The 288,358-nt window shown below is 38.1% G+C and overlaps 16 protein-coding genes and 3 pseudogenes across 36 annotated transcripts; 6 read left to right on the top strand and 13 right to left on the bottom strand.

The window, feature by feature from the left end:
- Positions 1-59,112: 59,112 nt before the first annotated feature.
- On the bottom strand, positions 59,113-60,286 carry LOC122047211. Its single transcript, XM_042608341.1, has one exon. The coding sequence runs from the start codon at positions 59,973-59,975 to the stop codon at positions 59,310-59,312; it is 666 nt and encodes a 221-aa protein (XP_042464275.1). The 5' UTR covers positions 59,976-60,286; the 3' UTR covers positions 59,113-59,309.
- Positions 60,287-60,612: 326 nt separating this feature from the next.
- LOC122047210 (zinc finger CCCH domain-containing protein 63-like) lies at positions 60,613-64,661 on the bottom strand. Of its 2 annotated transcripts, none has more exons than XM_042608339.1 (7): positions 64,281-64,661; positions 63,985-64,187; positions 63,806-63,859; positions 62,223-62,339; positions 61,867-62,139; positions 61,254-61,406; positions 60,613-61,136 (listed from the first exon to the last, which is right to left on the bottom strand). In XM_042608339.1, the coding sequence occupies exons 1-7, from the start codon at positions 64,345-64,347 to the stop codon at positions 60,864-60,866; spliced, it is 1,140 nt and encodes a 379-aa protein (XP_042464273.1). In that variant the 5' UTR covers positions 64,348-64,661; the 3' UTR covers positions 60,613-60,863. The 2 variants fall into 2 exon arrangements, with proteins under 2 accessions (XP_042464273.1, XP_042464274.1); XM_042608340.1 differs by having other exon boundaries at positions 63,985-64,178.
- Positions 64,662-65,137: 476 nt separating this feature from the next.
- On the bottom strand, positions 65,138-74,063 carry LOC122047209 (protein STRUBBELIG-RECEPTOR FAMILY 8-like). 7 transcript variants are annotated; one of them, XM_042608333.1, is made up of 16 exons: positions 73,938-74,063; positions 70,397-70,580; positions 70,153-70,285; positions 70,005-70,076; positions 69,836-69,901; positions 69,668-69,739; positions 69,515-69,583; positions 69,087-69,158; positions 68,922-68,987; positions 68,782-68,847; positions 68,380-68,702; positions 66,945-67,195; positions 66,198-66,469; positions 65,766-66,107; positions 65,530-65,686; positions 65,138-65,450 (listed from the first exon to the last, which is right to left on the bottom strand). In XM_042608333.1, exons 2-16 carry the CDS (start codon positions 70,485-70,487, stop codon positions 65,289-65,291), a joined length of 2,214 nt encoding a protein of 737 aa, XP_042464267.1. In that variant the 5' UTR covers positions 70,488-70,580; positions 73,938-74,063; the 3' UTR covers positions 65,138-65,288. The 7 variants fall into 7 exon arrangements, with proteins under 7 accessions (XP_042464267.1, XP_042464271.1, XP_042464265.1 ...); XM_042608337.1 differs by having other exon boundaries at positions 70,397-70,577; positions 73,938-74,051; XM_042608331.1 differs by lacking the exon at positions 73,938-74,063 and adding an exon at positions 70,673-70,950.
- Positions 74,064-77,043: 2,980 nt separating this feature from the next.
- LOC122047207 (serine/arginine-rich splicing factor RSZ21A-like) lies at positions 77,044-85,635 on the bottom strand. 5 transcript variants are annotated; one of them, XM_042608329.1, is made up of 10 exons: positions 85,543-85,635; positions 84,255-84,364; positions 83,565-83,653; positions 81,610-81,838; positions 81,102-81,203; positions 80,834-80,929; positions 80,678-80,749; positions 80,406-80,578; positions 79,493-79,569; positions 77,044-79,385 (listed from the first exon to the last, which is right to left on the bottom strand). In XM_042608329.1, the coding sequence occupies exons 2-6, from the start codon at positions 84,341-84,343 to the stop codon at positions 80,914-80,916; spliced, it is 525 nt and encodes a 174-aa protein (XP_042464263.1). In that variant the 5' UTR covers positions 84,344-84,364; positions 85,543-85,635; the 3' UTR covers positions 77,044-79,385; positions 79,493-79,569; positions 80,406-80,578; positions 80,678-80,749; positions 80,834-80,913. The 5 variants fall into 5 exon arrangements, with proteins under 5 accessions (XP_042464263.1, XP_042464261.1, XP_042464260.1 ...); XM_042608327.1 differs by lacking the exons at positions 77,044-79,385; positions 79,493-79,569 and adding an exon at positions 79,913-80,233; XM_042608326.1 differs by lacking the exons at positions 77,044-79,385; positions 79,493-79,569 and having other exon boundaries at positions 79,913-80,578.
- Positions 85,636-86,830: 1,195 nt separating this feature from the next.
- Positions 86,831-91,001, top strand: LOC122047200 (potassium transporter 6-like). 3 transcript variants are annotated; one of them, XM_042608317.1, is made up of 10 exons: positions 86,831-87,088; positions 87,401-87,522; positions 87,610-88,114; positions 88,197-88,250; positions 88,585-88,845; positions 88,923-88,975; positions 89,059-89,182; positions 89,250-89,504; positions 89,601-90,007; positions 90,243-91,001. In XM_042608317.1, the coding sequence occupies exons 2-10, from the start codon at positions 87,466-87,468 to the stop codon at positions 90,876-90,878; spliced, it is 2,352 nt and encodes a 783-aa protein (XP_042464251.1). In that variant the 5' UTR covers positions 86,831-87,088; positions 87,401-87,465; the 3' UTR covers positions 90,879-91,001. The 3 variants fall into 3 exon arrangements, with proteins under 3 accessions (XP_042464251.1, XP_042464252.1, XP_042464253.1); XM_042608318.1 differs by having other exon boundaries at positions 86,831-87,522; positions 87,613-88,114; XM_042608319.1 differs by having other exon boundaries at positions 86,831-87,522; positions 89,292-89,504.
- On the bottom strand, positions 90,945-95,188 carry LOC122047201 (nucleobase-ascorbate transporter 6-like). Its single transcript, XM_042608320.1, has 15 exons — positions 95,055-95,188; positions 94,738-94,947; positions 94,302-94,399; positions 93,981-94,157; positions 93,500-93,600; positions 93,242-93,317; positions 93,071-93,130; positions 92,809-92,993; positions 92,408-92,504; positions 92,204-92,290; positions 92,067-92,125; positions 91,885-91,976; positions 91,726-91,803; positions 91,485-91,645; positions 90,945-91,403 (listed from the first exon to the last, which is right to left on the bottom strand). The coding sequence occupies exons 2-15, from the start codon at positions 94,895-94,897 to the stop codon at positions 91,185-91,187; spliced, it is 1,650 nt and encodes a 549-aa protein (XP_042464254.1). The 5' UTR covers positions 94,898-94,947; positions 95,055-95,188; the 3' UTR covers positions 90,945-91,184.
- Positions 95,189-97,386: 2,198 nt separating this feature from the next.
- LOC122047205 (dol-P-Man:Man(5)GlcNAc(2)-PP-Dol alpha-1,3-mannosyltransferase-like) lies at positions 97,387-175,227 on the bottom strand. Of its 5 annotated transcripts, none has more exons than XR_006130495.1 (17): positions 175,153-175,227; positions 172,801-172,919; positions 104,393-104,612; positions 104,264-104,298; positions 104,022-104,159; positions 103,009-103,077; positions 102,141-102,298; positions 101,958-102,024; positions 101,795-101,848; positions 100,432-100,520; positions 99,405-99,521; positions 99,030-99,136; positions 98,872-98,950; positions 98,701-98,757; positions 98,557-98,631; positions 98,118-98,364; positions 97,387-97,506 (listed from the first exon to the last, which is right to left on the bottom strand). XR_006130495.1 is itself a non-coding variant. In XM_042608322.1 (16 exons), the coding sequence occupies exons 3-16, from the start codon at positions 104,526-104,528 to the stop codon at positions 98,265-98,267; spliced, it is 1,281 nt and encodes a 426-aa protein (XP_042464256.1). In that variant the 5' UTR covers positions 104,529-104,612; positions 172,801-172,919; positions 175,153-175,227; the 3' UTR covers positions 97,802-98,264. The 5 variants fall into 5 exon arrangements, 3 of the variants coding, with proteins under 3 accessions (XP_042464256.1, XP_042464258.1, XP_042464259.1); XR_006130494.1 differs by lacking the exon at positions 97,387-97,506 and adding an exon at positions 97,802-97,917; XM_042608322.1 differs by lacking the exon at positions 97,387-97,506 and having other exon boundaries at positions 97,802-98,364.
- Positions 109,450-113,693, bottom strand: LOC122047204 (probable 2,3-bisphosphoglycerate-independent phosphoglycerate mutase). The gene is made up of 5 exons (XM_042608321.1): positions 113,447-113,693; positions 111,957-112,102; positions 111,038-111,314; positions 110,250-110,522; positions 109,450-110,074 (listed from the first exon to the last, which is right to left on the bottom strand). The coding sequence occupies exons 1-5, from the start codon at positions 113,597-113,599 to the stop codon at positions 109,595-109,597; spliced, it is 1,329 nt and encodes a 442-aa protein (XP_042464255.1). The 5' UTR covers positions 113,600-113,693; the 3' UTR covers positions 109,450-109,594.
- LOC122048711 (pentatricopeptide repeat-containing protein At3g02490, mitochondrial-like) lies at positions 123,142-124,872 on the top strand. Its single transcript, XM_042610244.1, has one exon. The coding sequence runs from the start codon at positions 123,142-123,144 to the stop codon at positions 124,870-124,872; it is 1,731 nt and encodes a 576-aa protein (XP_042466178.1).
- Positions 125,751-129,948, top strand: LOC122048710 (phosphoglycolate phosphatase 1A, chloroplastic-like). Its single transcript, XM_042610243.1, has 4 exons — positions 125,751-125,931; positions 129,433-129,500; positions 129,661-129,864; positions 129,907-129,948. The coding sequence occupies exons 1-4, from the start codon at positions 125,823-125,825 to the stop codon at positions 129,946-129,948; spliced, it is 423 nt and encodes a 140-aa protein (XP_042466177.1). The 5' UTR covers positions 125,751-125,822.
- On the bottom strand, positions 133,223-148,689 carry LOC122047203 (annotated as a pseudogene).
- LOC122047206 lies at positions 173,508-176,211 on the bottom strand (annotated as a pseudogene).
- Positions 176,212-211,815: 35,604 nt separating this feature from the next.
- LOC122048708 (pentatricopeptide repeat-containing protein At5g15980, mitochondrial-like) lies at positions 211,816-213,432 on the top strand. The gene is made up of 5 exons (XM_042610242.1): positions 211,816-212,356; positions 212,449-212,741; positions 212,795-212,854; positions 212,939-213,112; positions 213,166-213,432. Exons 1-5 carry the CDS (start codon positions 211,816-211,818, stop codon positions 213,430-213,432), a joined length of 1,335 nt encoding a protein of 444 aa, XP_042466176.1.
- An 8,374-nt stretch (positions 213,433-221,806) lies between these two features.
- On the bottom strand, positions 221,807-231,779 carry LOC122047199 (annotated as a pseudogene).
- A 51-nt stretch (positions 231,780-231,830) lies between these two features.
- On the bottom strand, positions 231,831-237,280 carry LOC122047198 (probable 2,3-bisphosphoglycerate-independent phosphoglycerate mutase). Of its 2 annotated transcripts, XM_042608316.1 has the most exons (7): positions 237,129-237,280; positions 235,692-235,780; positions 235,204-235,610; positions 234,354-234,499; positions 233,485-233,761; positions 232,683-232,955; positions 231,831-232,507 (listed from the first exon to the last, which is right to left on the bottom strand). In XM_042608316.1, exons 3-7 carry the CDS (start codon positions 235,510-235,512, stop codon positions 232,028-232,030), a joined length of 1,485 nt encoding a protein of 494 aa, XP_042464250.1. In that variant the 5' UTR covers positions 235,513-235,610; positions 235,692-235,780; positions 237,129-237,280; the 3' UTR covers positions 231,831-232,027. The 2 variants fall into 2 exon arrangements, with proteins under 2 accessions (XP_042464250.1, XP_042464249.1); XM_042608315.1 differs by having other exon boundaries at positions 235,204-235,780.
- Positions 237,281-256,279: 18,999 nt separating this feature from the next.
- Positions 256,280-267,645, top strand: LOC122047197 (DNA-directed RNA polymerase 2, chloroplastic/mitochondrial-like). Of its 2 annotated transcripts, XM_042608312.1 has the most exons (20): positions 256,282-257,328; positions 259,283-259,492; positions 259,569-259,702; positions 259,779-259,845; positions 259,945-260,003; positions 261,093-261,210; positions 261,381-261,494; positions 261,652-261,783; positions 261,890-262,306; positions 263,718-263,768; positions 265,001-265,071; positions 265,373-265,457; positions 265,562-265,714; positions 265,782-265,856; positions 266,064-266,153; positions 266,367-266,414; positions 266,519-266,633; positions 266,702-266,805; positions 267,004-267,115; positions 267,193-267,645. In XM_042608312.1, the coding sequence occupies exons 1-19, from the start codon at positions 256,402-256,404 to the stop codon at positions 267,112-267,114; spliced, it is 3,081 nt and encodes a 1,026-aa protein (XP_042464246.1). In that variant the 5' UTR covers positions 256,282-256,401; the 3' UTR covers position 267,115; positions 267,193-267,645. The 2 variants fall into 2 exon arrangements, with proteins under 2 accessions (XP_042464248.1, XP_042464246.1); XM_042608314.1 differs by lacking the exon at positions 261,381-261,494 and having other exon boundaries at positions 256,280-257,328.
- Positions 267,646-267,976: 331 nt separating this feature from the next.
- Positions 267,977-272,006, bottom strand: LOC122047196 (myb family transcription factor PHL7-like). 2 transcript variants are annotated; one of them, XM_042608311.1, is made up of 7 exons: positions 271,851-272,006; positions 270,702-270,829; positions 270,505-270,581; positions 270,383-270,425; positions 270,186-270,243; positions 269,866-269,935; positions 267,977-268,720 (listed from the first exon to the last, which is right to left on the bottom strand). In XM_042608311.1, the coding sequence occupies exons 2-7, from the start codon at positions 270,823-270,825 to the stop codon at positions 268,352-268,354; spliced, it is 741 nt and encodes a 246-aa protein (XP_042464245.1). In that variant the 5' UTR covers positions 270,826-270,829; positions 271,851-272,006; the 3' UTR covers positions 267,977-268,351. The 2 variants fall into 2 exon arrangements, with proteins under 2 accessions (XP_042464245.1, XP_042464244.1); XM_042608310.1 differs by having other exon boundaries at positions 270,702-270,916; positions 271,851-272,004.
- Positions 272,007-274,253: 2,247 nt separating this feature from the next.
- Positions 274,254-278,994, top strand: LOC122047192 (glucose-1-phosphate adenylyltransferase small subunit 1, chloroplastic-like). The gene is made up of 9 exons (XM_042608308.1): positions 274,254-274,649; positions 275,232-275,528; positions 275,794-276,063; positions 276,407-276,586; positions 277,725-277,828; positions 277,949-278,060; positions 278,292-278,390; positions 278,469-278,588; positions 278,715-278,994. Exons 1-9 carry the CDS (start codon positions 274,353-274,355, stop codon positions 278,829-278,831), a joined length of 1,596 nt encoding a protein of 531 aa, XP_042464242.1. The 5' UTR covers positions 274,254-274,352; the 3' UTR covers positions 278,832-278,994.
- A 22-nt stretch (positions 278,995-279,016) lies between these two features.
- LOC122047195 lies at positions 279,017-281,381 on the bottom strand. Its single transcript, XM_042608309.1, has 3 exons — positions 280,954-281,381; positions 279,620-279,769; positions 279,017-279,446 (listed from the first exon to the last, which is right to left on the bottom strand). Exons 1-3 carry the CDS (start codon positions 281,212-281,214, stop codon positions 279,198-279,200), a joined length of 660 nt encoding a protein of 219 aa, XP_042464243.1. The 5' UTR covers positions 281,215-281,381; the 3' UTR covers positions 279,017-279,197.
- Between the last annotated feature and the right edge of the window lie 6,977 nt (positions 281,382-288,358).

Genomic DNA, 288,358 nt, shown 5'->3' with positions numbered 1-288,358 from the left:
ATCAGGACTTGACTACCCATATTTTCAGCCAAGAGGATTCAAGGTATAAGCTTGCTATGATGGCCATTTTGCATGATTATGCACTTAGTATTGTTAATCACGAGGGGTTTCAAGATTTTGTTGCTAGTCTCCAACCTTGTTTTAAGATGATCTCAAGAAATACCTTGAAAAGTGATATTTTAAAGATTTACAATAAGGAGAAGACAAAGTGCTACAAATTGTTGGGCAAACTTAAGTGCCGAATTGCAATCACAACTGACATGTGGACATCAAACAATACTAAAAAAGGTTTCATGGTAGTTACTGGGCATTCGTTGATGATTCATGGACACTACGAAGTGTTATCTTGAGGTATGTTTAAGTTATTTGCAAGTAATTATATTTCAAACAAGAAATATTTATGATATTTAATTTGTATGTAGGTTTATGTATATTCCAGCGCCACACACGGTTGAGATTCTAGCTGATAAGCTTGTTGAGTGCTTTTTGGATTGGAATATTGATCGCAAAGAGTCAACAATCACAGTTGATAATTGTACGACCAATGATTCCATGCTTCGTCTTCTTTTAGAGAAGCTCCCAAGGAAAGATTTGCCACTAAATAGAAAGGTACTTCATATGCATTGTTGTGCTCATATATTGAATCTAATTGTGAAAGATGGATTAGAAATAATAAGTGATCTAATTGAGAAAACACATGATAGTGTCATATATTGGAGTGCTTCACCTTCAAGAGTTGAGAAATTTGAGGAAGCTGTGCGCCAATTGCAAATTGATTGTACTAAAAAATTATCTATCGATTGCAAAACTTGTTGGAACTCTACTTTTTTATGTTAGAAACTGTAATAATTTATCGAGATATGTTTCCTTGACTTAAATGTCGAGAGAAACAATACAAGAATATTCCAACTGAGGATGATTGGGAGCATGCAATTGAAATTTGTGATAAGTTGAAAATATTTATGAGATGACTGAGATGTTCTCAGGTACACTTTATCCCACATCTAATTTTTATTTTCCAAATATTTGTGATATCAAATTACAATTAGGTGAGTGGGTGAATAGTCCAAAGATGATTATCCGATGTATGGCAAAAAGATGTTAGCAAAGTATGAAAAATATTGGGATTCTTGCCATATTATGATGGGGGTTGCTATTGTTCTAGATCCTAGGTACAAAATGAGACTAGTTGAATTTTACTTTTCACAAATTTATTGTGAAAGATCACAATTTAAGGTAGATGAGATTCATCAAAATTGTTATGATTTATTGGTGGATTACCAATCAAGGAGTGAACCTAAGGAAATAGCTTGAGTGCAAGAAGTTCGGTGGTTGTAGGAAGGATATTATCATCTTATGTTTCTGGTTATGTTATGAGTGCCACTTTGCAAAAGTATGACCAATTTGTGGCTTTAAGTTCAGATTATCTTACTTCGATTACTAAAATTTCATAGTTGGATTCATATTTGGGAGAAAGTGTTTTGCCAAGAACCGAAGATTTTGACATCCTAAGTTGGTGGAAGACAAATGGAGTTAAATATCCAAACTTACAAAATTTGGCAAGAGATATTTTAGCCATCCCAGTTTCAACAGTTGCATCTGAGTCTACTTTTAGTGATAGTGGAAGATTGATCAATCCTCATCATAGTAGGCTTCATCGAGCTACTTTGGAGGCATCGAAGTGCGCTCATTGTTGGTTGTGGGATAATATAAAAGGTACTACTTTTTATTATATTTTATACTAAGATGTATAACAAAATTTACACAGTTTGTTTGTTTATTTTTGTAGATAATTCGGTTGCCAATAATTAATTAGATTACCTAACGATGCTTGATGAGGAAGAAGATAATGACGTTGACTCCTAAGAGATTGTCCAGTTTGTTTTGTTGTTTTCGGTCCTAACTTTATGATTAAAGTAATTTTATTCTATTGTGACTTGTGAGATGTTTAATATGTAAACTTATAAGTGTAATTTTTTTATTATATTTTTTAAGCATGATATAAATTGTTATGTTATGGCTAACTAGCGGGTTGGCGGATCCAACCCGCTCCGAACCTGTAGGGTTTTGAGTGGGTTCGAGGCAGGGCGGGTTGAAAAATTAGACGTGGCGGGTCTGAGTTTGGGTTCATTTTTTTCTGGCGAGGCAAGTTCTAGGATTGGCCAAACCCGGCCCGAACCTGACTCATTGTCATCCCTATGTCTAGATTTCATAGGTACTTTTTCTTCGACGAGAGGAATTTCTTCTAGTGTCGGGAGAGGATCAAAAGGCAATTCCCCTTTCACAGCTGGTGCCTCGCTAATATCATCCACCCGGCTGTTGGATGCCTCTCCAAAAGGGTCGATTGACTTTGTTGTTCAGCCTCCTATCGATCAAACTTAGACTCCTCCAACGGTAAAGATTCTAAAGCCAGAACCAAGAGAAAGGTGTCCACTACAAAAAAAGAAAAGGGACCTTAGTTAATGATAACATGAAGATTAAGGTATTAATCCTTACCAAAGGAAAAGGAAAACGACATTCGAACAAGGATTAATCTGAACAAGTAAAGGAGGCTCTCGTGCAATAGTTGGGGAACCTTGAATTGCAAGTCGATCAGCCTCTCCAAAGTAGAAATAAAGGTCGGGACATGTTTATAGTCTCTAGATTGGGAATGGGAGGAAGGTCCAACCTCCATTTAGTCAACAAGATACGGGATCAAGAAGTTGAATGTGTTGGGTCGTGAGTCCGGGGGGGGGGGGGGGGGCTCACGTGTTTTTAATAGAGTTATTTTACAAATTTAAAGTAAAATCACAGCGGAAAGTTTAAACTGAAAAGAACACCAAAAAAAAAACTCTGTCGGATTTACTTGGTTCGGAGCCTTATGCAACTCCTATTCCAACCCAGGTCATGTGGACCTATCAATGGATAATCCACTAAATGCCTCTTCCGGAACTACTCGAAGAGGTAATCAAATACAAAGATAAGGATAGTGTAATAGCCTACACTTCCCTTTTAATGCAGTAATATGAAAATTGTGACACTATTTAAAGTTACCAACAATTTAGGGCGTGCTCGTGTATTGTTGTCGGTCTGCTGGATATGATTGGATGACTTGGAAAAGTAGCTCGGTGGCAGAAATACTTCTTTGAAACAATAGCAAGAAACTGAAGCAATCAGAACGTCAAGGTGCCTTCCATAGGCAAAATTTTATCCCAACAAACACTGCTCCTTATCATAAACAAAGTATGATTTTATCAGATTGAAGGTGTCTTCCAAGCTTTCGAAGGCGCTTTCCATGAACAGTACTCAAGGCGCCTTCAAAGCTCCTGAAGGCACCTCAGGTATTGCTCACTCGAGGTACTTTGCGCTTCTTTTGTCCTATAAAATATGTTTGTCTAATTTTAAAATATCTAACCTACAAAACAAAGTTAGCACAAAAATAATAAGTAGTAATAATTAGCTTCTGTCCATCCAAGACTAGAAACTAGTCAAAGTCTTAGTTTATGAATCCAAAATGAACCTAAACTGGACCAGTACCTAGAGTCCAAACTTAGATTCGTTCTCGTCGAAACTCTCTCCTCGAGTGACTTACCTTCACTTACCAACTTACAGTCTATTGACTAGCCTCTCGACCTACCAAGTCTTCCCACCAGTTGTCAGGTCCGTAGACCCAACTAGACTTCGGTTAGTTGTCAGGCCCCGTAAATCTAGCCGAACTTCTTTCCATATATCAGGTCAGCCCTTTAACCTATCTGGGTTTCACACCAACTATCGGGTCCTCAGACCTAGTTGGGTTTCATCCAAGTGTCAAGTCCCGTAGACCCGTCAATCTCTACAAGTTCGATAAATGCATTAGATTACAAAAATACCTAACTTAAGTTACTTGTCATTCATTGAAACATGAGTTAGACCATTAGTACAAATTGAACCAACAATCTTCCCCTTTTAATGCAATGATAACCTGAGTTAAAGTTAGGAAAAGATATGTAAAACTAAAATAGTAATAACATGATCCAAGTGGAAAAAATTAAGTAACTTCTATTTTCATTTTATTCTCTTGATCGTTTTAGGGTTAAGATTTTCAAGATTTAGTTTATCTTTTTCTTACTTAACCCTTACCATCCCCTTTTGGCATTCATAAAAAAAATATAGATAAATGTAGCAAATTGTGATAATTGTAACAAAACTTTAGTAAGTATAAAATTTCCAAACTAATTACAAAAATCTGCAGGTTTATTGTTAGGAGGAGTTAATAAAAGGTTTTCAACATTTTGAGATTTGATTTTGCAAAAAAAAAAAAACACAAACCAATTGAAAAACTATATTTTGCAAGAATTTTAGAAACTATTTTTCAAGATAGATTTCAAAACACTTGTTTTTAAAAATATATTTCCAAAATATTTATTGAAAGGAGTTTCAAAGAATTTGTCCAAGCAAAAAAAAAAAAAAAGGAAATACTTACAAAATAGTTTTCAAACAAAATTTCAAAGGTTTGTCAATGATATTTTTCAAAGTGAAAAAATAACTTTTGTAAGAAGTTTATAAAACTTTTCAAAAACTTTCCAAAGTGTTGTCAAAGTATGTTTGAAGCAACTTTCAAAACACTCTCATTATAATTTTCAAAACAAATATTGAAAAAGTATAAGAATTTTTGTAAAGCAAGTTTTGAAATGTATTTTTGAAAGTATTTTACAAAATATTTTTTACAAAGATTAAGTAAAGTTTGTTTTTCAATGTAACTTTTGAATGTAAATTTTTCAAAGTAAAATTTGAAATATCTAGTCAAAATATTTATTTTATTTTTTATTTTTTATTTTTTATTTTTTAAATTGAGTAAGTTTCAAAATTCAATTTAGTTTGCAAAACGGAAATGAATTATTTTGAAAGTAGTTTTCAAATATTCTCCACCTGAATCTGATAAATTTTTAAAATAATTTTCATCTAAAAATTATCCCTAAATGTCTTAGGGGTAGATCAAAAATATTTTCAAGGTATATTTCAAAATATATTTTTCAAACCTTAGAAAAATGAAAAAAGTTTTCAAGGAGTATTTTTAAAATACTTATAAGGGTTTTCAAAGACCAAAGATTTTCAAAAATGCTTGTTTACTTTTAACATATTTGAAAGAATTTCCAACCTTCCCCCTTAATCTGACATATCTTGGTTACCCTTATTAGCAACAAGGAGTTCTACCTAAGTACCTAGGGAATTAGTGTTGGAATATTGAATTTAAGAAAAAAAAAATTAACATTGAGGAATTATATAAGTTAGTTTTGATTAATTTGAGATTGTTTAAATTAATTATTAAGTATTTGTGAAATATTAACCTAGGATTCAAATTAATCAAATTAAGTTTCAAACTAAATGAAACAATTCGTTACTAATGTTTTATTAATTTAAGTTAAAGATAAGTTAAGTTTGAGTTCTTAAGTTTAAATTAATTTTTTATTCAATAAGTTTATTTTTGATTAATAGATTACATAAAATTAAATTGGATTATTTAGTGATTAATTATTATTTAATTTTAATAGTATTAAGTTAAGTTTAGGTTAAATTAAGGATTGCCTTGTAATTAATTTAAGTATGAAGTAACTAATTAATTTTTAGTATAATCATTTATTTATTTTTTGATTAATAATTGTTAGTTATTAATTCAGATTTTAGTTAATTAAATTTTAGTTTATTTAAAGATTTTAAGGTTTAAATTAATTTATTAATTTAAGTAAGGTTTAATTTTAAATTAATTTCGTTACAGTTTCCATCAAAAGATTTTAATATGATTTTTAAAAGAAGTTTTTGAAATAATTTTTAAAAGAATTTTTAGAGATAATTTTTAAAAGATATTTAAAAAATTCTAAAATATTTTAAAATAATTTTTAAAAATAATTTTTGAAAATATTTAAAAAGATATTTAAATAATTTTTAATATATTTAAATAATTTTTAATATAATATTTAAAAGATTTAAAAGAATTTTTAAATTAATTCTTAATAGATTTTTAAAAGAAATTTTTTTAAAAAAATAAAATAATTTTTAAAAAACTTAGAAGAATTTTTTATAAAAAATTAAAATAATTTTTAAAATAATTTTTTAAAATTTTTTTAAAAGCTTCTTAAATATGTTAATTAACTTTACATTAATTCCATTGTAATTTTAAGTTTAAGGTTTAATTAAATTTATTTTAATTGAATTTAAATTTTTTATTTTAATTTAGTTTAAATTTATTTTAATTTTATTCATTTTAATTTAATTTAATGTTAATTTTATTTATTTTATTTTATTTTATTTTAATCCTTATTCATCTCACCCGATCTATATTTTCAATCAAGTAATCCTTTAATTTTGTGAGATGAGTTAACTTTTAAAGTTTGGTTTAACTTATGTTAGATTCAAGTTTAGTTTTGAGTTCACAAGCAAACATTCTTTGGATAAACATCTAAGTTATGGTGAGTCACTTGAACATCATTAGAGTAACCACGCCTTCGAAATTTTCTAAATAGTTCTGCCCACTGAACTTTATACAAAACTTTAGTCTAACCAATTAGGATTAGTAAGGAGTAACTTCAATTAGTTCCACTAAGTCAAATGCACCATATCGAAGTCATATCTTCCTAAACATGCATAAACAAATCTTCCTTAACCTATTATTACTCAAAACTTTCCCAGTACTGTTTGTCAAGTTAAACTTTTATCCCTAATTAAACTAGTCTAAATTACCCAACCGGATAAATTATTATTTTAGAGGTGCCAACTAATTTGGAGCCTCCTCTTGAATTATTGAACTTTAGGTTTAGGTTTTAGGTTTTAGGTTTTAGGTTTTAGGTTTGTGTTGATTTACTTTATAGTTATAATAAGCTTGGTTATAGTTTGAGTTTAGATTAATTTTATATTTATTTAATTTAGGTTTAGTTTTTTATTCCATTTTATTCTTTCGGTTAGAATTTAGCTTAGAAAGTCTAATTTTTTAGATTAAGTTGAGTTATTTGGTTTATTTTGATTTGGTTTTAGGTAGTGTATTTTATTTTTATATACATAGTATTGATTGAGTCATACTTACATGGTTAGACACACTTTCAGAACCTAGGCTCTAGTTTGATTTTTATTTTGAGTGACTAGTGATGTAAAAATTTTGTTAATCAAATAAGACTTGTATCCGAGTCCAAACTTATTGTACACAACTCTTTGTCATCCAAGTATCATATCAAGGTACTTGGATCTAGTTGTGAATTTCTTTAGAAGTTGTTTTAGTTTAATTACTTCACCTTTTAATCTAGAATTGCCCACCTCAAATTTTACGACTTGAGTTGGGATTCTAGCTTCAATCAGCTCAGTCGTTAAGGTTAATTTTAGTTGTTCGTTAAGTATTTTATTTTCTATACTTAGTTTATTTATTTGATTTTCAGAAATAGTCAATTTCCTATGTAAACATGCAATTAATTTAAAAAACTTTTTGCTTAAAATAGATTGTACCTTGTCGGTGTTAGTGTGTGCACTTATGTGCCAAGACACTCCTTATATATTTTGTGGATAATTATTTAATAAAAGTAAGAATTTATCATTAATTATTTACTTTTCTGTACGTATATGATTAATGATAAAGTCCCACAGATTAATCGGTATATTAATCTGAAAATAGTCCTTGATCGGATAGATATCTAGAGGGGACATGGATATCTAGATCAACGCTAAGTATGACTAGGTTGAGATAGACAGGAGGGATGGATATCCAAGTTGTACTTGGGGGTGCCTTGAGTTTAGAGGTACACTAGACATGACCCGCTCAAGAGGAGACCACATATTAAGCATCATTGGTTATTCATCTTATGAACGAGTGTAACTGATCTTTTGACTTGAGACCTTCATTTATTCTATGCGTGGAGTTATGTGCTTTGACGCCGTTAAAAGCAGTCTTTAATCGAATTGTGATTAATACGGTAGTTGGGTGTATGGCAAAACGTAGAGAGAATAGTGTTGAATCAATAGAGGATTCATCGCTCTTTTAGATTAGGAGTTAAGATCCTGGCTGCTTGATAGAGATATTAGTGACTCAAAATCCATGGCCATGGGAGGAATGATTTATTATTCAAGAGGAGTCTATTATATATTGGAAATCAAGTAAAATAATTAATTTGGTAATGATGCATAATGTATCGAATTAATTGGGATGTAGGTGTTGGTGCAACCTTAGGTCAAGGTTGACCTGGTTGACCCAACTCGAGTTGACCTGACTCGAGTTGTATTTTGATGTTTGACGAGAATAGAAAAGTTGTATCTTGATGTTTGACAAGAATACAAACTTGGGAGATTGTGGGTGCAACCTTCGGTCAAGGTTGACCTGGTTGACCCGACTTGAGTTGACTTGATTCGGAAAAGTCCAAGTATGGAGACTTGGCACGGAAAAGTCCAAGCAGGGAGCTTGGCACGGGAAAAGTCTAAGTATGGAGACTTGGCACGGAAAAGTCCAAGCAGGGAGCTTGGCACGGGAAAAGTCCAAGTATGGAGACTTGGCACGGAAAAGTCCAAGCAGGGAGCTTGGCACGGGAAAAGACCAAGCAGGGAGCTTGGCACGGGGAAAAGTCCAAGTATGGAAGCTTGGCATGGGAAGTCGGAGAGGGCTCGGTAGCTCGTTCTCCGGACTAGGTCAGAGAGGGCTCGGGAGCTCGTTCTCTGGACCGGACGTGGAAGTCGGAGAGGGCTCGGTAGCTCGTTCTCCGGACTAGGTCAGAGAGGGCTCGGGAGCTCGTTCTTTGGACCGGACGAAGTCGGAGAGGGCTCGGTAGCTCGTTCTCCGGACTAGGTCAGAGAGGGCTTGGGAGCTCGTTCTCTGGACCAGACAGAGTCGGAGAGGGCTCGGTAGCTCGTTTCTCCATATTAGGTCAGAGAGGGCTCGGTAGCTCGTTCTCTAGACCGGGAAGGCTTTAAGATTTAGGGCTGGGAAGCTCTAAGGCATTGGATCGGTCTGGTGACCGATCCAGTGATACTCAGGTTTATCTGATCGGTCTGGTGACCGAAAAAAAATGATGGTTCAATTTTGTGCATCGGGTCCTTTAAGTTTTGGAATCAGAAGAAGGATCAAAGGTGGTGGCTTTAGTTTAGGTCTTTTCTTCACAGGTTCAGGTTATAAAAGAGGTTGGAGGGCCTCTACAGTAATTTCTTCTTCTTGTTCCTCACTACTGCGATCTGAGCTTTGCTGAGCTCCTCTTTGCTGAAGCTTCGTGTGAGCTTCCCTCGACTGGTTGATCAGCTGCTGTTGGCATCATCCATGAAGTTGCTACTTCATCAACGGACTCCAGTCGACGAGAAGAAGGCAAGCAAACTTGGTAGAGTGTATTTACATTCATATTATCCATTGTTTCTTGTTTTATTTCTTGTACTCCTTTATTACTGTTGCAAAAGAGATTGTGGCGAGGTTTCTCCACCCAGAAGGAGTTCTTATTAGCCGGTTTTCCGGGGTCTCATCCACCGACGGATTGATAGGCTTCGTCCACCTTACGGACACGCCGAGGAGTAGGAGTATCATCTCCGAACCTCGTTACATCATCGTGTTTGAGGTTTGATCTTCTCCACTTTCGTTTCTACATTGTATTTCCGCTGTGCTAACCTAAATTGTAGGAAGAAACGAAAATTTGAGGTCGGCTATTCACACCCCCCCTCTCTAGCCACATCCGAAGGTCCTAACAAGTGGTATCAGAGCGAGGTCGCTCTTCGTCGGATTAACACCCGGGGGAGCACGATCTAGAGAATGGATCAACTTGGAGAAGACATCACGATTCCACCCTTCTACGATCGCGACGACTTCGCGTATTGGAAGGTAAGAATGAAGTATTTTCTTATGACTAACCTAGCAAATTGGAATTGTGTACAAGTAGGTTTTATTCCTCCGGTGGATAAAGAAGGAGAACCTCTTGAGAAGAAGAAGTGGACGAAGGAACAAATCCACCGATCCTTGATCAACGACGAGGTAACGAAAATCTTTGAATTTTCATTACCTAATGATGTCTTGCATAAGATAGGTGGATACAACGATGCCAAGGAGTTATGGAACAACTTGGCTAAGTTCCATGAGGAGGGCTCCAATTCAAGTCATGAAGAGGAGTCAAGTGAGCCAAGTAACTCACATCATGGAGGTATGAAATTAGAAGTTGAGGGCTACTCAACATCTAAGGAAGAAAAGGAGGAGAGTTCTTCATCAAGATTGGTGCAAGAAGAAGCCTCTACCTCCGGAAGGGATGAAGAAGAGAGTTTATGTTCATTCTCAACCCTAGGTAACTCAAGCAACTTAATTTCAAGTAAATTACATATAATGTGCTTTGAGTGTAGGGAATATGGGCATTACAAGAGTAAATGTCCAAAGAGGATTAGGAAGACTCCACCGGCACCAAAAGTCAAGGAAGCCGGAGTCCCGATACGCACGAGCAAGGAGCACGTGGTGTGCTTCCAATGCAAGCGAAGGGGACATTATAGGAGCCAATGTCTGAGGGGGAGGCAACCTCACAAGGACAAGAGACCAAGCACATCTATGGGGGGAGCTAAGGCAAACCCTAAGGTATCTTTTAAGGCACATTATTGCAATTCTAATAAGAAACATGCTAGTAGCTTTATTGCAATTGCCAATGATGATAAGCATGATAACCATAGAAACTGATACATGTGCTTAGGTGCCAAACATGTTAGTCTAGGTAAGGATGATACTAGAAATGCCAACCCTAGAATTAACTCATCTAAGGTTAAGGAAAACCTAGGTAGGAATCCCAAAACAACTAGACATATGCCTAGGAATACCTCAAAGAAAAATGGAAAATTAAAGCTTGAGGTAGTAGAGAAGGAAAATCAAGTCTTGAGGTCAAGACTTGACACTTTAGAAAAGACTCTTAAGAATTTGGAAAAGCCAACTCTAGGGTCTAAGGGTCAAAAATCAAAGCCCAAGGACATGAGAGGTTTGGGTCACAAACCTAAGTCTCAAGTGGTCAAGCCCACTTATCATAATGTTCCATTCGATTATGGAACAAGATCTAGGGCTAGGAAGACCATCACCAAGGTCACAAGGGGAGTCACCCCTAGAGTTGAACTTGATGAGTCCCAAATGACCAAGGCTTTAAAGCCTAGGAGGGTCATTAGGAGAGTTGCTAGGGAAGTCATCCCTAGTGAATATTTAGTGAACCCAATGAGCTCAAATAGGTATTGGGTTCCTAGGAGCGTGATTCCTTCACGCTAGATGGTTTAGGGTGTGCCAACCTTAATTGGATAGGTAGTTAACCTACTCATGACAAAAGGTGGCATTTTAGGAATATTCAAGGTGTAATCAAGCCTTGAAAATGAAATTAAGAACTATTCCTAAGGCGATTAGGATGTGCCAACCACATTTGAGGAGTTTTCTAAGATCAATCTAATTGGCACATAGTGATCTAAAAGTCTTTAGTATATGATTTTAGGTCTATTACACTTAGGAATATAGAATTTATGGTAAAATGATCAAAACTATCAAAAATGGCAATTAAGGCTAGAATTAGGTATTTTCTATACCTTTATATGTTATTTGCCATATATTGTTTGCCATATGCCATGTCATGACATCATATTTATTTTATTATCATTTAAAATGTCATGATAATGCTTAGGTTAGTTATATGTCATGCTTTATTTAAGTTTCATACTTTATGACATGACATCATGACATTGGCACATGTTTTCACTTATGATATTATTTTATGTCATGTCATCATCTCTTGCATTTATGATCAATTAAATTGATTTAAGGATAAAAACTCAATTTGATATGGAGATCAAATTGTTGTTTAGAAAATGCATGAGAACTTAGCTTAAGATGACCTAAACCCATATCTCACATCAAAATTGACTTGGATGTGTTTGATACACCTTAGATGTGTGTGAGATATTAGGATTATGAGTTAAGATCAAGGTGCATAGCTCTTGTACCTAGATGAGCCTAATTCTAAATTGAGGATCATAGGGAAAGCTTGTGTACAAGTCATGTACATTTAGCCCTAAGATTGTGGTCCTAAATTGAATGGTTTAAAATCATTTCAAAATTAATTTGAAAAACCTTGATGAAGCTTTTCTAGTGATAGCATTCATCATTGAGCAAGTTGATACAAAGATGGATAAACCTTGAGCTATTTCAAAGTTTTTCGAACTTTGTATCAAGATTTGAAAATAGAAGTTATTTTCATAGAAAACTATTTTTCCATGATAATATATGTTATGAGGAATGTATCCTCAAAATTTTATAATTTTTGAAATTTTCTGTGAATTTTTAGGGGTTTCTGAATTTCGAGAGAAAAATCAGAAATTCCTATCAGAGCTTTGTGGACCGATCAGAGGGGATGCTGATCGGTCCAGGGAGGTCTGGATTGGTCACTGGACCGATCCAGGGAAGTGTGGATCGGTCTGGTGACCGATCCAGTAAAGGGCTGAGCGTGCCAAAATGCTGATTTTCGACTGATTGTCTGAAATTTCAGCTGGAAGTTGGTATTTTAGATTTCTAAAGGATTGAAACTCTCCAAGACATTGTTGGTGCAATGGTCAAGGGGGAGTTGACCTTTAGGGGGAGTTTTACCTATTGGTCAAGCAGGAGTTGACTTTTAGAGGGAGTTTTTACTCGATTTCTGAGGATGAGTGATATGGGATTATCACTAAGTTGATTATTGTCTTTAGTATCAAGGGGGAAATTAAGGGTTTCAATGAAAGGTATGGGACTTTCATTAGGAAGAAACTCTTAACCTTGATTCACTCTTTTTGATGTGTGTCAAAAAGGGGGAGAAATGTCTAGAGAATGTTCAAGGAAAAACATTGGAGTTTGGGGAGAATGTTCAAGGAAGAACATTGATTGGACAACTATTGGAAAACCTAAGTTAGGTTATCGGGTTAACCTAACTTGATTATGATTTTTGTCAAACATCAAAAAGGGGGAGATTGTTGGTGCAACCTTAGGTCAAGGTTGACCAGGTTGACCCAACTCGAGTTGACCTGACTCGAGTTGTATTTTGATGTTTGACGAGAATAGAAAAGTTGTATCTTGATGTTTGACAAGAATACAAACTTGGGAGATTGTGGGTGCAACCTTCGGTCAAAGTTGACATGGTTGACCCGACTTGAGTTGACTTGATTCGGAAAAGTCCAAGTATGGAGACTTGGTACGGAAAAGTCCAAGCAGGGAGCTTGGCACGGGAAAAGTCCAAGTATGGAGACTTGGCACGGAAAAGTCCAAGCAGGGAGCTTGGCACAGGAAAAGTCCAAGTATGGAGACTTGGCACGGAAAAGTCCAAGCAGGGAGCTTGGCACGGGAAAAGACCAAGCAGGAAGCTTGGCACGGGGAAAAGTCCAAGTATGGAAGCTTGGCATGGGAAGTCGGAGAGGGCTCGGTAGCTCGTTCTTCGGACTAGGTCAGAGAGGGCTCGGGAGCTCGTTCTCTGGACCGGACGAAGTCGGAGAGGGCTCGGTAGCTCGTTCTCCGGACTAGGTCAGAGAGGGCTTGGGAGCTCGTTCTCTGGACCGGACGTGGAAGTCGGAGAGGGCTCGGTAGCTCGTTCTCCGGACTAGGTCAGAGAGGGCTCGGGAGCTCGTTCTCTGGACCGGACGAAGTCGGAGAGGGCTCGGTAGCTCGTTCTCCGGACTAGGTCAGAGAGGGCTCGGGAGCTCGTTCTTTGGACCAGACAGAGTCGGAGAGGGCTTGGTAGCTCGTTTCTCCAGACTAGGTCAGAGAGGGCTCGGTAGCTCGTTCTCTAGACCGGGAAGGCTTTAAGATTTAGGGCTGGGAAGCTCTAAGGCATTGGATCGGTCTGGTGACCGATCCAGTGATACTCAGGTTTATCTGATCGGTCTGGTGACCGATCAGTAACCAAACAGTGGTTCGCTGTAGGTTATCTGATCGGTCCACAGACCAATCAGGAATGTCCTGGACCGATCAGGCTATGGCCTGATCGGTCCAGGCCTAGCCGTTGAGTCACAACGGCTAGATTTTTGTGTCTCCTTTCTTCGCAGGTTCAGGTTATAAAAGAGGTTGGAGGGCCTCTACAGTAATTTCTTCTTCTTGTTCCTCACTACTGCGATCTGAGCTTTGCTGAGCTCCTCTTTGCTGAAGCTTCGTGTGAGCTTCCCTCGACTGGTTGATCAGCTGCTGTTGGCATCATCCGTGAAGTTGCTGCTTCATCAATGGACTCCAGTCGATGAGAAGAAGGCAAGCAAACTTGGTAGAGTGTATTTACATTCATATTATCCATTGTTTCTTGTTTTATTTCTTGTACTCCTTTATTGCTGTTGCAAAAGAGATTGTGGCGAGGTTTCTCCACCCAGAAGGAGTTCTTATTAGCCAGTTTTTCGGGGTCTCATCCACCGACGGATTGATAGGCTTCGTCCACCTTACGGACACGCCGAGGAGTAGGAGTATCATCTCCGAACCTCGTTACATCATCGTGTTTGAGGTTTGATCTTCTCCACTTTCATTTCTACATTGTATTTCCGCTGCGCTAACCTAAATTGTAGGAAGAAACAAAAATTTGGGGTCGGCTATTCACACCCCCCCTCTCTAGCCGCATCCGAAGGTCCTAACAGTAGGCTTAGATGAAGAGATTAAATTACACAGTAATCGGTTCATAGTGGTTTACAGTTTATGATTGATATTAATTTTATCACGTTGAGTGGCTAAAAACTGTTGTTAGACGGTTACCTTAGTCTGTGTATGGATTTACATTGTCTTCATGTATAAAACCTAGAGGGTTGCACGCATAGCACGTAGACATGAACAATGATATCGGAAGCTAGTCGAGATAAAGATCAAATATTGATTTATTTGATACAAAGAAGAGAGAATTCAAATAGCCATAATCATGATGATTAATGGAGAATTCGAAGAGTCATCATAATGATAATTAATGAAGAATTTGAAGAGTTATCATAATGAAGGTTATAAATGAAGAATTTATGGAGCCTATAACTCTTCATCTTCCTAATTAATGAAGATCATAAATGATGAATTTATTGAGAACTTAACTCTTTATATTCCTTGGAGGCTGTAAGTAGCTATCCTCGGAAGGATGCGAGAGTAGAATTGATTCTCTCCGAGTTTCCCTCGTCAACTTCTTCTTCGTTCGGAAGAGATTGTAGTGTTTCCAAGGCTTTGTCGATCCAAGAGGCTAGCACCTAACGGATTGTGTCAAGTTCGTGATCTAGTGCACGTGGATACCGCTAGAGGAGTCACACGTAGGGCTCTTATCTGTCTTATCTGTCTGTGATATTATTCACACCTATAGAGGACTCGAGGTATGTTTTATATTATTTTGTGTAAAACTATATGTACCACGAAAGATCCATGATTCAATATATGTCTTTTGCTGCGCTCTGAATCCAACAGTGGTATCAGAGCAAGGTTCCTGTTTGGATCATATAGTACGAAGCCGATTCTTCAAAATTTATTTGAAGAGTCAGTGTTTCAAGAGATTTCAAAGAAATCTTAATTTCTTTATTGCAAGTTATATGCCGTAACATTTCATGATAGAAATGAATTTTTTGTCTAAAACTTGTAAAGTAATATGTGTTGTAATTTAGATATAAATTCCTTATGGCATAAGTAGATTAACATGTTAACATCTCCGAGACCTATTTGTCTTAAAAAACTAAGAGGATTAATGGAGATAAATCTCGTAATGAGATTGTGCAAATGCACAAGAAGTTAATTATGGTGAGACATTTTAATAATTATAAAATCCCTTAAATATATTAAAGTCAAGATCTGTCAAAAGCCCTCCACTAATAATTATGATGATAGTTAGAGTTTTTACATAAGTCGGTACAGCTCAGCTGTGGACTTGTGTCAAAACATCTATAATTTATCATAATTATTAGTGGGTCAACTTAACTCATATTCGTTGACTTGTTCAACTCAGCTAAGGTTAACTGATTTGAGGGGCAAGTGTTGAGAATATAAGGCTCAACAAGAACATACCGAAAGTCGCATAGATTTGTGATTGGCAAGTTAAGGCCTACTTGATGAATGTAGCATGTAGGTACAGCTCAGCTGTGTGCATTCTATATGATTCAGGGTTTCGGTCCTATTAGGAATTGTTACCAACCAATTCCCGATTCTAACAGTGAGGGTTGTTGGACTTGAATAAAATAATAGGAGTTATAAAAGACCTTTATTAAATATATTCTACAAATACTAAAACTCTGCTTTAAATTTTAGATGGCAAACACAAGTACCTTATCACTGCAAAGTATTCTCGAGAAAGAGAATATCCTCCTTGGTTCTAACTACCTGGATTGGTATAGGAAACTGAAAATCATCTTAAGACACGAGAGAAAAATTTACGTGCTCGAAGATGAACCACTGAAAGAGCCTACACCCAATGCTTCAAAGGAAGATCAGTCATATTATTCTCAGTATATGGAAGATGCACTGAATGTGCAATGTATCATGTTGTCTTCTATGTCTCCCGAGTTTCAGAGACAGCATGAGAACATGAGTGCTAGGGAGATTGATCAGCACTTGCGTGAGCTCTTCTAAGAGAGTGCGAGAGTAGAGAGGTATGAAACCTCTCGAGCACTATTTCGTACCATGCTGGAGGAAGGAAATCAAGTTGGGTCTCATGTACTCAAGATGATCGGATACATAGAGAGGCTCGAGAGCTTAGGTTCCAAGTTAGACCAGGACTTGGCTGTTGACCTAATCCTGTTGTCACTACCTCCATCATTTTCTCAGTTTGTGTTGAACTTCAACATGAACAGTATGGACAAGAGTTTGACTGATCTGATGGTAATGCTGAAAACTGTCGAGAAGGATATGAAGGTAAACCCTTCACTGCATGCAATGATGGTCAGAAAGACCAACAAGCGCCCTAGCACCCGGAAGTTCAATCCCAAGGCTAATGTAGTGAAGAATCCTAAATATCAAGCTCAGAAGAAGCTTAAGAAAGGGATGTAGGTACCCCAATCTGATGAGAAGGAGACCATGTGCTTCCATTGTGGAAAGAAAGGTCACTGGAAGAAAAACTGCTATATTTTCATAAAGAAGAATGTCAGTGGAGCGGATGCTTCAGGTATCTTTATGATAGAGTGCAATCTTTCTGTTTCTTCATCATAGGTAATTGATTCTGGAAGTAGTTCTCACATTTATGCGAACATGCAGGATCTAAGTGACTTCAGACAGTTATCCAAGGGTGAAATGGACCTACGAGTAGCTAATGGAGCGAGAGTTGCTGCGTTAGCTGTAGGAACCTATTCAATAAATTTGCCTAGTGGACTTGTTTTGAATTTAGAAAACTGTTATTTTGTTCCTAGTTTCTCAAAGAATATCATTTCGGTGTCAAGTTTAGACACCAAGGGATTTGTATTTCAATTTAAGGACAAGTTATGTTCCTTTTATTTAAATAATATATTCTATGAGAATGGTTCATTGAATAATGGTTTTTATGTTCTTAACTTAGATGAACCAATTCATTGTATTGAAAGTAAGAAACAGAAATTACATGACTCAAACTTAACATATCTCTGGCACTGTAGACTTGGTTATATAACCCAGAAACGCATCACTAGATTACTCAGTAATGGGTATTTGGACTCTTTTGAATTAGAGCCCATAGATACATGTGAAGCATGTTTACAAGGCAAAATGACCAAGAAGCCATTCACCAAGATAGGTGAACGGGCAAAGGAACCATTAGAACTCATACATAATGATGTTTGTGGGCCATTGCAAGTTCAGGCTAGAGGAGCATATACCTACTTCGTGATTTTTACTGATGATTTAAGTAGATATGGATATGTCTACTTAATGAGACATAAGTCTGAAACTCTAGACAAGTTTAAGGAGTTCAAGAATGAGGTAGAAAATCAACATGGCAAGAATATTAAAGCCCTTCGGAGTGATCGAGGTGGCGAGTATTTAAGCCAAGAGTTCATTGATTACCTAAAAGAATGTGGGATAATTTCCCAACTTACACCTCCTAGAACGCTGGAGTGGAATGGTGTTTCAGAAAGGAGAAATCATATACTTATGGATATGGTTAGATCAATGATGAGTCATGCAAGTCTTCCAATGTCATTTTGGGGCTATGCCTTAGAAACAACAGCACACACACTTAACCGAGTTCCAACCAAGACTGTAGATAAGACTCCTTATGAATTATGGTTTGGAAAGAAACCAAATTTGTCTTATCTTAAGATATGAGGTTGTGATGCTTATATAAAGAATGAAAATTCTAATAAGCTTGCAGCAAGATCCATAAAATGTATTGATCCTGCCCTGAAGCTGAGTAGATGGCCACCGGGTAATAACGTGTCATGGGTCTTCGTCTGCAGTGAAGGTGCTCCGCTCCTGCAATCACAAGTCGTTAGTGCCAAGCCGGGAAGGGGTTCCGGGCGACGGCCCTCCGACGGTCAAGTCACACAATAGCCGAAGGAGAAAATAGAGCAAGTAAAGAAGTGAATAATGGTGCCCAAAAGACGTTTTCACGTACCTCCGCGGATGGCCACCTCCTCCCTTATATAGAGCTTCGGCGGGCTGACTGCATGCTTCCCGGGCAGACGCACATTCCCAAAAATCCCCCAAAAGCTAACATTGAGAAAGGGTCCCTGACGTCTTACTACAACGTGGCGAACGCATCCCTGTCAAGGCGGCGGGATCTTCTCCCGTACGATTTTCCATCCATCAGCGCCGTCAGCCAGCGGCATCGACTCCCAAAAAGATGTTGACACGTATCCCCCGTCTGATTTGTCGGTCGTTAGTCTGATTGAACTTCCCTTGATCGTCCTGACCAGCCAATTCCCTAACCTCTTATGAGTATATCAGAGTTGATCGATGTGAGTGACTTTGGTTTCAGTGCGTTGCAGACTAACCCAACCCTTCTTGAATTCTTCCGGTCGATCGGCGAATTCTTCCGGCCGACCGGCCTGTATGGACTTCCGGCCGACCGATCTGTATGGACTTCCGGCTGACCACCTCTTGATCTTGACGTCCACCTAAGCGTTGCACTTCCTGGGAGGTGGGCCCTCCTAGATCATCACCGGATCACATGCCTCCCCTTTAAGTCTAATTGAAGGAGGCTGTAAGTCTGATTGACTGGACAAAATGTTGTGAAGATGTGATTTCCTGCGGGCGTGTCGGTCACTTATGCTGGTCGGCCCACCTTCACAAGCCGGTCGGCCGACATGCAGGATTGTCTATCCACGAGCTTTCTATCTTTGGTTGGTTGGCTCCTGGAGTCGTTGTCAGGGCGCTCTTCGCAAAATCTCTTGGAACCCGCACCAACCCGAGGCCTTGATGTGAAGCACACTTCCTTAATTACTCTGACAATCGCCTTATCGATGCACGCCACGCGTCGCCACCTGCCGGCGCACGTTTAAGGTGACAGGCTGGGATGTGACCTTTGGGTTATTTGAATTTTAACGGCCGGATCTTCCTCTAGGTGTTCGCACTGTCGATCGGACGGCTAAGCGAGGTCTCTTGATGTTTATAAGCTTGTCGCCGCCGTCTTCTTTCTTTCGTGCTTTCGTTTCCGGCGACTTCATCCGTGTTCTTTAGCAATTTTCCCCGTGTTCTCCGGTAAATATTTCGTGCTTTTCGGCGCATCCTTCATGTTCTTCAGCAAATCCCTCTGCTTCCCCTGTTATTCCCATTTCGGGTGAGTCTATTGTCTTCTTCTATAGCTCCTTACTGCTCTGTCTTCTGTGATTTTCCGGCAAGCTCCTTCTCTTGCCCCTGCCCCTCTTTTCTTTTTGCACTTCCCCCCGACTCCTCTCGTTTCCTTCCTTCTGTCATGGCCGGTGCATCGCAGCCTTCGTCCTCTGCCTCGGGCCCTTGGTATGATACTATGGAGTCGCGGTTCGACGAGGACAATGCCCGATCCCTAGCCAATACCTTTAAACTCCCTCCTGGCGACGAGATCCATGTCCCGCTAGCCACCGATCGGCCTTCCACTCTGACAACCGGCTCTGTCTGCTTCTTCCACGACCAATTTGTTGCCAGTCTGTGGCTTCCTCTTCATCCCTTCATCCTTGATGTTTGTAGATACTTCGGTCTATCCCTTTCTCAGCTAGTCCCTAATTCCTTTCGCCTTCTGTGCGGGGTAATTATCTTATTCCGCTTACATTGCATCCCCCTGGCCCCTTCGATTTTCCACTTTTTTTTATTACCCCAAGTTGTCCGATCAGCTGGGCACCTTCCTCTTACAAGCTCGACCGGGCTTGGTCTTTTTTGACAGGATGTCTTCCTCCAATAAGCATTGGAGAGAATACTTCTTTTTTGTCCACTTCCCCGACCGGCCTTCCTTCCAAACCACTTGGCAACTTTCGCTGGGGCCCCAACCTTCGTTGCCTCGCTACAAGAACACTCCCGCCTACTTGGTTGCTGCCTCCATGCTAGCTGGTCAGAAGTTCAACATTCACAAGCTGCTGGAGGAAGGAGTCTTGGCGCTTTTTGGCCTTAGTCCGATCAGCCCAGACGAACCAATCAACCTAGGTACACTATTAATTTACCTCTTTACTCTTTATCTAACTGATTTCTTTCTTTATTTTACAGTCGACATCATGATGCGAGCGCGCTTGGTCGGGCAATCGAAGCTTACCACTGTCGATGCTGACCAGGTAGTGGTTGAAGTCTTGGCCGAGCGGGGGTTTCAGTCGGAAGATCTCCCCGGACCGATACTGCCCGAACAGGGGCCTACTCAGGAGGTCGGTGGGGAGTCGAGTTTGATGCCAGTGGGAGCAACAGCAGCGGGAGCGCCGATCGCAGAGGTTCCGGCGGATCAGCTAGCTCCAGAAGAGGGCTCGCAATCGGAAGCGCCACTTGAGAATACGTGCAAGAGGCGTCGAGCGAAGAAAGCTGCTTGCTCCGCGACTTCAGTAGCGAGGGTTACCGATCAGACTGGCGCTTCCGGTCAGATATTGTCGGAGGCCGCCAATATCTCTTCTAATCGGACACCTTCCGACCCTCTCGTTGCCTCTCCCGCCGCTAGTCTGCCGCCACTATCGGCTCAGGGTCGTATCTTAAGGTCAAGCATCAACCCCGTGCCCTCTTCTTCCCGCGCGGACCGATCAGCCTCTTCCCATTCGGCCACGACTCGTCGGAGACACGTCACAGCTACACTCCACCTTCCTACTGAAGATCTTTCAGCTCCGGGAAGCTCGGCCGATCAGACTGAACACCGGATTATCATTAGAGGCCATTTGGCCGAGATATGGGAAGATGCGCGCGCCCGGGCGGCGGTCGCGCCTCCGGGTGTATTAGCGAACAGCTACACTAAGCAGATTACCGGTGTGAGTTTTTCTTTTAGCTTCCATACCGATTAATTTGGCCTTGTTTCTGATCCCCTTCCAATCACGACTTTCGCTGTTTTGGGTGGATGGCCTGGCTATGAGCCAGAAGCTCGCCTTTGTGGAGGATGAGCTGAAACGGCTAAAGGAAGCCCCTGGCCAGTCAGGTACCACTCATGGTCTAAACGACACTCAGGTGGCTCAGCTGCAGGCCGACTTGGCCAAGAGGGAAGAGTTGCTGGCCGCTGAGCGGGGTAAGAGCGCCGAGCAGGTCGGGTATATTGACCGACTCAAGAGAGAGATCTCCACCTTCGAAGGCAAAATCACTCTGGCCACCAACCGCAAGCAAAGGGCTGTTGAGGATCTAGAGAAGAAAAATGTGGAAGCCTGGGCTCTCGAGCAGAAGTTAAAGCAGACAGAAGACAAGTTGAAAAATGTCGAAGGTCTGCTGGTGTCCGAGCGACAAGCCCGCGAGTCTGAAGAAGCCACTTTAAGAAGCCAGCTATCCGACAAGGACGCCGATCTGGCGGTGGTTAAGACAGATCTGGAGAGCGCCCGGTCGGCCTTGGAGGCTTATAAAGAAAGCGAGCCTAGCCGATTCGAAGAGATGAAGGTGGCTTACATCCGGTCCGACACCTTCCTGGATAAGTTCGTTGCCCGAGTTCTCCGACTCTTTGGTTGCGCCGTGGACAACATTTTTTATCAGCTCAAGAAAAAGGGGCACCTGCCTGCCGATATGCCTGGCTCTATGATTGATCGCGGTCAGCTCAATGACTCTATCCCCGACGATGCCCTGGCTTATTTGGACTGAAACCTTGGAAGTGTTTCTTTTTGCTTGGTTGGCTAAGTGATCTTTTGAACTGTACTTGTCTGCCACCATGTGTACCCGGTCGGCATAAACGTTTAGGGCGTAATTTGATCTTGTCTTATCTTTGATGATTTTCCTCGATATTTCGATGGTCTTTGAATATGGTTAGGCTATCGTCTTGTCCTTACTTGTCGATCGATCATACGAGGGCATGCTTTATGTTGTCCGACTGTCGATGACGCGAGGGTTTAAGGTCGCCGCTCGATCGTCGATGACGCGAGGGTTTAAGGTCGCCGCTCGACCGTCGATGACGCGAGGGTTTAAGTTCATCGCTCGACTGTCGATGAGGCGCTCGATAAGAAATGCACTGGGGGGAATCGAATTATCTTGTTTTCTTCCTGCATTTAACAAGAATACATACATGCCCGGGTACATAAATTCATTTGTGCACCTCTCATCCAGCTCTGTAAGGTTGGAGGTGGCTGGCGCTCCATGGTCGATCCAGCCTTCTTCCTTCCGCATCTTCTAAATAGTAGGCGCCCGATCGTAGCCTCTCCACGACTTTGTACGGGCCTGCCCATGGGGCCTCCAACTTTCTGACGTCCCTGACCGGCTTAACCCTTTTCCAGACTAGATTGCCCACCTGAAAGGATCTGGGGATTACTCGCCGATTATAATTTTGCCGCATTCTCTGTCGGTATGCTGCAAGCCGAGTAGCCGCCTTGCTGCGAGTTTCGTCGATCATATCGAGTTCTATCCGTCTCCTTTCGTCATTTTCCTCGCCATAATGCACCATCCGATCAGACTCGACTCCAATTTCTACGGGGACAATAGCTTCCCCTCCATACACCAGCTGGAAAGGAGTGAAGCCAATTCCTTCTTTGGGGGTCGTTCGGATCGCCCATAATACGCTAGGCAGCTCGTCCACCCAACTACCTCCCAGATGGTCGAGCCGCACACGTAGTATTCGGAGGATTTCCCTGTTGGTGACCTCAGTCTGTCCATTACTCTAGGGGTAGGCCACGGAGGTGAAAGCTTGTTGTATGCCATAACCATCACACCATTCCTTTAACTCTTGTCCTGCGAACTGTCTTCCGTTGTCTGAGACGAGCCGGCGAGGAATGCCGAATCGGCATATGATATTCTGCCATATGAACTTCTTGACCATACTTTCTGTTATCCTTGCTAGTGGCTCGGCTTCAGCCCACTTTGAGAAATAATCCACCGCCACGAGCAAGAATTTTCTTTGACCGGTTGCCATAGGGAAAGGGCCGACTATGTCCATCCCCCATTGGTCAAATGGGCATGCAACTATGGACGTTTTTATTTCGGTGGTCGGTCTGTGTGTCAAGTTGTGATACTTTTGACAGGACAAACAGGTGGCCACCATGCGGCTTGCATCCTCTTGGAGAGTCGGCCAGAAATATCCTGCCAGAATGATCTTCCTCGCCAGTGATCGTCCGCCCAGATGTCCCCCGCAAGAATCTTGATGCACTTCTCGAAGGATGTATTCAGCATCTTCAGCATCCACGCACTTGAGCAGGGGACGCGAGAACGCCTTTTTATATAACTGCTCACCCACTAATGTGAACCGAGCGGCCTGCCTCCGAAGAGTTCGATCGGCCTCTCGGCTCCCCGGCTGACTACTCGACTGGAGGAATTCAATGATGGGCTTCCGCCAATCTTCCCGAAGTAGTATCCCCCCCCCCTCGTTCGGTCAACATGAGCCACCAAGGAGACCTGTTCGATTGGGCCACTGGCGATGACCGGGGTCACTGCACTGGTGAGCTTGGAGAGCTCGTCTGCTACTTAGTTCTCTGACCGGGGAATCTTTTGTATAACAACCTCCTGGAAACTCCCCTTGAGCCTTTCGAAGGCCTCCGCATATAGCCTGAGCTGCGCGTTATTGATCTCGAACATTCCGTTTAGCTGTTGGGTCCTAACTGTGAGTCTGAGTGTAGGAGTACCTTGGTGGCACCGACATGTCGAGCAGCTTACAGACCGGCTATGAGCGCTTCATACTCAGCTTTATTGTTGGTGGCTCGGTAGTTCAGCCGAATGGATAACTGCATCCAATCTTCTCTTGGAGATATGAGTAATATGCTAATTCCGTTTCCCTGACGAGCTGACGATCCATCCACGTATATCCTCCATGCGATTTCTGGCTCAGGACTTTGTACTTCGGTGACGAAGTCCGCCAGCGCTTGTGCTTTTATGGCCGACTGGGGTTGACACTGGATATCAAACTCACTAAGCTCAGTAGTCCACTTGATTAGCTGACTCGATGCCTCGGGATTGAGCAGTATTCGGCCCAAAGCGCTATTGGTCATTACAATTATGGAATGGGCCAAAAAATAAGGCTGGAGCCTTCGGGCGGCTAGAACTAATGCATAAGCGAGCTTTTCGAGACCAGTGTAACGCAACTTGGCATCTTTTAATATGTGGCTCAAAAAGTACACTAGTTGCTGTATTCCTTCCTCTTGCCTGACTAACGCCGATCCAATTGCATACTCGGTGAATGATAAATAAATCCAGAGAGGCTCTCCTACGATCGGCTTGGCTAAAATGGGCAAGGAGCTGAGATATTGCTTGAGTTCTTCAAAAGCCCGGTCACAACCTTCATCCTATTGGAACTTGGTTGCTCGTCGCAGAATTTTGAAGAACGACAGGCTCCGGTCGGATGATTTGGAGATAAATCTTGACAAAGTTGTGATCATTCCAGTCAGCCTCTGCACCTCCTTTAAATTGCGAGGTGGGGGCATGTCTTGGAGTGCTTTTACTTTGCCCGGGTTCGCTTTGATCCCCCGCTCGGTGACGATGTAGCCCAAGAAACGCCCGCCTTTAGCGCCGAACAGACATTTAGCCGGGTTGAGTTTAATCCTGTAGTGCCTCAGAGTCTGGAAAGTTTCTTCTACATCTGCACATAGGTTGACAGATTGGAGGGACTTAATGAGGATGTCGTCAACATATACCTCAAGATTTCGCCCGATCTGCTTCCTGAACACTTTATTCATCATCCGTTGGTAAGTGGCCCCGGTGTTCTTTAACCTGAACGGCATGACCCTATAGCAGAACGTCCTATCGGCCGTAACGAAGCTGACTTTTTCTTGATCCTCGCGCGCGAGAGGTACCTGATGATAGCCCTGATAGGCGTCGAGCATGCAGATTAGCTCGTACCCGGCTGTCGAGTCCACCATCTGATTGATCCGCGATAAGGGGTAGGAGTCCTTGGGGCATGCCCTGTTCAAATCTCTAAAGTCAATACACACTCGCCATTTATTACCTGGCTTGGAGACCAGCACAACGCTGGCGAGCCATGCGGGAAACTGGATCTCCCTGATGTGTCCGGCTTCTAGCAGCTTGTCGACTTCGGCCCTGATGATCAGATCTTGCACGGTGCTAAAGTCGCGCTTCCTTTGTTTGACGGGTCGAGCGTCTGGCCGAACATGCAGTTCATGCTGCGCCACGCTTGGGTCGACCCCAGGCAGCTCATGGGTTGACCAGGCGAATACGTTATGGTTCCTTCGAAGGCAGGCGACTAGCTCCTCCTTCTGCTGGTCCGGCAGGTCGGATGCTATGAAAGTAGTGGCCTCCGGTCGGCTTGGGTGTACCTGCACTTCTTCCTTGTCATCGTATGTCAGCGGGGGAGGCTTCTCTCGGATGGCATTTACCTCCAATCGGGGGTATTTCCTGGCTACTTTAGCTTCCGCCTTGACCATTTCAACGTAACAATGTCGAGCCGCCCCTTGGTCTCCTCTGACCTCACCCGCCAGGTTCCCACAGGGAATTTGATCTTTTGGTGATAGGTGGATACTACCGCCCGGAATTCGTTGAGGGTTGGCCAGCCCAGTATTACGTTGTATGCCGAGGGTGCATCAACCACGATGAAATTCGTGGTGCGCGTCCTAACCAAAGGCTCTTCTCCAAGTGAGATGGCTAGCCTCGCTTGCCCTATCGGCAAGACTTCATTGCCCGTGAAGCCATATAGCGGAGTTGCCATGAGTTGAAGTTCGGCCCGATCAATTTGCAGTAAATCAAATGCTTGTTTAAAAATGATATTTACCGAGCTTCCCGTGTCGACAAAAGTCCGACGAACGGTGTAGTTGGCGATCACCGCCTTGATGATTAGCGCGTCATCATGTGGAACCTCCACTCCCTCCAAGTATTTTGAGCCGAAACTGATCTCTGGCCCTTCTGCCTTCTCCTTGCTGCATCCCACTGCGTGAATGGATAACTGTCGAGCATGGCTCTTTCTGGCTCGGTTGGAGTCCCCTCCAGTTGGGCCGCTTGAGATCATTCCAATCTCTCCGCGGGAAGCGTTTCTTCTGTTTTCTTCTTCTCGTGTAGGATGTCTGTTCCGCTCGGCAGAAACTCGAGCGGGACTTCGGTCTCACGGATGATGCTCCTGCCGCTCACGCGTCCTCTGACCACTGGCTCTATGATCAATCTTGCGCTCGGGATGTCGATTCAGAGTAGGGGATCGATGTCGATATTCCTTGGGCTTGGGCTGGTGAACCATGGAATCACCACGACATTCCCAGGTGTTGTGTGTTCCCGACTGGTGGAACTTACAGAACATTGGTGTCCATTTTTTTCCCTTCTTCTGTCAATGAATCTCTGAGTGCACCACGTTCGTCCCTTGCTCGGGGTATTGTGGCGCCCCTGTGGCTCGGGGCCCTCTTGGGGGCTGATAGCAGCTCGGTACTCTCCGTTCGGACGGCACGTGGGGCTCGGTGGGCACTTCTTTTCTGCGGGCCGCCTGTGCTTCCTCCACATTGATATACTCCGTGGCCTTTTTTTGTAGATGAGTGAAATCCCATGGTGGTCTACGGATGAGTGACCTAAAAAACTTGCCTTCCACCAGTCCCTGGGTGAAAGCATTCACTAGTACGTCCGAGGAGACTACGGGTATGTCCATCGTAACTTTGTTAAAGCGCTGGATGTAGGCCCTGAGCATTTCTCGCTGGCCTTGCTTCAGGGAGAACAAATTGACACTTGTCTTCTGGTGTCAGCGGCTGCTCGCGAAATGATGCAAGAAAGCCGCTCAGAAATCTTTGAAGCTACGGATGGACCCGCTCGGCAGCCGGGTGAACCATCGCTGTGCCGGCCCTGATAAGGTTGTCAAGAAGACCCTGCACTTAACCCCATCAGTGTATTGGTGTAATGTTGCCGCATTGTCGAACTTGGCCAAGTGGTCATCTGGATCGGTGCTCCCATTGTATTCTCCGATTGCCAACGGAGTGTAGTGTCGGGGTAGGGGATCCTCCATGATTCCTCTTGAGAATTGATATTGATCCTCTCAGGCGAATCCTCCTCCCGCGGCGCTTTTCCCCTTCTAGCATCCCTTTCGGGCACCTCATCTGACAAGGAGCCCCTGTCTCGGCGAGCTCGGCCTCCTTCCTTCAAGGGTGTCCAGAACAGGGCTCGGTGAAAGGGGATCGGCGCGTTGGGCGTTGGTCCGAACGTATCTGACTTTTTGCGAATTCCCTGTTCAGCCACAGGCTCTGCTTCACGGCCCGGATCTCCGGGCTGGCCAGATCCTGAGATGGTCGGCTCTTGCACTGGGCGTTCGGCCAAAACTCGTTGTTGTTGCTCCATCTCCCTTGCCACTCCAGCTTGAATCAACTTTTCCAATTCTTCTGTCGTCAACGTTACGAGCGTAGGTCGTCCGGCTTCCTCCATCTTCTGCTTCTGGGTTCAGGTTGCAGTTCCCACAGACGGCGCCAATTTGATCCTACCCTGAAACTGAGTAGATGGCCACCGGGTAATAACGTGTCGTGGGTCTTCGTCTGCGGTGAAGGTGCTCCACTCCTGCAATCACAAGTCGTTAGTGCCAAGCTGGGAAGGGGTTCCCGGCGACGGCCCTCCGATGGTCAAGTCACACAACAGCCGAAGGAGAAAATAAAGCAAGTAAAGAAGTGAATAGTGGTGCCCAAAAGACGTTTTCGTGTACCTCCGCGGATGGCCACCTCCTCCCTTATATAGAGCTTCGGCGGGCTGACTGCACACTTCCCGGGAAGATGCGCATTCCCAAAATTTCCCTAAAAGCTAACATTGAGAAAGGGTCCCTGACGTCTTACTATAACGGGGTGAACGCATCCCTATCAAGGCGGCGGGATCTTCTCCCGTACGATTTTCCGTCCATCAGTGTCGTCAGCCAACGGCATCGACTCCCAAAAAGATGTTGGCACGTATCCCCCGTCTGATTTGTCGGTCGTTAGTCTGATTGAACTTCCCTTGATCATCCTGACCAGCCAATTCCCTAATCTCTTATAAGTATATCAGAGCCGATCGGCATGAGTGACTTTGGTTTCAGTGCGTCGCAGACTAACCCAACCCTTCTTGAATTCTTCCGGTCGATCGACGAATTCTTCTGGCCGATCGGCCTGTACGGACTTCCGGTCGACCGGCCTATATGGACTTCCGGCTGACCACCTCTTGATTTTGACGTCCACCTAAGCGTTGCACTTCCTGGGAGGTGGGCCCTCCTAGATCATCACCGGATCATGTACGTTTGTAGGTTATCCCAAAACTACAATGGGATATTATTTTTATCTCCCAAGTGAGCACAAAGTATTGTTGCTCGATATGCTACTTTCTTGGAAAAAGAATTTATTTCTAAAGAAAGTAGTGGGAGTAAAGTAAGTCTTGAAGAAATTATAGACTCTATGAATAAGTTGGACGATGAACAGTTGGATAACGAGACAGTGCCACAAGTACAAGTGTCTACTTCATCCGAGACTGCTCAAGAAACGCAAGATCAACGTAAGTCTACAAGAATACACCAAGAGCCAAATAGATATGGTTGGCTGATAACCCAAGATGAGGAAGTATTACTCATTGAAGATGATGAACTGTCGACTTACGAAGTAGCAGTTGCTTCAAATGATTCTGAGAAATGGCTGGAAGCCATGAAGTCTGAAATGGACTCCATGTACACCAACCAAGTTTGGGAGTTGGTTGATGTGCCAGTTGGGGTAAAACCCATAGGGTGCAAATGGATCTTCAAGAAAAAGATTGATATGGATGGAAACATCAATACCTATAAAGCTAGGCTTGTGGAGAAGGGTTTCAATCAACGTCATGGAATTGACTATGATGAAACATGTTCGCCCGTTGCAATGCTTAAGTCCATTAGAATTTTGCTAGCTATAGCGGCTTACAAGGACTACGAGATTTGACAAATGGATGTTAAAACTTCTTTCCTAAATGGAAGGTTACAGGAGAAAATATATATGGTACAACCTCTCAGTTTTATAAAATCTGAGAATGCCAATAAGTTATGTAGGCTCAAGAAGTCCATTTATGGACTAAAGCAAGCATCTCGGTGTTGGAATCTGCGATTTGACGAAACCATTAAAGATTTTTCTTTTGTCAAAAATCCAGAAGAACCTTGCGTTTACAAGAAGGTTAGTGGGAGCAAGATTACGTTCCTAGTGTTGTATGTTGATGATATACTTCTTATAGGCAATGACATCCCTAGCCTAGAATCTACCAAGACTTGGTTGGGAGAGTGTTTCTCAATGAAAGATCTTGGAGATGCAACCTATGTCTTAGGTATTAGAATATATCGAGATAGACAAAGCAGGTTACTAGGGTTGAGTCAAGGTGTATACATTGATAAAATGCTGAATAGATTCGGTATGTAGGACTCCAAAAGAGGATATTTACTAGTGTCACATGGTGTGCATCTTTCCAAGGCTATGTGTCCAGGAACACAAGAGGAAAGAAGTAGAATGAATAAGATACCTTATGCTTCGACTATAGGGTCCATAATGTATGCTATGATATGCACTCAACCAGATGTCTCGTATGCATTAAGTATGACGAGCAGATATCAGTTAGATCCTGGAGAGGGTCATTGGACTGCAGTAAAGACTATCCTCAAGTATCTTAGAAGAACAAAGAACATGTTCTTAGTTTTTGGAGGAGACGAGGAATTAGTCGTCAGAGGATATACTGACGCAAGTTTTTAGACAGATCAGGATGATCTAAAATCGCAGCAAGGATATGTGTTTTGTCTGAATGGTGTAGCTGTTTGCTGGAGGAGTTCTAAGCTGGAGACAGTTACAGATTCAACAGCTGAGTCCGAGTACATAGCAGCTTCAGAGGCAACAAAGGAAGTTGTGTGGATCAAGAACTTCATAGCAGAGCTTGAAGTGGTTCCTAGCATTGTTGATCCAGTTGTACTATATTGTGACAATAATGCGGCCATAGCACAGGTAAAGGAGCCAAGGTCTCACCAACGATCCAAGCATGTACTAAGGAAGTATCACCTCCTTAGAGAGATTGTTCAGAGGGGTGATGTGTTGGTTAGCAAAGTAGATACCAGCGAGAATATTGCAGACCCACTCACAAAGGTCTTACCTCTACAGAAACATGAGACTCATGTGAGGAGCCTAGGACTGAGAGTCCATAGTGTTTGGCAATAGTGCAAGTGGGAGATTGTTAGTGTATGCACTTATGTGCCAAGACACTCCTTATATATTTTGTGAATAATTATTTAATAAAGGTAAGAATTTATCATTAATTATTTACTTTTCTGTACGTATATGATTAATAAAGTCTCACAAATTAATTGGTATATTAATCTGAAAACAGTCCTTGATCGGATAGATATCTAGAGGGGGCATGGATATCTAGATCAATGCTAAGTATGACTAGGTCGAGATAGACCGGAGGGATGGATATCCAAGTTGTACTTGGGGGTGCCTTGAGTTTAGAGGTACACTGGACACGACCCGCTCAAGAGGAGACCACATATTACGTATCATTGGTTATTCATCTTATGAACGAGTGTAACTGATCTTTTGACTTGAGACATTCATTTATTCTATGCGTGGAGTTATGTGCTTTGATGCCGTTAAAAGCAGTCTTTAATCGGATTGTGATTAATACAGTAGTTGGGTGTATGGTAAAGTGTAGAGAGAATAGTGTTGAGTCAATAGAGGATTCATCGCTCTCTTAGATTAGGAGTTAACATCCTGGCCGCTTGATAGAGATATTAGTGACTCAAAATCCATGGCCATGGGAGGAATGATTTATCATTCAAGAGGAGTCTATTATATCTTGGAAATCAAGTAAAACAATTAATTTGGTAATGATGCATAATGTATCGAATTAATTGGGATGTAGGCATAGATGAAGAGATTGAATTACACAGTAATCGGTTCATAGTGGTTTACAGTTTATGACTGATATTAATTTTATTGCGTTGGGTGGCTAAAAACTGTTGCTAGACGGCTACCTTAGTCTATGTATGGATTTACACTGCCTTCGTGTATAAAACCTAGAGGGTCGCACGCATAGCACGTTGACATAAACAATTGTATCGGAAGCTAGTCGAGATAAAGATCAAATATGGATTTATTTGATACAAAGAAGAGAGAATTTGAATAGCCATAATCACGATGATTAATGGAGAATTCGAAAAGTCATCATAATGATAATTAATGCAGAATTTGAAGAGTTATCATAATGAAGGTTATAAATGAAGAATTTATTGAACCTGTAACTCTTCATTTTCCTAATTAATGAAGATCATAAATGATGAATTTATTGAGAACTTAACTCTTCGTATTCCTTGGAGGCTATAAGTAGCCATCCTCGGAAGGATGCGAGAGTAGAATTGATTCTCTCCAAGTTTCCCTCATCAACTTCATCGTTCGGAAGAGATCGTAGTGCTTCCAAGGCTTTGTCGATCCAAGAGGCTAGCACCTAACGGATCATGTCAAGTTCGTGATCTAGTGCGCGTGGATACCGCTAGAGGAGTCACACGTGGGGCTCTTATCTGTCTTATCTGTCTGTGATATTATTCACACCTATCGAGGACTCGAGGTGTGTTTTATATTATTTTGTGTAAAACTATATGTACCATAAAAGATCCATGATTCAATATATGTCTTCCGCTGCGCTCCGAACCCAACAGTCGGAACCTTCGGAACGAGTACAGACTGGCTCGATTTGGGTTCGGACCCGTCTTCTGATTCACTTTCATATTCTAGTTCGTATGCCATCGGCGTGAGGTAGTTGGTGTGCTTTGGTTCGTCGCTATCTAATTCTTCCGCGGACGATTCTTCCCAGGTCGCCTTGAGAGCTTTCTTCTTTTTGAGATTCAAACAATCGTGCTTGTAGTGTCTCTTCTTATTGCATCCAAAGCATGTGACATTTGCCTTATTGTTGGGAGTGGACTGGATCTTCTGCAGATCCTTCTTGGTGAAGTCTTTCTTTCTTCTAGTGATTTCTTATCAGGTTCACTAGGTATTTTTCATCGTTTGAGTATGGGTTAGACACATCTTCTAGTTCTAGTTTAGTTCTGGATTTTTCTTTGGATGATCCTGTAACAAGAACAATACCTTTCTCGGCGGGTTTGACTTTAGTCTGTTCATGCACCTCTAACTCACAGAATAATTTATCTAATTTTAATTTAGATAGATTTCTCAAAATTTTGTAGGCATGCACGATGGATGCCCACAGTGCATTTCGAGGAAATACATTTAGAGCATACTTTATTAGATATTGGTTCTCCATCTAGTGGTTGATTGTGTGGATCCCGTTGAGGATGTCCTTGATCCTCACGTGCAACAGACTTAATGCAGTTTCTCCTTGCATTTTGATGTTAAATAACCTATTTAAAAATAAATCTCTTTTAGTTACCTTTGCACTACTGGTCCCTTCACGTACGTAGCTCTATGATCTTGTCCCACAACTCCTTTGTGTTCTCGTGTGGTCTAACACAGTTAAGCTCCTCCTTCAATAGACTGCATTGAATTATGTTGAAGGCTTTGAAGTCGATCTAGGCCTTCTTCTTCATCTCCTGATTCTAATTTTCTAGATCAATTGGAATTTTGGTGTTATAGTCAACTGGCGCCTTGTATCCTTTGGTACACTGAACCATTGGTCAAAGTCGATCTTCAGATATACTTGCATTCACCTCTTCCAGTAGGGAAAGTCATCTCCATTAAATAGCAGGGGGCGAACTGTGCTGGATCCCTTAAATGATGAAATTATTGAAAAAGAAAAATTAAAACAAATATCAAGACTGTGTCTTGGGTAAGTACTATGGGAAAAAGGTACAATTATTGCATTTATAATTAAGCGATAAAAATTGGAAAAATCAAACAAGCAATGATCCCCCTACTTGATCGGTGGTTGCACCAATTCAGATCTAACTAGCCTCTAATACCACTTATTGGATCATGAGTACCTGAGAGGGGGTGAATCACATGTTTTTAAAAACAAAATTATTTTACAAATTTAAAGTAAAATCGCAACAAAAAGTTTAAACTAAAAAGATACAAAAAAAAAAAAATCAGTCGATTTTACTTGGTTCAGAGCTTTCGGCGACTCCTACTCCAAGATCCAAGTCTCATAGACCTATCGATGGATAATTCACTGAACGCCTATTCCAAAACTGCCAAAAGAGGTAATCAAATACAAAGATAGGGACAGTGTAACAGCCTACACTTCCCTTTTAATGCAGTAGTATGAAAATTACAACACTATTTAAAGTTACCAACAATTTAGGGTGTGCTCGTGTGTTGTTGTTGGTCTACTGGAGATGATCAGATGACTCAGAAAAGTAGCTCAATGGCAAAAAGAATTTTTTGAAGCAATAGCAAGAAACCGGAGCAATCAAGACATCAAACAAACACGTAGAAGCTTGTCAAATGAGGTTTGTTGAAGGGTTGGTCGAGACACTCTTTATGGAGTGTGGAAGGCTCATTCCATAGCATTGAAGGCACCTTTCATAGGCAAAATTTTATCCCGACAAATACTGCTCCTTATCATCGACGAATTCTGATTTTATCCGATGGAAGACATCTTCCAAGCCTTTGAAGGCACCTTCTATGAATAGTATTCAAGGCGCTTTCAAAGCTCCCAAAGATGCCTCAGGTACTGTTCACCCGAGGCACTTTGTGCTTCTTTTTCCCTACAAAATATGTTAGTCCAATACTAAAATATCTAACTAGAAAAACTAAGTTAATTAGTACAAAAATAATAACTAGTAATAATTAGTTCTTATCCTTCCAGGATCAGGAACTAGTCAAGGTCTCAGTTTAGAGATCTAAAATGGACCTAAACTGAACTAGCACCTAAAGTCCAAACTTGAACTCGTCCTCACCAGAACTCTCTCCTCGAGTGACTTATTTTCACTTACCAACTTGCAGTCTATTGATTGACCTCTCAACTCACCAGGTCTTCTCGCCAATTATCAGGTCTGTAGACCCAACTGGACTTCGGCCAACTGTCAGACCCCGCGGACTCAGCTGAACTTCCCACCCAATATCAGGTCAACCATTTGACTTATATGAGCTTCACACCAACTATCGGGTCCTTAGACCTAGTTGAGTTTCATCCTAGTGTCAAGTCCCCTAAACCTGTCAATCTCTGCATGCTCGATAATGTTGGGGTTCAATCAAAGTCCCACATTGGAAAGATTTGGTAAAGATCATGGGGTTAAAAGGATGCAAGATATCTCCATTGGCATGAGGCCTTTTGGGTAGAGCCCAAGAGCAAAGTCATGAGAACCTAGGCCCAAAGTGGATAATATCATGTCATTGTGGAGATATGTGGACATCCTTTAGGCGCAACAATTGGTATCAGAGCTGTTGGTTAGTCCTAGGAAAACGTACTGGTTCCACTGTACAAAAATTTTTGTACAAGTGTCGAACCTTTCCTTAAATAACCTATTGTGTTCTTTAGAAATTAATTAGGAATCGCAGACGGAACTTAACATCATTGATTCCAAATTTAACTTATCTGTTCTTAATGGTTTAGATTTGAATCGCAGGCGGGACTTAACACTATTGATTCAAATCCACCTATGTTATTAATTCCATTAAATATTAATTTCCAAAATTGACTTCCAGGACTGCATGGCGAGGCACATGGCCTTCTTGGATATGGGAGCAACCACCACCGCCTAGACAAAGCCTTTTAAGGATAGCTAATATTTAATTTCCTTAAATAACTCTAGGTTAACCAAAAAGAACAATCGAATCACAAATTCGAAAAAAAAGAAAACACAAACTCGAAAAATAAATTCGATAAACTAGATCTAATTGCCTCTTGTATTTAGAATTCTTACAAAAAAAATAACTAGTATGATGCGGAAGAAAACTACTAGTTATACCTTCTCTTTGTAAGCTAATGACCTCAAGATTTTCTGCCGTATTCCTCGCCTTGCCTTGGACGTCGTGTGGGCGACGATCCTCCAAGATTAACACCACCCAAAAGCTTCTTCCTCTTCTTCTAAAATCCGGCCACCACCACCGCCAAGGAAAAGAGAGCGAAAGGGAAAAGAGAAGGGAGAGGGAGGGTCGGCCACTTGAGATTCTCCAAGCAAGAGAATAAGAATTATTGTGTCTCATGAAGCCTCCTCACCCATTCTTTTATATTACTTACCCAATGCAAATAAGGGAAGAATTTTTACAAAAATTAAAATCTTCCAAGAGTTTTTCCTTTTTCCTTTTTATTTTTCCTTTTCTTTCCTCCTGATTGAATCAATCACCAAAAATAAATTTGATGATTTTATTTTTTTAAACATGGCCGGCCACCTTGCTTGGGCACCAAGCAAGGTTGGCCGGCCCCCATAAGAGGAAAGGAATAATTTTTTTTTATAAAATTTTATAAGAAGAAAAACTCTTATAAAATTTTACAAGCTCTCTTTCCTAAAGTAGGAGTTAAAAAAGGAAAGTTCTAAAAATTAAAACCATGTTTTAAAATTTAAAACTTCTCTTATAAAATTTTCTTTTTTAACATGATGATAGAAAATTTTAATTTTAAAACTTATCTTTCTTTTTTTTCTTAAACCATGAGGATGGTTAAAAAAGGAAAGTTTTAAACCTTTTAAAACTCTCTATTAAAACATGTGGCCTAATTCAAATAAGGAAAGTTTTGAAAATTAAAATCTCTCTTTTAAAACTTATAGTTTTCTACAAAGAGAAGATTTTAAATATTCAAAACAACCCTCCCTTTTTGAATTATTGTGGTCGGCCCCTTAATGCTTGGTCACCAAGCAAAGGGTCGGCCCCTATAGAAGAGGATGTGGCCGGCCCTTGCTTGGTCACCAAGCATTGGGCCGGCCCACTTCTTGGACACCAAGAAGAGCCTTACATTTGGATAGACTTGAGGCTATAATGAGGTTACGACAGGGACCTAGAGGAGAAATTGGTTTTGGCCTTCCGATGAGCTTGAGTATCCCGTGCTCGCCCCGAACACACAACTCAAGTTCATCGATAATAACTCATTCCACTAGAGAGTTATTACCGCACTACCGCACAAATTCCAAATTACATTATGGGCTCCTTCTTATTATGAGTGTGTTAGTCTCCCTGTGTTTAAGATAACAAATGTCCACTAATTAAGTTACTGACAACTCACTTAATTAATATCTATCTCCGAGAGTAGTACCACTCAATTTCATTGTCATGTCGGACTAAGTCCACCTGTAGGGTTTAACATGACAATCCTTATGAGCTCCTCTTGGGGACATTCTCAACCTAAATAACTAGGACACAGATTTCTTCTATTATCAACAACACACACTATAAGTAATATCATTTCCCAACTTATCGGGCATATTGATTTATCGAGCTAAACCTCACCCTTTGATAAGTCAAAGAAATAAATATTAAATATATGTGCTTGTTATTATATTAAGATTAAGAGCACACACTTCCATAATAACAAAAGTCTAGTTCTTTTTATTAAGTCAGTACAAAAAGAACTTACCTAAAATGGTCCTACTCAATACACTTAGAGTGTATCAGTGTAATTTATTAGTCAAGATAAACTAATACTTAATTACACTACAACTATTCTAATGGTTTGTTCCTTTCCATCTTAGTCGCGATCAACTATTTATAATTTATAAAGAACCGACAACATGATCTTCTGAGTATGACACCACACTCCATGTTATCTACTATATAAATTAATTGAACAATTACATTTAACAAATAAATGTAGATATTGACCAAATGTGATTCTTTTATTTCAAAAATAAATGTTTACAAAACTAGGCTTTTAGTATATATACTCTAACAATCTCCCACTTATACTAAAAGACTAAGCTACCATATCTATTGCCATACATCTTATTCACATCCCCTCCACATGCCGATCAAAAGCTTTCGCCGGAAGGGCCTTTGTGAAAGGATCTGCCAGGTTATCTGCTGATGTAATCTTGGCGACGACCACTTCTCCTCTCTTGACGATGTCTCGTATCAGGTGGTACTTACGCTATATATGTTTACTTGCCTTATGAGCTTGTGGTTCCTTCGAGTTTGCAACTGCACCGCTATTACCACAATAAATTGTGATGATCTTGGGCAAACCAGGAATCACATCTAAGTCCATTAGAAAGTTCTAAGCCATACAGCTTCTTTGGCTGCCTCAGAAGCTGCCACATACTCAGCTTCCATGGTTGAGTTCGAGACGCATTTCTGCTTAACACTCCTCTATGCAATGGCTCCACCTCCTAGAGTAAACACATAGCCTGACGTAGACTTACTGTTGTCCCTATCTGATTGGAAATCCGAATCCGTGTAACCCACAAGGAGCAAATCATCTGCTTGGTAGACTAGCATATAATCTCTAGTCCTTCTCAGGTACTTCAATATATACTTTACAGCAGTCCAATGTCCTTGTCCAGGGTTACTCTGATATCTGCTAACCATGCCTACGGCAAAACAGATATCAAGTCTCGTACACAATATTGCATACATAAGACTTCCTACAGCCGGAGCAAAAGGAACTGCCTTCATATCCTCTATCTCCTTTGATGTCTTTGGAGACATCTCTTTAGAAAAGGCTACTCCATGCCTAAAAGGTAAGAAACCTTTCTTGGAGTTTTGCATGCTAAAATGAGCAAGGATTGTATCTATATATAAAGCTTGGGATAGGCACAACATTCTTTTCTTGTGATCCCTTATAACTTTGATCCCAAGAATGTGTGCACATTCTCCTAAGTCCTTCATATCAAATTATTTGGACAACCATACCCTTATGTCCGATAATACCTTGACATTATTGTCAATTAACAATATCATCTACGTATAGTACAAGAAATATCACCACATTTCCGTTACACTTCTTGTATGTACAAGACTCATCCGGACACTGAATAAATTCATATGATTGGATTACTTCATTAAACCGGATGTTCCAAGATCTTGAAGCTTGCTTTAGTCCATAAATGGACCGATTAAGCTTGCACACTAGATGCTCTTTGCCCTTTTCAATGAATCCCTCTGGTTGCTTCATATGGATGTTTTCTTCAAGACTTCCGTTAAGGAATGCTGTCTTGACATCCATTTGCTAAATCTCATAATCCATATGAGCGGCAATGGATAAGAGTATCCGGATAGACTTAAGCATGGCTACCGGCGAAAAAGTCTTCTCATAATCGATTCCCTCTTTCTAAGTGTACCCTTTCGTAACAAGCCTTGCTTTGAAGGTTTCTACCTTCCCATCTGTCCCTCTTTTCCTTTTGTAGATCCACTTGCATCCAATGGCTTTTACACCATCAAGTGGTTCTACAAGCTTCCAGACCTTATTAGAATACATAGATTCTATTTCGGAATTCATTGCCTTTTGCCAAGATACTGCATCTATATCTTGGAGTGCTTCGTCATATGTTCGAGGATCAGGTTCATGTTTACCTGGGATCAAGTCCGAAGACTCTCCCAAAAACATGAATCTCTCAGGTTGCCTCACAACCCTCCCACTACGACGAGGCACTGTCTCTGGCTGTGTATCATGTGTGACACGTGTTGCAGTTTCTTATGGTACTTCATCTTGTACTATTGGTATTAAAGTAGACATGTCCTCTCTTATTTCTTCTAGAACTATTTCACTCATGGGCTTATGGTTCATTATATAATCTTCTTCTAAAAATTGAGCATTGGTGCTAACAATGATCTTCTGATTTTTAGGATTATAAAATAAACCACCTTTCGTTCCTTTAGGATATCCCACAAACAGACAAACTTCTGTACGTGATTCCAACTTATCAGTATCTCCCTTCAGCACATGTGCTGGACTACCCCATATCCAGATATGATTCAGACTAGGCTTACGTCCATTCCATAATTCCATGGGAGTAGAAGGAACTATTTTAGAAGGTACCATATTCAGAATGTACACTACTGTTTTCAGAGCATATTCCCAAAATGAATTTGGTAATTCTGAATAACTCATCATCGATCTAACCATTTCCATAAGAGTCCTATTCCTTCGTTCTACCACACCATTCTGCTGGGGTGTATCAAGTGTAGACAATTGGGATTGAATCCCGACTTCTGATAAGTAATTCCTAAACTCTCCAAAGAGGTATTCGCCACCACGGTCAGACCGTAGTGTCTTGATACTTTTACCAAGACATTTTTCCACATCAGCCCTATATTCTTTGAACTTGTCAAAGCATTCAGACTTGCGGCACATCAGGTAAATGTATCCGTATCTTGAATAATCGTCTATAAAGGAGACGAAGTATTCATAACCACCTCTTGCCTGGATAGACATAGGACCACACAAATCAGAATGAACGAGTTCTAACGCATCTTTGGCTCTATACCCCTTAGCCTTAAAAGATCTCTTGGTCATTTTACCTTCCAAGCAGGATTCACATGTTGGAAAGTTTTCAAACTCTAATGAACCCAAGAGTCCATCGGCTACAAGCCTTTGAATCATATTTAAGTTAATATGACCAAGCCTTAGATGCCAAAGATACGTTTGGTTCATTTCCGAAGGTTCTTTTCTCTTATTAGAGTTAGAAGATGTGTTATTAATTTCCATATTTTGCTTTGTGGGAGAAATTGGATTTAAAGTATATAAATTGCCAACCAATGCACCAGAACAGATAATCACCTTATTTCTCTTTATAACCACATTGTTACTAAAAGAAACTGAATATCCATCCAAATACAGTTTAGAAACTGAAATTAAATTCTTTCTAAAATTGGGTACATAAAGACAATTTCTTAAAACTAAATTTCTATTCCTATCAAAAGATAAGTAGATGTCTCCCACTGCAACAGCCACCACCTTAGTAGCATTGCCCATGTAGACGATAATCTCTCCTTCTAAAATCCGGTCACCACCACCACCAAGGAGAAGAGAGCAAAAGGGAAAAGAGAAGTGTAACAACCCAATTTTCCCTATTTCAAGTTCTAAAAGTCCATAAAAATATTTGTAAATACTTTTAAAATATTCTAGAGATTTTTAGGAATTTTTAGAGTATTTTTACGTAATTTTTGGAGGTCGTTTAGTAGGGTTACAAAAGAAAGAAGTTTTAAAAAAAAAGAAATTGTAGAAGCTAGGTTTCGAACCCAGCTCCTCGGACCCAAGCACAGCCGGCCTGACCAACTGAGCTAAGCAAGTTATGTTAAATATATATGGTGCGAAATATTCTTAAGCCGTAGTTAGATAATAGGAAACCCTAGTATAAGAAAGGAATTGAGTTTCTTTTTTTCAAAAACCTAGAAATTTCTCTCATAATTCCCAATCCCTCTTCTCACGCGGCGACGCCGACTCCGGCTCGGACGAAAACGCGAAGGAGTTTAGGGCATCCCTCCGACGGCCGACGAAGGCTTCCTTCCGACGAACCTTGCTGATTACAAGATCTTCTCGCCGAGGAGAAGCTGTGAGCACAAGCAAGGGACCGAGATTTTCATCTCTCCGAACCCTAGAGTTCTTCCCGTCGGTTGTAAGTTCAAGCAAATCACGGTGAGTTGCTTCTCACCTGCAGTAGGAGTAGTTCCGAGCTTTGAATTGTTTTCTTTGCTTTCGGATTTGTTTGAAGTTTCCTTGAGTTGCTGCCGTGGATCACATAAAGGAGATAGAAGGGGTTGAGTTTGGAATAGCTTAATAGTATTGTACAGAGATTTTAATCTAGTTTCCCTTTTATGTGTACAAGCTCTTAGTTGTCTCTTCCAAAAAGTTGATTCGTGAACCATATGGTGAATGACAGTATAGCTTCCTTTCATGTTTGCATGTTTCGGCTTTAAACTTTCCTAATAGTTATGATTACGGATTTATGCTATAGGTGTTGGACTTTAATCTAGTTCTCTACCATGTGTGCTAGCTTCTGGACTGAATTCAAAGTTCTGTAGTAGCAAGATTAAGAAGGTCTGATTGCTCCTTAGTGTCCTGTTGTAGCATACCTAAAGAGGATCGATTGTTAAGACAGTAGTTGTTTCCAGTTGTGTATTTATCTTCGTGTGATGACTGTTGGGGGTGTGATCGATTTTTAGTGAAGGTTGGAATTTAGTGCACAGATATAGGTGTGCAGAAATTTACTGTGAACAAGTTTAGACGTGCATGAACAAATTGTACATTGAGCAGTACTTATTCTTTTAGAATTTGTTCCATGTCAAGTTTAGCTCATACTAAATTTACAGAGCTCTCTATTTCAGAATTTGTTAATTCTCATTTAGCTCATAGTTTTAGTACTTTTAGTCAGCCTGTACAGTTTCTTCTTCTTTCCTGTTACCATGTAGTTTTAAACCTTTTTGTTGCCATGTATAAGAATGGGTTTCTTTAATGAATTATGCAGTAAAATGGTTTGTGTCTAGTAGACCTTTAGAGATTTATGGGTTGTTGTAAGTAAAGCAAAGTTAGTTCCTTTTATAGAATTCCAGCAAAGTTTTTAATAGTTTTGTGCCATTAATGGGCACGAACAGCCCTATGTTTTAGCATTTTCTGTTTAGACCTTTTTGGGCTAGTTAGAGGGCACGAACAGCCTTTAATCTAAGTATGTGGTATTAGTTTTCTTTGCTATTTAACAAACATGATCAGTCCTGTTTAATGGCATTGCAGATTTAGCCCCTTTGTTATTTAGTAAGCATGATATTTTGTTGAATATGTGTAGATTTCATTAAGTACTAGTGTGCAGATTTTTACTAGTCATGAATGCAGATTTCTATTAAGCTTGAATGCAGATTTTTGAATAAGCTTATAGTATGCAGAATTTAGTAGTATAGTGCAGAATTTTAGTATAGTTAGATCTCTTTGTATGCTTAAGTTGTTTTACTTTCACAGCATGCTTAAGTTGTTCTAGTTTCCTATTTGCTATTGGAATAACATGAGCAGTTCTGTTTTTATAGCATGCAGATTTTTATAAGTAAAGTATGCAGATTTTTAATAAGCAGATTTTCATAAGTGTTGCATGCAGATTTAGATAAGCTTAGTATGCAGATTTTGATAAACTTAGTATGCAGATTTTTATTAAGCTTTACATGCAGATCTATGTTAAGCTTTGTATATAGATTTTCAGTACGTAGAGTGTGTTCTAGTGCACCCCAAGTGCTTGATAAAATGCTTAGCTCAATATAATGCTACAGTAGGCATTTTAATAGCTCAGTTAATGCAGTAGAAGCATTTAAAATAACTTATTTAGTCTTGCTTCAGCTTATATGGGACTACGGTCCAATGGGTGGGCTCCCACAGTCGCCTCTAGGTTCAGATAACCTAGTTCTAGGTTCAGATAACCTAGTTAAAGCAAGGTAAGAAAATTAGCTATGAAATCAGTATTTTATTTTCAGCAGTGGCACTGTACTGGATTAGATATCCATTGGGTTGGGCTCCCACAGTCGTCCCTAGGTTTAGATAACCTAGTAAACCCTACTAGACTCGGAACTTGCAATCCCGGGTTTAGTTAGGGATGCGCGCACAGCAAGTACAGTTGACGGGCCCATCAGCAGCATGATTATTATTTTGATCTATTATGTAAATAGTTTTCAAAACTTCACAAATTAGTTATGTTAATACAAGTTAGACTCAGTTTAGCATTAATTAGTTCAGCTTATGTATCAGTTCAGTTTCCTATTGATACACATGATAGTTCTATGATTAGCTGTACATGTTTAGTATTTCAGTTAGTATGATTCCTTTGCTATTTATGAGCATGATTAGCTATACATGTTTAGTATTTCAGTTAGCATGATTCCTTTGCTATTTATGAGCATGATTAGCTATACATGTTTAGTATTTCAGTTAGCATGATTCCTTTGCTATTTATGAGCATGATTAGTTATACATGTTTAGTATTTCAGTTAGCATGATTCCTTTGCTATTTATGAGCATGATTAGCTATACATGTTTAGTATTTCAGTTAGCATGATTCCTTTGCTATTTATGAGCATGATTAGTTATACATGTTTAGTATTTCAGTTAGCATGATTCCTTTGCTATTTATGAGCATGAGTAGCTATACATGTTAGCTTTTCAGTTAGTTGATTTCTTTGCTATTTATGAGCATGAGTAGCTTTACATGTTAGCATTCAGTTTTAGCATGTTTTATTTATATACATGCATATCGAGTTTTTGTGAGTAGGATAACGCTCACTAAGCTTTTAGCTTATAGATACTATTTTCCTCCTACTGCAGATAAAGGAAAAGCTAAAGTATAAGGAAGAAGGCGACAAGGAGATGCTGTGACGGTGTGTGATGTGTGGACTATGGAGATCCTTTGGACTTAGCTAAAGAACTCACTTAGTTTAAGAATTTGTTTAGTTTAATTTCTTATTAAGTTGATAAGAAAATTTTGTAGTAAGAAGTTATGTTTCCGCTTTTCATTACCTGCATGTTTTGATTTATTAAACTGCGTGGTTGTGAAAATATATGTTCCAGCCGCCTGTGGCTGAGTATACTCTGTATGTATTTACGGATATGGTCACCGGTACAGGGGAGACTCTGTCGAAATTTTTCGGTAGGGTTTCCATGTGATTTTTATCATACCGGTTAAGTAGAGTTAGTAGTCAAGTAACGGTCATCCTTAGAGTGTAGTAGTAGTAAGAAGGGTGGTCGTTACAAGAAGGGAGAGGGAGGGCCGGCCACTTGAGGTTCTCCAAGCAAGAGAATAAGAATTGTTGTGTCTCATGAAGCCTCCTCACCCCTTCTTTTATATTACTTGCCCAAGGCAAATAAGGAAAGAATTTTTACAAAAATTAAAATCTTCCAAGAGTTTTTCCTTTTCCCTTTTATTTTTCCTTTTCTTTCCTCTTGATTGAATCAATCACCAAAAATAAATTTGATGATTTTATTTTTTTTAAACATGGTCGGCCACCTTGCTTGGGCACCAAGCAAGGTTGGCCGGCCCCCATAAGAGGAAAGGAATAATTTTTTTTTTATAAAATTTTACAAGAAGAAAAACTCTTATAAAATTTTACAAGCTCTCTTTCCTAAAGTAGGAGTTAAAAAAGGAAAGTTTTAAAAATTAAAACCATATTTTAAAATTTGAAACTTCTCTTATAAAATTTCCTTTTTTAACATGATGATAGAAAATTTTAATTTTAAAACTTATTTTCCTTTTTTTTCTTAAACCATGAGGATGGTTAAAAAAGGAAAGTTTTAAAACTTTTAAAACTTTCCATTAAAACATGTGGCCTAATTCAAATAAGGAAAGTTTTGAAAATTAAAATCTCTCTTTTAAAACTTATAGTTTTCTACAAAGAGAAGATTTTAAAAATTAAAACAACCCTCCCTTTTTGAATTATTGTGGTCGGCCCCTTCATGCTTGGTCACCAAGCAAAGGGCCGGCCCCTATAGAAGAGGATGTGGCCGGCCCTTGCTTGGTCACCAAGTATTGGACCGGCCCACTTCTTGGATACCAAGAAGAGCCTTACATTTGGATAGACTTGAGGCTATAATGAGGCTACGACAGGGACCTAGAGGAGAAATTGGTTTTGGCCTTCCGATGAGCTTGAGTATCCCGTGCTCGCCCCGAACACACAACTCAAGTTCATCGATAATAACTCATTCCACTATAGAGTTATTACCGCACTACCACACCAATGTCAAATTACATTATGGGCTCCTTCTTATTATGAGTGTGTTAGTCTCCCTGTGTTTAAGATAACAAATGTCCACTAATTAAGTAAGTTACTGACAACTCACTTAATTAATATCTATCTCCGAGAGTATTACCACTCAACTTCATTGTTATATCGGACTAAGTCCACCTGCAGGGTTTAACATGACAATCCTTATGAGCTCCTCTTGGGGACATTCTCAACCTAGATAACTAGGACACAGATTCCTTCTATTATCAACAACACACACTATAAGTAATATCATTTCCCAACTTATCGGGCATATTGATTTATCGAGCTAAACCTCACCCTTTGATAAGTCAAAGAAATAAATATTAAATATATGTGCTTGTTATTATATTAGGATTAAGAGCGCACACTTCCATAATAACTAAGGTCTAGTTCTTTTTATTAAGTCAATACAAAAAGAACTTACCTAAAATGGTTTTACTCAATATACTTACAGTGTATCAGTGTAATTTATTAGTCAAGATAAACTAATACTTAATTACACTACAACTATTCTAATGGTTTGTTCCTTTCCATCTTAGTCGCGAGCAACTATTTATAATTTATAAAGAACTGACAACATGATCTTCTGAGTGTGACACCACACTCCATGTTATCTACTATATAAATTAATTGAACAATTACATTTAACAAATAAATGTAGATATTGACTAAATGTGATTCTTTTATTTCAAAAATAAATATTTACAAAAACTAGGCTTTTAGTATATACTCTAACAAGAGCTAGGGTTTGACTCTGTGTGTTTAGTTTCCAGTTTAATTATGCACATGTCATACATAATTTAGGCAGAATAATAGTATGATATGCTAACTCTGTGATTGCAGGCTCCAACTATTATGGCTTATGGTTATTGTGTGTGATTGGACCCTTGGACATGTTAAGGACATTTTATTGTGTGTGCATGATTGTATTTAACTATTACAGCAGGAGTTGTATTAGCCCTAGGATTTTACTTTTATGTTCGATCTAGACTTGATGTGCATTCCCTTGTGGAATATAAGATCGATGTATGTAAAATTTTATTCTTTCTGCCGCGGATCATATCCTTGTGAGGCGTGGTGCTATTGGAGGACCAGAGGCGTAGCGAAAAAGGAAGCTCAATGGACCCGACGGCATGAACCCTAGGGCTGGCAGCACACGAAGGACAGTGATGGAAAAGGCCATAATAGTTGAAAAATTAATTTCCATATTTATTGTTTTTATTTACTGTGATGTGTGTGATGTATGCTTGCTAGGTTAAAATTCCTCACCTTAAATAACTAAGTGGGAGAGAGATTTTTAAATAAACTCCACAGTCTCCATTACTGGTTTGTAAGTGATGTAACAAGCTTGCGTGTTGGCTTTGAGTGTCTCCCTCCACAACGGATGGGTTTGTTGTGGATCACTAGATCAAACTTCCTTTATGGATGGTTATAGGAAATTATTTAGGAGCGTGTGATCTTCTCCAACTGAAGGGGCATAATCCTATTTAATGGACTAAGTATCAAGTAATGGTATACACTTAGACGCATTCAATAGTATCCTCCCCAACGAAGTCATTGCTATTGTTTTACGTGACCAAAGGAATACCAACTATTAATTTGTCATGAAACAAGGTGAAACCCCCTCTTACAAATGTCTGAATTTGTATACGTCCACACTAATGTGGCATACATAATTCACGGTGTTTGAGATAATTTTATTTGTCATAAAGTTAGGTTGACAAGATAATAAAAAGGGCAAAACCTCCTCTTACAAATATTTGAATTTGTATACGTCCACACTAACGTGGCATACAAAATTCATGGTGTTTGAGGTAATTTAAGGTTGACAAGATAATTAATGGGTAAGACTCTCCTTTTACAAATGTTTGATTTTGTATACGTCCACACTAACGTGGTATACAAAATTCACGGTGTTAGAGGTGTTGGTGAATTTAAATAATATTATTTTGAGGAATCAATATTATTTTAGTTTCAAAGTTTTGACCAAATATTTGATCAAAGACAGACCAACTATTAATTTTATTTGTCATAAAGTTAGGTTGACAAGATAATAAAATTAATGGATAAATCACAAGGAATTTGAGGTGTTGGTCTTGACCAAATATTTTTGTGATTCTTAGGATTTCAAATGTTTGTCAATACCCTAGTTGTTATACTATAGAATAGACTTAGTAGTCTCAATTATAATGATTGGAAACATAACTTGGACTCTAAGGTAGACTGTCCTCTCAAAACTAAGAACAATATAGGTGTATTTTATTCATTAGTTGTTGAAACATGTTTAGTGGTGATATCTACCGATACTTGGCGTGTAGATACAGGAGTCACTGATTATGTCTGCAATTCATTGCAAGGTTCCAAGAAACCCGACAACTATATGAAAAGGAAAACACCGTCTACATGGGCACTACTGTAAAAGTAGCAGTTGTTGCAGTGGGAGATGTTTATCCTCTGATAGGAATAAAATATGAATTTTGAGAAATTATTTTTATGTACCAAGTTTAGAAAGAACTTGATTTCAGTTTCTAAACTATCAAAGAACTTGATATTCTATTTTTTTTATAACAAAGTTGTTATCAAGAATAATAGGGAAGTTATCTATTCTGGTACATTGGTTGACAATTTATAATCCAATAACTCCCACGATGCAACAAATGGAAATTAATAACACATCTTCTAACTCTAATAAGAGAAAGCAACCTTCTAAAATGAACCAATCATATCTTTGGCATCTAAGGCTAGGTCATATTGACTTGAGTAGGATTTAAAGGATAATAGCCAATGAACTTTTGGGTTCATTAGTGGTGAAAAATTTTCCAACCTGCAAGTCTTACTTGGAAGGAAAAATGACCAAAGAGGCTTTTTAAGTCTAAGGGGTATAAAACCAAAGAAGTGTTGGAATTGGTTCATTCTGATTTGTGTGGACCTATGACTATCCAGGAAAGAGGTGGTTTCGAATATTTCGCCTCTTTTATAGACGACTATTCGAGATACGGATATATTTACTTGATGCGCCGCAAGTCTAAGTGTTTTGATGAGTTCAAAGAGTACAAGACTGATGTGGAGAAATGTCAAGGTAAAAGTATCAAGACACTATGGTGAGATCGTAGTGGCGAGTACCTCTTAGGAGAGTTTAGGAGTCACTTATCAGAAGTTGAGATTCAATCACAACTGACTACACCTGGTACACCCCAATAGAATGATGTAGTAGAACGAAGGAATAGGACTCTTATGGAAATAGTTAGATCAATGATGGGTTATTCAGAATTACCAAATTCGTTTTGAGGATATACTCTGGAAACATAAGTGAACATAGTACCTTCTAAAGTTAGAACCCTCTACTCTCATAGAATTATAGAATGGGCGTAAGCCTAGTCTGAAGCATATTCAGATTTGGGGTAGTCCAGCATATGTGCTGAAGGGAGACACTGATAAGTTGGACAGAAGATCACTTGTTTGTGGGTTATCCTAGAGAAATGAAAGGAGGTTTATAGTCCTAAAATCAGAAGATCATTGTAAGCACCAATGCCCAATTTTTAGAAGAGGACTATGTAATGAATTACAAGCCCATAAGTAAATTTGTTCTTAAGGAAATAATAAAAGACATGTCTAATCTAGTACCAATTGTACAAGATGAAATATCACAAGAAACTGCAACACGTATCACAAATTATACACAATTGCAGAAAGTGTCTGGTCGTAGTGGGAGGGTTGTTAAGGCAACATGAAAGATTCATGAGTCTTTGGACTAGAGCCCTTGTGAACATGAACCTGATCTCTGGACATATGATAAAGCATTCCAAGATAAAGATGCAGCATCTTAGTAAAGAGCAATGAATACTGAAATATAATCTATGTATTCTAATAGAGTTTGGGAGCTTATAGAACCACCAAATGGTGTAAAAGCCATTGGGTGAAAATAAGTCTACAATAGAAAAAGAGGGGCAGACGGAAAGGTGGAAACTTTCAAAGCAAGGCATGTTGAAAAAGGGAAACCTTTTACCGGTAGTCATGCTTAGTTCTATCCAGATTCTTTTATCTATTGCTGCTCATATGGATTATGAGATTTGGCAAGTGGATGTCAAGACAGCTTTCCTTAATGGAAGTCTTGAAGAAAGCATCCATATAAAGCAACCAGAGGGGTTCATTGAAAAGGGCAAAGAGTATCTTGAATGAAAGCTCAATCGGTCTATTTATGGACTGAAAAAAACTTCAAGGTCTTGGAAACATCCGAATTAATGAAGTAATCCATACTTATGGATTTATTCAGTGTCGGGATGAGTCTTGTGTATACAAGAAGTGTGATGGAAACGTGGTGGTATTTCTTGTACTATACGTAGATGACATTTTTGGTAGTTGGAAATAATATTAAAGTGTTGTCGGAAGTAAGGGTATGGTTGTCCAAGCAATTCAATATGAAGGACTTAGGAGAATGCGCACATATTCTTGAGATCAAAGTAATAAGGGATCACAAGAAAAGAATGTTGTGCTTATCCCGAGCTTCATATATCGATAGTATCCTAACTCGTTTTAGCATGCAAGACTCCAAGAAATGTTTTTCTACCTTTTTAGTATGGAGTATCTTTATCTAAAAAGATGTCTTCGAAGACATCAAAAGAGATAAAAGACATGACAGCAGTTCCTTATGCTTCTACTGTAGGAAACCTAATATATGCTATGCACGAGATAGGATATCTATTTTACCGTGGGCATGGTTAGCAGATATCAAAGTAATCCAAGATCGGGACACTGGACTGTCGTAAAGCATATATTAAAGTACCTTAGAGGGACTAGAGATTATATGCTAGTTTACAAGGCAGATGATTTGCTCCCTATAGGTTACACGGATTTAGACTTCCAATCAGATAGGGACAATAGTAAGTCAACCTCGGGGTTTTGTGTTTACTTTAGGAGGTGAAGCCATAACAATGGAGGAGTATTAAGCATAGGAGCTTTTCCGAACTCCACCATAGAAGCTGAGTATGTGGCAGCCTTTGAGGCGGTCATAGAAGTTATATGGCTCAGAAACTTCATAATGGACTTAGACATGATTTCTGGTTTGCCCAAAAATTATTACAATTTATTGTATTAATAGTGGTGCAGTAGCAAACTCAAAGAAATCATAAGTCCATAAGGCAAGTAAATACAATAGAGCGCAAGTACCACCCAATACGAGTCATCATATAATGAGGAGAAGTTGTTGCCGCCTAAATTGCATCAGGTGATAACCTAGGAGATCCTTTCACTAAGGTCCTTAAGGAAAGAGCTTTTGATGAGCATGTTGAAGGGTTGGGAATCAGATGTATGGTAGGGTATATGGCAGCATAGTCTTTTAGTATAAGTGGAAGATTGTTGAAATGTATACTAAAAGCCTAGCTTTTTGTATAAATATTTACCTAGAAATAAGAATCATATTGGTCAAATATCTACATTTATAAGTTAAGTGTAGTTGTTCGATTAATTTATATTATAGATAACATGGTGTGTAGTGTCACACACAGAAGATCATGTTATCAATTCCTTATAAATTATAAACAGTAGCTCACGACTGAGATGGAAAAAAATAAACCATTGGAATAGTCGTAGTATAATTAGGTATTAGTTTTATCTTGACTGATAAATTACACTAGTACACTCTGAGTGTATTGAGCAGAACCATTTAAGATAAGTTCTTTTTATACTGACTTAATAAAAGAACAAGGCCTTAGTTATTATGGAAGTGTGTGCTCTTAATCCTAATATAATAACAAACACATATATTTAGTATTGATTTCTTTGACTTATCAAAGGGTGAGATTTAGCTCGATAAATCAATAGGCCCGATAAGTTAGAAAATGATATTACTTATAGTGTGTGTTGTTGATTATAGAAGGAAACTGTGTCCTAGTAATCTAGGTTGATAATATCCCCAAGATGAGCTCATAAGGATTGTCATGTTAAACCCTGCAGGTGGACTTAGTCCGACATGATAATAAGGTTGAGTGGTACTACTCTTGAACTAAGATATTAATTAAAAAGAGTTGTCAGTAACTCATTTAATTAGTGGGCATTCAACATCTTAAACACAGGGAGACTAACACACTCATAATAAGAAGGAGCCCAAAATGTAATTTGGGATTGGTGCGGTAGTTCAATAATAATACTTTAGTGGTATGAATTATTATTGATGAAATTAAGTTGGGTGTTCGGGGTGAACACGGGAAGCTTAATTTCATCGGGAGATCAAAACCAATTCCTCCTCTCGGTCCCTATCGTAGCATCTTGTATATAGAAAATTATACCCACCGCATACCCACTTTCCTACCCAACCTTAGGTGGTCGGCCAAGCAAGCTTGGAGTCCAAGCTTGGGCCGGCCAAGCCAAAGGTTGAGCCAAGTCAAGGTGGTCGGCCCTAGCTTGGAGTCCAAGCTTGGTGTGGCCGGTCATGTAAAGAATAAACGGGATTTTATTTAAAATCTTTCCATATGTGGAAGCCATGGTTTTAAAAGAGATTTTAAAATTAAATCTTTCCTTTTATAGTTTTCTACAAGAGATTAAGTGAAAGGTTTGATATCTTTCCTTATTTGTAGTTAAAAGGAATATTTTAATTTTTGAGAAAACTTTCCTTTTTTAACCAGAGAGTTTTAAAAATTATAAATCTTTCCTTTTATAGCTTTCTATAAAAAGATTAAGAGAAATGTTTTATATCTTTCCTTATTTATAGTTAAAAGGAAGATTTTTATTTTTTGATAAAACTTTCCTTTTATGAAACCATCCTTATGATTTAAAAAGAGAGTTTTAAAATTAAATATTTCCTTTTATAAGTTTCTACAAAAGATTAAGAAAAGATTTGATATCTTTCCTTATTTGTAAATTGAAAGGAAGATTTTAATTTTAGAGAAAACTTTCCTTTTTGGAAATCATCCACGTGTTTTAATAGAGAGATTTTAATTTATAAAATTTCCTTTTATAACCAACCATGAAGGGAAAATTTATAGTGAAATTTTTATTTTAAAAATTTCTGGAAACAACTAAGGAAATTTTAATTTTGTGTTTAAAACTTGCCTAAATTGGAGCTCTTAAGGTGGTCGGCCATAGAAGGGGTTAAAAGGAATTTTTATTAAATTTTCCTTATTAACCAATGGCAAGGAAAATAAAGGAAATTTTAATTATAATTAAATTTCCTTATTTGTCATGATCAAGGATTATAAAAGAGAGGGTAGGAGTGCCTTCATGAGAGAGAACTCTCTTCTATTTTTCCACTCTCTTTTCTTCCTTGATAGTGGTCAGTCATATGATCTCTCCATCTCCTCCTTTTCTTCCTCCTTAGTGGTCGAACCTCGTCAACCTCTAGGAGCTTATTTTGGTGGTCGGATCTAGCTTGGAGAAGAAGAAGAGAAAGGATGTTTTGTTTCCTAGTTTTCCTTGGAGCTTGGTTGGTGGCCGAGACTTATAATTTCTTGAAGAAGCTTGCTTGGCCGAAACTTGGAAGAATGAAGAAGAAGGGCTTGGGTGGTTCTCATCTCGGTAGATCATTGCCCACACAACGTCCGAGATAAGAAGAGAAATATGATAGAAGATCAAGAGGTTGTTGTTTACAAAGAAAGGTATTGTAGGTGCAGCGGAGGCCGGCAAGAGGGGGGTGAATTGCTGAAAACAAAAATAAACTATACCCTCCTCATGCTTTCAACTCAATTAGTGCAATAGTAAATAAAGCAGTAAAGTAATTAAAACAGTAAACAGAAAAGAAACATGAATTTAACCTGGTTACAACCAAGGAGGTTGTTAATCCAGGGCAATGAGAAGCGCACTAAAAAGAATCTCCTTTACTGAAGGCGGAGAAGCCTTTTACACTTTGGAAGCTTAGAACTATTGCTAGGAATGGCTACACAATTGATTGCTTGAGTTGTATTGAATTCCTAGTTCCAGGGGCCTTTAAATAGCCTCTGGAAATCTGATCTCGAGGGTCCAAGGCGCCTCCAATAGAGGTCCAAGGCGCCTCGAACTGAGCCAGCGGACAAAACTTTATCCAAGTTCAAACGGTCAAATTTTACCAGTAGCTGCATCTTCCGCTCGACTACCTGCGCTCCTAAGCTCCTGCACACTCAGACACAGGGATCAAACACAGCAGGACCTAACCAACTTGGTTGATCACATCAAAATACCCACGGGGACCAACAGGTATAACTAGTAATTTTATTTCGCATCATACTAGTTTTCTTTGTATAGTTTTGAAATATCAAATACAAGAGACTAGAGATTCTAGATATTCTGATTTGTTTCGAAGTTGTGTTTCTTTTATTTTTCGATCTTGTGATTCGATTGTTCTTTTTGGTTAAACCTAGAGTTATATAAGGAAATTAAATATTGAATTTCGTTAAGAGGCTTTGTCGAGGCAGTGGTGGATGTTCCCATATCCAAGAAGGTCAAGTACCTCGCCATGTTTGACTTGGGAGCCGATTTTTGAAATAAATATTTAATTGAATTTATAACATAGGTGGATTTGGATCTATAATGTTAAGTATCATTTGTGATTCAAGTCTAAACCTCTAAGAACAGATAAGTTAAATTTGGAATCAATAATATTAAGTTACGTTTGCAATTCCGAATTTAATTTCTAAAGAACATAATAGGTTGTTAGGAAAGGTTCAGGACTTATACAAAATTTTTGTACAGGGGAAGCGGTACGATATTCCTAGGACCAACCAACTGGTAAATGCATTAGTGTTGGATTTTTCGGGCCGTAAAAACCGCTTTTTGCATTGCGGAAACCCCGAAATTCTCATGCCACAGATCCGTGCGAAGAAATAAAATTCGTAAAACTTTCACGTACAAGTTTTCTAAGCCTAGATCTACACTAGATCTACAAAGGAAAGGAGGTTACCCTTGATGCGAAGCCCTTCGCTTAATCCCGCTCGTCCACGGTTCGCCGGATCTCGAGAGTATCAAGGTAGATACTCCTCTATGTGTATCCACACAAGCAAGAGATGGAGAAAACCAAACAAAAGGTGTGCTAGCACCTTTGATGGTCACGGCAAGGAGGAAGAGAGGGAGAGAAGATAGGTTGAGAGGAGGAAGAACACTTGAATGAAAAATCAATTCACTCTTGTAACTTACATCCAAAGTGGTCGGCCACTTTATCCTTCTTAACCCCCATGGAATATCAAGAGTCAAGTCTCTTGATCTCCTCCATGAGGTGGCATTTGGTCAAGTCAAACTTGACCAAATGAAGAAGCTTTGATGATGTGGCATTGGTCAAGTCAAAGTCAAGTCAAAACTTGACTCTTCATCATCCTACTTAAGTCAAGTCAAACTTGACCACTTCTCTCCCTTGGTTGATCTAATCTAACCATTGGTTCAAGTCAATTTTAATTTAATGAATCTCTATTCATTGAATTAAATTAATTAAATGAGTCTAAGTCCAAATTAGACTCACTTAACACATGAACCAAATTGAGTCCAACTCAATTAGCTCACTTTGGATTACTCTTAATCTAATTTGCTTCATCACATGAACCTAATCCTTTAGGTTCATCAAATGAACCTAATCTCCATCTAATTGCCCTTTGTGTGTGACCCTATAGGTTCTTGTAACGTTGGCAATGCTCCTAAACCCATTTAGAAGCATAAGTAATGAGCGGTATCTAGCAACACATCATTACTACCCAAGTTACAAGAATGCTGAGATCCAACATCACCTTGTGACTACTAATTGTGACTCCTCACAATATATGACAAGTGTCCTTCTATCCTAGACATCTAAATTGATCAATATGAGGCATAGACCGTGTCATCCTCTAATCAATCTAAATCTTGAACTCCAAGTAGACTCACTCAATCAAATGAGCTCAATATCTCATATTGACTCATTTGGGCATGGTCATGCACTTAGTGGTCTCACTCTATCAAGAATATCGATGTCACTCCCGTCATATAGGAGGGATAGATCTCATCTACATCACTCACATCCCTCCGCATAATTTGTTACATACCCAGTAATCGCCTTTATAGTCCACCCAGTTACGGGTGACGTTTGACGAAGGTAAAGTACGTAACTCCTTATGTAGGGAACCATGGTGACTTCAGGTCCAAGGACTAGTAGTCATACTAATAGCCACATGAGAAAGTATATGACACTCATATAACGATCCATGATACTTTCTCATGGCGGGTCATTCAGTATACATTCTCCAATGCATACCCATGTGTCAACTTGATATCTGCATATCCATGACTTGTGAGATCAAGTCATCGAGTTGACCTACATGCTTGTCTCGTCGCATTAACGTTGTCCCTGAATGTTAATACTTGACTAGGAATGATTAAGAGTAGTGTTCCCTATATCATCTCACTATTGATTCAACCAATCGATTGATATAGGTAAGAACCTTCTACTCAAGGACGCTATTATACTTAGTTATTTGGCACCAATACAAGTAAGTATAATAACCAAAAATAAATGCTTTTATTTATATACAAGAATATGATACAACAAGTCCATACAACAATCATCAAATGATTGGCTCTAGGGCTCTAACTAACAATTAGATCACAAAAACGCCTAACTTAACTCACTTGTCATTCATCAAAATCTGAGTTAAGCCATTAGTTCAAATTAGACCAACAGAATGAAGAAGAAATGAGATTTTTATTCCTTATTAGAGGAAAGCAAGTTCTTCAAGAAAATTACTTTAGGGTGAGATTGGAACAAGAAGACCCTGGGTTTGGACTTCTTAGGATAAGAGAAACAATGAAAGTTCCTTGGGGTCAATGGGATGCCATACAGGAGGAACATAATAGTCATTCCACACATAGAGCAGAAGATATTGGATGCTAGTTATTAGAGAGAAGATTAAAGTAGCAACCTATTTCAAATAGAAAATGGGGGATTGGAAAAAGAAGACCCCCCAAGAAGTTGATCCTTGAAAAAGGTGACATAGCAAGGTGGAGAACGATGAGGACGATCTTGAGGAGTTGGGATACGAATGAAAAAACTCTTAGGGATTTCTAAGATTAGGTGAATCGTCTCTAGGTCACAGTTGTCAAAGTCAGAATGGGTGAATGTATACTAGGGAGCATCGGAGTGTCTGTGTTATTGGCGCTATCTCTAATTCTTGCTCTAACGCTCCCCTTTGCTCTTTTTGCGGTGTGCGCAAGAAGGAGTACCAGGTATCATCTATTCTCCATCCCAGAGTTTTTATCCAGTCAACAACAAAGTCAACTACCCAACACGTCATCTCTATTGACTTCACACAGAATCAATTATATTACTAGCTTTGATCAATAGAATGTTTGCTTTAGCTTTTCTGGTTGCATTCGGGTGCAGCTAAAAACATATATGGTGTTGTTACAGATGATTTCATCAAGTGTACTAATCTAAATTATTTTTCGATGAAAGCTCATCTATTTGTTGGTAATAAATTAGGTCAATTCATCTAACTGTTTTGTTTCAGTATTTGAATAGAAAACAAGATGACATTTTGGTGGCAAATTTTGCTATGGATTATTTTTTTTTTGGTAAAATTTGCAACGAAAAAGTGTCTCTCGCCATGAAATTTTGTTCAAAATTCTTTTGGTTGCAAATTCAAAATTAGTGGCTAATTTTCTAATAAATTTTGTGGTAAAATATTATTTGTTATAAATTTTGTGACTAATTTTTTTTCATGATAAAATTTTGTAATGACAAATTTGCGACGAAAAAAATTTTGTTACAAAATTCGTCACAAAGTTTTTTTGCAATGATTTTTTGTAAAAAATTTATCGCAAGTTATTGTCAACGAGGGGTTTTTGTTGTTGTTGTTGTTGTTGCTGCAGTGTTGGATTTAACCAACTCGTGTTCGATCTTCACTCTTCTGTTCAATCAAAGCCTCAAAGATTGAACATTTGCAGGTCAAAAACTTTGAACACACCGAAATTTCGTAGCCCCCACTGGTTGACAAACAAACACCTTGAGCAACTCTGAAAAAGAAAACAAAACAAACAAACAATGAAAAGGACTAACAAATCTAAATATTGACAACAACAAGCTTAAGTTTGCTCTCTTGCCGTCTCCCAGTGTGCGCACACAACTCAACAACAAGTTGTCGGCATACAAAAATCCAAACTCAGTTCCAGCTATAAAAGATCACTAATCCTTCTCTTCCAACTAATACCCACCGAAAACAACCGTAATCACTCACTAATCATCTGTCAAATTAACACCTAAATCTAAGGAACACCGACAGGTAGCCATTATATTCGAAGAGAGATCTCAATCAAAAGTTTACTAAACACTACTAGCTTCAAAATTAATGAAGGGAGGAACAAAGGTGTGTGACCCCCACAACTCGTGTATCAAAACCCTCCCATTTTGTCAACCCACATAAATTCCACACACGCAAACAACATGGCATTTTTCATGGTTTTTCAAACCCTCGCTTGCAGATCTTTTGACCAAAACCCCAACTTCTGAAACCTAACCCTAACCCTCTCTTTCTATATATAGAGCCAAACGAGCTATCTATCTCTTCCATTCAATAGAAGATGATGAATTCAAGCTCCATGGCAGTGATGATGATGATGCTTGTTGTTGCAGTGACGTTGCTGTTCATGTCCATGAATGTGGTGGAAGGATCAAGGTCCATCAATGGAGGTGTGGTGCTAGCAAAAGTGGCCAACTCTGGACCCAGCAGCAAAGGCCCAGGCCATTAGTTAGTGCAGTGCTAATCAGTATTTATATGTAATATCAGTCTGATTATATATTAATCAGTTCTTATTAATTTCATGCATCATATATTGTTTTGTTCTTCCACAGCAATTCCATTAATGGTGTTAATTAGTTTAATTCGTTTTGAGAGATTAGTCTTAATGGCATCTTTTTAGGCACCGAGTTAGTGTGCAAATTAATATTGAGGAAATGATTAGTGAATTAATTAGTAAGCTCTAAATTTGTTCTCTATGCTAATTATGCACAAATAATTAGCAAACATAATATTCGAAATGTTAAGAGATAAATTCTAGATTAGTTTAGTTTTTAAAAATCTAAGAGAATTTCAACTCATAGTATAATATATTTATAATTTTTTAAAATCAATTGACATATTGGCCTATGACTTATTTAATTGTTATAATAAAAATATCATTTTAAATTACATGACTTTTTTATTTAATAGTATTTTTTTAATTAAAAAACCTAATTTTACAGAAAGATTAAAAATTAAAGATGATTTAATTTCCTTTTTTTTTTTTTTTTTTTGAAACACGAATCTAAGTAATTGTTCTGCCACAATCTAATTAAGATTCCATGTGGAAGATTAGGATATAAAAAATGAATCTTTAATGGTCAAATGTTTACCCTTGACTTATATTATTATTATTATTATTATTATTATTATTATTATTATTAAAGAAAATTGATATAATTCTGATTATTGTTTTCTGCATTTTTTTTATTCAAAATTTCTATTTTCTAATTTTTTATGAAATTGGTTCTAATCTTCTTCATTAATTAAATAAAATAAAATTATGGTACACCATCTAAATGGGTCGATTGAGCCCAAATTGAGCTTGACCTTGTTTAACTCTTTTTACCAAATCTATGAATGAGCTTTAAAAAATTATAAATAATTTAGTAAAAAAAAGTCAAAATAACACCTTTATTTTCAGAATCGTCCAGATGACACCTCACTTATATTTTAGTTTTTTTTTATCATAATAATAATAATAAGTAAAACCCGATAAAATTACGAGAGGGACGACTGTTTTTAGAAGGAGAAAAAATGCTAACACTATATTTTTGTTAACTTGGGGCGTAATTCTAATTTTTGCCCTTTAATTTTTATTTTTAAAAATTGAAATTGTGTGAGCTTCGTAGGTATCGACAACATCCTCGAAACATGGAAAAGTTAACTAAACCCTTTTATTTGTCTGCTGTTGCTGTGGGAATTCCAAAGCATGAAGATGCTGCTACTGTTCCGTCCTTGGGCTTAACATCACCCACTCTCTTTTGTCTCTACAAATGCCAACAAAATCCTTTTTATATTTTCCGTCAAAATCTTCTCATAGATTTCCAAATCCTAATAATAAATTGTAAGCCAATTTACTTTTATTTTGTCTTTCTTTTTCAAAGTCCTTCTTATCGAATTTGATAATAATAGATTAAACTTTAAAAAGATAATCGCAAAAAGGAGTAAATTTTATGTGTTTTTTTTGTTTCACTTTCACTCCATCGAATAGATTTGTTCATAGCAAATGAAAGTTAGGATGAAATTTCTTAATGATAGAACAGTTTGGTTCTTAAAAGGAGCGATTTTTTACATGAAGCAAAAGAACTCTGTTTTGAGTTCCAACAAAGCAGAAAATTTACAGGAGGAAGGAAGAAGACGACTACCTCGATCAGGAACAGGAAAGGGGAGATCGAATTCTAACCCATTTTAGTAACAAAAATCCTTCCTTTTCTTGTGGATTCAGTTCCAGACGCCCCAAACTCTTTCACCGATGAAGGTCATAAATCTCCTCACAGAGCTCTTGTCGATCGCATTAATGGCAGAGTTGTCGCCATCACTCGTTCCGTCCTCCACCTTCTCCTCTGCCGCCGCTACCGGCGGCGCCTCCTCATCCGCTCCGTCAACGCTGCTGGTCGTATCGTCGTATTCACGGCCGTCGTCATCGGACGATGGAAAAAGCTGAGGCCGAGCTACTTTGCCTTCCTCCGGCGCCGCCGCGGCCTTAAAGGCAGCACCTTTCCGTCCGCCGCGGCCGCTGCGCCGGCGGCGGCGGCCGCGCTCCCGCTCCTTGGAGGCCAGTCCTTCCTCCACCGCGTCGATGATGCGGTGGATGACCTGGCGGTTGGGCGACGCGTCCCACCGCGCCCAGAAGCTCGTGTAACACCCGAAGCACCCGCAGCCCAGCTCCGGAAGGTGCGTCGGCCGCTGCGGCGACCACTCCCTCCGCCTCTCCCCTCCGCCTCCTCCGGCGCCGCCGTTGCTGGAGAGCAAGTAGGCCAGTACCTCCTGCTCCTCGGGCGCCAGAACCGCCGCCAGCGCCATCACCGCTGCGGGGAGCGCAGCCAGATGGTTGGGAAACGGGGCCGGGTGGACCCGCCGTGCCTGGCCCTTGGCGAGCTTCTTCATCGTCAAGATGAGATTTTGAAGGAACAGGAACGCTAAAAATGGCAACTTTGGACCAAAGGTCGGCGACCAAGAAGAAGTAGAAGGAGAAGGATCAGTAGTTGGGAACAGCGACTCTTAACTCTTCGTGTTGCTCTTGCAGAGGAGACGCCATTAATGAAAGGAAGCAATCCCATTGGATACATAAATAATTGGACAGGACAATAAAATCATTTCTTTTCTCTCTTTTTTTTTCAAAAACTTAAGATAAACTGTGACATAAGAAGATGAACTCTGACTGGCTGATTTCCGAGTCGACTATGGAGACTACTGAATGAGTCTTATTTCTGAAAGTTTACTTGGTCAAGAAATAATTTTTTTTTGGAGAATTCTGACTATTGCTGTGACCATTGCATGATTTAATGCCCCCAAATTTGGGGGTGAAAGTTTGTGAGATTCTTGACTTGGCCTTTGATGTAAACTTGATGAAAAATAAAAGGGTTGACATTTTCTGTTGACCATCTCTTTCACCCTTGATTTCTACTGCCAAGATCTTCATGCTAGTCAAGGGTGTGTTACCTTCCGAGTCGAATCTAATCCAGTCGACCGACTTTTGGTTGAATTTGGATCTACCCACAATAATTGAACCTACAAAACTGAATTCATACAACAATAAACGAGATATGTTCCAAAAGTTGAGATCCATTACAAGTTTAACACAGTGAAATTCTAGCATCTTTACATGTGACTCCATTGATTTTTCTTACAGCAACACAGCTATCACAGTTCATCTTATGTATCTGCAAGCTTCCCTAGTTCTCAAGGCAGTCATAAGCAAAAAAAGGTGACTGAGACGGCGATGATCTGAAATCTCATTTCTGTAACCATATTAAGAGACGATGGAGATTAACACTAATCTGATTGAGGTGCAGCAGTGTGTGATGGAGAAGTCTCTGTTGAGGAGCCATCTTCGATTTCAGTAATGCTCACAGATTTCTTGAACTCATTTGGTGATTTTGGGACCCCATGGCATAAATCATGGGTCGCCATCCACGTAAATTTGGTCCTCCTGTGGTAGGCAGAGATCGATGCTGGTTCTTGAAGAGGTAGCATAGCCACAAAAGGATGATCGAATTTGCAAGCTTCACCGTACTTGCAGATTCCGTATGTGCACGCAGGAGCATCCTTTGCCATCGAGTCAGAAGGATTTGTGTTGGAAGTTTTAGAACAAGGACCACAATCAGACAGAAGAAAAAAGAAACACTCTCTCTCTTTGAACTAAGAGCAAGTGAAGAAATTTACCGATCCCATGAAGCATGGAGATACTTGATTCATCTCCTTAGGGTGATGATATTTGCATGAACTACCAAATTTGCAGCTCCCTGTTTTCATATAAAATTGGCATTTTGGTTGATCAGGCCTCTCGGGGAAATCCACCGACACACTTGGGCCTGGCTGTACATGTTTGGTACGTGGTTAGGACTAATAATAACGTCGTTTGAGAGAATACTTAGGTTGACATTCGAATTTTAAGCCTATCTTAGACAAGAGCTAGTCATAATTCTCAACTATAGACACAACTTAAATGCCAAAAATACGTATTCTTCAGCAAAAAAATATGGGAGACACATGTAATGCATTAACTGTAATAATCTATATCCTGTAGTCAAAAGCTTATAATACTATCACGGTAACAAATTTAATTAATAACTTAAAAAATAACACACAAGAAGATGAGCTAGAACTAAAAAACATACTGCATATTCCGATTGTTAATATGGCAAACACATTTCACTAAGAAACAAATGTGCAGTTATGTTAAATCTTGTAATTCCTGTAACATATAATCAAACATATCTATCCATTAAACAATAAGCATAATGCATAGATACTCTAGTGGATTTGAGTGGCTCACCAAATATGTGCTCCAACCCTGTTGCATCGGCATGGTCAATTGTGTTGGTGGAAGAATAACAGGCATGTAATATTGAAGACCATCTAGTCCGGGACTCAACATGAAAGGGGGCCTAGAAAAACACAATGGTAGTCCAACTGAATATGGCACTGGGGTAGGAGCAGAAAATCCAGAATAAGTTGTGGTATTGTTAGGCTGTGGATGATTGAATTTGCAGGTAACTCCAAATTTGCAAGATCTTGTTCGCATGTAGTAGGGACAAGATTTTTCATCCTGTGGACCCAGAGCAAAATTATACTCACAGAAAGTCCATCAACTAAATGTTTGAAGCTTAAGAAAATGGAAATGTTAAACACCATCCTCATCGGTAGACCCAAAATATTGAACTGAAGTAGTTGGCCGTCGTGCTTATCTCGTGCATGATGATACTTGCAGTTTTTTCCAAACTTGCAAGTTCCTGTTTTGAGAAAAAACTGCAGACCAATTGAAACAAAGAAAATGTAAGTAGAATCCCACAATCATCCTATGGTCTGATATTTAATGCATTCATTTAGGAAAAAAGAAATAAATGCAACTTATAGTCATATCAGCAACAGATTAGCAGTAACTTATTGAGAAATGAAATCAAGCTTCTAATTAAGATAAGCTACAATAATTTTCAAAAGGAAATAGGCCCTTCCAGAAGAAGGCCCTTTCAAGTAGAGTTTTTTTTTCTTCTTAATTCAAGAATTGAAAGTATAACCTCGGAAACAGATCTTCTCTTACTGTGAGGATTGGGGAACTGGGTAAAATACGTTGGAGTTTTGGGCAGTATATAACCACTTGTAGTCTATGCAAGTAGAGTGCTTTGTGAAGCACAAGGTCAGTTTCGGCACAACAGTATGTCAATTAAAGGATAATCTAGATCATATTCATTTGGATGTTTGTGGATCATCTATGTTTTCCTAAAAATTTGACGCTAAGTCAATTGGTTGCGCTCTTATTGTTGCATAGGAACAAGATCTATTGCACGTTGTAGGTATGGTTTGCTCATACTATCTCACCGGTTGGTGTAGCCCAATGGTTTGTATTTAAGGAACAAGAGATGCAGTTATTTGAGAAGATTTACACCCGAAATTTTGTAGACTTTCCAAAAGGTGAAAAATATGTTCATATAGGCAAGTCTGTGAAAACCAGACACTAAGAGCATATAAGGAACAAACAAAATGTTTGCTATAAATGGGTGCCTAGGAAGCAGATAAGTACACCCGATTGTGATAAGGTAGAATACATGGAAAGGTTGGTCACCAAGGAATATAAACAACGCTCAAGTATTGCCTTCAGTAGTTATTTATCACTTGGTGTGAAACATACATCCATTTTGGTTACTCCTTTATATTAGTGATCTTTGTTTTTCTCCTCGCTTCTGATTTTAACATGTTGGGATTTTCAAATAAATCCTTGTCCATTGTCCTTGGAGTATTTTTGTGCTTGTTGTCTGTTGCTTCATTGTTCTGTAGTAGGTTAGATTGAAACGTCAAAAATGACTTAGATCACCTGACGAGCTAGCATTGAAGAAATTTTGGTGTAATTTGCCCCATAATTAGTGTTCCTAATCCAATTAATTGAAAAAAAAAACTTAATGGTTAAATTGAATGAAAGTGCACATGAGGGCCTAATTCAATTTCTGAACAGAAGTGTATAATGAGTCGGAAAATGATAGTGATTGGGGCACCCTTGCATTTTTTGTAGAACTCATAGGAGAAACCATCAGGGGTAAGGAAGCAAATTTGCCATGAGGATGCTGAAGGCAAAGTTGATCTCGTCTGCTATGGAGTGTTAAGGGGGTGGCACAATAGCCAGGTAAATGAGATCTCAGTTGAAGCCTAGATTTGGGCCGTTAGACATATCCATGATGGAGAAAACAGAAAAATGGCCGTGGTTCTCTAATATAATGTACCTGGCAATCAGGTTGACCATCTCTTTGTGGAAGTTCATCTTTGTGATGAGTTCCCTGCAAGAAACAATTACTTCTGGTTTTAACAGCATGATCCATATGAAATTCCTCCACGGATGAGTTCTAACTAAAAAAGCATAGTTGGTTTCCACTAGCAACTTAAGTAACATGAATCACATCACCTCTATTAGTGGTCCTTCTTGCATGGTTACAGGAGGATGATTAAACTTGCACTTATTCCCATAATTGCATAATCCAGTCCTCGTGTAGAAGCTGCAATCTGGCTCTCCAGGGCGCTCAGGGTACAAATTCATACTACCTTTTGCGTCTTCTTGGCTATCCTTCTCATTCCCAGTCTTTAAATGCCTCAAAGGCTCTGCCATCACTAACCACAGATCAATTGCCATGTTCCATTATACGAAAAGCGAAAACTTTTCCAGTTCTTACAAAACAATCAAACCATAAACAGGTAAAACACCTTCAAGGTTATCCGATGAGGCGTCACAAGAAAAATCGGAAACAGCATTGTGCCTGGAGTAGGGCATCGGAGCTTTCTCCTACCCTATCACAGAATCAACCAACCAAACCCTTCAAAAACAGGGGAAAACTGCAAATTTTACGACTTGGAATCCGAGCTCGATCGAGCTGCCTCCGCCACTCAAAAGAATGAACAGTGCAGCCCCAAAAGCGCAGAATCTTGAGCAAAAAAAGAAGGCGACAGCAGTAGCTTTCGCCAAGGATTTAAATCTCCAATGGATTGATCGAATCGAATCGCAGATTTCCACTCCCTCAATCTTTATCTCTCCGATTCTTTCGCTTTCCCATTAATTGCTCCCATTAGTCGCAGTTAATTGCGTGCTTAGTCAGACTTGTCTCCTGATTTACGTGCCTTAATGACGCGACTAACTTTCAATGAGAACCCTCCCAAGTTTAGTTTGTATTTTAGTCCCTACTAAAACACTAATTTAAATTTGATGAAGCATCGTGCGACACTTAAAAAAAAAAAAACAAAACTATATTAAAAAATATTGAATCAGATCAATTCTAAAAATTTTTATCAGCATAAATTGAAAAACTGTTCAAAACTATATTAATTCATAGAGATTGTTGGTGGAGTTTAGAGCAAGTTGTTTTGCTGATCGTCATATCATCGATTCCAGGTGAAGATTGCTACATCTGTTCTCCTAAATTAACCACTGAAAGTTCTACAACTTCAGTTTGAGATATCTAGAGCAATAAAATGACAGAATCCATGCTCTGTCGTCCAATTGATGAATTAACAGAAGTTTTTGGAGCATCTGGTGAAACTCAGAATAAACACAAGTACAATTACAATTAGAGAAGCATCTCCAATTTATCATTAAATTTGTTATTTCTTTGATTTACTATAAGTTTTAATAAACTCCGAGAACAGAAATGTACTAAACAATATGTTTTGAAGGAACTGAATATTGATAATGAAAAGAGGGGGAAAAAATCAAAAAAATTAAAATGGTGTGTTCTCTGCCATTCTGGTTTCCTGCTCCAATGCCCTGTACGAGAATCCAAATTCCTCGCCCGATCGCCTTCTGAGCGGGCTTGCTCTCTGCACCAGCTGAACTAGTTGTTGGACGACTTCTGACATCGGCGGTCGGAACTCTGGTTCCGTCTGCCAGCAGGATGATAAGAATTTTCATGTTTGATGAAAGACTGGAAAAATAACATGCTATTGAATTGGTTTGAAGTACCTGAACACATAGCGCAATTATGTCAGCAAAACGCGAAAGAGATTTGGCAGGATATATTCCATTCAATGCTGGATCAACCATCCTAGATAACGCGTCTATGTCGTGGAGTTGAGGAATAGCCCACCTGACAAGGGATTGTTCCGATCGCACTCTAGAACTGAAATATACAAGCATATAGAAATCAGCTGTTGGAATCTGAAAACATTTAGTCAAGCAAACAGTTGATGAAAGCAAACCTATCAAGTGGTTTCCGACCAGTGAGTAGCTCCAACATCACTACTCCAAAGCTATACACGTCACTCTTCACAGTATACATTCCGGTCATTGCAAATTCTGGAGCACTATAACCGAATGAGCCAACTACCTCGGTCGAAGCCTGTTGAGTCAAGGATTTATGAAGTCTGATTACAAGGCTAACATTGTCAGTTTCTGTTTTACTTGCCTGTCTCTCGGTTTTCCGTGTTAAGGCAGCTAGTCCACAGTCCGACAAGTAAGGGTTAAACTCTTCATCGAGTAAGACGTTCGCAGACTTGAGATTTCTGTGTACTACAGAGGGCAAACATACTTCATGCAGGTATCTGAGTACAAAGAAAGGTGAGTCCAATTCACTGAAGGCGATACATGTTCAAAAAGTACTAACCAATTTTACAGTCTCAAACAGTACTTACTCCAGTGCCCTAGCGGTACCGAGAGATACCTTCATCCGGGCATTCCAAGATAGCTTCCTGCTACAATCATCAACAAAGTGCACCACATCATGCAGAGTTCCATTTCCAATATATTCATAAACCAAAAGCCTTTGCCCATATTCTGCACAATATCCTGAAAATGCAACGATGTTTGGATGCCTTAATCTCGATATATTTGAAACAGCCTCGAGAAAGTTATCCTCCTCTTGTATGGATAATGCTGCACTGTCGATCTTTTTAACTGCCAAAACCTGGGAGAGGCAAGGAATTGATTGGTATGTCACGCTAAAATTAGCAGAACAACTAAAGTGTAATCAGTGACGCTTCGCCAAAATGGAAATGTGATCATTACACTAACCTAATTTAACAAGAATACTATTAATTTAACAAGGTGAAGAAAAAGAGTAAAAAGGAATCAATATAGCAACATAGTTTCCCAAATAATGTACACATAACAAAATTGGCCTTTACAAAGAGTAGAAATGAAAAATGTAAGCTGACAGGCTTCAAGGATTTGAGATATAACAGAAGACTCAACACAAGTAAACGAAATGAGTTATTTTATTTTCCAGTCAAGCTATATATCAGGGTGCAGATTGATATATCTTATGTTTTTGTCAGTTAGATAACAACAATTGAGCTCTTAATCTTCTCTGTTATGCACATTTTGGTTTCTAAAATGAATGAAAACTTTTTCATTACATGGTGTAGTTCACCAAAGATCACCTTTCCATTAGGGAATTCTGCTCTATATACCCGACCGAGGGAACCTTCACCCACAAGACAATCCTGGTTGAAGCTGTTCGTTGCAACCTGAAGTGAAGCAACAGAATATGATGTTGCAGCTGTAGACACTTTTGTTCGGTTTGCAGTTCCACTCTTCTCATCCAACTTGTGAATTATGATTTTATCAGGAAAATTCAGACTTGCTGTGGAAGGACTTTTCAGCATCTGCTCTTGCATCTCTTTCTCAGTGACTTGTTAAGTCATGCACAAGAGGGAAATTGATTCACTTGTATGTTAATAAAGACTAGAAAATATATGAGACTGTTAATAAAGACTAGAAAATATATGAGACTGTATCAAAAACTGTACATAAACAATCAAATAATCCCAGGAAAAAAGATTTGTCTACTTACCTTAATGAATCAACACAAGTATACACTTATCTAATGTTAAAAATTATACATCTCCCAATACATAATACCCAAAATTAAGCAGATCATTTTTCATGTAATTGATAGAAATTTGGGTAAACAATCTTATAAATGATAAATAATTTGAAACTAATTACATAGCTTTGAGTTGTTTATAAACATGGTAGCCAAAGGTGGAATCTGCCACCCAGCGGCCCCACACGATCAGCCCAACGACCATATGTGAGGAGGTAAATCGGAAAGTTGTAGTAGTGTGGGGAGGGCTTCTTTGAGTTGTTTATAAATTTGTTAACATTGATAGTGCAAATGTGAATCTTTTCAAGTCAATTTAAGAAATTAATGCAAGGTTATCTACCATGAGAGGAATGATAAATAATTTGAAATTAATTACATCACAAAGTTGTTTAAAGGTATGCCAACAAATAAATACTAACACTCCATGACTATAAAAAGTTAATTTTTGTGTTGTAAATCCAATTCTACTAGAGGTATTTAAGTAGAACTATTATTAAATTGCATGAAATGTATTCTTAATAGTAAGATAAGAAGAAAAGTAATATTAATATGGATGAAGATAAAATTCGTAGAAGTAGCTATTACAGATATTTTGGATCTATTAGTCAGCAAGCAAATGATATTGATGAATATATTATTTACAGGATAAGAGAGTGTGTGGTTGAATGGAGAGGAGATTTTGAAGGCTTTTGTGATTCTTGTGTTTCCTTCAAGTTAAAAGGAAATTTCATAAAATTATAATACAATCATCATAGCATATGAATCTGATAGTTTGATAGTCAGGAAACAATTTCATAACTGATGCTGGTAGATATAAGTAAAACCAGTTTTTCGATGTAATTGTCGTTACATATTAGGAATGAAATATCCACAGAAATTATCTCCTTCTTGAGAGATATAGGATATTTATGTGTCCCGAAGTCAGAGAAGAAAAATTAAGGGCGTGAAATAAAAGGAAAGAAACCAAAAATTATGAACTGATGGGGTACCTTTGTTTGTACCGACATCTGCTAACCTTCCAGAATCACTCCCACTAATAATACCATCATGTTTACTCTTCCGAATGTTGAAAAGGTACAATGTTCCAGCTAATAGTATGCATAACACACCAACTGTCGAACTTATAGCAATCCCTATCACTTGACCTGTAGTCAAGCTCTGTTTGTTGCTCGCATGATCTGGAGAGTTTGATGATGGCATATATCTAGGTTCTTGAGTGTCATCACAAACCCGGTGTGGTCTTCTTGGAGGAGGTGGCATGTATGGTGGTGGGGGAGGAGCCAGGTTATTGGAGAAGGAATTTCCTCCAGTCCTATGTATGAAAATCACAGTAATGAGACTGGAAAAGCAGAAGAAAACACTTGTACATGCAAAAAGATTTTATAACTCACTCAAGGTTTGGAATTGAATTGAAACCCTGTGGTATCCAACCATTAAATTGGTTGTTTGCAATATTACTGAAAAAAATTAAACAACATTAGATTTTGGTTGCAGAGAGTGGGATGGTAGCACCTTGCTCAAGGTAACTTACAGAGTAGTTAGGTCTAGATTTGCAAGAATATTAACTGATCCTGTCAATCGATTATTTTGTAAATAACTGCAGAAGCAACGACGACATAAAGCTTAGGAATCTTATGTCATGAATGTGGCTGGCATAAGAACACAAATAGGACAATCTCTTTTTTGGCGTACTTACAGACAGGAAAGATTGGACATGAAACCAAATGAGTTAGGTACATCTCCGGAGAAGTTGTTGAAAGACAAATCCCTGAGATGAATCATATACAAGCTTAAGATGAATGTGTACAATGTCCAAGTATATTGACCGGAGAAATTATTATTACAAGCAATTTAGGATGACAATTCAACATCAACAACAACATCCGAGACAATTGCCATTGCAAATTGCAATTCATCCTAGTAAGCTTAAACAAAATATACCTTACTACTTAAGCAACATGCCTGAAGAATTGGTGTAATTTTAAACAAGGCGTAATATATTCCATATTATAAGCATTCAACCATCATAAATTGCTTCTATGAACTTAAATGGTAAGGTAGAAATTCTAATTACAGCGTAAGAAGGTACTGGAACAAAAAGAACATCATTGACAAGTATCTTACAACACAGAGAGGTTCTGAAGATCTCTGAATAGATCACCAATCTCCGATAGAACATTGTGGCTGAGATTGCTTCATTGATACAATATGAATACTGTTCAGTATAAAATTATCTACACCGTCAAGAAGCACAAGGAACCCCAACAAACAACTTACAGGTAGTTGAGAGAGATCATGCTAGAGATAGAATATGGAAGATTCCCATGAAGATCATTGCCAGCGAGATTCCTGCATCAACCAACAAAGCAAATGATACAAATTAGTCAGTCATGACAATGACTTTAAGAAAGGAAAATTGAACCTCCAATGCGTCAAAATCATTACAGATAAGTTAAGTTGGGTGGTAGTTGATATGGAATGGTTTTTTGTATGTTGTTGTCACTCAAGTCTCTGCAAATAAGGTAAAATGGAAGAACCTGATGAATCGTTCCACAGAAATAATCCACATTTATGGAACAAAAGATGAGATTTCAAAAGCTATAGGATTGCTCACAGTGTTTTCAAAGACAAGAGATCTGAAAGGAGGTAGCCCAGGGAACCGTTAAGCCCTAATCCTGATAACTTTCTGTTGCAGCAAGAGAGACAGCATAATTACGAAGCAAGAAGACCAAAATAGATGGAGATTCACCCGGAATGCCTACATGGCAGTAACAGCTGAACCGGAGCAAGAAACCCCCTTCCACGAGCCGCCGCAAGGGTCACCGCCGCTCTCAGTCCACCCGGAGAGCTTCCGAGGGCTATTCAAAGAAGTATACAACACACCAAGAGCTTGAACTGCAAATTAAACTCTTTGAATCAAATGCAACAAAAGAAAACCCCTTCCCATTCCCCACAGAGAAGTCCTCTAAAACCCTACATTGCGAATCAATTTCCTTCACGACGTACCGTCAGACGAATCGGTGGCGGATTCCACCGCCGCCGCGAAGAGGAGCAGAAAAGGAACAAGAGCCGCCGGGAGACGATCGCCTCTTGCCATCTCCTCCTCCGAGCTCTTCCTCTTCGTTGAAAGCCGAGGGGACTAATATACTTGCATCCGACACAGCAGCAGTGTCGGCGACGTGTCTCTCTGCTGGTAAAAATTGGATTTTGCTTTAAGGGAAGGGTTCAATGACGAAGAAGATGGCTTGGAATGGACAAAAGTGGAGAAAAGAAGATAGCTACTGTACTGCTCCCTCTTCTACAGTTATACTAAACCAGCACTGCCATTATCAGCAAGATTGAACCTTGTTGCGTCTTATGGATCTCTTCTCAAAAGCCAACACCCAATGAATGCCAGGAACAAGAATAGATACAGAGAGAGAGAGAGAGGATGAGATGACAGAGATTAAATTGGTGAATGAATGCGACTTGGCTGTAGCAATTTAAAAATTGGAACTTTGAGTTTAACTTCTCTTCTCGTTACAGAGTGGAAAAGGCAGGTCAAAACGTGATGGCAACGGGCTCAAAATAAATGAGGGAGAAGGTGAGTGATGACGGTGCTCAAGTCCAATCAATGCCATCCAAATCTGACCTAGTTGACCAGGTCACAGTTCCGGTCCATAATTTTATCCGATTGAACCGGTTTGATCGATTCAGCCAGAATTCACGTGTGTTTTTTGAATTTATTTTGATGATAAGTGAAAAATTTGTGTAAACTAAATTAATTATTGATTCAAAAATATTATATATCTGAATTATAAAAAAAAACATATAGTTATTTAAAATGAGTAGAAAATTTACAAGAGGAGTAAATTTGATAATTATATAATATAAAATCTTAAATGGACGCAATTATTAAAAAAAAATATGAATACAACAATTATTGATTGCTAAATTTATGAATTTTATGTAAATATTATTTAATATTTTGAAATGATATTTATAAATTTTAAAATGACATTTGGAGTAGAGAAAAACCTAACAAAAACTAACTTAAAGAGAACACATTTTGTTTTCGTTTAAATATTTAGATATTTAAAAGGAAAACACATTTTTTAAACATTAAAAAAGGTTTTCCTAAATTAATATTCTTTAAAAATAAATTTAAAAGAAGGATAAGTATTTCAAACCCTCACCTAATTAAAGACCTAATATTCCTTGACTTTTAAATTTTTAAGGACATATTAATTATAAGTCAAACAGTGGAATTTAGTTTAATAATAATAATAATAATAAGTCGGTGGAATTATATCATGTGTCCACAAAAACCCCTGAATTATTGATAATTCTTATGCTATTTATGCACTTCTTTGGAAAGGATCGGATTCCAGAGTTAAAAAGACTTTAAACTTTTTTATGTTTTGCCATTTTGGTATCACCACAAGAATCCCCACAATGAATTAAATATTCAGACAAAAGTAATAATAAAGTTAAAATTCTTTTTTTTATTATTATTATTATATAAATGAAAAAGAAAAAAAAATGCTTGTGCATTATTGCTGTGTGTGTTCCACATGTTGTGAATGAGATGTAAATTAAAATTAATAATAATAATTGTGGTGTGAGTTGTTGTTATTGTTGTCATCTTATGCTTTTCTTCATATTCTATTCTTCTCCTTTACAGCTTTTGGGCCACCATTGCAAGAGGAAGACAAGGAAATGGCTTCTTGTTCATGGTTTCAATTAATTATATATATATTCATGATTTACAAATAGAACAAGAAATAATGTGGTGGAGTTCTATCCAAACTATGGGAATCGGGTGTAGAAAGTATCAAATTATCAAGTCGAATATCGAATCGATAGGGTGATACCATAGGGTGATACCGCAAGTGAACTATGGAATAGCCTGGATAACTTCGAGATTAAGGCACAAAATAACTCTAGATAGTTCTCAGGATAATGATACAATGACAAAGCGATTTCTCAATTTCTCGGACATTTAAATATTAGTCTCAGCTTCAGTAAATTAACGGATAAATTTATTTTAATGTGTGGTTGACCTAAGAACGCTGAGTTCATAGATCGTTCACTACAAGTACTTCTTGATTTATCCAGATGATCGATGAAAAACTTCTATACAATCGGACAAGTCACTTCAAAATTAATCGACGAAAACTAAATATTGTCAACTAAAAAAACTTAAAATAGGAAATTATAAAGAAATAGCTCCAAACAACTTAAATAATTTATAGTTTTTGGTAATTTAAGTATCTAACTTATCCATTAATCCTAAATATATCGGTTCGATCTCATGAAAAATTTCCACATATCATTAGGATAAATTGAGAAACGTAAATAGATCCTAACGGACGATCTAATTTTATAAATAATTTCGTACTTCCCAGGTGTTATATATCTTGGATAAGATTTAACCTTAGAGAGTATGTCCCATCACATTAAAACACGCCCGGCTCAAGGCATAGGTCATTGAGGCCTATGACTAGGGCCCCAATTTTATTGGAACCTATTAATTAATTAATTAAAGATATTGAAAAAAATTAAATTAGCATCATTAATATTAATTAATTATAAATGTCTTGCTAATTCATTAATAACACCTTGTCAATTAATTCATTATGATTCCACTTCCTATTTATACCTTGTACTTATCTTTATTTTCTCATTAATTACCTACCATAATTTTATATGAAATTTTATTTTACCTTAAATATAATTCATTTTTAAATTGATATATTTCTTTCTTTTTTTATTATTACTCCAATTCTCATTTTATTTTGCAATTAGTAATACAATTCTTATAAAACTTAATGAATTCTTTTCTCCTCAATATTTCTTAAAAATCCTAATAGTTTTCTCATCAATGCATTGTGCCCTTTTCTTTTTTCATCAACGATTTTGCATGTTTCTCCTTCCTCACCGATGATACTCGCAGAGAACGTCCTTCTCTTCCTTTGCCGATAATATTTCTTCCTCGCTCTTTCTTTTTATTTCTCGATAATAATATGAATTAGAGATTTTTTTTATCATAAAATACAAAGTAAAATGCATTTGCAAAAATAAAATTTTTAAAATTAAATTAATAAAGTCTATTTGACATTCTAACTAAAAAAAGATTAAATAATTTAAAATTTTATTAATAAAAAATAAAATTATTATCAAAATACCCGTCAGAAAACTAAATTTTATATCAAAAATTAGTTTTTTTAAAAAATAATATTTAATTCTTTTTAATAACTAATTTTAAAAATATTTTTTTAAAATTATTATTTTCGGTCCCAAATCTAAATGAAAAATATTAAAGAAAATTAAAAATATATTAAAAAAATTTGTTTTTTAATTTTTTTACATAGGGCCTCAAGGAATCTTGAGACGGCCCTGCATTAAAATCCCTGGGATCTCAACACCTTCACTTCAACATCAAACTGTAATCTCAAGTCTCAACCTATTTCACCGTGTACGAAGTTGCGTTGAATAATAGAACACTTTAATCGTTCGTATAGTTTCAAATAAAAATGAAATATAACGGGGTGGGAAATACACGCACCGGTTTGCCAGGACTTGAATCACGGTGTCAAGTCACATTAGATTTGGACACCGTGACTTGAGCTCTATCCCCTGACACCGATTTGGCCATCTCTTGCTCTGCTCTGTTTCCCCTGCTTTCGCTTCCCTGTTTCTTATCCAAGTCAGTGAGATGGAGCGAGCGATTTATGGAGAAGTAGAGGCAACACTGTTTGCTAATTACTTTAATTTATATATATATATATATAATATCATATTTCACCTCTTGTAATTTAAAATTCGAAATTGAGAAAATTATTGCATCATAATGTAGCTTTAAGAATAACGTAAGCTGCTGAAGTGTGGAAAATGAGATGCAATATTCGAGAGAAATTGAGACAAAGCACAGGCATAGAATTTGAGGGCAGGGAATAAAGCTAAACAATGTGAAATATCTTGTATTTAAAGAGATAATTGTGACTATTTCATTTGAACCTTCACTGGTTTTTTTATATATATATTCAAAAGATTATTCCCACTTTAACAATGCTTTGGAGGTGGTTATGAGTTTTGTTATAACAAGTGAGAAAGGCAGGGAGAGTTAGAATCACAACTAGGATGGTGACTTTAGGGACAACAAAGGTGTATTATGATTGAATGGTTAAGAGGACTAGAAATACAAGAATTTTGTACTTTATTCATCTCGATTAATGGATCATTAAAGAGATATAATGTATGAGAATCGAAGGATGGATTGTTAAAACAGATGCTGAACATTCAAATATAACACCACTGTAGTGTTGCACATTCAAATCCATCATCAATGTGGTGTTAACTTTCAAATTCAACTGTTGAAATTTAAAACTCAATACCACTTTGGTGCTGAACTTTCAAATCCAACACCACTTGGGTTCTGAACTTTCAAATTCACTACCATAGCATTTTGATTTCAACATTTGGAGTGCTGTGAAAACGTAATTATCAGACTCCAATTTGAAGACATATTTGCTCTACAGCTTAGAAGGTCATGCAGTTATGTCTTTAGGGCATGGTGACACTCAGTTTCAAGCTAGAAACTAATGCACTTAGATTAGATCCCATCAGAGATGGCTAGCTAGAACTATTAATTAATTTTAATTGAAACTTATTGATGGACCCAAAAGTACAAAAACTATAAAACTAGGGCATGGAAAGGAATAGGAGAGTATAGGGAAGGTAGTGTTGTTATGCAAGAGTGATTATTAGACTCTAAGATGAAGATATGACTTTATGTCAAGGTTGATTTTTTGAAAACAAATGGTCTAAAGCTTAGAAGGTCATGAGTCGGTAGCTTTAGAGCATGGCGACACTCATTGTCAAGCCAGGAACTTAAAACACATAGATTGGGTTCAATCAGATATGGCTAGAACCATCTATATATTTTAGCCAAAACTTATTGATGAATCCAGATAATGGACCCTGATGTACATAAATTTTGAAATTAGGGTATGGAGAGGAATAAGGATGTGTAGGGGAAGTAGTGTTGTTATGTGATCCTGTCCGGAATATGAGTCAGATGAAGGTCAGATGAGCTGTTGCTGGCGTTGACGGAGAAGCGACTAGGACACCCTTCTCGTATATACCCACAAAAACGGCCCCCCACGTGGTGCTGACGGACAATGATAGCTGAGGTGGCGGTACTTGAACTCTGCGCACACTTAGCCAACCACACAGAATATTAGAGGCCAGAAATCAAGGAAAAAGTCTCCAGAGTAGGCCCTTCAACACTCAAGTCAAGTACTTTTTCCCCAAAAAAAATAATGTACGAAGGAGAAAGAAAAGTAGAAGATAAGTGTGAATGTGCGAGAGAGCATACCTGCTCAAGGGAAAGGACCTCCCTTTTTATATAACAGTGTGTACCTCTGGAGCCTAACTGATGTTAGGGAATGTCGGGTGTCAAGACCTGTCTGGTGATGGAGGATGCGTGACACCCTCTTGTGGACTGGAAGAAGGTTCTGTTCGCAGATGACCGCAAACCATTGAAATATTCTCTAGCATACAGTAGTTCTTCTCTGACAAGTGATTACGATTCTCTGACCTTGTTGTCGTGTAACACCTTCTGTCCCACTCGAGTATGAATAGGGCAGCTCGGGATGATCTATTAGGTATAGCACTTGGACTAAGTCTTGAAGGGCAGGGAGAGCTGTGGTGAAATTGCTCAAGAGCTGACTGAGAGTTGACCTATTGAAAGGATCAGGCATGGATATAACCGAGCTGTGAAAATCCAACCAGTTGGAGTAGGTCAGGTATCATCCCGATTGCGCATCCTGATTCAGATATAGGATCCTGATCTGTAAGCACCCGACCGGGCATCCTACGTCTGACGATATCAAACTGTCCTACCTCTTCTTTCCCTAGCTGTTGACCACCACGCCCTCCTGACTGTTGACAGTCACGCCCTCCTGACTGTTGACAGTTACGCCCTCCTGACTGTTGACTGTCACATCCCCTTGACTTCTAACTGCCACGTCTCCTTGACTTTTGACTGTCATATCCTCTTAACTTCTGACTGTCACATCTCCTTAACTCCCAACGACCATGTCGTACCTTTATGCACCGTATCATTATGCAAGAGTGATTATCAAGTTTTAACATGAGTGTATGATTTTATGCCAATTGACACAAACACTCATTTTCTTAAAACAAGTGGCATATAGTCTAGAAGGTCGTGAGATTGTCGCTTTAGGGTATGGTGACATTCAATGTCAAGCCAAGAACCTAATGCATTTGGATTGAGTCCAATCAAAGATCACTAGAGACTAAAACTCATCGATGGACCTAGAAGTATAGAAATTCTAAAACTAGGATAGAAGAGAAAGAGCGAAGTTTAGGAAAGATAGTGTATTAGTGTTGTTGTGCAAGAGTGGTTATCAAGCTCCAAAATAAGGATATAATTTTGTGTTAATTGACACAAAGGTTGATTTAAAAAAAAAAAACATATGCTCTACAACTTAGTAAGTCAAGAGGATGTGACTTTAGGACATGGAAACAATCAGTGTCAAGTCAGAAATCTAATGCATTTGGATTTAGAGAAATCAACATCGTGGAGTTGGTTTAAGCACGAAGCTGCAGGTGACGTTTGAATGACTTCACAAACCCAAACTCAGCCCTTCGTGAAAATATCTTATTGTATTATACCCACAACTAGCACAGCACTATTTATTAGTTGGCCACTTAATTAGTACATCAAGAAGTAGCTAAAGTTTAGTTAACCGCAGCCTTAATTATTCTATCGCCACCACCTTGTACTTCGGCGGCGGCGCAAGCGCGATCACGTTCGGCGGCCCCGAATAGAACTGCTGAGCTCGCATCCTCTTGCGGACCTTCCGGATGTACTCCTCCGCGAGCTTGTCCACCGCCGCCGGCGGCTCCTCCACCACCAGCTGCCACACGTCCGCCGGCGGGGGCACCGCCACGGGGAAGGTGGGCTTCGTGGGCCCGGGTGCAGCCGCCGCAGCGAGTTCGTTGCGGCCTAGCGCGAAGTGAGACGACGGGATGAAGTTCCCAGCGAGGGAGGCGGAGCTATCGTAGAGGCTGGTGGTGTTCCTGCGCCGGTCGGCCATCTCTTGCCCTGCTCTGTTTCCCCTGTTTTACTTTCCCTGCTTTCGCTATTTATGGAGAAGCAGAGGCATCACTGTTTGCTGATTATTATATAAAATATCATATTTCGCCTCTTGTAATTTAAAATTCGACATTGAAAAAATTGTTGCATCATAATGTTTGCTTTAAGAATAACGTAAGCTGCTGAAGTATGGAAAATGAGATGAAATATTCGAGAGAAATTGAGACAAAAGCACATGCATAGAATTTGAGGGCAGGGAATAAAGCTAAACAATGTGAAATATCTTGTATTTAAAGAGATAATTGTGACTAATTTCATCTGAACCTTCACTTTTTTTTTTATATATTCAAAAGATTATTCCCACTTTAACAATGCTTTGGACGTGGTTGTGATTTTTGTTATAAATATTATAATAAGTGAGGAAGGCATGGAGAATTCGAATCACAGCTAGCATGGTGACTTTAGGGACAACAAGGGTTTATTACGATTGAATGGTCAAGAGGACTAGAAATGCAAGAATTTTGTACCTTACATATCTCGATTGATGGATCATTAAAGAGAGATTGTATGAGAATGGAAGGATGGAGAGTGTTGCTGTAAAAACATAATTATCAAGCTCCAAGTTGAATACATGTTTGCTCTACAACTTAGAAGGTCATGCCGTTGTGGCTTTAGGGCATGGTGACACTTAGTTTCAAGCTAGGAACCTAATGCACTTAGATCGGGTCCCATTAGAGATGACTAGAACCATTGATAAATTTTGATCGAAACTTTTTGATGACCCAGAAGTATAAAAACTCTAAAACTAGGGCATGGAAAGGAATAGGGGAGTGTAGGGAAGATAGTGTTGTTATACAAGAGTGATTATCAAACTCTAAGATGAGGATATGACTTTATGTCAAGGTTGATTTTTTGAAAACAAGTGGTTTCCAGCTTAAGAGGTCATGAGTATGTAGTTTTAGGGCACGGTGACACTTAGTGTCAAGCTAGGAACTTAAAACATATAGATTGGATCTAATCAGAGATGGTTAGAATTATCAATAGATTTTAGCCGAAATTCATTGATGAATTTAGAAATATATAATTCTCAAATTAGGGTATGGAGAGGAATAAGAGAGCGTTGGGAAGGCAGTGTTGTTATGCAAGAGTGATTATTAGATTTAATTGATTTTTTGAAAACAACTGGTCTATAGTTTAGAATGCCATGAGGTTGTCACTTTAGGGTATGGTGACATTCAGTGTCAAGCCAAGAACCTAATGCACTTGGATTGTATTAAATCAGAAATCACTAGGGTCATCAATGAGTTTTAACTTTAGTTAAAACTCATAAAAATATAAAAATTCTGAACCTAGGATAGAAGAGGAAGAGAGGAGTTTAGGAAAGATAGTGTTGTTGTGCAAGAATAGTTATCAAGCTCCAAAATGTGGATATAACTGTGTTAATTAACACAAAGTTGATTTTTAAAAAACATATGCTCTACAACTTACTAAGTCAAGAGGGTGTGACTTTAGGGTATGGTGACATTAGGTCTCAAGTCAAAACCTAATGTATTTGGATTGAGTCCAATCATAAATGATTAGGTCCATTAATAAGTTTTAACTAAAATTCATTAATAGACCTAGAAGTATATAAATTCAGAAACCAGGGCATAGAGACGAAGAGGGGTGCCTAAGGAAGATAATGATAGTGTGAAAGAGTGATTGTGATGCTATAAGATGAAGATATAACTTTGTTTCAATTGACCCAGCCTCTTCATCAAGACTATGGCACATAGCCTGTTCATCAAAACTATGGTGTTGCTTTGGAGAAACTGGCTGTAGTGCTATGTTGAAGAAATAGACACCATTGTAGTTCTGCTTTGAAGAAACCAGCGTCATTAAGGTGCTGGGCTGAAAATATCAACAATACTTGGAGAAATCAAAACAATAGTGTTATTGGGTTAAGAGATATCAACATCAATCTGATGCTGTATTGGATAAATCAGAGAGACCAGTACCTTATCAGTACCACATTGTACCATTGTGGTGCTAGGTTGGAAAGATCAGTACCACAGTGAGGTTGGATTGGAAACATCTGAATAATAGTGTTGTTGGATGGGAGATATTAGTACCAATGAAAAGGATTGTAAATGAACCAAGTATTTACAAATAAGTTGAGTATTCAACTTGATAATAACTTGATTTGATTCTATATGCATAAAGTTAAACTTAGAGTTTACTAAAAACATTATTATGCTTTATTTATCTCGAAGGGTCAAAGATCGAGAGTGGGCGGAAGCCACCTCTTCCCTATCTTCTTTCCCCTTTTTTTTCCCTCTTTCTTTCTTCGAAAAGGAACTTCGCTTCGTAGTCAAATTTCAACTTGTTATCGCCTTGTCAAGTAAGAAAGGGTGGATCCAAATGGTGGAATGCCGATAAACAACTTAACTGTCATCAATAGATTGCTTTGAACACAACTAAACACCATACAAAACTCCAGCAAAGAAGCAAGAGATTGGTAAACCCTAGCAAAGCCCCAAATCCTTAACAGTGCAAAGAAAAAAGTTTCACATCTTTTCTAACTTCTGCCGATAGTTCATCAGTTCTGATGGAGTACCAATTTTGCGTAGATGCCATAGCACTTGGCAGAAATAGAAAGATTGGCAGAAACAGATTGGGAGAAGCAGTGATGCCAAGACAGTGTCGAGAAGAAGAGCCCGCGGAGTGGCCGTTCTATATCTTGGCAGAACTCCACACACCTCAAACAAAAACAAATAGGGTAATCACTTTGTTAAAGACCTTAATAGCATTGACTTAACAACATTAAACTAACAATCTTAAAACATGATTAATCGGCTACGACATTCAAGTATTGAATTCAGTATTGGAAAAGAAACAAAACAAAACAGAATAGTGAACTAGAAAAGTAACCTCTCCATGTGCCAGTAAAGCTGAGGAGAGTGCTCCAGCCAATGGAAGAATCCAAAGCTTCATCGTTCTACTAAACTATAGGAGATTTAAAGATGTTCCAAGGTCCCTTCTTTAACAGTTTCTGAGATGCACTATGTGCACTTTAGCTTTTGCTCCTGCTCCATTGCCCGTCCCTGCAAAAATTATTCGGCATGAGTTGTTGACCACAATAACAAGCAATTTACTCAGTTAAGCAGACATCCATCCTCAAACTTCAAAGCAACCAGCAGTACCCCTTGACATTAAGAGATTCTTCATGACCATTTGCCCGTGAAGGACTGTAGTTCTTCTCAGGGCCAGGACTTCTGAAATGAATAGTGATCGAGGACTGTTAAATAAGACCAAATGAATTTACTGGTACATGACAAATGAGAGCTTATAGGGAATACCTATTATCAAAAGGAGAACCATCTTGTCGATGCACTGGGGATCTACTCCGCGAATAGCTGCGACGAGGAGATCTTCTCCCTCATGGGCTTTGACTTCTGCCAATGGGAAAAAAGCTAAATATATTCCCTCACCATATTGTATGTGTTAGCATCAGAAATGTTCTGCAGTCATATATTTCCTTAGCTAACTTATTATGTGAGAAGGGTAAAGTAAAGATTATTTGATAATTTGGTAATCAATGCAAGAATGTGGGTTTAGCTGACATACCTATTAGCATAAGGAGAATCTCTACGACGTGCTGGTGACCTACTCCTAGGTGAATAGCTGCGACGACGAGGAGATCTTCCCCCTCGCGGGCTTCGACTTCTGCTAAAAAAAAAAGAAAACTCCATACATTTCATACCTTTATGTTAAAGCTTTATACATGTCCGACAGCACATGCTATAGTTTTTACGAAGAGATGCAGATATTGTGCCTTCAAATCATCAGAGCATAAAATCATATTGCAAGATTTCAAATAGTAATTGCAATCAAGGTTAACAAAGTGGTATCATAGGGTAATGTGAAGTACAAAACTATATTCATCTGTTCTACATAGTGACACCTGCAGAAAAGGCTACAGGGTAGGGCTGAAAGTAACAAATAAAATTGAGAGTATGTGAACCATAAATAAAATTGAGAGTAGTTGAACCAAAATATTTGTTGTCACAACTGCAATCTGTCAATGAATCTTCAAACAAAAATAATAATCAATGTCAAACAAGAAAAAACATACCTGCGACCGTAGCTAGGGCTACGGCGATAGCGAGGTGGACTAGGGCTTCTCCGCCTTCCACTTCCTAAACCACCTGATCCAATGCGTAATCTACACTCTCGGGCAAAATGACCAGGTTCACCACATTCATAACAATTCATGTCCCCACCACTACCTTGTCCACGCCTATCACGTCCACCACCTTCACCTTTTGAATTACGAGAAAGCTCCACACGCCACCCATGTTTCCCTATCAAAAAAGCCAGAAAAAATATAATTGATAAACACTGATAAAGACCTAAAAATGACAGCAAATAATCAAAAGAAAAATACAAAATTATAATTGAAACTAAAACTGACAGGCACTTGCCTCTACCATAAAGAGTGAAGATACTAAACAAAGTGCAATTGCAAATATATATTATATGGGTAAACCATTTCTCTAATTGGAAATTTCTACAGTTGAAAAACCTGGACCTAAAAAGTAAAATTTGTGCATAGGAGTGCATCCTTAAAAAATCCTTTACAGAAAATAACTACACAAGTCATAACAAGCTCTTCCCACATAACTCTAACTAGGGATGCAAACGAATCGAGCCGGTTCGCGAGCTTTTCGAGCCAGCTCTAAAAATATTCGATTTATATTTGAAATTATAGAATTTGAGCCGAACTCTTCAATAATTTTTTCAAACCGAATTCGAACCTATAATATTTTGTCTGAATGTTAACGAGCGGCTCGCGAGCCGAATTCGAATCAAATTCTAATTATTTTTATATAATTTAAACTTAAATATATTCAAATTAAGGTTAGAATAATTCGAACAGAATTCAAATTTAAGTCATCTCAAATTATAGTGAATCAAGGCTTGAACAATTCGAATCAAACTCAAGCTCGAATTTTATTTCGAATCGAGCTCGAGCCAAAATTATTTGTATTTTCGAGTTTCGAATTGAGCTTTGAATATCATATATATTTTTCAAGCTCGAACTCAAATATTAATATTTTCATTTATTCGGTTCGATTCGATTCATTTGCACTCCTAACTCTAACCACACTGAAAATATATGTTCTTTGGCGTCACTAATAATATCTCATGCACATATACAAGTGCATAAAAACCAATCCTGTATAATTGCCCACAGAATTGCCAGAGCTGAGCGAATTACATGGAACTTGGGCCTATTAACGAGAAGAATAAGAACTTTCTAAATCTCAATAGTCTATTCTTCTCCCCTTCCTGTTGCTGCAAATGCATGATGCATCATGCATAATGCAACCCGCTCCTACTTGATTCTTATGCATAAGACAGCAGGCTCACTAAAGTAAAATTTCATCATTTGCAACAATGTCCATCCTTGATTTAAGGCGTGAGTAAAACATGTGATGCAGCATGACACAAACAGGGACGTAGCACAGTGCAGCATTGTTAGTGGCAAGGTTTGCAATCTCATTCCAAGACAGGGTTTCGGTCCTCAGCAGAAATGAGATGTACTGGGTGTGTTGTGCCAGGCAACACAACATTTTGAAGAACAATGGTTATGGGGATCCACCGGCAATGAAATGGAGATGTAGATCCAATGTGAGCAGACATTGGAAGGAGGTGATAAGGAAAGCATTAGGAGGATTAAGAAAGGACTCCATGATGTGTGAGAAGTAACAATGATATGATCAAACTGATGCAAAACAAGCTGCAATACCAACTTGGTCAGCAAGCTAGCATTCTACCTCTATTAAATAAAATAAAACAAAATTACTAGATCATGACAGAATTAAGCTCTCAAAAAGTATTTTCAAAATAGCTTTTGTGCCATTCAGACAGAAAGTTAAATAGTGCAGTTTTTGACAATTCAAAAAATGGAAGATAATGTCACGAGAATATGAAAAAGAAAACAAGTATTTAATTCTTGTGCAAATATACTCAGATGTGTTAACAAATTCATCATGTAAAAAAACAAGTTAAAAATGCAAATTTTACCATCTAAATCATGAATGGCATCTAATGCATCTCTTCGATCATCAAATTCAACAAAGCCATAACCAGGTGGCCTTCGAGCAACCCAAACACTGCAATGTTCATACAATAACGTTTGGAATATAACATAAGAGCACATTTTCAGCCAAATAAAAGAGAATAACAGCCCATCCTGTTCACTTTGGGGGCATGTGCAAGGAGAAAAAATCTGACAGTTTCAGATAAATTCTACTACACTAATATCAACAAAATCTGGAGCAATGAGTACATCAAATAAAAACATAGATCAAGGATAAATACGAATAAATTTGAAAGGAAATTATGTGTATAGGCAACAAACACCTATTTTTGATGTAATAAAGGGGAAAAAATGTATGCATTCTTAATAATAGGACAAAGCAATGATTTAATTTCACAGTTCAAAGAAAATGCAAAAGATAACTGAGGCCTAGAACAATGGTTTACTTAACAATTCATGTATCATGCACCAAGTACCAAATTGGATTTCATGCCAACATCTGTCAAATTTGTTTTGTGATTTCACATTGCAATGGAATGTCTAAAACAACATGAACATGATGCAGAATAACTCCAACAACAGGTTGTGTTATTAAATAATTCCATCAATAGGCATACCATAACTTTCAAAAGGTACTGTCAGGCAAAAATAATGGCATTTTGACAGTAGAGTACCTTCGAAGAACACCAAATGTTCGGAATTCATCTTCCAGAACTCTTTCTGTGACTTTTGAGTCCAAATTCCCAACATAAACCCGAGACATTTTGTATCAACAATTGTCAACCTAATTAATAGAGATTTATGAGTGAGGCAGAAATGCTGCTATCCAAATATATAGAGACTCAAATTTCCGAGCATACACATCACCTTAGATTGATATTTCTATTAAATTTAATTATTAAAAAATCAAAACAAGATAACAACAAGGCATGAGTCCATAACTCGAAAATAATGTTAAGTATGAAATAACCAGTAACTATAAATGAGTAATTGGATATTAGATGATCCTGATTGTTAACAAATTGAAAATGGTTAGCGTAGGAGAAGGAGAGTCACGAACAAATATGCAGTTGCCAAATAAAATCCAGATACTCCAGGATAAATTCTTATCTGATTTTTGAAGAACATTCTCAGAATACCTACCCAAATACTAAAGCTAGATGGATTTACTAGAACAAGAAAAATTGAAAACCATAGTCTTTTCAAAATCAAGTAATTATTTTAAGAAGACAGATTCTAGGATATTCTTTCTAAAACTTATGAAAATGCTCATAGTAAAATGCCCAACCCTGAATGAGCCCCAGACAGATATAGTCCAGCTGCAACAACTCTCTAGCATAATTTCTCTAGACGAAGCGGCATCCTCTAAAAGCATATTTATGGTATCTTGCATTGGGAAAAGCAACTGCCTCTAAGATCACATCTAGGTGCAAGTTAAATAGTTCCAAAAAATATCACAGCCTTGCTATGATTCGCTCAAAAAATAACTCTTTGACATCACAATCCATCCTTTGTATATAAATGCAGGTTCTTCCACTCACGAAAATAGAAGTATCCAATGAAAAAACAAAAGAACAAGCACAAAGTGAAATAAGGACCCATAGAATTATACGTCATCAGTTTATCGATTACTCCACCATAACAATTGTATAATCAGTACCCAGAAAAGTCACTCTTTTGAAACGTCAGTTAATCAAACGTTCTGTTAAATCTCATAAAACAAACGCCAGACGTTATGTTGGTGAAACCAGTTCGAATCAAACATTAACCTTCAATAAACTTAAAGCACATTTCCAGACCCAAAAATACACACAAAAAAATGGCGAACCCTAAAGAGAGCACGACGAACAGCGACTTCAATTTCCAGGCCAACGAAAAGAGAGGGAGCAAAAAAAAAACGCCTTGAGAAGGGGAGAGGAAAAGGAAAGGAGATGAAGACCTAAACAACCAAAACGAACTTACCTCGTCCGGCGTCAAAATCGCCGTTAGAATGTTCCCGACTGTTGCAGACGCAATGGGGTTTAGGGTTTTGGTCGACCTACGGAAGCGTTCGCTAACGTAAGCAATCGTTCGAAAAAACAAATGTGGAACCGTAGCGGCTCCCCAGAGTCGGTCCCACGGATATAGAGGGAGGTAAATACAGATATATAAGTGGAAAGTGCATACGTGTAATCTGAAACGGACCACGTACTGGACCTCTAATAAGTAGGCCTCCGGCCTAGTTTATGGTGGCAAAAAAGTGAATACTCTAACGTCCCTGTCAATCCGTCACAGGACCAATACGGAGGAGATAAATCACAGACGACTACTAGCCTTTGGAATAATGACTAGCACATAAGGGAGGCATTTACCTCGGCTTTACCGAGATTCGAACCCCATATTTCATGACGACAACACCTCATGTACTAACCACTAGATCCATACAAAGGGACCCTCCGGCCTAGTTTATGTTTATATATTTGGTTGTAAAAGCATGTATTTAAATATTAATATTAACAAAATTATAATAATTTAATGGACTAAAGATTTAGTCGACTCGTTTTATCATATTTCAAGTATATTTTGTTTAGGTAATAATTCATAAAATTAACATAATTAACATTTAGTTTCGAGTTGACAACAATTTGTTAGGACTAAAATAATCTTGATTTAGCCCCGAATAATAATGTAATGATCGGATACTTCAATGATTAATTAAATATCTAATATTTGAATTTCATACAGCACATTGCTAGATATTTTTCTTCAATAAAATGATAAACATTAGTAGCTTCTGTTGAACAATTAGTACTTTTTAATTATCTTATTAGTTGAGTGTATTTCAAAAAATATATATTATTTATGAAAGAATGCTTGATGACAACACCTGACATCAGACCTAATCTTATTGACTACAATTAATTAATGCTAATTTAAAATTAGATCAAATTGGTTGTATGCAAAAGCAAACATGATTTTTTTCCCCATTATTTTGAGTTTTGTCGAAGTGAACATAATTTCTCTGAAATAAAAAATATAATATATATTATTCATTTTATTTGCAATCAGGACTTAAACACATAGTTATTGGAAATATTCTGCATTAATGATGATGAATAATTAGTAAGAGAAAATGGTATAATTTGCTTTTTCAAAGAATAATAAATTATATTTAAAACTTACCATTTAAATATATTTGAAAAAAATCTAAATAAAGTCGCACAAATCAAACTTCTTTTGTCACAAAGATCTCTTTTATTTTTTATTTTTATTTTTTAAAATTGTATTTTTCTGCACATTTGCCCAGCTGCAGTTGACTAAGGCTTCTTCTTCCTTCTTCTTCTTCTTCTTCTTCTTCTTCTGTTCTGCTCTGCTCCTCGTAGTGCTTTCCACGTCCTCATGCCAGCTCGTCACCGCTCAGCTTGAGCTTGGAATGCCCTCAAAAGCAGGAAAGCAAGCAGGGAGACAGCAAGCGTGGGAGATGGTACCACCACAGCGAAGCGCAACGCACCAGCCGCACCTTCTGCAGGTCTTTCAATGGCTGCTACCTCTTCTTCCCTTCGCTCTCAATTTGTAACTGAAACCATAGTTTCTGCTGCTCCAATTGACCTCACCTGCTCTGTTAAATTAAGCTCTCGCATTCACTCGCAATATTCTAATCTCGCCCCCTTTTTCTCTTGTTTATTTTACCCCGTTGTTTGACCTAGCTCTCTCCACCATATAGAGCGTCCTTAGGTGTTCCCTCCTCACCCACTTGACCTCCAGATGAACTCCTCGTCTTCCTGCTTGCTTGTTGATGGCTTTTCGTTGGGCAGAGGCCCTAAAGATGCAATCTTGGCAGTGATTCTGTGAAGATGAAGCTGTTGCGTTTGTAATGAGCTCGGTGAGTTCTTGACTTCTTCAAGCATGGATCTCGAACGCGGCGGCGGCGGCGGCGGCGGCAGTTACCTTGACCTGGGAAAGGTATTTTGCAAGTTTTTTACTTCGAGAAACTATGAAAAGATCAGGTTTCCCCCTTTTGCTTCTTGTTTGATGAGTCTGGTGTGGCAGAAGAAGGGTTCGTGGTGGACGGTGGTGACATTGGCGTATCAGAGTTTGGGAGTGGTGTACGGCGACCTGAGCACGTCGCCGCTGTACGTGTATAAGAACACCTTCGCGGAGGACATCGAGCACTCGGAGACGAATGAGGAGATCTACGGTGTGCTATCCTTCGTCTTCTGGACGCTCACTCTTGTTCCACTTCTCAAGTACGTCTGTATCGTGCTCCGCGCCGATGACAATGGCGAAGGTGGCACCTTTGCGCTCTACTCCCTCCTCTGCCGCCACGCCCGCGTCGGATTCCTGCCCAACGGGCAACTCGCCGACGAGGACCTCTCCACGTACAAGAAGATGGACGGCGGAGGCACCGCTGCGTCGCTGGGCGGCGCAGCGGCGGCCTCTAAGGTAAAGAAGCTTCTCGAGAAGCACCAGGTGCTGCAGCGCTTGTTATTGATCCTTGCTCTGATTGGGACCTGCATGGTAATTGGGGACGGCGTTCTTACACCTGCAATTTCTGGTAATTCCTGGCTATTCATTGAATTCTCTCCATTTTTTAGGGTTCTTGACCAATCCCTGACCGAAAAGTGATCTCTTTACAGTTTTCTCGGCTGTTTCAGGCCTTGAGTTGTCCATGTCCAGGGAACAACACAAGTGTAAGCCAAATCTCACCATTAATATGTTCTTTGTCTTTTGCAATTACTTCTCATCTGATCACTAAAACCCTAATCAACTAGCAGAACAAATTTGGAAATGTTGGGAAGAGATTCATTCCACAACTAATTTCAAGTTTGTAGTTTTTCTTTTTCACAATCCTTACATATCCACTGTTGATAAGTAGACCAGTGAGCAACACTTACACATCTCAGAAATCCAATTGAACACATCTCTGAAACCGAAATTTCATATGCTTTTGCTGCGATAAAAAACTGAAATTTATGTTCCTACAACAGAGCTGTGAGAACTTAAGACTGATCTTTCAACTTGCAGACGTTGAGGTTCCTGTTGCATGTGCCATATTAGTTGCTTTGTTTGCCCTGCAACACTATGGCACACATCGGGTTGGCTTTCTGTTTGCACCGATCGTCGTTACTTGGCTCATATGCATCAGCGCGATCGGTGTTTACAACATTTTTCACTGGAACCCTCATGTGTATCAAGCTCTTTCTCCCTACTACATGTACAAATTTCTGAAGAAAACTCAAAGAGGAGGTTGGATGTCTTTGGGAGGAATACTATTGTGCATAACAGGTGTATAAACTTATCTATTTCCATTCAATTCTAATCGTATACATGGATCACATTTGATTCTTCCATTGCTCTTGCAGGTTCTGAAGCTATGTATGCTGACTTGGGGCATTTTTCACAGTTATCGATACAGGTGAGGGTCGAGGCATTGAGATTCTAGATGAGTGAATGATATATCGACTAGTTATCTCTAACATATATAGTACTTTCAAGCAGATTGCTTTTACTTCCATGATTTATCCTTCCTTGATCCTTGCATACATGGGACAAGCTGCTTATCTATCGAAACATCATATTATAGAAAGTGACTACCATATCGGGTTCTATGTATCTGTGCCAGGTACTGACGCTATATCTGAAAGATTATCGTTAATGTTGTTGTCTAACTCGACAAACTATTTTGTTAGAGAAATTAAGGTGGCCAGTTCTGGCAATTGCTATATTGGCAGCTGTTGTCGGAAGCCAAGCTGTTATCACTGGTACCTTCTCGATCATCAAGCAGTGCTCTGCATTGAGCTGCTTCCCTAGGGTGAAGATCGTTCATACTTCGTCGAAATTTCATGGACAGATATACATTCCGGGAATCAATTGGATGTTAATGACGCTGTGCCTCGCCGTAACTGTTGGTTTCAGAGACACGAGGCGCCTGGGCAATGCATCAGGTATGTTATGCCCAATCCAGTTTGGTCTCAAGTTCATTTGCGAGAAATTCTTTGAGCCTCGGTGTTTCTTGCGTTATCTTGTGGTTTTGATTACAGGGTTAGCTGTGATTACCGTCATGTTGGTTACAACCTGCTTGATGGCCCTTGTGATAGTTTTATGTTGGCACAGGAGCATCTTTTTCGCTGTATGTTTCATCCTCTTCTTTGGGTCGATTGAGACATTGTACTTCTCTGCATCCCTCATCAAGTTCTTAGAAGGAGCTTGGGTCCCAATTGCCCTTTCGTTCGTCTTCATGATAATTATGTATGTATGGCACTACGGCACACTCAAAATGCACGAAGTCGACCTCCAAAATAAGGTCTCCATCGACTGGCTCCTTGGTCTCGGCCCTAATCTCGGAATTGTTCGTGTGCGAGGCATTGGCCTCATCCATTCTGAACTTGTATCAGGAATTCCAGTCATCTTTTCACACTTTCTCACCAATCTCCCAGCCTTTCACCAGGTCAGCTACAAGTTATGCTATGTATTGTTTTAGCTATTCGATCGAAAATTCTGTTCGGTGCTAAACTTTATGGTGTGTTATAACTTTCCCATGCTCGTAAGGTATTTTGCTTATCGATGAAGTTGGTATTATCATCCTACATTCAATATACAAAGTGCTTAGAGAGCAAAGTGATACTGGATGTTATGTTTGGGACAAACTGAAAAATGCTCGATGACATACTTCATTTCTGCAGGTCCTTGTGTTCCTATGCATCAAGTCTGTCCCAGTGCCTTATGTCCGACCGGAAGAGCGATTCCTTGTGGGAAGAATTGGCCCGAAAGAATACAGGGTATACAGGTGCATCTTGCGGTATGGCTACCGTGATGTGCACAGGGATGATATCGAGTTCGAGAAGGACTTAATCTGCAGCATCGCTGAGTTCATCCAGTTCAACATTTCCCATGCGAGTGGAACACCCGAACGACCAGAAAAGAACAATGATAAAATGATAGTGGTCGGAGCTGGACTACGATTATGTGAAGAAGAAGAGATGAATCCAGATGATGCAGCTGGTCCCTCGAACTCGAGGGAGATACAATCACCAGTTGTGAGAAGGAAGAAGGTGAGATTTGTTTTGCCTGAGAGCCCCTCGCATATCAGTACCAGCGAGAGGGAGGAACTTCAGGAGCTGATGGAAGCAAGGGAAGCCGGGATGGCATTCATTTTGGGGCACACCGAGTTGAAGGCAAAGAGCGGATCCGGTTTGATCAAGAGATTTGCGATCGATATCGGGTATGATTTCTTAAGGAGGAATTGCAGGGGGCCTGCCTATGCGGTGAACATTCCTCATGCATCTACTTTAGAAGTCGGAATGGTTTACAATGTTTGAGTGCTCAATGAGAATGTACATCACAGTTGTCAGTGTAAATTCACATAGGTATTCAGTTTCAGCATGAGAGGAATTGTTTTCGGTAGATCTTTTAGTATCACGGAAACAATTACATGTTAAAAATGATAGGGGCCAAGGTAGAAGTAATAATCCCAAACATTTATCCTTTACGATACAGAAGTGAAATAGGAAGATAACATGTAGCTTTACCTATCGGAATACACAAAATAGACATCTACAAACAATGTAAGAAAAGCACACACCTGGATCCGATTGATTGTTTAAGCTGTTCGCGAAACTCTGCATTCAGTTTGATGGGAAGAATCTATCAAGATTAAATGGCAATTTATAAAACTCTTCACTTCTTGGGTCTTTGTCCATGGTCCTAAACTTGTCCCAAAAATGGTAACCCCTTTCTTTCCTCATGTCTTTATCGTTCTTGTTCAGAGTGTAGTCGAGGAAATATGCAACCAAGCCCGCAACAAACGCCTCCGAGGAGAATATCACATGGACAATATCGTTGAACTGGAGAGACAGTCTGGTTTATTAACAATTGAATACAGGAAACAAGCTCAGTTGCATCTTGATCAAAACAGAAAGCATTACCCATCTGGCATTAGTGTGTGCAGGGCCATGGCCGGCGACTAACGTATACTCCTTGAAGTATTGAGGGACCGAGAAGCCAAGAAACACCGAGAGCCCTAGGATGAATAGCACCCTAAAATTGTTGAGGCTGCAGAACTGAAGGTAGCCAAGACCTGCAGCTCCTGTTAGAGCACATAAACAAATTTGGTGTAAGGAAAAAAAAAAGAAAAAAAAAGTTGCAAATTAGAGTGATGAGACATACCGACATATGCAAAGAAAAGGCAATACAAAGCCGCAACAATTGGCAGTGGAATGGATGCGAAAACAGCTCCAAATTTGCCTGCAAAAACCAAATTTTGCTGGCAGGACTTAAAAGTTATCAGCGAGAAATCGCATATCAAAGCAAAGTCAAGTGACTCACCGAGAATAGAGAAGAAAATCATGAAGCCTGCAGATATTTGAACAACTCTTCGACTGCCAACACGAGTTAATGCTAACAGACCAGCATTTTCACTGCATCAAGAAATAGTGTTAGGTAATCAGTTCATCAGTCTAAAATTTAAGCATAATCTTCATTAAGATTGTGTGAATCTATCGCCTTACGGGGACACAGTGGAACCATTTGCCGTCCCAAATATTCCATCCAACAATATTCCAACTCCCTGGAATTAAACAAACAAGTCGAAACTAGTATCACATCTTTCATAAATTTCATAAGGTGCAATTGTTAGTTTCAATACCTGCCAACCGACACCTCGACTTAGAACTGAAGCGGGAATCTGTGTGGCACTTGCATACCTCGAAACCGCAATGAAAGTACCAGTTGACTACATCGTGAAGTAAAATGTTCAAACATATTTAGCTACTGGATTTGACAAAGTTTACTATATGAGAGTTTAGTAAGGTAACTCGAAGGAAAGAAAGAGAGAAGCGTGATAGAAGACCTCTACAAGAGCAACGAATGCAGCTGCCATCATCGCAAAAGATTCACCTGCATTGAAACTTGGTCTCCCCCATTGGAAAGGATATGGTATTCTTATCCTGTACGAGTAGAAGGCCAATCTAGTTATAGATAAAAAGGTCTCATGAACATAAATATTTCTTCTACCAACGCATGGTGACAGTTCGAAGCAATTGTTTTAAAACATTCACAAAATGAACTTGATATGAGAGCTGCAGTGGCGGTCCCAAGATTACAGCGATGCTGCAGTTCAGGGAGGCATATATGCACATTCTTATGCTCACTTAGCAAAAAATCTAACTCGAAACTCATTTCCTAGGATGTCGAATTGGAGTAACCTTATGGTGCAAAACACAACAAAAAAGATAGGCAACTCGACACTACCATGGAGATCCGCCAACAAGTCCAGAGCGATCGGTACGACAATGTAGCTGAGTTCTTGGTGCGGCATGCCTGTATGCACCTCCTATGGTGAGGATGTAAGCATAGAACCATACTATTGCAACAGTGAATATGACTGCAAACCGGTCGAATATATCCTTCTTCACATGTAGGAAATGTGGCACATACTGCAAGAAATTGAATTTTAATGAATCCGAAAACTAAGGCTTTAAGAGAATCTCCAAAGAGTTGTCCAAATCTATACCTGTGACAATGCTACTAGTGCTATTAGCTGTGGAAGTCCAATTTCAATACATTTTGCAACCTGTATCATTGTCAGCAATTGATTCATTAAGAGTAAAAAAAATTAAGAACGACTACATCGAAATGAAGCCATTTAAAATCTTCAGAAAGAATGATAATGGCGAAATCTTACTCCAGGAAAACCGTGTTCATAGAGGCCAAAGCCAGCCAAAGCAACCAGTGGCGCAGCAGAAAGAGGGCTTAAATGTCTACAGTTAAATATATATACTAGGAATTAGACAAATTTAAACTGAAGGATAAATTTCAGAAACACAATACGGGGTTATTTGATTAATTTTGTAAAATTACTAACACAATCATAACTTTTGGATGAAACAATTCTTTTTACATAAAGAACAAAACTTATGCACAAAAGTGTTCAACTCCATACTTTGCTGCAACCCTCCAGAATCCACTAAAACCGACAATCATCTGAATGATGGAAGCAACAATAAGAGCACCCTGAGTAGCCCGCATTGTCCTCCGAAATCTCTGCAAGCCAAGAATTTTGCAATCCAAAATTACTTATTCTGTTTTGCTGCATCACCTTGGTTTTCATTCAAAAAACAATGAGAATCTTTTTCTCAATTCACTTATCCGAGGGAGAATCTTTGCATTTTCTGCTCACCATTACATACCCGTAAGATTTTGCGGTTAGTATCCTCACAAAGGAGTTATTGCATGATTCTCACATACCGAATTATCCATAGGCCAATTCATGACTAGTATTAGCATATTAGTTGTTTGATTCTTGATAATCTTAGTGTAGGTGTGGTCTACATGTTCTCATGATAGTAGTAAAATACAATCTCTCATGTTGTTAAATTATGAACTTGATGCAAGCTGGAAAATTTTAATGTTGGAAAACGTACTTCGTGTGGATCAACAATGTGGCTGAACCGATCATCCAAAATTATCGAGACAGTTGGCACAACAAATGTGTATGAGCCTCCAATCACGGCAGGCAACCGAGTTCCAACAGTTGTCTGTATGAGTGTGTTCAATCCAGCCACAAAGAGTAGTGTTTGGATCACTCTAGCTTTCTCATCCTGCTTATCGAAAGTGACCCTCAGATTAGGACATGATCAAGATTAAGCAGATAGAGTAACAACAATCATCTACATGGATCTTAACACTCGATTGATAAAGTAAATCTCTCAAATTATGAAATAGTTAAAGTGGTTTGGACTCACATTTCCACCACCCATCTGAGGAACAAGAATGGTAGGAATGATAACTGTGGTGCCCAACATGACCAGGTAATGCTGGAATCCAAGAAGAACAGCTTCAGCTGCATGATTCAGAATTTTGGAATTCATCTATTAGTTTGTGAAAAACAATAACAACTAATTTGGAATTATTCTAACTTCAGAAGAAGATTCTTAATCTAAAAGCAACGAGGTCTTTGATTTGACAATCAAAAGCTAAGAACAACGAAAGCCCCAAAATATCAAAATCCAGCAGGCAATGAATCAATAATCGTACAGTTTAAGCATAAAAAAGTTGTGAAAAGGATGAGAACAAAATCAGAATGCATCAAGGAATCAGAAAAAAAAAAGTTGCAAGATTCTTCCAATAAAATAAAGTATCAATCCCATCATTCTCGGTTGGTATTTAACCTAAACTTACGCCATGGAGGAGGGCTGGTGATGCAGAAAGAAACATTCGGTAGCTGCTCCTTCACCGGGTGGGGCGCCGTGTCATCCGTCTTCGGCGCTCCGCCGCCACCGCCACCTCCACCGGCTCCTCCTCCTCCTCCGCCGCCGCCGCCTCCCTCGCCTTTGGCCATCTCACCTCAAACTGGTTCAATTCGGGATTCACTATGTATCACCACTGAAACTGACCGCAACGAAGCAAAAACAAAAAAAAAAAAAAACAATGGATCTCAAGAAAAAATCGATTTTTAAAAGAAATAGACGGGAAAAACTTGAAATTGGCGAAGATACAAAGATCAAATTTGGGTGGAGATGAAGGATGCTGTCGGCTGCTCGCTTGCTTGCTTCAGTGAAGAAGAAGGAGAGAGCAAGAGCATTGATGGAGAGGAAAGAGATAGGAGGAGAATTTAGAAGAAGATAATAAATATTAAAAAAATGGAATAAATCGACGAAATTAATTATGCAAGAAAAAAAATGTTGATCGAAGAACACATGCATGACACGTTCCCCATGATGCGTACGTTCTTTGGCAACTACCAAAATACAATATAAAAATAATATTTGATTTTCTAATATTTTATTAAAAGAGTAAAATCCTAGGAAAAATAATTAACGATAATATTTTAAGCTGAATATTTTGTTGTTGTTGTCGGATTTTTAATGGAATGAAAGTAGATTGATCTTTGATTCACAATTTTATATATAAAGAGTAGGTGTAATAATGTTTCGATTTATCCCTTTTTAAAAGGTTGTTTGATTAAAGCGAAATAAGTCCTCGTTTATCTTCTTCGGGCATAGGCCCGCCTTAAGTGACAAAAGGCCAAGCTTGTATAAGGTATTTCTTTAAAATATTTATAGTCCTCATGTCAATATTATAAAATAAATATCTCACTTTTTTAAATATTCTAAATTAAGAATCAAATATCCCATAAATTAAATATTTATGAAATATTATTCTTAAATATTCTAAATCCTATCATTAAATATATATTTTTATTTTTTTATTACTAACTGTGATTTTAAATCTCCTCCCCCTAATGTACTTTTCAAATGAAGAATATTTAAAATTAGGGATATTTAGAAAAATATTCCTTCTAAATATAGGAGAAAGACTATTAAGGATATCATAAATTTTTTATTGAATTTGATATTCTGTCATATCAAAAGTTAAAAATCTTACTCTTTTAATAATTTTTTTATGACTCCACTGTCAATTTATTTATTTTTACTTTTCACTTACTATATATAATATTAATTAATATTTTAATTTAATATTTATAATTATATTAGTATTTTACATTTTATACATTTATTTATATAAAAATAATAATTCGATAAAAATTAAAAAAATGGATTAATAACATAAGAAAGAAGAGTTTCCACGACCGATTATCAAATATTGTATAAAATAAAATATCAGATAACTAAGTACTTCAAAATTAATAAACGTATTACAATCAATTTTTTTTTTAAAAAATATAAATCGGTCCTAAAAAGTAGAGTAGTAGACCTATCGTATTCGACTTCCACCTCAGAAATTTAATTGATGTCTCTTTGCCCACTAGATTTCTCGATCATTAATGTCTTTACATCACTCAACTATTTTTCTTTGCTTTTCCTTTCCGCTTATTTTTCATCACAATCATTGTGATAATAAGAATGCTCGATTTTTACTAAATAATAATAATAATAATAATAAATACGTTTCTAAAACTATAGTCAGTCACATAAAAGGACATCAAATTATTACTCAAATATATGTAATATTTGAGCTATGATATATTTATAAGGATTTTTCTCTAAATGAGACAGATAATCATATAATATTGAACTTATGAGTTATCCATCATGAATATTTCTTAATTTATCCTATCAACCAATAGAAAATTTCTATAACATCGAACTGATCATATAAAATGATATTATCTAATTCAACATTATATTAAAAAGTAGGACATACTTTTTATGCAAAAACATTTCAAATTTTTCATAGGGTACATCATGTGCCTATGATATTTAAACCATTTATGATATGTACTTTTCATATTTACTATAGATTTTCATAGTGATTTTCAGAATTAATGTAAGAGTTGTATACTTAAATTATAAAAAAAACACATTGATTATTTTTAAAACAACTACAACTAGAATAGCTTTAACTAAAATTACTTTAAATATTTTTTATCAACTATTTCAAAATTAATCTACTTTATAACAATTTTGACTAATATGTTCCTATTATAGTAATTTTAATCCAATGATATTCGTCTATTTTTAATCTAAGTTATACTAATTTTAATCAAATTAAAATATTTTTTTTCAATATTTGAATAATATTTAAATAATTTTGAACACGACACTCATAGAACAAACCCTAGTAAGTATAAGGATGAGTTTTCCCAACAGAGTTAAATTCCCATGGATCGTTCCTTCTATTCCATCTATATTATTTGGTGGCAGGTGAAATTTTTATAAAATCAGATAAACCACATCCAAGTGAATTAAAGATTCTCTATAATAATATTAGCACAAGAGTGTTTTAGAAATAGAAATAGAAATAAAATAAACATCTTTTTTTTTATTTTTTTTTTAATTAGCATTTTTTTTTACAATAAAAGGTCATTTATTTTTGCCCTTTTCTTTTCCTCCCTAAAAACTCCTCTCTTGCGATTCGACTGCTACAAGCATAGATCCTCTCTTCTTTCCAACTTCACTCACTTTCTATCATGTGATTAGGGATCTCCTAAAAGGGAATGATAAAAAAAATTTTAGTGACACTTTTTCTCTCCTTTCTACAGAAATAAAAAGAGAAAAGAAAAAAGATCAAGGAAATTCTCAATACAATAGAATTCAAATCCAACCTTAAATAAATTATTATTTTCAATATTTTCATCCATATATTTTAAGTGTTCTTCACAAATTAAAAGAATACTTATCAATTTTTTAAACATTTTTTCAATTTTTCTCCTTTCCGTAGTAGTTTGCGAGCTAAACAAATCATTATAAGTAGACTAACTTGATTTACTCAACTATTCCACTTCACCATGGCAAGCCAACCTACTCCATTCAATCACCTTAATACATTTAATATCTTTGGCAAACTCAATTTGAGTACTTCAATCAATCAACTCCTTTGCCTAATTCTGTCTTTGCCCTACAATCAACGCAAGGCATCCTTTAAATTTATGGCCATGAATTGACTCCTCAACCATAGTGAACTCTTAGAGCCTTAGCCAATAGATAAGAATGTATTGAGGGAGTGGTCTATTTTCTCAATGAGGTTGAAGTTGGTCTCTCTCTAACACCATTGTTTGTGCTTCCTAATCATTCCAATAAATTACCATTAGCACTTACTTTGCCTTGGGAATTGGGACAGGTTGCCCAATGGCAACCTGTTGAGTGGCTGTGTGTGATTCAATTGAATTCTATGAAAGGTAGAGGCCATGATTTCTGCAACAGACACCACTGCCACAAATAATCATAATTAATGATAAAAAAAAATTAAAGGAAAAAATAATAATAATAATTGAGGTGGTGGATATTGATGATGTCTTGTAGCATCATTGATTGAGAGCCTTCTGCCCCTCCTTTCTGGTTAAAGCTGGACAAAGGAAACAAAGTCATTCAGAAATCTGTTGAATTCCACTCAGTTTTTGTGTTCAGACGTAATTTAAAGAGGGAAAAAAAATGGAAGAATGATCATTCTTCTTTTTTCTCTGATGGTTTTTGAGTAGCATATTCACAATCGACAGGGGCGATCCAAAGACCCAGGAGTATGAACAAGTGTACACACAGCAATAAACATGAAGAGTAGACATTTGAAGGGTAGATGTTCCAGCAAAGCTCCACTCCAGCAAACAAAATGAGTCTGAAAAAACAAATTATATCAATCAAAAGCATTACGAGTCTATAATGAATGATCTTGCCGAGAACCAACCTTAGAGGTGTAGGGAAAGGCGATATCCACAAAAGGAAGGGCAAGGAGTAGAAGTACCTGAAACAGCAGAGAGATTTCTTCTTAGAGTAAGAATTTAGTAGTATTTGTTTGACTCAGCAAATACTTGGGTTGTGTATTTGTTGCAGAGATTATAGGTTGAAAATGACTCACCATGAGTAGAACTGGTAATGAAGGGACCGAGCACATACTATGCCAATGAAATTCCCGGTAAACATAACAGAAGCAACATCTAGATGGATGTCAGCCCACTTGCATGTTCAGTCAAAGGAAACACAAGGTAAAATACTTGGTAAAAATTTAAAGCATACATGATTTGTTAAGAGTTTTGGTTCTTGGTTCATAGGAATGAAATCGTCGAATAGATGATAAGGCATCACTGACTTTGACCTTCAAGAGAATAAAAAGCCCTTCGCTCCTGCCAATGCAAGTTGATGGATTCACTGACTTTTAGTATTTCATAAATGTTGCAACTCTGAGTAACTATAGATAATGTAATTTGTAGATGTTATAAGCAAAACATTGTGTAAAATGATCCTTCCTGCACTTTAGATATTCTCAGAAAACAGTTAATTTCAGATTAAAATGTTTCAGTCTTGTTAGAGAAGGATGCATATTAGTACATGGTCAAACAGATATAAGAAGATCAGAATGAAAGAAGAAGGAACAAAGATTTAAGCACTCACTTGGACCACCTAAACTGTGCAAAAGTTGCAAGCAACATGAGATGAAGAACCAACAGAGCAATGGAAAACTCCTTTGATACGAATATCTGTTCTGGAACAAACTTGAAATTAACAGACCTGAAAAAATCATGCTATGAGAATTATGTGTGTATCTAACCCCATCAATATCCTGAAACACACGCGACAAGTACAAACATTAAAAGCATTTTTTCCTATGTCTTGGAAGAAACTAGTGATTAAGATGTAGGAGCCCAAAATAATCTCCACGGATAAGGATATCAGCACATTCAGTATGTAATCTCCAGGACAAGAAAATATTCATTACCAACCTAACATAATTGGGACCTAATATCAGCATGTACAAAAATGAACATTTGTTTGCTATATCAAACAAAAACGTTTTGAAAGAGATGAAAATTATAAAATCTTATTTGGCAAACAAACATTCACTTTCTACACTATTTTTTTAAATAAAAATAAAAAATATTTGATTTAAAATATTCATTTTCATAGTAAAACTAATGTAAACGATAGAAAATCTTGCCTAACTCCATTATTATATAAATATATCTACAAAAAACAACAAATTAATAGTACCAAAGAAATTAACCAATTATCAACACCCAAAATTATATTAATTAAATAAAATGATTATCCTTATCTTAAATAATCATTTGTTATCATTAAATAATTTAGCATTAAGAGATAATGACTTAGATTATAAATGAAATGTAAAGTACAATTTTATGTGAAAATATGTAAGGGTAAAATATAATTAAAAATCTATGATTATGAGGGTAGTGTAAAATTTTTAAAATTTTATATCAATTTTTGGGCTAATGGCGAAATTATACAATTTTAAACTATGTAGTGTTTATGTTGCCTGTATTCGTCTACTAAGGTGGTGTCTTCGCTTCTACAAGTTGTAACTTAGCAATGGAATATGTTATAAAGAAAGTATAAATTTATTTTTTAGGACAATCAATTATACTGGAAATATCTAAGGTTGTCAAGATTGAATATGCACCAGAAATGAATGAAGACACGTCCAAGGTTAAAGGCTCTTGATAAGTACTCAACTGGATATGTCAGCAAGAAAGGTAAGCCCAATATGATCTGCAAATTCACCATTTAATTGTTAAGAAGGGAAATGTAAATCCATAAGTGGTTTGCTAAGCATTGAGTTGAAAGAGCATCAAACTCTTAAAAACCAGAGTTCAAGTGATCAAATTATTATTTTATAAAGAGATGAAGGCATAAAATAATAAATAAGTATAGATAAATCTAGAAAACTAAGCATTGTTGAGGTGATAGCACTATAAGGAACATCAAAGGCTGGTTTAAGTCAAAGTAATTACACCAATATCACAAAATTATCACTATACAACTAAGGTCATATATGGGCAGACTCTTATTGGAAAAAAGAATTCAAATAGAACTGAATAGCTATTAATAAATAAGTAAATAACTAATTCATCACTCTGAAAATGATCTCAATGAAAAAATTGTTTCTTTGTAGTAGATTGGTTATCTTTCTCCTCTATCAACAAGCAGGCATCTTTCGACATGAACTTGGAAAGAAAACTCACATGATGCCAGAAAATTAACCAGCAAGGTGACAAGTTATCATAGTTAAGATGCGATTTGGACCTAACATATCCATTTAGTTCAGTTCTAGGCCTAGTTTGCCACAACTATATAATATAAATACGCAATATCATCTGAAACAAGCACAACTTGAGTGAAATTGACTTATCAACTTCTACCTTAGGCTTATACAACTGGAATACAAATCAAGTAAACAGAGTAATATATATCAGGGCTTAAAACAATAAAGGTTTTGTAATTTAATGGGTAAATGACAAAAGAAATAGCGAGAAAATTTCAGTTTTCGCAAGGATTAACATCTACATAGAAAATGGAAGATGAGAAACAAATTCTTAGCTCCCTTTCTTTACAGATTTAGATATTGCATCAAAGTAACTTTATATGAAGAAGAGAGCATAAAATCTTAAACTGCAGTGAGTAACTTAGTACCAGGTACATGTCAAATGTGACAATTCAGTTCATTCAAACAGTAAACAGAATACTAATGGCCAAATTTCCTTAGTGGGTAAACTGTAAAGGACCTTTCAAGGAGAGAGACAAATTCGGAAATATAAAATTTCACTAAAAAGTGAAACCTGATATGGATGAATTAAAGCCAATTCAAGAATACCAGTACAGGAAAGAGCAACATGAAAAGAATAAGAAAAAATATTTTATGGAAGAGATTCCAATATTAAGTAGATTGTAATAATCCAAATTTTTAAAATGTGTAGAAGTAGAACAAGAAATTTACACTTTGAAGGATATGGTAAAGAAAAACATGTAGATTCATAGACTGATACCTGCACTAGTGCAGCACCAAACAAGGTAGAAAAGACGCCCTTAATATCAAGAGCCTACAGCATGATACTCAAATTAACAACAGAAAACTATCAATAAGCAACAACAGATTACAGATGAACCAAAATATCTAATAAATGGATCTTCAGGAGCATATTTGTATACCTTCAACATGAGCAGAAACAGAGGTGGTGCATAAAGAAGAACATTCATCTTAATTGCCACAGATCCACTACAGAGACAAAAGGCAAATGTGAAAGATCAAAACACAAATAGACATCAACCATCATAGTCATAAACCTCATTTACTATTGCTTATGATATTTGACAGATAAAAAAAGTGTGTACCTGTAAATAATCAAAGCCATATGCCATTTTTGACATAGAACCAAAGCTAGAGAAGCATGAAGCAAAGTCATTGCAAAACAGTCATTAAACAGACGAAGAACAAAAATGGAATGCACCCTCTTTGACAAACAAAGGAGACTGAAAGCCCACCATGGAAGCTGTCAAAATATTCAAAGATCAAAGGTGGCATAGAAAATAATCATAGAGACGGAAATGCATGTAAAACAGTCAGATGTGAGGAACTTATTTTATGATGCATAAAATCCAGTTTAATAATTATCCTTTGCATTCATCTGATCTAAATTTTTTTCAAGGATCAATCAACAATGATTTCTATATAATATAACTGTGATTTATTTTATATATTTGATACATATTTTCCACTAACCAGTACTGACAATGATACATAAATGCTAGCAAAGATGTCCCAATCTAGCTTGTGTCATAAATTTCAATGAAAAACAAGAAATATAATGCTATTACTCTCATGGAGTATGCAAGACAATTTGTGCTACCAGTTAAAACAACAACAGAAACAAAACCAGTAAAATGAAGACCAAGTTTTGCCTTAAGATTCTAAATAAGAAAAAAGGTTTAGTTAGAGACATCACCCAGCATAGAAGACATTCATACACTAAGACTAAGAAATGAAATAACATAAATATGCTGACGCACAGAAAAAAGATCTAGTAGTTCAGCTACATAAGTGAGGTAAAAAATGCATATCGTATGAGACAGCCAAATTGAATTTCAGTAAATAAACCACAAACATATCAAAATTGTTATATGAAGCACATGGACAAAAACAACAGAGAGGTAACAAAGACATAAGTAACTTCTTGTAATAAACTCTCAAGAGTTTTCATACCACATCTGATTTTATATAGATGAAGAAAATAACCGCCAGGTTTATTATATAAAGAATGCCAAACAAGATCTGCAAGAGGTAAACAATGGTAAGAACATAATTAATCACACTAATATTTCATCATGTGTGTAAGAAGACCACAAGCAAACTTTTTAATAGCCCTTCTAATGGTAAGTAAATAAGTAAAAGCCTGATCAGTTTGACCCTTGAAAGAACTGAGAAACAGAGTTTTTTTCACTTATTTTCCTAGGAAGATATTTTCATTGTTTGTAGCTCCTAAAATAATTAGATATGGCAATTCACATATCTCATAAGATTGCCGAAAGGCATGGATATCCCTATCACCATCATCAATCAATTATATTTATCCCAATTATTTGGGAGTGGCTGCATGAACCTTATCTCATCCTTGCATTGAACTCTATGCAAGACAACATCACCGGCAATATTTAAATCTAATCGATTCATTTCCTATTGCATTGAACTGTATGCAAGATAACATCACCGGCAAGTGAACTTGCATTGAATATTCCATTCTTGTTAAATAATTGATCCAAGATATTCAAAACCTAAAGGAATTTCTTATCCTTCCAGCCTAACTATTCCATCAATTTTTTTCTTAAGTATATTGAACATAATTAATTTATAATATGGAGGACCAAAAGAGAAAATGAGCTTAAGGAAACTATAACTGCATGATCAATAATGTAAATAACATATCTACATCTTAGAAGCACATCAATTCAAAAGGAAAAAAAGAAATGCAATTTCTCAGGTAACAATGACAGCTCTACATTCTACATTCAATGTCCCGTTCTCCTACACTGAAAATTCAAACAGGATGAGGTTCACTTCTTAAGAATTCTCAATAACGTTATTATAAACATTCGCTTAACACATAAAAACTTTAACAATTATCAACAAAGCCCAAATACATCTTTGAAAACTAATTCAAAGCCATTAAAATGGAAGATAACCTGGAAAAACCTTTTGCAGATTCACTGGCATCTCACCTGCGCAGGAAAGACTTCTCCTCCAGTCAGAAATTTGATGCCAGAATAGACATAGAGAAACCCAGCTGGATAAACCAATGGGCCTGTGTCCCCCTTCAGTTTGGTGTAATCCCTCTCTCCTCCAAGGAACCCATCTACCTGTCATTACAAAGGATACTACTAAGCTTGAAAATTATATATATTTTTTGTTCTATGTCGAGTAAGAACGCAGCTTTAACCTAATAATTACAAAGAGTCAGTACCTGGGACATGTATGCATCCCAATCAATCTTCGTATCTGAGCAGGGATTGCATAGTAGAAAGAAAGATCAAGCTACAACAATAGAACAAGTATGTAAAACGGGGCAAAAATGTGATTTTGCGGATCTCACAAGGGACGTAGGCGATGATGAGAGCGATCAGGACGGCATCGAGAACCAACAGCGCGGATGCAAATACAGACTTTGAGATCCTGAAGCCCCCGACGGCCGGAGAGATATCCTTCGCCAGAGACCTTGCCGGCGCCATGGGCCCAGGCACCCGCGTCGCAGTTCCCCCCGTCCTCCTCCGATCTCTTCGCTTTGGCGCCCGCCGTCTCTAGCAATATGCTTGCTAAACCGCAGTCGGATCGAGCCAAAGTCAGTTGGGCTAATTTTACTGGCCGATCAATTTATTTAGATTCTTCACGTGCGCATCGGATTATCATTTTGTCGTTTGCTCCCCAAAATTTACCAACCTTCAATTTATTCCTTTTCCTCTTCTATTTTGCAAGATTGCTCTTTGCTCCGACATTTTTTTTTTTTAATTTTGACTAAATTTCTATATTGTAAAATAATTTAGGTAAAAAAAATTAAAAAAAAATAAAACAGGGAGCTCTTTTAAATATTATTATTATTCATAATAAAAATTTATATTATTTTTTCTCCAAAAAAAATACTGATAACTAAAGATTGATCAGATAATATTCACAAATAAAATAGATTTTTTTTGCAATAGTTACAAAGTCAGGGAGCAATATGAAAATCACAGACCCTCCTCTGCTGGCCTGCCATTCACTTGCTTCCACTATAAAAAACCATCCCGAGCCCTGCTCTCTTCCCAAGCCAACTCTCCGCCATTAACGCTGATCCTCGAGCTCCATACGAAGCCGAAAGATGGGAGGGGCCCTGTCCTGCTGCATCTCCAAGCCCCGTTACCTGGACGATGACAACGACTACAGCTGCGACGCCGCCGCCGCCGCCGCATCCCGGAGGGTCAGCCCGAGAGACGAGGACTGGGGCCGGTGGGGAGCCGGCGAGCCGGACGTCGACTCCAAGGCGTCCTCCTTCATCGCCAAGTTCCACGAGGCGCGCTGCATGGACGCAGAGAGCCACGAGGCTCGCGTCGTCAACCGCGAGAAGCAAACTCCAAATCCTCGTTCAGCTAATCACCAATTATTTATCGCCTAATTATGTATTAATCCAGTCGTTAATCCCTTTGCAATATTTGATGTGTTCATGAATCGACGATCAATGAAATTTGGTGTTCATTTTACAATTAAGAGTTTATTTCCAATGCTGCATTTTTCTGCTCTGCTCTGTTTTTTCCCTGCTTCTTGAATGAAGAGATTCATTTCGACCCAGCCATTACTGAGTGGAGTAAAATCAAAAGACGGCGCCCTTCTTTCATTTATTATAAAAAAATTATCTCCTTTCAATATTTTTTTTAAAATTATTCTTATTTTTATACTTTATTTCTTATAGGATCGGATAGTAATTATTGAATCGTAACTCTTATAATTATATCATAATTATAATATCATAATAATACTTGTGTAGTAAGAGCATTCACACCAACTTCCCTATCCAAAATATATAATTTAAGGTAAAAATGTTACTTTATTAAATTTGGATATCTATTTTTCAATACATCATATATCAGTTTCCCTATTTCTTCTCTCTCCTCTATAATGTTTAGGGAATGAAATTCATTTTTTAAATTTAGAGAAGTACTGTTCATAAATGCATAATTTAAGGAATTGATAGATTAACTGATGCAAAAAAATTTTAACTACCCTATCCAAAATTTAAGGTAAAATTTTTGAATAGGATATCTGATGTGGATGCTTTAATTATTATATAATTGTAGCAGCTACGATTTTATAACAATTATATTTCTATAATTATAATAATTATGAAACCATAACTCTTATAATACCATGTTGAAATTGATTAGAAATAAAATATCAATTATAATTTGTAATTATTATAATATAATGTTGACCATCTTAATCAGTGTCGATCAAAGATGAAGTATTGGTAGTGTGATAGTTATCTAATTATTATATCATTACATATTTTAACAGTTATGCATTATAAAATATAGCATTATTAATATTTATCAAAAATAGAATATATATTATAGCAATCGTAAAATAATAGCAGCTATAATTATACAACCGTTAATGAATTATAGTTGTTATAATTATATAATAATTATTAGAAAAGAAAATATTAATACCGATAAAACAATGTTATGATAATAGGGGCGTCATTATGACGTTTCCAACACAAAAGGATGCCATTTTGTGCAATTACTGTTGTCATTAGTATGTTATGGTTCACTAATTCCTTTTTTCTTCTAGATAGGAATTTCTTAAGACTACTGTTAATGTTGAGAAATTAGAACAGTCTTAAAGGTGTGTGTAAGCATCACAAAGAAGAGACGCAAATTTAATGGAGATTGGAGAAATTCCCCATGAGCTTCACAAGAATTCCCTTTTCATTATATTATTTTTGTTTTCAATTCTTTGCTCCAACTTTTTGATTTATTTATTTTGGTCACATGTTATAAATCCCACACCATTAATATCTTAATACCTAGTTTAATCACATTTTAACTAATGGAACTTCATCCATCCAATGTGCATTATTATAAATTATCCCACACCATTATTTTATTATTATTATTATAAATTAATATGCCCTAGTGGTGGTTTATCACATTAAGACGAGGATTTATTCCTCCTAAGAGAAAATATCCCATCCATTGGGAGGTTGCTATGTAATCTAATTTACCTATCGGAAGCCGATAATATTATTGGATCGTTTCGTTTGAGATGAGTGCATCACCTTTTTGCCATGCTATTATAAATTCATATAAAGCACATTTAATATTTTGTTGAATCTTGACTAAGATAAAAAAAATACGTACAGTATATTTAGAGAATTAATTAAGTTCACTAAGTGTTGTAAAAGTATTACTAGGAGGATCAAGATATAATACAGTGTATCATAGTTATAAAACTATGTGCTCCCAAAGGTGTGGTATAATAGTAAAACATTATGAAGAATAATAAAAGGATCAATTTGAATTTCTAAATAAATATCTTATAAGTCACTTCTAAGTGTATAAATTATGTTCTGAAAAATTATTTATCTTTCAGATTAATTAGTTGGATATCAAAATTATGTATGAAAAACCTTAAATGGAGGAAAGGATTCTCTTAGTCTACTCTAGGCCTATTTTTATATTGCCTTTCACGTTGCCTCTCTTTTTAAATAAACAAAAACCATATTCATCTCTCTGCCGCACACCATAAGGAAAAAGTTTGGGCATCAAAAATATTAATTAGTTGAAAAGATCTAAAAAGGCTTCAACTTTCTTTCTCCTACTGGATTCTCTTTGGTCTCTTCTCCTACGCCCTTTTTTTCTCTCTTTTTGCTGATGATCTTTCTGTTCCCCTTCCCTCTGATGATAATGCATGAAGAAGCAATTTCTTATTTGAAAGTTGCATGGACGTCTCTGTCATTCATGATCATGATGGAATGCAATCCTTCCACTTCATGAACCTCTGGAGTGCATTCACCTTGACTAGCCATTAACTTCCACCTCTTTTCTTGCTTGGACTAATTGGAACCTGCATGAATTCGTGCATGATTCCTTTTGTGTGCTCATTTTGATGGTGTAGAGTCCTTTTCCAAGTTATTTCCTTCTCATGTGTCCAAACTTCGCTTAACTAATCTTGTAGATAGACAATCTTTTTCCTTGCACACAAAATTGACCTCTAGAATATTTATTCCATTTGAAATTTAAACAAGATTTACCACTACACTTCTCCTGCGGGGTACCCTTTTGCCTCCCATTAGTTAGAAGCTATGTGAGTCTTCAAAGCTCAATCCACTATATTATGTTCCTTAGTCCACATCTCTGGATGGCTTTGCATCACATAAATTTCTATCCAACTTAGGCTACTATACAATCTCGCTAAAAGGTTTAAAATGTATAATTAATCATGTTAAACCATTAGGTACTAAACCACTCTCATGGAACTTGATTCTTCAAGCAGAATCTAGCCAAGTTTACAAGAATATATTCTTCTGTAGTTTGTTTAATCTATCCACTAGAATTTGAATAAAGACGACACAATCATAGAAGTTACACTAGAGATTAAATAACTTATTTTACTCTTTGCGTTAAGTGATTAATGTTGAGAGAACACCACTGTGTTATTGGAAATTTAGACCTTATCATCTCAAAAGGGCCACCTTTTGAAAGTTTCTATCAGCTGTAAGTGGCTCTAATTATAGCAATTTTGTACTGGAAAAATTTGATGTCAAATGAGGAATTTGCAAAAGGATAACTATGAAGCTTGAATGGACATTTATGAAAAGAACTTGAAGAGACAGACCTCAAGAAATGGAGGTAAGTTCTTGATTGGCTCCTTGGTTGTAATGACATTGCACTCTTCAATTCACAGCTTTGTTATCAGAAGATAGGTAGTGGTACTTGATTGATGGAACATGCTGGTTAAGAAGAGAATTTCACAATACATTAGTATCATTATTCACTAATTTCTATCCTTCGAATATCTCTCCAAGAAAACAAAGTAAATTAAAAATAAATGTTCATCCTTGCAAGTAAATAACAATATAAAAGAAAAACAAAAAATCACACCTCTTTCATCCTTCCTCTATTTTCTATCCACCCTATTTCTCTCTTCACGACAAGAAAAACACCTTTAAAATTTGTAATAGCGAAATAAAGTATTTTTTACATTATAAGGTATCCAAAATACTAGCTAGACTTAACATTTTAACTCCTGATTAATGTGAATTTAAGCTGCAATGTTTTGACTCTCCAGAAATACAAGACTGTATATTCCTAAATTAATTTGCAAGGTCAATAGACAAACAAAGTTTTAGATGAAGAGAGTTTTCCAACATGCCTTATATCGCATGAATCATTCAAAGGAATGGACAAAATGACGCAGCACTTCTCATGTATGCATGCTTGATTAAGAGATCACTCCAATAAGTACCATTCAGAATACAACTGAAACAATATGCTGCTAAGTTACATTTGATTCTGACACTATTGGCTGTGTTACTAGAAAAGTTAAGCTCAGTCAATAGAAAAAATCATATCCGAAAGCATCTCAAATCTTAGTTTATTTGCATGGTTCAACCACATTGGCAAACAAGTTATTTGAGCCTGGTGATTTCCAAGCAGTCAGGACTAAATATTTTTTATGTTAACTGATACAAGCTCAAGATTATCAGTTCATTTATAAGTTCAGTTCAAAAGATTCTGCTCGTAGTTCAATACATTTAGAACTATTCATTCTTCATTTTGATAAACTTCTTTATCACCCCCATCATCTCACTTCCAGGAAACCTTCCTAAGCAACCCCTTGCAGCTGCAATCTCACTGAACTGACAGACTGAGTCTCCGTTGAAAGCTTTAAGGTCTTTGTTCACTTCCTGAGATTCTTTTATTATGTCAGTCAGATCTTCCCCAGCATTCACTGAAGGAAGTGGAAAAGGCTCCAGAGAAACGTTGTTTATATTTGATTCTCCCATGGATCTAACGAAGTCCCTTAATTGACATAAAGCAAATGGAACTGGTTCGAAACTGTGGTCGCCATACTCTACAGGAGTTGAGTGATCTCCAGTGACACATAAATAGAATTGAAAGTTGCCAGTTTTTTCTGCCTGCCATAAGAGTCTTGCCAGCTGACCTATGGCTCTATCAACAGCTTCCAGGGCCTTAACCTTCAAAATGCTTGCCTTATCGTGACCAGCGTCATCTATTGCCTGTCAAATAAAATAACATAAAATATGGTCAAACCCTTCCTAACATGCAGGTAATTCTGTCGCCAACAGGGAGAAATCCCCTTGAGATTTAGATGCATGTGCATGCTTCTTTTTCTTGTTTAATTCCATTTTTTTAATCTTTTATGTGGCTGACCATGGGATATTTAAACCTAACCTTTATGTGAAGGAATCCAAAATCATATCCCTGAGCTCGGCCAGGTCTATGTTCATCCTCCCCTGGCACAAAGATGAATGGAGGAGTCTGTAGCGGAACAGATAGTGCTTTTGCTATTGCTGTAGCCTTCGATGTTAGAAGTGTCCGGTAATCCCCAGTTGCTCCTGGTGCTAGAAGAATGTCAATTCCCAATGACAAACCCAATCCTGCTATGATTTTTGTGGGAGCTACCATGCATGGAGATAATCCATGTTGCTTCTCAAATGGAGGGACCTGGTAGACATATCATATTAAAAAAATCAAATTAAAGATTCTGAAGGATACTATTTGATCCTACCACATGTCTAATTTGTATGTCCAAGAAGCAATTTAGATTAAAAAATTGGCACGCCTAAGTTACTAATCAGGAGTCCTGGAACACTGGTAAATCTTGTAAATTTTTTGACATCAATAAAATGTCATCAGTGAAAGAATATCTGTTATCCTAAGAAGTCTTTTTTTTTGTAAGTCTAAAGTTTTAATATAGTAATTTATAATAAAGACAAATTTACCATTTTAACATCCTATAAAAAAAATATTGTAGACCGATCAATAATGTTTATCAAGTTTCCTCAAATATTCTTTTAATATGTAACAAGAAAAGAATATTGACCGTGTATGGAAAACATGTTATTGCTTTTGCATACAACATCCAGAATGATTCAACAGACGTGAAGAATATTAACAATCTACAGTTCAGCAGTCAGGATAGTAAATCTACAAAAAATGGAACAAGAATGGTGACTAACCTCGATCCGTATGCCACAACCTCGTAAGAGTACAACATTTGCAATATTCTTTCCTTCTGCTAACCTTTTTGCATTGACAGGGTGAGCTACTAGAATCTTTGACATTTCTTTTGACAGTTCATTGACTACAGCTGCTGTGTTTTTTGCTTCCTCTGTGTCATCTAGAGCCTCTGCCTTCAGAAGTAAGCGGTTATCTTTCAATGGGTCAGTTCCAGAAATATCTCCACTTAATTTTGGTCCTTTCACAACAACCCCACATCTGTGCTCGGTGGCATACCTATTAGAATAGGATATTCTTATTAGCTTTGCTAGTTAAAATGGCATCTCAAAATTACTTGCAATCAGCTCAGCAAAATATGAGTGATGCTAAAACAATTCAACCTTGATAAAAGAAATCTTCACTTGCCAATGTGCAAAACAATCAATTAGCATTGAATTACTGATTGATTTCAATGCCATTGCTAAATGTGCATCTGATTGCTTAGAATATTTCCTCATTAGATATCAATCCCATGGTCAATTATTTGTTGGATTATTTATCAGAAAAGTAGTGCACAACTGTTCATGTCACAGTCTAGTAAATCATTTTTCACAATTATAAATGCAAAAGATATTTAATGAAATTCAATTATGCCCTTTTAAAATATGACAAGCTAGCCAAATGTGAGTATATCATCAAAAGTGCATAGAAAATTAAAAACGTATAAACAACTTCATGAAGGCACTAAATTTGGTTCCTAAGAGGACAGAAGTGCTTTGAGCATATATTTCTAACACATAAAAGTTGCCCATCAAACTAACAAGAGATTGTTGGTACGATCAACCTCCAGGGTTTTGATATTTTTAAATACCCCCTCAACTTAAATTTCTATTTAAACAATTATTAGTTTCATATTTTAATAAGTTGAATTGATTGCACCTGACTCTCACTTCATATTCTGGAAAAGATGGCAGCTTCATTCCATCCAATGCAGCACAAAGAATAGGGCCTTCTTCCTCAAAGTGCCTATCAGCCCTCCTGCTCGTCACAGTTCCACTTTCCTCATCCAAAGTGGCAAAATTTGACTGAAATTTTAAAATAGTTCAGTTACATGTTCAGAGAAAATCAAATTGAAAGCCGATACAAATATGACAAACAGAACAAAGCATGCAACTAAAGCAAATTCATGCACTGTTTATATGGTTATAGTGCAAGATTAGTAATATTTGCAACGTAACTAGGATATCAATTTCAGAAGACTGAAGAAGAAATCCATTTTAAAGCAGGTTTTGGAATAAACTTCAGAGATGAACATAATGCAAGATTAATGATATTTGCAGAGTAAGCTCACCACCAAGATTTCAAATTCAGAGGAAAGTGCCTCCAGTTTAAAACTAGATTTGGGATGAATTCATAGTTTATTTAAGACGTGAGTACCCAAAAGTGCATAGGTGCTATGAGGCCTGAGACACTAGGCGCAAGGTGAGGCATACACCTTACCAAAGTAAGACACTTTGAGTATAAATTTATACAATTCAAACATATATAGAAAATTTCTGCCAACATATTTCACTAACAAAATTATAATCAATAAACTATTAAACAATAATATAAATATAAAATTCACTAACATTCAAATATTGAAATAATTTATCTTCATAATCAAAATCAAACTTCAAATTAAAGAAAAAACAAACTTCTAATATTGAAGAGCCATGCAGAGAAAAATAAATTTGCAAGGAAGGTTGATGTTCATTTTCTAGGAGAGCGGAGTCATGCAAGAAAAATGTGTCATATGCATGCAACCTAATCAAAGGTTGATGTTCATTTTGTAGAGGAGAGGAAGAGTCACTCAAGAAAAATGTACAGTATGCTTCCTAGGGGAGAGGAAGAGTCATGCTAGAAACATGTGTTGCATACGTGTACCCTAATTAATTTAAAAGGTAATTAAAAGTATGGGTTGGGCTTTAAAAAAAAAATTCACTTCAATAAGACGAGGGAAATCACGCCTTAAGCGTGCCTTAACATATCAAAAAGGTGTGTGGTTAAGCACGCTTCTTTCAAGTATTGGCCACTACCCAGGCACAAATGGTGTGTCTGGCTGCGCCTAGCGCCAAGGCACAACCAGGTGTACGTTGTTCACAACTATGGATGAATCCAACAATCTTCATGGATCCATAGAGCATGATCATCAACCTATCTAAAAAGACATGTCACATATCTTTTAATCAACCAGAGTTTTTAGATTCAACCAGCCTATAAAGATGCATGCAAGAGACATGGTATCTTTATCTAAGCATAGCATAGGAAACAAAATGCTAGTTTCTTCACAGAGCAAAATGTGATATTAAATCTCATTCATTGGGGTTATAGACAGAATAGTGAAAAATCATTTTGTAACTTGGATTGATATGATGTTAGATTCTTACCTTAAAGGCAATATCTCCTGGTGACATGGCTAATCCAGCACCCATCGACTCAAATGCTCCTCGTCCCCGGTAATAGATTCTTGGATCATAGCCTAGTAGAGACAGATGTGCAGTGTCACTCCCACAACCCAAGCCTGCTTCAACAGGATCCATCAGACCATTAACACCAGCTGAAGCTATTGCATCCAAGTTAGGAGCATTTGCCACTTGAAGAGGAGTCGTGTACTTTAACTAAGGAAGAGATACATCCCCTAGTCCATCAATCAATATAAATGTCACTCTTCTCTTAGCAGTCTTGTCCATACTCATAATTTATGCTTCCTGAGGTTCTTATTGCCCCTTCTTTAATGAAAAATAATGAATTTGACAAGAAGATAAAAAAGCTTCAACTGAACTGGTGAAATGGCCTAGAAGATAAAATACAGAAGAGAAGTAAGTAATTTCTCATGTTTCTTTCATTCAATGATACCAAGAGAATAACAAAGAAATATAATGGCATACTTTTGAAGTTTTTCAGATTAGAATAATTTACTGGAACACCAATTCTTTATAAACAAAAAACAAATAGATGCATATGCACATCATACAACAAAAGGATCATTATGCAACTTTAGCATTATAAATTGAAGCTTCTCTCAATTTTGTGTTACCCACAGGATTATAGAATGAACTAGATTACACACATTGATCCCATGCATTTCCCAACTACAAAACAACAGCCAAAATTAAGTGAGACAATTTTAGGAAATCTAGTGTGCCATGTGAATCATGTCAAACGATTGTTTTGGATAATCCTAGCGCATTCTGTGTTACCTATATAATAGGCAAAAATTGGATCATCTAAAGCTTTTAAAAAATACTGAAAACTATTTCAGAACTTTAACAAATTCAAATACATGGTCATTTAGTTCATCAAGCAACACTTAGGTGGCGTTTGGTTTATGGGTTTGGGAATGAGGGAATTGATTCATTCCCAAACCTTGTGTTTGGTTGATGGAAATGGAATCAAGATTTGGGAATGAAACCAAAAAATTTGGGTATGGATGAAACCCACCCCTCCTTTGGGTTTTGATGGAATAGGAATGTGAATTAAGTTTTGGACAAAAATACCCTTAATATATTTGTTCAATTTTTTTTTAAATTTCACACTCTCTCTCCTTGTTCTCTCTCATCATTTTTTTCTCTCCTTATTTTATCATCACACTTTCTCTCTCCTCATTCTCTTTCATCACACATTCTCTACCATTTTCTCTTTATATTCTCTCCCATCATACACTCTCTCCTTATTTTCTCTCTTCATTCTCTTCCATCACACTTTCTCTCCCATTACACACTTTTTCCTTATTTTTTCATCATACTTTCTCTCTCATCGCATTTTCTCTCTAATCATATTTTCTCCCTCCTTAATCACTCTCTCTCTTTATTTTCTCTAATCACACTTTCTCTCTCATCGTACTTTCTATCTCCCCAGTCTCTCATTTTCTCTCATCACACCTTCTCTCTCTTCATTTTTTCTCATCACTCTTTCTCTCTCAACTCACTTTCTCTCTCATCATACTTTCTCTCTCCTCACTCTTTCATTTTCTCTCATAATACTTTCTCTTTCTTCATTTTTTCCATCACTCTTTTTCTCTCAGCATACTTTCTCTCTCCTCAGTCTCATTTTCTCTCATCACACTTTCTCTCTTTTCATTTTTCCCATCACTCTTTCTCTCTCAACTCACTTTCTTTCTCATCGTACTTTCTCTCTCCTTACTCTTTCATTTTCTCTTATAATACTTTCTCTCTCTTCATTTTTTCCCATCACTCTTTCTCTCTCATCACACTTTCTCTCTCATCATTTTCTCTCATCATATGTTTCTCTCACATTCAACTTTCTCTCCCATCTAATTTTTTCTCTTATTTTCCTGTAAGGCTAAAAAAGGAAATTTAAGTTCATTCCGATTGAAAATATTTAACTAACCAAACATCATTTTTAAGAATGATATCCAAACTCATACTCATTCCCATTCCATAGTACTATGATACTCATTCCCATTCCGATTCCTAGGAGAGAACCAAACGCCCCCTTACTGGATAAAACAATAGGAGAAAATGAAACAATACAAGTTAAAGAGAAGAAAGGAAGTGAATTGTGATATCTTATTTCTGCAATTCCATTTTTCTTGTCTAGTTGCACAAAATTGAAAGGAAAGAAATGATAGTAATTACTTATTTGTGTTTATTAGCTGTTTAAATTTCAACCCCGACAATGTCCATCTGATTTGGGTAGAATCAGAGTAATTGACCAAATTAAGTACCTTTCTCCTCTCTAGTTCCTTTTAAGTAAAGAAAAATTAACAATTTTATTTATTTATTTTTCTTTTCTTTCCTACTTCCAAACAAGTAAACACAACATTAAGGACGTGACAACAATAAACTGGAACAAAAATACATCAACCTAGTGTAAGCAAGAACATTTTACTTTTTCACCATGCGATTTAAAGAACTAGTTGATGTCAACATTTTCTAGGAGTTCTTCAGAAGGGACGAATTAGGGAGGGGTATCATGAAGCCACATATCTTGTGCCTATATCTCACACTGGTCTTTAGATCATAACATCTTCAACCTCTCCCTTAGGCACCACTGCAAATAACTTCCACTTTTCTTTCCATACATATGGCAGTAATCTTTTGAGTTGCCATTGATTACTAATACTAATAGGGAGAGTATCGAAATCTGCCACGAATGAAACGATGGCCAATCGAATGTTGAGTTGTGTTAAAGTCAAGGAGGATTTTGGCTGAGCCGATTCGCCAAAGCCGACCGACCAGTCCTCCAAGGACTATCCCTGCTAGAGCCAGTCTTCTAAACCAGTGGCTGACTAAGTAGCACATAAACCCATATGGATTGTTAGAACATGTGGGTTGTCAGAACACATGAGTTGTCCAAACACATGGAGTAGTATGAGTGACATAGCGTGAACACGTGAAATAATATGAGTGACTAGCGTGATCCCACAATATCTCCATGGTACAAGACATGGGCAACATAACCCTCTTCTATGAGGTAACATCTTCTTTATTACAGATGTGCCATCTAATTAATACAGGGATTATAAAATGTTATAAAAGGTCCCTCCCCCATAGGCACAGGCATGTTTTTCTCTATGCACAAACTCAGCACTCCTCCATCACTCATCTGCCATTTTTCTCCTCTACTACACTGACTTGTCTCGGAGTGGCTGCGCTAGGTACCCAGCCTACTTACTGACATTTCTCTCTTCTTTTCCTTTCCGTGGTCTTACAGGTCCCCTGGTCCAAGGTCTCCTTTTAGTCAACATTCCAACCAGCTCACTGGTGGTCCAACTTTATCAATTTCAGATCGGATCAAATTTGTCGCCGTCTATGAGAATGTACGCCTGATCTGAAACATGAAAATGGATAACGCCGAAAAACTCTCTGCCATCACCATGACTCTGGAGGATTTCAACAAACACATCGCCGCCACAAGTGCATAAGGAAAAATGGAATTCCTTAGGTATCATTCTCTTTCGATCGTTGCGCTAGAAGTTTATGGGTCTACGTCTCAGCGAGATCCTTATTCTCACCCTGACTCCGCGAATATTCGGGAGTCGAGGAATTTACTCAGTTAACAAGTCCAAAATGGTTGTCGACAACTCCAGAATGGAAGTCGACAAAATCCTATCAGCAACTCCCGATCGGTAACTTCAAGGGATGAAATCCCAAGCAAAGTCAAAATTTCCAAAATCCAGTGGCAACACCAATGGACAATTTCAAATGGAAAAATCCAATCAACGTGGATGGAAATTATCCAACAGCAATTCCAATCAGCTTCACTCAATATTCGACAATTCTCCACTCGACATTTGTCAGCTCCAAAGTGGTTAACTTATAATCAGATGCCAATGGGCAAAAGCCAATTGGCTACAAAGGCATCAGATGCAAATTGACAAAAGTCAAAATTTACAAAAATACGCCAATTAGCAATTTCAATTGGATCAAGAATTTCAATCAAAATGCACAAAGTGGCATCTGATCAGCTAAGGAGCGAAGTCAACATTTAAGGGGCCAAAGCAAATTCGATCGGCAACTCTTCTCAAATTAGACAAATTCCAATCAAATTGCCAAGCAAAAGCCCATCGATGATTCTAATGGATAAATTTCAAGCCAATGGGAAAGTCAAAGCAGCTTCATTCAGCAATTTAAATTGGTAAAGTTGCCAATGGTTTCAAAGAGGCAAATTCCAAGCAAATATGCCAGTGGCTAAACCCATTCAGAATTAGCTTGGCAATTCAAAGGAACCTCAATCAACATCCGATCGGCAACTCCAAAATAGCTTCAATTGCAGAAATTTCAAATTGGCACAATTTCATTCAGCATTCGGCAAATCTAGACTCTCGCGTCTCTTGACCGAGTTATACACGTGCTTCCTACGTGCCCAACGACCCTCCAATCGGAAAATCCAGACTCTTGCACCTACTTCGAGTTATAAGCGTGTTTCCATGTGCCCAACGACCTTTTAATCGGAAAATCCAGACTCTCACATCTACTACGAATTATAAGCATGTTTCCACGTGCCCAACGACATTCGGTAGGAAAATCCAGGCTCTCGCATCTACTGCAAGTAATAAGCGTGCTTCTACATGCCCAACGACCTTCCGGTTGGAAAATGCAAACTCTCGCATCTCCTGCGAGTTATAAGCATGTTTCCATGTGACCAAAGACTCACATCTACTGCGAGTTATAAGCATGTTTCCATGTGCCCAATGACCTTTCGGTCGAAAAATTGAAACTTTGGCATCTATTGCGGGTTATAAGCATGTTTCTACGTGACTAAAGACTCTCGCATCTACTACGAGTTGTAAGCGTATTTTCACATGTCCAACGACCCTCTGGTCGGAAAAATCCAAACTCTCACATATACTACGAGTTATAAGCGTGTTTCCACGTGATAAAAAAAACAGTCGCCCGCTCGGCAAAAGACACAACTGTACGTCAACATGCTAAACCAAATCAGTGAGTATCTACTAGCTAGGTATAGACACAATTACACAATACAACTAAATTGGAGAAAGTCTAACCAACCATACTTTAATTCCTACGACATTCAACTTGTCTAACAATAACTTAAACAAATAGCGTACACAAAAGGTAAGAGAATCACTAGAGGTATACCTTATTGTCCTATAGCTCAGAGATGTCCTTCGGCTTGTCTTGTCCCAAAACTCAAAAAGTTACATCGAGAGAAATACAAAATTAGGCTTCGCAACCTGACTCTGATACCAATAAAATTATCAAGCCTCGAGGGTATACATGTCCGTCAAACCGGACGGTACCCTCTAGTTACAATATAAGACATAATTGATATCAAACCACTAAAAGCCGATACAAATATTGATGCGTATATGCATGCATGTACATGTGATTATACTAAAATACACAAAGTAACAGTTCTACTATTATAACAAAACTTCAATGATTCGATGAGGGAAAAAAAAGCAATAAGTAGTGACAGCGGAACAGAAAATAAATCAACCCAAAATAAAAATCCAACTTGAGTGAGACCGGCAACCAGGACCTCTGAGCAACACAACACTTCATCGACTTGCTAACCTAATAGTCAACGAAAAATAAAGGGTAGTGAGTACAACGACTCAGCAGGTAGATAGAAAGATAGTGCATGATACTAAAAGATAAAGGAGAGAAATGAGCAAGCTCAGGTATACTACTTACTAGCGAAGGTAAGAGCAAAGCACCAACCTAGAAATCCATAACCTGAACAACGAAACATAGCATATACAAAATACAAGTATACAACAACTATAGACTACAGTTGAACTGTCAGCCAAGGCATGTAAGATGCCACTATCTGCGGGAGAGCACTCTGCCACGGATGGTCCTGTGGGTAGACTCGTGGCCATTGTCTGTGGGAGAACACCCTACCATGGATGGTCCCATGGGCAGACAGGGCATGAACGTAACTATCTAGCCACGGACTGCGGGCGAACACGCTACTACGGATGGTACCGTACCGTGAGCGGTCAACGTCTATATGTACCCAAACAATAAAACAAGAAGCAGACAACATCATGTACTAGGGTACATGCCAGTAGCTATACCACCATCTAAAGGTATTGCATGTGTATAAACAATCAACCATAGCAACAAGGAGATTGCATAGGTGTCTAATGGAATAAACATAAGGGCAAGAAGAACAAATAAAAATATCAGAAATCAATCAAACATAGAGTCAAGGTAAGCTATGTATACTATCATAACAATGAAATAAAATCATGCACCACGAAAGGAGAACAAGAGGGAACTACCCACCTCAAATGTATATCGGCCCAAATGTCTCCATGTCAGAATGCTCTTCTCGTATCACCGTCCTACATCACAGGATATATTTTAGTCAATCCTATCATGAATCAAATAACTAATTTAAATCCTAATCCAATTAGAAAACTCTAATTGTATCAACCTAATCATCGATTAGTTCAACCTAATCATCTGAATTCTTCCTTCACATGCTCCAATTTAATCAAACTGTTAATAACTCAGTCGATCCATTTAAACTACACCAAATTCTTAATCACTCAATCCACTAATCATCATTTCATAAATCTCATTAATCACTCAACTTAATTCCAGGATTCATCAACTAGCTAATCAAGTTTTAATTGTCCAAATTAATCCAATTTTATTGATCTGTATATACCTGTTAATTTATCCATACATCAGATCATTAACCTAATTAACAAATCACTTAACTAGTCATTCAAACTTCTATTAATCCAATCCAACTTAACAATCGAACTTAATGTTACCTCCTCTCTTCTTCTTCTCCTACTTCTATGAAGGCAGCAATGACTTCGGCGGTGGCTGACGGTAGATGGTGGCGATGCAGCAGCAATCTGTGACCGAGGTGGCTGCTCGCTGGAAGGAGAGATCAACGACAGCAGTGAGGTTCAACCTCGACGACTCGCACGAATGGTGGTCCGCGAAAAGGATAGTGGCCAGCGGTTGAAACCGCTGCTAACTTTGCGGCGAGCGGCGGCTTGCGTGTTAGTGAATAGAGGAGGGAACAACGGCGCAGCCAGATGCCGGCGGATGGGCAGCGTCGATCCCTTTCACGGCGGATCAGCACCGTCGTGCGCGTGAGTGGAAGTGGAGACGCGAAGGGGTGAGTGACGGTGTGGATCGGGATTAGGGCAGTCACGACTTCTTGCTTGTGGCTAGAGAGGGGCTGACGGGAGATTATCGTCGTCTTGCTCGCATCGATCGGGAGAAAGGGAGAGGCGAGAGGGTGATGGCGACGTCGGTTGAGAAAGGGGATCGGGGAAAAAGATTTAAGTAAAAACTAAATATTTTAAATCATAAAGCCTAAATAAAATTTATTTAATCAAACATAGAATTCTAACTCCCACTTAAATAGATATTTTAAATAGATTTTTTTTTCAAAACATAAAGCCTAATAAAATTTTCCAAAATATATCATACAAAATTTATTTAAATTTTCAAAATTTTCAAATTTTTTTAAAAAAAATCTATATAACTATCTTTCAATTTTTACTTATTATTATTATTATTATTATTTAAGTGTCATATATCTAATCGTGATGACATGTTTTCCTAGGGCACCTAGTTTTGACTTTTGAGTTAACAAAACTTATTTGCTAGTAGTAGTTTGTTATGAGAAGACCAAGTTCAATCTACCTAGCCATAAATATCACTAGAATATGAACAATCAACTCTTGCATATCTGCACCAGTGTGAAACATAAATAATAAAGTAAAATATACATCTATCGGTAAACATTGTAACAACAATAAACAATAAGTGCAATAACTCAATTACTTTGCATGAAAATTTAGGCATAACAAAATAAGCTGTTGGGAACTACTAGTAGGGAAAAAACAACATGATTGTAAGCAAGACATAAGATTAAAAAGAACAGATGTTAAAAGACACACAAGAGAAAATTCAAATTAAATGAAAACATCTTACAATAAGTAATCACAATGGAACCAACGTATCTTCGCTATGCAATAATGCAAATGTTCTATTACTGGACTACTCACAGGAATGGATCAGGACAAAACTATAGAAATATATCATCGGTCCCAATTCAAAGCATAAATGTAACACCACTAGGTTATAACCAGTTATAACTCAGTACATCATGGCATAACATATTAGCATTATCCACTTAAAGTCATTAATGCTCGTGCGTCACCACCACATACACAAATGTTACAGTGTTAGCATATCATGCACGCAAATGCATCAAATTACTCTTGTAACACATTACCATATACTTATGCATCAATGCAACAATCTGCACACATGCCATCAGACATCTTATGAAATTAATCAGTGCATAGGACCAATTGGTCCCCCGTTCCCAACTGAACTGCGACACTATGGAGAGGTCAAAGTGATTGTCTATGCCCGTGTACAACTGCTAAAACATCAGTCATATTGCATGCGTGCTATGCATTATGACATGGAACATATAAAATCTCTATGCAAGTATGCTCATGTTCTCATAGTAAAATGACCTAGTATCAGCTAGCACAAAATCAACTATAATCTCTACACAATCTCATGATTTAAGCAAATATCACTAGGACACAACACATGCCAACGTATAAACTCCATAAGCCAATAAAATTTAGAAGCAAAAATATAATGCCGTTTAGGATGGAAAAAAGATGAGCTCGAGTTTTCCTCTCCGTCAGTTAGGACTTGAGAATGACTAGACCGACACACTTACACAGGGATCAAGTCCTAATCTAGAGAAGTGAGGGGAGGGATCATGCGGGGATGAACCACAATCGAAGGGAAGAAGGCTCCGGTGTCGCATCGAACAGGGAAAGGAAGCGCGAGATTCTCGAGCGATCGAGAGAAGCAGAGAGGTTTTTAATACCATGGATAACACGGAAGAGGTGGGATCGTGCCTCGAGGAGGATCGCGATTGCGAAGGTTGTAGCAGCAGCAAAGTGAGACACCAATCTACGGCCACACTCAGCTAATCTTCTTAGGTTGTGGAATTTAAACTAACCTCATTCCTCCACATGAACAAAAATGGTAGGAAATCACAATGAGATCAATCACGTGCACTAAAATTCTAGGTTGCTTGTCCACAAAAAGGAGAAAGATGCTCACCTAGCCAAAATAGTTGCGTAAAGGACAGAGGATTTCCCCGAGCGACAATGATGGTGATCGGAGTTCCTCAGTTCCCAGAACTGGCGGTCTCGCTCGTTGCTGCTCGACGCAAATAGTCGCCGCCGCTCGCCGGGGGAAATCAGCCTAGCGGAGGTTTCAATAGAGGAGGAGGGATCGGGTGCGTGCAGTGCGGCCGAGTGGCTTCAGAATTAGAGAAAGTCTCATTTTGTCCCCCAAAAGGTATATTTGTTTTACAATACTCCCTCTTAGTTTGATATTTGTTATTATACGCCCAAATTAATTCATATAACTGAACGTAGTGGGTCAAGAGATTGATCCACCCGACGCGGATCGACTCGCTCGTGTCATGGTGGGGCCCACACAGAAGTGAGTGGCACGTCATCGCTAGCAGGCGCTCACCCGCTGCCTCCCGAGTGTTAAAACAAAAACCCTAATTCCGGCTCCGTGCCTCGCCTGTGAAACTTGAAAACTAGCCTCTTCGATCCGGATCGGGTATCGCTGCGATGAGGACCGCGTGGAGGGAGCTCTCCCGGCGCTACCTCGCTCTCGCCGCACCCCGCGCTTCCGCCGTCGAGCTTTCCGGCCTCCAGGTGAGCGCTCCGCGACTCCAAGACTCCTCCTTTCGCCTCCCGTTTCTCGGTAGGAACAGCCTTCTTCCGAACCACCCTGCAGTCCGTTGGTTTTCGGCGGACGCCGCTGGTTCAGATGGCATTGAAGCAGAGCTGGCGTCCCTTGACCTATCATTCAACGGGGAGACAATGGGTTTGGTGCTTCGGGATCTCAGAAGCGCTGGTTCCGTCTCGGAGGACGGGAGTATTCGGATGGATTCAAAAACCTTAAATCGGATGCTCGAAACGCTTGGAACCAACGGGCGGCCAGAGGAATTCTGGCGTGTGGTCGAGATCATGAGAAAGAAAGCGTTCGGTATCACTAAAGACACATACTTAGCCGTCTCCAAGAGCTTTGAGGAGGAGAGGAGGGTAAAAGACGCCGATTTGTTGCGTAAAACATACTCTTTGAACTGTGAACTCAGTAAGATTCTTCAGGAAATTGAATCGGGTGAGTTCCTTAACAAGGAACCATATAAGACCAGTATCATCTTACCATCTGAATTGGACACTGAGTTCCTGGAATTCTTTACCCGACGTCCAGGGAAAGCTCTTCCATTTTTAGAGTGGGTTGAGAAAACGGCACCCTCCAAGCTTAATGGTAGAGTTTATAATGCTATGGCCAGAATTTTGGCTAAAAAAAATCGCAGAGAGTTTCAGGATCTTCTCTGTAAGATGAGAGATCAGGGTCATGAATTGGAGAAGAAAACATACATTGAGATCTCACGACGTTTTTACCGCAGGAAGATGATTGCAGAATCTGTGGGTTTGTATGAATTTGCAATGGAAGGCTCAGAGAAACCTTCACAGAAGGATTTCTTGTTTCTCCTTAAAAATGTTATAGTGGGTGAGAATCTAGACTTTGATTTGATTACTAGGCTTGTTCAGAGTTTTGTAGCTGCTGGGAATTCTATTGAGAAATCAGTTTTCGATAGGGTTATTAAATCAGTAATGAGATTGGGTGAGTGTGATAAGGTGTTAAAAGCCATGGAAGAGGGTGGTTTTGCAGCTGATAGTTCTGTACATGTTCAGGTAGTCAGGGGGCTTTCAAATGCTGGAAGATTAGATGAAGCCCGCCAGTATCTGATCAACACTGAAAATGAAGATGGCGGGAAGGGATGGCCATATTTAGTTCGAAAGTACTTGATAGCTGGCCAACTAGAACAAGCATTGGCCTTGTTTAAGATGCTGATAGAAAAAAAGGGTGGTGAATCTGTCGGAAGAACCTTTGAAGCATTGATTACCGGATTTTGCCGCAAGGAAAGATCAAACGAAGCGCAAACGTTGCTCAAAGAGATGGTAACTGAGAGAAATATAAGATTTCAGCATATCACATACAGGCGACTGATTCAAAAGCTGGTCGATCAAGGACACCTTCGAGTAGCTTGTAGCATTATGGAACTGATGAAAGGTCATGGGTTTCCTCCTTGCATCGACCCATTCATCAAGCATATGTCCAAGTCAGGAACTGTGGATGATGCTATGAAGTTTCTGAAGGCCATGACAGTGAAGGAATTCCCTTCTAAGAATGTGTTTTTGCGTGTTTTTAAAGCACTTCTAGCAGCAAGGCGACGCCAAGTGGCGCACACTATGCAACCAGGCAAAACCCCTGCTATAGCTGCTTAGATCATACACTGCGGTTTCAAATTGCTGTGCTTCCTTTAAAGCCTTGGCATTTCGTTCAGTAATGTCTGTGCTGCTGATTTAGTATGGCTCTTTAAAAACTAATTTAGTGGATTGAGAGTCAAATTTGATACGATCAGCTGATTGTTGATTGTGAGTAGTTGACAATTTTATTTAACAGGAAAACTAATAATGCTGATACCTTCTCTTCTTAAACTTGATATGCCGATCTGTTTTCATTAGTAATTTTAGAGTTTGAGCATTGTCTTTCATAGTGTGCAATATTATGATTGAATTCCTTAATCTAGCAGACAACATTGGAACTTAGCTTAAGTTTGTTCCTTGATATCTTAAACAGAATCTAGTGTTCAAAATACTTCGTTGCAATTTAAAAATAAATGTCATTCAATAGATTTAGTGGCAATTTTAGATTTTTTTTTGCAAATTAATTTCTAAAATGTATTTATTTACAATTCAAAAGCCCCGAATTATCCTCTTGGTTTTATTAAATTAAGCCAACACTAAAACACACATTTTAAGGGATAGATTGTTGTTATTAATATTATTACTAAATAATCAAGATGGAGAAAGAAGGGCCGTCAGATTCTGGTCAACTAACTCGGCCTGAAGCTTAAAAGCAAAGCGCGTGCCCCCAGGGCGTAGCGCAGACGATGGGCGCATGGTATCTCTGGCGTAATAGTCAGGGGTCGATTCTCAGGAACTGACGACCTGGGGTTTATCCCGCCATGCGCCTATGGCCTGTGTACCTGCATAAACCTCCCTCCATATCCGTGGGGCCGGCACTAGGGGGCCGCTAAGGTAGCGGATCTACCTTTTTTAAAAGCAAAGCGCGCACCACCAAGTGTTCGCTACGAGTCCCGCCGGTTGCTCACCCATCTTCCGATCGCGATTCGTGAGTGCGGTCGTCGACGATTCCCTTTCTTCTCCTCTCGATGTTGCTGGCCAATGGGACGAAGCCACCCTCATCGCCTCAACCCCTCTCGCCCGAGACGGCCAGATCTCTCGTCGATTCCGTCGAAGCTTTCTTGTTCGACTGCGATGGTCTCTTCATTTTCTCCCTTTTAAAAAAATTAATTAGTCTCTAAAAACGTGCTTTCACTACTGAATCCTTCCCTTGACCCTCTGCCTTCTCTTTTGAGCTCCTAGGATGTTAGTGGTACTTATGTACTATTTGATAAAGGTAAGTATTTATTATTAATTATTTATTTTTTTGTACGTATATAATTAATAATAAAATTTTATAAGTTAAGTGGTATTTTAATCAAAAATAGTCCTTAATCGAATAGATATTTAGAGAGGACATGAATATCTAGATCAACGCTGAGTATGACTAGGTCGAGATAGACCAAGAGATGGATATCTAAGTTGTACTTGAGGGTGTTTTGAGTTTAGTGGTATACTCCCGCTTAAGAGAAAATCATATATTAAACATCATTGGTCATTTCTCTTATAAACGTATGTAACTGATCTTTTGACTTGAGACCTTTATTTATTTTATGCATGGAGTTATGTGCTTTGACGTCGTTAAAATAGTCTTTAATCAGATTGTGATTAATACGGTAGTTAAGTGTATAGCAAAGCGTAGAGCAAACAGTGTTGAGCCAGTAGAGGATTCATCACTCTCTTATATTAGGAGTTAACATTCCGATCGCTTGATATTAATGACTCGAAATCCATGGCTATGGAAGAAATGATTTATCATTTAAGAGGAGTCTATTATATCTTGAAAATCAAATAAAATAATTAATTTGGTAATGATGCATAATGTACCGAATTAATTGGAATGTAGACTTAGATGAAGAGATTGAATTACACAGTAATCGGTTCATGGTGGTTTACGGTTTATGACTGATATTAATTTTATCACGTTGGGTGGCTAAAAATTGTTGTTAGATGGTTATCTTAGTCTGTGTATGAATTTACACTGCCTTCATGTATAGAACATAGAGGGTCGCACGCATAACACGTAGACATGAACATTATTGATTATTTTAGTGGATACTAAAATTAATCAATTAATTATTTCATAATAAGAATTAATTGGATTATTAATTAATTTTGAAATATCGGAAGCTAGTCGAGATTAAGATCAAATATGGATTTATTTGATATAAAGAAGAGAGAATTCGAATAGCCATAATCATGATGATTAATAGAGAATTCGAAGAGTCATCATAATGATAATTAATTGAGAATTTGAAGAGTTATTATAATGAAGTTCATGAATGAAGAATTTATGAATACTATGACTCTTCGTCTTCCTAATTAATGAAGATTATAAATGATGAATTAATTGAAACTTTAACTCTTCGTATTCTTTGAAGGATATAAGTAGCTATCTTCGGAAAGATTCAAGAGTGAAATTCCTTCTCTCCATTTCTCCCTCGTCAACCTCTTATTCGCTTTCTTCCATCGGAAGATATCAGTAGTGCTCCCAAGATTTTGCCAATCTAAGAGACTGGCACATAACGGATAGTATCAAGTTCGTTATCTAGTGCGCGTGGATACCGCTAGGGGAGTCACATATCATTCAAGGTTATCGAGGACTCGAGTAATGTTTTTATGTTATTTTGTATTAAACTATATATACCACGAAAAATTCATGATTCGATATATATCTTCCGCTGCGCTCTGAACCCAACAATGGTATCAGAGCCTATTCGTGGTTGAATCATATAGTACGAAGGATTTTCTTCAAAATTTATTGAAAGAATCAGTGTTTCGAGATTTTTCAAATAAATATTAATTTCTTTATTTCAAGTTATATGTTGTAACATTTTATGTTAGAAATGAATTCTGTCTAAAAACTTGTAGAGTAATAAATGTTATAATTTAGATATAAATTCCTTATGGCATAAGTAGATTAACATGTTAAAATTAAAAATCTTCGAAACCTATTTGTTTAAAAGATTAAGAGGATTAATGGAGATAAATCTCGTAATGAGATTGTGCAAATGCACAAGAAGTCAATTATGGTGAGTAATAATTATAAAATTCATTAAATATATTAAAGTTAAGATCGATTAAAAGTCCTCTACTAATAACTATGATGATAGTTAGGGTGTGTTTGGTTCGGGGTTATTCTTGATAACTTTGGTTATCCATCCAAGGTTATCAACAAAAACCTTGTTTGGTTTAAGTATTCGATGATTCCCTAGTAATGTTCCATGCCCGACACGTCAGCAAAAGGGTCATGCAGCCAGGAATCAGAAAACTAAGGTTTTTCTTGATTCCGGGATTAACGAATTGTTTTTACCAAAAATAACCTCCGATAAGAAAAAACATGAAAAAAAGAGAAAAAATGTAAAAAAATAAAAAAATATTTAAAAAATTTTAAAATAAATAATTTTTAAAAAATACAAATTTTAAAAATAAAAAATTTAAAAATTTTAAATAAATTGAAATTTTAAAAAATTATAAAAATTTTTAAAATTAAAATTAAAATTTAAAAAATGTAAAAAAATAAAAAAATAAATAATATAAAAATATAAAAACATTAAAAAATAAAAAAAACACATAAAAAAGTAAAAAAATATACCGGAAAAAGAAAAGTAAAAAAAATTAAAAAATAAATAATAATAATAATAATAATAATATTATTATTATTATTATGTATAGTTGGTTTTGTAACTGAGGGTAATACGGTAAAATATTAAACTAGGGTATTCATTAAAACCTTCAAACAAACAAATTTTTGTTGCATTACCTAGGTTGAACCAAATAACATTTGGTTATGTTTTATTCCCCATAACCTTAGTTATGTGATTACCTGGTAATCACATAACCAAGGTTATACATGATGACTTGAACCAAACGCACCCTTAGAGTTTTTACATAAGTCAGTAAAATTCAGCTGTGGGCTTGTGTCAAAACATCTATAATTTATCATAATTATTAGTTGACTTGTTTAGCTCAGCTAAGGTTAATTGATTTGAGGGACAAGCATTGAGAATATAAGACTCGACAAAAATATACCGAAAGTCACATAGATTTATGATTGACAAGTTAAGGTTTACTTAATGAATATAGCATATAAGTACAGCTCAGCTGTGTGCATTCTATATTATTCAGGGTTTCGGTCATATTAGGAATTGTTACCAACCAATTCCCGATTCTAACAGTGGAGACCGTTGGACTTGAATAAAATAGTAAGAGTTATAAAAGACCTTTATTAAATATATTCACTAAATACTAAAACTCTGCTTTAAATTTTGGATGACAAACACAAGTATCTTATCACTGTGAAGCATTCTTGAGAAAGAGAATATTCTCCTCGATTTCAACTACCTAGATTGGTTTAGGACACTGAAAATCTTCTTAAGACACGAGAGAAAAATTTACGTGCTCGAAGATAAACCACTGAAAGAGCTTGCACCCGATGCTTCAGAGGAAAATCAGTCATATTATTCTCATTATATGGAAGATGCACTGGATGTCGTCTTCTATGTCTCTCGAGTTACAGAAATAGCACGAAAATATGAGTACTAGAGAGATTAATCAATACTTGCGTGAGTCTTCTGTTGCACTCCGAACCCAACATAGGGGTCATCTGGAAGGGCGACAAGCTCATTGAAGGTGTTCCGCTTGCCTTGAAGGCACTCCGATCTTTGGTAATCGCGCTTCTTGCTCACATCTTTTGCCCTAGAACTCTTTTCCCGTTATTTTGCATCGTAGAATTTGAATTTTTATGGTTTCCATTGCGTAGCGGCCAAAAAGTTTGTTCTTTTTCTCTCTCAGCTTATCGAGGATTGAAACAAACATCTTCTGCAGGGTAAGAAGCTGGTATTTGCTACAAACAACTCCAGGAAATCAAGGAAGCAGTATGCTAAGAAATTTGCATCTCTTGGTCTTGATGTTAGCGAGGTTGTGCCCTGCATAACTTTCATTTGTGATTGGATAATCTTTGAAATATATGTGGCATCCTTTGCTGCTGCGATGTTCCCGAAACAAAGAAACTTCCTGAAGGAGAAAAAGGTATGCCATTTTCCCTACCTGTTAGTTTGATTATCCATGTAGGTATTGCTTATTATGATGCAGCCATGCGAGATACCTAAATGATTGAAATGTCTTACAGGATCACTGTTTTTTTTGTGAAGTTAGGATTCATTGATAGCATAAATAGGGAATTTTCTTCTTCAAACCTCTTAAAAATTGCTTTTAGGTGTACGATTGCAATTTAGTTGGCTCCTTGTAGGTTGTGATATTTACTTTTGCTTGCTTACTAGTTAATACTGAATAAGTTGGATTCCATTTTGTAAATTCTCCGAAGGTTGTGTTCTTTCCTTTCTTAGTCAGTTAACTATTCACAGGAGGACGGCAAGAAGGAAATAGAGCTCAAGAACAATTTTTGTTTTGAATATGATAAGAGTGTAACTTCATTTTCCATTTCTATCATCCAATTTTTGCAATATTCTTAAAGAAAAAGAGAAGTCCTTAGTTGGTATTCTATGGAATTTATTTAGAATTATCACATAATAAACAAAGGATTTCTTTTCCAGGTTGGAGCGGGTGTTTTGGACTTGATCAATACATTAAGTATTACAAGCTTCAGTAAGATATACCATCTTACTTTTATCCACTGTTGATAAGTAGACCAGTGAGCAGCACTTACACATCTCAGAAATCCAATTGAGCACATCTCTGAAACCGAAATTGCATATGCTTTTGCTGCAATAAAAACCCCAAATTTATGTTCCTACGACAGAGCTGTGAGAACTTAAGACTGAACTTGCAGACGTTGAGATTCCTGTTGTGCGTGTCATGTTAGTTGCTTTGTTTGCCCTACAACTCTTTGGCACACATCGGGTTGGGTTTTTGTTTGCACCGATCATTGTTACTGGGCTCATATTCATCAGCGCGCGATCAGTATTTACAAAAATTTTCACTTAAACCCTCACGTGTATTAAGTTATGGTACCATGCTAGAATATTTAAATTGTCACTTAAATATTCATGGTTCGATCTCCAACTTATGATATATTTATAAAATTTTTACTTTAAATGGAAGATATAATTAAAAAATGCTAGACTCTTCGATTAACTATCGCGGACGCTTCCCGATTTATCCTAATTGCCGATGATTTATTATTTTTTTTCTTTCTCTCTACTACATGTACAAATTTTTGAAGAAAATTAAAAGAGGAGGTTGGATGTCTTTGGGAGGAATACTATTGTCCATAAAAGGTATATAAACTGATCTGTTTCCATTCAATTCTTATGAATACACGGATCACATTCAATTCTTATAAAATACATTTTGATTATTTATTTAAAAAAAATATTTTTTTTTAAAACAACTAAAATAACTTTAACAAAAATTACTTTAAATATTTTTTTATCAACTATTTCAAAATTAATTACTTTATAAGAATTTGGCTAATATGTTCCAATTAAAGTAATTTTAATTCCAATAATATTTGTCTAATTTTAATCAAGTTATACAAATTTTAATCAAATTAAAATATTCTTTTAACAATATATGAATAATTTTAAATAATATTTAAATAATTTTAATTATAATTAATTTAAATGCATTACAATCTTTTAGAATAAACCCTCCCAAATTTGATACGATGATAAGCAAAAGATGAGTTTCCCAAATAACAAGGATTAAATTCTCATTCAACGCAAGTAAATGCCCCGGTGATCAAATCACTCATGGCGATGACCATCCCCGTGATCCATGGTGAAAAACATTAATAAAATTAGACAACAACCTCCAACTCCAAGTAAATGAAAAATAAAAATACCTAAACACATTAACTCTCTCTAATAATATTAGAGCAATAGTATTTTAGAAATAGAACATAAAATAAACATCTACAGCCATACCTAAAAACTAGTCTCTTGTGGTTTTACAGCTACAGCCATAGATCCTCTCTTCTTCCCAACTTCAATCTTTCACTTTCTATCATGTGATTAGGGATCTTCTAAAAGGGAATGATAATTTTTTAAAGGGAATGATAATTTTTTTTAGTGACACTTTTCACTCCTTTCTACAGAAAGAGAATGACAAAAGAAGGAAAATGATCAAGGAAATTCTCAATAAAATAGAATTTAAATCAAACTCAATTTGAGCACTTGATCAATCAACTCCTTTGCCTAATTCTGTCTTTGCCCCTACAATCAACACAAGGCATCCTTTAAATTTATGGCCATGAATTGACTCCTCAACCATAGTGAACTTTTAGAGCCTTAGCCAATAGATAAGAATGTATTAAGTGAGTGGTCTATTTTCTCAATGAGATTGAACTTGATGTCTCTCTATGTTTGCCCTTTCTAATCATTCCAATAAATTACCATTAGCACTTACTTTGCATTGAGCGTTGAGACAAATTGCCCAACGGCCACCTGTTGAGTGGCTGTGTGATTCAATTAAATTCTATGAAAGGGAAAGGCCATGAATTCTACAAGAGACATCATTGCCACAATAATCATTGTGGCAAAGGCTAACCTCCCCCATGTCTTAACCATTTGTATTAATGGCTAGTAGCCACCCGTGATTTACCTTCTCCGTGTTGACCTAGGGACGGGTTGACGGGGATACTGGGGGCGAGCGAATCACCTTGATACCACATTGTGACAAAGGCGAATACGTTCGTCCCCAGCGCCCCCGCCAACCCGTCCCAGGGTCAACACGGAAAAGGTAAATCACGGGTGACTACTAGCCTTTGGAATAGTGACTAGCACATAAGGGAGGTATTTACCTTGACTTTGCCAAGATTCGAACCCCAGACCTCATTATGGTAACACCTCATGTGCTGCTAGCCACTGCCACAATAATCATGTGGCAAAAGGCGATTCGCTCACCCCTAGTGCCCCCGCCAACCCGTCCCTAGACCAACACGGATGAGGTAAATCACGGATGACTACTAGCCATTAGTGCAAATAGCCAAGACATAAGGGAGATTATGCTCGGTCACGCCGAGTTTCGACCTCAAGACCTCATGTGGCAACACCCTATGTCTTAACCATCGCACCGCACCGAGGGGATAATCATGTGGCAAAAAGCGATTCGCTCGCCCCCTGCGCCCCCGCCAACCTGTCCCTAGGCCAACACGGAGGAGGTAAATCACGGAGGGCTACTAGCCATTAGTGCAAATGGCCAAGACATGGGGAAGATTATGCTCGGTCACACCGAGTTTCGACCCCAAGAACTAATGTGGTAATACCACATGTCTTAACCATTGCACCGTCCCGAGAGGACTCCCTCGCCCCGAGGGGATAATCATGATTAATGAGGTGGTGGATATTGATGATGCCTTCTAGGATCATTGATTGAGAGTTTTCTGCCCCTCCTTTCTGGTTAAAGCTGGAGAAAAGAAACGCAGTCATTCAGAAATAAGCTGAATTTCACTCAGTTTTTGTGTTCAGATGTTATTTAAAAGGGAAAAAGAAGAATGATCATTCTTCTTTTTTTCTCTCTGATGGTTTTAGAGTAGCATATTCGCATTCGACAGGGGCAATCCAAAGACCCAGGAGTATGAACAAGTGTACACACAGCAATAAACATGAAGAATAGACATTTGAAGGGTATATGTTCCAGCAAAGCTCCACTCCAGCAAGCAAAATGAGTCTAAAAAAAAAAATTTATATCAAGCAAAAGCATTACGAGTCTATAACGAATAATCTTGCCGAGAACCAACCTTAGAGGGGTAGGGAAAGGCGATATCCACAAAAGGAAGGGCAAGGAGTAGAAGTACCTGAAACAGTTGAGAGATTTCTTCTTAAAGTAAGAATTTAGTAGTATTTGTTTGCCTCAGCAAATACTTAGGTTGTGTATTTGTCGCAGAGATTATAGGTTGAAAATGACTCACCATGAGTAGAACTGGTAATGAAGGGACCGAGCACATACTATGCCGATGAAATTCCAGGTAAACATAACAGAAGCAACATCTGGATGGATGTCAGCCCACTTGCATGTTCAGTCAAAGGAAACAGAAGGTAAAATACTTGGTAAAAATTTAAAGCATGCATGATTTCTTAAGAGCTTTAGTTCTGGGTTCATAGGAATGAAATCGTCCAAAAGATGATGATAAGGCATCACTGACTTTGACCTTCAAGAGAATACAAAGCCCTTCGCTCCAGCCAATGCATATCAACCTTTACTATTTCATAAATGTTGCAACTCTGAGTAATTATAGATAATGTAATTTATAGATGTTATAAGCAAAACATTTTGTAAAATGATCCTTCCTGCACTTTAGATATTCTCAGAAAATAACAGTTAATTTCAGATTAAAATGTTTCAATCTTGTTAGAGAAAGGATGCATATTAGTATATCGGCAAACAGATACAAGAAGATCTGAATGAAAGAAGGTACAAAGATTTAAGCACTCACTTGGACCACCTAAACTGTGCAAAAGTTGCAAGCAACATGAGATGAAGAACCAACAAAGAAATGGAAAACTCCTTTGATACGAATCTGTCCTGGAACGAACTAGAAATTAACAGACCTGAAAAAATCATGCTGTGAGAATTGTGTATCTAACCCCATCGATATCCTGAAACACGAGTACAAACATTAAAAGCATTTTTTCCTGTCTTGGATGAAACTAGTGATTAAGATGTAGGAGCCCAAAACAATCTCCACAGATACTGACAAAAACCTGAGTATATCAGCACATACAATATGCAATCTCCAGGACAAGAAACATTCATTACCAACCTAACATAATTAAGACCTAATATCAGTCATTATATACAAAAATGGAAATTTGTCTGCTATATCAAACAAAAAAGTTTTGAAAGAGATGAAAATTATAAAATCTTATTTGGCAAAACAAACATTCACTTTCTACACTATTTTTTTTAATAAAAATAAAAAATATTTGATTTAACATATTCATTTTTATAGTAAAACTAATGTAAACAATAGAAAAGCTTGCCTAACTCCATTATTATAAAAATATATCTACAAAATACAACAAATTAATAGTACCAAAGAAATTAACCAATTATCAACACCCAAAATTATATTAATTAGATAAAATAATTATCCTTATATTAAATAATCATTTTTTATGATTAAATAATTTAGTATTAAGAGATAATGACATAGATTATATACCAAATGTAAAGTACAATTTTATGTGAAAATATGTAAGGGTGAAATATATATAAAAAATAATCAAGATTCTAAAATTCGCTAGGCGCTAGTCGGGCGGTAGACCAACGCCTAGTGCCTAGGCCGACTAGGCGGGGACCAGGCGCCGCTAGGTGGATTCCTCGGTATCCCTTATTTCATGTGGACTGTGGACAATGTCATATGCAAATCTAAATGTTGTCTTAAACAATTTCATAGCAATGGAAATCTAACTATGTATGCTGAAATAAATGCATACTTTCCAATACCAAAAAATGAAAAACTATAAAAGAAAACTAATAATTTTGTGCAAAGGAAATATACTAGACTTAGTAAATATGAGTAAAAGAAACAGTTAAACAGTAGAACATAGAGTAAGTTCATGTAGTAAACCGTAGAACATATATCCAACTCGAATTTTAAAACCTTGCTATAAGCTAAAACAACTTTAGTGGTGGAAAATATTAGAAAATAGTAGCAATAGTTCAATTCAAGATTACAATGCATTGTGAACCAGTAACCACTAAGCAAAATATAATTGTTGAATAACATAAATCATGTCTTCACAAAATGAATTCAAAATTACACAACTAATAATATCTCATAGACTCATATTTATTCTACTTCTTCTCCATAATTTTCAATCTTGTTCTTCATCGGACACAAACTCAATATCATTATTGTGATCCTCGTCTTCTTCTTCGGATTCAAAATCATCTTCATGAAGTTCTCACTCTAGAGCTTCTTCGGGGTTGTAGATTTTCATCTGCTCCACTTGCTTCATCAACCATTTGCCAAGTGAGCCCGTAACCTAGTTCAACTTCATCATCTTCCCCACCATCCACAATCCAACCTTGTGCATTTGAAGCATCTTTTGCAAGAAGGACATCGACATTCCTTTCTTTTTCTCTTTTTTGTTTGTTCAACAATCTAGCATTAAATTGAACAAATACTAGATTGTTCAATCTGTTGGCATCCAACCTATTTCTTTTCTTTGTATGAATCTAAAAAAACAGAGAAAGTAAATATTATAGTTAGTACCTGAATATAGAGTATAGACGTTAAAAATTATAGCTAATTTAATTAAAGACTGAACGTTTAAAACTTACTCCTTCAAATGTACTCCAATTTCTTTCACACCCAGATGAACTTGTAGTTGTTAATGAAAGTATCCTCAATGCCACCCTTAGCAAGTTAGGTGTGTGAGCACCGTATGTACTCCACCGTGCACATGGATCAAGTGTATCATCATTTTTTTCACATACTTTTGCTGCCAATGTTTTTCCAAATAACCCTGACTTATCTCTATATTTTGAAAATTCTTTGTTAATAATTGTATCTTGTAGATCTAACTCATTGGCATGCAAAGTTTCCATGCATTCAAAAATCCCTGTCGCGACCTCCTCATAAAGAGCAATAGAACTATCTTTATAGTAAAAATAAGGATTCAACAAAAAAATAGTTGTATGCAATGATGTATCAAGTCTATCTTTCATTTTTGACTCAATAATGGCTATGATAGGCTGATAATTTGATTCCACGTTGTTCAGAGCCACCTTGATATCTTCTTTAGCTTGAAGAAGCTCCCCATATAGAAACCCCATCAATGGCTTTCTATCTCTATCTACCAATCGAAGAACTCTTACCAAAGGAGCAAATATTTTCAAACAAAGTGTCACACCATTCCAAAAACTCATGCTCATCATTGTAGAGTAAGCCAATTTTCCTTTGTTTTTGACCATTTACATTTCTCCCACATATCACTTGTAAACATGGCTCTTAAACTAGCTTTTTTTTCAATCAAACTTTGTAATGTGAGGAAATTCGATGCAAATCTGGTAACTCCTGGTCGGACCATGTCTCTCTTCTTCGTCAAACTTCTCATAAATGACAAAGTCTTATGGTGAGCATAGATGAAAATGATAAAAGACTTGGATTGCTCAATAACCTTTTTATATCATGGAAGTTTGCCAATATTTTCAAGCATGAGATTAACCGTGTGAGTTGCACATGAACTCCAAAAAATCTCATGTCGCTTTTCTCTCATCAATTTAGTTGCAGCCATATTGTTGGTGGTATTGTCTGTTACAATCTGAACAATATTTTGAGCTCCTACTTGTTCAACACACTTGTCAACATACTCAAAAATAAGCTCAACTGTATGCGCCTTGTCTGAAGACTCCTTAGACTCTAAAAATGTAGTACCCTCCTTGCAATTAACACACAAATTTAAGATGTTTCTTCTTTTTCTATCACTTCATGCATCTGTTATGATCGAGCATCCATTCTTTGCCCATTCTTCTTCATGTTTCTTCAGCAATTGTTTTGTTCTTTCAACTTCGGCTTTCAATAGTGGCTCCCTAAGTTGATATTGAGTTGAAGACTTGAATCCTGATCCAAATTAACCCATTGCCTCCATTAGTTGCTTGAAGTTATCATTATCAACAGCATTGAAAGAGATTCTATTGTCATAAACCCATCTCCCAACATATTATTGAACTTGTTGAGTTCTCTCTTTGAAAAGAGCCTCATTTATATTTTTTTGGCAAAGCACTTTACTTCCACTGGAGCTTGCATTTTCTGGAGCAATTGCCGATGTATATCTATCCATGGGCCAAGTGGAAGAGGTTTTTTAATTCCATCCATCCCTTCAATTTCAAGACCTTTGTCTAGAGAAATAGCCATCTCTACTCTACAATTTTGTTCTTCCATTATTTTGTTCTTCTTTCTGTTCCTCCTCCCTTCCAAAATAGCCTGTTTGCACTTATTTTTGTCTTGTTGAGATGCTTTTCGACAACCAGATACATTTCCAGATATATTTCCAATGTACTCCTTTATCCTATACACTCCCCCTGACATTGCTTTTCCACATAACTTACATTTAATTTTGTCGAGGTTCTTAGGATCAATCAATATCTCAAACTCCCATCCGATGTCATTTGACTTTCTTCTAAGAATCCCGGATTCGGGTTGAGTGACAGATGTTGTCGAAGATGGATTGCATGCCATTGAAAACAGATAATCTGAAAAAATTATATATAACAAGAGATAACAAGATAATAAAATTTAATTATACCATACAGGCATACAATACAAAATAATGAAATATAACATTAAGTCACTAACAAGTCTGAAAATATTTTTTTTCATATATCTTAATCTCATTAATAAAATTTATTAGATATTTGGTTAAATAAATTAAATTTTAAATATATTTTTTATATTTTTAAATCTGTTTTATACTTTTATATATAAATTAATAATATTTATTGGAATTTTTAAAATTTTAATTTAATTTTACATATTTTTAAAACTGATTATATAAATTAATAATATTTATTAGAATTTTTAAAATTTTAATATAATTTTAATATTTATAAATCCGATTAATATAAATTAATAATATATAAAATTTATAAATATGATTTATATAAATTAATAATATGTATTATATTTTTTTAAATTTTAAATATTTTAAATATTTTTAAATCTGATAAATGATAATATTTATTATAATTTGTAAATCTGTTAATATATAAATTAATATTATTTATTTAAAAAAATTCAATATATTATTTATATATTTAAATCTGATTATATAAATTATAAAATTAATAATGGTTATTAGAATTTTATATATAATTTTATATATTTAAATTTGTTTTATATAAATTAATAATATTTATTATAAAAAAATAAATTTTAAATATATTTAATTGCGACGTAATTTTATTAGGCTTTATGAATCAACCCTATTATTGAAATTATCCTCCTTAGAAATTGTTTTAATTTATTAAATCTAAAAAAAATTTAAAAAAATGCCGTCTCACTATCGCGACTCGTGCGACGGCGCGGATGCCACCGAACACCATTGACGCCTCGCGGGAGGCCTCCGACGCCGCCGGAAGCTACGCCGAACGAGTCTAGTGCGTCCGGCGAAGTCCGGCGTTGCTTCCAGCGGCGCCGGTAACGTCGCGCAAAGCTTTTGGCGCAGCTAGAGGCATCACGACTCTACCGGTGTTGCTCGAAGCAACATCAGACTTCGCCGAACGCGTACGGCGCGTCCGGTGACACTTCAGGCAACGTCCTGTGATGCGTCCGGCGTTGCCGCGACGAAGAATCGAGAAACAAAAAACATAAATTAACAAAAACAAAAAAAACTTACCAGAAGCCGCAATCAGAGAAGACGAAGAGTCGACGAAGACTCGGCGATGGAAGAAATGAAGCGCCTCGGGCCCTCGGCAAATACCTAAAACCCAGTTTTAATATGCCTAAAATACCTAGCCCACCGAAGTCCGCCGAAGCCCGACGAAGCCCGCCGAGGAACGCCTAGGCGGCCCAGCCGCCTAGGTCTTCCGCCTCGCTGGTTTCCAGCGCGGCCTACAGCCGCACAACGCCTAGGCGGCCGCCTAGGGCGAGATTTCGAACACTAAAAATAATTAAAAATCTATGATTATGAGTGTAGTGTAAAATTTTATATCAATTTTTGGGCTAACGACGAAATTATACAATTGTAAACTACGTAGTGTTTATGTTACCTGTATTCGTCTACTAAGGTGGTGTCTTGGCTTCTACAAGTTGTAACTTAGCATAGGAATATGTTATAAAGAAAGTATAAATTTATTCTTTAAAACAATCAATTATACTGGAAATATCTAAGGTTGTCAAGATTGAATAAGCACCAGAAATGAATGAAGACACGTCCAAGGTTAAAGGCTCTTGATAAGTACTCAACTGGATATGTCAGCAAGAAAGGTAAGCCCAATATAATCTGCAAATTCACCATTTAATTGTTAAGAAGGGAAATGTAAATCCATAAGTGGTTTGCTAAGCATTGAGTTGAAAGAGCATGAAACTCTTAAAAACCAGAGTTCAAGTGATTAAATTATTATTTTATAAAGAGATGAAGGCATAAAATAATAAATAAGTATAGATAAATCTAGAAAACTAAGCATTGTTGAGGTGCTAGCACTATAAGGAACATCAAAGGCTGGTTTAAGTCAAACTAATTGCGCCAATATCACCAAATTATCACTATACAACTAAGGGCATATATGGGCTGACTCTTATTGACAAAAAGGATTCAAAAAGAACTGAAAAGCTATTACGAAATAACTAATTCATCCATGTGAAAATGATCTCAATGAAAAAATTGTTTCTTTCTAGTTGATTGGTGTCTTTCTTCTCTATCAACAAGCATGCATCTTTCGACATGAAATTGGACAGAAAACTCACATGACGCCAGAAAATTTACCAGGTACATGTCAAATGTGACAATTCAGTTCATTCAAACAATAAACAGAATACTAATGGCCAAATTTCCTTAGTGTGTAAACTGTAAAGGATCTTTCAAGGAGAGAGACAAATTATGAAATATAGAATTTCACTAAAAAGTGAAACCTGATATGGATGAATAAAGCCAATTCAAGAATACCAGTACAGGAAAGAGAAACACGAAAAGCATAAAAAAGAATATGTTATGGAAGAGATTCCAATATTAAGTAGATTGTAATAATCCAAAATTTTAAAATGTGTAGAAGTAGAACAAGAAATTTACGCTTTGAAGGATATGGTAAAGAAAAACATGTAGATTCATAGACTGATACCTGCACTAGTGCAGCACCAAACAAGGTAGAAAAGACGCCCTTAATATCAAGAGCCTACAGCATGATACACAAATTAACAACAGAAAACTATCAATAAGCATCAACAGATTACAGATGGACCAAAATATCTAATAAATGGATCTTCAGTAGCATATTTGTATACCTTCAACATGAGCAGAAACAGAGGTGGTGCATAAAGAAGAACATTCATCTTAATTGCCACAGCTCCACTACAGAGACAAAAGGCAAATGTGAAAGATCAAAACACAAATAGACATCAACCATCATAGTCATAAACCTCATTTACTATTGCTTATGATATTTGACAGATAAAAAAAGTGTACCTGTAAATAATCAAAGCCATATGCCATTTTTGACATAGAACCAAAACTAGAGAAGCATGAAGCAAAGTCATTGCAAAACAGTCATTAAACAGACTAAGAACAAAAATGGAATGCACCCTCTTTGACAAACAAAGGAAACCGAAAGCCCACCATGGAAGCTGTCAAAATATTCAAAGATTCTGAAGAATAATAAAAGGATCAATTTGAATTTCTAAATAAATATCTTACAAGTCACTTCTAAGTGTATAAATTATGTTTTCAAAAATTATTTATCTTCCAGATTAATTAGTTGGATATCAAAATTATATGTATGTATATAAACAGTGTGTAATGTATTGAAAGACTGTAAACGGAGGAAAGAAAAGAAAGGATTCTCTTAGTCTACTGTAGGCCTATTTTTATATTGCCTTTCACGTTGCCTCTCTTTTTAAATAAACAAAAACCTCTTCAATCTCCCTGCCGCACACCATAAGGAAAAAGTCTAGGCATCAGAAATATAGTTGAAAAGAGCTAAAAAACCATCAACTTTCTTTCTCCTGCTGGATTCCCTTTAGCTCCTTCTCCTACGTCTTTTTTCTCTCTTTTGCTGATGATCCCCTCTGATGAATAATGCCTGAAGAAGTTTGCCACCAATAATGCATGAAGAAGCAATTTCTTAATTGAAAGTTGCATGGAAGTCTCTTTCATTCATGATCATGATGGAATGCAATCCTTCCACTTCATGAACCTCGGGACTGCATTCACCTTGACTAGCCATTAACTTCCACACCTCTTTTCTTGCTTGGCAGCATCATGCATGGTTTTGGACTAACTGGAACCTGCATGAATTCATGCATGATTCCTTTTGTGTACTCATTTTGATGGTGTAGAGTCCTTTTCCAAGTTATAACCCCCTTTTCCTCCTCTTCATGTGTCCAAGCATCGCTTAACTAATCTTGTAGATAGACAATCTTTTTCCTTGCACACTCAGAGTCGACCTCTAGAATATTTATCCCATTTGAAATGTAGACAAGTTTTATTACTGCACTTCACTTGCGGGGGTAGCCTTTTGCCTCCTATAAGTTAGAAGCTATATGAGTCTTCAAAGATCAATAAACTATATTATGTTCCTTAGTCTACCTTGCTGGATCGCTTTGCATCACATAAATTTCTATCCAACTTGGGCTACTACAATCTCGCTAAAAGGCTTAAAATGTATAATTAATCCTGTTAAACCATTAGGTACTAAACCACTCTCATGGAACTAATTCTTCAAGCAGGATCTAGCCAAGTTTACAAGAATATATTCTTCTGTAGTTTGTTTAATCTATCCACTAGAATTTGAATAAAGAGGACACAATCAAAGAAGTTACACAAGAGATTAAATAACTTATTTTACTCTACACGTTAAGTTATTAATGTTGAGAGAACATCACTGTGTTATTGGAAATTTAGACCTTATCATCTCAGAAAGGCCACCTTTTGAAGGTATCTATCAGCAGTAAGTGGCTCTAATTAGCAATTTTGTACTGGAAAATTTGATGTCAAATGAGGAATTTGCAAAAAGATAACTATGAAGCTTGAATGAGCATTTATGAGAAAGAACTTGAAGAGATAGAACTCAAGAAATGGAGGCAAGTTCTTGATTATCTCCATGGTTGTGATGACATTGCATAAGCTCTTCAATTCACAACTTTGTTATTAGAAGATAGGTAGTGGTACTTAATTCATGGAACATGCTAGTTAAGAAGAGAATTTCCCAATATATTAGCATCATTATTGACTAATTTCTATCCTTCGGAATTCTCTCCAAGTAAATCAAATAAATTAAAATAAATGTTCATCCTTGAGAGCAATTAACATGATAAAAGAAAAAAAAAATCACAGCTCTTTCATCTATGCACCCTATTTTCTCTCTTCACGACAAGAAAAACAAATTTAAAGTTTGTAATAGCGAAAAAACGTACTTTATACATTATAAGGCATCCAAAATACTAACTCGACTCAACATTTTAACTCCTGATTAATGTGAATTTAAGCTGCAAAGTTGACTATCCAGAAATACAGGACTGCATATTCCTAATCTCATCTCAACTTAATTTGCAAGGTCAATAGACAAACAAAATTTTAAATGAAAAGAGTTTTGCAACATACCCTATATCCCATGAATCATCCGAAGGAATGGACAAAATGATGCAGCAGTTCTCATGTATGCACGCTTGACTAAGAGGTCACTCCAATAAGTACCATTTAGAATACAACTGAAACAATATGGTGCTAAGTTACATTTGATTCTGACCCTGCTACCAGTGTTACTAGAAAAATTATGCTCAGTCAATAGAAAAAAACCGAAAGCATCTCAAATCTTATTTTATTTGCATGGTTCAACCATCTTGGCAAACAAGTTATTTGAACCTGGCGATCTCCGAGCAGTAAGGACTAAATATTTTTGCTGTTAACTGAAACAAGCTCAAGATTATCAGTTCATTTATAAGTTCAATTCAAAAGATTCTGCTCGTAGGTCAGTACATTTAGAACTAACTACTCATTCTTCATTTTGATAAACTTCTTTATCACCCCCATCATCTCACTTCCAGGAAACCTTCCTAAGCAGCCCCTAGCAGCTGCAATCTCACTGAACTGACAGACTGAGTGTCCGTTGAAAGCTTTAAGGTCTTTGTTCACTTCCTGAGATTCTTTTATTATGTCAGTCAGATCTTCCCCAGCATTCACTGAAGGAAGTGGAAAAGGCTCCAGAGAAACGTTGCTTATATTTGATTCTCCCACGGATCTTACGAAGTCCCTTAATTGACATAAAGCAAATGGAACTGGTTCGAAACTGTGGTCGCCATACTCTACAGGAGTTGAGTGATCTCCCGTGACACATAAATAGTATTGAAAGTTGCTAGTTTTTTCTGCCTGCCATAAGAGTCTTGTCAGCTGACCTATGGCTCTATCAACAGCTTCCAGGGCCTTAACCTTCAAAATGCTTGCCTTATCGTGACCAGCGTCATCTATTGCCTGTCAAATAAAATAACATAAATATGGTCAAACTCTTCCTAACATGCAGGTAATTCTGTCGCCAACAGGGAGAAATCCCCTTGGGATTTAGATGCATGTGCATGCTTCTTTTTCTTGTTTAATTCCATTTTTTTTATCTTTTATGTGGCTGACCATGAGATATTTAAACCTAACCTTTATGTGAAGGAATCCAAAATCATATCCCTGAGCTCGGCCAGGTCTATGTTCATCCTCCCCTGGCACAAAGATGAATGGAGGAGTCTGTAGCGGAACAGATAGTGCTTTTGCTATTGCTGTAGCCTTCGATGTTAGAAGTGTTCGGTAATCCCTCCTGGTGCTACAAGAACGTCAATTCCCAATGACAAACCCAATCCTGCTATGATTTTTGTGGGAGCTACCATGCATGGAGATAATCCATGTTGCTTCTCAAATGGAGGGACCTGGTAGACATATCATATTAAAAAAATCAAATTAAAAATTCTGAATGATACTATTTGATCCTACCACATGTCTAATTTGTATGTCAATATGCAATTTAGATTCAAAAAATGGCATTCCTAAGTTAATAATCAGTTGTCCTGGAACACGAGGGGTGAATCTTGTAGATTTTTTGACATCAATAAAATGTCATCAATGAAAGAATATCTGTTATCCTAACAAACTTCCATGAAATCTTTTTTTTTTGTAAGTCTAAAGTTTTAATATAGTAATTTATAATAAAGAGAAATCTACCATTTTAAGATCTATAAAAAGAAATATTGTAGATCAATCAATAATGTTTATCAAGTTTACTCAAGTATTCTTTTAAATTATAACAAGAAAAGAAAATTGATCTTGTATGCAAAACATGTTATTGTTTTTGCATACAACATCCAGAATGATTCAACAGATGTGAAGAATATTAGCAATTTACAGTTCAGCAGTCAGGATAGTAAATCTTCAAAAATTGGAACAAGAATGGTGACTAACCTCGATCCGTATGCCACAACCTCGTAAGAGTACAACATTTGCAATATTCTTTCCTTCTGCTAACCTTTTTGCATTTACAGGGTGAGCTACTAGAATCTTTGACATTTCTTTTGACAGTTCATTGACAACAGCTGCTGTGTTTTTTGCTTCCTCTGTGTCATCTAGAGCCTCTACCTTTAGAAGTAAGCGGTTATCTTTCAATGGGTCAGTTCCAGAAATATTTCCACTTAATTTTGGTCCTTTCACAACAACCCCACATCTGTGCTCGGTGGCATACCTGTTAGAATAGGATATTCTTATTAGCTTTACTAGTTAAAATGGCATCTCAAAATTATTGGTAATCAGCTCAACAAAATATGAGTGATGGTGAAACAATTCAACCTTGATAAAAGAAATCTTCACTTACCAATGTGCAAAACAATCAATTATGATTGAATTACCGATTGATTTCAATGCCATTACTAAATTTGCATATGATTGCTTAGAATATTTCCTCATTAGATATCAATCCCATGGTCAATTATTTGTTGGATTATTTATCAGAAAAGTAGTGCACAACTGTTCATGTCACAGTGTAGTAAATCATTTTTCACAATTATAAATGCAAAAGATATTTAATGAAATTCAATTGTATCCATTTAAAATATGACAAGCTAGTCAAATGTCAAAATATATCATCAAAAGTGCATGGAAAATTAAAAACGTAAAAACAACTTCATAAAGGCACTAAATTTAGTTCCTAAGAGGATGCTTTGAGCATATATTTCTAACACAGAAAAGTTGCCCATCTAACTAACAAGAGATCTCAACTTAAATTTCTATTTAAACAACCAATAGTTTCATATTTTAATATGTAGAATTGATTGCACCTGACTCTCACTTCATATTCTGGAAAAGATGACAGCTTCATTCCATCCAAAGCAGCACAAAGAATAGGGCCTTCTTCCTCAAAGTGCCTATCAGCCCTCCTGCTCGTCACAATTCCACTTTCCTTATCCAAAGTGGCAAAATTTGACTGAAATTTTAAAATAGTTCAGTTGCATGTTGAGATAAAATCAAATCAAAAGCCGATACAAATATGACAAACAGAACAAAGCATGCAACTAAAACAAATTCATTCACCATTTATATGGTTATAGTGCAAGATAATATTTGCAACGTAACTAGGATTTCAATTTCAGAAGATTGAAGAAGGAATTCATTTTAAATCAGGTTTTGGATTAAGCTTCAGAGATGAACATAATGCAAGATTAATGATATTTGCAGAGTAAGCTCACCACTACGATTTCAAATTCAGAGGAAAGTGCCTCCAGTTTAAAATTAGATTTGGGATGAATCCATATTTAAAACGTGAGACGCCCAAAAGCGCATAGGTGCTATGGGCTTGAGGCACTAGGTGCAAGGTGAGGCGTACGCCTTACTAAAGTAAGGCACTTGGGTATAAATTTATACAATCTTCATGGATCCATATAGCATGAGCATCAAGCTATCTAAAAAGGCATGTCACATATCTTTTAATCAACCAGAGTTTTTAGATACAACCAGCCTATAAAGATGCATGCAAGAGAAATGTTATCTTTATCTAAGCAAAGCAAAGGGCACAACATGCTAGTTTCTTCACAGAGCTAAATGTGATATTAAATCTCATACATTGGGGTTATGGGCAGAATAGTGAAAAATCATTTTGTAACTTGGATTGATATGACGTTAGATTCTTACCTTAAAGGCAATATCTCCTGGTGACATGGCTAATCCAGCACCCATTGACTCAAATGCTCCTCGTCCCTGGTAATAGATTCTTGGATCATAGCCTAGTAGAGAAAGATGTGCAGTGTCACTCCCACAACCCAAGCCTGCTTCAACAGGGTCCATCAGTCCATTAACACCAGCTGAAGCTATTGCATCCAAGTTAGGAGCATTTGCCACTTGAAGAGGAGTCATGTACTTTAACTGAGGAAGAGATACATCCCCTAATCCATCAATTAGTATAAATGCCACACTTCTCTTAGCAGTCTTGTCCATACTCATAATTTATGCTTCCTGAGGTTCTTATTGTCCCTTCTTTTATGAAAAATAATGAATTTGACAAGAAGATAAAAAAGCTTCAACTGAACTGGTGAAATGACCTAGAAGACAAAATACAAAAGAGAAGTTAGTATAAATGCCACACTTCTCTTGGCAGTCTTGTCCATACTCATAATTTATACTTCCTGAGGTTCTTATTGTCCCTTCTTTTATGAAAAATAATGAATTTGACAAGAAGATAAAAAAGCTTCAACTGAACTGGTGAAATGACCTAGAAGACAAAATACAAAAGAGAAGTTAGTAATTTCTCATGTTTCTTTCATTCAATGATACCAAGAGAATAACAAAGAAATATAATGGCATGCTTTTGAAGTTTTTCAGATTAGAATAATTTACTGGAACACCAATTCTTTATAAACAAAAAACAAATAGATGCATATGCACATCATACAACAAAAGGATCATTATGTAATTTTAGCATTATAAATTGAAGCTTCTCTCAATTTTGTGTTACCCACAGGATTATAGAATGAACTAGATTACACACATTGATCCCATGCATTTCCCAACTACAAAACAACAGCCAAAATTAAGTGAGACAATTTTAAGAAATCTAGTGTGCCACTATGAATCATGTCAAGCGATTGTTTTGCATAATCCTAGCACATTCTGTGTTACATATATAATAGGCAAAAATTGGATCATCTAAAGCTATTAAAAAAATACTAAAAACTGTTTTAGAACTTTAACAAATTCAAATACATGGTTATTTAGTTCATCAAGCAACACTTACCGGATAAAACAATTGGAGAAAATGAAACAATATAAGTTAAACAGAAGAAAGGAAGTGAATTGTAATATCTGATTTCTGCTATTCCATTTTTCTTGTCTAGTTGCGCAAAATTGAAAGGAAAGAAATGATAGTAATTACTTATTCGTGTTTATTAACTGTTTAAATTTTAACTCCCACAATGTCCATCAGATTCAGGCAGAATCAGAGTAATTGACCAAATTAAGTACACAACAGCTTAGAGTGATATTTCTATTAAATTTAATTATTAAAAAATCAAAACAAGATAACAACAAGACATAAGCCCATAACTAAAAAATAACGTGAAGTATGAAATAAACAGAAACTATAAATGAGTAATTGATATCAGATGATCCTGATTGTTAACAAATTGAAAATGGTTAACAAATTGAAAATGAACAAATATGCAGTTGAGGTGAAAATAATAATAAAATCCAGATACTCTAGGATAAATTCTTATCTGATTTTTGAAGACAAGGAACATTCTCAGAATACCTACCCAAATACTAAAGCTAGATGGATTTACTAGAACAAGAAAATTTTAAAATCATAATCTTTTCAAAATCAAGTAAATATTCTTTCTAAAACTTATGAAAACGCTCATAGTAAAATGCCCAGCCCTGAATGAGAGTGGTTCGTTGGAACGGCAGTGGAACGGCCGGATCGGACGTTCCGACACGGGAACGCCTCATGTCGTTCCATTTTTCCGGTGCATAACGTCAGTTGTTGTGGCACGGCGTTCTTGGACGTTATAAAGGCAAAAACGGTTGGAAAAGAACGGATCGGAAAAGGGAACGGTGATGATTACCTCCGGAGGAATCGGACAACTGCGTCGGAGGTGCTCCCGGCGTGACCTGATTCAACAGCGCGAGAGAGCGTGAGAAGAAGAAGAAGAAGGCGGCCGTTGTTTAGGGTTCAGGCGCGTGGGACATCGGGAGAACTTGATGGTTTAATAAACTTAGACTTTAGATTTTAATAAATAAAGATAGCGTGCTATGTTTATATTCACATATCATATTAAAATATAATATAAATTTATTTAATTTTTTTAATCTAACAAATTTATTATTACCATATAAATTTATTTTTTTTATTATTATTATAAATAAATTTAATTAGATTAAATTATATATATATATTCTTATTTATTGTCGTTTAGTATTTTAACGTACATCATTAAATATTTTAATATCAGTTATTTTGATATTTCTTAAATTACAAATAGTCTACACATAAATTTAATTAAGTTAAATTTTTAAATGTATTTTTTTATTATTATTGTCATATATATATATATATATATATATATGATCTTGTCCGTGCGCTGAGTCGATGGAAACTGGGGACGTGGCGTTCTCTATTGCCTTCGGGTGATCTCCGCAATGACGTGGGCCTCCGATGAACCTGCAACAAAGCGGGGCCGAGAATGGGTTCCCGACGACGACCCTCCGACGCTCAAGTCAGGCGATGGCGAGATGAAATAGAGGCGGAATAGAGACACTGTGGCTACAGTAGATGAGAAGAAAAATCATATCTCCATCGCAATCTGGGGGTCTTTATATAGGACCCCGGAGAGGCACGTGCACTCTTCCCTAGGCATGCACGTTCCTCGAAGCATACCTTAGAATGATTGTGTCAGAAAAGCATGTCTGGCGCCATACCGCAACTGTCCGAGCATATCTCTGCCACGGCAGCGGAAACTTCCTCCATACGATCCTCGGTACGGCCCCGCAGCCGACCATGCTGTTTGTCGACGGCAGGTGTCTCGAGAATGATATCACTAGCTGCCCTTTTTGTCCTCTTCTAAGCCTTTTGTCTCTACTCGGGCCGAACGGGCTGGCCGCTCGGCCTCCAGGGCGCTCGGGTATACATGCACCTCGGACCGAATGGGAAAGCCGCTCGATCACATACTCGGACGAGGTACAAGCTAGCTATTCTGCAGTCTGGTCGAGTAGGTTGGCCACTCGACCTAGCTGTTCCTCTATAAGAGCTTGTGAGCGTCGGAAGCTCGACCCGAGGTCGAGCTGTCTTCGCGCTGGCCCGGGATCTACTCAGGTCGGTCGGCCAGGAGACTTCCTCCCCACTCAGCTGGAACCTTGACTCTCCCGTGTCGTTGACCCCTTCTTATGTGGGCCCCCGATCCTTACCACCGGATCACGTGCCTTCCCTTCAAGTCTAGTCGAAGGAGGCGGCAAATCCGACTAACTGGACCGTTAGCTTGGTGACACTCCTGCTGCTCGGCTACCGATGTTAGCGTCTATCTGGTCGGAAACGGCGCAAGCGGGTGTTGCCGATCGGCGTGACGCCGGTTGGCACTTGGAAAGTTTTGCTTGCCAGTGGTTGTCCCGCCGCTCCGGCCTTGGTCAACGCTAATATCCCTAGAATCTCCTCAGAATTCGTGCAAATCACCGCCATTAAGGCTGAGCACGCGACCACGTCCGCATAATGGTGCTCATTAAATGCAACATGTGAGCGGGCGCCACGTGGTCGCGCAACCGTCACCGCTCGCTCGAGCTGTCAGGGCTAATGTGACCTTTGGCCTTTCGAATTCGACGGTCAGATCTGCTCCTCGGATCCTGTGACCTGGATCGGACGACTCCAGTCGATCGAGCCCAACGTTTATAAGGACATCTCCTCTCCCCAGCCGCTTCGCGTTATCGCGTGTGCATATCCGAAGGCTTCTGCTCCATCTTGTTCAGTGTTCCGGCGAACTTGTTTCTCTGCGTTCCGATGATCCCTCGCCTCCTCCTTCAGTCATATCTTCTGTAAGGCCCCTTAGCCCTTCTCCTTTCAGTTCTTTTGTGTTTTTCTTTGCACTCTCGTCGTATTCATGCCCCCCTTAGACACTGTTCCAGCCATTCTTCTCGTTAACCCTTGCCATCTCTTGCTTCGACCCTTATCACCAATGGCCAGTTCCTCTCGCTAGTCCGACCTCGCCCCCGGCCTCTGGTATACCACCACAGAGAGCCGGTTCGACGAGAGGGATGCGCTGAGCCTCACCCGAACCTTTGAACTTCCTTCTGACCATGAACTAATACTAGCTACCCCATCTGATCGGCCACACGACCCTCCGATCGGCACTGTTTGCTTTTTCCGAGACCAGTTTGTGGTCGATCTACGTTTTCCTGTTCATCCGTTCATCCTTGAGGTGTGCAACTACTTCCGCCTCCCGCTCGGCCAACTCGTCCCGAACTCCTTCCGGTTGTTGTGCGGGGTAGTTGTTCTCTTTAAGCTGCACGACATCCCCTTAATTCTCAAGACTTTCCACTATTTCTACTATCCTAAATAGTCCGAGTGGAGCACCTTCCTCTTCCAGTCGCGGATCGGTCTTGTTTTCTTCGACAAGATGCCGACCTCAAACAAACATTGGAAAGAGAACTACTTTTATCTTCGTTTTCTCGAGCGGCCACCTTTCCGAACTAAATGACAGACCACCGTGCCGAGCCCGCTGGACCTTGGTAAATACAAGAGCCAGCCAAATTACCTCCACACAGCCAATCTGCTGGTCGGGCAGAGATTCAACATCCACAAGCTGCTTTACGAGGGAGTACTGTACATATTTGGATTGAGCCCGATCCGAACGAAGCTTCCGAGCAGCATGGGTAAGTGTTTTCTTCGTCCCCCTTCCTTTTGGTCTAACTGATTTATTCTTTTTCTTTTATGCAGTCGACATTATGTGGCGTGCCAAGGCCACCGAGCGGATGAGGTTGAAGGTTGCCGAGGTAGAGGCGACAGCGGCTAAGGAGATGGTCGATCTGGGTATCGCACCGGTCGGCTCGCACGAGGGTGAAAGCGAGGAAGCTCCACCCGTAGTTGGAGAGCTGGCCGTTCGGCTCCCCACAACCGAAACGGTCGGCGATGTCATCTCGTCTGCTGGGCATCCTGCGTCAGAGGACGCGGGGCACTCGGCCGAGGACTCCCCCTTGGTGATACGCAAACGGCGCCGGACGGACCTTCACACCCACTCAGTTACATGTGGAGCCGGTGACAGAGCAGGTCGACACCCCCTCTGAAGCAGTCAACCTGGCCCCTGCTTCAGTCGAGGCCATCTCTTCGGACCGAACTCCCTCCCAGCTTGATCTGCCTGTAGCTTCCCTTGAAGCGCAACCCATCAGTTCCTAGCCATGAGCTCATCTTCAGCTTAGGCTCTCCGGTATAATCTCCGCTCCGCTCGGCGAGTCGTCCGACCGCTCAGCCTCAGCTCAGTCGGATCCGAGCGGCCGTCGAGTCATTAAGGTCATCCTCCATCTCCCCGCAGAAGAATTTCTTCTGGCGGCTGATCGGCCAGTTGCCCCGGAGCATCATATCACTATCCGCGGACCGCTCGCCAAAATATGGGAGGATGCGAGGGCCCGTGTTGACTTGATGACTCTCGGTCAGCTCGACGATAGCCACTTGCAAGCAGTCTGGACATTGGAAAGCAGACTGTCCTTGTAGGAACCAGAACAATAAAGGTATATCTCATACTCTAGTAGTTGAAACATGTTTAGCGGTGTTATCTACCAGCACCTGGTGTGTAGATACGGGAGCCACTGATCATGTCTGCAATTCTTTGCAGGGGTTCCAGGAAACCCAGCGACTATTTGATGGAGAGATAACCGTCTACATGGGCAATGCTACTAAGGTGGCGGTTGTTGCAGTGGGAGACGTCTACTTATCTTTTGATAGGAATAGAAATTTGATTTTAAGAAATTGTCTTTATGTACCCAGTTTTAGAAAGAATTTAATTTCAGTTTCTAAACTGTATTTGGATGAATATTCAGTCTCTTTTAATAACAATGTCGTTATAAAGAGAAATAAGGTGATTATTTGTTTTGGTGCATTGGTTGGCAATTTATACACTTTAAATCCAATTTCTCCCACAAAGCAAAATATGGAAATTAATAACACATCTTCTAACTCTAATAAGAGAAAAGAACCTTCGGAAATGAACCAAACATATCTTTGACATCTAAGGCTTGAACATATTAACCTAAGTAGGATTCAAAGTCTTGTAGCCGATGGACTCTTGGGTTCATTAGAGTTAGAAAACTTTCCAACATGTGAATCCTGCTTGGAAGGTAAAATGACCAAGAGACCTTTTAAGGCCAAGGGGTATAGAGCCAAAGATGCGTTAGAACTGGTTCATTCTGATTTGTGTGGTCCTATGTCTATCCAGGCAAGAGGTGGTTATGAATACTTCGTCTCCTTTATAGACGATTATTCAAGATACGGATACATTTACCTGATGCGTCGCAAGTCTGAATGTTTTGACAAGTTCAAAGAATATAAGGCTGATGTGGAGAAACGTCTTGGTAAAAGTATCAAGACACTACGATCTGATCATGGTGGCGAATACCTCTTTGGAGAGTTTAGGAATTACTTATCAGAAGTTGGGGTTCAATCCCAATTGACTGCACCGGGTACACCCCAGCAGAATGGTGTGGCAGAACGAAGGAATATGACTCTTATGGAAATGGTTAGATTAATGATGAGTTATTCAGAATTACCAAATTCGTTTTGGGGATATGCTTTAGAAACAGCAGTGTATATTCTGAATATGGTACCTTCTAAAATAGTTCCTTCTACTCCCATGGAATTATGGAATGGGCGTAAGCCTAGTCTGAATCATATCCGGATATGGGGTAGTCCAGCACATGTGCTGAAGGGAGATACTGACAAGTTGGAATCACATACAGAAGTTTGTCTGTTTGTGGGATATCCTAAGGGAACGAAAGGTGGTTTGTTTTATAATCCTAAAAATCAGAAAATCATTGTTAGCACCAATGCTCGATTTTTAGAAGAAGATTATGTAATGAACCATAAGCCATGAGTGAAATAGTTCTAGAAGAAATTAGAGAGGACACGTCTACTTCAGTATCAACAGTACAAGATGAAGTACCACAAGAGACTGTAACACGTGTCACACATGATACACAACCATAGACGGTGCCTCGTCGTAGTGGGAGGGTTGTAAGACAACCTGAGAGATTCATATTTTTGGGAGAGTCTTCATACTTGATCCCGGGTAAACATGAACCTGATCCCCGGACATATGATGAAGCACTCCAAGATATAGATGCAGTATCTTGGCAAAAGGCAATGAATTCTGAAATAGAGTCTATGTACTCTAATAAGGTCTGGGAGCTTGTAGAACCACCTGATGGTGTAAAAGCTGTTGGATGCAAGTGGATCTACAAAAGGAAAGAGGGACAGATGGGAAGGTAGAAACCTTCAAAGCGAGGCTTGTTGCGAAAGGGTATACTTAGAAAGAGGGAATCGACTATGAGGAAACTTTTTTTCCAGTAGTCATGCTTAAGTCTATCCGGATACTCTTGTCCATTGTTGCTCATATGGATTATGAGATTTGACAAATGGATGTCAAGACAGCTTTCCTTAATGGAAGTCTTGAAGAAAATATCCATATGAAGCAACCAGAAGGGTTCATTGAAAAAGGCAAAGAGCATCTAGTGTGCAAGCTTAATCGATCAATTTATGGATTGAAGCAAGCTTCAAGATCTTGGAACATCCGGTTTCACGAAGTAATCCAGTCATATGGATTTATACAGTGTCCGGATGAGTCTTGTGTATACAAGAAGTGTAACGGAAACGTGGTGGTATTTCTTGTACTATACATAGATGATATTTTGTTAATTGGCAACAATGTCAAGGTATTATCAGACGTAAGGGTATGGTTGTCCAAACAATTTGATATGAAGGACTTAGGAGAATGTGCACACATTCTTGGGATCAAAGTAATAAGGGATCGTAAGAAAAGAATGTTGTGTCTATCCCAAGCTTCATATATAGATACGGTCCTTGCTCGTTTCAGCATGCAGAACTCCAAGAAAGGTTTCTTACCTATCAGACATGGAGTAGCCTTATCTAAAGAGATGTCTCCGAAGACGCCAAAGGAGATTGAGGACATGAAGGCAGTTCCTTATGCATCGGCTGTAGGAAGCCTTATGTATGCAATGCTGTGTACGAGACCTGATATCTGTTCTGCCGTGGGCATGATTAGCAGATATCAGAGTAACCCTGGACAATGACATTGGACTGCTGTAAAGCATATATTAAAGTACCTGAGAAGGACTAGAGATTATATGCTAGTCTACCAAGCAGACGATTTGCTCCCTGTGGGTTATACGGATTCGGATTTCCAATCAGATAGGGATAATAGTAAGTCTACGTCAGGCTATGTGTTTACTCTAGGAGGCGGAGCCATTGCATGGAGGAGTGTTAAGCAGAAATGCGTCTCGGACTCGACCATGGAAGCTGAGTATGTGGCAGCCTCTGAGGCAGCCAAAGAAGCTGTATGGCTCAGGAACTTTCTAATGGATTTAGATGTGATTCCTGGTTTGCCCAAGATCATCACAATTTATTGTGATAATAGCGGTGTAGTTGCAAACTCGAAGGAACCACGAGCTCATAAGGCAAGTAAACATATAGAGCGCAAGTACCACCTGATACGAGACATCGTCAAACGAGGAGAAGTTGTCGTCGCCAAGATTGCATCAGAAGATAACCTTGCAGATCTTTTCACAAAGGCCCTTCCAGCGAAAGCTTTTGATCGGCATGTGGAGGGGATGGGAATCAGATGTAAGGCAACAGATATGGCAGCTTAGTCTTTTAGTATAAGTGGGAGATTGTTAGAGTGTATACTAAAAGCCTAGCTTTTGTAAACATTTATTTGTTGAAATAAAAGAATCACATTGGTCAATATCTGCATTTATTTGTTAAATGTAAATTGTTCAATTAATTTGTATAGTAGATAACATGGAGTGTGGTGTCACACTCAGAAGATCATGTTGTCAGTTCTCTATAAATTATAAACAGTTGCTCGCGACTAAGATAGAAAGGAACAAACTATCAGTATAGTCGTAGTGTAATTAAGTATTAGTTTATCTTGACTAATAAATTACACTGATACACTTTAAGTGTATTGAGTAGGATCATTTAGGAAAGTTCTTTTTGTACTGACTTAGTAAAAGAACTAAACCTTAGTTATTATGGAAGTGTGTACTCTTAATCATAATATAATAACAAGCACATATATTTAATATTTATTTCTTTGATTTATCAAAGGGTGAGGTTTAGCTCGATAAATCAATATGCCCGATAAGTTGGGAAATGATATTATTTATAGTGTGTGTTGTTGATTATAGAAGGAATTTGTGTCCTAGTTATCTAGGTTAAGAATGTCCCCAAGAGGAGCTCATAAGGATTGCCATGTTAAATCCTGCAGGTGGACCTAGTCCGACATGACAATAAAGTTGAGTGGTACTACTCTTGGAGCTAGATATTAATTAAGTGAGTTGTCAGTAATTTACTTAATTAGTGGGCATTCGTAATCTTAAACACAGGGAGATTAACACACTCATGATAATAAGGAGTCCATAATGTAATTTGGGATTGATGCGGTAGTGCGGTAATAACTTTTTAGTGGAATGAGTTGTTATTGATGAGCTTGAGTTGTGTGTTCGGGGCGAACACGGGATACTCAAGCTCATCGGAAGGCCAAAACCAATTTCTTCTCTAGGTCCCTGTCGTAGTCTCATTATAGCTTCAAGTCCATCCAAATGTGAGACTCTTCTTGGTGTCCAAGAAGGGGGCCGGACCATTGCTTGGTGACCAAGCAATGGCCGACCACATCCTCTTATAAGGGTCGGCCCTATAGCTTGGTGACCAAGCTTGTAGGGGCCGGCTAATATTAATTCAAATAGGAGGGGTGTTTTGAATTTTTAAAATCTTCTCTTTGTAGAAAACTATAAGTTTTAAAAGAGAGTTTTAATTTTTTAAAACTTTCCTAATTTGAATTTGGCCACATGTTTTAATAGAGAGTTTTTAAAGTTTTAAAACTTTCCTTTTTTAACCATCCTCATGATTTAGAAAAAAAAAGGGAGATAAGTTTTAAAATAAAATTTTCTATTATCATGTTAAAAAAGAAAATTTTATAAGAGAGTTTTTAAATTTAAAACATGGTTTTAATTTTTAGAAACTTTCTTTTTTTAACTCCTACTTTAGGAAAGAGAGCTTGTAAAATTTTATAAGAGTTTTTTTCTCTCTTGTGAATTTTTATTAAAAAAAATTATATTCCTTTCCTAAAACATGGTGGCCGGCCACCTTGCTTGGTGCCCAAGCAAGGGGCCGGCCAAGGTTAATCCTAAACCAAGTAGGATTGATCTCAACCATTGATTGATGATTGATTCAATCAAGAGGAAAGAAAAGGAAAATAAAAAGGGAAAAGGAAAATTATTAAAATCTTTCCTTATTTGCCTTGGGCAAGTGATATAAAAGAAGGGGTAAGGGGGCTTCATGAGACACAACTCTTATTCTTGCATGGAGATCTCTTGGTGGCCGGCCCTCTCCCTTCTCTTCTCTCCATTTGCTCTCTTTTCTATTGAGGTGGTGGTGGCCGAATATTGCAAGGAGGAGAAACTATCTTTTGGGTTGTGTTCATCTTGGAGGATCGTCACCCACACGACGTCCAAGGCGAGGCGAGGAATACGGCAGAAGATCTCGAGGTCATTAGCATACAAAGAGAAGGTATAATTAGCAATTGTTTTCCGCATCATGCTAGTTTTTCTCTTTGTAAGAATTCTAAATACAAGAGGCAATTAGATCTAGTTTTTCGAAATAGTTTTTCGAGTTTGTGTTTTCTTCTTTTTCGAACTTGTGTTTCGATTGTTCCTTTTGGTTAACCTAGAGTTATTTAAGGAAATAAATATTAGCTTTCCTTAAAAGGCTTTGCCTAGGCGGTGGTGGTTGCTCCCATATCCAAGAAAGCCATGTGCCTTGCCATGCAGTCCTGGAAGCCAATTTTGGAAATTAATATTTATGGAATTAATAATCTAGGTAGATTTGAATCAATAGTGTTAAGTTCCGCTTGCGATTCAAATCTAAACCATTAAGAACAGATAAGTTAAATTTGGAATCAATGATGTTAAGTTCCGTCTGCGATTCCTAATTTAACTTCTAAAGAACACAATAGGTTATTTAAGAAAAGGTTCGACACTTGTAAAAAAAATTTTATACAGTGGAACCGGTACGTTTTCCTAGGATTAACCAACACTTTTCCATTTTATCAAGTCTTGACCTCAAGACTTGATTTTCTTTCCATAAATCCTTAGTTTTTGATTTTTCATTAAGTCCATGAGCATTTCTATTTCTAGGCTTATAACTAAAATCCTTAGAGTTATTGCCTAAATTCTTATCTACCTTCCTAACCCTATGTGTGATAGTTTTAGCATGAAGAACCATATGATTTCCCTTAAAGCTATCATGCTTCCTATGATTATGATAAATAGCATTAAAATGATATAAATTAGAACTAGCATGCTTTTTACCATTATTTAAAAAGGTAGGCTCAATAAATGATACCTTTCGTTTTACCTTGGAGGCTCCTTCTTGACTTGTGCTTTCTTCTTTAGCCTTGACTGCTTTCTTCCCCTTGGGACATTGACTTCTATAATGTCCCTTTTGATTACACAAGAAGCACACAATGTGCTCCTTGCTCTTCTTTGTTGAGGGAGCGGTCTCCTTGGGCTTCTCCTTGCCCTGTTGGTGCCACTTGGTCCTTCTTCTTGGCCAATTTAGGGCACTTACTCTTGTAATACCCATGTTCCCTACACTCAAAACATATAATATGATTTTTATTTTTAATTGACACATTTATACCTTCATGTGTAGGGGTGACTTCCTCTCCTTTTGATTTCGATGTAGAGGCTTTCTCTTGATCCGAACTTGATACTCCTCCATTACATTTGACTTGACTTGTGGAGGTGGAAGCTTCTTCATCCTCTTCTTCTCTTGACCCAGATGTGAAGACTTCTTCTTGCTCCGGTGTCAATAATCTACACTCCCCCTCAATCCTAGAGGTGGAGGCTTCTTCATTCTCATCTTGTACATGGAACAAATAGTATGCTCCCTCTTTGCTCTTTTCATTGTACTTCTTTGAAGATGAGGCTTGTAACGCCCGAAAATTCTCAAACTTGCATTATAATTATTCTATGATTTTTCTGGAATTTTTAGATATTTTTCCGGAATTTTTCGAGTAGCGGAAGTAGCAAAAATAATTAGAAGAATAAAAAGGCTTAAGCGGGAATCGAACCCGGAACCTCTCTGGTCCGCTAAACCTTTAGTTAGCCTTAGTAACCGGTGAACCCAGCAGGGTCGTGCTGAAAGAAAGAGGAACCAATTATATTTATATTAGAGTTGGGTTCAATAATCCACTTAATATAAATTAAGAACTTAAGTTGAGTTTGGTTTAATTTGGTTCAGCAGCCCTTTGCTCACAAAACCTCACGCCACTTTCTTTCTCCAAACCCTCACGCCGAACACCTCTCTTCTCTTTCTCCTTCTCTCGGCGCCACACCAAGAAGACCTAGGGTTCTTTCCCTAGGGCCCCAAGGTCACTTTCCGGCGACGATTTCAGCACACGGACGTCCCCCTCCGCGAGTAGAACACGTGGACGCGAGCGAATCGTCGAGAAGTCGTCTCCACCGGAATTTCTAGCGATTAGATTTGTAAGAAATCTAGCACACAAGGTAAGAAACCCCTCACCTGCAGTATAATAACTTCCGTTTGAGATTTTATGCTTTAGTTAGGATGTATGCAGATTTTTACCGATATCTAGAGTGTATTTAACTCTCTTCGCAGATTAGGGATTTAGTTGAGCACCTTTAGATGGGTCGGGTACGTTTTCCCTCTTTAGATAGGAGGTTAGACGTTGTCGGGTGCCTAGAGGTGGTCTCTCTAATAGGGAGAAGAGTTAGAGCATCCCAGGTGCTCGATTGAATGTCTAGCTCAGTAATAGACAGTTTAAATAACTTATTAAATGCACTAGAAGCATTTAAAACAGCAAATTAGTTTACTTCAACTTATGTAGGACTACAGTCCAATGAGTGGGCTCCCACAGTCGCCTCTAGGTTCAGACAACCTAGTTCTAGGTTCAGATAACCTAGATTCAGCAAAATCAGCATATAGCATTCAGTATTTTACTTTCAGCAGTGGCACTGTACTGGATTAGATATCCACTGGGCTGGACTCCCATAGTCATCCCTAGGTTTAGCTAACCTAGTAAACCCTACTAGATTCGGAACTTGCAATCCCGGGTTTAGATAGGGATGCGCGCACAGCAAGTACAGTTGTCAGGGCCCCTCAGCAGCATGTTTAGTATTTTCACTTATTATGATATATAGCTTTTCAAATTCACAACAGTTAGGTGAATATCAGTTTAGCTTTAGTATCAGCTCAGTTAATTTGACTCAGTACATGATCAGCTTAGTTCAGTATTCATGTTAAATTTCTGTATTCATGTTCAGTTTCAGTATGCATGTTCAGCTAGTAGTACTATGCCATGATCAGTTTGAATATACATGATTGAATGTCATGCCATGTTCAGTACAGTTTTTAAATAGCATGTTTTAAAAATATATCGGCATCGTATGCATGTTTTTGTGAGGTAGATGGTTTCTTACTAAGCTTTTTAGCTTACAGATATTACTTTTCTTATACTGCAGATACAGGTAAAAGAAAAGTGGACCAGTAGCGGAGGCTGGAGGGCAATGCTATCAGGATGTGTGTGGGCAGGAGTTGGAATAAAGATCTTTGGGATCTAAACAGTTTTACTTCAGTATTAGCACTTAGCGTTTTCAGTTTTATTATTCAGTTTTGATTGTTAAGTGTTATGAAATAGTAAACCATGCACTATGTAGTATGCCAGGTTTAGAATATTAGTAGTTTCATATTAGTGTGATTTGCATCAATTTAGAGTCGTTGCAGGTGGTTTTGGCACGACAGAGTGTCGAAATCAGCATCTCTGATTTCGTAATCAGGAAATCAGATGCTGGATCGGTCTGCCGACCGATCCAGTAGTGTACCAGGCTTCTGGATCGGTCAGCCGACCGATCCAGACAGATACAGTATGCTACTGTATCCTCCTGGATCGGTCAGCCGACCGATCCAGCACGATACAGTAGCGTTCCAGGAGTTTCAGGTGCCTGGATCGGTCGGCCGACCGATCCAGACATACCTGGATCGGTCTGCCGACCGATCCAGCCACACCTGGATCGGTCTGCCGACCGATCCAGTTGGGAGCAGAATGTCCATAACTTCGATCGATCTGCGGATCGATCGGCAGGTCTGTAGTTAGTTGGGAAGTTTAGTTTTTAGTCCCTAGCTCAGTTGGGATGTTCAATTTCCCCTCCTTAGCATATGTACACCAGCAAAGAAGGTCTTTAGACCTTTCTTATCAGTTGTATCCGTCATTAGTAGAGTAAAATTTTAATTAGCCCAGCTTTCCGCACAGTATAGTTAGCATAATTGTAGCGACCGGCCTTACAGCCAGTACCCAGAAGGTGGGTCGTTACAAGGCTTCTTGGACTTCTTCTTCTTCGGAAGTTGAGCATCTCTCAACTTCGGAGTCCTCTTGATTTTGATCCAACAAGTCACCCTCTTTGGATTCTTCGTGATTTGGTACAGTGGAGGGGATCTCATGAATCTTAGCCAATTTGCTCCATAGCTCTTTGGCATCTTCAAAATCTCCAATTTGCTCCAAAATGTTACTCGGCAATAAATTGACCAAAAGCTTGGTCACTTTGTCATTGGCCTCACATCTTTGGATTTGTTCTTGGGTCCACTTGCTCCTCTTGAGAATTTTGCCCTTGGAATTTGTTGGAGCTTCGAATCCTTCCATTAGAGCAAACCATTGCTCTATCTCCATCATCAAGAAGTTTTCGATTCTTGATATCCAAGAATCGAAGCTTGTCATTGTAAATGGTGGAGGCACCCTCGTATCGAATCCAAGTCCATCTTGGAATTCCATTTGAAATTGAGCCTTTTGATGAAGTCTTCGACTTGTAGAATTGCTTCACCTTCTTCACCCTCTAGCTTGTTGACCCTTCCGGCGATGATTCTGTTGGATCGAGACGCGCTAGAGGGGGGGGGTGAATAGCGCTCGTGGCTAAAATCCTTCAATTATCGGAATCGTAAAATCTATCGGAGAAGTAACGCAGCGGAAAGTAAACAAACACACAGAAAGACAAGAGAATTTACTTCGTTCGGAGCCTGTGACGACTCCTACTCGAAGGCCCGCGATCTTTGATCGCTTTCCGTGGGCAACAACTATAAGTTCGACAAGAGTACAAGTATTACAGTTAAGTATAATGAAAAAGTACAGTTATACCGACGACAATATCGTAATCTGAAGATTTCGGAGCTCCGGGTCGTCGGTGTCTCGTAGCAGCACTTCGGGATCGTCTCGTGAGCAGCTTGTAGCAGAAAGATTGCTTAGAAGTTGTTGTAAGGAGCTGCTGGTCGAAACCCCTTATAAAGGGTGTTCAAGGCGCCTTCTACTGTTCACCAAGGCGCCTTGAACAGCCAAGTCAGCCGGGGAGATGAGGAGCGAACTGGTCGAATCTTATCACAGACTCAAGGCGCCTTCCACTGTTCACCAGGCGCGTTCATCTGTTCAAGGCGCCTTCCACTGTTCATCAAGGCGCCTTGAACAGCTTCTCGCAGCCAGCTCCAGCCTTGCATCCGAGGCGCCTCCAAGCTCCATGGAGGCGCCTTGGACACTGTTCATCCGAGGCTTTAAGTTGCTCCTTTGCACCTGCAAGATACGTTAGTCCCAAACACTACCCTGCAGCACAAAGTTTAGCACATAATACAATAAATATTATAAATGAAGTATTTAACAGTCTCCGGACTGTCCGAGTCTGACTTCAGGTTTCTAACCGGAAACCCTAGGTCGACCCGACGCCTATTGTTCCCTCTACGGGGAACGCGTCCTCACCTACTCCACTCAGGAGATTTACCTGTTGCCAGTGCGATCCTCCAGATCGACTGGACTTTTGCTCAGCACTCGACGCTTCCGGACTTTCTGCTGGACATCCGCTTCCCGGCTAGTCCAGACTTTCACCTGGTTCGCGACACCAGGACTTTTCACCTAGAGTTACCACCCCCTAGGACTTTTGCCTGAAGCCATCGACCTGCCAAGACTTTCTGCATAGGGTTACCACCCCCTATGACCTAGGGTTACCACCCCCTAGGGTTTTCACCTGCCTAACCGCAGCTAGGACTTTTGCCTAAGTATCACTTAGGACTTTCCTGCAAGCTCCATGAACTTTGTTAGATAACACCACCACTTAACTTTGAGCCCTTTGCCATAATCAAAACTCAGGTTCGATCATCTGGTGCTCACTGCACCAACAATCTTCCCCTTTTTTATTATGGCAATCTTGGTTCAAAGTTAAGTAAAACATAACTTTTAAATAAAGGAATAAATAATGAAAGTTAACCAGAAGCATCAATGCATAAATAAAATTTAAAGTTTATGCTCCCCCTTTCATTCTTGATTTCTTAACTTTGACTTTTCTCTCCCCCTTTGACATAAATCAAAAAGAATTAAGAAGAGAGAAATAGTCTAGTTAATTTAAGCTCCCCCTAAAGGGTAGCATAGTTAAGTACTCAGACTTAAAAAATTTAGGTGAAGTACTTAGCTCAATTCATAAGGTGTTTGAAAAGAATTGTTGCATAGATAATTTAAATTTTAAGTTAATGCCTTAATAACTTCTTTGAGTTTAGGTGTCCAAGCATGAGTCAAATTAAATTATTTAACTTGATTAGGTATCAGAGCCCTAAAGGAATTTGTTTAGCCTTAAAGTACTAGCATGACTCTGTTCATTCCCCCTTAATTAATGCCAAATTAAATTCTTAGGGTCTTAGAGTACAAGCATAAGAAGAACTTTATATTATCCTAATTCCAGCTCATCCATTCTAGATTATCAAACATGTGCAGCTTATGAATGAGTTTGAGATGAGATTATTTGAAAATATTGAAAATTTAAGTTCCAAATGAGAAAATGCTAAACTTTTGAGAATTTATTGAAAATTAATTAGAGTTAACTTTAGCAATCAGAATTTGATAATTAAATATTTTTAAATCCTTTTAAATTAATATTTTGACAGTAATTGAATTAATTTTAAAGGATTTTGAAAAGAATTTTCAAAAGATTTTTGAAATGAATTTTCAAAGGATTTTTAAATAAGTTTTTCAAAGATTTTTTAAATCATTTTTAAATAAGTTTTTCAAAGGATTTTGAAATTAAGTTTAAAATGATTTTTTATTTAAATAAATTTTTCAAATAATTTTTAAATAAGTTTTTCAAAGATTTTTCAAAGGATTTTGAAATTAAGTTTAAAATGATTTTTTATTTAAATAAATTTTTCAAATAATTTTTAAATAAGTTTTTCAAAGATTTTTCAAATCATTTTTAAATAAGTTTTTCAAAGATTTTTGAAATGTTTTTTAAATAATTTTGAAATTAATTTTCAAAAGATTTTAATTAATAATTTTTAATTAAGTTTTTTCAAATAGTTTTGAAATTAAGTTTTAAAATAGTTTTGAAATTAAGTTTTTTAAAATAGTTTTGAAATTAAGTTTTTAAATAGTTTTGAAATTAAGTTTTAAAGTTGTTTTGAAATTAATTTTTTTAAAATAGTTTTGAAATTAAGTTTTAAAATTGTTTTGAAATTAAGTTTTTTAAAATAGTTTTGAAATTAAGTTTGAATTAACTTGATTTAAGTTAATTTTAGTTTTAATTTCTTAGTCATCTCACCCGATCTAAATTTTCAATCAGGTAATCCTATAATTGTGGTGAGATGAATTGTGGTTCAGTTTAAGGGGTTGGTTTAACTTTGTGTTAGATTCAGGTTTAGCTTTGGGTTCAACAAGTAAGCATTCTTTGGATAAACTTCTGGGCTATGGTGAGTCACAAGGAACTCATTAAAGTAACCATGCCTTCGAGGTTTTCCAAATAGTCCTACCCATTGAACTTAATACTAAAACTTGGTCTAACTAGTTATGATCCATTTAAGGGTAGCTTCGGTCAGTTCCACTTGGCCAAATGCACCAGGTCGAAGCCATATCTTCCTAGACATGCGATGCCCAAGCTTCCCTAACGTACTATCATCCAAAAACTTCACCAGTACTGTTAGTAGAGTTAAACCTAGCCCTTTTTATCTAACCTTAATTACCCTGCCGGGTAGTCTACTCTTGTTTACCCATTTCGGGTAGATTAAGTTGGGTTACCCAGTCGGGTAATTTAGTTGGGGGTGCCAACTATTCTGGATCCTCCTTCTATTGAATTTTAAATTTCAAATTTTGAATTTAATTTTGAATTTGAATTTTAATTTTAATTTAATTTCGAATTTTGAATTTGTAATTTGAATTTTGAATTTTAATTTAATTTCGAATTTTAATTTTTGAATTTTAATTTAATTGTGAATTTTAGATTTATGGATTTTTGAATTTAATTTATTAAAATTGTTTTCCTTCTTGCTCCCCTTGGATCATAGCCTCGATATGGTCTATCGAGGTAGTGGACCTGATCCTTGGGGACCCAATTTAAATTTTTACTTTTGAATTACTTTTGAATTTCCTACTCTCCCCCTTTGCCATTTATCAAAAAAAATAAGCCAGTTTTCAATTTTTCTCAAAAAACAAGATTAGTGCTAAGTTAAAAAATAAATCTTCACCTAAAATTTTGAAGACACTGAGTTAAAGTTTTGCAAAACTATCTGAAAGGTAACTTAGCTTAAAAAAAATTTGAAAAAGTTGGCTAAGTTTGAAAAAAAGCTGAAAGTTGCTATAAGAATCATTTAGCTAAGCCTTTTGTAAACATTGAACTTTGAAGAATGTAGCTTAAGTGAAAGAGACTTAGCTTAATTTTGAATACAAAACCTTGTTAATTTTTAAGTTGAAGAGAGAGAGTAGCTAGAATCTTAATTTAGGTAATTTATTCAGTTGGGCCTTAAGTCCAAACATGAGTCAAGTAAAATGGTGTTGATTAGGAAGAAGTCTACGTAAGTCAACCTCCAGGGTTTGAAGACATAGACTACCCTAATCACGTTTTTAAATTAAAAAAGGCACTATATGGACTAAAACAAGCCCCTAGAGCATGGTATGAAAGATTATCTAATCACTTAATATCCAAAGAATTTAACCAAGGACAAATTGATCCTACTTTGTTCGTAAAAACTATAGGTAAAGACATTTTTATAGCCCAAATCTATGTTGATGACATAATTTTTGGCTCAACTAACTCAAAATTTCTAAAAGAATTTATTAAGTTAATGGAAAGTGAATTTGAAATTAGCATGGTTGGAGAACTCAATTTTTTCTTAGGTTTACAAATAAAACAAACCAAAGATGGAATCTACATATATCAAACTAAATATGCTAAAGAGTTAATTAAAAAATTCAGCATGGAAAATTCTAAAATTATAAATACACCAATGGCAACCAACATAAACATTGATTCTGACCCCGAAGGGAAACCTGTAGACCCAAAATACTATAGGAGTGCCATAGGTAGTCTATTGTATCTAACTGCAAGTCGACCTGACATACTGTTTGCAGTAGGTATGTGTGCTAGATACCAATCATGTACAAAAGAGTCACACCTAACATATGTTAAAAGAATACTTAGATATATTAAAGGAACTCTAAATGTAGGACTTTGGTACCCAAGAACTTGCACCTTTGACCTTTATGGCTATTCTGATTCAGACTATGCTGGGTGCAAGTTAGATAGGAAAAGTACAAGTGGAAGCTGCCAGATTCTAGGTCAGTGCCTAGTAAGTTGGTCAAGCAGAAAGCAACATTGTGTTGCTCTATCCACTACAGAAGCTGAATATATAGCTCTAGGAGAATGTGCATCTCAATTGTTATGGATGATGCATACACTAAAAGACTATCAACTAGACTATAAAAATACTAAAATCTTTATTGATAACATCAGCTCAATTAATCTGACAAAAAAATCCTATACACCACTCTAGGACCAAACACATAGAGGTAAAACACCACTTTGTAAGGGATCATGTAGCTAAAGGTGAAATTGCACTCAACCATGTTGAGTCCAAATCAAACTTAGCTGACAACTTCACAAAACCCTTACCTGAACTTAAGTTCAGTGGACTAAGAAGGCAAATAGGAATGTGCTGGGTAGAGTAGACATCTTACCATAATTATTTTTTTTCAAATTTTAGGAAAAACAGTTTTCAAAATTCCAATTTCTTAGAATTTTCAACATTTGGATTTAGCCTAAGTTTTCCCCTAGAAATCATGTTCCCCTAGAATTAAGCCAGAGCATCTCACAAACACCTAGGTTTACCTTGATTGTGATTGACACACATAGAACGGCGTGAGATGCATAGGGTATTGCCTGGACTCAAGAATGCTTATATCTGTGCATCAATATGAGTCTGGGCGTTAAATATGCAATAAACATTAATCAAGTTAAGTTCTCCAGCTCTAGTCAAATCTACCTGGATCAAAATAACTCAACTTGACTAACCAAGTGAAAGCTATTGTCTTATAGACAATCAGCAAGTAACTCAAAGTTAGACAGTTGGTAAAGGATACTCAATCTTTTAGTTAAGAATATTCTGTTCCTTATGGCTCTGATACCAATTGTTGGATCGAGACGCGCTAGAGGGGGGGTGAATAGCGCTCGTGGCTAAAATCGTTCAATTATCGGAATCGTAAAATCTATCGGAGAAGTAACGCAGCGGAAAGTAAACAAACACACAGAAAGACAAGAGAATTTACTTCGTTCGGAGCCTGTGACGACTCCTACTCGAAGGCCCGCGATCCTTGATCGCTTTCCGTGGGCAACAACTATAAGTTCGACAAGAGTACAAGTATTACAGTTAAGTATAATGAAAAAGTACAGTTATACCGATGACAATATCGTAATCTGAAGATTTCGGAGCTCCGGGTCGTCGGTGTCTCGTAGCAGCACTTCGGGATCGTCTCGTGAGCAGCTTGTAGCAAAAAGATTGCTTAGAAGTTGTTGTAAGGAGCTGCTGGTCGAAACCCCTTATAAAGGGTGTTCAAGGCGCCTTCTACTGTTCACCAAGGCGCCTTGAACAGCCGAGTCAGCCGGGGAGATGAGGAGCGAACTGGTCGAATCTTATCACAGACTCAAGGCGCCTTCCACTGTTCACCAGGCGCCTTCATCTGCTCATTCATCTTATAACAGCTTCTCGCAGCCAGCTCCAGCCTTGCATCCGAGGCGCCTCCAAGCTCCATGGAGGCGCCTTGGACACTGTTCATCCGAGGCTTTAAGTTGCTCCTTTGCACCTGCAAGATACGTTAGTCCCAAACACTACCCTGCAGCACAAAGTTTAGCACATAATACAATAAATATTATAAATGAAGTATTTAACAGTCTTTGGACTGTCCGAGTCTGACTTCAGGTTTCCAACCGGAAACCCTAGGTCGACCCGACGCCTATTGTTCCCTCTACGGGGAACGCGTCCTCACCTACTCCACTCAGGAGATTTACCTGTTGCCAGTGCGATCCTCCAGATCGACTGGACTTTTGCTCAGCACTCGACGCTTCCGGACTTTCTGCTGGACATCCGCTTCCCGGCTAGTCCAGACTTTCACCTGGTTCGCGACACCAGGACTTTTCACCTAGAGTTACCACCCCCTAGGACTTTTGCCTGAAGCCATCGACCTGCCAAGACTTTCCGCATAGGGTTACCACCCCCTATGACCTAGGGTTACCACCCCCTAGGATTTTCACCTGCCTAACCGCAGCTAGGACTTTTGCCTAAGTATCACTTAGGACTTTCCTGCAAGCTCCATGAACTTTGTTAGATAACACCACCACTTAACTTTAAGCCCTTTGCCATAATCAAAACTCAGGTTCCATCATCTGGTGCTCACTGCACCAACAGATTCCAGTGAAGAGCGACCTCGCTCTGATACCACTTGTTAGGACCAAAATGTAGCTAGAGGGGGGTGAATAGCTCGACGCGATCTCGTGCTCGTCGTTGCTTGTTTCTTCAATGATATGCAGCGGAAATACAAGAAATAAATCATATAACTCTAACACAAGGATTTACTTGGTATCCACCTCACAAGAGGTAACTAGTCCAAGGATCCACATACTCACGCACCCTCCACTAATAAAAATACTCCTTTATGGTGACTACCAAAGGCGGAGAAGCCCTACAAGTTCATACTACAAGAAGAAAGATTAAGGGAGCAAAATACAAGCAAAAGCTTACAAGTTTGCACAAGAAAAACCCTAACCTTAGCTTTCTTCTTCGCCTCTTGACTTGGACGTGCCTCCAAGATCCTTCAAGAACTGGCGGTGAGAACCTTGTGGAGATGCTGTGGAAGCGCTGAGATGATCTGAGATGAACAGTGCTAGCTTTATGAAGAAAGAACTCAACAATGGCTTTAATCGACGCCAACGGTCGAATCTCAATCGATCGGATTACTCCCAATCGATTGGGGAGGCTTTGGATCGATCGGATGATCGATCCAGAGCACCTCTGTGCTCTCGGGAATTGCCTGGATCGATCGGCTGATCGATCGGCTGATCGATCAAGGGCTTATTGCGTGAAAGCCACACCTCTCAATCGATCCACTGATCGATTGGAGGCTCCCAATCGATCCACTGATTGATTGGGAGGCTTTCTGTTCGCGCGACGCTTCTCCCCAATCGATCCACTGATCGATTGGGAGAAGGCTTGTCACGGGGACTAACCCAATCGATCGGTCGGTCAATTTGGCATGAGACAATCGATCGGCTGATTGATCCAGTTCCTTGATTTTGCCCAAAATCAAGTTTAAAGCCCCCTAAACCAACATTCGGTCACCTATGACCTGTTGGTACATCATGCCTAGCATCCGGTCACCCTTGACCTACTAGAATTCGCTCACCAAGTGTTCGGTCAATCCCTTTGACCCACTTGGACTTTTCTTCGTGCCAAGTATCCGGACAATCCCTTTGACCTACTTGGACTTTTCTTCCTCGTGCCAAGTATCCAGTCAATCCCTTTGACCTACTTGGACTTTCACCACCAGGTGTCCGATCAACCTTGATCCATCTATATTTCCTCGTGCCAAGTATCCAGTCAATCCCTTTGAGTTACTTGGACTTTTCTTAATTGCCTGACTTCACTCACCAGGACTTTCAATCTGCCTAGCTTCACTCACCAGGACTTTCCATTATTTAGCTTCACTCACTAGGAATTCCCATCTACCTGGCTTCACTCACTAGGACTTCCAACTGCCTGGCTTCACTCACTAGGACTTTCACATGGCTTCACTCACCAGAATTTCCTTCTGCCTAGCTTCACTCAGTAGGTATTTCACCTGACTTCACTCACCAGGATTTTCCATATGCCTAACTTCCCAATTAAGACTTTCACCTAACTTCACTCACCAGGATTTTCCAGTCAAGTATCCAGTTAGCCTTGATCTACTTGACTCTTCTTCACAATCTCCCCACATGAAAAATTGCACTTGCAATCTCCATGTGTTGTTTACATGTATTGTCAAACATCGAAACCCAAACATCAAGACTCGAGCATGACTCAGTCCAAGCTCAGTCAACTTGATCAACATTGACTCGGGGAATATTGCACCAACAATCACCATATCAGTAGTAGTTATAGAATTATAATTATTATAATTATATAGTAATTATAGGATTATAACTATTGTATGTGTAGTAGTTATGAACTATTATATACTTATAGCAGTTACGATTCTATAACACGTTTGTACAGTGATAATAATTACAAAATCGTAACTCCTATAATACCATGTTGAAATTGATTAAAAATAAAATATCAATTATAATTTATAACTATTATAATATAATGTTGACTACCTTAATCAGTGTTTATCAAAGATGAAGTATTGGTAGTGTGATAGTTATATAATTATTATATCATTACATATTTTAACAGTTATGCATTATAAAATATAGCATTATTAATATTTACCAAAAATATAATATATATATATTATAGCAATTGTAAAATAATAACGGCTATAATTATACAACCGTTAAAGAATTATAATTGTTATATATAGTTATATAATAATTATTAGAAAAAAATATTAATACCGATAAAACAATGTTATGATAATAGGGACGTCATTATGACGTTTCCAACCCAAAAGGATGCCATTTTGTGCAATTAGTGTTGTCATTAGTATGTTATGGTTCACTAATTCCTTTTTTCTTCTAAATGGGAATTTCTTAAGACTACTATTAATTTTGAGAAATTATAATAGTCTTAAAGGTGTGTGTAAGCATCGCAAAGAAGAGACGCAAATTTAATGGAGATTGGAGAAATTCCCCATGTGCTTCAAAAGAATTTCCTTTCATTATTTTTTTTCAATTCTTTGCTCCAACTTTTTGATTTATATATTTTGGTCACATGTTACAAATCCCACACCATTAATATACATCTTAATACCTAGTTTAATCACATTTAAACTAATGGAACTTCATCCATCCAAAGTGCATTATTATAACTTATCTCACACCATTATTATTTTTTTGTTATTATAAATTAATACGCCCTAGTGGTGGTTTATCACATTAAGACGAGGGTTTATTCCTCTTAAGAAAAAATATCCCATCCATTGGAAGGTTGCTATGTACTCTAATTTACCTATCAGAAGCCGATAATATTGAATCGTTTGAGATGGGTGCATGATCTTTTTTCACGTTATTATAAATTCATATAAAACACATTTAATATTTTGTTGAATCTTGACTAAGATAAAAAAAAATACAGTATATTTAGAGAATTAATTAAGTCCACTAAGTGTTATAAAAGTATTACTAGGAGGATCAAGATATAATAGTGTATCATAGTTATAAAACTATGTGCTCCATAGGTGTGGTATAATAGTAAAACATTATGAAGAATAATAAATGGATCAATTTGAATTTCTAAATAAATATATCTTATAAGTCACTTCTAAGTGTATAAATTATGTTCTGAAAAATTATTTATCTTTCAGATTTATTAGCTGGATATCAAAATTATGTATGAAAGACCTTAAATGGAGGAAAGGATTCTCTTAGTCTACTCTAGGCCTATTTTTATATTGCCTTTCACGTTGCCTCTCTTTTTACATAAACAAAAACCACTTTCATCTCTCGGACGCACACCATAAGGAAAAAGTTTGGGCATCAAAAATATTAATTAGTTGAAAAGATCTAAAAAGGTTTCAACTTTCTTTCTCCTACTGGATTCTCTTTGGTCTCTTCTCCTACGTCCTTTTTTCTCTCTTTTTGCTGATGATCTTTCTGTCCCCCTTCCCTCTGATGAATAATGCATGAAGAAGCAATTTTTTATTTGAAAGTTGCATGGATGTCTCTATCATTCATGATCATGATGGAATGCAATCCTTCCACTTCATGAACCTCTGGAGTGCATTCACCTTGACTAGACATTAACTTCCACCTCTTTTCTTGCTTGGACTAATTGGAACCTGCATGAATTCGTGCATGATTCCTTTTGTGTGCTCATCATTTTGATGGTGTAGAGTCCTTTTCCAAGTTATTTCCTTCTCATGTGTCCAAACTTCGCTTAACTAATCTGGTAGATAGACAATCTTTTTCCTTGCACACAAAATTGACCTCTAGAATATTTATCCCATTTGAAATTTAAACAAGCTTTACCATTACACTTCACCTGCGGGTACCCTTTTGCCTCCCATTAGTTAGAAGCTATGTGAGTCTTCAAAGCTCAATCCGCTATATTATGTTCCTTAGTCTACATCGCTGGATGGCTTTGTATCACATAAATTTCTATCCAACTTAGGCTACTATACAATCTCGCTAAAAGGTTTAAAATGTATAATTAATCATGTTAAACCATTAGGCACTAAACCACTCTCATGGAACTTGATTCTTCAATCAGAATCTAGCCAAGTTTACAAGAATAAGTTCTTCTGTAGTTTGTTTAATCTATCCACTAGAATTTGAATAAAGACGACACAATCATAGAAGTTACACTAGAGATTAAATAACTTATTTTACTCTTTGCGTCAAGTGATTAATGTTGAGAGAACACCACTGTGTTATTGGAAATTTAGACCTTATCATCTCAAAGGGCCACCTTTTGAAAGTTTTTATCAGCTGTAAGTGGCACTAATTAGCAATTTTGTACTGGAAAATTTGATGTCAAATGAGGAATTTGCAAAAGGATAACTATGAAGCTTGAATGGACATTTATGAGAAAGAACTTGAAGAGACAGACCTGAAGAAATGGAGGTAAGTTCTTGATTGGCTCCTTGGTTGTAATGACATTGCATAAGCTCTTCAATTCACAGCTTTGTTATCAGAAGATAGGTAGTGGTACTTGATTGATGGAACATGCTAGTTAAGAAGAGAATTTCCCAATACATTAGTATCATTATTCACTAATTTCTATCCTTCGAACTTCTCTCCAAGTAAATCAAGTAAATTAAAAATAAATGTTCATCCTTGCAAGTAAATAGCAATATAAAAGAAAAACAAAAAATCACACCTCTTTCATCCTTCCTCTATTTTCTATCCACCCTATTTTCTCGCTTCACGACAAGAAAAACACCTTTAAAATTTGTAATAGCGAAATAAAGTATTTTTTACATTATAAGATATCCAAAATACTAGCTAGACTTAACATTTTAACTCCTGATTAATGTGAATTTAAGCAGAAATACAAGACTGTATATTCCTAACTTAATTTGCAAGGTCAATAGACAAACAAAGTTTTAGATGAAGAGAGTTTTCCAACATGCCTTATATCGCATGAATCATCCAAAGGAATGGACAAAATGATGCAGCACTTCTCATGTATGCATGCTTGATTAAGAGATCACTCCAATAAGTACCATTCAGAATACAACTGAAACAATATGCTGCTAAGTTACATTTGATTCTAATAATGTTGCCTGTGTTACTAGAAAAATTACGCTCAATCAATAGAAAAAAGCCGAAAGCATCTCAAATCTTATTTTATTTGCATGGTTCAACCACATTGGCAAACAAGTTATTTGAGCCTGGTGATCTCCAAACAGTCAGGACTAAATATTTTTTATGTTAACTGATACAAGCTCAAGATTATCAGTTCATTTATAAGTTCAGTTCAAAAGATTCTGCTCGTAGTTCAATGCATTTAGAACTATTCATTCTTCATTTTGATAAACTTCTTTATCACCCCCATCATCTCACTTCCAAGAAACCTTCCTAAGCAGCCCCTCGCAACTGCAATCTCACCGAACTGACAGACTGAGTCCCCGTTGAAAGCTTTAAGGTCTTTGTTCACTTCCTGAGTTTCTTTTATTATGTCAGTCAGATCTTCCCCAGCATTCACTGAAGGAAGTGGAAAAGGCTCCAGAGAAACGTTGTTTATATTTGATTCTCCCACGGATCTAACGAAGTCCCTTAATTGACATAAAGCAAATGGAACTGGTTCGAAACTGTGGTTGACATACTCTACAGGAGTTGAGTGATCTCCAGTGACACATAAATAGTATTGAAAGTTGTCAGTTTTTTCTGCCTGCCATAAGAGTCTTGCCAGCTGACCTATGGCTCTATCAACAGCTTCCAGGGCCTTAACCTTCAAGATGCTTGCCTTATCGTGACCAGCGTCATCTATTGCCTGTCAAATAAAATAACATAAAATATGGTCAAACCCGTCCTAACATGCAGGTAATTCTGTCGCCAACAGGGAGAAATCCCCTTGGGATTTAGATGCATGTGCATGCTTCTTTTTCTTGTTTAATTCCATTTTTTTTTATCTTTTACGTGGCTGACCATGAGATATTTAAACCTAACCTTTATGTGAAGGAATCCAAAATCATATCCCTGAGCTCGGCCAGGTCTATGTTCATCCTCCCCTGGCACAAAGATGAATGGAGGAGTCTGTAGCGGAACAGATAGTGCTTTTGCTATTGCTGTAGCCTTCGATGTTAGAAGTGTCCGGTAATCCCCAGTTGCTCCTGGTGCTAAAAGAATGTCAATTCCCAATGACAAACCCAATCCTGCTATGATTTTTGTGGGAGCTACCATGCATGGAGTAATCCATGTTGCTTCTCAAATGGAGGGACCTGGTAGACATATCATATTAAAAAAAATCAAATTAAAAATTCTAAAGGATACTATTTGATCCTACCACATGTCTAATTTGCATGTCCAATATGCAATTTAGATTCAAAAATTGGCACGCCTAAGTAACTAATCAGTAGTCCTGGAGCACTGGTAAATCTTGTAGATTTTTTGACATCAATAAAATGTCATCATTGAAAGAATATCTGTTATCCTAAGAAGTCTTTTTTTTTGTAAGTCTAAAGTTTTAATATAGTAATTTATAATAAAGACAAATTTACCATTTTAACATTCTATAAAAAAAAAATATTGTAGACTAATCAATAATGTTTATCAATTTTCCTCAAGTATTCTTTTAATATGTAACAAGAAAAGAATATTGACCTTGTATGGAAAATATGTTATTGCTTTTGCATACAACATCCAGAATGATTCAACAGACGTGAAGAATATTAACAATCTACAGTTCAACAGTCAGGATAGTAAATCTACAAAAAATGGAACAAGAATGGTGACTAACCTCGATCCGTATGCCACAACCTCGTAAGAGTACAACATTTGCAATATTCTTTCCTTCTGCTAACCTTTTTGCATTTACACAGAGAGCTACTAGAATCTTTGACATTTCTTTTTACAGTTCATTGACAACAGCTGCTGTGTTTTTTGCTTTCTCTGTGTCATCTAGAGCCTCTGCCTTTAGAAGTAAGCGGTTATCTTTCAATGGGTCAGTTCCAGAAATATTTCCACTTAATTTTGGTCCTTTCACAACAACCCCACATCTATGCTCGGTGGCATACCTGTTAGAATAGGATATTCTTATTAGCTTTAATAGTTAAAATGACATCTCAAAATTACTTGTAATCAGCTCAACAAAATATGAGTGATGGTGAAGCAATTCAACCTTGATAAAAGAAATCTTCACTTACCAATGTGCAAAACAATCAATTAGCATTGAATTACTGATTGATTTCAATGTCATTGCTAAATTTCCATCTGATTGCTTAGAATATTTCCTCATTAGATATCAATCCCATGGTCAATTATTTGTTGGATTATTTATCAGAAAAGTAGTGCACAATTGTTCATGTCACAGTCTAGTCAATCATTTTTTACAATTATAAATGTAAAAGATATTTAATGAAATTCAATTATGTCCTTTTAAAATATGACAAGCTAGTCAAATGTGAGTATACCATCACAAGTGCATGAAAAATTAAAAACGTATAAACAACTTCATGAAGACACTAAATTCGGTTCCTAAGAGGACAGAAGTGCTTTGAGCATATATTTCTAACACAGAAAAGTTGCCCATCTAACTAACAAGAGATTGTTGGAGCAATCAACCTCCAGGGTTTTGATATTTTTAAATACATATAATTCACCCCCTTACAATGATCTCAACTTAAATTTCTATTTAAACAATTATTAGTTTCATATTTTAATAAGTAGAATTGATTTGCACCTGACTCTCACTTCATATTCTGGAAAAGATGGCAGCTTCATTCCATCCAAAGCAGCACAAAGAATAGGGCCTTCTTCCTCAAGGTGCCTATCAGCCCTCCTGCTCATCACAGTTCCACTTTCCTTATCTAAAGTGGCAAAATTTGACTGAAATTTTAAAATAGTTCAGTTACATGTTCAGAGAAAATCAAATCGAAAGCCGATACAAATATGACGAACAGAACAAAGCATGCAACTAAAACAAATTCATTCACCGTTTATATGGTTATAGTGCAAGATAATATTTACAACGTAACTAGGATTTCAATTTCAGAAGACTGAAGAAGGAATCCATTTTAATGCAGGTTTTGGATTAAGCTTCAGAGATGAACATAATGCAAGATTAATGATATTTGCATAGTAAGCTCACCACTAAAATTTCAAATTCAGAGGCAAGTGCCTCCAGTTTAAAACTAGATTTGGGATGAATCCATAGTTATTTAAGATGTTAAGCGTCCAAAAACGCATAGGTGCGATGGGCCTTGAGGCACTAGGTGCAAGGTGAAGCGTATGTCTTACTAAAGGCACTTTGGGTAGCCTTTCCCTCTTAGGGTAGGAAAATCATGATCGGGATAGTGGATCCAAAGCTATTAAACTTGGATATGATCTTTTGTCGAAATGGAATGTCCTTACATTACTTTTTCTTTTTATTTATTGTAAAATATTATGATTACGTAAAGTAATAAAGTCCGGAATCAACATATTTTTGTTTTACTCCCTGTAACTTTTCCTTAGCCAAGCTTGGGCAGAATTGCAGAGAAAGTATAAGTATTAGTAGCATAGCAAAAATGCGTTCCTCGCCATTAATATGATTGCTCGCGGTAAAATTGTGGCCTATCAGGAGAATTGATGACTGCATCTTATACAATTCAAACATATATAAGAAATTTTGGCCAACATATTTCACTAACAAAATTAAATCAATAAACTATTAAACAATAATATAAATATAAAATTCACTAATATTCAAATATTGCAATAATTTATCTTCATAATCAAAATCACACCTCAAATAGAAGAAAAAAATAAACTTCAAATATTGAAGAGTCATCTAGAGAGAAATAAATTTGCAAGGGAGATTGACGTCCATTTTTTAGGGAGAGGAGTCATGCAAGAAAAATGAATCACATGCACGCAACCTAACTAAAGCATGATGTTCATTTTCTAGGGGAGAGGAAGAGTCACTCAAGAAAAATGTGTAGTATGTAACATAATTAAAGGTTGATGTTCATTTTCTAGGGGAAAGGAAGAGTCATTCTAGAAAAATGTGTTGCATGCATACACCTAATTAATTTAAAGGGTAATTAAAAGTTTGGGTTGCGCTTTAAAAAAAATCACATCGACAAGGGAGGGAAATCACACCTTAACCTCTCAAAAGTCAAGTATTGGCCACTACCCTGGCGCAAATGGTGAGCTTGGCTGCGCCTTGCGCCTAGGTGCAGCCAAGTGCACGCTTTTCACAACTATGAATGAATCTAACAATCTTCATGGATCCATATAGCATAAGCATCAGACTATCTAAAAAGACACGTCACATATCTTTTAATCAACCAGAATTTATTGATTCAACCGGCCTATAAAAGATGCATGCAAGAGACATGCTATATTTATCTAAGCATAGCATAGGAAATAACATGCTAGTTTCTTCACAGAGCTAAATGTGATATCAAATCTCATTCATTGGGGTTATGTACAGAATAGTGAAAAATTATTTTGTAACTTGGATTGATATGACATTAGATTCTCACCTTAAAGGCAATATCTCCGGGTGACATGGCTAATCCAGCACCCATTGACTCAAATGTTCCTCATCCCCGGTAATAGATTCATGGATCATAGCCTAGTGGAAAAAGATGTGCAGTGTCACTTCCACAACCCAAGCCTGCTTCAACAGGATCCATCAATCCATTAACACCAGCTGAAGCTATTGCATCCAAGTTAGGAGCATTTGCCACTTGAAGAGGAGTCATGTACTTTAACTAAGGAAGAGATACATCCCCTAGTCCATCAATCAATATAAATGTCACTCTTCTCTTAGCAGTCTTGTCCATATTCCTAATTTTATGCTTCCTGAGGTTCTTATTGTCCCTTCTTTTATGAAAAATACTGAATTTGACAAGAAGATAAAAAAAGCTTCAACTGAACTGGTGAAATGACCTAGAAGACAAAATACAGAAGAGAAGCAAGTAATTTCTCATGTTTCTTTCATTCAATGACACCAAGAGAATAACAAAGAAATATAATGACATGCTTTTGAAGTTTTTCATATTAGAATAATTTACTGGAACACCAATTCTTTATAAACAGAAAACAAATAGATGCATATGCACATCATTCAACAAAAGGATCATTATGTAACTTTAGCATTATAATTTGAAGTTTCTCTTAATTTTGTATTACACATAGGATTATAAAATGAACTAGATTGCACACATTGATCCCATGCATTTCCCAACTACAAAACAACAACCAAAATTAAGTGAGACAATTTTAGGAAGTCTAGTGTGCCACTGTGAATCATGTCAAACGATTGTTTTGCATAATCCTAGCACATTCGGTGTTACCTATATAATAGGCAAAAATTGGATCATCTAAAGCTTTTACAAAATACTGAAAACGGTTTCAAAACTTTAACAAATTCAAATACATGGCCATTTAGTTCATCAAGCAACACTTACCGGATAAAACAATAGGAGAAAATGAAACAATACAAGTTAAAGAGAAGAAAGGAAGTGAATTGTGATATCTTATTTCTGTAATTCCATTATTCTTGTCTAGTTACACAAAATTGAAAGGAAAGAAATGATAGTAATTACTTATTTATGTTTATTAGCTGTTTAAATTTCAACTCCCACAATGTCCATCTGATTTGGGTAGAATTAGAGCAATTAACCAAATTAAGTACCTTTCTCCTCTCTAATTCCTTTTAAGTAAAGAAAAATTATCAATTTCATTTATTTTTTTTCTTTTCTTTCCCACTTCCAAACAAGAAAATACATCAGTAAGGATGCGAAAACAATAAACTGTAACAAAAGAACATCAAACTAGTGCAAGCAAGAACATTTTGCTTTTTTACCATGCGATTTAAAGAACTAGTTGATGTCAACATTTTCTTGGAGTTCTTCAGAAGGGACCAATTAGGGAGGGGTATCATGAAGGCACATATCTTGTGCATATATCTCAAACTGGTCTTGAGATCATAACAACTTCAACCTCTCCCTCGGGCACCACTACAAATAACTTCCACTTTTCTTTCCATACATATGCCAGTAATCTTTTGAGTTGCCATTGATTACTAATACTCTTGATAAGGGGAGTATCGAAAGCTGCCACGAATGAAAACTAAGGCCAATAAAATTTAGAAGCAAAAATGTTGTTAAGGATGGAAAAAAGATGAGCTTGAGTTTTCCTCTCCATCAGTTAGGACTTGAGAAAGACTAGACCGACACACTTACACGGATCAAACCCTAATCTAAAGAAGTGAGGGGAGGAATCATGCGGGGATGAATCACAATCGAAGGGAAGAAGGCTCTGGGTGCTGGTGTGGCGACGAACAAGGAGAAGAGAGTGCTATGTGATCAGGAGGAAGATGGAAGGTTCCGATGTCGCATCGAATAAGGAAAGGAAGCGCAGGATTCTCGAGCGATCGGGAGGAGCAGAGAGTTTTTTTATACCATGGATAACACGGAAGAGGTGGGATCATGCCTTGACGAGGATCACGATTGAGAAGGTTGTAGCAGCAGCGGAATGAGACATACGACCACACTCAACCAATCTTCTTAGGTTAAGGAATTTAAACTAACCTCGTTCTTCCATACGAACAAAAATTATAGAAAATCACAATGAGATCAATCACGTGCACTAAAATTCTAGGTTGCTTGTCCATAAATACGAGGGAGAATGATGTTCACCTAGCCAAAGTAGTAGCGTAAAAGACAGAAGATTTTCCCGAGCGACAATGATGGTGATCGGGGTTCCTCAGTTCCCTGAACTGACGGTTTCACTCGTTGCTGCCCGACGCAAATAGTCACCGTCACTCGCCGGAGGAAATCAACCTAGCGTAGGTTTCGATAACAGAGAAGGAATTGGGTGCATGCAGTGCGACTGAGTGGCTTCAGAAGTAGAGAAAGTCTCATCTTGTCCCCCCCCCCCCCCCCCCCCTCCCAAAAGGCATATTTGTTTTACAATGCTTCCTCTTAGTTTGAAAATTGTTATTATATGCCCAAATTAATTGATATAACTGACCGTAGTGAGTCAAGAGATTGATCCGGCACAATTTGGATCGACTCGCTCATGTCATGGTGGGGCCCACACAAAAGTGAGTGACACGTCATCACTCTAGCAGGTGCTCAGCCACCATGAATGAAAATTAGGGCCAATAAAATTTAGAAGCAAAAATGTCATTAAGGATGGAAAAAAGATGAGCTTGAGTTTTCCTCTCCATCAGTTAGTACTTGAGATTGATTAGACTGACACACTTACACGGATCATGCCCTAATCTAGAGAAGTGAGGGGAGGAATCATGCGGGGATGAATCATAATCGAAGGGAAGAAGGCTCTGGGTGCTGGTGTGGCGACGAACAGGGAGAAGAGAGTGGTAGGTGATCAGGAGGAAGATGGAAGGTTCTGATGTCGCATCGAACAGGGAAAGGAAGCGCGGGATTATCGAGCGATCGGGAGGAGCAGAGAGCTTTCTAATACCATGGATAACACGGAAGAGGTGGGATCGTGCCTCGAGAAGGATTGCGATTGCGAAGGTTTTAGTAGTTGCGGAATGAGACATACGACCACATTCTGCCAATCTTCTTAGGTTAAGGGATTTAAACTAACATTGTTCTTCCACACGAACAAAAATTGTAGGAAATCACAATGAGATCAATCACGTGTACTAAAATTCTAGGTTGCTTTTCCATAAATACGAGGGAGAAAGATGCTCACCTAGCCAAAGTAGTAGCGTAAAGGATAGAAGATTTTCTCGAGCGACAATGATGGTGATCGGGGTTCCTTAGTTCCCAGAACTGGCGATTTCGATCACTGCTGCTCGATGCAAATAGTCATCGCCGCTCATCGGAGGAAATCAGCCTAGCGAAGGTTTCGATAACAGAGGAGGAATCGGCTGCGTGCGGTGCTATGAGTGGCTTCAGAATTAGAGAAAGTCTCATTTTGTTCCGCAAAAGGCATATTTTTTTTACAATGCTCCCTCTTAATTTGAAAATTATTATTATACGCCCAAATTAATTGATATAACTAACCGTAGTGAATCAAGAGAATTATCCGACCCAACTCAGATTGACTCGCTCATGTCATGATGGGGCCCACACAAAAGTGAGTAACATGTCAACACACTAGCAGGTGCTCAGCCACCACGAATGAAAACTAGGGCCAATAAAATTTAGAAGCAAAAATGTCGTTAAGGATGGAAAAAAGATGAGCTTTAGTTTTCCTCTCCATCAGTTAGGACTTGAGAAAGACTAGACCGGCACACTTACATGGATCAGACCCTAATCTAGAGAAGTGAGGGGAGGGATCATGCGGGGATGCATCACAATCGAAGGGAAGAAGGCTCTGGGTGCAGGTGTGGCTACAAACAAGGAGAAGAGAGTGGTACGTGATCAGGAGGAAGATGGAAGGTTCCAGTGTCGCGTCGAACAGGGAAAGGAAGCGCCGAATTCTCGAGCGATCGGGAGGAGCAGAGAGCTTTCTAACACCATCGATAACACGGAAGAGGTGGGATCGTGCCTCGAGAAGGATTGCGATTGCGAAGGTTTTAGTAGTTGTGGAATGAGACATACGGCCACACTCAACCAATCTTCTTAGGTTAAGGGATTTAAACTGACCTTGTTCTTCCACACGAACAAAAATTGTAGGAAATCACAATAAGATCAATCACGTGCACTAAAATTCTAGGTTGCTTGTCCATAAATACGAGGGAGAAAGATGCTCACCTAGCCAAAGTAGTAGCGTAAAGGACAGAAGATTTTCTCGAGCGACAATGATGGTGATCGGGGTTCCTCAGTTCCCAGAATTGGCGATTTCGATCACTGCTGCTCGATGCAAATAGTCATCGCCGCTCATCGGAGGAAATCAGCCTAGCGAAGGTTTCGATAACGGAGGAGGAATCGGCTGCGTGCGGTGCTGTCGAGTGGCTTCATAATTAGAGAAAGTCTCATTTTGCCCCGCAAAAGGCATATTTGTTTTACAATGCTCCCTCTTAATTTGAAAATTGTTATTATACACCCAAATTAATTGATATAACTAACCGTAGTGAGTCAAGAGAATTATCTGACCCGACTCGGATTGACTCGCTCATGTCATGGTGGGGCCCACACAAAAGTGAGTAACACGTCAACGCACTAGCAGGCGCTCAGCCGCCACGAATGAAAACTAGGGCCAATAAAATTTAGAAGCAAAAATGTCGTTAAGGATGGAAAAAAGATGAGCTTGAGTTTTCCTCTCCATTAGTTATGACTTGAGAAAGACTAGACCGGCACACTTACATTGATCAGACCCTAATCTAGAGAAGTGAGGGGAGGGATCATGCGGGGATGCATCACAATCGAAGGGAAGAAGGCTTTGGGTGCAGGTGTGCCTACGAATAAGGAGAAGAGAGTGGTACGTGATCGGGAGGAAGATGGAAGGTTCCAGTGTCGCATCGAATAGGCAAAGGAAGCGTGGGATTCTCGAGCGATTGGGAGGAGCAGAGAGCTTTTTAATACCATGGATAACACGAAAGAGGTGGGATCGTGCCTCGAAGAGGATCGCAATTGCGAAGGTTGTAGCAGTAGCGGAATGAGACATACGGCTACACTCAGCCAATCTTCTTAGGTTAAGAAATTTAAACTAACCTCGTTCTTCCACACGAACAAAAATTGTAGAAAATCACAATGAGATCAATCACGTGCACTAAAATTCTAGGTTGCTTGTCTATAAATACGAGAGAGAAAGATGCTCACCTAGCCAAAGTAGTAGCGTAAAGGATAGAAGATTTTCCTGAGCGATAATGATGGTGATCGGGGTTCCTTAGTTCCCAAAACTGGCGGTTTCGCTCGCTGCTGCTCGACGCAAATAGTCGCATCCGCTCACCAGAGGAAATCAGTCTAACGGAGGTTTCGATAACGGAGGAGGAATCGGGTTGCGTGCGGTGTGGCCAAGTGGCTTCAGAATTAGAGAAAGTCTCATTTTGCCCCCCAAAATACATATTTGTTTTACATTGCTCCCTCGTAGTTTGAAAATTATTATTATACGCCCAAATTAATTGATGTAACTGACCATAGTGAGTCAAGAGATTGATCCGACCCGACTCGGATCGACTCGCTCATGTCATGGTGGGGCCCACACAAAGTGAGTGACACATCATCACTCTAGTAGGTGCTCAACCGCCACGAATGCAGACTAGGGCCAATAAAATTTAGAAGAAAAAATACCGTTAAGGATGGAAAAAAGATGAGCTTGAATTTTCCTCTCCATCAGTTAGGACTTGAGAAGGACTAGACCGACACACTTACACGGACCAGACCCTAATCTAGAGAAGTGAGGGGAGGGATCATGCGAGGATGAATCACAATCGAATGGAAGAAGGCTCTTGGTGCTGGTGTGGCGACGAACAGGGAGAAAAGAGTGGTACGTGATCAGGAGGAAGATGGAAGGTTCCGGTGTCGCATCGAACAGGGAAAAGAAGTGTGGGATTCTCGAGCGATCGGGAGGAGTAGAGAGCTTTTCAATACCATGGATAACATGGAAGAGGTGGGATCGTCCCTCGAGGAGGATCATGATTGCAAATGTTGTTGCAGCAGCGGAATGAGATATACCGCCACACTCAGCAAATCTTCATAAGTTAAGGAATTTAAACTAACCTCGTTCTTCCACACGAACAAAAATTATAGAAAACTACAATGAGATCAATCACGTGCACTAAAATTCTAGGTTGCTTGCCCATAAATAGGTGGGAAAAATATGCTCACCTAGCCAAAGTAGTAGCGTAAAGGACAGAAGATTTTCCCAAGCGGCAATGATGGTGATCGGGCTTCCTCAGGTACCAGAACTAGCGGTTTCGCTCGCTGATGCTCGATGCAAATAGTCACCGCCGTTCGCCGGAGGAAATCAGCCTAGCGAAGGTTTCGATAATGGAGGAGGAATCGGGTGCGTGCGGTGCGGTCGAGTGGCTTCAGAATTAGAGAAAGTCTCATTTTGACCCTCAAAAGACATATTTGTTTTACAATGCTCCCTCTTAGTTTGAAAATTATTATTATACGCCCAAATTAATTGATATAACTGACCGTAGTGGGTCAAGAGATTGATCCGACCCGATTCGGATCGACTCGCTCATGTCATGGTGGGGCCAACACAAAAGTGAGTGACACGTCATCACTCTAGCAGGTGCTCAGCCGCCACGAATGAAAACTAGGGCCAATAAAATTTAGAAGCAAAAATGCTGTTAAGGACGGAAAACAGGTGAGCTTGAAATTTCCTCTCCATCAGTTAGGACTTAAGAATGACTAGACCAACACACTTACACGGATTAGACCCTAATCTAGAGAAGTGAGGGGAGGGATCATACGGGGATGAATCACAATCGAAGGGAAGAAGGCTCTGGGTGCTGGTGTGGCGACGAACAGGGAGAAGAGAGTGGTATGTGATTAGGAGGAAGATGGAAGGTTCTGATGTCGCATCGAACAGGGAAAGGAAGCGCGGGATTCTTGAGCGATCGGGAGGAGCAGAGAGCTTTTTAATACCATGGATAACACGGAAGAGGTGTGATCGTGCCTCTAGGAGGATCGGGATTGCAAAGGTTGTAGCAGCAGTGGAATGAGACATACAACCACTCTGAGCCAATCTTCTTAGGTTAAGGAGTTTAAACTAACCTTGTTCTTTCACACGAACAAAATTATAGAAAATCACAATGAGAACAATCACGTGCACTAAATTCTAGGTTGCTTGTCCATAAATACGAGGGAGAAAGATGCTCACCTAGCCAAAGTAGTAGCATAAAGGATAGAAGATTTTCCTGAGCGACAATGATGGTGATCGGGGTTCCTCAGTTCCCAGAACTGGCAGTTTCGCTCGCTGTTGCTCGATGCAAATAGTCACCGCTGTTCGCCGGAGGAAATCAGCCTAGCGAAGGTTTCGATAACGGAGGAGGAATCGGGTGTGTGCGGTGCGGTCGAGTGGCTTCAGAATTAGAGAAAGTCTCATTTTGCCCCCCAAAAGACATCTTTGTTTTACAATGCTCCCTCTTAGTTTGAAAATTATTATTATACGCCCAAATTAATTGATATAACTGACCATAGTGAGTCAAGAGATTGATCCGACCTGACTCGGATCGACTCGCTCATGTCATGGTGGGGCCCACACAAAAGTGAGTGACACGTCATCACTCTAGTAGGTGCTCAGCCGCCACGAATGAAAACTAGGGCCAATAAAATTTAGAAGCAAAAATGATGTTAAGGATGGAAAACAAGTGAGCTTGAGATTTCCTCTCCATCAGTTAGGACTTGAGAATGACTAGACCAACACACTTACACGGATCAGGCCCTAATCTAGAGAAGTGAAAGGAGGGATCATGCGGGGATGAATCAAAATTGAAGGGAAGAAGGCTCTGGGTGCTGGTGTGGCGACGAACATTAAGAAGTTAGTGGTACGTGATCAAGAGGAAGATGGAAGGTTCCGGCGTCGCATCGAACAGGGAAAGGAAGCGCGGGATTCTCGAGCGATCGGGAGGACCAGAGAGCTTTTTAATACCATGGATAACACGGAAGAGGTGGGATCGTGCCTTGTGGAGGATCGGGATTGCGAAGGTTGTAGCAGCAACGGAATGAGACATACGACCACTCTCAGCCAATCTTCTTAGGTTAAGGAATTTAAACTAACCTCGTTCTTCCATACGAAAAAAATTATAGGAAATCACAATGAGATCAATCACGTGCACTAAAATTCTAGGTTGTTTGTCCATAAATACGAGGGAGAAAGATGCTCACCTAGCCAAAGTAGTAGTGTAAATGACAGAAGAATTTCCCGAGTGACAATGATGGTACTCGGGATTCCTCAGTTCCCAGAACTGGCGGTTTCACTCGCTGCTGCCCGACGCAAATAGTCGTCGTCGCTCGCCGGAGGAAATCAGCCGAGCGTAGGTTTCGATAACAGATTAGGAATCGGGTGCATGCGGTGCGGCTGAGTGGCTTCAGAATTAGAGAAAGTCTCATTTTGCCCCTCCTCCCAAAAGACATATTTGTTTTACAATGCTTCCTCTTAGTTTGAAAATTGTTATTATACACCCAACTTAATTGATATAACAGACCGTAGTGAGTCAAGAGATTGATCCGGCACAATTCGGATCGACTCGCTCATGTCATGGTGGGGCCCACACAAAAGTAAGTAACACATCATCACTCTAGTAGGTGCTCAGCCACCATGAATGAAAATTAGGGCCAATAAAATTTAGAAGCAAAAATGTCATTAAGGATGAAAAAAAGATGAGCTTGAGTTTTCCTCTCCATCAGTTAGGACTTGAGAATGACTAGACCGACACACTTACACGGATCAGGCCCTAATCTAGAGAAGTGAGGGGAGGAATCATGCGGGGATGAATCACAATCGAAGGGAAGAAGGCTCTGGGTGCTGGTGTGGCGACGAACAGGGAGAAGCGAGTGGTATGTGATCAGGAGGAAGATGGAAAGTTCTGATGTCGCATCGAACACAGAAAGGAAGCGCGGGATTCTCGAGCGATCGGGAAGAGCAGAGAGCTTTCTAATACCATGGATAACATGGAAGAGGTGGGATTGTGCCTCGAGGAGGATCGCGATTGCGAAGGTTATAGTAACAGCGGAATGAGACATACGGCCACACTCAGCCATTTTCTAAGGTTAAGGAATTTTAATTAATATCGTTCTTCCACACGAACAAAAATTGTAGGAAATTACAATTAGATCAATCATGTGCACTAAAATTCTAGGTTGCTTGTCCATAAGTACGAGGGAGAAAGATGCTCACCTATCCAAAGTAGTAGTGTAATTGACAGAAGATTTTTTTTAAATGACAATGATGGTGATCGGGGTACCTCGGTTCCCAGAACTGGCGATTTCACTCGCTGCTGCTCGACGCAAATAGTCGTTGCCACTCGTCGTAGGAAATCAGCCTAGCGGAGGTTTGGATAACGGAGGAAGAATCGGGGTGCGTGTGGTGCGGCCGAGTGACTTCAGAATTATAGAAAGTCTCATTTTGCCCCCCCCCCCCCCAATAAGGCATATTTGTTTTACATTGCTCCCTCTTAGTTTGAAAATTGTTATTATACGCTCAAATTAATCGATATAACTGATCGTAGTGAGTCAAGAGATTGATCCGACCTGAATCGGATCGACTCGCTCATGTCATGGTAGGGCCCACACAAAAGTGAGTGACACGTTATCACTCATGCAGGTGCTCAGGCATCGGCGCCCCTCCCCCCCCCCCCCCCCTCCCTAAAAAACCCCCTAATTCCGGCTCCATGCCTCGCATGTTAAACTTGAAAACTTGCCTCTTCGATCCGGATCGGCTATTGCTATGACATTAGATTCTCACCTTAAAGGCAATATCTCCGGGTGACATGGCTAATCCAGCACCCATTGACTCAAATGCTCCTCATCCCCGGTAATATATTCTTGGATCATAGCCTAGTAGAGAAAGATGTGCAGTGTCACTCCCACAAACCAAGCCTGCTTCAACAGGATCCATCAGTCCATTAACACCAGTTGAAGCTATTGCATCCAAGTTAGGAGCATTTGTCACTTGAAGAGGAGTCATGTACTTTAACTAAGGAAGAGATACATCCCCTAGTCCATCAATCAATATAAATGTTACTCTTCTCTTAGTAGTCTTGTCTATACTCCTAATTTACGCTTCCTGTGGTTCTTATTGTCCCTTCTTTTATGAAAAATAATGAATTTGGCAAGAAGATAAAAAAGCTTCAACTAAACTGGTGAAATAATCTAGACGACAAAATACAGAAGAGAAGTTAATGATTTCTCATGTTTCATTCATTCAATGATACCAAGAGAATAACAAAGAAATATAATGACATGCTTTTGAAGTTTTTCAGATTAGAATAATTTACTGGAACACCAATTCTTTATAAACAAAAAACAAATAGATGTATATGCACATCATACAACAAAATGATCATTATGTAACTTTAGCAGTATAATTTAAAGTTTCTCTCAATTTTGTGTTACACATAGGATTATAAAATGAACTAGATTGCACACATTGATCCCATGCATTTCCCAACTACAAAACAACAGCCAAAATTAAGTGAGACAATTTTATGAAATCTAGTGTGCCACTGTGAATCATGTCAAACGATTGTTTTGCATAATCCTAGCACATTCGGTGTTACCTATATAATAGGCAAAAATTGGATCATCTAAAGCTTTTACAAATTACTGAAAACTGTTTCAAAACTTTAACAAATTCAAATACATGGCTATTTAGTTCATCAAGCAACACTTACCGGATAAAACAATAGGAGAAAATGAAACAATACAAGTTAAAGAGAAGAAAGGAAGTGAATTGTGATATCTTATTACTGCAATTCTATTATTCTTGTCTAGTTGCACAAAATTGAAAGGAAAGAAATGATAGTAATTACTTATTTATGTTTATTAACTGTTTAAATTTCAACTCCCACAATGTCCATCTGATTTGGGTAGAATCAGAGTAATTGACCAAATTAAGTACCTTTCTCCTCTCTAGTTCCTTTTAAGTAAAGAAAAATTAACAATTTCATTTATTTTTTTTCTTTTCTTTCCTACTTCCAGACAAGTAAATACATCAGTAAGGATGCAAAAACAATAAACTGTAACAAAAGAATTTCAAACTAGTGCAAGCAAGAACATTTTACTTTTTTACCATGCGATTTAAAGAACTAGTTGATGTAACATTTTCTTGGAGTTCTTCAGAAGGGACCAATTTAGGAGGGGTATCATGAAGGCACATATCTTGTCCATATATCTCAAACTGGTCTTGAGATCATAACAACTTCAACCTCTCCCTTGGGCACCACTGCAAATAACTTCCACTTTTCTTTCCAAACAAATGCCAGAATTCTTTTGAGTTGTTATTCATTACTAATACTACTGATAGGGGGAGTATCGAAAGCTGCCACGAATGAAAACTAGGGTCAATAAAATTTAGAAGCAAAAATGTTGTTAAGGATGGAAAAAAGATGAGCTTGAGTTTTCCTCTCCATCAGTTAGGACTTGAGAATGACTAGACCGACACATTTACACGGACCAGGCCCTAATCTAGAGAAGTGAGGGGAGGGATCATGTGGGGATGAATCACAATCGAAGGGAAGAAGGCACTGGGTGCTGGTGTGGCGACGAACAGGGAGAAGAAAGTGGCACATGATCAGGAGGAAGATGGAAGGTTCCGGTGTGGCATCGAACAAGGAAAGGAAGCGTGGGATTCTCGAGCGATCGAGAGGAGCAGAGAGCTTTTTAATATCATGGATAACACGGAAGAGGTGTAAAATACCGTAAAATGGCGAATAACGATAAGGAGATTTTTCAGAATTTTTAGAAATTTTCTGGGAATATTTCGGAGCCCGTATGACTTAGGTTAAGGGGATAAAACTGGGCTCCACGAAAGTCTGTTTAGGCTACCCCATTTAAATGAGGAAAAGTTACATTTTCCTTTCACTTGTATTTTTTTATTTTTTATTTCTTTTCTTTATTTCCTTCGTTCCCTGCCGTTTCTCCGTCGAAATCATGTCCATGCCCTAACCTCCTCACGACCTTCCTTCTCTTCTCGCCCGTGCCTTAAGCCATTAGACGTCGGCCCCTCTTCTCTTATTGTTCTTCTTCCCGGAGCCGATCTCCTCCCCTCCTCATCCATGCCGAGCCGCGCGCCGATCACCGACCACAGGAATCTAGTGCCATCGCCGTGCCCTAGCGCCCCGCCGACGCCCTCTTCCTTTCCTCTGGCCGACGCGACGTCACTGCCCTTCTTCTTCTCTACCTAGCACCGGCACGATTTTCCTCTACCGACGATGCCACCCGAGCGCCTCCTCTTCACCGGAATCTCAGATTAGGAGGTCCAACATCATCTTTGTTCTCTCTACCGGAGCATTGGGTACCTTCTTGAAGCTGTGCCCTAATTCCGATTAGTTGTTGCCAATCACTGCTGATTCCCCCATCTGCCGGCGCCGAGAGCTGCTCGTGTGCCACTCGAATTTCTTTCCTTGTGTCGTGCCCTAGACCTCTACCGTCGCACCATCGCCATCTCTCGGACGTCGTCGCTGTGTCGCCGTAGCCATCAGCCTTTCGACATAGCCACACCCAGCCGATCAGTCCAGCACCTCCTCATTATCAAATATTGGACCAGGGAGATCCAACGCTTTCTCCTCCCACCGGAGCATCTGCCCTAGTTTGGGAAAGCACCACATTGCCCTATATCGCCGGTGTCACCCTACCTTCTGCTTTGCTCATGATTCCAGCAATAGCTTCTTCAGCCAGGTGTCTACAAAGGTGTCACTGGAATTGGGGTAAGGCGTATTTGGTTTTAGGTTTATAAAGATTTGAATTCTATTATTCTGTTTGGGATGTTTGTGGAGTTATTTCGTCGACCATTGATGATCCTATTATAGTCTTTCTGGCAGCAGTTTCTCCTAGCTCCAGCCATTGTTTACCAATGGCAGGTTTTCTTCGGTTGTGAGCCTACAAAGGAGCATCCAAATTTGGGTAAGTTTTGGAGTTACATTCATTTCTACATTTAATTGGTTTAGTGGTGATTGATCGTGGATGTGTTAATTGAGGATTAATTGATACATAATAGATTATATTGAGAAAGGATCTGATCAGTGGTTGATTAATTGAGTGTTTGTTCCATTTGATAGTAGATTGGTTATTTGTGTTAGGATCCTTTGTACGGCTAGAGAGGGGGGGTGTGAATAGCCGCCCCAAATTACTCGTTTCTTCCTACGATTAGGTTAGTGCAGCGGAAATACAAATAGAAACGAAAACAGGAGAAGAAATCAAACCTCAACGCAAGGATGTAACGAGGTTCGGAGATTAGGGCTCCTACTCCTCGGCGTGTCCGTAAGGTGGACGAGTCCAGTCAATCCGTCGGTGGATGAGTCCCCGGAGAACCGGCTAATACAATATACTCCTTGTGGGTGGAGAAACCTCGCCACAAACGTTTGCAACAGCAAACAAAGAGTACAAGTACAAAGAATAAGCAAGAAACTAAGTACAATACAAGAATGTAATAACCCTAGCTTGCCTTCTTGTCGACTGGATGAAGCAACAGCTCCAAGCGCCTACAACAGCAGGTGATCCAGCCGAAAGCTCACGCGAAGCTTTGGACGAGCTCAACAAAGCTCAAGCACAGCAGCACTTAGCAATCGGAAGGAGGAAGAAGAAGAAGAAGAAGTAGGCTCGCAGCAGCAGCCCTCCTTTTATAACCTGCGAAGAAAGCGAAGAAAACACAGAAGAAATCTAGTCGTTGCGTCGCAACGGCTAGTGCCTGGATCGGTCTGTGGACCGATCAGGCTCCATGTGGATCGGTCCACAGACCGATCCATTCCCTAACCGCTTGTCTCGATCGTCCATGGACGATCGGCTCGATCGGTCCGACGTCGGAACCTCGATCGGTCGTAGCCGATCCTCTCTCTCCGAACTTCTCGCCTCGATGTTGTGATCGCGGCGACGATCGAACTATCGATCGGTCACCCGTCGATCAACGAGCTGTTCGATCTCACGGACCTCGAGCAACGGTATCGATCGTTGCGATCCGACTTTTGCCCAAACCAAGTCCCAAGACTTCAAACCAATATCCGGTCAACGACCTATTGGTACTTCATCCATCGTCACTCCTCTAGAACTCCGATGTCTCAATCCTTGACCTACTTGGACTTTCCAACACGTGTCCATCATCCGGATTTTTCCTTGCTTCACTCACGGACTTTCACCTAGCTTCACTCACATTTCCACATTGCCTAACATCCGTTAGGACTTTCCCCTCACAGGACTTTCCAGCTAACATCCTTAGGACTTTCTCATTCACCTAGCTTCACTCACTAGGATTTTCTCACTCCCGATTGCCTCCCTCACCAGGACTTTCACCTTCACCTAGCTTCACTCACTAGGATTTTTCCCCGTGCCAAACTCCCTGTTTGGACTTTCCCCGTGCCAAGTCTCCATACTTGGACTTTTCGCATGCCAAGCTCCCTGCTTGGACTTTTCCGTGCCAAGTCCCCATACTTGGACTTTTCCAGTGCCAAGCTCCCTGCTTGGACTTTTCCGTGCCAAGTCTCCATACTTGGACTTTTCCCGAATCAGGTCAACCAGGTCAACCTTGACCTACGGTTGCACCAATAATCTCCCAAACATCTATTCTTGTCCCACATCAAGAATAGAACTCTCTCACGAGTGTCAAACATCAACATGCAACTCAACTAGGTCAACCTTGACCTAAGGTTGCATCAACAATCTTCCCAAATCAAACATCAAAATACAACTCGAGTCAAGTCAACTCGAGTCGGGTCAACCAGGTCAACCTTGACCTAAGGTTGCACCAACAATCTCCCCCTTTTTGATGTTTGACAAAACCATAATCAAGTTAGGTTAACCCGATAACCTAACTTAGGTTTTCCAACCATCTTTCAATGTCCAATGTTCTTTCCTTGAACATTCCGTTAACCTAACTTGGGTTCTCCAATAATTCTCCCCCTTTTTGACACACATCAAAAATAATTCCAATGTTCTTCTTTGAACATTCCTAGACATTCTTCCCTAGCTTAGGTTAACCCGATAACCTAACTTAGGTTCTCTAATAATTCTCCAATGAACACTCTCCCCTTTTTGACACACATCAAAAAGAAAAAGGAGGGTATCAAGGTCAAGAGTTTCTTCCTAATGAAAGTCCCATACCTTTCATTGAAACTCTTATTTTCCCCTTGATACTAAGCTCAACAATCCACTTAGTGATAATCCCATATCACTAATCCTCAAGGAGTAAAAACTCCCCCTAAAAGTCAACTCCCCTTGACTAATAGTTAAAACTCCCCCTAAAGGCCAACTCCCCCTTGACCATTGCACCAACAATGTCTTGGAGAGTTTCAAACCTTTATAAATCTAAAAACCAACTTTCAGCCGAAATTTCAGACATGCAGTCGAATTTCAGCACATTGGCACGCTATCAGACCTCACTGGATCGGTCACCAGACCGATCCACAGCACTCTGGATCGGTCCAGTGACCGATCCAGCCCTCCCTGGATCGGTCCACCGATCCACCTGATCACAGGGATTTCTGATTTTTCCTCTCCCGAAATTCAGAAACCCCTAATAAATTCCAGAAAATTCGAAAAATTGTGAAATTTTGAGGATACATTCCTCATATCATACACTATCATGAAAAAATAATTTTCTATGAAAATAGTTTCCATTTTCAAATCTTGATACAAAGTTCAAAAACTTTGAAATAGTTCAAGTTTTAACTCAACTTTGTATCACAATGTTCAATGATGAATGCTATCACTAGGAAAGCTTCATCAAGGTTTTTCAAATCAATTTTAAAATGCTTTTAAAACCATTTGAATTTAGGACCATAATCTTAGGGCTATATGCACATGACTTGTACACAAGCTTTCCCTATGATCCCCCTTTTTCTTGAATTAGGCTCATCTAGGTACAAAAACTATGCACCTTGATCCTAACTCATGATCCTAATATCTCACACACATCTAAAGTGTATCAAACACATCCAAGTCAATTTTGATGTGAGATATGGGTTTAGGTATCTTAGACTAAGGTCTCATGCATTTTCTAAACACAAATTTGATCTCAATATCAAAATGTGTTTTTCATCCTTAAATCAATTCAATTGATTATTAATGCAAGAGATGATGACATGGCATAAATGATATCATAAATGGAAAGCATGTGCCAATGTCATGATGTCATGGCATAAAGTTTGAAAACTTAAATAAAGCATGACATATAAACTAGCCTAAGCATTATCATGACATTTCAAATGATAATAAAACTAAACATGATGTCATGACATGTGAGGGCAAACAATCATGGTAAGTTAGCACAAATGAAATACCTAGATTACCTATCTAAGTATCCTTAGCCTTAGCTAACTTAAAATCTAACCCTAGATTGCCCAAAGTGCTCCAAGAAAATGTCAAAACCCAAATTGGCATTTCTTGATCTCTTGTTTGATTTATACCATTTAAAACTCTACAAGAGTAGCACTTCTAAATTAAGGCCCGGATTGCCTTGATTACCTAAGAGAGTATCAAAATCCCAATTTGATATTTCTCTAGGTTTTTCCAAATTGTGCCAATTGAGATTAAAAATGAGATTTCCAATCTTTAGGCACATTTAACTCTTCAAAGGAGTAAATGATAATTCATTTCATTTTCAAAGGTTCACAAAAACCTTGAAAATGCTCCTTGAGTGTCAATTTCCTCAAAGTTGGGTTAACTACCCTTCTTATTGGAGTTGACACTCTCTAACCCATCTATGGGGTAGAGAAGATGCTCCTAGGAACCCAATACCTATTAGAGCTCATTGGGTTCACTAAGTATTCACTAGGGATAACTTCCCTAGCAACCCTCCTAATGACCCTCTTAGGCTTTAAAGCCTTGGTCATTTGAGTCTCATCAAGGTCAACTATAGGGGTGACTCCCCTTGTGACCTTGGTAGTGGTTTTCCTAGCCCTAGGTTTTGTTCCATAATCAAATGGAACATTGTGGTAAGTGGGCTTGACCATTTGGGACTTAGGTTTGTGACCCAAACCTTTCTTGTCCTTGGACTTGGGTTTTTGACTCTTAAACCCTAGAGATGACTTCTCCATGTTCTCAAGAGTCTTTTCCAAAGTATCAAGTCTTGACTTCAAGACTTGATTCTCCTTCTCTAATACCTCAATCTTTAATTTATCATTATTCCTTGAGGTATTTCTAGGCATATGTCTAGATGATTTGGGATTTCTACCTAGGTTCTCCTTAACCTTAGATGAGTTAATCCTAGTGTTATCATTTCTAGCATTGTCCTTACCTAGACTAACATGCTTGGCACCTAGGCACATATATCGATTTCTATGATTATCATGCTTATCATTTTTGACAATTGCAATAAGACTACTAGCATGTATCTTATTAGAAGTGCAAGAATGAACCTTAGAGAATACCTTAGGGTTTGCCTTCGCTCCCCCTTTACACATGCTTGGTCTTTTGTCCTTATGAGATTGCCTCCCCCTTGGACATTGACTCCTATAATGTCCCCGTTGCTTGCATTGGAAGCACACCACGTGCTCCTTGCCCTTGCGTTTTGGGACTCCGACTTCCTTGATCTTTGGCGCCGGTGGAGTCTTCTTAGTCTTCTTTGGACATTTACTCTTGTAATGTCCAAATTCCCTACACTCAAAACACATTATATGCAATTTACTTGAACTTAAGGTGTTTGAGTTACCTAGGGTTGAGGATAGAGATGAGCTTTCTTCTTCAACCCTTCCGGAGGTGGAAACTTCTTCTTCTTGCTCCGAACTTGAGCAAGAGGAACTCTCCTCCTCTTCTTCCTTGGATATTGAGTAGCCCTCAACTCCCAATTTGCTCCCTCCATGATGTGAGCTACTTGGCTCACTAGGCTCCTCTTCATGGCTTGAAGTGGAGCTCTCCTCATGGTACTTGGTCAAGTTATCCCACAACTCCTTGGCATTGTTGTATTTACCTATCTTACACAAAATATTAGTAGGTAATGAAAATTCAATTGTTTTAGTTACCTCATTGTTGATCGTGGATTGGTGGACTTGTTCCTTCGTCCACTTGTTCTTCTCTAGAGGCTCTCCTTCTTTATCCATTGGAGGAGTAAACCCTTCTTGTACACAAAACCAATTCCACATATTAGTCCTAAGAAAATACATCATCCTTACCTTCCAATATGCGAAGTTGTCGTTGTAGAAGGGTGGAATGGTGATGTCTTCTCCGAATTGATCCATCTCTAGCGCTTGTGCTCCCACGGGTGTGAATCCGATGAAGAGCGACCTCGCTCTGATACCACTTGTTAGGATCCTTTGTACGGCTAGAGAGGGGGGGTGTGAATAGCCGCCCCAAATTACTCGTTTCTTCCTACGATTAGGTTAGTGCAGCGGAAATACAAATAGAAACGAAAACAGGAGAAGAAATCAAACCTCAACGCAAGGATGTAACGAGGTTCGGAGATTAGGGCTCCTACTCCTCGGCGTGTCCGTAAGGTGGACGAGTCCAGTCAATCCGTCGGTGGATGAGTCCCCGGAGAACCGGCTAATACAATATACTCCTTGTGGGTGGAGAAACCTCGCCACAAACGTTTGCAACAGCAAACAAAGAGTACAAGTACAAAGAATAAGCAAGAAACTAAGTACAATACAAGAATGTAATAACCCTAGCTTGCCTTCTTGTCGACTGGATGAAGCAACAGCTCCAAGCGCCTACAACAGCAGGTGATCCAGCCGGAAGCTCACGCGAAGCTTTGGACGAGCTCAACAAAGCTCAAGCACAGCAGCACTTAGCAACAGGAAGGAGGAAGAAGAAGAAGAAGAAGTAGGCTCGCAGCAGCAGCCCTCCTTTTATAACCTGCGAAGAAAGCGAAGAAAACACAGAAGAAATCTAGTCGTTGCGTCGCAACGGCTAGTGCCTGGATCGGTCTGTGGACCGATCAGGCTCCATGTGGATCGGTCCACAGACCGATCCATTCCCTAACCTTCCCCGATCGGTCCATGGACCGATCGGTCGATCGTCCACGGGATCGCCTCGATCGGTAGACGACTTCTCTCGCGCCGATCGTGGTCCGGCCGATCAGAACTAATCGATCGGTCACGCCGATCGATCAACAGAGCTTTTGATATCATCGTCACGACCAATCGAGCAAGCAGTATCGATCGGTGACGATCCAGCTTTTTGCCCAAACCAAGTCCCAAGACTTCAAACCAATATCCGGTCAACCTTGACCTATTGGTACTTCATCCCACATCGGTCACCCTTGACCTACCCCAAGTGTCGGTCAATCCTGACCTACTTGGACTTTCAACACGTCGATCATCCGATCCATCGGATTTTCCTCGCTTCACTCACGGACTTTCACTAGCTTCACTCACTTTCCATTGCTAACATCCTTAGGACTTTCCCATGCTTCTCACTTCACACGCCTAACATCCTTAGGACTTTCTCATTCACCTAGCTTCACTCACTAGGATTTTCACGCTTCACTCACCATCCTGGCTTCACTCACCAGGACTTTCACCTTCACCTAGCTTCACTCACTAGGATTTTTCCCGTGCCAAACTCCCTGTTTGGACTTTCCCCGTGCCAAGTCTCCATACTTGGACTTTTCGCGTGCCAAGCTCCCTGCTTGGACTTTTCCGTGCCAAGTCCCCATACTTGGACTTTTCCAGTGCCAAGCTCCCTGCTTGGACTTTTCCGTGCCAAGTCTCCATACTTGGACTTTTCCCGAATCAGGTCAACCAGGTCAACCTTGACCTACGGTTGCACCAATAATCTCCCAAACATCTATTCTTGTCCCACATCAAGAATAGAACTCTCTCACGAGTGTCAAACATCAACATGCAACTCAACTAGGTCAACCTTGACCTAAGGTTGCATCAACAATCTTCCCAAATCAAACATCAAAATACAACTCGAGTCAAGTCAACTCGAGTCGGGTCAACCAGGTCAACCTTGACCTAAGGTTGCACCAACAATTTGATTACAGATTGGGTGGGTTGTACATATTATATGATTAAGGGAGATCTGATTTCTTGGTTGTGATGGATGGATCATTTTCCAAATTGGATTGGAAATTTGTTGTGATTTGATTTTTGGATTAGAGATTATTTATGTATAAATCTAATCTTGAGAAGAACATAATTGAGATTAATCATTTTGATTAGGGTTTTATCTATAGGTTTGAATCTTTGGGTTTAGCTAGTTGTCGCTTATGTAACTAGCTAAACTGTATATTATATGGTTATGCAGGAAGTTGATTTGAGACAAGCGCCTCGATGTGGGAAGTGTATTAGCACGATTTTCGCAATGAAGGTGGGTACCTCTTGACTTATCTTTTATGATATTGTCATTTGGATATGCATAGTATTTTATAACTACAAGCAATGATCATGTTTACCTTTGGTATGTCACAGTTTGATACTCATAGCATGTTCTGTTTTGTCGCTTGTTATGTATCCATGTTTATACCTTGTGATTATTGTCATGAGTACCTTAGTTCCTAGAGTAAGTGACATACCATGCTTTACTGAGTTTAGGACTAGATTCTGGATTTTTATTATCTGACATGTGTATCCATATTTTTATATCATACCTGATCTGTGTACCTAGACCTTTTGCTTTGATCCATGTACATTGTTGGTACATATTTTATGGAGGTGGATATGTTCAGGACTTAGGGATTATTTGATATCTTATCTGGTCTGTGTACCTTTCATTTGATTGTGGTACACCTTTTTATGTTTATATATATGGATCTAGTTATGTTGTTCATGATATTGTCATATTTAGTGTCATGCATCATCTTGCATGATTGCATGGTGTGCGATAGTCTGCTCCATTATTATCGAGCACATCGCCAGTTACATGTATCCGTACACACCACCACTCAAGGGTTAGTGGTAGATCAGACAAGTGTGTGACAGTTCTGCTGGTTGGCTCCGTTGGTCTGGTGACTCAACGTGGTAGCCGGCAGACAGTTCTGCTCTGTTGGGCTCCACTGATTTTAGTGTAGCAGCGTGGTAGCCGGCAGGCGGTTGGACTCTGTTTGGCTCCATTGGTCCGCTCATGGGTAGTGAGACGCAGCGTGGTAGCCGGCAGAGATTTCCTCCCCGTCACTGTGTACCGGGAGATGAGAGCATTGAGCTCCCCCATTTATGATTTGGGGTAGGAGGACAGGTGTACTCCGACAGCATCCCTTCCACTCGGTCACTCATCAGGAGCAGTGACGTCAGAGTGCAGGGTTGTCACAGCCCTACCCACTCAGTCTCACAATTGTGTGTAAGATGGCTGACTGGCGTCAGGGGTGACCATGTCATCGACATCATATGCATTTATTGCAATTGTTTGCTTATGTTTGCTGCACTTATATGCTGCATTTTGGTGGATGCATTTGTTTGACATGCATACAGGAGGCATATTGTGTATCTGGTTTGATGACCCTTTTGTTCTGGATAGGAGTTCCTGGTGAGTACAACTTCCTCGGTTACCTTACAGTTTTGCATATTTCCTATATATGATTAGGAAGCTGTATTCCATGTTTATTGCTGTTAGATATTTCTTACTAAGCATGTCTATTGGTATTCGCTGAGTTGTTGAACTCACCCCCGTGGAACTATCTTTTTCAGGTACTAGGTTGTTTATGGTGTCGCTTGGAGTATCCTACCTGCTGGTCCCATGTCACCTCAGAAGAACTATCTTCGCTGTTGTCCATTTGTACTTTGATATTTGTGTATCTAGCTTGTGTTTTCGATTTTGTTTCCGGAGTGGTGTTTTGTGGTGTGGTGTAAGCCTAGCCGGCTAGCATGTCATATATTTTGGTTTTCTATCATTTTTTTGCTGTGTTTTGGATTTTTGTTCCAGCCGAGTGGGCTGATGATATAAACTACGTGGATGACTTTGTGTTTTATTTTTATTGCTGTTGTTGTTCCGGTCGTGTTGGCCGAGGTATATGTGGCCATGAGGGCTTTGTATAAATGTTTCAGATTGTCACCCGTACAGGGGAGGTGTTGCCAAAATTTCTTCGGACAGGGACTCCCTCGGGACGTGACAAGAGGTGGGATCGTGCCTCGAAGAGGATCATGATTGCGAAGGTTGTAGCAGCAGCGGAATGAGGCATACCGCCACACTCAGCCAATCTTCTTAAGTTAAGGAATTTAAACTAACCTTGTTCTTCAACACAAACAAAAATTATAGAAAATCACAATGAGATCAATCACGTGCACTAAAATTCTAGGTTGCTTGTCCATAAATACGAGGGAAAAAGATGCTCACCTAGCCAAAGTAGTAGCGTAAAGGACAGAAGATTTTCCCCAGCGACAATGATGGTGATCGAGGTTCCTCAGTTCACAGAACTGGCAGTTCGCTCGTTGTTGCTGGACGCAAATAGTCGTCGCCGCTCGCCAAAGGAAATCATCCTAGCAAAGGCTTTGATAACGGAGGAGGAATCGGGTGTGTGCGATGCGGCCGAGTGGCTTCAGAATTAGAGAAAGTCTCTTTTTGGCCCCCAAAAGGCATATTTGTTTTACAATGCTTCCTCTTAGTTTTAAAATTATTATTATACACTCAAATTAATTGATATAACTGACCGTAGTGAGTCAAGAGAGTGATCCGACCCAACTCGGGTCGACTCGCTCATGTCATGGTGGGGCCCACACAAAAGTGAGTGACACATCATCACTCTAGCAGGTGCTCAGCTGCCACGAATGAAAACTAGGGCCAATAAAATTTAGAAACAAAAATGCCGTTAAGGATGGAAAAAGATGAGCTTGAGTTTTCCTCTCCATCAGTTAGAACTTGAGAATGACTAGACCGACACACTTACATGGATCAGACCCTAATATAGAGAAGTGAGGGGAGGAATCATGCGGGGATGAATCACAATTGAAGGGAAGAAGGCTCTGGGTGCTAGTGTGGCAACGAACAGGGAGAAGAGAGTGGTACGTGATCAGGAGGAAGATGGAAGGTTTCGGTGTCGCATCGAACAGGGAAAGGAAGCGTGGGATTCTCGAGCGATCGGGAGGAGCAGAGAGCTTTTTAATACCATGGATAACACAGAAGAGGTGGGATCGTGCCTCGAGGAGGATCGTGATTGCGAAGGTTGTAGTAGCAGCGGAATGAGACATACCGCCACACTCAGCTAATTTTCTTAGGTTAAGGAATTTAAACTAATCTCGTTCTTCCACACGAACAAAAATTGTAGGAAATCACAATGAGATCAATCGCATGCACTAAAATCCTAGTTTGCTTGTCCATAAATACGAGGGAGAAAGATGCTCACCTAGCTAAAGTTGTAGCGTAAAGTGTTGGATCCCTGTGGATGTTTTGATGTGATCAACCAAGTTGGTTAGGTCCTGCTTTGTGTTTGATCCCTGTGTTTGAGTGTGTATGAGCTTAGGAGCGCAGGAAGTCGAGCGGAAGACGCAGCTAGCAAGAAGGACGACACAGGAAGGGAGTCGATGGGCTCGGTGTGTCCGAAGGACGAGAAAGCTGCGGAAGAGTACACTGGTGGGCGAGAAAAATGTGTGCGACGTTCGAGGGATGTTAAGCCGGGGAGGAAGACTGCTCAAGGTAAAGGTCGGGAATTGGGTTCGGGTGTGCGCTATTCTGGTTGGTCGCAATCACCCAAGTTATCAGAGCATCGGAAGCTGAAACAAAGTCAAAAGGAGCTAAAGAGCAAGCTATAGGCGCCTTAAAGGAAGTGCTGGAGGTGCTTACGCAGTCCTCTACATTGGAGGCACCTTCACAAGTTTTGAAGGTGCCTTCAACACTGTTGGAGGCGCCTCCAAGATGGTCAAACTAACCGTTCGAGCACAGGATAGATTTCTATCCATTCGCCGAGCTGGAGGCGCCTTGAAACTTATTGGAGGCGCCTTGGACCCTCGGGATAGACTTTCCAGGAGCTATATAAACGCCCATGGAGCTAGGAAATAAGCAACAACTCAAACAATCAACTGTGTAGTCTTTCCTAGCCATAGTTCTAAGCTTCCAAAGTGTAAAAGGATTCTCCGCCTTCAAAGAAGGAGATTCTTCAGTGTGCTTTTTCTTACTGCCTCGGATTAACAACCTTCTTGGTTGTAACCAAGTAAATAGCTGAGTCCCTTTTCGTTTCTGTTAATTTATCTGTTATTATTTTACTATTGCATTTTTTAGTTGAAAGCACGAGGAGGGTATACTTTATTTTTTTTTCAGGCAATTCACCCCCTCTTGCCGGCCTTCGCTGCACCAACATAAAGGACAGAAGATTTTCCTGAGTGACAATGATGGTGATCGGGGTTCCTCAGTTCCTAGAACTGGCGGTTTCACTTGCTGCTGCTCGACGCAAATAGTCTCCGCCGCTCGTCGGAGGAAATCAGCCTAGCGGAGGTTTCGATAACGGAGGAGGAATCGGGTGTGTGCGGTACGACCGAGTGGCTTCAGAATTAGGAGGAAATCAGTGTTGGTGCAACCTTAGGTCAAGGTTGACCTGGTTGACCTGACTCGAGTTGACCTGACTCGAGTTGTATTTTGATGTTTGACGAGAATAGGAAAGTTGTATCTTGATGTTTGACAAGAATACAAACTTGGGAGATTGTGGGTGCAACCTTCGGTCAAGGTTGACCTGGTTGACCTGACATGAGTTGACTTGATTCGGAAAAGTCCAAGCAGGGAGCTTGGCACGGGAAAAGTCCAAGTATGGAGACTTGACACGGAAAATTCCAAGCAGGGAGCTTGGCACGGGAAAAGTCCAAGTATGGAGACTTGGCACGGGAAAAGTCCAAGTATGGAGACTTGGCACGGAAAAGTCCAAGCAGGGAGCTTGACATGGGAAAAGTCCAAGTATGGAGACTTGGCACGGGAAAAGTCCAAGTATGGAGACTTGGCACGGAAAAGTCCAAGCAGGGAGCTTGGCACGGGAAAAGTCCTAGTATGGAGGCTTGGCACGGGAGAAGTCCAAGTATGGAAGCTTGGCATGACGAAGTCGGAGAGGGCTCGGCAGCTCGTTCTCCGGACTAGGTCAGAGAGGGCTCGGTAGCTCGTTCTCTGGACCGGATGAAGTCGGAGAGGGCTCGGTAGCTCGTTCTCTGGACCGGACGAAGTCGGAGAGGACTCGGTAGCTCGTTCTCCGGACTAGGTCAGAGAGGGCTCGGGAGCTCATTCTCTGGACCGGACGAAGTCGGAGAGGGCTCGGTAGCTCGTTCTCCGGACTAGGTCAGAGAGGGCTCGGGAGCTCGTTCTCTGGACCGGACGAAGTCGGAGAGTGCTCGGGAGCTCGTTCTCCGGACTAGGTCAGAGGGGGCTCAGTAGCTCGTTCTCTGGACCGAAAGTGGAAGTCGGAGAGGGCTCGGTAGCTCGTTCTCCGGACTAGATCAGAGAGAGCTCGGTAGCTCGTTCTCTAGACCGGGAAGACTTTAGGGTTTAGGGCTGAGAAGCTCTAAGGCATTGGATCGGTCTGGTGACCGATCCAGTGATACTCTGATTGTCTGGATCGGTCTGGTGACCGATCAGTAACCAAACAGAATGTTTCTGTGGGTTAACTGATCGGTCTGCAAACCGATCAGGAAACGCTCAGGAGGCAGAAAGAGGTTTGGGGATCGGTCTGGGGACCAATCAGAATAGGGCCTGATCGGTCCACAGACCGATCAGGCCTCGAAGCCAACTCTCACAGAGAGTTGGCTGATCGGTCTGGGGACCGATCAGCCTAGGGCCTGATCGGTCCACAGACCGATCAGGGACCTCCTGGACCGATCAGGATGGAGCCTGATCGGTCCAGGCTTAGCCGTTGTGACACAACGGCTAGATTCCTTTCTGTGTCTTCTTTGTCTTCTTCGCAGGTTCATATAAGAAGGGTACTACAGTGAAGGCTTAACAACTTCTTGCTGAACGGTTCTTGCTCCTGCGATCTGAGCTTTGTTGAGCTCTCCATTGCTGAAGCTTCGTGTGAGCTTCCGTCGGCTGGTTCTCTAGCTGCTGTGCTTGAATCCGTGAAGTTGCTACTTCATCAACGGACTTCAGTCGACAACGAGAAGGCAAGAAAACTTGGTAGTGTCTTTACATTCATTGTTTTCTTGCTCTATCTTGTATTCCTTTATTGCTGTTGCAAAAGATATTGTGGCGAGGTTTCTCCACCCATAAGGAGTTCATATTAGTCGGTTATCCGGGGTCTCATCCACCGACATATTTATAGGCTTCGTCCACTTTACGGACACGCCGAGGAGTAGGAGTATCATCTCCAAACCTCCTTACATCATCGTGTTTGAGGTTTGATCATCTTCACTTTCGTTTCTACTCTTTATTTCCGCTGCGCTAACTCAAATTGTAGGAAGAAACGAGAATTTGGGGTCGGCTATTCACACCCCCCCTCTCTAGCCGCATCTGAAGGTCCTAACAAGTGGTATCAGAGCGAGGTCGCTCTTCGTCGGATTAACACCCGGGGGAGCACGAGCTAGAGAATGGATCAACTTGGAGAAGACATCACGATTCCACCCTTCTACGATCGCGACGACTTCGCGTATTGGAAGGTAAGAATGAAGTATTTTCTTATGACTAACCTAGTGAATTGGAATTGTGTACGAGTAGGTTTTACTCCTCCGATGGATAAAAAGGGAGAACCTCTCAAGAAGAAGAAGTGGACGAAGGAACAAATCCACCAATCCACAATCAACGACGAGGTAACGAAAATCCTTGAATTTTCATTACCTAATGATACTTTGTGTAAGATAGGTGGATACAACGATGCCAAGGAGTTGTGGAACAACTTGGCTAAGTTCCATGAGGAGAGCTCCAATTCAAGCCATGAAGAGGAGTTAAGTGAGCCAAGCAGCTCATATCACGGAGGTATGGAATTAGAAGTTGAGGGCTATTCAACATCTAAGGAAGAAGAGGAGGAGAGTTTTTCCTCAAGATTGGAGCAAGAAGAAGAAGCTTCTACCTCCGGAAGGGATGAAGAAGAGAGCTTCTATCCATCCTCAACCCTAGGTATCTCAAGCAATTTAATTTCAAGTAAATTACATATAATATGCTTTAAGTGTAGGGAATATGGACATTACAAGAGTAAATGTCCAAAGAGGATTAGGAAGACTCCACCGGCACCAAAGGTCAAGGGAGCCGGAGTCCCGAAATGCAAGAGCAAGGAGCACGTGGTGTGCTTCCAATGCAAGCGAAGGGGACATTATAGGAGCCAATGTCCGAGGGGGAGGCAACCTCACAAGGACAAGAGACCAAGCACATCTATGGGGGGAGCTAAGGCAAACCCTAAGGTATCTTTTAAGGCACATTATTGCAATTCTAATAAGAAACATGCTAGTAGCTTTATTGCAATTGCCAATGATGATAAGCATGATAACCATAGAAACCGATACATGTGCTTAGGTGCCAAGCATGTTAGTCTAGGTAAGGATAATACCAGAAATGCCAACCCTAGAGTTAACTCATCTAAGGTTAAGGAAAACTTAGATAGGAATCCCAAAACAACTAGACATATGCCTAGGAATACCTCAAAGAAAAATGACAAATTAAAACTTGAGGTATTAGAGAAGGAAAATCAAGTCTTAAGGTCAAGACTTGACACTTTAGAAAAGACACTTAAGAATTTGGAGAAGCCAACTCTAGGGTATAAGGGTCAAAAACCAAAGCCCAAGGACATGAGAGGTTTGAGTCACAAACCTAAGTCTCAAGTGGTCAAGCCCACTTATCATAATGTTCCATTCGATTATGGAACAAGACCTAGGGCTAGGAAGACCATCACTAAGGTAACAAGGGGAGTCACCCCTAGAGTTGATCTTGATGAGTCCCAAATGACCAAGGCTTTAAAGCCTAGGAGGGTCATTAGGAGGGTTGCTAGGGAAGTCATCCCTAGTGAATATTTAGTGAACCCAATGAGCTCAAATAGGTATTGGGTTCCTAGGAGCGTGATTTCTTCACGCTAGATGGTTTAGGGTGTGCCAACCTTAATTGGATAGGTAGTTAATCTGTTCATAGCAAAAGGTGGCACTTTAGGAAGTTTTAAGGTGTAATCAAGCCTTGAAAATGAAATTAAAAATTATTCCTAAGGTGATTAGGATGTGCCAACCACATTTGAGGAGTTTTCTAGGGTCAATCTAATTGACACATAGTGATCTAAAAATCTTTAGTATATGATTTTAGATCTATTACACTTAGGAATATAGAATTTATGGCAAAATGATCAAAATCATCAAAAATGGCAACTAAAGCTAGAATTAGGTATTTTCTATACCTTTATATGTTATTTGCCATATATTGTTTGCCATATGTCATGTCATGACATCATATCTAATTTACTATCATTTGAAATGTCATGATAATGCTTAGGTTAGTTATATGTCATGCCTTATTTAAGTTTCATACTTTATGCCATGACATCATGACATTGGCACATGTTTCCACTTATGATATTATTTTATGCCATGTCATCATCTCTTGCATTTATGATCAATTAATCTGATTTAAGGATAAAAACATAATTTGATATGGAGATCAAATTGTTGTTTAGAAAATACATGAGAACTTAGCTTAAGATGACCTAAACCCATATCTCACATCAAAATTGACTTGGATGTGTTTGATACACCTTAGATGTGTGTGAGATATTAGGATTATGAGTTAGGATCAAGGTGCATAGTTCTTGTACCTAGATGAGCCTAATTCGTAATTGAGGATCATAGGGAAAGCTTGTGTACAAGTCATGTACATTTAGCCCTAAGATTGTGATCCTAAATTTAATGGTTTAAAATCATTTCAAAACTGATTTGAAAAACCTTGATGAAGCTTTTCTAGTGATAGCATTCATCATTGAGCAAGTTGATACAAAGATGGATTAACCTTGAGCTATTTCAAAGTTTTTCGAACTTTGTATCAAGATTTGAAAATGGAAGTTATTTTCATAGAAAACTATTTTTCCATGATAATATATGTTATGAGGAATGTATCCTCAAAATTTTACAATTTTTGGAATTTTCTGTGATTTTTTAGGGGTTTCTGAATTTCGGGAGAAAAATCAGAAATTCCTTATCAGAGTTTGTGGACCGATCAGAGAAGATCCTGATCAGTCCAGAGTAGTGTGGATCGGTCACTGGACCGATCCAGGGAAGTCTGATCGGTCTGGTGACCGATCATGAGGGGTTCTGATCGGTCTGGTGACCGATCAGAGCGTGCCAAAATGCTGATTTTCGACTGATTGTCTAAAATTTCAGCTGTGGAAGTTGTGTTTTAGATTTCTAAAGGGTTGAAACTCTCCAAAACATTGTTGGTGCAATGGTCAAGGGGGAGTTGACCTTTAGGGGGAGTTTTACCTATTGGTCAAGCGAGAGTTGACTTTTAGGGGGAGTTTTTACTCGATTTTTGAGGATGAGTGATATGGGATTATCACTAAGTTGATTGTTGTCTTTAGTATCAAGGGGGAAATTAAGGGTTTCAATGAAAGGTATGGGACTTTCATTAGGAAGAAACTCTTGACCTTGATTCACTCTTTTTTATGTGTGTCAAAAAGGGGGAGAATGTTTAGAAAATGTTCAAGGAAGAACATTGGAGAAGTATTGGAAAACCTAAGTTAGGTTATCGGGTTAACCTAATTTGATTATGGTTTTTGTCAAACATCAAAAAGGGGAAGATTGTTGGTGCAACCTTAGGTCAAGGTTGACCTGGTTGACCTGACTCGAGTTGTATTTTGATGTTTGACGAGAATAGAAAAGTTGTATCTTGATGTCTGACAAGAATACAAACTTGGGAGATTGTGGGTGCAACCTTCAGTCAAGGTTGACCGGGTTGACCCGACGTGAGTTGACTTGATTCGGAAAAGTCCAAGCAGGGAGCTTGGCACGGGAAAAGTCCAAGTATGGAGACTTGGCACGGAAAAGTCCAAGCAGGGAGCTTGGCACGGGAAAAGTCCAAGTATGGAGACTTGGCACGGGAAAAGTCCAAGTATGGAGACTTGGCACGGAAAAGTCCAAGTAGGGAGCTTGGCACGGGAAAAGTCCAAGTATGGAGACTTGGCACGGGAAAAGTCCAAGTATGGAGACTTGGCACGGAAAAGTCCAAGTAGGGAGCTTGGCACGGGAAAAGTCCAAGTATGGAGGCTTGGCACGGGAGAAGTCCAAGTATGGAAGCTTGGCATGACGAAGTCGGAAAGGGCTCGGCAGCTCGTTCTCCGGATTAGGTCAGAGAGGGCTCGGTAGCTCGTTCTCTGGACCGGATGAAGTCGGAGAGGGCTCGGTAGCTCGTTCTCTGGACCGGACGAAGTCGGAGAGGACTCGGTAGCTCGTTCTCCGGACTAGGTCAGAGAGGGCTCGGGAGCTCGTTCTCTGGACCGGACGAAGTCGGAGAGGGCTCGGTAGCTCGTTCTCCGGACTAGGTCAGAGAGGGCTCGAAAGCTCGTTCTCTGGACTGGACGAAGTCGGAGAGGGCTCGGTAGCTCGTTCTCCGGACTAGGTCAGAGAGGGCTCGGGAGCTCGTTCTCTGGACCGGATGAAGTCGAAGAGGGCTCGGTAGCTCGTTCTCCGGACTAGGTCAGAGGGGGCTCGGTAGCTCGTTCTCTGGACCGAAAGTGGAAGTCGGAGAGGGGTCGGTAGCTCGTTCTCCGGACTAGGTCAGAGAGGGCTCGGTAGCTCGTTCTCTAGACCGAGAAGACTTTAGGGTTTAGGGCTGGGAAGCTCTAAGGCATTGGATCGGTCTGGTGACCGATCCAGTGATACTCTGATTGTCTGGATCGGTCTGGTGACCGATCAGTAACCAAACAGAATGTTTCTGTGGGTTAACTAATCGGTCTGCAGACCGATCCGGAAACGCTCAGGAGGCAGAAAGAGGTTTGGGGATCGGTCTGGGGACCGATCAGAATAGGGCCTGATCGGTCCACAGACCGATCAGGCCTCGAAGCCAACTCTCACAGAGAGTTGGCTGATCGGTCTGGGGACCGATCAGCCTAGGGCCTGATTGGTCCACAGACCGATCAGGGACCTCCTGGACCGATCAGGATGGAGCCTGATCGGTCCAGGCTTAGCCGTTGTGACACAATGGCTAGATTCCTTTCTTTGTCTTCTTCGCAGGTTCATATAAGAAGGGTACTACAGTGAAGGCTTAACAACTTCTTGCTGAACGGTTCTTGCTCCTGCGATCTGAGCTTTGTTGAGCTCTCCATTGCTGAAGCTTCGTGTGAGCTTCCGTCGGCTGGTTCTCTAGCTGCTGTGCTTGAATCCGTGAAGTTGCTGCTTCATCAACGGACTTCAGTCGACAACGAGAAGGCAAGAAAACTTGGTAGTGTCTTTACATTCATTGTTTTCTTGCTCTATCTTGTATTCCTTTATTGCTGTTGCAAAAGATATTGTGGCGAGGTTTCTCCACCCATAAGGAGATCATATTAGCCGGTTATCCGGGGTCTCATCCACCGACGGATTAATAGGCTTCGTCCACCTTACGGACACGCCGAGGAGTAGGAGTATCATCTCCGAACCTTGTTACATCATCGTGTTTGAGGTTTGATCATCTTCACTTTCGTTTCTACTCTTTATTTCCGCTGCGCTAACTCAAATTGTAGGAAGAAACGAGAATTTGGGGTCGGCTATTCACACCCCCCCTCTCTAGCCGCATCCGAAGGTCCTAACAATCAGTTTAGCAATCTTGTCTATACTCCTAATTTACGCTTCTTGAGGTTCTTATTGTCCCTTCTTTTATGAAAAATAATGAATTTGACAAGAAGATAAAAAAGCTTCAACTGAACTAGTGAAATGACCTAGAAGACAAAATACATAATAGAAGTTAGTGATTTCTCATGTTTCTTTCATTCAATGATACCAAGAGAATAACAAAGAAATATAATGACATGCTTTTGAAGTTTTTCAGATTAGAATAATTTACTAGAACACCAATTCTTTATAAACAAAAAACAAATAGATGCATATGCACATCATACAACAAAAGGATCATTATGTAACTTTAGCATTATAATTTGAAGTTTCTCTCAATTTTGTGTTACACACAGGATTATAAAATGAACTAGATTGCACACATTGATCCCATGCATTTCCCAACTACAAAACAGCAGCCAAAATTAAGTTAGACAATTTTAAGAAATCTAGTGTGTCACTGTGAATCATGTCAAACGATTGTTTTGCATAATCCTAGCGCATTCGGTGTTACCTATATAATAGGCAAAAATTGGATCATCTAAAGCTTTTACAAAATACTGAAAACTATTTCAGAATTTTAACAAATTCAAATGCATGATCATTTAGTTCATCAAGCAACACTTACCGGATAAAACAATAGGAGAAAATGAAACAATACAAGTTAAAGAGAAGAAAGGAAGTGAATTGTGATATCTTATTTATGCAATTCCATTTTTCTTGTCTAGTTGCACAAAATTGAAAGGAAAGAAATGATAGTAATTACTTATTTGTGTTTATTAGCGGTTTAAATTTCAACTCCCACAATGTCCATTTGATTTGGGTAGAATTAGAGTAATTGTCCAAATTAAGTACCTTTCTCCTCTCTAGTTCCTTTTAAGTAATGAAAAATTAACAATTTCATTTTTTTTCTTTTCTTTCCTACTTCCAGACAAGTAAATACATCAATAAGGATGCGAAAATAATAAACTATAACAAAAGTACATCAAACTAGTGTAAGCAAGAACATTTTGCTTTTTTACCATGCGATTTAAAGAACTAGTTGATGTCAATATTTTCTTAGAGTTCTTCAGAAGGGATCAATTAGGGAGGGGTATCATGAAGGCACATATCTTGTGCACATATCTCAAACTGGTCTCGAGATCATAACATCTTCAACCTCTCCCTTGGGCACCACTGCAAATAACTTCTAGTTTTCTTTTCATACATATGACAATAATCTTTTGAGTTGTCATTGATTACTAATACTATTGATAGGGGAAGTATCGAAAGCTGCCACGAATGACAACTAGAGGCAATACAATTTAGAAGCAAAAATATCGTTAAGGATGGAAAAAAGATAAGCTTGAGTTTCCCTTGAGAATGACTAGACCAACACACTTACACAGGAATCAGACCCTAATCTAGAGAAGTGAGGTTAGGTATCATGCGTGGATGAATCACAATCGAAGGGAAGAAGGCTCTGGGTGCTGGTGTGGCGACGAACAGGGAGAAGAGAATGGTAAGCGATTAGGAGGAAGATGGAAGGTTCCGGTGTCGCATCGAACAGGGAAAGGAAGCGCGGGATTCTCGCGATCAGGAGGAGCAGAGAGGTTTTTAATACCATGGATAACACGGAAGATGTGGGATCGTGCCTCGAGGAGGATCGCGATTGCGAAGGTTGTAGTAGCAGCGGAGTGTGACACCAATCTACGGCCACACTCGACCAATCTTCTTAGGTTAAGGAATTTAAACTAACATCGTTTCTCCACACAAACAAAAATTGTACGAAATCACAATGAGATCAATCACGTGCACTAAAATTCTAGGTTGCTTGTGGACAAATACAAGGGAGAAAGATGCTCACCTATTCAAAGTAGTAGCGTAAAGGACAAAAGATTTTCTTGAGCGACAATGATGGTGATCGGAGTTCTTCAGGCCCCAAAACTGGCAGTCTCGCTCGCTGTTGCTCAACGTAAATAGTCGTCGTCGCTCGCCGGAGGAAATCAGCTTAGCTAAGGTTTCGATGATGGAAGAGGAATCGGGTGCGTGCGCTACGGCTGAGTGGCTCCAGATTATATTTATTTTACAATGCTCCCTATTAATTAATATAGGCTTAAATTAATTGATATAATTGATCGTAGTGAGTCAAGAAATTGATCTGACTCGGATCGATTCGCTTGTGTCATAGTAGGGTCCATACGGAAATGAGTGACGCGTCATCGCACGCAGCCGCTGCCACCTGACTATCAAAACAAAAACCCTAATTCCGGCTCCGTGCCTCGCCTGTGAAACTTGAAAACTAGCCTCTTCGATCCGGATCGGTAATCGCTGACGATGAGAACCGCGTGGATGGAGCTCTCCCGACGCTACCTCGCTCTCGCCGCACCCCGCGCCTCCGCCGTCGAGCTTTCCTGCCTCCAGGTGAGCGCTCCGCGACTCCAAGACTCCTCCTTTCGCCTCCCGTTTCTCGGTAGGAACAGCCTTCTTCCGAACCACCCTGCAGGCCGCTGGTTTTCGGCGGCCGCCGCTGGTTCAGATGGCATTGAAGCAGAGCTGGCGTCCCTTGACCTCTCATTCAACGGGGAGACAATGGGTTTGGTGCTTCGTGATCTCAAAAGCGCTGGTTCCGTGTCGGAGGACGGCAATATTCGGATGGATTCAAAAGGCTTAAATCGGATGCTCGAAACGCTTGGAACCAACGGGCGGCCTGGGGAATTCTGGCGTGTGGTCGAGATCATGAGAAAGAAAGCGTTTGGTATCACTAAAGACACATACTTAGCCGTCTCCAAGAGCTTTGAGGAGGAGAGGAGGGTAAAAAACGCTGATTTGTTGCGTAAAACATACTCTTTGAACTGTGAACTCAGCAAGATTCTTCAGGAAATTGAATCAGGTGAGTTCCTTAACAGGGAGCCATATAAGACCAGTATCATCTTACCATCTGAATTGGATACGAGTTCCTGGAATTCTTTACCCGACGTCCAGGGAAAGCTCTTCCATTTTTAGAGTGGGTTGAGAAGACGACACCCTCCAAGCTGAATGGTAGAGTTTATAATGCTATGGCCAGAATTTTGGCTAAAAAAAATCGCAGAGAGTTTCAGGATCTTCTCTGTAATATGAGAGATGAGGGTCATGAATTGGAGAAGAAAACATACATTGAGATCTCACAACGTTTTTACCGCAGGAAGATGATTGCAGAATCTGTGGGTTTGTATGAGTTTGCAATGGAAGGCTCAGAGAAACCTTCACAGAAGGATTTCTTGTTTCTCTTTAAAAAAGTGTTATAGTGGGTGAGAATCTAGACTTTGATTTGATTACTAGACTTGTTTAGAGTTTTGTAGCTGCTGGGAATTCTATTAAGATATCAGTTTTTGATGGGGTTATTAAATCGGTAAGGAGATTGGGTGAGTGTGCTAAGGTGTTAAAATCCATGGAAGCGGGTGGAACTACAGCTGATAGTTCTGTACATGTTCAGGTAATCACGGGGATTTCAAATGCTGGAAGATTAGATGAAGCCCGCCAGTATCTGATCAACACTGAAAATGAAGATGACGCGAAAGCATGGCCATATTTAGTTCGAAAGTACTTGATAGCTGGCCAACTAGAACAAGCATTGGCCTTGTTTAAGATGCTGATAGAAAAAAGGATGGTGAATCTGTCGGAAGTACCTTTGAAGCATTGATTACTGGATTTTGCCGCAAGGAAAGATCAAATGAAGCGCAAACGTTGCTCAAAGAGATGGTAACTGAGAGAAATATAAGATTTCAGCATATCACATACAGGCGACTGATTCAAAAGCTGGTCGATCAAGGACACCTTCGAGTAGCTTGTAGCATTATGGAACTGATGAAAGGTCATGGGTTTCCTCCTTGCATCGACCCATTCATCAAGCATATGTCCAAGTCAGGAACTGTGAATGATGCTATGAAGTTTCTGAAGGCCAATGATAGTGAAGGAATTCCCTTCTAAGAATGTGTTTTTGCGTGTTTTTAAAGCACTTCTAGCAGCAAGGCGACGCCAAGTGGCGCACACTATGCAACCAGGCAAAACCCCTGCTATAGCTGCTTAGATCATACACTGCGGTTTCAAATTGCTGTGCTTCCTTTAAAGCCTTGGCATTTCGTTCAGTAATGTCTGTGCTGCTGATTTAGTATGGCTCTTTAAAAACTAATTTAGTGGATTGAGAGTCAAATTTGATACGATCAGCTGATTGTTGATTGTGAGTAGTTGACAATTTTATTTAACAGGAAAACTAATAATGCTGATACCTTCTCTTCTTAAACTTGATATGCCGATCTGTTTTCATTAGTAATTTTAGAGTTTGAGCATTGTCTTTCATAGTGTGCAATATTATGATTGAATTCCTTAATCTAGCAGACAACATTGGAACTTAGCTTAAGTTTGTTCCTTGATATCTTAAACAGAATCTAGTGTTCAAAATACTTCGTTGCAATTTAAAAATAAATGTCATTCAATAGATTTAGTGGCAATTTTAGATTTTTTTTTGCAAATTAATTTCTAAAATGTATTTATTTACATTTATTTTACGTCAATTCAAAAGCCCCGAATTATCCTCTTGGTTTTATTAAATTAAGCCAACAGTAAAACACACATTTTAAGGGATAGATTGTTGTTATTAATATTATTACTAAATAATCAAGACGGAGAAAGAAGGGTCGTCAGATTCTGGTCAACTAACTCGGCCTGAAGCTTAAAAGCAAAGTGCGTGCCCCTAGGGCGTAGCGCAGACGGTGGGTGCATGGTATCTCTGGCGTAATAGTCAGGGGTCGATTCTCAGGAACTGACGACCTGGGGTTTATCCCGCCATGCGCCTATGGCCTGTGTACCTGCATAAACCTCCCTCCATATCCGTGGGACCGGCACTAGGGGGGCCGCTAAGGTAGCGGATCTACCTTTTTTAAAAGCAAAGCGCGCACCACCAAGTGTTCGCTACGAGTCCCGCCGGTTGCTCACCCATCTTCCGATCGCGATTCGTGAGTGCGGTTGTCGACGATTCCCTTTCTTCTCCTCTCGATGTCGCTGGCCAATGGGACGAAGCCACCCTCGTCGCCTCAACCCCTCTTGCCCGAGACGACCAGATCTCTCGTCGATTCCATCGAAGCTTTCTTGTTCGACTGCGATGGTCTCTTCATTTTCTCCCTTTTAAAAAAATTAATTAGTCTCTAAAAACGTGCTCACTACTGAATCCTTCCCTTGACCCTCTGCCTTCTCTTCTGAGCTCCTAGGATGTTAGTGGTACTTATGTGCTATTTGATAAAGGTAAGTATTTATTATTAATTATTTATTTTTTTATACGTATATAATTAATAATAAAATTTTATAAGTTAAGTGTTATTTTAATTAAAAATAGTCCTTAATCGAATAGATATTTAGAGAGAACATGAATATCTAGATCAACGCTGAGTATGACTAGGTCGAGATAGACCAAGAGATGGATATCTAAGTTGTACTTGAGGGTATCTTGAGTTTAGTGGTATACTCCTACTTAAGAGAAAATCATATATTAAACATCATTGGTCATTTCTCTTATGAACGTATGTAACTGATCTTTTGACTTGAGACCTTTATTTATTTTATGCATGGAGTTATGTGCTTTGACGTCGTTAAAATAGTCTTTAATCATATTGTGATTAATACGGTAGTTAAGTGTATAGCAAAGCGTAGAGCAAACAGTGTTGAGCCAGTAGAGGATTCATCACTCTCTTATATTAGGAGTTAACATTCCGATCGCTTGATATTAATGACTCGAAATCCATGGCTATGGAAGAAATGATTTATCATTTAAGAGGAGTCTATTATATCTTGAAAATCAAATAAAATAATTAATTTGGTAATGATGCATAATGTACCGAATTAATTGGAATGTAGACTTAGATGAAAAGATTGAATTACACAGTAATCGGTTCATGGTGGTTTACGGTTTATGACTGATATTAATTTTATCACGTTGGGTGGCTAAAAATTGTTGTTAGATGGTTATCTTAGTCTGTGTATGAATTTACACTGCCTTCATGTATAGAACATAGAGGGTCGCACGCATAACACGTAGACATGAACATTATTGATTATTTTAGTGGATACTAAAATTAATCAATTAATTATTTCATAATAAGAATTAATTGGATTATTAATTAATTTTGAAATATCGGAAGCTAGTCGAGATTAAGATCAAATATGGATTTATTTGATATAAAGAAGAGAGAATTCGAATAGCCATAATCATGATGATTAATAGAGAATTCGAAGAGTCATCATAATGATAATTAATTGAGAATTTGAAGAGTTATTATAATGAAGTTCATGAATGAAGAATTTATGAATACTATGACTCTTCATCTTCCTAATTAATGAAGATTATAAATGATGAATTAATTGAAACTTTAACTCTTCGTATTCTTTGAAGGATATAAGTAGCTATCTTCGGAAAGATTCAAGAGTGAAATTCCTTCTCTCCATTTCTCCCTCGTCAACCTCTTATTCGCTTTCTTCCATCGGAAGAGATCAGTAGTGCTCCCAAGATTTTGCCAATCTAAGAGACTGGCACCTAACGGATAGTATCAAGTTCGTTATCTAGTGCGCGTGGATACCGCTAGGGGAGTCACATATCATTCAAGGTTATCGAGGACTCGAGTAATGTTTTTATGTTATTTTGTATTAAACTATATATACCACGAAAAATTCATGATTCGATATATATCTTCCGCTGCGCTCTGAACCCAACAATGGTATCAGAGCCTATTCGTGGTTGAATCATATAGTACGAAGGATTTTCTTCAAAATTTATTGAAAGAATCAGTGTTTCGAGATTTTTCAAATAAATATTAATTTCTTTATTTCAAGTTATATGTTGTAACATTTTATGTTAGAAATGAATTCTGTCTAAAAACTTGTAGAGTAATAAATGTTATAATTTAGATATAAATTCCTTATGGCATAAGTAGATTAACATGTTAAAATTAAAAATCTTCGAAACCTATTTGTTTAAAAGATTAAGAGGATTAATGGAGATAAATCTCGTAATGAGATTGTGCAAATGCACAAGAAGTCAATTATGGTGAGTAATAATTATAAAATTCATTAAATATATTAAAGTTAAGATCGATTAAAAGTCCTCTACTAATAACTATGATGATAGTTAGGGTGTGTTTGGTTCGGGGTTATTCTTGATAACTTTGGTTATCCATCCAAGGTTATCAACAAAAACCTTGTTTGGTTTAAGTATTCGATGATTCCCTAGTAATCAGAAAACTAAGGTTTTTCTTGATTCCGGGATTAACGAATTGTTTTTACCAAAAATACCCTCCGATAAGAAAAAACATGAAAAAAAGAGAAAAAATGTAAAAAAATAAAAAAATATTTAAAAAATTTTAAAATTTTAAAATAAATAATTTTAAAAAAATACAAATTTTAAAAATAAAAAATTTAAAAATTTTAAATAAATTGAAAATTATAAAAATTTTTAAAATTAAAATAAAAAAATTAAAATTAAAATTTAAAAAATGTAAAAAAATAAAAAAATAAATAATATAAAAATATAAAAACATTAAAAAATAAAAAAAACACATAAAAAAGTAAAAAAATATACCGGAAAAAGAAAAGTAAAAAAAATTAAAAAATAAATAATAATAATAATAATAATAATATTATTCTTCGAAACCTATTTGTTTAAAAGATTAAGAGGATTAATGGAGATAAATCTCGTAATGAGATTGCGCAAATGCACAAGAAGTCAATTATGGTGAGTAATAATTATAAAATTCATTAAATATATTAAAGTTAAGATCGGTTAAAAGTCCTCTACTAATAACTATGATGATAGTTAGAGTTTTTACATAAGTCAGTAGAATTCAGCTGTGGGCTTGTGTCAAAACATCTATAATTTATCATAATTATTAGTTGACTTGTTTAGCTCAGCTAAGGTTAATTGATTTGAGGGATAAGCATTGAGAATATAAGACTCGATAAAAATATACCGAAAGTCACATAGATTTATGATTGGCAAGTTAAGGTTTACTTAATGAATATAGCATATAAGTACAGCTCAGCTGTGTGCATTCTATATTATTCAGGGTTTCAGTCATATTAGGAATTGTTACCAACCAATTCCCGATTCTAACAGTGGAGACCGTTGGACTTGAATAAAATAATAAGAGTTATAAAAGACCTTTATTAAATATATTCACTAAATACTAAAACTCTGCTTTAAATTTTGGATGACAAACACAAGTATCTTATCACTGTGAAGCATTCTTGAGAAAGAGAATATTCTCCTCGGTTTCAACTACCTGGATTGGTTTAGGACACTGAAAATCTTCTTAAGACATGAGAGAAAAATTTACGTGCTCGAAGATAAACCACTGAAAGAGCTTGCACCCGATGCTTCAGAGGAAAATCAGTCATATTATTCTCATTATATGGAAGATGCACTGGATGTCGTCTTCTATGTCTCTCGAGTTACAGAAATAGCACGAAAATATGAGTACTAGAGAGATTAATCAATACTTGCGTGAGTCTTCTGTTGCACTCCGAACCCAACATAGGGGTCATCTGGAAGGGCGACAAGCTCATTGAAGGTGTTCCGCTTGCCTTGAAGGCACTCCGATCTTTGGTAATCGCGCTTCTTGCTCACATCTTTTGCCCTAGAACTCTTTTCCCGTTATTTTGCATCGTAGAATTTGAATTTTTATGGTTTCCATTGCGTGGCGGCCAAAAAGTTTGTTCTTTTTCTCTCTCAGCTTATCTAGGATTGAAACAAACATCTTCTGCAGGGTAAGAAGCTGGTATTTGCTACAAACAACTCCAGGAAATCAAGGAAGCAGTATGCTAAGAAATTTGCATCTCTTGGTCTTGATGTTAGCGAGGTTGTGCCCTGCATAACTTTCATTTGTGATTGGATAATCTTTGAAATATATGTGGCATCCTTTGCTGCTGCGATGTTCCCGAAACAAAGAAACTTCCTGAAGGAGAAAAAGGTATGCCATTTTCCCTACCTGTTAGTTTGATTATCCATGTAGGTATTGCTTGTTATGATGCAGCCATGCGAGATACCTAAATGATTGAAATGTCTTACAGGATCACTGTTTTTTTTGTGAAGTTAGGATTCATTGATAGCATAAATAGGGAATTTTCTTCTTCAAACCTCTTAAAAATTGCTTTTAGGTGTACGATTGCAATTTAGTTGGCTCCTTGTAGGTTGTGATATTTACTTTTGCTTGCTTACTAGTTAATACTGAATAAGTTGGATTCCATTTTGTAAATTCTCCGAAGGTTGTGTTCTTTCCTTTCTTAGTCAGTTAACTATTCACAGGAGGACGGCAAGAAGGAAATAGAGCTCAAGAACAATTTTTGGTTTGAATATGATAAGAGTGCAACTTCATTTTCCATTTCTATCATCCAATTTTTGCAATATTCTTAAAGAAAAAGAGAAGTCCTTAGTTGGTATTCTATGGAATTTATTTAGAATTATCACATAATAAACAAAGGATTTCTTTTCCAGGTTGGAGAGGGTGTTTTGGACTTGATCAATACATTAAGTATTACAAGCTTCAGTAAGATATACCATCTTACTTTTATCCACTGTTGATAAGTAGACCAGTGAGCAGCACTTACACATCTCAGAAATCCAATTGAGCACATCTCTGAAACCGAAATTGCATATGCTTTTGCTGCAATAAAAACCCCAAATTTATGTTCCTACGACAGAGCTGTGAGAACTTAAGACTGAACTTGCAGACGTTGAGATTCCTGTTGTGCGTGTCATGTTAGTTGCTTTGTTTGCCCTACAACTCTTTGGCACACATCGGGTTGAGTTTTTGTTTGCACCGATCATTGTTACTGGGCTCATATTCATCAGCGCGCGATCAGTATTTACAAAATTTTTCACTTAAACCCTCATGTGTATTAAGTTATGGTACCATGCTAGAATATTTAAATTGTCACTTAAATATCCATGGTTTGATCTCCAACTTATGATATATTTATAAAATTTTTACTTTAAATGGAAGATATAATTAAAAAATGCTAGACTCTTCGATTAGCTATCGCGGGCGCTTCCCGATTTATCCTAAGAGCCGATGATTTATTATTTTTTTTCTTTCTCTCTACTACATGTACAAATTTTTGAAGAAAATTAAAAGAAGAGGTTGGATGTCTTTAGGAGGAATACTATTGTCCATAAAAGGTATATAAACTGATCTGTTTCCATTCAATTCTTATGAATACACGGATCACATTCAATTCTTATAAAATACATTTTGATTATTTATTTAAAAAAAATATTTTTTTTTAAAACAACTAAAATAACTTTAACAAAAATTACTTTAAATATTTTTTTATCAACTATTTCAAAATTAATTACTTTATAAGAATTTGGCTAATATGTTCCAATTAAAGTAATTTTAATTCCAATAATATTTGTCTAATTTTAATCAAGTTATACAAATTTTAATCAAATTAAAATATTCTTTTAACAATATATGAATAATTTTAAATAATATTTAAATAATTTTAATTATAATTAATTTAAATGCATTACAATCTTTTAGAATAAACCCTCCCAAATTTGATACGATGATAAGCAAAAGATGAGTTTCCCAAATAACAAGGATTAAATTCTCATTCAACGCAAGTAAATGCCCCGGTGATCAAATCACTCATGGCGATGACCATCCCCGTGATCCATGGTGAAAAACATTAATAAAATTAGACAACAACCTCCAACTCCAAGTAAATGAAAAATAAAAATACCTAAACACATTAACTCTCTCTAATAATATTAGAGCAATAGTATTTTAGAAATAGAAAATAAAATAAACATCTACAGCCATACCTAAAAACTAGTCTCTTGTGGTTTTACAGCTACAGCCATAGATCCTCTCTTCTTCCCAACTTCAATCTTTCACTTTCTATCATGTGATTAGGGATCTTCTAAAAGAGAATGATAATTTTTTAAAGGGAATGATAATTTTTTTTAGTGACACTTTTCACTCCTTTCTACAGAAAGAGAATGACAAAAGAAGGAAAATGATCAAGGAAATTCTCAATAAAATAGAATTTAAATCAAACTCAATTTGAGCACTTGATCAATCAACTCCTTTGCCTAATTCTGTCTTTGCCCCTACAATCAACACAAGGCATCCTTTAAATTTATGGCCATGAATTGACTCCTCAACCATAGTGAACTTTTAGAGCCTTAGCCAATAGATAAGAATGTATTAAGTGAGTGGTCTATTTTCTCAATGAGATTGAACTTGATGTCTCTCTATGTTTGCCCTTTCTAATCATTCCAATAAATTACCATTAGCACTTACTTTGCATTGAGCGTTGAGACAAATTGCCCAACGGCCACCTGTTGAGTGGCTGTGTGATTCAATTAAATTCTATGAAAGGGAAAGGCCATGAATTCTACAAGAGACATCATTGCCACAATAATCATTGTGGCAAAGGCCAACCTCCCCCATGTCTTGACCATTTGCATTAATGGCTAGTAGCCACCCGTGATTTACCTTCTCCGTGTTGACCTAGGGACGGGGATACTGGGGGCGAGCGAATCGCCTTGATACCACATTGTGACAAAGGCGAATACGTTCGCCCCCAGCGCCCCCGCCAACCCGTCCCAGGGTCAACACGGAAAAGGTAAATCACGGGTGACTACTAGCCTTTGGAATAGTGACTAGCACATAAGGGAGGTATTTACCTTGACTTTGCCAAGATTCGAACCCCAGACCTCATTATGGTAACACCTCATGTGCTGCTAGCCACTGCCACAATAATCATGTGGCAAAAGGCGATTCGCTCACCCCTAGTGCCCCCGCCAACCCGTCCCTAGACCAACATGGATGAGGTAAATCACGGATGATTACTAGCCATTAGTGCAAATAGCCAAGACATAGGGGAGATTATGCTCGGTCACGCCGAGTTTCGACCTCAAGACCTCATGTGGCAACACCCTATGTCTTAACCATCGCACCGCACCGAGGGGATAATCATGTGGCAAAAAGCGATTCGCTCGCCCCCTGCGCCCCCGCCAACCCGTCCCTAGGCCAACACGGAGGAAGTAAATCACGGAGGGCTACTTGCCATTAGTGCAAATGGCCAAGACATGGGGAAGATTATGCTCGGTCACACCGAGTTTCGACCCCAAGAACTAATGTGGTAATACCACACGTCTTAACCATTGCACCGTCCCGAAAGGACTCCCTCGCCCCGAGGGAATAATCATGATTAATGAGGTGGTGGATATTGATGATGCCTTCTAGGATCATTGATTGAGAGTTTTCTGCCCCTCCTTTCTGGTTAAAGCTGGAGAAAAGAAACGCAGTCATTCAGAAATAAGCTGAATTTCACTCAGTTTTTGTGTTCAGATGTTATTTAAAAGGGAAAAAGAAGAATGATCATTCTTCTTTTTTTCTCTCTGATGGTTTTAGAGTAGCATATTCGCATTCGACAGGGGCAATCCAAAGACCCAGGAGTATGAACAAGTGTACACACAGCAATAAACATGAAGAATAGACATTTGAAGGGTATATGTTCCAGCAAAGCTCCACTCCAGCAAGCAAAATGAGTCTAAAAAAAAAAATTTATATCAAGCAAAAGCATTACGAGTCTATAACGAATAATCTTGCCGAGAACCAACCTTAGAGGGGTAGGGAAAGGCGATATCCACAAAAGGAAGGGCAAGGAGTAGAAGTACCTGAAACAGTTGAGAGATTTCTTCTTAAAGTAAGAATTTAGTAGTATTTGTTTGCCTCAGCAAATACTTAGGTTGTGTATTTGTTGCAGAGATTATAGGTTGAAAATGACTCACCATGAGTAGAACTGGTAATGAAGGGACCGAGCACATACTATGCCGATGAAATTCCAGGTAAACATAACAGAAGCAACATCTGGATGGATGTCAGCCCACTTGCATGTTCAGTCAAAGGAAACAGAAGGTAAAATACTTGGTAAAAATTTAAAGCATGCATGATTTCTTAAGAGCTTTAGTTCTGGGTTCATAGGAATGAAATCGTCCAAAAGATGATGATAAGGCATCACTGACTTTGACCTTCAAGAGAATACAAAGCCCTTCGCTCCAGCCAATGCATATCAACCTTTACTATTTCATAAATGTTGCAACTCTGAGTAATTATAGATAATGTAATTTATAGATGTTATAAGCAAAACATTTTGTAAAATGATCCTTCCTGCACTTTAGATATTCTCAGAAAATAACAGTTAATTTCAGATTAAAATGTTTCAATCTTGTTAGAGAAAGGATGCATATTAGTATATCGGCAAACAGATACAAGAAGATCTGAATGAAAGAAGGTACAAAGATTTAAGCACTCACTTGGACCACCTAAACTGTGCAAAAGTTGCAAGCAACATGAGATGAAGAACCAACAAAGAAATGGAAAACTCCTTTGATACGAATCTGTCCTGGAACGAACTAGAAATTAACAGACCTGAAAAAATCATGCTGTGAGAATTGTGTATCTAACCCCATCGATATCCTGAAACACGAGTACAAACATTAAAAGCATTTTTTCCTGTCTTGGATGAAACTAGTGATTAAGATGTAGGAGCCCAAAACAATCTCCACAGATACTGACAAAAACCTGAGTATATCAGCACATACAATATGCAATCTCCAGGACAAGAAACATTCATTACCAACCTAACATAATTAAGACCTAATATCAGTCATTATATACAAAAATGGAAATTTGTCTGCTATATCAAACAAAAAAGTTTTGAAAGAGATGAAAATTATAAAATCTTATTTGGCAAAACAAACATTCACTTTCTACACTATTTTTTTTAATAAAAATAAAAAATATTTGATTTAACATATTCATTTTTATAGTAAAACTAATGTAAACAATAGAAAAGCTTGCCTAACTCCATTATTATAAAAATATATCTACAAAATACAACAAATTAATAGTACCAAAGAAATTAACCAATTATCAACACCCAAAATTATATTAATTAGATAAAATAATTATCCTTATATTAAATAATCATTTTTTATGATTAAATAATTTAGTATTAAGAGATAATGACATAGATTATATACCAAATGTAAAGTACAATTTTATGTGAAAATATGTAAGGGTGAAATATATATAAAAAATAATCAAGATTCTAAAATTCGCTAGGCGCTAGTCGGGCGGTAGACCAACGCCTAGTGCCTAGGCCGACTAGGCGGGGACCAGGCGCCGCTAGGTGGATTCCTCGGTATCCCTTATTTCATGTGGACTGTGGACAATGTCATATGCAAATCTAAATGTTGTCTTAAACAATTTCATAGCAATGGAAATCTAACTATGTATGCTGAAATAAATGCATACTTTCCAATACCAAAAAATGAAAAACTATAAAAGAAAACTAATAATTTTGTGCAAAGGAAATATACTAGACTTAGTAAATATGAGTAAAAGAAACAATAAACAGTAGAACATAGAGTAAGTTCATGTAGTAAACCGTAGAACATATATCCAACTCGAATTTTAAAACCTTGCTATAAGCTAAAACAACTTTAGTGGTGGAAAATATTAGAAAATAGTAGCAATAGTTCAATTCAAGATTACAATGCATTGTGAACCAGTAACCACTAAGCAAAATATAATTGTTGAATAACATAAATCATGTCTTCACAAAATGAATTCAAAATTACACAACTAATAATATCTCATAGACTCATATTTATTCTACTTCTTCTCCATAATTTTCAATCTTGTTCTTCATCGGACACAAACTCAATATCATTATTGTGATCCTCGTCTTCTTCTTCGGATTCAAAATCATCTTCATGAAGTTCTCACTCTAGAGCTTCTTCGGGGTTGTAGATTTTCATCTGCTCCACTTGCTTCATCAACCATTTGCCAAGTGAGCCCGTAACCTAGTTCAACTTCATCATCTTCCCCACCATCCACAATCCAACCTTGTGCATTTGAAGCATCTTTTGCAAGAAGGACATCGACATTCCTTTCTTTTTCTCTTTTTTGTTTGTTCAACAATCTAGCATTAAATTGGACAAATACTAGATTGTTCAATCTGTTGGCATCCAACCTATTTCTTTTCTTTGTATGAATCTAAAAAAACAGAGAAAGTAAATATTATAGTTAGTACCTGAATATAGAGTATAGACGTTAAAAATTATAGCTAATTTAATTAAAGACTGAACGTTTAAAACTTACTCCTTCAAATGTACTCCAATTTCTTTCACACCCAGATGAACTTGTAGTTGTTAATGAAAGTATCCTCAATGCCACCCTTAGCAAGTTAGGTGTGTGAACACCGTATGTACTCCACCGTACACATGGATCAAGTGTATCATCATTTTTTTCACATACTTTTGCTGCCAATGTTTTTCCAAATAACCCTGACTTATCTCTATATTTTGAAAATTCTTTGTTAATAATTGTATCTTGTAGATCTAACTCATTGGCATGCAAAGTTTCCATGCATTCAAAAATCCCTGTCGCGACCTCCTCATAAAGAGCAATAGAACTATCTTTATAGTAAAAATAAGGATTCAACAAAAAAATAGTGGTATGCAATGATGTATCAAGTCTATCTTTCATTTTTGACTCAATAATGGCTATGATAGGCTGATAATTTGATTCCACGTTGTTCAGAGCCACCTTGATATCTTCTTTAGCTTGAAGAAGCTCCCCATATAGAAACCCCATCAATGGCTTTCTATCTCTATCTACCAATCGAAGAACTCTTACCAAAGGAGCAAATATTTTCAAACAAAGTGTCACACCATTCCAAAAACTCATGCTTATCATTGTAGAGTAAGCCAATTTTCCTTTGTTTTTGACCATTTACATTTCTCCCACATATCACTTGTAAACATGGCTCTTAAACTAGCTTTTTTTTCAATCAAACTTTGTAATGTGAGGAAATTCGATGCAAATCTGGTAACTCCTGGTCGGACCATGTCTCTTTTCTTCGTCAAACTTCTCATAAATGACAAAGTCTTATGGTGAGCATAGATGAAAATGATAAAAGACTTGGATTGCTCAATAACCTTTTTATATCATGGAAGTTTGCCAATATTTTCAAGCATGAGATTAACCGTGTGAGTTGCACATGAACTCCAAAAAATCTCATGTCGCTTTTCTCTCATCAATTTAGTTGCAGCCATATTGTTGGTGGTATTGTCTGTTACAATCTGAACAATATTTTGAGCTCCTACTTGTTCAACACACTTGTCAACATACTCAAAAATAAGCTCAACTGTATGCGCCTCGTCTGAAGACTCCTTAGACTCTAAAAATGTAGTACCCTCCTTGCAATTAACACACAAATTTAAGATGTTTCTTCTTTTTCTATCACTTCATGCATCTGTCATGATCGAGCATCCATTCTTTGCCCATTCTTCTTCATGTTTCTTCAGCAATTGTTTTGTTCTTTCAACTTCGGCTTTCAATAGTGGCTCCCTAAGTTGATATTGAGTTGAAGACTTGAATCCCGATCCAAATTAACCCATTGCCTCCATTAGTTGCTTGAAGTTATCATTATCAACAGCATTGAAAGAGATTCTATTGTCATAAACCCATCTCCCAACATATTGTTGAACTTGTTGAGTTCTCTTTTTGAAAAGAGCCTCATTTATATTTTTTTGGCGAAGCACTTTACTTCCACTGGAGCTTGCATTTTCTGGAGCAATTGCCGATGTATATCTATCCATGGGCCAAGTGGAAGAGGTTTTTTAATTCCATCCATCCCTTCAATTTCAAGACCTTTGTCTAGAGAAATAGCCATCTCTACTCTACAACTTTGTTCTTCCATTATTTTGTTCTTCTTTCTGTTCCTCCTCCCTTCCAAAATAGCCTGTTTGCACTTATTTTTGTCTTGTTGAGATGCTTTTCGACAACCAGATACATTTCCAGATATATTTCCAATGTACTCCTTTATCCTATACACTCCCCCTGACATTGCTTTTCCACATAACTTACATTTAATTTTGTCGAGGTTCTTAGGATCAATCAATATCTCAAACTCCCATCCGATGTCATTTGACTTTCTTCTAAGAATCCCGGATTCGGGTTGAGTGACAGATGTTGTCGAAGATGGATTGCATGCCATTGAAAACAGATAATCTGAAAAAATTATATATAACAAGAGATAACAAGATAATAAAATTTAATTATACCATACAGGCATACAATACAAAATAATGAAATATAACATTAAGTCACTAACAAGTCTGAAAATATTTTTTTTCATATATCTTAATCTCATTAATAAAATTTATTAGATATTTGGTTAAATAAATTAAATTTTAAATATATTTTTTATATTTTTAAATCTGTTTTATACTTTTATATATAAATTAATAATATTTATTGGAATTTTTAAAATTTTAATTTAATTTTACATATTTTTAAAACTGATTATATAAATTAATAATATTTATTAGAATTTTTAAAATTTTAATATAATTTTAATATTTATAAATCCGATTAATATAAATTAATAATATATAAAATTTATAAATATGATTTATATAAATTAATAATATGTATTATATTTTTTTAAATTTTAAATATTTTAAATATTTTTAAATCTGATAAATGATAATATTTATTATAATTTGTAAATCTGTTAATATATAAATTAATATTATTTATTTAAAAAAATTCAATATATTATTTATATATTTAAATCTGATTATATAAATTATAAAATTAATAATGGTTATTAGAATTTTATATATAATTTTATATATTTAAATTTGTTTTATATAAATTAATAATATTTATTATAAAAAAATAAATTTTAAATATATTTAATTGCGACATAATTTTATTAGGCTTTATGAATCAACCCTATTATTGAAATTATCCTCCTTAGAAATTGTTTTAATTTATTAAATCTAAAAAAAATTTAAAAAAATGCCGTCTCACTATCGCGACTCGTGCGACGGCGCGGATGCCACCGAACACCATTGACGCCTCGCGGGAGGCCTCCGACGCCGCCGGAAGCTACGCCGAACGAGTCTAGTGCGTCCGGCGAAGTCCGGCGTTGCTTCCAGCGGCGCCGGTAACGTCGCGCAAAGCTTTTGGCGCAGCTAGAGGCATCACGACTCTACCGGTGTTGCTCGAAGCAACATCAGACTTCGCCGAACGCGTACGGCGCGTCCGGTGACACTTCAGGCAACGTCCTGTGATGCGTCCGGCGTTGCCGCGACGAAGAATCGAGAAACAAAAAACATAAATTAACAAAAACAAAAAAAACTTACCAGAAGCCGCAATCAGAGAAGACGAAGAGTCGACGAAGACTCGGCAATGGAAGAAATGAAGCGCCTCGGGCCCTCGGCAAATACCTAAAACCCAGTTTTAATATGCCTAAAATACCTAGCCCGCCGAGCCCACCGAAGTCCGCCGAAGCCCGACGAAGCCCGCCGAGGAACGCCTAGGCGGCCCAGCCGCCTAGGTCTTCCGCCTCGCTGGTTTCCAGCGCGGCCTACAGCCGCACAACGCCTAGGCGGCCGCCTAGGGCGAGATTTCGAACACTAAAAATAATTAAAAATCTATGATTATGAGTGTAGTGTAAAATTTTATATCAATTTTTGGGCTAACGACGAAATTATACAATTGTAAACTACGTAGTGTTTATGTTACCTGTATTCGTCTACTAAGGTGGTGTCTTGGCTTCTACAAGTTGTAACTTAGCATAGGAATATGTTATAAAGAAAGTATAAATTTATTCTTTAAAACAATCAATTATACTGGAAATATCTAAGGTTGTCAAGATTGAATAAGCACCAGAAATGAATGAAGACACGTCCAAGGTTAAAGGCTCTTGATAAGTACTCAACTGGATATGTCAGCAAGAAAGGTAAGCCCAATATAATCTGCAAATTCACCATTTAATTGTTAAGAAGGGAAATGTAAATCCATAAGTGGTTTGCTAAGCATTGAGTTGAAAGAGCATGAAACTCTTAAAAACCAGAGTTCAAGTGATTAAATTATTATTTTATAAAGAGATGAAGGCATAAAATAATAAATAAGTATAGATAAATCTAGAAAACTAAGCATTGTTGAGGTGCTAGCACTATAAGGAACATCAAAGGCTGGTTTAAGTCAAACTAATTGCGCCAATATCACCAAATTATCACTATACAACTAAGGGCATATATGGGCTGACTCTTATTGACAAAAAGGATTCAAAAAGAACTGAAAAGCTATTACGAAATAACTAATTCATCCATGTGAAAATGATCTCAATGAAAAAATTGTTTCTTTCTAGTTGATTGGTGTCTTTCTTCTCTATCAACAAGCATGCATCTTTCGACATGAAATTGGACAGAAAACTCACATGACGCCAGAAAATTTACCAGGTACATGTCAAATGTGACAATTCAGTTCATTCAAACAATAAACAGAATACTAATGGCCAAATTTCCTTAGTGTGTAAACTGTAAAGGATCTTTCAAGGAGAGAGACAAATTATGAAATATAGAATTTCACTAAAAAGTGAAACCTGATATGGATGAATAAAGCCAATTCAAGAATACCAGTACAGGAAAGAGAAACACGAAAAGCATAAAAAAGAATATGTTATGGAAGAGATTCCAATATTAAGTAGATTGTAATAATCCAAAATTTTAAAATGTGTAGAAGTAGAACAAGAAATTTACGCTTTGAAGGATATGGTAAAGAAAAACATGTAGATTCATAGACTGATACCTGCACTAGTGCAGCACCAAACAAGGTAGAAAAGACGCCCTTAATATCAAGAGCCTACAGCATGATACACAAATTAACAACAGAAAACTATCAATAAGCATCAACAGATTACAGATGGACCAAAATATCTAATAAATGGATCTTCAGTAGCATATTTGTATACCTTCAACATGAGCAGAAACAGAGGTGGTGCATAAAGAAGAACATTCATCTTAATTGCCACAGCTCCACTACAGAGACAAAAGGCAAATGTGAAAGATCAAAACACAAATAGACATCAACCATCATAGTCATAAACCTCATTTACTATTGCTTATGATATTTGACAGATAAAAAAAGTGTACCTGTAAATAATCAAAGCCATATGCCATTTTTGACATAGAACCAAAACTAGAGAAGCATGAAGCAAAGTCATTGCAAAACAGTCATTAAACAGACTAAGAACAAAAATGGAATGCACCCTCTTTGACAAACAAAGGAAACCGAAAGCCCACCATGGAAGCTGTCAAAATATTCAAAGATTCTGAAGAATAATAAAAGGATCAATTTGAATTTCTAAATAAATATCTTACAAGTCACTTCTAAGTGTATAAATTATGTTTTCAAAAATTATTTATCTTCCAGATTAATTAGTTGGATATCAAAATTATATGTATGTATATAAACAGTGTGTAATGTATTGAAAGACTGTAAACGGAGGAAAGAAAAGAAAGGATTCTCTTAGTCTACTGTAGGCCTATTTTTATATTGCCTTTCACGTTGCCTCTCTTTTTAAATAAACAAAAACCTCTTCAATCTCCCTGCCGCACACCATAAGGAAAAAGTCTAGGCATCAGAAATATAGTTGAAAAGATCTAAAAAACCATCAACTTTCTTTCTCCTGCTGGATTCCCTTTAGCTCCTTCTCCTACGTCTTTTTTCTCTCTTTTGCTGATGATCCCCTCTGATGAATAATGCCTGAAGAAGTTTGCCACCAATAATGCATGAAGAAGCAATTTCTTAATTGAAAGTTGCATGGAAGTCTCTTTCATTCATGATCATGATGGAATGCAATCCTTCCACTTCATGAACCTCGGGACTGCATTCACCTTGACTAGCCATTAACTTCCACACCTCTTTTCTTGCTTGGCAGCATCATGCATGGTTTTGGACTAACTGGAACCTGCATGAATTCATGCATGATTCCTTTTGTGTACTCATTTTGATGGTGTAGAGTCCTTTTCCAAGTTATAACCCCCTTTTCCTCCTCTTCATGTGTCCAAGCATCGCTTAACTAATCTTGTAGATAGACAATCTTTTTCCTTGCACACTCAGAGTCGACCTCTAGAATATTTATCCCATTTGAAATGTAGACAAGTTTTATTACTGCACTTCACTTGCGGGGGTAGCCTTTTGCCTCCTATAAGTTAGAAGCTATATGAGTCTTCAAAGATCAATAAACTATATTATGTTCCTTAGTCTACCTTGCTGGATCGCTTTGCATCACATAAATTTCTATCCAACTTGGGCTACTACAATCTCGCTAAAAGGCTTAAAATGTATAATTAATCCTGTTAAACCATTAGGTACTAAACCACTCTCATGGAACTAATTCTTCAAGCAGGATCTAGCCAAGTTTACAAGAATATATTCTTCTGTAGTTTGTTTAATCTATCCACTAGAATTTGAATAAAGAGGACACAATCAAAGAAGTTACACAAGAGATTAAATAACTTATTTTACTCTACACGTTAAGTTATTAATGTTGAGAGAACATCACTGTGTTATTGGAAATTTAGACCTTATCATCTCAGAAAGGCCACCTTTTGAAGGTATCTATCAGCAGTAAGTGGCTCTAATTAGCAATTTTGTACTGGAAAATTTGATGTCAAATGAGGAATTTGCAAAAAGATAACTATGAAGCTTGAATGAGCATTTATGAGAAAGAACTTGAAGAGATAGAACTCAAGAAATGGAGGCAAGTTCTTGATTATCTCCATGGTTGTGATGACATTGCATAAGCTCTTCAATTCACAACTTTGTTATTAGAAGATAGGTAGTGGTACTTAATTGATGGAACATGCTGGTTAAGAAGAGAATTTCCCAATATATTAGCATCATTATTGACTAATTTCTATCCTTCGGAATTCTCTCCAAGTAAATTAAAATAAATGTTCATCCTTGAGAGCAATTAACATGATAAAAGAAAAAAAAAATCACAGCTCTTTCATCTATACACCCTATTTTCTCTCTTCACGACAAGAAAAACAAATTTAAAGTTTGTAATAGCGAAAAAACGTACTTTATACATTATAAGGCATCCAAAATACTAACTCGACTCAACATTTTAACTCCTGATTAATGTGAATTTAAGCTGCAAAGTTGACTATCCAGAAATACAGGACTGCATATTCCTAATCTCATCTCAACTTAATTTGCAAGGTCAATAAACAAACAAAATTTTAAATGAAAAGAGTTTTGCAACATACCCTATATCCCATGAATCATCCGAAGGAATGGACAAAATGATGCAGCAGTTCTCATGTATGCACGCTTGACTAAGAGGTCACTCCAATAAGTACCATTTAGAATACAACTGAAACAATATGGTGCGAAGTTACATTTGATTCTGATCCTGCTACCTGTGTTACTAGAAAAATTATGCTCAGTCAATAGAAAAAAACCGAAAGCATCTCAAATCTTATTTTATTTGCATGGTTCAACCATCTTGGCAAACAAGTTATTTGAACCTGGCGATCTCCGAGCAGTAAGGACTAAATATTTTTGATGTTAACTGAAACAAGCTCAAGATTATCAGTTCATTTATAAGTTCAATTCAAAAGATTCTGCTCGTAGGTCAGTACATTTAGAACTAACTACTCATTCTTCATTTTGATAAACTTCTTTATCACCCCCATCATCTCACTTCCAGGAAACCTTCCTAAGCAGCCCCTAGCAGCTGCAATCTCACTGAACTGACAGACTGAGTCTCCGTTGAAAGCTTTAAGGTCTTTGTTCACTTCCTGAGATTCTTTTATTATGTCAGTCAGATCTTCCCTAGCATTCACTGAAGGAAGTGGAAAAGGCTCCAGAGAAACGTTGTTTATATTTGATTCTCCCACGGATCTAACGAAGTCCCTTAATTGACATAAAGCAAATGGAACTGCTTCAAAACTGTGGTCGCCATACTCTACAGGAGTTGAGTGATCTCCAGTGACACATAAATAGTATTGAAAGTTGCCAGTTTTTTCTGCCTGCCATAAGAGTCTTGCCAGCTGACCTATGGCTCTATCAACATCTTCTAGGGCTTTAACCTTCAAGATGCTTGCCTTATCGTGACCAGCGTCATCTATTGCCTGTCAAATAAAATAACATAAAATATGGTCAAACCCTTCCTAACATGCAGGTAATTCTGTCGCCAACAGGGAGAAATCCCCTTGGGATTTAGATGCATGTGCATGCTTCTTTTTCTTGTTTAATTCCATTTTTTTTATCTTTTATGTGGCTGACCATGAGATATTTAAACCTAACCTTTATGTGAAGGAATCCAAAATCATATCCCTGAGCTCGGCCAGGTCTATGTTCATCCTCCCCTGGCACAAAGATGAATGGAGGAGTCTGTAGCGGAACAGATAGTGCTTTTGCTATTGCTGTAGCCTTCGATGTTAGAAGTGTTCGGTAATCCCCAGTTGCTCCTGGTGCTACAAGAACGTCAATTCCCAATGACAAACCCAATCCTGCTATGATTTTTGTGGGAGCTACCATGCATGGAGATAATCCATGTTGCTTCTCAAATGGAGGGACCTGGTAGACATATCATATTAAAAAAATCAAATTAAAAATTCTGAATGATACTATTTGATCCTACCACATGTCTAATTTGTATGTCAATATGCAATTTAGATTCAAAAAATGGCATTCCTAAGTTAATAATCAGTTGTCCTGGAACACGAGGGGTGAATCTTGTAGATTTTTTGACATCAATAAAATGTCATCAATGAAAGAATATCTGTTATCCTAACAAACTTCCATGAAATCTTTTTTTTTTGTAAGTCTAAAGTTTTAATATAGTAATTTATAATAAAGAGAAATCTACCATTTTAAGATCTATAAAAAGAAATATTGTAGATCAATCAATAATGTTTATCAAGTTTACTCAAGTATTCTTTTAAATTGTAACAAGAAAAGAAAATTGATCTTGTATGCAAAACATGTTATTGTTTTTGCATACAACATCCAGAATGATTCAACAGATGTGAAGAATATTAACAATTTACAGTTCAGCAGTCAGGATAGTAAATCTACAAAAATTGGAACAAGAATGGTGACTAACCTCGATCCGTATGCCACAACCTCGTAAGAGTACAACATTTGCAATATTCTTTCCTTCTGCTAACCTTTTTGCATTTACAGGGTGAGCTACTAGAATCTTTGACATTTCTTTTGACAGTTCATTGACAACAGCTGCTGTGTTTTTTGCTTCCTCTGTGTCATCTAGAGCCTCTGCCTTTAGAAGTAAGCGGTTATCTTTCAATGGGTCAGTTCCAGAAATATTTCCACTTAATTTTGGTCCTTTCACAACAACCCCACATCTGTGCTCGGTGGCATACCTGTTAGAATAGGATATTCTTATTAGCTTTGCTAGTTAAAATGGCATCTCAAAATTATTTGTAATCAGCTCAACAAAATATGAGTGATGGTGAAACAATTCAACCTTGATAAAAGAAATCTTCACTTACCAATGTGCAAAACAATCAATTATGATTGAATTACCGATTGATTTCAATGCCATTACTAAATTTGCATATGATTGCTTAGAATATTTCCTCATTAGATATCAATCCCATGGTCAATTATTTGTTGGATTATTTATCAGAAAAGTAGTGCACAACTGTTCATGTCACAGTCTAGTAAATCATTTTTCACAATTATAAATGCAAAAGATATTTAATGAAATTCAATTGTATCCATTTAAAATATGACAAGCTAGTCAAATGTCAAAATATATCATCAAAAGTGCATGGAAAATTAAAAACGTATAAACAACTTCATAAAGGCACTAAATTTAGTTCCTAAGAGGATGCTTTGAGCATATATTTCTAACACAGAAAAGTTGCCCATCTAACTAACAAGAGATCTCAACTTAAATTTCTATTTAAACAACCAATAGTTTCATATTTTAATATGTAGAATTGATTGCACCTGACTCTCACTTCATATTCTGGAAAAGATGACAGCTTCATTCCATCCAAAGCAGCACAAAGAATAGGGCCTTCTTCCTCAAAGTGCCTATCAGCCCTCCTGCTCGTCACAATTCCACTTTCCTTATCCAAAGTGGCAAAATTTGACTGAAATTTTAAAATAGTTCAGTTGCATGTTCAAATAAAATCAAATCAAAAACCGATACAAATATGACAAACCGAACAAAGCATGCAACTAAAACAAATTCATTCACCGTTTATATGGTTATAGTGCAAGATAATATTTGCAACGTAACTAGGATTTCAATTTCAGAAGACTGAAGAAGGAATTCATTTTAAATCAGGTTTTGGATTAAGCTTTAGAGATGAACATAATGCAAGATTAATGATATTTGCAGAGTAAGCTCACCACTACGATTTCAAATTCAGAGGAAAGTGCCTCCAGTTTAAAATTAGATTTGGGATGAATCCATATTTAAAACGTGAGACGCCCAAAAGCGCATAGGTGCTATGGGGCTTGAGGCACTAGGTGCAAGGTGAGGCGTACGCCTTACTAAAGTAAGGCACTTGGGTATAAATTTATACAATCTTCATGGATCCATATAGCATGAGCATCAAGCTATCTAAAAAGGCATGTCACATATCTTTTAATCAACCAGAGTTTTTAGATACAACCAGCCTATAAAGATGCATGCAAGAGAAATGTTATCTTTATCTAAGCAAAGCAAAGGACACAACATGCTAGTTTCTTCACAGAGCTAATGTGATATTAAATCTCATACATTGGGGTTATGGGCAGAATAGTGAAAAATCATTTTGTAACTTGGATTGATATGACGTTAGATTCTTACCTTAAAGGCAATATCTCCTGGTGACATGGCTAATCCAGCACCCATTGACTCAAATGCTCCTCGTCCCCGGTAATAGATTCTTGGATCATAGCCTAGTAGAGAAAGATGTGCAGTGTCACTCCCACAACCCAAGCCTGCTTCAACAGGGTCCATCAGTCCATTAACACCAGCTGAAGCTATTGCATCCAAGTTAGGAGCATTTGCCACTTGAAGAGGAGTCATGTACTTTAACTGAGGAAGAGATACATCCCCTAATCCATCAATTAGTATAAATGCCACACTTCTCTTAGCAGTCTTGTCCATACTCATAATTTATGCTTCCTGAGGTTCTTATTGTCCCTTCTTTTATGAAAAATAATGAATTTGACAAGAAGATAAAAAAGCTTCAACTGAACTGGTGAAATGACCTAGAAGACAAAATACAAAAGAGAAGTTAGTATAAATGCCACACTTCTCTTGGCAGTCTTGTCCATACTCATAATTTATACTTCCTGAGGTTCTTATTGTCCCTTCTTTTATGAAAAATAATGAATTTGACAAGAAGATAAAAAAGCTTCAACTGAACTGGTGAAATGACCTAGAAGACAAAATACAAAAGAGAAGTTAGTAATTTCTCATGTTTCTTTCATTCAATGATACCAAGAGAATAACAAAGAAATATAATGGCATGCTTTTGAAGTTTTTCAGATTAGAATAATTTACTGGAACACCAATTCTTTATAAACAAAAAACAAATAGATGCATATGCACATCATACAACAAAAGGATCATTATGTAACTTTAGCATTATAAATTGAAGCTTCTCACAATTTTGTGTTACCCACAAGATTATAGAATGAACTAGATTGCACACATTGATCCCATGCATTTCCCAACTACAAAACAACAGCCAAAATTAAGTGAGACAATTTTAAGAAATCTAGTGTGCCACTATGAATCATGTCAAACGATTGTTTTGCATAATCCTAGCACATTCTGTGTTACATATATAATAGGCAAAAATTGGATCATCTAAAGCTATTAAAAAAATACTGAAAACTGTTTTAGAACTTTAACAAATTCAAATACATGGTTATTTAGTTCATCAAGCAACACTTACCGGATAAAACAATTGGAGAAAATGAAACAATATAAGTTAAACAGAAGAAAGGAAGTGAATTGTAATATCTGATTTCTGCTATTCCATTTTTCTTGTCTAGTTGCGCAAAATTGAAAGGAAAGAAATGATAGTAATTACTTATTCGTGTTTATTAACTGTTTAAATTTTAACTCCCACAATGTCCATCAGATTCAGGCAGAATCAGAGTAATTGACCAAATTTAGTACACAACAGCTTAGTGTGATATTTCTATTAAATTTAATTATTAAAAAATCAAAACAGGATAACAACAAGACATAAGCCCATAACTAAAAAATAACGTGAAGTATGAAATAAACAGTAACTATAAATGAGTAATTGATATCAGATGATCCTGATTGTTAACAAATTGAAAATGGTTAACAAATTGAAAATGAACAAATATGCAGTTGAAGTGAAAATAATAATAAAATCCAGATACTCTAGGATAAATTCTTATCTGATTTTTGAAGACAAGGAACATTCTCAGAATACCTACCCAAATACTAAAGCTAGATGGATTTACTAGAACAAGAAAATTTTAAAATCATAATCTTTTCAAAATCAAGTAAATATTCTTTCTAAAACTTATGAAAACGCTCATAGTAAAATGCCCAGCCCTGGATGAGAGTGGTTCGTTGGAACGGCAGTGGAACGGCCGGATCGGACGTTCCGACACGGGAACGCCTCATGTCGTTCCATTTTTCCGGTGCATAACGTCAGTTGTTGTGGCACGGCGTTCTTGGACGTTATAAAGGCAAAAATGGTTGGAAAAGAACGGATCGGAAAAGGGAACGGTGATGATTACCTCCGGAGGAATCGAACAACTGCGTCGGAGGTGCTCCCGGCGTGACCTGATTCAACAGCGCGAGAGAGCGTGAGAAGAAGAAGAAGGCGGCCGTTGTTTAGGGTTCAGGCGCGTGGGACATCGGGAGAACTTGATGGTTTAATAAACTTAGAATTTAGATTTTAATAAATAAACATAGCGTGCTATGTTTATATTCACATATCATATTAAAATATAATATAAATTTATTTAATTTTTTTTAATCTAACAAATTTATTATTACCATATAAATTTATTTTTTTATTATTATTATAAATAAATTTAATTAGATTAAATTATATATATATATTCTTATTTATTGTCGTTTAGTATTTTAACGTACAACATTAAATATTTTAATATCAGTTATTTTGATATTTCTTAAATTACAAATAGTCTACACATAAATTTAATTAAGTTAAATTTTTAAATATATTTTTTTAATATTATTGTCGTGTGTGTATATATATATATGATCCTGTCCGTGCGCTGAGTCGATGGCGACTGGGGACGTGGCGCTCTCTGTTGCCTTCGGGTGATCTCCGCAGTGACGTGGGCCTCCGATGAACCTGTAACAAAGCGGGGCCGAGAATGGGTTCCCGACGACGACCATCCGACGCTCAAGTCAGACGATGGCGAGATGAAACAGAGGCGGAATAGAGACACTGTGGCTACAGTAGATGAGGAGAAAAATCATACCTCCGTCGAAGTCTGGAGGTCTTTATATAGGATCGCGGAGAGGCATGTGCACGCTTCCCGAGGCGTACACGTTCCTCGAAGCATACCTCAGAATGGTTGTGTCAGAAAAGCATGCTTGACGTCATACGGCAACTGTCCGAGCATATCTCTGCCACGGCAGCGGAAACTTCCTCCGTACGATCCTCGGTACAGCCCTGCCGCCGACCATGCTGTTTGTCGACGGCAGATGTCTCGAGAATGATATCACTAGCTGCCCCTTTTGTCCTCTTCTAAGCCTTTTGTCTCTACTTGGGTCGAACGAGCTGGCCGCTCAGCCTCCAGGGCGCTCGGGTATACATGCACCTCGGACCGAATGGGAAAGTCGCTCGATCACATACTCGGACGAGGTACATGCTAGCTGTTCTACAGTCTGGCCGAGCAGGTTGGCCACTCGACCTAGCGGTTCCTCTATAAGAGCTTGTGAGCGTCGGAAGCTCGACCTGAGGTCGAGCTGTCTTCGCGCCGGCCAGGGATCTACTCAGGCCGGTCGGCCAGGAGACTTCCTCCCCACTCAGCTGGAACATTGACTCTCCCGTGTCGTTGACCCCTTCTTATGTGGGCCTCCGATCCTTACCACCGGATCACATGCATTCCCTTCAAGTCTAGTCGAAGGAGGCGGCAAGTCCGACTGACTGGACCGTTAGCTTGGTGACACTCCTGCTGCTCGGCTACCGATGTTAGCGTCTATCTGGTCGGAAACGGCGCAAGCAGGTGTTGCCGATCGGCGTGACGCCGGTTGGCACTTGGAAAGTTTTGCTTGCCAGTGGTTGTCCCGTCGCTCCGGCCTTGGTCAACGCTAATATCCCTAGAATCTCCTCAGAATTCGTGCAAATCACCGCGCATTAAGGCTGAGCACGCGACCACGTCCGCATAATGGTGCTCATTAAATGCGACCTGTGAGCGGGAACCACATGGTCGCGCAACCGTCACCGCTCGCTCGAGCTGTCAGGGCTAATGTGACCTTTGGCCTTTCGAATTCGACGGTCAGATCTGCTCGGACTCGATCGAGCCCAACGTTTATAAGGACATCTCCTCTCCCCAGCCGCTTCGCGTTATGGCGTGTGCATATCCGAAGGCTTCTGCTCCATCTTGTTCAGTGTTCCGGCAAACTTGTTTCTCTGTGTTTCGGTGATCCCTCGCCTCCTCCTTCAGTCATATCTTCTGTAAGGCTCCTTAGCCCTTCTCCTTTCAGTTCTTTTGTGTTTTTCTTTGCACTCTCGTCGTATTCGTGCCCCCCTTAGACACTGTTCCAGCCATTCTTCTCGTTAACCCTTGCCATCTCTTGCTTCGACCCTTATCACCAATGGCCAGTTCCTCTCGCCAGTCCGACCTCGCCCCCGGCCTCTGGTATACCACCACAGAGAGCCGGTTCGACGAGAGGGATGCGCTGAGCCTCACCCGAACCTTTGAACTTCCTTCTGACCATGAACTAATACTAGCTACCCACCCGATCGGCCACATGACCCTCCGATCGGCCACATGACCCTCCGATCGGCACTGTTTGCTTTTTTCGAGACCAGTTTGTGGTCGGTCTACGTTTTCCTGTTTATCCGTTTATCCTTGAGGTGTGCAACTACTTTCACCTCCCACTCGGCCAACTCGTCCCGAACTCCTTCCGGTTGTTGTGCGGGGTAGTTGTTCTCTTTAAGCTGCACGATATCCCCTTAATTCCCAAGACTTTCCACTATTTCTACTATCCTAAATAGTCCGAGTGGGGCACCTTCCTCTTCTAGTCGCGGATCGGTCTTGTTTTCTTCGACAAGATGCCGACCTCAAACAAACATTAGAAAGAGAACTACTTTTATCTTCGTTTTCCCAAGCGGCCACCTTTCCGAACTAAATGACAGACCACCGTGCCGAGCCCGCCGGACCTTGGTAAATACAAGAGCCAGCCAGATTACCTCCACGCAGCCAATCTGCTGGCCGGGCAAAGATTCAACATCCACAAGCTGCTTTACGAGGGAGTACTGTACATATTCGGATTGAGCCCGATCCGAACGAAGCTTCCGAGCAGCATGGGTAAGTGTTTTCTTCGTCCCCCTTTCTTTTGGTCTAACTGATTTATTCTTCATTTATGCAGCCGACATTATGTGGCGTGCCAAGGCCACCGAGCGGATGAGGTTGAAGGCTGCCGAGGTAGAGGCGGCAGCGGCTAAGGAGATGGTCGATCTGGGTATCGCACCGAGCGGCTCGCACGAGGGTGAAAGCGAGGAAGCTCCACCCGTAGTTGGAGAGCTGGCCGTTCGGCTCCCCACAACCGAAACGGTCGGCGATGCCATCTCGTCTGCTGGACATCTTGCGTCAGAGGACGCGGGGCACTCGGCCGAGGACTCCCCCTTGGTGATACGCAAACGGCGCCGGACGGACCTTCACACCCACTCAGTTACATGTGGAGCTGGTGACAGAGCAGGTCGACACCCCCTCTGAAGCAGTCAACCTGGCCTCTGCTTCAGTCGAGGCCATCTCTTCGGACCAAACTCCCTCCCAGCTTGATTTGCCTGTGGCTTCCCTTGAAGCGCAACCTATCAGTTCCCAGCCACGAGCTCATCTTCAGCTTAGGCTCTCCGGTATAATCTCCGCTCCGCTCGGCGAGTCGTCCGACCGCTCAGCCTCAGCTCAGTCGGATCCGAGCGGTCGTCGAGTCGTTAAGGTCATCCTCCATCTCCCCACAGAAGAATTTCTTCTAGCGGCTGATCGGCCAGTTGCCTCGGAGAGGATGCGAGGGCCCGTGTTGACTTGATGACTCTCGGTCAGCTCGACGATAGCCACTTGCAAGCAGTCTGGACATTGGAAAGCAGACTGTCCTTGTAGGAACCAGAACAATAAAGGTATATCTCATACTCTAGTAGTTGAAACATGTTTAGCGGTGTTATCTACCAGCACCTGGTGTGTAGATACGGGAGCCACTGATCATGTCTGCAATTCTTTGCAGGGGTTCCAGGAAACCCAGCGACTATTTGATGGAGAGATAACCGTCTACATGGGCAATGCTACTAAGGTGGCGGTTGTTGCAGTGGGAGACGTCTACTTATCTTTTGATAGGAATAGAAATTTGATTTTAAGAAATTGTCTTTATGTACCCAGTTTTAGAAAGAATTTAATTTCAGTTTCTAAACTGTATTTGGATGAATATTCAGTCTCTTTTAATAACAATGTCGTTATAAAGAGAAATAAGGTGATTATTTGTTTTGGTGCATTGGTTGGCAATTTATACACTTTAAATCCAATTTCTCCCACAAAGCAAAATATGGAAATTAATAACACATCTTCTAACTCTAATAAGAGAAAAGAACCTTCGGAAATGAACCAAACATATCTTTGACATCTAAGGCTTGAACATATTAACCTAAGTAGGATTCAAAGTCTTGTAGCCGATGGACTCTTGGGTTCATTAGAGTTAGAAAACTTTCCAACATGTGAATCCTGCTTGGAAGGTAAAATGACCAAGAGACCTTTTAAGGCCAAGGGGTATAGAGCCAAAGATGCGTTAGAACTGGTTCATTCTGATTTGTGTGGTCCTATGTCTATCCAGGCAAGAGGTGGTTATGAATACTTCGTCTCCTTTATAGACGATTATTCAAGATACGGATACATTTACCTGATGCGTCGCAAGTCTGAATGTTTTGACAAGTTCAAAGAATATAAGGCTGATGTGGAGAAACGTCTTGGTAAAAGTATCAAGACACTACGATCTGATCGTGGTGGCGAATACCTCTTTGGAGAGTTTAGGAATTACTTATCAGAAGTTGGGGTTCAATCCCAATTGTCTGCACCTGGTACACCCCAACAGAATGGTATGACAGAACGAAGGAATAGGACTCTTATGGAAATGGTTAGATCGATGATGAGTTATTCAGAATTACTAAATTCGTTTTGGGGATATGCTCTGGAAACAGCAGTGTACATTCTGAATATGGTACCTTCTAAAATAATTCCTTCTACTCCCATGGAATTGTGGAATGGGCGTAAGCCTAATCTGAATCATATCCGGATATTGGGTAGTTCAGCACATGTGCTGAAGGGAGATACTGACAAGTTGGAATCACATACAGAAGTATGTCTGTTTGTGGGATATCCTATGGGAACGAAAGGGGGTTTGTTTTATAATCCTAAAAATCAGAAGATCATTGTTAGCACCAATGCTCGATTTTTAGAAGATGATTATGTAATGAATCATAAGCCCATGAGTAAAATTGTTCTAGAAGAAATAAGAGAGGACACATCTACTTTAGTACCAACAGTACAAGATGAAGTACCAAAAGAAACTGCAACACGTGTCACACATGATACACAACCAGAGGCAGTGTCTCGTCATAGTGGGAGGGTTATAAGGCAACCTGAGAGATTCATATTTTTGGGAGAGTCTTCGGATTTGATCCCGGGTAAACATGAACCTAATCCCCGGACATATGACGAAGCACTCCAAGATAAAGATGCAGTATCTTGGCAAAAGACAATGAATTCAGAAATAGAGTCTATGTATTCTAATAAGGTCTGGGAACTTGTAGAACCACCAGATGGTGTAAAAGCCGTTGGGTGCAAGTGGATCAACAAAAGCAAAAGAAGGACAGACAAGAAAGTAGAAACCTTCAAAGCAAGGCTTGTTGCGAAAGGGTATACTCAGAAAGAGGGAATCGATTATGAGGAGACTTTTTCACCGGTAGCTATGCTTAAGTCTATCCGGATACTCTTGTCCATTGTTGCTCATATGGATTATGAGATTTGACAAATGGATGTCAAGACAGCTTTCCTTAATGGAAGTCTTGAAGAAAATATCCATATGAAGCAACCAGAAGGGTTCATTGAAAAAGGCAAAGAGCATCTAGTGTGCAAGCTTAATCGGTCAATTTATGGATTGAAGCAAGCTTCAAGATCTTGGAACATCCGGTTTCACGAAGTAATCCAGTCATATGGATTTATACAGTGTCCGGATGAGTCTTGTGTATACAAGAAGTGTAACGGAAACGTGGTGGTATTTCTTGTACTATACATAGATGATATTTTGTTAATTGGCAACAATGTCAAGGTATTATCAGACGTAAGGGTATGGTTGTCCAAACAATTTGATATGAAGGACTTAGGAGAATGTGCACACATTCTTGGGATCAAAGTAATAAGGGATCGTAAGAAAAGAATGTTGTGTCTATCCCAAGCTTCATATATAGATACGGTCCTTGCTCGTTTCAGCATACAGAACTCCAAGAAAGGTTTCTTACCTATCAGACATGGAGTAGCCTTATCTAAAGAGATGTCTCCGAAGACGCCAAAGGAGATTGAGGACATGAAGGCAGTTCCTTATGCATCGGCTGTAGGAAGCCTTATGTATGCAATGCTGTGTACGAGACCTGATATCTGTTTTGCCGTGGGCATGGTTAGCAGATATCAGAGTAACCCTGGACAAGGACATTGGACTGCTGTAAAGCATATATTAAAGTACCTGAGAAGGACTAGAGATTATATGCTAGTTTACCAAGCAGACGATTTGCTCCCTGTGGGTTACACGGATTCGGATTTCCAATCAGATAGGGGTAATAGTAAGTCTACGTCAGGCTATGTGTTTACTCTAGGAGGTGGAGCCATTGCATGGAGGAGTGTTAAGCAGAAATGCGTCTCGGACTCGACCATGGAAGCTGAGTATGTGACAGCCTCTGAGGCAGCCAAAGAAGCTGTATGGCTCAGGAACTTTCTAATGGATTTAGATGTGATTCCTGGTTTGCCCAAGATCATCACAATTTATTGTGATAATAGCGGTGCAGTTGCAAACTCGAAGGAACCACGAGCTCATAAGGCAAGTAAACATATAGAGCGCAAGTACCACCTGATACGAGACATCGTCAAGCGAGGAGAATTTGTCGTCGCTAAGATCGCATCGGAAGATAACCTGCAGATCTTTTCACAAAGGCCCTTCCACGAAAGCTTTGATCGGCGTGTGGAGGGGATGGGAATCGATGTAAGGCAACAGATATGGCGGCTTAGTCTTTAGTATAAGTGGGAGATTGTTAGAGTGTATACTAAAAGCCTAGCTTTTGTAAACATTTATTTGTTGAAATAAAAGAATCACATTAATCAATATCTCATTTATTTGTTAAATGTAAATTGTTCAATTAATTTGCATAGTAGATAACATGGAGTGTGGTGTCACACTGAAGATCATGTTGTCAGTTCTCTATAAATTATAAACAATTGCTCATACTAAGATAGAAAAGAACAAACTATCAGTATAGTCGTAGTGTAATTAAGTATTAGTTTATCTTGACTAATAAATTACACTGATACACTTTAAGTGTATTGAGTAGGATCATTTAGGAAAGTTCTTTTTGTACTGACTTAGTAAAAGAACTAAACCTTAGTTATTATGGAAGTGTGTACTCTTAATCCTAATATAATAACAAGCACATATATTTAATATTTATTTCTTTGATTTATCAAAGGGTGAGGTTTAGCTCGATAAATCAATATGCCCGATAAGTTGGGAAATGATATTATTTATAGTGTGTGTTGTTGATTATAGAAGGAATTTGTGTCCTAGTTATCTAGGTTAAGAATGTCCCCAAGAGGAGCTCATAAGGATTGCCATGTTAAATCCTGCAGGTGGACCTAGTCCGACATGACAATAAAGTTGAGTGGTACTACTCTTGGAGCTAGATATTAATTAAGTGAGTTGTCAGTAATTTACTTAATTAGTGGGCATTCGTAATCTTAAACACAGGGAGATTAACACACTCATGATAATAAGGAGTCCATAATGTAATTTGGGATTGATGCGGTAGTGCGGTAATAACTCTTTAGTGGAATGAGTTGTTATTGATGAGCTTGAGTTGTGTGTTCGGGGCGAACACGAGATACTCAAGCTCATCGGAAGGCCAAAACCAATTTCTTCTCTAGGTCCCTGTCGTAGTCTCATTATAGCTTCAAGTCCATCCAAATGTGAGACTCTTCTTGGTGTCCAAGAAGGGGGCCGGACCATTGCTTGGTGACCAAGCAATGGCCGACCACATCCTCTTATAAGGGTCGGCCCTATAGCTTGGTGACCAAGCTTGTAGGGGCCGGCTAATATTAATTCAAATAGGAGGGGTGTTTTGAATTTTTAAAATCTTCTCTTTGTAGAAAACTATAAGTTTTAAAAGAGAGTTTTAATTTTTTAAAACTTTCCTAATTTGAATTGGCCACATGTTTTAATAGAGAGTTTTAAAAGTTTTAAAACTTTCCTTTTTTTAACCATCCTCATGATTTAGAAAAAAGGGGAGATAAGTTTTAAAATAAAATTTTCTATTATCATGTTAAAAAAGAAAATTTTATAAGAGAGTTTTTAAATTTAAAACATAGTTTTAATTTTTAGAAACTTTCTTTTTTTAACTCCTACTTTAGGAAAGAGAGCTTGTAAAATTTTATAAGAGTTTTTTCTCTTGTGAATTTTATAAAAAAATTATATTCTTTCCTAAAACATGGTGGAATATCACCTTGCTTGGTGCCCAAGCAAGGGGCCTACCAAGGTTAATCCTAAACCAAGAGGATTGATCTCAACCATTGATTGATGATTGATTCAATCAAGAGGAAAGAAAAGGAAAATAAAAAGGGAAAAGGAAAATTATTAAAATCTTTCCTTATTTGCCTTGGGCAAGTGATATAAAAGAAGGGGTAAGGGGGCTTCATGAGACACAACTCTTATTCTTGCATGGAGATCTCTTGGTGGCCGGCCCTCTCCCTTCTCTTCTCTCCATTTGCTCTCTTTTCTATTGAGGTGGTGGTGGCCGAATATTGCAAGGAGGAGAAACTATCTTTTGGGTTGTGTTCATCTTGGAGGATCGTCACCCACACGACGTCCAAGGCGAGGCGAGGAATACGGCAGAAGATCTCGAGGTCATTAGCATACAAAGAGAAGGTATAATTAGCAATTGTTTTCCGCATCATGCTAGTTTTTCTCTTTGTAAGAATTCTAAATACAAGAGGCAATTAGATCTAGTTTTTCGAAATAGTTTTTCGAGTTTGTGTTTTCTTCTTTTTCGAACTTGTGTTTCGATTGTTCCTTTTGGTTAACCTAGAGTTATTTAAGGAAATAAATATTAGCTTTCCTTAAAAGGCTTTGCCTAGGCGGTGGTGGTTGCTCCCATATCCAAGAAGGCCATGTGCCTCGTCATGCAGTCCTGGAAGCCAATTTTGGAAATTAATATATATGGAATTAATAACCTAGGTAGATTTGAATCAATAGTGTTAAGTTCCGCTTGCGATTCAAATTCAAACTATTAAGATCGTATAGTTAACTTTGGAATCAATGATGTTAAGTTCCGTCTGCGATTCCTAATTTAACTTCTAAAGAACACAATAGGTTATTTAAGAAAAGGTTCGACACTTGTAAAAAAAATTTTATACAGTGGAACCGGTACGTTTTCCTAGGATTAACCAACACTTTTCCATTTTATCAAGTCTTGACCTCAAGACTTGATTTTCTTTCCATAAATCCTTAGTTTTTGATTTTTCATTAAGTCCATGAGCATTTCTATTTCTAGGCTTATAACTAAAATCCTTAGAGTTATTGCCTAAATTCTTATCTACCTTCCTAACTTCTATGTGTGATAGTTTTAGCATGAAGAACTGATACGATTTCCTTGAAGTTATCACATGCTTCCCATGATTATGATAAATAGCATTAAATGATATAAATTAGAACCAGCATGCTTTTTACCATTATTTCTAAAAAGGTAGGCTCAATAAATGACACCTTTCGCTTTACCTTGGAGGCTCCCCCTTGACTTGTGCTTCCTTCTTTAGCCTTGACCGCTTTCTTCCCCTTGGGACATTGACTTCTATAATGTCCCTTTTGGTTGCACAAGAAGCACACAATGTGCTCCTTGCTCTTCTTTGTTGAGGGAGCGGTCTCCTTGGGCTTCTCCTTGCCCTGTTGGTGCCACTTGGTCCTTCTTCTTGGCCAATTTAGGGCACTTACTCTTGTAATACCCATGTTCCCTACACTCAAAACATATAATATGATTTTTATTTTTAATTGACACATTTATACCTTCATGTGTAGGGGTGACTTCCTCTCCTTTTGATTTCGATGTAGAGGCTTTCTCTTGATCCGAACTTGATACTCCTCCATTACATTTGACTTGACTTGTGGAGGTGGAAGCTTCTTCATCCTCTTCTTCTCTTGACCCAGATGTGAAGACTTCTTCTTGCTCCGGTGTCAATAATCTACACTCCCCCTCAATCCTAGAGGTGGAGGCTTCTTCATTCTCATCTTGTACATGGAACAAATAGTATGCTCCCTCTTTGCTCTTTTCATTGTACTTCTTTGAAGATGAGGCTTGTAACGCCCGAAAATTCTCAAACTTGCATTATAATTATTCTATGATTTTTCTGGAATTTTTAGATATTTTTCCGGAATTTTTCGAGTAGCAAAAACAATTAGAAGAATAAAAAGGCTTAAGCGGGAATCGAACCCGGAACCTCTCTGGTCCGCTAAACCTTTAGTTAGCCTTAGTAACCGGTGAACCCAGCAGGGCCGTGCTGAAAGAAAGAGGAACCAATTATATTTATATTAGAGTTGGGTTCAATAATCCACTTAATATAAATTAAGAACTTAAGTTGAGTTTGGTTTAATTTGGTTCGGCAGACCTCTCCTCACAAAACCTCACGCCACTTTCTTTCTCCAAACCCTCACGCCACTTTCTTTCTCCAAACCCTCACGCCGAACACCTCTCTTCTCTTCCTCCTTGGTCACTTTCCGGCGACGATTTCAGCACAAGGACGTTCCCCTCCGCGAGTAGAACACGTGGACGCGAGCGAATCGTCGAGAAGTCGTCTCCACCGGAATTTCTAGCGATTAGATTTGTAAGAAATCTAGCACACAAGGTAAGAAACCCCTCACCTGCAGTATAATAACTTCCGTTTGAGATTTTATGCTTTAGTTAGGATGTATGCAGATTTTTACCGATATCTAGAGTGTATTTAACTCTCTTCGCAGATTAGGGATTTAGTTGAGCACCTTTAGATGGGTCGGGTATGTTTTCCCTCTTTAGATAGGAGGTTAGACGTTGTCGGGTGCCTAGAGGTGGTCTCTCTAATAGGGAGAAGAGTTAGAGCATCCCAGGTGCTCGATTGAATGTCTAGCTCAGTAATAGACAGTTTAAATAACTTATTAAATGCACTAGAAGCATTTAAAACAGCAAATTAGTTTACTTCAACTTATGTAGGACTACAGTCCAATGAGTGGGCTCCCACAGTCGCCTCTAGGTTCAGACAACCTAGTTCTAGGTTCAGATAACCTAGATTCAGCAAAATCAGCATATAGCATTCAGTATTTTACTTTCAGCAGTGGCACTGTACTGGATTAGATATCCACTGGGCTGGACTCCCATAGTCGTCCCTAGGTTTAGCTAACCTAGTAAACCCTACTAGATTCGGAACTTGCAATCCCGGGTTTAGATAGGGATGCGCGCACAGCAAGTACAGTTGTCAGGGCCCCTCAGCAGCATGTTTAGTATTTTCACTTATTATGATATATAGCTTTTCAAATTCACAACAGTTAGGTGAATATCAGTTTAGCTTTAGTATCAGCTCAGTTAATTTGACTCAGTACATGATCAGCTTAGTTCAGTATTCATGTTAAATTTCTGTATTCATGTTCAGTTTCAGTATGCATGTTCAGCTAGTAGTACTATGCCATGATCAGTTTGAATATACATGATTGAATGTCATGCCATGTTCAGTACAGTTTTTAAATAGCATGTTTTAAAAACATATCGGCATCGTATGCATGTTTTTGTGAGGTAGATGGTTTCTTACTAAGCTTTTTAGCTTACAGATATTACTTTTCTTATACTGCAGATACAGGTAAAAGAAAAGTGGACCAGTAGCGGAGGCTGGAGGGCAATGCTATCAGGATGTGTGTGGGCAGGAGTTGGAATAAAGATCTTAGGGATCTAAAAAGTTTTACTTCAGTATTAGTACTTAGTGGTTTCAGTTATTACTATTCAGTTTTTGATTTGTTAAGTGTTATGAAATAGTAAACCATGCACTATGTAGTATGCCAGGTTTAGAATATTAGTAGTTTCATATTAGTGTGATTTGCATCAATTTAGAGTCGTTGCAGGTGGTTTTGGCACGACAGAGTGTCGAAATCAGCATCTCTGATTTCGTAATCAGGAAATCAGATGCTGGATCGGTCTGCCGACCGATCCAGTAGTGTACCAGGCTTCTGGATCGGTCCGTCGACCGATCCAGACAGATACAGTGTTCCACTGTATCCTCCTGGATCGGTCAGCCGACCGATCCAGCACGATACAGTAGCGTCCCAGGAGATTTCAGGTGCCTGGATCGGTCAGCCGACCGATCCACACCTGGATCGGTCTGCCGACCGATCCAGTTGGGAGCAGAATGTCCATAACTTCGATCGATCTGCGGATCGATCGGCAGGTCTGTAGTTAGTTGGGAAGTTTAGTTTTTAGTCCCTAGCTCAGTTGGGATGTTCAATTTCCCCTCCTTAGCATATGTACACCAGCAAAGAAGGTCTTTAGACCTTTCTTATCAGTTGTATCCGTCATTAGTAGAGTAAAATTTTAATTAGCCCAGCTTTCCGCACAGTATAGTTAGCATAATTGTAGCGACCGGCCTTACAGCCAGTACCCAGAAGGTGGGTCGTTACAAGGCTTCTTGGACTTCTTCTTCTTCGGAGGTTGAGCATCTCTCAACTTCGGAGTCCTCTTGATTTTGATCCAACAAATCACCCTCTTTGGATTCTTCGTGATTTGGTACAGTGGAGGGGATCTCATGAATCTTAGCCAATTTGCTCCATAGCTCTTTGGCATCTTCAAAATCTCCAATTTGCTCCAAAATGTTACTCGGCAATAAATTGACCAAAAGCTTGGTCACTTTGTCATTGGCCTCACATCTTTGGATTTGTTCTTGGGTCCACTTGCTCCTCTTGAGAATTTTGCCCTTGGAATTTGTTGGAGCTTCGAATCCTTCCATTAGAGCAAACCATTGCTCTATCTCCATCATCAAGAAGTTTTCGATTCTTGATCTCCAAGAATCGAAGCTTGTCATTGTAAATGGTGGAGGCACCCTCGTATCGAATCCAAGTCCATCTTGGAATTCCATTTGAAATTGAGCCTTTTGATGAAGTCTTCGACTTGTAGAATTGCTTCACCTTCTTCACCCTCTAGCTTGTTGACCCTTCCGGCGATGATTCTGTTGGATCGAGACGCGCTAGAGGGGGGGGGGGTGAATAGCGCTCGTGGCTAAAATCCTTCAATTATCGGAATCGTAAAATCTATCGGAGAAGTAACGCAGCGGAAAGTAAACAAACACACAGAAAGACAAGAGAATTTACTTCGTTCGGAGCCTGTGACGCTAATAGCTCGACAAGAGTACAAGTATAACAGTTAAGTACAATAAAAAAATACAATTATACCGACGACAATATCGTAATCTGAAGATTTCGGAGCTCCGGGTCGTCGGTGTCTCGTAGCAGCACTTCGGGATCGTCTCGTGAGCAGCTTGTAGCAGAAAGATCGCTTAGAAGTTGTTGAAGAGAGCTGCTGGTCGAAACCCCTTATAAAGGGTGTTCAAGGCGCTTTCACTGCTCACCAAGGCGCCTTGAACACCAAGTCACCGGGAGATGAGGAGCGAACCGGTCGAATCTTATCATGCACTCTGGCGCCCATCGTTTCACTGCTCATCCGCTCTGCGCCACCGCTCATCAAGGCGCCAGCCTCCAGCCTTCCAGCTCAGATCCGAGGCGCCTAAGCTCCATGGAGGCGCCGACATCGCTCATCCGAGGTTTTGTTGTTCTTGCACCGCAAGATACGCTAGTCCCAAACACTACCGCAGCACAAAGTTTAGCACATAATATAATAAATATTATAAATGAAGTATTTAATGGCCTCCCGATCGAGTCGACTTCGTGTTTCTAACCGGAACCCTAGGGTCGACCCGACTATTGTTGTTCTCTACGGGAACGCGGCCCTCACCTACCCACTCTGTGAGATATTCGCTGCGATCCTCCGGATCGACGGACTTTTGCTCAAGACTGACGCTTCCTGACCGGACATCCGCTTCCCAGTCAGCACTTTCACGACACTGTGACTTTTCAGAGTTACCACCCCCTAGGACTTTGCCTGAAGCCATCGACCTGCCAAGACTTTCCGCATAGGGTTACCACCCCCTATGACCTAGGGTTACCACCCCCTAGGGTTTTCACCTGCCTAACCGTAGTTAGGACTTTTGCCTAAGTATCACTTAGGACTTTCCTGCAAGCTCCATGAACTTTGTTAGATAACACCACCACTTAACTTTGAGCCCTTTGCCATAATCAAAACTCAGGTTCGATCATCTGGTGCTCACTGCACCAACAATCTCCCCCTTTTTGATTATGGCAATCTTGGTTCAAAGTTAAGTAAAACATAACATTTAAAAGGAATAAATAATGAAAGTTAACCAGAAGCATCAATGCATAAATAAAATTTAAAGTTTATGCTCCCCCTTTCATTCTTGATTTCTTAACTTTGACTTTTCTCTCCCCCTTTGACATAAATCAAAAAGAATTAAGAAAAGAGAAATAGTCTAGTTAATTTAAGCTCCCCCTAAAGGGTAGCATAGTTAAGTACTCAGACTTAAAAAAAATTTAGGTGAAGTACTTAGCTCAATTCATAAGGTGTTTGAAAAGAATTGTTGCATAGATAATTTAAATTTTAAGTTAATGCCTTAATAACTTCTTTGAGTTTAGGTGTCCAAGCATGAGTCAAATTAAATTATTTAACTTGATTGGGTATCAGAGCCCTAAAGGAATTTGTTTAGCCTTAAAGTACTAGCATGACTCTGTTCATTCCCCCTTAATTAATGCCAAATTAAATTCTTAGGGTCTTAGAGTACAAGCATAAGAAGAACTTTATATTATCCTAATTCCAGCTCATCCATTCTAGATTATCAAACATGTGCAGCTTATGAATGAGTTTGAGATGAGATTATTTGAAAATATTGAAAATTTAAGTTCCAAATGAGAAAATGCTAAACTTTTGAGAATTTATTGAAAATTAATTAGAGTTAACTTTAGCAATCAGAATTTGATAATTAAATATTTTTAAATCCTTTTAAATTAATATTTTGACAGTAATTGAATTAATTTTAAAAGATTTTGAAAAGAATTTTCAAAAGATTTTTGAAATGAATTTTCAAAGGATTTTAAATAAGTTTTTCAAAGATTTTTCAAATCATTTTTAAATAAGTTTTTCAAAGGATTTTGAAATTAAGTTTAAAATGATTTTTTATTTAAATAAATTTTTCAAATAATTTTTAAATAAGTTTTTCAAAGATTTTTCAAAGGATTTTGAAATTAAGTTTAAAATGATTTTTTATTTAAATAAATTTTTCAAATAATTTTTAAATAAGTTTTTCAAAGATTTTTCAAATCATTTTTAAATAAGTTTTTCAAAGATTTTTGAAATGTTTTTTAAATAATTTTGAAATTAATTTTCAAAAGATTTTAATTAATAATTTTTAATTAAGTTTTTTCAAATAGTTTTGAAATTAAGTTTTAAAATAGTTTTGAAATTAAGTTTTTTAAAATAGTTTTGAAATTAAGTTTTTAAATAGTTTTGAAATTAAGTTTTAAAATTGTTTTGAAATTAAGTTTTTTAAAATAGTTTTGAAATTAAGTTTTAAAATTGTTTTGAAATTAAGTTTTTTAAAATAGTTTTGAAATTAAGTTTGAATTAACTTGATTTAAGTTAATTTTAGTTTTAATTTCTTAGTCATCTCACCCGATCTAAATTTTCAATCAGGTAATCCTATAATTGTGGTGAGATGAATTGTGGTTCAGTTTAAGGGGTTGGTTTAACTTTGTGTTAGATTCAGGTTTAGCTTTGGGTTCAACAAGTAAGCATTCTTTGGATAAACTTCTGGGCTATGGTGAGTCACAAGGAACTCATTAAAGTAACCATGCCTTCGAGGTTTTCCAAATAGTCCTACCCATTGAACTTAATACTAAAACTTGGTCTAACTAGTTATGATCCATTTAAGGGTAGCTTCGGTCAGTTCCACTTGGCCAAATGCACCAGGTCGAAGCCATATCTTCCTAGACATGCGATGCCCAAGCTTCCCTAACGTACTATCATCCAAAAACTTCACCAGTACTGTTAGTAGAGTTAAACCTAGCCCTTTTTATCTAACCTTAATTACCCTGCCGGGTAGTCTACTCTTGTTTACCCATTTCGGGTAGATTAAGTTGGGTTACCCAGTCGGGTAATTTAGTTGGGGGTGCCAGCTATTCTGGATCCTCCTTCTATTGAATTTTAAATTTCAAATTTTGAATTTAATTTTGAATTTGAATTTGAATTTTAATTTAATTTCGAATTTTGAATTTGTAATTTGAATTTTGAATTTTAATTTAATTTCGAATTTTAATTTTTGAATTTTAATTTAATTGTGAATTTTAGATTTATGGATTTTTGAATTTAATTTATTAAAATTGTTTTCCTTCTTGCTCCCCTTGGATCATAGCCTCGATATGGTCTATCGAGGTAGTGGACCTGATCCTTGGGGACCCAATTTAAATTTTTACTTTTGAATTACTTTTGAATTTCCTACTCTCCCCCTTTGCCATTTATCAAAAAAAATAAGCCAGTTTTCAATTTTTCTCAAAAAACAAGATTAGTGCTAAGTTAAAAAATAAATCTTCACCTAAAATTTTGAAGACACTGAGTTAAAGTTTTGCAAAACTATCTGAAAGGTAACTTAGCTTAAAAAAAATTTGAAAAAGTTGGCTAAGTTTGAAAAAAAGCTGAAAGTTGCTATAAGAATCATTTAGCTAAGCCTTTTGTAAACATTGAACTTTGAAGAATGTAGCTTAAGTGAAAGAGACTTAGCTTAATTTTGAATACAAAACCTTGTTAATTTTTAAGTTGAAGAGAGAGAGTAGCTAGAATCTTAATTTAGGTAATTTATTCAGTTGGGCCTTAAGTCCAAACATGAGTCAAGTAAAATGGTGTTGATTAGGAAGAAGTCTACGTAAGTCAACCTCCAGGGTTTGAAGACATAGACTACCCTAATCACGTTTTTAAATTAAAAAAGGCACTATATGGACTAAAACAAGCCCCTAGAGCATGGTATGAAAGATTATCTAATCACTTAATATCCAAAGAATTTAACCAAGGACAAATCGATCCTACTTTGTTCGTAAAAACTATAGGTAAAGACATTTTTATAGCCCAAATCTATGTTGATGACATAATTTTTGGCTCAACTAACTCAAAATTTCTAAAAGAATTTATTAAGTTAATGGAAAGTGAATTTGAAATGAGCATGGTTGGAGAACTCAATTTTTTCTTAGGTTTACAAATAAAACAAACCAAAGATGGAATCTACATATATCAAACTAAATATGCTAAAGAGTTAATTAAAAAATTCAGCATGGAAAATTCTAAAATTATAAATACACCAATGGCAACCAACATAAACATTGATTCTGACCCCGAAGGGAAACCTGTAGACCCAAAATACTATAGGAGTGCCATAGGTAGTCTATTGTATCTAACTGCAAGTCGACCTGACATACTGTTTGCAGTAGGTATGTGTGCTAGATACCAATCATGTGCAAAAGAGTCACACCTAACATATGTTAAAAGAATACTTAGGTATATTAAAGGAACTCTAAATGTAGGACTTTCGTACCCAAGAACTTGCACCTTTGACCTTTATGGCTATTCTCATTCAAACTATGCCGAGTGCAAATTAGATAGAAAAAGTACAAGTGAAGGATGTCAATTGCTAGGTTCGTCTTTAGTTAGTTGGTCAAGCATAAAGCAACATTGTGTTGCTCATCTCAATGAATATATAGCTCTAGGAGAATGTGCATCTCAATTGTTATGAATGATGCACACACAAAGACTATCAACTAGACTATAAAATACTAAAATCTTTATTGATAACATTAGCTCAATAAAAAATCCTATACACCACTCTAGGACCAAACACATAAAGGTAAAACACCATTTTATCATGTAGCTAAAGGAGAAATTGCACTCAACCATGTTGAGTCCAAATCAAACTTAGCTGACATCTTCACAAAACCCTTACCTGAACTTAAGTTCAGTGGACTAAGAAGGCAAATAGGAATGTGCTGGGTAGAGTAGACATCTTACCATAATTATTTTTTTTCAAATTTTAGGAAAAACAGTTTTCAAAATTCCAATTTCTTAGAATTTTCAACATTTGGATTTAGCCTAAGTTTTCTAGAAATCATGTTCCCCTAGAATTAAGCCAGAGCATCTCACAAACACCTAGGTTTACCTTGATTGTGATTGACACACATAGAACGGCGTGAGATCATGCAGGAATGCACGGACTCGAAATACTTTGCTGCCGTGCATCCCAAATATGAGTGCAGGCGTTAAATATACAATAAACATTAATCAAGTTAAGTTCTCCGGCTCTAGTCGAATCTACACGGATCGAAATAACTCGACTTGACTAGCAGTGAAAGCTATTGTCTTATGAACCCAATCGACCAAGTAACTTCAAAGTTAGGCGGTTAAGGATACCGATCTTTTAGTTAAGAATATTACTGTTTCATACGCTGGCTACGATACGATTGTTGGATCGAAGGCCTTTAGAGGGTGAATAAGCGCTGCGTGGCTAAAATCGTTCGATTGTCCAGATAAATCTCGGAGAAATAGCAGCGGAAAGTAACGGAAACACGAAAGAGCAGAGAATTTACTTCGTTCGAACTGTGACGACTCTACTAAAGCGCGATCATGATCGCTTTTAAAATGAGCAAAAAACTTTTTTAGGGCAGCGCTCATCAATCGGTTTAAAATTAAACTAACCGATTAAATCGAAACTACATAAATAAAAAATTTTTGAATTGACTAAAATTTTTAAAAAACTGAACTTTTAAATTTAGTCAGTTATAATTCGATTTAATTGAACTTCTGCTCGCCCTTATCTGGAAGGATGCAGCGGCACAGTATAAAGGGAAACTTATGAGCACCGCGATTTCAGTGGGGGAACAAATTCTGTACGGATGGCGGGCGAAGGTGATACAGGTTAGCTAGTAGCTACCGTACTGTGGTGCTTTTGGGAGGACTTCTAGAAATCTTTAATGACCGGTGAGACTGCCGTAGATCATATTAAAAAATAATCAGATTTAAATAAAGTTAAAACGAAATAGAACTAATTATATAAAAATAAATTTATTAAATTGATGGTTAAATTAAAATTTTGGTAAAGTTGGATAAAGACAACCTTACAATGGTTAAAATTACACGATGAATTGTTTGGAGAGTTTTTTTTTTAAGTGTTCCAAATCTTTGGAGTCATTTTGTGAGAATAAGTAAAATTTGTAAGGTGGGAGTGAAAATTTCCCAAATGATGATAAATTATTTAAACCTCGACAGGGGTATAAGCAGAAGGAGATCCTCGACGGAGGCGGCGGTCGCCGGCGATCTATCTACGGCTACCACCACTGAGTCCTTTCACTCGCACGAAATTTTCTTCTTCTAATAATAGCCCCTTCTCTCTGATGTGCAGCAACGCCTCCTCCGTCCTCCCCAGTCTTCTTTTCGCCTCCCCGAACAGTCCCCTCGTTCCGCACTTCAATCCGTCTCCTAGTTGCCGAGATACGCGGAGAAGCATCGCGAGAAAGTCTGCGTGCATATCCCCACGGGGAGTTAGGTTCTACAGCGGCAGACCATTGTCCATCCCCTCAATTTCCGGCTTCCATCATGGTTTCCTCCAAAAATCGTCTTTCAGTGAGAAAAACCGGGTTTGGGACCTAGAGGAGACGCTTGAAAACAGGGCGGGAGGTTTTTTCCAAAACGGTGAATCTATGCCACTAGCAGGGTGTGCCTGCCCGTCAATTGCGGCTGATTTGAAGACTCATGCTAGCGTCGCTGAGATGGCTGCTTCTACTGATACGGATGAGGAGACATCCTCGTTACTAAATTTTCGCAGCATTTTGGACAGGATTGGCAAATTTGAGGTGACCTTGGAGTGTGAGGAAGATAAGAGTTTTAGTCGGTTTAGGTCAGCGAGACTGTTTCAGCACTATTCCAAGTTGGTAGGTGGAATGAGTGAAAGTAACTACTGTAAGCTTCGACGTAGACAAATACAGATAGAATCTGAAGCTTGGGAGCAGGCTACGAAGGAATACAAGGAAATGCTAAAGGATATGTGTGACCGGAAGTTGGCCCCAAATTTGCCATTTATGAAGTCCTTGTTATTAGGTTGGTTTGAACCACTGAGAGATCGCATTGCCAGAGAGCAGGAGAAATGCAGGGAAAAAGGCAATAGAGCATCCCACGCTCCTTACTTCAATCAGCTTCCTGCAGATAAAATGGCTGTAATCACTATGCACAAGATGATTAGTCTTCTAATGTCAAGCAGTGAAAGCAGATGTGTTCCAGTGGTTCAGGCTGCATGCAAAATTGGTGATGCCATCGAGCATGAAGTAAGAATGTTGCTTTATTGTTATACTATAATTTTGTCCTTTCTAGTTTATAGTTAAATCTGTGAGGCTCTACAATCCTATAACTTCTCTTATATAATATAATGATCTTTTTATAATTGGAATAGTTAAATGATTAACAGAAGGCTGCCCTCACTTTACTCTTCTATAACCAAAGCACATTTGCAATTAACATTCTCTTGGATTATCATAATTCACAAGTCACAACCAAAAATTTTCTTGTTTGTTGTACGGGGACGATCATGTTTCTTGTAAATATGGATTATTCCCATTTATGGTGATTGGATCAGTGACTATAACAAGTTAAATAAAATTTGTCATTGAGAAGAAAAAAAAATGCTATGGAGCTGAAGGAATATAAATTCTATTTTCACATTTTGCAACGATGGGCCTCATCATGATTACATCACTTGAGCTGAATAATCAGAATTTGTTTCACTGCTAGATAAACATATTAATGCTCATGACAATACACTTCCATAGCATGCTAAAGAATTGGTGATTCTAGTTTAAGTTGATTTTATGATAGAACCATATGTAGTTCAAATTATTAGAGTGGGAATATGGTGACTTTTGAGTCACTAATTATGATCAATTATAACAATGAACAAGTCAATAAAGAATTATTATCAGATGGAGAATCATTGATCTAATTGTAAAAATAACCTATACGTCGATCGTGTGAGAATTTACATACTTATATAGCACAACAAATTCAAAATTTATTATTTGCTTTTTTATTTTGATAATTGATGCAGTGAGCAGCTGAATTACTGCTACCTTGATTGTTGGTGGTGATGGAGAATGTTTTCAAGGGTGAAGCACATTCTTACTATCATCCCACAAACAGCTGAATTTACTACTCTCTTTAATTTATCCCCAATTATAGTAAGCACAATTTTATTATCACCCCACAAGCTTGTAAGTTGAAGGCTATGCATGTAGGGGAATTGAGGGTTGGATGATGTAATATTATGCATCGGCGTAGGTTTAGGAAGAGCTACGGAAAGAGAATCATTTAATTATAATTATATACGCACACATGTTATATGTAAACTTTTAATAAAGAGCTTAAGCAATAGAGGGGAACATTTCCTTGAACCACTTCAAATGACTCCTGTGACATATATTGCTACTTTCCCATTGTAGTTCTGTATGAGCTTTCTAGTGTTTGATATTTTCAAATGCATAGTCTTGAGATAAGTCTAGTGGATTCTCATTGTGATTTTTCTTTGTTTAATTTTTAAAAATGTTTCTCCCTATAATCATTAATTATAAAACTTATTTATTATTTCCTGTAAGCCATTTGTCCTTGATAGTAAGTGTATTTGGTTTCATCTCCTTCTATGAGATGCTGAAAGGTCGTCTGTTTGTTGTACAAAATTGAACTTGGTTCTGGAATTTGCCAACTCTATTTTATGTCATGACTCATGAGTACAATTCAACTCAATGATAATGCTACCTAGGATTCCCACCTGAAGTGTTTTAGTCTTGCCTTTGATTTTATGATGTCAAATCAGCTGTCATATGATAATAATACTTATATTGCAATAGCCAGTATCAACTGAACTTTTTTTAGCTAGTGTTCATGCAGAGAAATTAGTTTGTAAATATCTTGTTACCTGTAGTAATGGATTGAATTAGGGACAGATCAGCAGGAGCATTGGAAAAAGTAAGAAAAAGAGTATTAAGGTTAAGTCCGGATCCTCATGACTTCTAATGAGTCCTGACTATAATTCAACCTGACAATAGTGCCATTTAGGATTCTGACCTAAGTTTTAATGAGTTATTCATGCCTTTGATTGTATTATGTCAAATCATCTGTTATATGATGTTACCTAGGTCATGATATCCATTCTCCACTTAACTTTTTCTATCTAGTTTTCATCTTCAGAAATTTATATCATGTTGGTAACTATAATATGGATTGAACCAGGGGCGGATTCAGAGGATTCTTGAGAAAACTAAGAAAAAGAGTATCAAAGTTAAAAAAAGTGACGAAACAGGTGTTTCTGTAAATGAAGAGCAAGAATTAATTAGGAAAAAGGTTACAAATTTGATGAAAAGACAAAAACATCACATAGTAAGAAAGATGATTAAAGGACAAGATGATTCCAGACCATGGGGAAAAGATGCTCAGGCCAAGGTTTGTGTTTTTTTACAGATTATCATGACAATTATTATCTACCTTTATTGGTATTCAGAAAGTTTCTTTGTTAAAGGTTGGAAGCCGCTTGATTGAACTCTTAATAGAGACTGCATATATACAATCTCCTGTTAGTCAATCTGCTGCTGATCCTCCTGATTTACGTCCCGCATTCAGACACTATGTCAAAACTATAATAAAAGAAGAGAAGTGAGACTTGTTTATTGACCATGTTTAAAAGTTGTTTCCATTTTGTGTATGCTGATTAAATCTTATTGCATAGCAGAAACATTAGCAGGCGTTTTGGAGTCATTGAATGTGATCCATTAATTTATCATTGTTTAGATAGAACTGTGAGTTTTAATGTTTATGTTGTCATTACTTATGTTTCTTTCTTGTATCTTTTATACTTTACACTTCAAATAATCTCTGAACATGTTGCTTTTTAATAGGCAAGCCACATGATTATTCCTTACATGCCAATGTTGGTGCCCCCACTAAAATGGACTGGGTATGTAGACCTGAATTTGTAAATACTTTTGCTGAGTCGTGGTATCTTGTAGTAGCATTGCAGGGCAGATTTGGTTCATGCATAAATGCACTTTGTTTTGTACTTGCTGGGCTATTACCTTTAAAATATTCCACTATGAAAACATGCAAAGGATTCTCCAAATGTTTTCTATTGTTACTTTTGTCGGGCATTATTTTAATCCATTTTAATTAATAAAGTGTCAAACTACTTGTGTATATTGTCAGATATCGTTTATTGCCTTTCAATATGTACATTTTATCTCTAAGTCATTTTGACCTTAATAGATTTTGCTCCATTGGGTGAATTAATCCAATAATACAATTATATTCTCCTGTGGGTTAAACAATTTTTTAAGTTTATTGTACCACTTTGGATTAACTTCTTTGGTATAGAAGTTGGTGTGTCACTCCAATTTAGTCCTATACGGGAAATTGTTGACTAATGAGGGAGGTTGATAAGGCCTAGATGAGGGAACTACTGTTAACTTGACTTAAGTATTTTGAGAAAATGGTTGTGTCTACCAAGTTAATGAGCTATTTCTTTCTTTGGAAAGATTGTTATATTTGGTATTAAAGCAGGGCTACTCCTAGGTTTAATGAGGTGTTCCTATTGGAAATGGTTATCTAATGATGGTGGGGTCATCATTGGCCAGGCATCATCTCGTCTATGAGGAATTTGTCATGAGGATATTGAATGGAGGAGAATGTGACAGCTCAATTTAGTCCCACATAAGAAGCTATGCAGTAAGGAGAGAGCATGTCTTTTATGAGTGGATTATTGTCAATTAAGCTTAAGCATTTTGGATTTTTGTATCAGTGGTTGTTCCTAGCAAGATAATGGGTCAATTCTCTCACTTTGGTAGTTGCTACTATTGGACTTAGCCAAAGAGAGTTGAATTAATGCCAATTGAGGTTTGCATTGATTGGAAACATTCTATGGAGCCAGATGGTTATGAGCTCTTCACTAGACTCTAATACATAACACTTCTTTATTAACATTGTCATCAACTTTTTCAGTGATTTTTCAGATTGGTTACTGTGATCCTTCTGTTTGTCATTGATTGCTCAGATATGACAGAGGAGCGCATTTATTTCTTCCATCTTACGTTATGCGAACACATGGATCAAAAAAACAACGGGAGGCTGTTAAGAGGGCACCAAGGGAGCAGATGCAGACTATTTTTGAGGTTTGCTATTTCTACTTTTTATTACCAGAACACCAAATCCCAAAGACAGTTCAAAGAAATATTTATTTCTCTTTCAAGCTAATATTGTCATCATAACTTCAAATGTACATGTTGATTTTGCTTATTAGCTTAATTAGATCATGCCATCAACATACTATTATGCTATTCAGGCACTGGATACACTAGGCAATACCAGATGGAGGGTTAATAAAAAGGTGTTAAATATCATCAATACAATTTGGTCAAATGGAGGACGTCTTGGTGGTTTGGTTGATCGGGAGGATGTGAGTTGAAAAAATTGTACTATTTTTGATGTCTTAAGGTTTTTTAACTTACTAGGTTACGAAATCACTTCTTTTAACATATGCATCAGTTTACTTCAACCTATTCCATCATGATAATTCACTTTTCTTTTTAAATCCTTTTATATTTGCATTAAAGGTTCCTCTACCTGAGAAGCCTGATACAGAAGATGAAATTGAACTAAGGAAATGGAAGTGGAAATTGAAATCTGTGAAGAAGGAAAATAGTGAAAGACATTCCCATCGGTGTGATATGGAACTTAAACTTGCTGTAAGGATTTTCATTAACATGTGATTGTTTCATACTTTCACTGGTGCTATTGGATTTTTTATTCCTTTTGTAAAACCTTATGCATCTGGTTATCAACTGAGAGCAGGTTGCTAGAAAAATGAAAGAAGAGAAGGGATTTTATTATCCACACAACCTGGACTTCAGGGGCCGTGCATATCCCATGCATCCGTATCTAAATCATCTCGGTTCAGATATTTGTCGAGGAGTGTTGGAGTTCGCAGAGGGACGACCACTGGGGAAGTCTGGTTTACGCTGGTTAAAGATACATTTGGCAAATTTATATGCTAATGGCGTTGACAAGTTATCACATGATGCTCGAGTGGCATTCACCGAGAACCACTTGGAGGATATATTTGACTCTGCAGATAAACCTCTTGAAGGTAGGCGTTGGTGGTTAGGTGCTGAGGATCCCTTTCAATTGTTAGCAGTTTGTATCAATCTTGCTGAAGCATTGAGGAGTTCAACACCAGAAAATACAGTTTCACACATTCCTGTTCATCAGGCAAGTCTAGGCTCTTAAATTATTCTATATCACTTCTACTTCGGCATTTGAATTATACACCCAATCAGTTGCATGCTTCAAATAAATTTCAACATTATTGCATAACCCACTATAACTGGAATGTTTCAGAACTTCCAAGATATTAAATGAAAAAAAAATGAGTTATGGCCTGGTGATGGAGAGCAATCCATTTTTAGACTGACTTTGCAGAAGTTTAACCTTGGCATGAAAAACGAACTAAAACAACCAAAGATCAATGGAAGTGCTCAAATTTTATTGGATCGTAAAGATGCTTGGAATTAGAAGGGGAGTCTTGGCGCAACGGTAAAGTTGTTGCCATGTGACCAAAAGGTTACGGGTTCGAATCCTAGAAACAGCCTCTTGTAAAAAGCAGGGTAAGACTGCGTACAATGGATCCTTCTCCGGGACCCCGCTTGGCGGGAGCTTCGTGCACCGGGTTGCCCTTTTTTTTTTGTTTTTTTAAGATGCTTGGAATTCTAAAATTTTTGTGGAGAATTGGAAAATTTCCTTGGAACTCTAAAGTTGTGTGGTTCACAAAGACGTGTGTTTTGTTTCCACCATTTTCCATTTAGTAAGATACTTCAAAAATTCCAGGGAATAAAACTGCAGCCAACAGAGGACCAGTTAGACATAACTATAGGGCACTAACTATGGAATCTCACTGACTTCATCACCCTCTACCTGGAATTTGTTTTTTCTCATTTAAGAGAACTTACTTGGGAGGAGAATGGTAGGGCAAGAACCATGACATTTTGTTTTTCTTTCTTTGGTGCTCGTTTGATTTTCCGTGAGTGATCTCACTAATAGTGTCCTGAGATGGTTTTCCCTAGGGACTCACATGTGGAGGATGAGAAGATGAGAGAGCTGTTGTCAGCTGAGAGGAGAAGGTAGAATGGTGTTGGAGGGGAGGCCATGCCATCACAAGAAACATGCAGCCTCTTCCTAAGTGGATTAAAGAAACTCCAACAAATTAAGGACCAACATCAAGTTGAGAGGGATAATTTTGTATTGTAAAGTAATTATTGATAATGTTACATCCATAGTTACAAGAATTTGATTTAACACTAATAGTAGTATAAATTCGCATGCAGGACAAAAACCATAACACTAATATGTCAAACAACTAGATATTATTTAGAAGCAAGCATAGTTGATAATATCTTGCAGTGATACAGTTAGATCATTTCTTTAATTTTGTACGAAACCATTTCAAGAATTACAATCAAAATAGTGGAAAATGAAATTTATAATATAGTTTTATTTGGTTGGAATTAATCTCTTATCTAATGAATAAATTGATACGGGTGTCAATTCCAGTTGTAATGTTGTCAATTACAAAAATCAGTCTGATTCTTTTGAGCTGAATGAGCATTGCACTTCTAACCTGCAGGATGGATCGTGCAACGGTCTACAACACTATGCAGCTCTGGGGAAAGACAAGGTGCTATTTCCTTCTGCCACTTGGTTCCACTTCACTGTTTTAATCTGTAATTCTTGTCATACTGCAGCAGTGAGTGCTCAAATTACTAGGTCATGCTTATTATCATAATATTCATTAGAAAAGAGGACCCTAATTTGCTCAAGATTAATTTTCTTTGTTTCATGATTAAGCATGGTGGGTCCCTTAACTCTTTTTAATAATCCTACTGCTCTTTTTTTTTTTGGATAAAGGTAATAATCCCACTGCTCTTACATTTATGGTAAGTAGAATTTTCTAGCAAGGTACTTTGGCTAAGTCCCTTCAGACTGTTCCATTGACTCTCAATAAGTACCTTTGAGCTTCTAGGAATGTCAAAATGAAATATTTATTTATTTTTATTCGCATGACATAATTATAATCGTGTTAACCTTTATTGCATCTATCTGTATGGAGTGTGCACTAAATTCAGATTTGTACAATTGTATGAAATTTTAGCTCTTTCATTGGTATAAAACTGAATGTTGTATGTTTCTATGTTATGGCCTTCGGTAGAAAATGAACAAAACCAAATTAGCCATCTGAAGATGAGGAATAAGGTCTGTTGGAGCATGAAATAGTAGAAAAAAACAAAGGGTATGGTATTCTTGCTTGTCCTTGCTCAAACTAAAAAAAGGAATCAAACCAATGTTAATTTGTTTGATTTTGTCATATGGTGGTGTTATGACGGAGCATCAAATTGAATAGAATCAACCTTTGTTCAATTCTCGCTTCACAAACTCATCCAAGGCACAAAATTTATGGTGCCATAGCCCATTAAGGTTGTAGGTTCTGAATATGCTCTAATGATGATGAAATCCCAGTTGAAGTTGCATATGATATCATGTCATTAATATTCCAGTCATTCATGATTCATGCTGGGTTATTTTGCTTGCTTCAATTTGTGGTCTTTCAACATTTATTTATTATGCATTCATTTTTTTTTGGTTTAGGATATGCTCTTGTATAACATCTACTGTTTTTGTTTTTTTTAAAAAAAACTCTTATCTATTAAATTAACATTCTTTAAATACTTCTGAGATCTCCATATGTTTCAGTTTTTTATTGTTAGACTTTAGATTTAAATCTCACAAGATCTTGATACATAGCCATTCACAAAGCTGATAATACCTTCATTGATCTGTTCCAAGTAGTCCTGTTGTATTTGCACATTGAATTATTGCGCTTGCTAAAGTTTTAAGCTGTTGCATCATCAGTTGGGGGCCATTTCAGTGAACCTTGTTGCTGGAGATGAGCCTGCAGATGTATACTCCAGCATAGCTACTAGGTAAGCAGTAATTTTTATCAATTGTTATGATTATGAAATCGGTGCTAATAAATGTTGATCAGATAAGTACTTTCAAAGTCTTAGTGTCATTGCACTTTTCTTTTGTCTAGTTATATTCTTTTCTTTATGTCCATGTTTTTCACTTCATAAGCTATTTGAACAACATTAAGCTGCAGACATCCTAAGCCATTTCTATATCACAAGCATTTTTAAAACGCTAAATCTAGTTCTAGTCGCTTTTATCTTTTGCAATCAGTTGGTTTCTTTAAACTGACGTCTACGATGTGCCTTCTGAATGCAGGGTTCTCAATATCATGTGTAGAGATGCAGAGAAAGGCCCTTCCATCAACCCAAACGCTTTACATGCTAAACTACTAATTGATCAGGTTAACATTTTACTTCGTTTTTTGTATATGTGGATTAATTGAACCTATGATCCCCTTCCCTGCCTCAGCATTATTCCTGAAAGTTGATATCTGTTTCCAAAAAGGTGGACCGGAAGTTGGTGAAGCAGACTGTCATGACATCAGTTTATGGTGTCACATATATTGGGGCACGTGAGCAAATTAAGAGAAGATTGAAGGAACGGGACATGATGGCTGATGACACAGAATTATTCCGTGCATCTTGCTACGCTGCTAAAGTAAGTCACTAATATTTATTTATGGTTGAATAGTTGCTAGACTGAACTATTTTAAATGTTCAAACAGACCACACTGACTGCATTAGGGGAGATGTTTCAAGCTGCACGGGATATCATGACTTGGCTTGGTGACTGCGCTAAGGTGTGCTATTTACCAGATTGAATAATCTTATGGCTGCACGGGATATCGACTGTGGATGGAAAAGCAATGTTTTTCGAGTTCATTTATAGTCTTATAGCTATTAGATGCTGAGATTGATATATCACTTAAATTAGTTTATTTACTAGAAATGGTTGTCATAACATATGCTCTATAGTATATGCTTGAACTAATCGGCATTGGCAACAGGTGATTGCTTCAGAAAACCATCCAGTAAGGTGGACAACTCCTCTTGGTCTCCCGGTGGTTCAACCTTATCAGAAGTTGGGAAGCCATATGGTAAATCTTTTAAGCCTCTGTTTCTTTTCCTTTTTGTGAAATTTTCTATTTGTAGTTTGTAGTTTCTAGAAAATAAAATAAAGTTATTGAAAATTAAATTGGAAAAAATAAATATTTTTCACATCATTCACTTCTAATAAATTCAAATGTATTAAAAAATAATGTCTAATATTTGTTTCATTTCTCTTTTCAACTCTCTACATCTCTCCGTAGGTAAAAACTTCCCTCCAAGTGCTGACTTTGCGCAGGGAAACTGATAAGGTCACTTCTCCTAATCTGGGAATTTAAAGCCTCGTACTTTTATTTTTGTTGTATTGTTTTGATTCTTTCGGATGTATGAATTTATTATCTGTTTAATTTTACAGGTCATGGTTCGGCGTCAAAGAACAGCTTTCCCCCCAAACTTTGTGCACTCCCTCGACGGTTCCCATATGATGATGACTGCAGTTGCCTGCCAAAGAGCTGGGTTGAACTTTGCTGGTAAGCTACTTTTCAATTCTGGTCCAGTTAACACTAGTTATTCAGATGCATCGGCATCTTCTTTTCAGGTGTTCATGATTCGTATTGGACACATGCATGTGATGTGGATCAGATGAACCGGATTCTTCGAGAGAAATTCGTGGAACTCTACGAGAAACCTATACTAGAAAACGTAATATCTCATTTGCCTCTATATTCAACTAAAATGATCAACCTAGTAGAGTTCTAGAATATGAGCAAACGTCTTTATACTTGTTCCTTCAGAAAGCTTTTTATAGCCTAGTGTTGTTCTTAGCTCGGCTTTGTTTTGTCAAGTTCTTATCCATTTTCATACATTCATTTATTTCTCTCATCTGCTGTACATTTGCAGTTACTCGAAAGTTTTCAACAATCATTCCCAACACTAAGTTTCCCACCATTACCGGAACGGGGAGATTTCAACCTTAATGATGTTCTCGAGTCGCCATATTTTTTCAACTAATGTGACATTCTTAGTTATCCTTATTCCAATTCTTCTCAGTTTCCCCCTTCCACTTCGCCTTATTGTTTCTTTTGACAGCTTGTGTACATGCATCTTCGCCGTCAACATCTCAGGCAACTCTAGAGTTAGTATGCGAGATGCGAGTGCATCAGCATTGACAACCGAGATCCATGTTCAGCAGAAGATCGATCCAGAAGAAACAAGAGTTTGACGTGTGTAAATCGGTGAACCTCTTTGCAGTTTTGGCACAGCAAGTGAGAAATTGCGAGTTCTGTGTACATGTTATCGTTCTTGACCTTACCTGCCTGTCCTCGTTGGCCATGGAGGGGAACAAGAGGCAACGAACAAGACAGGGAAGCCGCCACCAAGAAACCAGATAGGAAACTGATGCGAATTTCACTCGCAGCATAGGTTTTTTGTATTAACTTCAAAAAAAAATTCTTGTTTTTCCATGAAACTTCTATATGAACAACTAAAGCTGTATGTGTACTTGTAATTAATGTTGAGTTGTAATATTTCATGGAGATGTCAGTAATTCAGTAAGATGTTTAGCTTAATGCTATGTTTTAAGAACTTGAGGGGATTAAGGAATCAACTCTTCAAGGGTAATTTTTTTGCTTGTGAAAGGAGAAAATTGTTCAGAGAAATAATTATTTATTCATTTTATACTTGCACTTAAATATAACCAGAAGATGAAAACCATATCAATTTTGTTCATTGTATCACTTGCAATATCATCTGATAAAAGTTTATATTTTTTTCAATATGGTCAGTGAAAAATTTTCATAGACTAGGCCAGATGTTCCAGGATTAGTTAAGGCTTGATACTTAGTGCTAACTAAATTGAAAAAGAGACTCCATCAAAACAACAGCATCATTGTTACATAGTTCAAAGGTTGGTAGATCAGTCAGAAAGATTATCATAGACAATAATAATGTTCAGGAATGAGATGTAAAAGATTATACAAGAATACGAGGTTTGCACCGAGGCAACGGTAGCATCACACTGTGGCTACTTCCCACAAGAGTGAGATATCACAAACACATTCTATCTTTCCTAGTTCTAAAGATAAAGAAGATAACCTTGAATGGGTCTGTCCATTTTCTATATTCAGTTGAACGGTGACATCCTTGCAAGTCGGAGTAATCCAATGAATTGAATGCCAGTCAATTGGATATCTCGATCTGAAGTTGATTCAAATACCTGATGTTATTACAGCAACTCTGATTTCCCTGGCTAAAAGGGTGGCTGTGGCGATGCTGCTTGACCTGTCTCCCTGTAAGGAGAATTAGAATGGTCACCTGAATCAGGGGTCGTTGGCTCGCGGGCAGAAGACAATGAATCATTTGAGAGGCCTTGGAATAGCCTGCAGGTGGCCTCATGGCTGCAACTAGCTGATTGGTCTTCTTCAAGGGATTCAGAGTTTGGCACTGGGGTTGAGGGGTCAGTCTTATCTGAATCAAGGCAGAGATCATTTGAGATAGGAGCAACCCTCCTGGCTCCGGATGTTTCAGCCAATGCGCTGCTAATGCGCTCCTGCTCTTCGATTATCTTTTTAAGGTACTCACCTTGGGCTTCAATTCTTTGCTGTAATTGTCTTTGAATCTGCATGAGGCAGTCAATCATGTTTATTTGCTTTCAGAGTCAACTCCATAATATTGATGTGTTTACCATGACAACCTAGTGTGATAGTTGTCACAAACAATGGTTGCAATTTACAGGGAAATTCCTAATCCACATTAGAACCTGGAAAATAGGAGATGATATAAATCCAAGAAGATGAAAGACAGAAAAGAGTCTAGGTAGCCGCAATTTTAGCAATCTTCACTTCTATGGTTGGAGAAAGTTTGTCTATAAGACAAACAAGAGGGACTCGGATAACTGTGTGAATCCCGATCCCAATCTCTCCTCTTTTACTTATTTCCTTCTTTTTCAAAAACCTGGTAGAGTAGATAGAGTTTTGTTGAACTATGTCATCAATTCTTGTGGACCAACATGAAAGAAGTGTAAAATCTGGAGATATGTTTTGAGCTATCTGGGCAAAGTATATGATTTCTAGCCCACACAACCAATCCATCCTAAAGGGAAAAAAGGTCCAGAAAAGTTAAAATTATAACAAATCTCAAGAATATATCTCCAACCTCAATTATGGATGAGGCATAGGAGACCTGATGGAAAGGAGCTCCGTTAGGTTATAATTAGATTGAGGTGGATTTGCTAAAAGTGGATTTAATTTGGCCAAGGTAAGTAGGATGAGGTTACATGGGATGCAATTCGCCTGATTTACTAGGAGTTTGGTTGTGTTGATATATTTTTGGAGTTGTGCATGTTTCGTGATTGGTGTATTGAGGTGGAGAAAAGGTTGGAAAGATAGTTGAAATGGGGTGTCAAAGAGTGTCGAAGTTGGAAAGAACTTGGTTGCCTAGCACATACGCCAAGATATCACAAGTGGTTAGAAACATCTAACTTTATAGGCCTAAAGCCCTCCCAAATGCCACTGAACCGCAAAAGAATCAAGTTGTGCTTTGTTACAAGAGTTCCCTTTTATTTCACCACACGCCAAACTCAAATTGGTCTAATAGTATACTCTCAGATCTCACACAATTCACATTAGATGTACCCTACATTGCGAGTGTCGCTCGCTCTCAGTGCCAGTGGATAATTTTTCTAATATTAGATATTGTAAAATTTATAATAAGCAAAACTAACAGAAATATCATATATCTTTTCATAGTGCACATGGAACTTACCTCTAATTGTTCGTGAAGCCGTTTTTGCACCTCCATCTGTATTTTAAGTGCTTCATTAATTTGCACCCCACTGACACAAGAATATGATAGTCAGAGGGAAGATTTTTTTTTAGCAGATAAAATGATATTCTGCACAAGTTGTCATTAATCTATTAAAATGAGTTAGATGTGTAGCAAAACAAAACATGTCAGTAACACAACAACAACAATATTCACACAAAAAATGAGTGAAGGTAAAAAAGGAGAAAGAAAAGGTGAAGGCATAAACTACTTTATTGTTTTCTGTGAAAAATAAGGAAGAGTATTAGTCATAAACTCACGAAGTGCTTCCAAGTCCAGAAATCAAATCCTCTACATCTTTTTTTTCTGATATTGTACCTGCATGAACAATAAATACTAGATTGAATCCCCATACCAATAATTGTTTTCTAACTTCTGTTCCTTGATCATGTGAAAAGATAATAAAACAAATTCATAACGCTGTCAAACACTAGTTAAGTTCTCTGAAGATACTTACCATCAGCTGAAAAGTCAGGCACGTACTTTGCAAGCCGATATTTCTGCTTACACCATGTAGAGGAATTAAAGAAATGAACCAAAAAAAAAATTGTTTTCACAAGAAAAGGTGGAACTAAGTACCTGCAAATGACTCTTAACATGATAAATAGTTAGTCCAGGCACACCCATGATTCGAAGGACTCCTTTAGGAGTTGCTCCTGTAATGTATAGGAACTTAATGATGACATGAATACTCAAAGGTAAGATGCATTATATTTTAAAAACTATCATACATATTCTAGGCAAATCGAGAAAGAGTTCAGAACCAAAGCACTTACTATCTGGTCCACCAAGCTGTGTTATCGCATCTACAAAACGTTGGTGGAGCTCATTTGTCCAGCGTAAGCGTTGTCTTGAAGTCGAATTAGAACTATTGTTGTTCTCTACATTATTTGAGTCCATTGTCCTGTTACAAGATTCTAGTTTTTGTCCATGAATTGAAGAATTGTTCTGGTTTTAGCCAATAATAGGCTTTGGGGACATTTATTTTGAACTGCAGAACGGGAAAACAGAATAAAATAATAGTAAAAATGTGCATTGCAAGTTTCACGATCAGGTAAAATAAAGGAAGTTTAATGCCAAATAAAAATCGTTGCTGGATAAGAGATTGAATGCTTTTATAAACTAGCATAACTCTTGAAAGTTAAAAGCAGGGAAAATACAGACAAAGAAAAATTGGATAAAAACTAGAACTTCAGCCCTGGAGTGTTCCATAGTGCTACAACAATGCGATTTTAGATAACAATCCACGCTAACAAATGTAAAATTGTTAGCAGATGCTAATGATGTTGGAATCTGACCATCCAAAGATCACCAAAATTTTGAAAAAAAAAACAAATATGAGAAATTCTATGCTGATACAATCGATCACACACAGCTTTCTCATTGGTAGATTATTATTTTTATTTATACGATACAAAAAGCCCACGAACATCCCTAGACCCTAGTAACAAGAACACAACTTCCATGGTAGCCTTCCTCTCACTCTTGCTCTCTCTTCCTACTTATCCTTTCTCTACTTCCTATTATCTTCCCTTGGAGCAACAAGATGTCTTGCAAGTCAGAAATATTGCTTAGACTAAAAAAGAGCAATGAAGTAAGATAGCTGGGTTAGCATTGCGCATTTGCACACTGGAGAAAAACCTATCAAATAGATTGCTCATGACCACTAAACACAGACCAATTCATACAAACTAACAAAAGAAACCATCCAATTCAGCGAAAAACAGCAGCACAAAGATTATAAAAGAGATCATTAAAAACAGCGCTCGAGCTCCAATCTACGGAGATTTACAGGTAGATTTTCAATGAAAAAATAGCTGGATTTGAGTGGAAAGGGGAGCAAAAAACAGCTGAACTGGATTAATGAGACTGAAAACAAACAGTCAAAAAAAAAAAAATCTTTCAGAAGAACGAGAAAGCGCTACCCTGATGCTGGCTTCCGGCAGAATGGCGAAATCTTCCGCTCGCTTCTCTTCGCCGGCGATTCGCCTGGCTTCGTCGATCCCGATCTTTTCTTTAGCGCCCTCTCTCTCGCTCTCTCGCTCTCTCTCTGTAGAGCGAGGCAGGAGAAGGTCCTCTTCACAACTGGAGACTCCGCAAGGATCTCCTACAAGCCGCATTGCAAACGCCACTTGCAAACGGGCCACGTGGCATCTCCATATGCTTCCCAGCTGTAAGCGTCTCGCTTTCGCACGAAACGAACCTGGATGCTTACGTTGTACCCACTCGCACGCCCGCCTTTAATTGGTAAAGTTAGCGGGGCCCCCTCGCCTCCCGAAGAAAGTCCATAAGAAAGAAAGAGGGCTCGTGCGTAGGGACCACAATGCCCTCCAATAAAAGAAAGCCACATCTGCGGGTAATCCAAGTTAGTGTGAGATATAGACCGTCCATTTATTCACGATATTATAATATTTTGAATTCTGATTTTGTGGCGTTGGAGATGACAGTTGACAGCATCTACTTGCGAATATTCTTTTACCTAACGACACGCATTGCGTTGTTGCAAGGGATATTTTAATTATTATTATTATTATTTTTGTCTCTAATCATAAATAATATTTTAATATTGGTTATAATTTCTATGCCATTTTTATTATTTTTTATTTTATTTTCTTCTTGACCAAAAAATGCCCACTGATCACATGTAACCGCAAAAATGACGTTCTATAATATCTCATGCTTTTCACATATAAACAAGAAGAAATTACATTGATGTGATTAATATGTTTGGACATGTTCCATTTCCTTCGTCAATTTTGTTTACTTCAAATTGAATATGTGTATTTTTTTTATGGAAAAAATTAGTCGAAAAGTTTAGTATTCATAGTATATGATTGTTTTAGATATCGACAAATGATGATGAATTCACCTTTGTGTTGTCCATTGTGTCTAGATGTATAGAATATCTAAATAAATTTAAATGATTTGCATTTTGATTTGTCTAAATTCAAATTGATAAATGGCTGATAGATTTAAATTGATTGAATTATTTGAATAAATCAATCCATCTCTAAAACCTAGGGTTGTAAACAAGCTAGGTCAAGTCAAATTTTATTATGTTTAAACTTGTTTAATAAGGTAATCGAGTCGAACTAAGCCTAAAATGAATAAATCCATTGAAATCATTATTTAAGTTTCACTTGGCTTATTTTTTTTATAAGTATCGAGCTTTCAATTCAAAATTATTTTATTATTTGAAACTTTTTACTTTTTAAAACTTGTTTAATTGATTATTGAATTTGATAATATAAATTTATTAGTTTATTTAGAATTTTTTTATTTATTTAACCGGTTGATAAAAGTTTTATTAATAAACATAGTTCATGAACGCTGTTTACAAATATTATTAAAGAATATTATTTATGATCATCAACGAATTAACCACATATGTGTTCAAATTTGTTTATTTAATTTAATGAGTTGTTTAATCTTGATCATTTAATTGATCATGTGTATATTGAACAAATATAAACAAGTTCGTACCAAACTGAATACTAAACTTGTTCAGAAATATTCGATTCATTTATAATTGTCTTACTAAAACCTAACCTATTAAAAAATAGATTTATATTTCGATTTTGATTAGACTTACTTATCTATTGATTTAATGGACTCAATCTAACTTTTTCACTAATTCAACTAAATGAATGACCGGTTTTTTTGCAATGAATGAATGAATGTGATGCGATAGTCAAATATTTAAAAGAATAAATAAGAGGGTAAGAATTTTAATTTTAATATGAACGAATGTTTTAACGATTAATCTATATGTATTTTAATATGATAAAAGATAATTTTATTCATTTCAAACGGTTCAGTATCGTCCGATTAGAGTCCAATCTAACAAATCAATTAGTCGAATAGCAACTGAGGGCGATCAGTGTGTATTTCAAATTTATAGATCCAATGGTGTAGAGAAGTCTCTCACCACACTTTTTAAGACATAAATTCATTCCTTTACTACTTTAATAGGGAGATATTTCGATTTGGCGGATTACGCAAAATCCCAAAAAAAAACAGAAAGTTAAATTCAGCCCCTAAAACGGCTCATGCGCAGCGCGAAACCCTGGCGGGCCCCGCCGCTCACGTGATCCTCGCTCCGATATCGGCCCCGCACGCCAACGGCTCTTCGGCTTGACACGTGGCGCATTAATCCACCGCTTCTCTCTCCGAGAGTTTTAGCGTGATTAATTAATCACGTAATCCCTCCTCTCGCAGACACGTGTACGGTCGAGCATTGTCGTGGGGGCGTTGATGAAGAAGTGAGCGGCGCTCCAGATCCTCCGAATTGATTAGTTAGCGTGTTAATGAATGTTATGCTAGATAACGACGGCAGTTAACTGTGAGCACCGCCACGAAGGTAGTGATAAAGGGGAAGAACACGAGCTCGGTGAAGCCACTCGTTGCTCGTGAAGCCGGCGGTGGAGATGGCGGCGATGGGGATTGGGATGGTATCGACTCCGAGGAGTTCTGCTCCGGTTTGTTCTGGGGATGCCGATCGGAGAGCTCCGCCGACGCCATTCCTCGGGTCGACGAGCGCGCGGAGCCTCTCCTCGTTCTTCCATGTCTCCGGATGCCAGAAAATGGACCTCCTCCGTAAGGAGGTGGCTGGGGTGAGGAGGCGGAAGGAGTACTGCGGAGTGAGGACCCCGATCGTCGTCTCTCCTAAGGCGGTCTCCGACTCCCAGAGCTCGCAGACGTGCCTCGATCCTGATGCCAGCCGGGTGAGTGGCTGAGTGCTTCCTTGCGATAATCTCGCGATTCTTTGATTCTATGCTTTTCTGCTCGGTTTCTTTTTGGCTTTGGGAAATGCTGTAATGTGGAGATGTCGAAAATTTGATGAATTTTGTATTCGAGTGGAATTAGTTGCTCCCTATTTTCCCTTTTGATCGTCATAGAAGTTGAATGAGCCTTGAAATGCTTTCTAATAGTATTAGCTGCTGAACTTCCATGAGCTCAAATTGTCTGTCTCATGCTCTATAAGAAACTAACCTATGGAATTAGTTAGTTGAGGTAGGGTGTTCTAGATTTGTATAGAAATTCATGCAGACTGTATGTTCAAATAACATTTTTATTTAAAAAGAAAAAAAGAAAAGGTTTTTGATGATCTGATCTATCCTGGAGTCGGAGCAATTATCTTCTTGTGTCCATTTACTCGAATATCACCTCATGCCAGGCTTTATTGATGATTTCTTCATGAAAGTTCATTGTTTGTTTTTGCCTTACTACCGATGTTGGTGCACAATCTAGTATTGAAATGATGATGGCAAAGCACTTAGTTAACCTACTTTCTTTGCTCTGTGTAGAGTGTTCTAGGGATTATACTCGGGGGAGGCGCTGGGACACGCTTGTATCCTTTGACGAAGAAGAGGGCGAAACCAGCAGTACCATTGGGAGCCAACTATAGGCTAATTGATATTCCTGTCAGCAATTGCTTGAACAGTAATATTTCAAAAATTTATGTTCTGACACAATTCAATTCTGCATCTCTTAATCGCCACCTTTCACGAGCCTATGCAAGTAACATGGGTGGGTATAAGAATGAAGGTTTTGTTGAAGTTCTTGCTGCACAACAGAGTCCAGAGAATCCTAACTGGTTTCAGGTATTATTACTTAAAGTGCTTCTGTCTCACTTTATGCTTAGTTGTAACAAAGACTTATTTTTCCTGCAATCTTATTCAATTATGTTCTTGAGTTTGATAGCCACTTCTACTGCTAACTGTAATAATAATATCCATTTTTTCAAATTTACCTTCCTGGCTTAGCTTATGGCAATATTTTATAATAATAATATTAATAGGCTGCTGTAATATATTGAGCTCAACAATTTATACAGTTAGTGTATATATATTGTTCATATGCACACAGGGTACTGCAGATGCAGTTAGGCAATACTTGTGGCTCTTTGAGGAGCACAATGTCATGGAGTTTCTAATTCTTGCTGGAGACCATTTGTACCGGATGGACTATGAAAAATTCATTCAAGCGCATAGAGAAACAAATGCTGATATTACTGTGGCTGCATTGCCAATGGATGAAAAACGTGCAACTGCTTTTGGTCTTATGAAGATTGATGAAGAAGGGAGAATAATAGAATTTGCAGAGAAGCCAAAAGGAGAACAGCTGAAAGCAATGAAGGTAAATTTTTTTTTACTAGTTTTATCATAGTTGTGAGTATGCTCGCTCTTGAGCAATTGCCATCCATAAATTTCTCTTACAAAATGTTAAAATAAGTGGTTAGCTGGATCAATTTTAATAGGTGTCAGACAAGAGGGTTGGGATTTCAATCCCACCTGTGTTAAAAAAAAGGAAAATCACTATTCACTTCTTGTGTAAGCCAATCAAATCAAGTGTTCACGTAAAGAGAGAATGTTAACAATATAAAAATCAGACTATTTCCTAGAAGCTTGAGCTTTTGTATAAGTGGTTAGCCAATCAATTTCAATAAAACTATTCATCTTGTTTTACCCATTTTTCTCAGGTTGATACCACCATACTTGGCCTGGATGATGAAAGGGCAAAAGAGTTGCCTTTTATTGCAAGTATGGGTATCTATGTTATCAGCAAGGACATTATGATGCAATTACTTCGTGACAAATTTCCAGCAGCAAATGACTTTGGGAGTGAAGTTATCCCTGGTGCAACTAACATTGGGTTGAGGGTATGCCTGATATCTTAATCTGCAGATTGGTTTCCCTTTAATTTTCATTATCAATGAGATGCCTGATATCTTATAAAATCATTTATAAGATAGATTCTTACATTGTAGCAAAGGTGATTACGCTCAGCTCAGTCGTCCCTCACAGCCCGAGATAGATTCTTACAATACTTTCAAGAAGTTCATTTCCATGAGATTCTATTTTATATCATAACTGCATATACTATCATTTTCTTTGAATTTGGTGGGCTGCAGATAATGCAAATATCATTAACTATCACATTTCCTGCAACAATGGTGAAGATTGGCTATAAAATGCTAAAAGTTTTCTTGTGTCATGTGCTGATATGTTTTTTTTCTTTATTGGTTTGGTGGCAGAGCAATTAAACTTTTGAGAAAATTCCATTTTGCCCCCCCTAGTTTATCAATCTTTTCATTTTACCCCCTCCCCTATAGTTTAGAATGTCATTTTATCCTCCCATAATTTCCAAAGGAGGAACAAAATACCTCCTAATTTCATTCCACTTATTCTCATGAGAAAGCTTGAGGAGATATCTCTTACCTTAGAAAAGATCAAGGGATGAAGAAGTGGTGAAATCGCCTACATGGGATTTGAGGAGCGAGTGTGGAAGAAGATTCACATAAGAAAGCTCAGAAAACAACATGAAGAGATTTAGATATAATTCCAATTTTACCCTATGATATTATGCCCATCTAGTTACACATGGTCAATTTTAAAACTTCCTTGCTAACAAATAAATGAATAATGGAGAAGGGGTATTTGCAAACCATATTAAAAAAATGGGGTATGTTGACATTTATGAAAATTTAGGGGGTATTTTTGAAAAAATATATAAAATTTAGGAACAGTTTTCAATTGTCTCGAAATTTTTTATTCTATAATACAGATGGTGTCAGAGCATTTAAACTTTGCATTCTACAATATATTAGCAAACTGTTCAAACCATGTTTAATTTGTTTCTTCCTTTGTTTTGCTACCATGACTGCTACTCAGTGCTTAATATTCAAAAACTTGGTTCGTGCCAGATTGGTCATTATTTGACTGAGACAATTTCTTTCTACCGCATTACACTTCTGTTGTTTTGAAGATCTACCTCAACTCTTTTATTATGAATAATAGGTACAAGCTTATTTATATGATGGTTATTGGGAGGACATTGGTACAATTGAGGCATTTTACAACGCAAACCTCGGAATAACCAAAAAGCCAGTGCCAGATTTCAGGTAGATTATCCAAAAGAAACTAGTAAGATTATGTGTTTTTTTCCTTGATATGCATGCCATCAGTAAAAGATTCCTAAATTTACCTTTGGTATCTGATTATATCTGACTCAATTGGTTCAGCTTTTATGATCGCTCAGCACCGATCTATACACAAGCTAGATATTTACCACCTTCAAAGATGCTTGACGCTGATGTGATTGATAGTGTTATTGGTGAGGGATGTGTGATTAAAGTAAGTACATTGCAAACCAATTTCAACCTCTTTTTTATGTGATATTCTGTAAGGACAGTTTCTACTATTTGAGGATCAGCATTTTGAATCACTCTTGCTTGCTTTACTTTGCTCAACTCCACATGCTTAGCTTCTTCCGCATGTCGGAGTGACAGATAATTAAATTTGATGCATACCTTCCGCCTCCATAATTATTGGAGTTTAAAGTCGGATTGTTACTTTCTTTTGCAGAACTGCAAGATCCAACATTCTGTAGTTGGGCTTCGCTCTTGCATCTCTGAAGGTGCAGTCATAGAGGATACTTTACTGATGGGAGCAGATTACTATGAGGTAGTCTATCAGCAAATTGTCCTTCAAACATAGATATTTTTTTGTACTTGACCTCATATTGCTCGCTACACTTCATAGACTGACGCCGACAAGAGACTATTAGCTCTGAAAGGAAGTGTCCCCATTGGCATTGGAAAAAACACTCACGTTAAAAGAGCCATCATAGACAAGAATGCTCGTATCGGGGAGAATGTAAAGGTGAGCTACTCCGGGAATATTCACCATTGCATCGAGTTTTATTTCTCTGATAATACAACACTTTAGGTTGCTGCCTTTGAGAATTTTGAACTTACATAATAAATTGTTTTTACCGTTATTTTTCAGATCATAAACTGTGATAATGTGCAAGAAGCGGCCAGGGAGACTGAAGGATACTTCATCAAGAGTGGCATCGTCACAGTGATCAAGGATGCCCTCATCCCCAGTGGAACTGTCATATAGATTTCATCTAGTTGCTCTATCAATCCTATGTACACTCGTTAAATTCTATGGCGTATCGAAGAAACAGGGTGAGCTGAGTCGAGTTGTGTTACGGTGCACGAGAAGAGACTTGTTGTATAAATAATAATAATAATAATAATATAATTCTATATGTTCGAGCCAATTGTGAGAATGCAGCAGAAGTATTAACTGAAAAGCTAGAAACGACTGCGAAGGGTCAAACACCATAGCACATACACTACACAAGTTTAAGACCTTACCCATGTACAGCACACAACTACAATACATTCGTTGAGGAGGGTAAAGAGGTTACTTACGCTAACAAAACAGGACAAAACGAGGAAGATAAGTATAACTTATATCGAGTTACACTGCCATTTCGAGGTCAGGGCTTATGGCCTTCCTCTTCAACTTGTTTTGTGCTACTGATTTTGTTACCTTCATTTCTGTGTCCCGAGTAGAACTCGCCGCTCTCACTGATTTAGTGTAGCCTTCGCCTCGTCTGGTTGTTTTGGATTCATCCTCATGATCACCATCCGGAGCTCGCAAACCCAAACTCAAGTCCAGATCAGCACCATTTCCTAATCCTGAGAATGTTTGATCTTTGCTTGAGACCTGGAGTGGAATACTTTTTGTAAGAACATAAAAATCTACAATCGAAAAGGCAACAACCATCACTACAAGTGCCATAACAAAGTAAATAACCTGAGTATTTAAGTCTCGAGGACCTAGCAAACATTTTGCTGAGAAAAATACACCAGAACACCAGATGAAAATTGAATCATCACCTTTATTTCTGCAGAGACATTGTTCATGTCAGGATTTGTGTCGAAAGGATCTATCTGGGTTTTGCGAGGGAATCCTTCGGTTATGTTAAGTTTAGGGCTGCTGTTGGATTTTGGCAAAGACTCTTCTTTTCGCTCCCTGGTGACAGAAATCTGTAAGTTGATAAAACATTAGTCACCAACTGATGAAACTTGAAAATATAATTTGAATTATTGAATATCGCATATTACTTAGAGTTGATACACTTGCTACCAATGATATTCACCTGAAAATTGAAGCACAAAATCATTTTACTCTGTTTTCTTTCTTTTACCTCCATTAATAAACTGGAAGTTTTTTGCTTCAAATTACCTAATAACTGCTAACTTGATAAAACTGAATATCATCCCAAAGGTCAAGAAGTGTCGATAAACAAGATTCAACTGGAACACAAGTGAGAAATCACCAATCCCAAACAGAATGACAGAATGTGAATCAGCAACATCTCCCTCGAGAGTTTGTGTCGTCGGCAATGTATCCATTGCAACAAAGTTGGCCCCAAACTCCTTGAGCATAATAAGGGTTGCATATTTTTGTTCGTGTCGGAATGAATTTTGCTGATAGTTTCCAATTCCTACTCCTCCCTATTTTGTAAGTACCTAGCAACAACTCACAATAGTCTGGGCAATTGTTGCTTTCGCCTTCTAAATCGCCATCACAATAATTGGCGAATCTCTCATTTTATGATATGCTTATTCTTCTTTGTAAAGAACATATGCATAAAGACACTGTAGTAGTAACTCGTGCACATACTTTTGTTGTAAGAGAGACATCTTTAAAAGTGCAAGCATTCACTACTTTCTGACTTGTATTGGACCACCTTAATAGATAGAACAACATATCAACAAGAAGCGAAAACAACAGATGCTTCCCATGAACAATCAATCACTACTTGAGACTAATCTTTCAAGTTAAATTCCTTTCAAGACTTTATGGAGAATGGAATCCGTTACTATCCAATTTGTTGTATTCAGAGAAAGCTTTGCAAACCCTAAATTCTAATCATGGAAAGTAAGTTAAAGACACCCTCACTATCTTTGAGCAATATGCAAGACAGAAAGCTCAACTGCTAAAGAATGGAGGAAATCTAAATTTCATCTTTTTCATTCAAGAAGAGCGTTTTGATCCTCAGGTCGTTTGTGAAGAACAAATCGATCGGAATCCCTAGAGAAGCAACCAACAACTAAAAACCCTTGTTCACCAAATTAGGCGGAAACAAACCCTGATCGCCATTTACGATGCTCAAGGAACCGTTTTTAACCTAAAAGAAAAAGGGGAAGACGAGCGCGAGTGTTACCGGTACGTATCGGAACTTCCTGCGGGGCGGCTCCTCGGGCGGTGGAGTCGCGTCGTCCTTGGCGAGGGCAGCGACGGGGGTCCACCTGTACAGGAGTATACGGGAGGAGTGGCGGCCGCCGCTGATGCTGCTTCGGCGGCGGTGGTCAGGATTGGAGAGCGCCACCCACTTCTTGTTCCAGCGCCGCACCGGGCCGCTGAAGACCGACGTCGGACCGTAGCGCGTGGACGACCGGCCGAGGCGACCTGCTACGCCGTCCATGGTTCAAGCAACAACCCTCGGGCGGACCAGAGCTTCGCCGCCTCTGCTCTTGCCTTCCGCGCTATCTTTGAGCAAGCAGCAGCTGCAGAAAACACTTGAAAAGGAAGAGAGAGAGAGGGGGAGAGAGAGAGAGGAGAGAGAAGGGCTGTCCTCTTCTATCTCCGCTTGAAAGCGACACTTAATTAAGTCATTTTATTTAAGGAGCATTTTCTTTTTTACAAAAGTCCCTTGGAGTTTTAGAATCGTTACAGCGTCCCTTAAATTTCAGTCCGTAGGACATTTTAATAATTCTAAAATTTTAAAATGATGAATGAATCAAAATAGAAAATAAGATATTTTTTAATTACATAATATATTCATTCAGCCTATTATCTACATCATTAAGTTTTTTGGATGATACTTAAATATGTTTTTCATTTAAAGTTTATTACTCGAGATATAAACAATAATTTGTTAAAGGATGCGCTAGATTTTTTTATGATAAAAAATAATATATTTGTCTTGAGCGTCCCCACTAATATATTTTAAGATCAATACAGAGAAGATAAATTACGAATGACTATAACTTTTAAAATAATAATTGATACATAAACAAGATATTTACTTCAACTAAAGAGAAATTCAAACTGCAGGCTACAGGATGACAATAGCTTATGCGCTAGTCACTAGCTTTTTGAATTAATATACTATTTTAGTATTCAATTATGTGTTTTTTTCATTCTATTCCTCCCATGTTGCTCAAGTAATAAGTAAAATTTCATTTTAAATCCTAAAGTGGACTTGATATTAATTATATTAGGCTCAACATGATTTACATCAGACCTAATATGAGTTCACGTTAGAGTCTAGAAATAATTCTTTTAATAATATTTTAATATCTCTATAAAAATTAAAATTATTAGTGTAACTTCTTTTAGATCAAAATTGACTAGGTTAATTAAGCTTGAGTTAGCTCAAGTTTAAGTTTTGATATTTTAATTTTGATATTTAATAATATATGAAGATTACTGGTGTAATTATCTATCTAGGAGATTGACCGTCAAAAGTTGATGAAAAGTTAAGTAGGTCAAGGTTGACTGTGTTGGATCGAGTCACACGTAAGAAGGGGATGAATCACGTGATTTTAAAAACTTGTTCTTTCTGAATTTTAAAAAATGAGTATGCAACGGAAACTAAGAAAACGAGCATAATAAAACACTGTTGATTTTACTTGGTTCGGAGCCTTCGGCGGCTCCTACTCCGAGACCTAGGTCCCTCGGACCTATCAATAGGTAACCCACTAAAATACCTCTTCCGGTACCTTCGGAAGAGGGGATCGAGTACAAAGAAGATAGGCGAAGTATAACACGCTATACTTCCCTTTTTCAGTAATTAAGTACAAAGAAATAACTTCGTTACCGACATGTAGGGATCTATGTGAAAAATGCTCGTGTGTTGGTGTCAGTCTACGGACTGCGATCGAAAGTCCTCGGAGCAATAGTCGGGAGCAACAGCTTCGTAGCAGAGTCACAGCAAGAAGTAGCACGTATATCAGTTGTGTATTGATGCTTAGTCGAGACCGGCTTATAAAGGGCATGGAAGACACCTTCTATAGCCATTGAAAGCACCTTCAATGCAGTAAATCTGATCCCGATTTCGCTGTGCCTTATTTGCGACGGGGTCCAAAATTTATCCTTTGAAAGGTGCCTTCAATGAACAGTGCAAAGGCGCCTTCCAACGCTTGAAGGCGCCTTCAGGTACTATTTATCCGAAGACTTTTTGCTCCTTTTGCCCTACAAGTTGTGTTAGTCTAAATCTAAAACAGCTAACCTACAAAACAAAGTTAGCACAGTGATAATAAGTAGTAATTAGCTCCTGTCCTCTCAGGACTAGAAACTAGTCAAGGTCTCAGATTAGAGATTCAAAATGGACCTAACCTGGGCCGACGTCTACTGTCCCTCAACCGTGACGCGTCCTCACCGAGTCACTCTCCTCTAGTGACTTACCTTTACTTACCTGCCAAACATCTGGTCCTTCAGATCTGTTTAGACTTTCTCTAGCATTGCTTAGTATCTGACCAAGCTGATCTACTAAGACTTGCCTGTAACACTAAGTTAGCACCATAGATATAAAATGGTAAAGACAAAACAATGTTAGCATTATTAATAATTCGCTGGTCCAGTCGACCGCCATCACCAGGACTTCTATTGTTTGGCTTCACTTACCAGGACTTCCACCACCTAGCTTCACTCACTAGGGCCCGACTTCACTCACCAGGACTTCCGGTACTTAGCTTCACTCACTGGGGTCTGGCTTCATCAACCAGGACTTCCACTACCTAACTTCACTCACCAGGACTTTCCCTTGCTTAACCTCCAGTAATGACTAGTCACTCAGTAGACTTCTCACCTGCCTATCCTTCAGTTAGGACTTACTGTAGGATCTGAAAGAACACTAGAAGGGGGGGGGGGGGTTGAATAGCGATTGTTGAAAAATTCAAATTAAAACTAAGTTACGCAGCGGAAAATGGAAGAAACAAACAATGCTAACATAAGCTGGTTTTACTTAGTTCGGAGCCTTCGACGACTCCTACTCCAAGGCTCGCACTCGTCGAGTGCTTTTGTTGGACAATCCACTAATAGTTCGTAAAAATATGTTGCATGATAAATACAAGAACTAAAAAACAAGGTTACCGACAACAAGGAAAATATGAAAATACGAGTCGTCGATTGTCGGAGGAGCTTCACAGCGTTACAGGAGCTTTTTCGGAGCACCGAGCAAGAAAAAAACTTGTCACAATTGTTGTTCTGATGTTACGAGTCAAAGGCCTTTAAATAGGTCCATTCCGGGCGCCTGGAACCTCTCGAGGTGTCTGGATCGCGTGGCTCGACCAATTGACGCATTCCACGTCAGCTTGTGGATGATTTTTCAGATCCGGGAGCCCGGATCGCTTGGGAGCCTACGACCCACCTGGGCCAGCCTACTCCAAGCGCCCGGACCAGCTCTGGGTGCCCGAAGTCCAGGCGCCTGGAGTCCTTTTCTTCAGCAGCCTTCTCCCTGTAAGAAAAGGTTAGTCCGGGCAATCAAAGGTTATATCTACCCTGTAAAATAGAGTTAGCACAACATAGAAGATAGGGTAGTAATTAGATCCTGTCTCCTCGAGACCAGGATATAGTTAAGATCTCAACTTAGGCTTCCCAAATGAATCTAAGTTGGATCGACGCCTACAGTTTCCTCAATGGGGAACACATCCTCACTGGATCTCTCCTCTAGTTGCTTACCTTCACTTACCAACTGTAGTTACTTGACTTGCCTCTGACCCACCAGGTCTTTCCGCAATTGTCAGGTCCGCTGACTCAACTGGACTTTGGCTAGTTGTCAGGTCCCGCGGACCCAATCGGACTTCCCGCCAGATATCAAGCCCTGCGGACCTATCTGGACTTCCCACCAGCTATCAGGCCAGTAGACCTAGCTAGATTTCAGCCTGGTGTTAGGTCCTTCAGATCAGTCAACTCCTGCACACTTGGTAGAGTAGTTAGACAAATAACATATCTAACTTTAATCAATTTATCATACATCAAGACTAAATTATTAGTGCAACGTGCACCAATACTTACCCTTATTTGTCATCTAGTCCTGACTAGACTTTTCTCTTCCAAACATCAAGTCATGTTGGAATTAAGCCTTGGTTAAACTGATCAGACTAAGGTACATTATCAAACATCGAAACCCTAGAGGTTGATTGTACCAACAGTCCGGATATTTTGACTGAGAAAGTCTAACTCGAGATTAGGCAAGGGAAAGTTCAACGGGATTGTTGGCAGAAGAAGAAAAATCAAGTGAGTCAAGATTGACCAGACACTTGGTGTGGAAAGTCTCGGTGAGTGAAGCCAGACAATTAGAAAGTCCTGGTGACTAGTGAGTGAAGCACTACAACAAAAACCCTCATAGACATCGGTTTTCCACCGGTGTCTATTATATTTTCGACCAATGTCTATGAAGCCGATGTAAAAGGTCTGTCATTTTAGACATCGGGTTAAAACCGGTGTAGTATCACTTAATGACACCAGTGTTCGAATCGGTTATTAACCGATGTAGTATCAGTTAACGACACTGTTTCATCAACGGTGCAAAACCGATGTAATATTATATGTTAATAACACCAGTTTTGGCAACGGTATACGACCGATGTAATATTAGTTAATAACATCGGTTTTGCAGCGGTGGAAAACCGATGTAATATCGGTATTTTTTACAAATTTGATTTCCGAAACAATGAAAAACCGACAATAACAAAAAAATACACAAATATTCACAAGTTACACAAATATTCTTCATTCAACAGTATCCATAAAATACACAAATATTCACAAATTACATAAATAATCTTCTTACAATAGTATCCATAAAATACACAAACATTCTTTTTACATCAAAAGCTAATAGATATCAGAATCATTAAGGTAGAACATTCTTTTAACAACACATCAAGGTAGATCCGCACTTCAAATGTAATCTAGCATGCATTCAGCCCACTCGAACCACACTTCATCAATTTCAACTCTGGAGTACTTGAGATTTGTAAACTGTAAAAATACATAAATAATATATTAGTAAACCAAGACCAAAAATCATAGTTGAAAAAGTAGTAAGAGCACCAGGTAACAAGATGACTAATTTGAATGCTTAAAAGGAGACAAATTCATCATTTATCTCAACCACATCATATAGTGATAGATTTATCATTCCTGGGAACTTAATATATTCCAAACCAGAAATTATTGCAACAAAATTTTCTCATAGTTGCAATTTAATTAATCAGTACTTGTGGAGGTTCAATCTTTTCATATTCAGAATATCATTCAAACATCCTGGTGTAGCAACAATGATATCAGCTCCACGATCCAACTCTCTTAACCGAGGTCCTTTTTAATTAATCAGTACTTGAGAAGTGCCAATGAATATATTCTTGGTACTTCTTTTTGAAAATGGAAAAAAGATATTTCCAACCTCTCATCAGAAAGTCCTGCCAACTATAATGATATGACTAAAGATTTTATGTTTTTGTGAAACATGAGTAAAAGAGGGTGGAATTGGAATAACACTTGTTTAATTATGCACAAACAGCTAAGAATTTTGAATTTAAGTAATAGCAATAAAGTTAAACAAGATAACTTGGACAACGTATGATTTGAACACATCAAAAACAATTCAAAGAAATGTCAATCAATCAAAAAAAAAATTAAACCAGTAAAAATCTAGCAAATATGTGCATAATTTTAAAACATAGATAATGAAAGACATTATAACTAGGGAGTCAAAGCTTACCAAAAAATTACCATCATTCTTGTTGAGAATTAATGACAGACAACTCTTCTTCGTACTCCATTGCGTGTAATGAGCATTCCCTTTCAATTAATAAAAATTCTTGAAAAATATATGCCCAGTTAATTTCTTTTGTCGCATGTTTTATTGGGGAGCTGGCAGTGATACTCAAGAATAGTTCAAATCAATTTTCACGGTGTAGAACTCAAACTATGATGATTTGTTCATTCACGTAGAATGCGGAGGGTAATACCTGTAATTGGTGATGACTAAACAAATGAAGGATTCCATATTCCGAAGAAGCAACTAATTCTACAAGTGCATCACGATGATCTTTTAAATTGTCCGTTTTAGCAAGAGAAACTGACACCTATTGGTGAACAAAAAAGGACCAATAAAGATTTGTAACACCATGGTGTATGTCAAGGAACACAGATAGCACAGAAATAAAAAAGTATCGAGGTTGAGATTCTAATTAACCTGCATACAACGAAGAATAATTTATGATAGACAACACCTACGATTAAGCCCTTTCACTATGTAATTAGTAGGGTTTATCAATAGATCTTCCTTGAAATACCAAGCATCAAGCCGAAATATCTCTATTCTCACTCCAGGTTGAAACCGGTTAAGCTCACCTGATAGATAAATTATTGACCTTCTCACAAGAAAATAACAATAGTGCATATTTAGTGGATTATGATACCAATACCTTTGAAACTAGCAGCCATGATAGTGGCAAGAAGTCCACCATCATTAGCTTCATGAAGTTACCAAAATAAAGTAAATAGTTATATATATATATATATATAAATCATAAATAAAGTTACCAAACTAAAAATTCTCATTGTCAACCCAAATCCTATCACAATCTCCACGAATACAGGGTGGTTCATTGTCATCAGTTTCGTCAATATCCATTGATGACATCCATTTTGTGAAGCATTGGTAGTGAATTGAAGGATCTCCCAACTTAGCATCAGTGATGTATTCAAAATACTCTCTATTTGTCCTCGACCGCAATGAAAATTCTAAGAAATGCAATGTTGAATATCAATTACATGAACAATTACCTATTGGTTAAGACAAGGCACTTTGAGAGATTGCTTCGGAATTGAGTGGCAACAAGGGACACAGCCTAAAAAAAAGTTCCAACTAAGTATAAAGTTATAATCACATCTTGTGGAGTTTGAAAGTATAAAGATAAATTTAACATGGACCTGATGCATCACAACATAAGCAAAACCTTTTTGTAGGAAAACCCTGCGGCCAACAAATAATTCTGGCACTTCTTCAAAGGGTGCCTGCATGTAGACACAGGTCAGTAGAAACTAAGGAAACATTGTTGTAGTAAAAAAGAGAGTTTAGACTAAAAACAAGTAGATAAATGGTACCTTAAAAAAGAGTGTATCAGCTGCAAAAAATAATAAAAATTTGTCAAATTACTAGACATAACAATAAAAGCTATAAATGATTGAGCAACTGGTATCTGTGTTACTTTCAAACAGTACAAAACAATTTATAATCAGTTCTCTGGAATTTGATAAGAAGATAAATTGACAAATATATATTGCATCACAAGAGTTTTAAGATGACTTATTGAAGTTCAATCTTGCCCATTACTAGTTACTAGTAGCATCACAAATGTAAATCTGGTAGGTAATGACATACCATTCAACGGTTGACCAATAGAATGCGCAACTTGGTTCAAATTTTCCTTTACAGTCTGCAATGCAATAAAAAATATTTTCCTATAAGTACTAAAAGACATCCTAGATAAAATCATGGCCAAAGAACATGAGAAAAATGCATCTCGATAGAAAGAGATGTCTAAAAATTT

This window comes from Zingiber officinale, chromosome 2B (assembly GCF_018446385.1).
Source record: "Zingiber officinale cultivar Zhangliang chromosome 2B, Zo_v1.1, whole genome shotgun sequence".
Taxonomy (NCBI): Eukaryota; Viridiplantae; Streptophyta; class Magnoliopsida; order Zingiberales; family Zingiberaceae; genus Zingiber; species Zingiber officinale.
This window is presented reverse-complemented; position numbering and strand designations above follow the sequence as displayed.

Bases quoted from the DNA above. Each gene is read 5' to 3' on its own strand.
- LOC122048710 (XM_042610243.1), top strand. From the start codon at position 125,823: ATGTTGCTGGCCAATGGGACGAAGCCACCCTCATCGCCTCAACCCCTC. The intron at 129,501-129,660 runs GTAATCGCGCTT...CATCTTCTGCAG, and splicing joins TGAAGGCACTCCGATCTTTG to GGTAAGAAGCTGGTATTTGC. The intron at 129,865-129,906 runs GTATGCCATTTT...TTATCCATGTAG, and splicing joins ACTTCCTGAAGGAGAAAAAG to GTATTGCTTATTATGATGCA.
- LOC122047204 (XM_042608321.1), bottom strand. From the start codon at position 113,599: ATGGATCCTGTTGAAGCAGGCTTGGGTTGTGGGAGTGACACTGCACAT. The intron at 110,523-111,037 runs GTTAGTCACCAT...TATGTCTACCAG, and splicing joins GTTGTGGCATACGGATCGAG to GTCCCTCCATTTGAGAAGCA. The intron at 110,075-110,249 runs GTTAGGTTTAAA...TTTATTTGACAG, and splicing joins TTGGATTCCTTCACATAAAG to GCAATAGATGACGCTGGTCA.
- LOC122048711 (XM_042610244.1), top strand. From the start codon at position 123,142: ATGAGGACCGCGTGGAGGGAGCTCTCCCGGCGCTACCTCGCTCTCGCC.
- LOC122047207 (XM_042608329.1), bottom strand. From the start codon at position 84,343: ATGTCTCGGGTTTATGTTGGGAATTTGGACTCAAAAGTCACAGAAAGA. The intron at 83,654-84,254 runs GTACTCTACTGT...TGAACATTGCAG, and splicing joins ACATTTGGTGTTCTTCGAAG to TGTTTGGGTTGCTCGAAGGC. The intron at 81,204-81,609 runs GTATGTTTTTTC...TTTTTTTTTTAG, and splicing joins AGCCCTAGCTACGGTCGCAG to CAGAAGTCGAAGCCCGCGAG.
- LOC122047196 (XM_042608311.1), bottom strand. From the start codon at position 270,825: ATGGACTCAAATAATGTAGAGAACAACAATAGTTCTAATTCGACTTCA. The intron at 269,936-270,185 runs GTGAGTTTATGA...TTCTTGTGTCAG, and splicing joins TCTGGACTTGGAAGCACTTC to TGGGGTGCAAATTAATGAAG. The intron at 268,721-269,865 runs GTAAGTTCCATG...TGCCTCATGCAG, and splicing joins GGCTTCACGAACAATTAGAG to ATTCAAAGACAATTACAGCA.
- LOC122048708 (XM_042610242.1), top strand. From the start codon at position 211,816: ATGGAGCTCTCCCGACGCTACCTCGCTCTCGCCGCACCCCGCGCCTCC. The intron at 212,742-212,794 runs GTGTTATAGTGG...AGACTTGTTTAG, and splicing joins TCTTGTTTCTCTTTAAAAAA to AGTTTTGTAGCTGCTGGGAA. The intron at 212,855-212,938 runs GTAAGGAGATTG...GTACATGTTCAG, and splicing joins TTGATGGGGTTATTAAATCG to GTAATCACGGGGATTTCAAA.
- LOC122047192 (XM_042608308.1), top strand. From the start codon at position 274,353: ATGGCGGCGATGGGGATTGGGATGGTATCGACTCCGAGGAGTTCTGCT. The intron at 276,064-276,406 runs GTAAATTTTTTT...CATTTTTCTCAG, and splicing joins AACAGCTGAAAGCAATGAAG to GTTGATACCACCATACTTGG. The intron at 277,829-277,948 runs GTAGATTATCCA...CAATTGGTTCAG, and splicing joins AAGCCAGTGCCAGATTTCAG to CTTTTATGATCGCTCAGCAC.
- LOC122047211 (XM_042608341.1), bottom strand. From the start codon at position 59,975: ATGAAGAAGCTCGCCAAGGGCCAGGCACGGCGGGTCCACCCGGCCCCG.
- LOC122047198 (XM_042608315.1), bottom strand. From the start codon at position 235,512: ATGAGTATGGACAAGACTGCTAAGAGAAGTGTGGCATTTATACTAATT. The intron at 233,762-234,353 runs GTGCAATCAATT...CTATTCTAACAG, and splicing joins GAATATGAAGTGAGAGTCAG to GTATGCCACCGAGCACAGAT. The intron at 232,508-232,682 runs GTTAGGTTTAAA...TTTATTTGACAG, and splicing joins TTGGATTCCTTCACATAAAG to GCAATAGATGACGCTGGTCA.
- LOC122047195 (XM_042608309.1), bottom strand. From the start codon at position 281,214: ATGGACGGCGTAGCAGGTCGCCTCGGCCGGTCGTCCACGCGCTACGGT. The intron at 279,770-280,953 runs GTAACACTCGCG...ATCAACTTACAG, and splicing joins GGAAGTTCCGATACGTACCG to ATTTCTGTCACCAGGGAGCG. The intron at 279,447-279,619 runs GTGATGATTCAA...ATTCCACTCCAG, and splicing joins ATGTCTCTGCAGAAATAAAG to GTCTCAAGCAAAGATCAAAC.
- LOC122047197 (XM_042608312.1), top strand. From the start codon at position 256,402: ATGTGCAGCAACGCCTCCTCCGTCCTCCCCAGTCTTCTTTTCGCCTCC. The intron at 263,769-265,000 runs GTGCTATTTCCT...TTGCATCATCAG, and splicing joins CAGCTCTGGGGAAAGACAAG to TTGGGGGCCATTTCAGTGAA. The intron at 265,857-266,063 runs GTGTGCTATTTA...CATTGGCAACAG, and splicing joins GGCTTGGTGACTGCGCTAAG to GTGATTGCTTCAGAAAACCA.
- LOC122047201 (XM_042608320.1), bottom strand. From the start codon at position 94,897: ATGGCCAAAGGCGAGGGAGGCGGCGGCGGCGGAGGAGGAGGAGGAGCC. The intron at 93,131-93,241 runs GTAAGATTTCGC...ACAATGATACAG, and splicing joins ATGAACACGGTTTTCCTGGA to GTTGCAAAATGTATTGAAAT. The intron at 92,994-93,070 runs GTATAGATTTGG...AATTTCTTGCAG, and splicing joins CACTAGTAGCATTGTCACAG to TATGTGCCACATTTCCTACA.
- LOC122047210 (XM_042608339.1), bottom strand. From the start codon at position 64,347: ATGCCCTACTCCAGGCACAATGCTGTTTCCGATTTTTCTTGTGACGCC. The intron at 64,188-64,280 runs GTGTTTTACCTG...ATCTGTGGTTAG, and splicing joins CTCATCGGATAACCTTGAAG to TGATGGCAGAGCCTTTGAGG. The intron at 62,340-63,805 runs GTACATTATATT...ATTGGTCTGCAG, and splicing joins ATGGTCAACCTGATTGCCAG to TTTTTTCTCAAAACAGGAAC.
- LOC122047209 (XM_042608333.1), bottom strand. From the start codon at position 70,487: ATGGCAAGAGGCGATCGTCTCCCGGCGGCTCTTGTTCCTTTTCTGCTC. The intron at 68,703-68,781 runs GTGAGTTATAAA...TTTCATACATAG, and splicing joins AATTCAATTCCAAACCTTGA to GACTGGAGGAAATTCCTTCT. The intron at 66,108-66,197 runs GTAAGTACTGTT...CTTTGTACTCAG, and splicing joins GGTACCGCTAGGGCACTGGA to ATACCTGCATGAAGTATGTT.
- LOC122047205 (XM_042608322.1), bottom strand. From the start codon at position 104,528: ATGGCGCCGGCAAGGTCTCTGGCGAAGGATATCTCTCCGGCCGTCGGG. The intron at 104,299-104,392 runs GTGAGATCCGCA...ATCCCTGCTCAG, and splicing joins CATCATCGCCTACGTCCCTT to ATACGAAGATTGATTGGGAT. The intron at 103,078-104,021 runs GTGAGATGCCAG...TACCTCTTGCAG, and splicing joins GAGAAGTCTTTCCTGCGCAG to ATCTTGTTTGGCATTCTTTA.
- LOC122047200 (XM_042608317.1), top strand. From the start codon at position 87,466: ATGGATCTCGAACGCGGCGGCGGCGGCGGCGGCGGCAGTTACCTTGAC. The intron at 89,183-89,249 runs GTACTGACGCTA...CTATTTTGTTAG, and splicing joins GTTCTATGTATCTGTGCCAG to AGAAATTAAGGTGGCCAGTT. The intron at 90,008-90,242 runs GTCAGCTACAAG...TCATTTCTGCAG, and splicing joins ATCTCCCAGCCTTTCACCAG to GTCCTTGTGTTCCTATGCAT.